We start from the raw sequence: 285522 nt of genomic DNA, 5'->3' as shown, positions 1-285522 counted from the left end.
TCGTGTTCTCCAGGGGATTCATTTGGGATCAGCAACATTACCAGGTGAAAGGCAAGCCACAAGCTGCTGCCCCAGCCAGAGTGCTGGCTCCTGGAAAGCTCAGAATTGCTTCACCTGCTGCCATAACGCTGGAGGATGCTAACCCTGAATTTTCTTCACAGTCCTCTCTTTTCATGTGGCCACATCTTTGATTTGGGAACTGCTGTTCTTCTGCCGTTCTGTATTGTTTCCTGTAAACACATCTTTAATTACTGAATCCCCAACATTCAGCAAATTTTTGACTGCAGGTAATCTTAGGGCAAATAATGCTTCAGTTAAACCCAGTCAACCCTAATGAAGTTATAGGAATTTTAGCAATGCAATTGAGGGCAGAACTTGATGCAAAACTAATTATGAAGCCATAGGTAACCTTCCAGCCAAGGCTGCAACCAGCTCCTTATTCTTTTTACCCTGGAGGAAAAGCTGAAACTCCTATGAGACCATAACACACCATTTGTGAGTTGTGTATGTCAAACAGCACTTGCTTTTAAAGCTGTTTTTTATCTGGACATTTTTTGCATTGCCTTATCAAAGCCAGTGCAGCATCAATCTCAGAGCAAAAGCTATCCTGGTTGAGTAACTCTCTAACAGATTTTGCTATGGGCGGTTTTGGGTTCACTTCTGTTCTCCTCACATCAGTGAGAGCAACTGAAGCAAATTGAGGCACAAGGAACCAACTCACCTCTGCTCTGAAGCTGACAAGAAAATCAGTATCTCAGTTGCAGAAGAAAGCATTTTTTGTGTATATTTTTCCAACTCTTGTCCTTGAAAATGACCTCTAGCATGAGCCAGTGCTAGTCTCGACTTACCTTTACAAAACTTTAAGAAGAATTCACTTCTGCTGAGAAGAGACATGGACAGAGTGACACACTGGGTATCACACAAATGTTCCCAAATAGAATAACTCCAGTATAGGAATGTGCTCAGTCACAATATTTTACAAAAAAATGTTACAACCATGAGTTCTTCACCTTTTTGCTTCTTTCTTTCCATTAGAAAAGAAAGTAAAATTTGCCATTTAGATGGACAGTAGCTATAAAACACATGCCACTCCAGATATTGCTTTTTTTTCCTACTGCTCTTTTTTATCCCAAAGCAAGGTAATCTCTCCAATGCGCATGTAACTTCCAACAGCACAGAAACTTTCTGATCCTCTTTGTTCATTTACCTGGCAAAAGATGTTTTTTTACAGGTCAGGTTCCATCTCATTTCACAGTTGAATATTCTTCTTTTTTGTTTTTTTTGCTTTGGTGGGGTTTTTTTGTTTGTTTGGGTTTTTTTGTTTGTCTTGTTTTGGGTTTTTTTGTTTGTTTGTTTTTTTACTAAGGACTTGGCAAATGAATCAAGTGTTTATACTGCTCCAGTGTTCTTCCAGCAGTTCCAGCCTGAAAACCAGGCAAGTTTTCCTGGTCTTTACCGGGAACCTGTAAGCACCAAATTCCTGCATGCATCTGGAAGTCCCCAGGAGCCCAGCTGTGCTGGGGAAGGCTGCAAAGCTCTGTTCAGCAGACCTAGGCTTGGTCACTAAGGAGTTCTTCTTGAAAATACATGTACTAGGGTTGCTTAGGTATTACACTGTCATTAAAAAACTTGTTCTAAGCATACTTTTCATACTTTTCTTTGATGCCTGTTATGTATTTCTCTGTAAGAAATCCACCTGAAATTTGCTGTAGACTCTCTGTCAGGCATCTCAAAGTATAAACACAAGACAAATACACAAAATTACTAATACAAAGCAATTTACAAAGTAAGATTCATACATAATTATAATATATATTACATACTATACTACAGCAAGACAGTATTCACAAACATTTCCTGTGTAAGTCTACTTACAGAATAAGTAGTTTCTTTCAAAACAGCATTCTAAGTACTTATGCTGACAAATCTGATACAATTTGATAATTATACTGAACATAATTTGGTGTGATCATACATGCTTTCAGCATCTAAGAACAGTATAAAAAATGAACAGTTACCAGTTCAGGCAGAGCAGGTTATATCTACCTCACAATCACTTTGCATTGACATTACAGATTAGAGACAGCAATATCCATTAAGCAACAGTATTTCCTGTTCAGAAATTATACAACTCGATTTTATCTATAAAGAAACACGTACCCACCACCACCTGAGCTCCAAACAATTCTGAGCTTTTGCCATAAATTGTAACAGAATCACGGCACTTGGGTAGAGGAGAAATATGCTCTATTAAGTTTCAATTGCTTGTGGCAACATTGATTCATGATTTGCTGTTCTGCAGGTAGGTACTGTCCAACTTGATCTGAGCATGTGAGGAGCTGCAGCTCACTTGCAGTGAGTACCCACACGTGTTTAAGGCAGCACTTCTGCAGCTCTTTCAGCCAGCATTGCCTGCCAAAGTGTACTGGAGCATCCATGACCCCTTCTCCAAGAGCACGGCTACAGGTGGAGATGCATCTATGTGCTTCCAGATGTGAAATGAGCTCTGCTGCAAGAATGCTTATTAGTTCCTCTTACTTTCTTTATTCCACAATTTAGAAAAGTTACTTTCAGGATTTATACATTTTCAATAATGAAAATGTTCTTGTAGGACAGATCTGCATATTCATGCCACAATAACAGCCTCACAAAATTAAAATCATTCTAAAATGAGAGGCGAGGTGCATATTTGTCAAGCAGTAAACACTGAAAATGTTTTGTGGTAAAAAAATCATTCATTTTAAGTGTTTTTAAAGCTGGCTTTCCCCCTCAAGACAGCTTGATTCCAGCCATGCACGTTGCATTTCCAAAGTTCACTGACAACTCTGGCTCCCGCTAATGCACAAAAAATCCTACGGAGCTGGAGTAGAAAGGAACATCTGCTGAGTACAGGCAGTGCTGAGCTCCCAGCTGTTCCTGCAGGCTGCCATCCCATCCCATCCCATCCCATCCCATCCCATCCCATCCCATCCCATCCCATCCCAAGGCCAGGAACAGCTTGGCACCAACCATCGGGAGGGGCTCTGTGGGCACAGCCTCCAGCAGAGAGAGAGGGAGCTGAGCAGCAATCCCCACCTTTGCTGAGGCTGGTGAAGTCCCATAAAAACTCTTCATTCAGAGTGGAGTGTACCTACATCTTGTTCTTGGTGTTTCCCCACGCTGTGAGCTGGACATTTCCCCCAGAAGGTAATCAAAATAAAAATCCCTGGAGGGCAGAGCAGTGCTCTACAACTTTGTCCAACTCTACCTCCACTTCCAACAGCACCCAGGAGACACCAGCCACTTTCCAGGAACATAAGCAAGGAAAGCCTCCCAATTTCTCAGATATTTCCTGTAAGAAAGACAGCCTGGCAGCCTCTCTCCCTATCCTGAGATGTAAACATGGGATACTTCTGGTGCCCAGCATAAAAAACAGAAATTCCACCTTCCAGCCTCATGCTTTAGGGCAGAGAAATGGGTATCAGCTTCCTCACCACCCAAGCACTGGTCAGATCAGAGCCAGCTGAGGTGCACAGAGACACAGCCATGCCTCCCCAGACAGCTGCAAGCAGCCCTCAAAAGTAAATAACATTAAAATATATATTAAAGCTTTATCAAAAAGATATTTGAAATGTCTCTCCTTGCACAGTCAGTGCTTTTACATTACAAAAGTACCAGATATTAGAGTAGTTCCCAGTGCTTGGAAGAGGAAATAGCTGCCTGGTATGTGCTGGCACACAAAAGCATTCTAAATTAAATTATAATACTGATAAATCCTGCACACTCAAGCCTTGATTTTCAAACTTTTTTTACCATCCATAGCAAATTAGGGCTAAACAACAACCTAAAAATTAATTTTTCTTGCTTCCACTTTGAATACCTCATCTCTCTTTGCCTTCTGAATGTTTTGTTGCTCTTTGCCCTCCACACAGTCACCCACCACTGAAATGGCAATTACTGGGGCAGCAGAGAATCACAGACAGCTTGGACAGCTTGCCTTCTCTGCCAGGCAAGCTCACCACAGAACAGAGAATAAATCAGCATAAACAGCTTTGCTACTCCCAGAGAAACATTTCCAATGTAAATGGAACATCTCACTGGAGAGACATAGTTAAAATATTAAAATATGTAGGAAGGGGGAGTTAGTTTGGCCACTAAGTATTAAAATTCATCATGCAGAAGAAAAAGAAGACAGAAAACATTTAGGTTAAAATTGATCCAAATCTTAGGAGTTCAGGAAGAAAATGAAATGTGAAGGGAGTGGAAGGAAGGATGGGGAGATGAGAGAAGATGACTGCAGGGAGTACAGTCTGTAACTAGCATTCAGGCAGAAAGGAGGCCATCCCGAGCAGGCGGAGATTTAAATGCCTCAAGGACTCGCAGTGGTTCTAAAATTTAACCCAACAATTACAAAGAGAGAATCTGACCTAAATACGCCACTGACATCCTTACATTGTCCAGTGCCGCAATAACCTCTGTAGTTTGAGGCCATGAAGGACTGATATAAAAGCAACACTGACATTTTAATGCCATTTTTATATTTTGCCAAGATTGCTGATCGACTTATTCTTTTCAAGACATACCAGCAGATTTTACATTCTGTATCACACCAGCTTTGCATAAAAGGGTGAAGTGGGCATCAGACAGTCAGAGATCCATTGCCCAGGGTATAGCTTCTTGTGGTAGACACACAAAATGTTTTACCCACTTTGTCGTGCAGAGTATGATTGCAACATTTCCATTTGTAGCGAGGACTGCCTCATCTTCAGTTGACTAAATTGTTGTGGAAGCCTTCCTTGGGAACATAAGCACTGACAAACAAACTTTACCAGCTGCAGTCTGCCCCAAGTCCTAGCCCCAAGTCTTCCCTTACCTCAAAGAATTTCACTTAAAAAATAAATAGCAGTGGAACTTGTAATTTCCAAAAGTAATTTTGGAGTTTATCATGTTTTTCCTCCAGCAAAAATCAGCAAAGCAGAATTTCAGATTTAGAGGAATAGCTATTTTTAACAAAGATTTCTTCATGTTATAATATGTTATAATAAAATATCACAATCAAAAGATCAGAGAGTGCTCTTCCTTGGCTGAGGTGGAGAGCCATTTGGGAGACAGGGCAGGCTGCACGTTGTGTTTGAACTTGGTGCAGGACTCAGTCAAGACATTTCTTTGGTAATTCAGGTATTCTTCCACAACAGCTTTCATTTTTAATACAAGAATTTTTCTGTAAAGTCTTTCCTTGCTTGCTCTCTTTGAGATTCAAATTTATAAAGAAGAGTGAATCAACTCAATAATTTATATGTATTATTTCTCTACATTGCATTTATCTTGATTTCCTATACACATTTTGAGGCAGCCCAGAGAAGGGTAGGAATCTGAAGTTTGAGTTATAGATTATCAGCAAGTCCAAAGTATCAATTGTCTGGGTTTTTGTAATGTCATATTTGTATCTTCATTGTGTCTTTTCTAAAGTTTGGCTTGTTTTATAGCTTTTACAGTCATGGGGGAAAAATAGCCAGATGTAATTCTTTCTCACTTTTAGGCAAAAAGTGAAGTAGTCCAAGTCAGGAAGTGTTTCCAACAAATGTCTGAGGAAAAAAGCAAAATACAATACTTTCTTTCAATCCTATACATTTCCAAAATGCACTACACTAAGGTGTTTGTTATCATTCCCATCAATCTCTCTCTCTTTTTTTTTTTTTTTTTTTTTAATGTCTGTACAGCAGCATTGAGCTTTGAAGTGCCAGCATGGGGATACTTTATGATTCATGAAATAATTATGTTTGCATTCAGCATATACAAGTTCCAACAACCAACAGAAGTGCCAGGTTAATCAATGTGTTCTGCACTGTTCTTCTAGCTTGAGCAGCAACTGGAACAACACTTTTTGCACAGAATTACTAATCACCACAGACAACTACTTCCACCACTGTAGACTGTGTATTCTCCAGGCTAAACAATTTGTCATTGCGCGCTTATTCTTTTGTTCCCTGCTGGCAAATGTTTCTAACTCCTTTCATATGACTGCAGGGCAGCTTTCAGAACATGACAGGAATTTTAAAACACTAATAATAATTCTCAATTTGAGTAAAATCAGCTTACTTTTTAACTCATAAAACTGGTGTTACAGGTCTTTCTTATCACCAAGAGGAAATGGGAGTTCAACACTGCCAGGAATGCAATAAATAACATCACTTTCATCTTCGTTTCCTTTCCCACAGGTGGGGACGAACAGGGAACAAGTGCCAGCAGAGGAAACTGCTTCAGCCAACACAGTTCAGCCAGGATGCAGGAGAAGTGGCCTGTGCCAGATGGAGGGATTATATATACAATTTCCCCTGGAGCAAGAGGGAGAGCAGTGGCTCTTGATGAAGCAGTGGAGCCTTGCAGTTCAGCACTGCACTCCTCGTTTGCTCACTGCACATGGCATAATCCATATGCTGGTTTGATACCTGGGAATTCCTTCCTGTAGTGAGGAAAGTAGTGCACCTTAATTTCTTTATAATTAGCAGTAAGGATAGAAAATGTGGAATTCTAGAAACCCTTGTATGTCTTAATAATTTATCACTACAATATCAAGACAAGATATGAACTTCTGTTGTGTATTATTTTTCCTATCACAAAAAGAAAGGTAATAAAGGCTGTATTTTGCCTGCCTCTTGCAAACACTAGTGCTGATGTCTGGAGCACTGCTCATTTGAAAGTTGTAGGATCTGATCAAAGCTGGGTGCGACACAACCTGGCCATGTCCTGGCAGAAGAGCTGCCTCTGACCACCCCTAAAATCACAAAAGCAGTGAAAGCAACTGTGTGCTCTCATTCTCCACAAAGTGAGCTGCTAAATGGGCTTTCTGCAGCAGTCGATAGCACTTATATCAAAGCAATCTGTCTTTAGGGTTCACTCCCAATTAGAGATCACAATGAATATAAAATAAATTATTGATCGCTGTCAGGAAATACATTAACAAATCCATCTCCAAGCAAGAGCAGCTCAATGGTTCCAAGTGGAGCAAATTAAGTGACTGGCAGTGGTGTGGAATGACTCCATTCATCAGCTGAGCTCATCCACCAGTAAAGCATCTTAGAAAACCTTCTGAGCCACGCCAAAATATGGACAGGAGAACAACACAAGACAATCCAGTGGCCATTTCCCAAAACAATGCTTCAAAAAAAGTTTCACATTGCCACAGAATAACATGTAGTGCCTCATCATGATATTCCCAAAGGCAAGGAAATCTGCCCTGAGGCATATTCAGGCACCTCTAGTAAGGCTAACCAGCACTGCAGCAACAACAGTGAAGGGTTTATTTCTACAGAGGTAAACAAATTGTTGTGAAATGTGCTTGAACCACTGAGATGCTGCAGTGCGCACAGCATCAGCAGAACCCAGTGACACCAGCTATCTCATTACAGGGTATTTTACTGCAGTAGCTGTATGGATATAAATCCTAAGTTTTGAGCCATGACTGCAGTGTAAGTCTGTGTCTTTATTTTTCTATGCAGTAGAAGGATAATGACTGCGGAGAGTAAACAAAGATGTTCAGTCTAATACTTTATCTACAGGGGAGCATTTCAGCTACTGAATCCTGAATAGGTAACACCAAGATCTGTTACAGCAGGGAGGGCAGAGGCAACTGATCCTGAATTCCTATGTCTAAATGGTATAAGGAAAGTAAAATTCAGAAACAAAAGTGCAACATAACACGTATTGGAAAAGAAACAGGCTGAGCTCCTTGAAAGGTTCACAGCCTAGCTCCTGAACAGGCTATGCAAGGTGTGCCCATAAATGTCCATGCTGACCACTGAGATTTACTCTCTTCAGGAGCTTTCTAAGGTGGGCTTCATTTAGAGAGGGATATTTGATCATAAACAACAACAATCAGAGTATAGTACGATGGTTTCAGTACTTCTAGTCTATATTCTTTACAGCATAATGCCAGGTAGAAGTTTCATGAATCTGCATATTCCTGTTCTGTATCACTCAATAGGTTACCCTAAATTTTGTGTATGAGAGAGGGCACAGCAAAGAGTATCAGTATTGACAGAAACCTGGATCACCATCAGCTCTCCTGGCTGTACCCCAGCACTGATAAAACCCTGCTGGTTGTTGCGGCGGTAGTGGGGACATACTATTTTAATATCAAAACTTGATTCTCTGTGTTATGGCAGAAGTTCTCAGCAGTGTGTCTCCCTTCAAGGAGACCAAATGAATTAGCATAAAGTGGGGGTTGTAAATAACAGGTCATCAGTATTGGCAGGGAAATTATACGTGTTTGGCAGCAGGATAAATAGTGGAGTTGAACCTGGCCAATTGCTTTTGAAACTCCTTATTTAGTGCTGGCCCCAGCTGCAGGCTCTGATGGCTGTAAACACTGCCCTTGAAGAATGGGAGGGAGATCCCACAGAGCATCTGTCCATAGGGTATAGTGGCAAGCCCTTACACTAAACAGGGAAACACAGTATAGAAAACAATATAATAAAATGGGGTGCCTGTGTCAGTGAAGCTGCGCTTCATTTGGCTCAACACATCATTGAAAATTATTTCCATGAAACTATATAGAAAGTGTTTTCAAAATATTCTTGAAAGGCTCCTGGAAACAGTTGTGAATGTCTGACAAGCAAGCACAGCGAGTACTCCTCTTTGTGCCAGTAAAACCAGAGGCACGGGAGCGAGTCCTGAGTGTCTTTTCTCCAGGGTTTTGTTGTCTGGGCTCTGTGACAGTGGTTTTTATGTGATGACTGGAGCCTGCACAGCTAGGAATTTGTGGAGCTTTACAAGGCTGATACTCCATTTTCTTTCAAGTGCCCCTTATATCTGCTCTCTAGCAATCCCTTCGGTGCCAGGGAGAGATATCCTTAGGGAAGCTCTAATCCAGGTGGTCAGGCAGAGAGGGGAAAAGAAAACTGGTTCTTCATTTCTCTTCAGGAGAAGAGGTTGCAATGCACACAGTCCATGGGCTGGCTATGCCTTGCAGGCTGTCCTCTCTAGCCCATGATTAAGGATGCAGTTAATGGTCTTTTGCCATTCCACAGCTGAGCAGGATCACTTGATCCCTCAGGAAGGTCCCGGGTGCCTTTCTGAGGACGCTGAACGCTCTGTTGTGTCTGGGTGTACTGTATCACACCCATGTGACACTGCCTCCCTTCCCTGCCTTGGCACACTTGTCACTGTCTGGCAGAGGGGCTCTTGCTGTTTCTTTCCACTCACATGTCCTGGACACCCCAGCCACAGTCAATTTCCCTTGTGTGGGCAGACGTGAAGCTGGGGGAAACAGCCATTGCAGCACACATCCTGCTGGGATGCTCAGAGCCATCCTGAGCATGCAGTGATGCCCAGTAAATTCGGGGGCTGGGTGTGGATTTGCTGGTTTGGTTTTTTTTTAATTCAGGGAGGAATTTAGTGCATATTTTAAAATTATTTTTAGTATACATGTAATATTTTTAATATTCAACTTCATTTCTTGGCCAGTCCATGAGTCCCAGTGGAGGGTTGTGCCTTCTCTGTGACTCCTGGCAGAGAGCCAGTTTATTAAAAAATGAAATGAGGATTCTCATTAAATGAGAAAAATAAAATCCACCCTCAGAGCTTCTCTGTCTCAAGGCAGAGCTTCTTAACCCTTTCTTTAGTCTCCTTGCATGAACTCTTTGTGTGTGGTACCCCAGAGGGAGTTCCCAAATATCATGGGCTTTTCAGGAGAAAAAAATACATTGAGGTACTTCCCATGACTATTTGTTTCATCAGCAGACTTAGCATTAAAAATGCACATTTCTGACAGCAGCAATTTTTACTGTTCCTACCACATTATCGCCCAGGATATCTGAAAAAAAATTACTGCTTCTCCCTCACCACATCTTTCCTAGTTGCCTGCGGTGCTGCTGATGCCTGGGAATGCAGCAGGTATGCTGGATGCTGCCTGCTTTTTACTATGCAGGTCTTAAGGGGCAGTGAGGAATTGCACTTCAATACAGTGCATCTGAATTTTAATTGAATTGTAGCCTGCAGCTAAGTGGAAAGACCTGAAAATGAGATTTCAGTGTTTCACTCAAGAGTTGATGTTCCACCATAGCTCTGAAATAACTGATCAACTCTCTCCCTTGTCTCTGTCTTCACCCATGGCTCTGGGAGACCCTGCCAGCAGCCAGGTACAACTTCCCAGGCAGGTCACAGAGAAGTGGACCTTGTCCCAGTGACATAGTTTCAAACCACTGCCTGATGCTGGCAGTGCTGGCCACGTGCATTTCCTATATTTTAATGAGGATAACGTAAGGACAAGGTTATCCAGGTGAGCCCTGAGTCTAACAAGGGATTGTGGCAGTGTAACCCAAATCTACAAGAAAGCCTGGGTTTTGCAATGCCACTCCATCCTGGTGCTGCCAAATACAACATAAATGTCAGAAACAAATAGGTAACTGATTCACCCATCCCTTTGCCTTTGGGGGTTTTGGGCCTGCAGCACCCCAGAGAAAAGAGCAGCGAGGATGCCTTGTGGTACCTCCCTGACACCTTGCTGAGAAGTGAGAGGTTCTGATGACTGGGAGTCAGTGGAGGACCTGGTCCCCCCAAACAGCAATTTAGTATAAACTTCTGCTACAGCAACTGCATCCGCTGGTCCAGGAGTGATTTAGCTCTCACCATGAATGCTGTCATTCTCAATTACTCTGTGTAACACAAACATGGAAAATGTGCAGAGGAGGGTTGTAAAAGTTGCTGTTTTAGCTGGAACAACATAAGAATGGAGAAAACACAATCAGAAATATGAAGCAGCTATAAATAAACGGGCACACCCTTGCAAGAGTGAAGATTCAATAAATATTTGAATATACTGACCCCTGAAATCAAAATGTTAAAAATAGTCTCTAGCTTTTGTTTTTCAGAAAGGAGAGTATCCCATGGCCAGAAGATTCCTGTAGTATTTGAGAGGAGAGGTCACTGACACACCTATCAGCTGATGTGAACCTGCTGCTTACCAGGGGCAACAGGGGATATTTGGGCTTTGCAGAAGCTGCTCCCCACAAGGTGTAATTGCAGTCTCCACATCTGTCCCTGCTCCATCTCATTCCCCTCAAGCTGCAGCAGGAGAGGGCCCTTCTGCACCCCCAGCTGTGTGCAACAGCAGGTGAGGAGGAGGAGGAGGAGGAGGAGGAGGAGGAAGGGCTCTGGCACTGTGCTAGGAGGACCAGTCACATTTCCCTATGGAAAAAGTAAAGGTTTTTCCCAAAGCTTTGAAACCATCTGCAGAGCAGAGATGTGGCCTTCTGACCGGGCTTTGTATTACTTATCCATGTGAAATTGTGAGTGTGAGTGCAACACAGCTGCCCTGTTACATCCCCTGCCACACAGGGCTGCTGCTCTGTGGGAACTGACCTCTCTTTTTCCAGACAGTTCCACTGCCCATCACCACCAGTTAGCCCAGCACACTTCTCCATTTGCATTTGAAGGCTGTATCTGCTATTTTAGGCTTGAAGTGTGGGTTATCTGTGCAAAGTGTGTTGGTTCTTCCAGCTCTATCAATGTCACAGAAGAAGCTGTGTCTTCATGAAACTTGTCCCACTTTCATTCTCAAAACACCACAGGTCCAGCAGTGCCACTGCTAAACATTTTCTAGCCATTTTTCTGGTTTTCCTGGTTTTTCATGTTTTCCAGGTTCCTGGTTTAAAGAAGATCATAACAGGATAAAAATAAACTTTATATTAAAGAGCAAAACTTGCCCAGTGTGTCTTGCTTCACTGTTGGAACAGGAACCATTTTTCCAGTTGCTGGCTAATCATCAAGAAACTTTATAGACTATGCTGAGGCCTTCACCAGGGACATTGCTAATTCTTGCTACTTCTTCTACAGCCTTGGCCTGTAATATGACATTTTAAAAAATATTTCTACAAAAACCATTCATTTCTATGCCACAGCTTCAGCTTTTGGGGCTATGCTCTCAAATAGAAATTCCTTGCAATTTTTAAAAGAGAATGGAGTTAAAAGTGCATAGTCCAACACGTAGGACAGACGTAGCAAATAGAAGCAGGGAGAAGGCTATGGAGGAAAATGCAGGATATCAGAAACAGGATGTAGTGTGTCAGCCTTGAAATTCTGACTTGGAATATGCTTTGATCTCTGCTCTCTCTGTCCTGTTCATCTCAGGCATGGCTAAACCAATGGCCACAGGCACCAACACGTTCCTGCCCTGCAGCCATCCACCAGCACTGAGCTCCATCCATACTGGGGGGTTGTAATAATTTGAAGTGTTTTGAGTTGCTCTCATACTTTCACATTTCTGTTCCAAGCATTTGATGCAGTTTGAGGAGAACGAAGCATCGCAGGGGTTGGGCTCTGCTGCTTTGGGCATCTGCACGGGGCTCACAGGGACTTCAGGGAAGAGCAGTCCCTTCTCATCCCCATCAGCTCTAACTGAGATTCATTTGAAAGTACAGGTACCATCACAGAATGTAATTGTGTTTACAAGCATGAATGAAACTCATCCGTTTTGCTTATATTTTAAGTGGTTTGGGTTTTGCTTGCTTAATGCTCCATAACTATGGTCTCTGCCGCTGAAGAGACAAAGGTGTTGCTCTGTTCTCAGCCACAGCTATTTATATCTTGTAATAATGCTCGTCAGGATACAAGGAAGGGTATGAAACCAATAGTGTAAAATTAGGACAAAGATACAACCTTCGGGGCCTTTCTGCTCAAAAGCTGTCACTAACATTATCACCTCACTTTTGTTTTCTCTGCTGGACTGCTCCCCCGCAATCCCTCAGCCAGATGGTCTTTAATTCTGTTTATTTGAGCTTAATTCAAAGCAAAAGGAGTCCATGTCTTTGAGTACATCCATCCCACTTTCAGCAGTAGATGTGCTGACACCTCTGAGAGCCCGGTGATAACAAACCCTTTAAGAGCCTCTAAATGCTGTGGGAAGCAGAGCCAGCACCGGTCAGGTCACACCCAGCTCTGCCTTTATTGCAGCTCTCCTTGCGTGTGGCCCCTATGGGTTGGACATATCCCAGCCTCCTGGTCGGTGTGAACCCCTTCGCTGCGGAGGGAACCTCAAGGGAGCAAAGGGAGAAGTGGCCGGTGGAAAATCAGACATATCTGAGCACTTGGCAGGTACTTGCTGTGCCTTTTGAAATGTTCCCTCTAACTTTGAAATCACAGCTTTTCAGGAGTTTGTTGAGATACTGTTTTGCTGCCCCTTGGATGTTTTTCCCTTAACGATTCCCTAAGGAGAATTGGCTGACAAAAATAAGTACTTAGTAGTTCTTTAGAAATCAGATATGGATGTGATTCCCTTTAATCTCCACTGCCAAAATACATGTATTTGTAGCATATATAGAGTTCCTTGTACCCACTTGTATTCAGATGATTTTTTAATTGTTTCCCTTGCTATTAGCCTGTCTGCAAAGGATTCACAAACAACATTAGAGGTCCCGCTCCTTCAAAACAAAGTCCGTCTTAAAAGTGACTTGTAACCAGATGTGCCACACACCACACACTGTGCTATTTTTATCCCTCCCTGTTTTCATCAGTGACTGAAGTTTTATGATGTAACCCAGCACTTTGAAAGGGCTTCTGCTGTTCCACACCGCAGCTCAGTGCTCCATCCCACGTTAATCTCTTCCTGATTGCAGAGAGATGCTGCCCCAGACCTCTGGGAGACAGAGCTGTGCTTTGAGCGCAGCCGCCACCGCCTTCAGTGGGTTTTGTTTTGAGAGGTGTCTCCTCTGGACAGGGATGAGCTGTCTGGGGTGTCTTCCCGGTACGTCTGGGCCCGAAGGAAGACAGCTCAGGCCAGGAGATATAGGGGGATGATCCCAGCCCACCCTTGCCAGTTGTGTCCCCAACATCACTTACTGGCCAAAGAGCTCTGCAGCTGCTGGGAGAGTGAACCTCAAATCTTCCCCTTCCTCTTTTTCCTATATTTCTCCCTTCAGAATATACACAAAGGTCGATTGAAATTGTACAGTTTTAAAAAGTTTTAAAAAAAGAAGTTTTAAAAAAATAATTATATTACCTCATAAATTTATCAGAAAAATGTGAATTAAAACTCCCACATCACTGTGTAGGATTTTTAGAAAAACACATTTTAAAAAACCCCAAACAGCTGTCCATATTTCAAAGCCCAGCGCCTGTGACCAGGATCAGGGAGCAGAGCTGTGCCTGTGCGTTTCCCGGTGCATTCCCTGTGGCCGCAAGCAGCACGCCTGGGGCTGGCGAGCCGCTCCTGGACACACCTGCACCTCCCCGGCTTCTCCCAGCGCTCGGAGCTGCTGCCTCAGCACCCGCAGCAGGAGGGAGCGCATTGGATCTAGATAACGAATACGCCTTGTTCAACAAACATTTGGCTAGAAATGCAGACAGAGTAATCAAGATACTCATCTGCTTCAGAAAATGCTTCTGAGAGTTAAGTTACGCCCTTGCTACGTCATATATCAAATTATAATTCAGCTGCCTCCCCCTGGGAATTAGCATAGAAGCTAATCACTATGTAAACTGCAGAATGTGTGGGAAATTGTCTTTTATCAGCGGCACTGTTACCCCTGGGAATGGGAGGGTTCAGGCTGCAGTGTGCTCCCTGCAGCAATTCCGTCTGCTGCTCCTGGATGCTGCTGGGTGTTTGGGGTTTTTCCGTGCCCAGAGCCGCATGGGGTGGACACCACAAGTTCCCTGACATGACCATGGTCTAAGGCCAGCTCGGCTTCTTGCTGTGGGTGAGGAAAAAAAGATGCCAGGGCTGGTGGTACCTTGCAGTGACACAGGGATGTACAAGGAGCCAAGCTGGGAGGAAAGCTCCAGCCAGCAGGGCTGACCTGCTCCTGGTGCACTTTGGGACACACAGACACCCCATACACCCTCCTCCCACCCAGAAGGGCAGATTAATTCACCCTGAGCATCACCAGAGCTTCTGTAATCCCCACGACCAGGGCCAGGGCAAGCTGTTGCTCTGCAGATAAAGACGAGTCTTTCCCCCCCCCACAGAGTAGCAGCTTCCAAGCTACCACACAGGCTTAGTTTGTTTTGTTTTGTTTTGTTTTTAACTCATGTTGAGTTTTTTACTTGCTTTTAAAAGATGCAACTGCAAGAGTACAAAACAAATCTACACATACGTGAGACAATGGTGCAACTTCGTTTTGAGCAAGCCCTGGGAAGTCACAATTTCTCTCCCAGAGCAGTGCTGAAAATCCTTGCTATTTCCCAGTTTACTCTTTCTTTAATTTGACATTTAACAAAGGCACAACACATGCCCAGTGACCTGCGCCCATCACTGCTGAGCTTTGCTGAGCAAAGAGCTGCCCAATCTTCATGCCCTGAGATAGGTCTCAGGTCCCATGAGGCTGTTTAGGCTGAACCTACAAATTGGAGCTTGAGCTTTACTGATGGACAGTGAGGCCCAGAGTATGGTGGCATTGGGGATGGGTTGGTATCAGCTCACCAGGATATTTGGAAGGACATTTGGAAGAGAGTATGAGTGCCTTTGTTACATTACAGAAAGTGTAATGTCATGTTCCATGATTCCTGAAGTCACCCTGCAGAGCTGCCTTTGTCTTTCTACAGCCATGTATTTGTGGTTTCTTGCTGCTAGTATTGGCCAAAGCAAATAAGCAGCAGAAGCCCCATTAGTATTTTCCCTCAAGAGCCTCCTTGGAGCCAGGACTGTGGTGTTATCTGCGTTGGAGCAGCAGCCAGTCCCTGAGCCAGAGCCCTTGATCGGGGCCATGGAGCTGTACCAGAGGTGCCTGTGCCCAGCACTGCTGCACCAGAGGGCCCTGGGCTGAGCAGCCAGGCACAGCTCATGCCAGAGCACTTCACATTAGTGAAGTGGGCTCAAAGCAAATATTGCCATCGTTTCACATTCCTCACTGACTTTGTGTCAGAGTACATCAGCATAAAGAATTGGATGAGCCCTCAGGTTGAAGCAAGATGGTTGTTATTTAGATCTAATGAACTGCAATAGGCAGAAATACATAAATCATACCTGGCCAAGGAGTAAATCAAATGCAAGTGGCTGAGATGACAGTGAAGCCTGAATTTCAATCTGCTGAGGGCCAGATGCATCCAACAAGAGTACGAAGTCTGTGTTTCCTGACAAGCTGCTATTCCCAGCACCCGAGTTAAATGCTTTAAAATGCTTTAAAACACTGACCTACACTTTCTGCTGAGACCACAGCTCTGGGACAGCCACCCCCTGTGAAAGTCTCTGACCTATATGGAGGTGAACAATCATTTCTACCTGTAATGTGGACAGTTCCCTATGCTGTGCAGTGTTTTGCATGGGCTTTCAGCCTCACTGAGCTTCCTTTATTCAGTTTTTAACTAATGGGAAGTAATTTGAACACTGGTGTAGCCCCTGGATTCAGCAGAACTGACACAGACAGGGCTGGATCTGGCCTGACCCTCATTAGCAGGGAAAAGGACAGATTGCCACAGTTGCCATCAGAAGTCCCCACCTGGCCTGGCCACTGCACCTCAAAGGTTTCCATCTTAGATAAATAATAAATGCAAAACCCAGCCTCATATCTTTCCCTTGAAGACTAGACAAAGCTGCGTTCAAACGAATTAAATCTGCTTGCTCTCTTTTGCTGATGAACTTGGGGCTGATGAAAGTGACCTATTTTTAGTGCTAGCTAGAGGCACAAGTGAATGGCTGGCAAACCATGGAGTGCACTTCCCTGCCCTGCCAGTGCATCCAGCCAGGACTGCAGCACCCAGGCACAAAGCGTGCCAAGAGCCTTGATGCCATGTTCCACCTTGCCCCCTTTGATTTAGAGTATGCTCTGCAATTCCTGTTTCACAAGGAGAGGCTCCTTCCAGCTCAGACCCCCCTTGGGTAGGTGAGTGCCAGCCTTTCTCAGCCACTGCCAGGGGATACATTGCTGTGTTCAGCACTAGGGCACTGCCATGTGAGTCCCATGGCTCTGCTCCTGACGAAACACTGCTTCTCTGCCTTGGAGCAGCTCAGTGGGAAATGCCCCAGGTGCAGCTGCCTGTGCTGTGAGGCAACTCTGTGACAGCACTGCCACGGACTGGAAAAGGAGGAAGAATCTTCTAACTTTGGTTCAGGGCTGCCAACAGTAGCACAAGCATCTATATTGGCTTCTGCTGCATGTCCTGAACCTTGCACCATGGGGAGGGGGAGATGTGGGTACTGGATGAGCTTCTATTTCCTCCAAGTGCTCTGAGGGCTGCTGCTGATTTCAGATTTACTTACTGTAAAGTGTCCTTTACTGTGGTCATTTGTCTTGTTCTTTTAAGGCTATGGTCTGACATTTGATCTTTACTGGATTCCATATTGCTTGTGAGCATAAAGGTCCTGTCTGCTTAAGTAAAGTTTTATCCAAGATGCTATTTACAAGTTTCTCCAAAATGCCAATATTTGCTCTCCTGCAAGCTAGCAGGGTGCATCACACTTCCTGCTGGATAGCACTGCAAACTGCAGGTGCTCAGTGTCCAGACAGTGTTTCTGAGCCCTCAGAGAGTCTTTCTGGGAGAAGATGTCCTGGGCAGCTGCCCCCTGCACATCCAGCTGTGGCTCCTCCTATAAGGATCTGGCTTCTTTATTCAAAGTTTATGCAAGCAGTTACTCATTGGGCTTTTTATACACAGATAGCTCTTAAACTGTTTTCTTCTGTTCCTTGTCATATTTATTTGTGCTGCATGCATGGAGTTTTTCAGTCTGGGACGTATACTTGAAGCAGAATGGGCAAGTCTTTATGGCCTTGGTAGAATCAGCTGCTCATTTGGCTGTTGTAAAAACAAATGAGACAAATGAGGAGTTTAAATCTGCAAGACAGGAAGATCCTGTCTTGTGTTTGCAAGCACTGAGTGAGCAGGACCCTACTGGAGGTGGTGGCCCCAATGGCCAGAGGGAGCTGTGAGTGTGAAACAGAGTCCCTGCCTACAGCAGCTGCAGATCCAGGCCAGCACAGGCAGGCTTATCTGCCTAATAGGACAGCTGGAACATTGCTCCATGGGCTGCAGCAGTGCCCAGTCTCCTGGTGCCAGCATCGCCCTGCAAGCGCTGTGCCAGGGAGGGACAGGTCTCCGTGGCTTCGCAAACTGCCTTCCAAACCAGGCATTCAGACAAAGCTCCAGCAGCCTGTGTGCCAAATGCCTGGGGGCCTCATGCTGCTTTGGCTGTGGAGGCAGCAGGGCCACAGGGCTCTAGCAGCAGAGATCCCCCTGCCTGCAGAGTGACCCTTGCATTCACACATGCTCAGTCCCCTGCAGCAGTGCCAGGTGCTGTGGAGACCCCCAGCCTCTGACAGCAGAGGGGGGAGATGAGCTGTGGGTGCCATCCTCAGCACAGCACCCAGTACCAGACACCCTCCTGCCCCTGCTACCCAGGGTCTGCTCTGCCCCAGCACCAAGGAAGGGGGGATCTGTTTCCATTGCACCAAACTGCACCTGTTCCCCCACAGCATTATGTTCATCCAAGTCATTCCCCCAGAAGAAACAGTGCTTTTCTGTTTTACCAGAATGCCCTTCCACTGCTGCCTGAGGAAGGGGGCAGTGGAATGTTGTTTGCTCTGCTTTAAGACTCAGTGAGGGAAGATAAGCACCAGACAGCAACCTAAGCAACACAGCAAGCTCTTTCCAATAGACACTGGCCTGCACTAGACCTCTGCTTTGTGTGATGAATAAGTGTCCTTCCAGAGATATAAAACAAGATTTCCTTAATTCCACAGTATTCAGGATACAGAGCTAAACTCGCAGGATATAATCTATTTAAATTGTCCTGTGATATATATTCAAGAAAACAGAGGTACACTCATAAGAGTTAATCCATTTAAAATTGATTTTGCCTCTCAGCCTTTGTGAAATATCTGTGCAGGAAAGCCTGGGGGCTTTCTGCATTTTTCAATTAGGAAAGAGACCAGCCAAGTCAACCAGGCACAGGGCAGATCTCAGCTTGCTTTATTGCAGACATGCTATATCCAGTCTTTCAACTAGTACCCAAGAACCAAACTGTCATAAAGGAGCTGGGGAAAGCCACCAGAGTCTTATTTCTTGCAGACAAGGTCAAAACAACCCCTGAGAACTGCTGCAAAGACAAGCAAGTGGAAAGGCCCAAGGAAGTGAGCATGCTTAAGCTCAGCTCCCATGCAGAGGCAAATACGGCTTTAAATTGATTCCTTTGCCATTCCCTGAGTGGAGACAGAATCACAGAATGCTTTGAGTTGGAAGGGACCTTAAGGACCATCAGGTTCCAATCTGCTTGGCATGGGCACTTCCCACAAGACCAGGTTGCTCAAAGGCCCGTCCAAACTGGCCTTGAACACTTCCAGGAATGGGGCATGGTTCATTTTCCCCTAAGGGTGGCTTTAGCTGTTGGATACAGCAGCAAGACACGGTGCCTTTCCCCTTGGAGTATCAAACCTGTGGCCACACAGTGGAAGTAGTGGCCCCAAAGCCTCCAGCAGGATTTGACACCGGGTTTCGGTGCAGCTCAGTCGAGGGGAGCCAGGCTCTGCGGAGTCCCCCGCAGCCGCTGCACGTCACTTAAGGGCTCTGCGGGCACCCCGGGGCAGCGCACACCCCGGCCCGGAGCCGGTCATTGCCCGGTGACACCGGCCCGGAGCTGATCACTGCCCGGTGACACCGGCCCGGAGCTGATCACTCCCCGGTGACACCGGCCCGTCGCCCATCGCTGCCCAGTGACACTGGCCCGGAGCTGATCACTGCCCGGTGACACCGGCCCGGAGCTGATCACTCCCCGGTGACACCGGCCCGTCGCCCATCGCTGCCCGGTGACACCGGCCCGTCGCCCATCGCTGCCGGCTGCGCACGGCGGGGCCCCAGCGCCACCCTCTGGGGACGCGGCCGCAGCCGCGCGGTCCCGGCCGCTCTCCCGGCCCCGCTTCCCCCCAGCAGGGCCTTTGCTTCCCCCTCCAGCGCTGTGTCGGGGTTCGGCCCGGGCGGAGCATCAGGGGCCGGGGATGGGGCTCGGTGTGGGACGGGGCTGCGGCTTCCCGGCAGCGCCGGAGATTGAGGCACTGCACCTTTGTGGTGCCTTTTCAGCTGTGGAAAGAGGATATTTGGATATTTATCGGTCATTTCAGAGCCAGCTGTTGACAAAATGTGTATTTAAAAGATTCTTAAATCTCCCTCTCTCGGTTAAGAATCTCAACCTTTGATTTGATCTTTTCACATAAAATGAGTTTGTTTGGAGATTTTTTTCTGTTCATTTCCTGATCAGCTCCTTCAGCTCAGGAGAATCACCTCCAGGAAGAAGAACAGGAAGACACTGCTGCAGAGGAAACCTTGAAGGAGAAGTGAGACATTATATAGCACAGGCCTGTCCAAGTGCTGCTCATAGCAATAGATATTCTGACAACAAATTACTGTGTAAGTTTAGTAACAGGTTGCGGATGTGAGTACTTCATATCTGCTTATAAAGGACTCTTATTGTTATTTATTGTCCCTTTCAGAATTAACTGAGGAAGGAAATGGGAAATTGCACTCACTGGCATGTCATGGAGCTGGCTGAGGGGCTGAGGAGGAAATGAGGCAGAAGGCAGCTGAGAACAGCAACTTGCCGTCAAATGCTGCAGGGTGGTTTTGGCCCATGTGAGAAGCAAGGCAGCTTTGACTCAGCATTCCTCAGGTGAAAGTTTAAAATCAAATCAGCACAGCAGTGAGCATTTTTGCTGCTTCCTCCCGTAACCACCAACTCCTGCCCAGTCACAAGCTTGGATGGAGGATCGATCCCACTGCAGAGCTGAAGATGGTGAAAGGTTCCTGGTTGCCCCAGACCAACAGTGACAAATGTGCCATGCTCTCCCCAAAATTCAGCAGTGATGTGTTTCTTCCCACTCTCATGAAGGTCACTGGTGTTCTGCATGCTGGGACACACAGAAAGGAAGGTCAAGCATGCTGCCTTCCTGCTGAAGAGGGCATTTCCCTCCTGTACTAAATATGGAAGCAGACATAAGTAGCCCTCTTGTTTTTCCTGGGGTCATCCGAGGCACAGAAAATTCTGTAGGAGGCTGTTCTTTAGCCTCCACTCCTGACTGCTTCCCTCCCACTATTGGCAGAGCCAGAGCTGGCAGAATGGGGAGGGCTGGCCTGGAGCACTCCACTGCTCCCACAGAACACCCACCTGAGCAGGTGTCCAGCCTCTGGGCAGCTTCTGTGAGGAGGACTTGATGCACAGTCACAAATAGGTATTTGTGTGGGGTTTCTTTCCCTGACCAAATGAACATTTGCCAGAACTCTGGCCCTTCAGTGCAGTATAATCATTGGCAGGGCAGTGATTGTTGTGGGTATGAGCTCCTAAATCACATAAGAAGGAGAGAGGTGATTGCACAGTTTTTGCTGCTTTGCTGCAAGCCTTGGCCAGTCCCACCAAATCAAGCACTGGATATCTGGGATGAAAATATCAGATCCACACAGGGTCCAGGCATCATCCCTGGGATGCACCCCCAGCCCTAAACCATCAGAGCCCAGGGCTTTAGCAGGAGCTGCTTCCTTCCAGGAGAACACTGGATCTAAAATAAGTTACATTTCCTTCATTGTTCCTTGGCTTGACCTTCTAAAATTCAAACTGTTTCTGTTTTCCTAGTGTTAGTCATGCACATGGATTGGGAGCTTAACCTGTAATTCTGGCTTTGCTGCTACTATAAAACACTCACTCTGGGTTCTTCTAAACCAGGAGCAGAAACCTTTAATTTCATTCCACTAGAGGAGTTTAATCTAGGACTATGACATTTCAATTAGTTAGTAACACATATTTAACACTCCCAAAATTAACCAAGAGAAGGAAAAATGTTGTATATAAGCAACTACAAGGATTTTATTTACACCAGTTAAAGCTCTAAATTTAGAACAAAGATCTAAACAAAGACCTCCTTCTGCCTGTTAGGCTGCATAATTTAGGGACTTCTGTTCAAAAGGTAATGTCTGAGATTTTCGTTTCTCCTTAGTTTGAATTTTTGGCTGATAAGGGGCTGAAAAGTCTAAAATATTGAAAATTTCCCCTAGATGGGAAAACCATTTCTGGAGGATGATGGTCCTACTCTGGAGCACACAGATGTTCCTCCTTCACGGGGCTTCAGTGCAGCTCCCTCTTTATCTTCTGGTAGCTACAGGTCTTCTCTTCATCTTCAGTGGGGCTGTGAATACCCTCAATCTGCCCCATGCTGGTGCAGATGCTGGTCCAGGAAGGTGCTGGTCTAGAGCTTGGCAGTGCTGTCCTGCAGCATCTGAAGTGCTCCATGAAGTACTCTTTTGAATAACTGTGTCACTAAGAAATACATTCAATTTTATATTCTTTAACATCACTGCTTTCTGTTCCTCCATAGATGGTTGTTTATAACCCACAGCCAGAGGAGGTTTTGCTCCTCAGCACAATAAATCAGGCTCTTTTTAGCTCAGCCTGAAGAATTCCCAGAGTGGTTTCAGCTCCCCCAGAACCACAGTGTGACTCAACATACTGAACAGAAAACCAGACTTTCCCAGTAAACTCCTGTTCCTCCACAGAAGTTATTGCTGGATATGGGTTGGTTTCTTTTTCATGGTGGTTGGTACTGGGGATCTTCAGCCTCTGGGTTAACCTTGGAGCAGGGCATTGCAGGGGGTTGCAGCAGGCAGTCCTGGCCTTACAGAATGGGTGCCAGGTGGGCTGAAGTGGTTGGCGAGCAGGAGAGAGGTGATGAACAGCCAAGGAAAAAAGGAAGAAATCCTGCCGGGCTGCAGGGATTTGGAAGCAGCCTTGTGGAGGCAGCTGTTCAGGGGGGTGAGGAGTTTCCTGGCTTGGGCTTGCACACACACACTGGCCCACCATGTGCAGGATGCAGCTGGGTTTCTGCACTTCCTAAACATTTCTGGGATTATTATTACTATTGCTTTTTAATCAATGCAGGAAATGAATGGAGGTGAGAATGGAAGTGCAGGGGTCAGCAAAGGAGCTGCTTTGTTAGTTCTGACACAGCACAGCAGGGACCTGGAGAAAAAACCTGCTAAGCCACATCAATATCAACAATACCCTCGGAGGTTCTTTTTTTATAAATGAAAATGATGTCTCGATGTCTCTATTAACTTCCACAGCAGATATCAACACCTGTAGTAGGAAATAGATTTATACCCACTAGTAATGAAATCTGTGTTAGCAATGGGGACTAACTTAAATATCATTAGCTGTGCCTAACAATAAAACATAGAGGTCACATAGTGCCCTTTGAAAGCTCTGATGTGACTGTTGTGCTAAACTCACCACACTGCTCTCCTGCCTGCCAGAGCACACAATGATATTAATGTGGTCTCTGGCAGTCTTCAGAGGAAAAGTAAATGCTGAACTTCATTAAATATAATAGCACATAATAAGCTGATTTGTTTACTTAATGCTCATGCTATGAATAGCAGATATTGACCCAAATGTGAGAATAGCCTTATCCAGTGTTCTATCACCTAACATTAATCTTTATCAGCTTTGTGGTCGTGTTCAGAGATCTCCCCTGGGTATGTTTCCTGGCCACTGTTAAACAAATAAATTGTTTCTGCAGCCTATAATTAAAGACATATATTCAGAAGCAAAGAGGTATAAATGGAAGTGTACAGCAGGAAATTGCTGCACCCTGAGTTATCCTTCACATACACCACAAAGGCAGAATAAGACACACTCCCTGCTGGCAAGGAAAAAGCAGAAAAGAGAATGAGATTAAACACTGACAAGATGCAGTGCAGCCTCTGGGGTGCCCTAGGGTTACCACATAAAGCACTTTGATATATCAGCAAATACTCCTGATATGGGAGGGATCATGCTCATTTGACCCCATTACCACTGTTATTGCAGCTTTTACTGCCACCCTGCATTGACACCTCCCTGCTGCCACCACCAGCACCACACCGCCACCTCTCTCCCCATCTCTGTACTCTGTTGACACCACTTCTTGCACCAGAGAGTAAAGCTCATCCTCAGAAATGGGGCAAGTGGTTCAATGAGTGGAGGTTTTTTGGTAGATTCTTTCCATAAAAACTCAGAAGGCCCATTTCAGACTTTTCTCCTGTATCTGTCCACCCAGGTCCACAGATTTTCACCATGTGTTCTTTCTGGGCACTGGAAAGAACAGCAATAAACAATTTAATTTCCTCTGGGATTCAGAGTCTATCAAGAGAAAAAGCAGCAGAAAGAGTCACTAAAAGTAAATAGCAATTATAATCAAAACCACAGATTATCTATCTATCTATCTATCTATCTATCTATCTATCTATCTATCTATCTCTATAGATAGATAGGTAGATAGGTAGATAGGTATAAACTTGGGCTAAACTAATCCTAAGGTTTAGGCAGAAAACCATGAAAACAGAAGAATTCAAAGCTGGGGCTGCCATGGCAACCCTGACTCATGCCATGGTGGTTGGGCATTGCAGCACCTCCCTGGGACTTCCCAGCAAGTGCTGATGTGTGCTTTGCATTCTGTGGGCATTCTGTGGACAGGTAATGGAGCTGGAGAAAGCAGATGGTGTATTTGTGGAAGAGGATGCAAGTTTGGAGGGAAGAACTAGAAACCCAGATCTGGAGAGTACGAATACAGGCACAGGTAAATCTGGGCTAACAAGTGAGGTTGCACATGAACTCCTGAGCCCACAGCCCCAGCAAGCCATGGGACCACGAGAAGCTGGTCAGGAAGAGAAAAGTTTTAGTAGTGAAGCTTGGAATACTGAAATCTCACCTGTGAACCCAAAATCAGTTCCAGCTCTAGCATGGGTCCTGCCCACAGGGCTACAACTTCCAGGTCCTGCTCTGCCCAGCAGGTACCTCTGTGCAACAAACAGCTTCATTTTTCTCCCAGTTAAAATTTCTTACAGTCATGGAAGTCTCTTCATGCAACTGTGTCCCATTTGCAGTTATTCTGTGGAGGAATTGAGTCTAAAACAGAGACCAAGGGCTGATAAAATCTCAGTTAAAAACAGTTTGACCCACTGGCTATAGGCCAGGAGAGTCTGGCTCCTCCCTGCACCATGTCAGACATGCAGTACCCAGGAGAGCAGCCACAGGTTATTAAATAGAGCTGTGATGGCCAGGAGCTGGAGAAGATGTTTCCTTAGCACCAACTGGCTTCATGATAATTGTATCTATAAAGTTATAACTTCCAGACTCCTCAGTGTCTTTAGAAATCAGACTGATTTTTGTTAGCATTTTTAAAATGCAGCCGTTTCAGAATGAATTTTGTCCAATACAGAAAATGTATGCAACATAAATTCCTCCACTGTAATGTTATTATCTTTTCTATTTCTCTTTCCCTTTCAATATAAGTGTTCTGTAAAATCATGTTAGTAAAAGATGCATTTGTTTCTTTTTCAACATTTACATTAATTCTGGATTTGTTTAATCTTCTCAAGTAACAAATTACTTTTTAAAATCTGACAAAATTCACTTCAAAGCAAGCTGCTCTCAATTGTTCCTTACAAAAACAGCCAATGCACTCCTTTTCATTGTGCATGCCAGCATTCATTGCTTTGATCATGATTTTTGGTGAGCTGAAATGAAGGACAAAAGTAGATGTTCAGAGAAGAGCACAACTCCCAGCTCTGCTATACATTGATACACTAAGTCTGATTCATAAAATAGCAGTGTGCTTTTAGGCATCTAGAGACAGAATGTAGAGAAATTTAAATGTAGAGAACAATTGTATATGTATCCACTGAGCATCTTCAGACAAAAATAAAACATGGAAATTTGGAGGACAGAGCATTTGCATTGGCAAAGCTGAGACACAGCTCATCTGCACATGCAGGAACTGTCAGCGTGCCAGGAGGAGCGATGAAACAGCACGTCTGTGCAGTCACATTGGTTTGTTTGTGAGAGCAGATGATATAGTGCAAGTCGGAGCAGCAGAAAACTCCTTTGAATAGAAAGCCACGCACAGTCTGAGTTTTGGGAGGCCACCCCAAAAGACAGATGGGGCTTTCTCAACCATTTCTTAACTCTTTCAGCAGGCACTGAGTCTCACCTTTGATTTAGCAGCTGCACTTTATCCTGCTTCACACTTTGGGTAACTGACCATAAAAGAACCATAAAAGAAGGTTATTTCTACTTCCAACAGAAAAGTTTGATGCTCTGCTTCTGGAAGCAGGGAAACCCCCGAGGCACTGCCAGTTTTGCTCAGCCTGTCCTGGCTCCTCCTTGCCAGGGACCAATCACTGCTGTTCAGTTCCACATACAGTGTCCCTACACCTGTGGGATGGAGGCAGGGATGAAGGCAGAATCCAGACTGGGCAGACCCTGTGCTTGGAGCAAAAGGGCACCAACCTCCCAGTGGACATTAAACATCTTCTTCCCACCTTCTGAGCCATGGGAAGGAGCCTCACTGCTGGATTTTCACCAGGTGGATCTGGCCTTTGTAGAGAAAAAACAATCCAGTCCCTTCAGTTACATAAAGCACACCCTGCTGGGCACTGCCAGGCATGGGTGTGCATCTCCATAAGGAAGGAGAGCAGGGGCACTTCTCACTAATTTGCTCAATGCCTCATCCAACCTGGCCTTGATATTGCCAGGGATGGGACATCCATAACTTCTCTGGGCAACCTGTTCTAGTGCCTCACCACCCTCACAGTAAAGAATTTCTTCTGTATATCTAAACTAAATCTCTCCTCTTTCAGTTTGAACCCATTACTCCTTGTCCTATCACTACAGCTCCTGATGAACCTTCAGAAAAAAAAAAGTCAGAGGACCTTCCCCTCTCAATCACAACAGGAAAAGACTGCCCAGTCCATTCAGGGCAAATATTTTCAAGATCTGCTTTTCAGTTACGTGATATTTTCTTTCCTACAGCATGTCTTGTGCTAGGCACTTCCCATGCTCCCAGAAAGGAAAGGCATGTGTTGTGGCACCATGTGCTCCCTATCAGTCTCATAACCTGCATGAAAACAAACCTGTTTCAGAGCTGCTGGTGCAAATAGCCCAGGCACAGGGCTTGCAGTGTGACTTAGTCATCAGCAGCTGGCAAATGACACTGTTTTCCACACCTGACACATACAGCCACAGACAACCTTGCCATATCTCTCTTCCCTGCCACACCTTCTTCAGGAAACATTTTGCTTGATACATTTTTGACAAGTGTGTTCTCTGTGATCTGATTTGCTCTTTATGGAGTTTTCGTCATTGTTACTACCAGGGTGCTCAGGGAAGACTGTGTGGGAGCTGGGTACAGAGCATTTCCCAGCATTTCCCAGTGCAGATTTCCCACTCCCCTGTGCCTGGGGGTGGGTGTTGGACCACATTCTACTGTTATCTCTGTGTTTGCATTTCTTAGTGCATTCTTCACCCCCTGCAGGATGATTTGAGTTCCCTCATATGATTTTGCTAGCTGAGATCCTCCCTCCCTCCTCTAGTTTCCCCTGGTTCCTCTCTTTGCCAATACTTGCCAAAGTTGCTTGCCCCTCCTCATCTTCCTGTGATCCTCTTGGCACTTCTGCACCATTTTGGGTGCACTCTGCATCCTGTGTGACCACCCTTCACACAAAGCTGCCTGAGCAAGACAATTGTCAACACACCAAACCTCCCAGCATGCTCCCCTTGGTACAGCACAGGGACCAAGGTGACACTGTGTGATGGCTGTGGTGGCAGGTGCCAAGGGAAGGTGCCCAAGTGGCAGCAGTGCATCAACAGTGGTTTGCAGCACTGGGCAGGAACAGTTCTCACAAAGAGAACCAGAAATCATGATTTGCATCAATGGCTTGTCAAACAAGTTGGCAAAGATAGATGCTCCTACATGGCACTCAAGGTATGCAGCTTTTCCTGTTTCCCTGCCTCTCTCAGACCAGCACAGGCTTGGTGCTCAGGATTTTGAACCAAAGAGACTTACCCTGTTTTATCTGGCCCCTGGTGTCATTCACAGTTCCACACAGGTCTCTCCTACTCTCACCAAACTCTGTATCCCCGGGCAGCAAGGTCATACAGAGAAGCATCTCCAAGCCCCAGGATGCCATGCAGGAAACCTCGGTGTAATTCTTGGTTCAGCCAGATGTTTTGGGTTTCACTTTGACTGTCTTCATCCTATGGTAGACCTGGGACCAGTAGTTCTTCCAGCACTTGTGCCCCTTGCTTCTCCCTGTGCCCAGAGGGAACACAGGAGATCACCCACTGTCTATGCTGCAGGATGGAATCAGCTCCAAGTTATCCCTAAAAATACTTTTTGCCCTTATTTTTTTAATTCAATGATAAAAAACCAGTTTTACTTTAAAACCTTATGTCCCTAGGTGACCAGATGAATCAGGAGATGGGTGATATTTTGCAGAGGGTGAAAATCTACCCTGTACCTGTCTGCAGTGAGTATACAAAGATTTAGTGGGGCCAAGACCTATCTGCCAAAATCAGCAGTGCTAGCAAATGAGCTAGGAAGAAACAGAGAGGGATCCCTGTGCTTTCTGAGACTCTGAACTATGAAAGCAGCAGCAAAGTCACTCAAAAAGACACATGCCTTTATGCTTGAAGTCAGCCTGGCCAAGGCAAAAGACCAGGAAACCCACACGTCAGCAGTGATTTTGGTAAGATCACTGTGGTGTCATTTTGCTGACACCACAGAGTGCTTGGGACAAGCCAATACATGAGCTTGATTCATGGGACACCCTGGGGGAAGTCTACATCCAAGAAGATAAAAATTCTCATTACCCGGTCAAGATCAGAGAGGGCATGAAGGACCTTCAGCTGCTGGGCACAGGGCTCAGCCATGGTGTACTGGGGAAACACTGGGACCAGTTTGTGCTCACATGGGTGGGAAATAGATGAATGATTGAGCAGGACGTGGAAGTCAGAAAACAATTCAAGTAATTTAATTGTGTATGATTTCATGATAGCAAATCTTAGCAAATGTACAATCTGCTACGTCAAGGAGTCTGCCATTCATAAGGATTTTAGCCTATGATCTTGTCTTCTTCCTCATGTGGGTTTGGTTTTGAGACAAGTGGGCCAGGGACAATATCAGATGTAAGTCAGGATTTAACAGCTTGCAGAGCTGGCCATTGCAGTCCCTCCAAGCCAACACATCCCACTTCTGGCAAGGTGAGATGAGCCCTCACTGCCATCCTGGTGCTCATCCCTGCCTGCAGCCTGGGAAGAGCTGTGCCAGCTCTGGGGGAGAAAGCAGCCAGGTCACTTGCAAACACTAATTATGACCTTTATCTTCCATCTCGGGAAACTTTGTCCCTGTTACACCCAAGTGTCCTCTTGCTGATCTTTACGAGCAGCAGAGATAACAGCAGCCAGCCAGATGAAAACACTGCACAGCCCCAGCAAGGCCCTGCAGAGGCAGCAGCCAGCATAACCCTACCAGAACCTTGTTCTGGTTCTGTCTTGGCCAGTGGGTTTCCTGGTGCTTAGGTAACACCTTAGTAGCCACTATTACGTTTGTCTCCATGGACAAATCAGGCAGAGCTGTTTCACTGTGGTCCTGTGGTTATAATCCTCCTGATCTAGGGGCTCTATCAACCTCTGAGAAGCCACTCTGATGCAAAAAATGGGTTTGGAGTGGAAAGGTCAAGACCACTGCAGTAAAGATGAATTTTAATCATCATGTAAGACCTGACTAAATACCAAAACTGGGTTTTTATTTGAATGTTCCTTAATTCTGCAATGATGTAATTTCCTCTGCCTAATAAAACATGAAGTCATGCAGCTGCCATGAGTGACAAACTGATAAACAATTCAAGATGCTTTTCAATAGCATTTTTCTCCAGTTTCCAGAGCCATCTGCCTTCCCCAGCTAAGGTTACATCATTACTGACTTCAATAATTTAGAGGCCATCCTACTTACTCTAATGCAATTGTTGTGTTTGGCTGTCAGTTAGAGCAGAAACAGTGTGCAATGAATAAAGTCAGCAATTTTCTGTACTAATTATTTATTCAAATTCTTCAACATTGAGAGCTTAAGGTGTATGCTAGGCTCATTCTTATTTTTAAAAAGAATCAGAAGAAGTGCTCATGCATTTCCAGTGTGTTTTCTTCCTGTCATCCCAGCACTTCTGCTGGTTTGGCTGAGAAGCATTGTGATTTTTTGAGGGATGTGGCCTCATGTCACACGTATGTGCAGGACAGGTGTGCATGTACCTGCCTGCATGTGCACAACCACCTCTGAGCTGACCACTTGACAACAGTATCTGTCTCAAATACGTTAAGCCTTTACCCATTTTACAAAAATAAGAGAATAGACAGAGAACTCCAGTTTGTGTCAGTGCTTTGGGAAACTCTGCGCTTGTTGGAAGTCAGAAAAAGAGCTGTAGCTGAGCTAAAGGAGCCAAAGAGCAAGGGAGACAGGAGGTCAGTGCAGAGAATGTGGAGGGAAGCCTAAATTTATGCTCAGCCTGCCACGGTCACATGTATTGATTCAGTGTTTTGGCTCAGGAACAGGCATATATTGCTGAGCAAATATTAAAAGCTGTGCAGGTTTCAAGGGGAAGTCTCTTTCCTCTGGGAGTTACTGTTGATCACTCATAATTAGATGAGCGGTCAAAGCTGACCAGAAGATCAGATGAAAATTTATGGAAGGAAAATATGAGGAAAAACAAATAAGGAACCATATTGTTTAATTCCTCCTGCCGGTTTCGAACATTAATCACAGAAATTAATGAGAAAAAATTATTTTAAAAGTTCTTGTCATTTTGTCTAGTAGACTGTCTTAATTCTCTGTCACCTGATTGTATCACAGAATCCTTTGCCTGGAAAAGACCCAGGTGGGGGTCAGGGAATCAGCAACAGGACAAGGGGATAAGATCTTAGCTGTGCCAGAGGAGGTTTAGGTTGGACATTAGAAAGGATTTCTTCACAGAAAGGGCGATCAGACATCGGAACGGGCTGCCCAGGGAGGTGGTGGAGTCACCGTTCCCGGAGGTGTTTAAGGAAAGACTGAACGTGGCACTCGGTGCCCTGGTCTGGTTGCCAAGGTGCTGCTGGGCCATCGGCTGCGCTCGCTGCCCTCAGGGCTCCGCCCCGCCCTGCTCGGTTCCGCGCTTCCGCGGTCCGGCGGCTCCGCAAGGGCCGAGCGGCGGCCGCTCCCCTCAGCCCCTCAGCGCGGCCGCCAGGGGGCGCTGCAGCGCGCGGGGGGAGCCCCTCCCTCCCGGCCCTCTGTCGTGCCGCGCGGGCGGGGGCGGGGCCGGGCCGCTCTCGCGATACCCGCGCGGCGCCGCCCGGCCCGCGGTGCCCGGAGGTGGCGGCCCGGCCCGGCCCGGCCATGGCGTCCGACAGCGACACCGAGGAGTTCTACGATGCGCCCGAGGACGTGCATCCCGCGGGCTCCCCCGCGCCGTGAGTTCGCGCGGCACTGCCCTGCCCTGCCCTCCCTCCCTCCTCTCAGCGCGGCCCCGCGGTCTCTGGGCAGCTCCCGGGGGTGTGTGGGGGAAGCGGGGTCAGAGCGGGGCCGCGGCCCCCCGTGAGAGCTCGGGCTCTGCTCGGAGTGCGGAGGGAGCGGGGACGCGAGCGGGGCTCGCCCGGCGCTCGGGGCTGCTGCGGACGGCAGCGGCCGTGAGAGGATGAGATCATACCTGCCTTCCTGAGGCGGGAGCGGCTGTAGTGCGGCGAGGAGACGGGCGGAGATGGCATCGGGATCGACAGAAGTAATCCCTGAAATGCGAGGAAAGTAGCAGGTTTTCTGAGGAAGGATAAGCGAGCGAGCTTCGTCAGCAACAGGCAGCTGTTGCTGCGTGAAGAACAACTTCTGGTGTGCCCTGGTTTTGGTGGTGTCTTTAATACTTATACTGTTTTTAATGGGGATTGGACTAGATTATCTCCAGAGGTCCCTTCCAACCCTAACAAATCTGTGATTCGGTGTCGCTTTGATGCTTCTTGCCTTTAGCCACTTGGTTCCAGTAGTGAAGATTCACCAGCGTTTTGTGAAGTAGATCCCAGTGCTGCTGTCTCAGAACTAACCCTGACACCGTGTTGGTGTCAGCCAAATGTGCTCCCTCTTGTTGTAAATCTCCCTTTCTGGTTGTGTGCTGCACAGGTTATGGCCTGTATCAGTTCTGTTTTTCATGTAGCCTGGACCAAACCTCTTCAATATTTTACTTGGTAGGATGAGGTTTCACATGGCCTGTTTATAGAGTAATAGATATGGATTGTGGGATCCATGCGTTTGAAGCTTTAGTAATGGACCAAGGAGCTTGTTTTAAGCTGCAACTCAGTGTTCACTGGATGCCTACAAGAAAGGAAAGACTAGATCTTTTCTCCTTACCTTCAGATCCTGTATTAAAGTTTTTCTGAACTCAGCTACTTAACTGTGGTCTGGTGAAAAGCACACCTTGGCATACAGTTCTGCAAGATGTGATAAGCCAGATTGACAGTGCTTGTACTGAAATGAGGTTTTTCTCCAACTGCTTCTAGGAATGGTGATGAAACTCTTCTCTGAGTTGCATTAACTCAAAGTAAACAGCTGAAAACTAGAAACAGCAAAAACTGTTCAGTAAGTTAAAGCAGCTGGACCTGTCAGGGTTGGGACAGGAGAGGGTGAAGGTGAGGGATTAGTGTGACTAGAGGCCACAGACAGGAAAGGGGAAGCAGACTGCTTGGTAGAAGTGAGCTGGTAAATTTGCACATCCACCTTTTGTCTGATACAGATAATGTCCTGGCTTTGCAGGTTTCCACCACCTGTATCTAAGCAGAACTGGATAACACAAAGTCACTCACTAGAAATTAAAGTGAAAGGTACTTTTAATTTCTCTAGTGCTCTTCCATAACCTGCATCAATGCACCATTGACTCGAGTCAATAGAATTCTGTGAGCCTGAGTCAAGTAAGGAGGTGATGTCTGTAAGCTTAGTTTGCAGTACAGCTACTGGTCTGTAATTCAGTCTGTTGTTGAATCTAACATATGGACAGTATTCTATCAAAATAAGCGTTGAGATTTCATAAGAGCTAATTTCACATGTGCATTGGACACTTCTAGGAAGCAGGCTGGTATATTATTTTGCATGTGTAATGATGTTGAGTTGGGACCACCAAAAAAAAAAACAAAAAACCAAAAAACCTTCTTTTTGCAGGCAAGGCAACTGAAAACAAGTACATGTTGCCCACTGCAGTTTCAGATATTTCCTCCTGCATTCAGTGTTCTGATGATCAGTAAAATCAGCTGGGAGTCCTTTTTGGCAGCACTAGTTTACAGCAAAGCAGTGTAGATACATTTGCCCTCATTAAAAGTGTGAGGTTTGTAGCTTCCTCCCTCCCTGGCCTTTGTTCTATGTGGGGAAGTTTAATAGCTGCTGATAGAGAAACTCTGAAAGTGGTGCCAAGTGTTCACGTCAGCTTGCTGACTTCTTTGCTGTTTACTTGTTTTATTAATTGTCTGGTCTATAGGAGTGGAGTTTCCAAGTTGGATGTAGGCTCCCAGTTCCCACTGTTAAGTCATTAAAGTACTGATGCTTGAGTCCCTCTCAAGGAAAGCACCGTATCCTCACCCTCGAGTACATCTGTAACTGGTGCTTTTTAAGAACTAATTTGCAGAAATTACAGAACCTGATGCAAAGTGTTTCTTTCAGATTAGAATGGTCTGAGGTAGTATTCCTGAGGTAGCACTTCTGGGATGATGACTTCTCTAAGATGAGGTGTGTTCGGAGATATTCTGAGATTTCTGTATCCCCTCTGGCAAGGCCTATGTGCTTCCCTTCTGCTCTAGATCTTGCCTTTTATTTATAATTCTACTTTTGACATGTGGAGAGTGTCCATCTGTTGGATAACTAAGACCAGAGTAAAAAGGGTGAGGTAGTGTGACAGAAGATGCCCCTATTTAACCTCTGTCACTCGCTTTAAAAGCACTATAACCATGGAAGAATTTAGGAAAAGATGCTGAAATGTAGAGGCCTGAACAGTGCCATGCAGGAGGATATCAGTTTTGGGAGAAGGAAAGTGTGAAGTAAGGCACACTTGGTTAGATGCAGGCACGTGACAGACTTTCTATATTTTATTTATAGGAAAAGTGATCCACCCACTCTGAAATCAAGACCTGTTAAACCTAATCATTTGGACTTCATATGCCTAACAGTGGAGGGGCAAGTTTGTTCCTAGTATGCTTGTATCCTAAAAATTGTTATGAGAAACCAAATAAAAGAGATGGTGTAGGTAATGAGAAGTGTCCTCTGGTACTTTTGTTTAAATTCTTGATTTGTAACTTCAGTAGTCCTGTCTTTTAGAAGTTGCCTTGATGCTTTTCCTGAAGAATTTAGTGTTCCTCTGTGTAGGAAGACAGGTAAGGCTAAGTTGTGCCCCATTGACATGTGGGAGATGCTTACTACAACATTTGTGTGTGTGTTTGTGTTTTAGTCAACATGCAAAGCTGATCATGACAGCACGCTCCAAATAGATGGAGTGTGAAGTGTTGGTTGTGTTCACTGCTGCAGATGCATTTCTGCACTCAGTTTGCTGAAGCTCCCGCACAGGAGCTTCCCCAGGGCAGCCCAGACATGCATTGCAGCAGTGAATCCCTGTAGGTTTGAAGGTGTGACTGCCATGGAGAGCAGCAGGAGTAATTACAGCTTCCAGGGCAGCCACAGGTTAGAGGGAACATCATGTGCAGGACAGCGGTGAGGGCAGTTCCTGGGCTGGCTGTTGAACCTGTGTGTTCTGTACAGGGCACAGCTGCTGTGTGCACTGCAAACACCTTCCCATCTGCTTGCTAGCACACCTGCTCTATAACAATGTACATCCTCCCAGGAAGGCAGGCACTGTCGCTTGGGGATTTGCCCAAGGCCAGTACTCACATTGTTTTTTGTTTGAAGGGCTGAATGTTTTGTTTTCTGTAACAAAACTTAACAACAACATGTTGAAAATGTGAAGCCCACTTCAAACAGGTGCTAGGCTGGAGCTACCTGTTTGTAAGAATGCTAGCTTCCTAGTGGTCTGATCACTATCAGGATGAATTTGATAGTGGGATAAACAATTTTAAAAAAAGTTTCTTTGTGAGTTTGTTTGACTTTCAGACTAATCTATTTGAGTGGATGAAATGGGATATTTCTTTGAATTGTGTTTAATCTTTGTAGATAACCTTGAAGCCTTCCTTTGTTAAACTGGTGTAAAAGTGGTGTCATGTAAGATAATTTAGAAGTTATGTGAAATGCAGTCTAGAAGATGTATTGCTATCATTTATAAATCCCATTTTTTAGTGAACGTCCATACCAGATTAGTTTTTGCCTTATGTTTTCTGTGGCATGTGTCAGTTTTCATGTGCTGCCTGACCTTTCAAAGCCAAATCAATATTTGATCTTTGGGTTGATCTTAGGTAAATATTTTCACTTGTGCCGCTGTATATACTTTTTTTTTTTAATGCAAGGATTTCATACACTGCATCCAGAAAACTAATGGGCTTAAAATAAAGGGACATGGAGAAGGATGTAAGTTTAGGTGGTTGGGAAGACAAGACCATTCCAGAGTCGTGTTGAACTACAAATGATTTCAGTTACCAAGCTGGCTGACTTTGTGTAAATGTAGTAGCACATAAACAGTAACTGCTCACGACTCAGGGAGCGATGCTGCTGACAGACACACAGCTCAAGTCCTCTCAGGCAAGCCACTGAACTTACCTGGCTCTATTACATACTGATCTGAAAGTGGGGGTTTTGCCAAACGGTTATGGAAGCTTTCCAGTATTTTAAAAGCATGTAAATTCCATGGTTAAGGTTCTCCTTAATAGTGTGTGTGGGTTATGTCAAGCTATCAGCACGATGTTATGTTCTACACCTGCTAGTTCTGTAACCTTTATCACTCAAGCACCTTTTCCCCAAGGTAGCTGAGTAGCCTGAGCGTGGAAAGTAACATCTGGTTTTGTTTGAGTGCAGATTTTCTGCAAAACGAATTAGCTAAAGAAGTCTGAAACAGTAGCAGTGTCTTTTGAACCTCCTATTTTGTGTAACCAGCGTAGGAATGAGTTGCCTGTGTCAGAAGTGGGGGCTAATTAGTGGGAAGTGTCACAGTAGAAAATGAAAATATCTATTTGGAGTTGAAGGATTTGTCTTATTTAGGTTGTTAAGCAGTGTCTTGTAAAATAGGACCCTGACTGAAGCCTAGGCATCAATAGTGTAATTATAAATATATTTCATTGTTAAAGTAATCTCATGGACTTAATGAACTGTGACACATTTCTGCCACTCCTAAGAAAATCCAAGAGTTGATAGTGGAACTGAAAATGTTTCAGTAACCAGAAATCCCACACAGGCTGTGGCCTTTCCCAGCAATGTATTTTGCAATACAAAAAGTATTCCTGTTTTTCTGGTTAAAATATTAATTTTTCTTTTTTTTTTTTTTTTTCACATTGGGGTTAAAGCTTTCTAGTAAAATTATACCTCAAAACAGTGTCACAGGTATTGTGCACCTGAGGTTCACATTTGGACAGAAGCATCTCAATGTAACAGGCTAAATTAGTTGCAATGATGAAGTGTTTATGTACCAATCCACTGTACTTTCTTGTTTACTTAGCTCTGCTGTATAAATGGGATCTTTGCTTTTTTTGTGATTAAATGCTTCCAGATGGTAAAGAGAAGAGCTGAAATTCTTAAAAACCAAATGGAAGCAGTTGTGGGTTTTTTCAGGAAGTATTGTTTATTACAACGATTTTGGAGGCAGGAGGGGCAAATGAGGCTGAGATCTCCATGTTTGTCTGTATTGCTTGGTGCCAGGTGATACTTGGGGTTCAGAGTGTCACTGATCTTGGTAGTCAGCTGGGATCTGTGTGCAATCCAGGCAGTTCATTTGGTAGTAAGCTTTTAGGGAATTAATCTGCAACTTTGTCTCTGCTTGTGACTGACAAACTGATAAAATCATAGAACAATTCAGGGTGGAAGCAGCCTGGAAAAATCATCTGGTTCAACCTTTATGTATCAGAAAGATTCTGTAGTCAGAGTAAGCAGTGTGACTCGATATTTAAATATCTTCCAGAATTCTAAAAGTCTTGTAGAAGATGTAAGTTCAGGATATAATAAGAGCTGACCATCCACTAATTGAATTGACTTGACAAGAAGTAATTATTTGATACCATTCCCCTAAGATAGCTTGTTCTTTCATGTAATTAGTGTAACGAGAGGTGGTGTGTGAGTGGTTGCTAATGCTAAGTCACTGTTTCACTGAGTGTATTTTGGAAAGTAGTGCACACCGGTTCCTTCCTGTTACAATGTATTTTGTCTCTATTTATACCAAATGTCCTGATTAGAACCAAGATCTTAGGTTTGCTACAGATTCTGGAGGGCAGAGTGGCTGTGATAGTGCCAACTCTATCGATCAGGATTCAGGCACTTGATTTGCAGACTACTGGAGTGTTTGTGTTTCTGCTTTCTGAGAGTTTTTGTTTCTTTAATGTCCACCCAATGCTTGGCATACACATGCTAATTTTAAATTCTCTGTAATGCAAAATGTTTTTTTGTTTTGTACTTGGAATAACATATTTTTATTAGCGAAGGGTGATAGAAAGGTTATTTCTAGAAGATTCTGCTGACAAACTCTCAGAATTTGTAGAAGCTGTGCATTTGTGTGTGGTATAAAGTAGGGAACTTGTACAGAAGTGATGTGAAAAACATTCACTTTGTTGCTCATCTAAATTATCAAGTATACAGTTCCTGCAAAGGAAGGCTTTGTTATAGATGGTTTAAAATAAAGCCTACTGTCTTTGAACTCTACCTATCTTCTCTTTCTAACAGGTCACCAACAAAAGTTGGAACCCATGTAGTAAAGGTGAGTTTCTTCTTAAAATCAGTCAAGTGCTTGTTGATGAACACAGGGTTGAGTATTTCTACGTACTGTGCTACAGTACCCCGACATGTGCACACAGAGGAAGTTACAGACTTTCCTTGTTGTGGGTAGCAATTGTACTTGTCTTGAAGTTCCAGCTTTCCTTTTCTTTAGGGTATCTTACAGTGTCCCGAAGCTCATTTTATTCTGAAATGTGTATGTGCAATTTAATTAAGCTGTATATGATTACTGAGCTGTGCTCTTTTAACTGATTTGTGAGTAGTAAGCAAGCCTCTGCAGCCACCTGGGTTTTGGTCCTGATTTATATGTAATAGTTGATTGTGCTTTCTTCTGTCTTCAAATTAAGAAAAATCTTAATGTTTGTACTTCAGAAGCCTCCCCTCTAGGTTATGTGAAGATAAACCACTATATTTAGCTTAATGAGACAGCGTTGCCACTTCCCACGCAGGTAATTGGTATTCTGTGCATAGTGACAGCGCGGCTGAATCCAGCACACAGTGAATAGGTGAGGAGCTGGAACCTTGTGCAAATAACACTCATTTCCTGGTCTCAGAAGGGCCAAAGGTGGTGCTGTACAACACTTCTGCCTAATGAAGGCTTGTAGATTTGTCTGCAAAGTGTTGGGAAATCCTAGTGAAGCCAGTGTTTCTGAGCTGTCAGCAGTACTCTGCTCTGAATCAATAGTATTTTAATGTGATACCATAACTTGCTATACCTCTTAGGGAACAGGGCCTTACCCTCAATTTTGTGTTCTGTTTAATGTCCCTTTAATAATTAAGTATTACATGTGTAAGCCCTTCAAGAAATGTTGTTTTATCATTCTCACTAAACTGTGTGCAGTCAATGAACTTCAAAACTAACTTTAATGTCTTCATGAATTGTTAACTATGAAGTTCTCTATGTTGCTATTTGATTTTTAAATTTTTCGAAATATCTTCCTAAATCAGTTGTTCAAAGCTAAATTTCTGAAGGTGGAAAAAGTAGTAGCTTCTCTTCTTGGTATCATATCAGTTGAGTGAATGTATGACTAATGGTATAGTTTGTCTTGGAATGGGTAAGAAATATTTCCTAAGTCCAAAGTTTAATAGGTGTGTGAGTTTAATGTCAACAGAATTGGAAATTAATATAATGGGCTTCTGTAGGCACTGATTACACTTAAGTATTTATGTCATCATACGTTTGAAGATAGATTTTAGTAATAAAGCAAAGTAGAGCTTGCATTTAGATTAGAAATGCTTTGTGGCAGGAGGGAGTGGAGAGGGAGGAAGAATTTTTCTGTAATTGCAGCTGTCCTTGCACAATATGCCATTTCTTTTGGTCAGAACTCTCCAAGATGGATGTCAGCAAGAGTTTGGGGCAGGGAGGAGTTTCAAACATAATATGTTAGGATGCCCTAAGGGTTCTGTTTGGTTGTCTGAGAGTCTAGACAAAGTTTAAGGAGAAATTTCTTAAATATCTTTACTAGACAGTCACTCTTAAGTAAAAAAACAAGGACAAATGATTGAAAATACCCTGTTCTAGTTGGCTCTGCTTTGAGGGCTACTGGATCTCTGCAGATCCCTTCCAAAGTCAAGGATTCTGTGAGGTTCCACTTTAGATATTGCTGATATATGTGCTTATGGACAATGTGATGTTGTGGCCTTTCATTGGACTAGATGGTCATTAAAGGTTTTGTTTTTTTTTTTTTTTTTCTAATGCAAACTTTTCAGAATTCTAATAATTCATGTAAAAGAGAAGGGGTATGATAAAGTTCTTACTGGTCTGTATCACCTGAGGGTAGAGCAGTATCCTATGGTATAAACTGCTTGTGGTTCTGAACCTAAAATTTTGCAGGAATTGATTAAAATGTTTACTCACAAATGAAATATTTTCAGTTCAACTTATTTGGATTTTGGAAGGATCTGCATGAAGATGACTGATGGCTAAAATATACAATGTGCACTAGGATTAATTGTAGAATGTAAGATTCCATGTTAGACCCTCAGAAGCATATTTGTGACCACTTGATAGAGCTGCCTGCCTTAACTGGAAATTTCTAAATAGTTTCTACTTTTATACAGTTCTTGCATCCTTTCCTAAAAGCTGATAAAGAAAAGATAAAATATTTTAATATGGAATTTCCTTGCTGCAGATTATTGCATGTGTTTGTTTCTCTGAATTTCATGCTGCCTTCAGTTTGATTTTAGTTGATGTTGCAGCCTCTGATTTATAACTGCCTATTTTGCTGCATAGTGTGCATGACTCTGAAAGGTTACTCATGTGTACTGAGCATTACTGTTTAAACATCTGACAGCAGTAATGTGTGAAAATGTGTCAGATTTCTTGTCCTTTATGCTATTTAATTTGTTGGACCTATATTTTTTGTTAGATCTTATGACTTTTTCTTTTGTAGGATATGGACAATAAACTACACAAAGCTGGAAATGAAACGTTTGTACGAGAAATGAAGCAAGATGATTCAAAAGAGGTTAGTTAAATATTGCTTTGTGTTTCCAGCATCACACTAAAAATATTAAATAATTTAATGATCAGTATTCGTCCTAAAACTACCATAGGTTAGAATTAGATGTTAATGTTAGTAAGAATGTTCATCTAAAGGATTAAAATCAAACTAAGTGTTCTAAAAATATATTTAGGATTCACCAGTTTTGAATTATATGTGTAATTTACAGGATCATATTTAGCAGTACATGAGAACTCTGGAGAGTGAACAGCTTTTGTTTTCTAACTTTCTCTCCAAGTATATTAAAGACTGAAAATTAGTTACTTTGTTTTATCTTTTGAATATGCCCATTTCTGCACCAAGATTCTGGTCTCCTTTTGAATCAAAATACATTTTGTATAGAAAACAATTCTTCAGTGGAAGAGTTCTTGTGGGTATTGTGCAGGCTGACTGGTTTGTGTACCCAGGAAGTGCCTGCTGGTGACTGGTAGAATGGTTTTGTTTTGTTTCTCTAGATTATTGACAGTATTATAGAAGAAAGCCAGAAGGCCCAACAGCTAGAGGATGATTCTTTAGCTCCTAGAGGAAATGAATTGACTGTTCCAACTTCAGATGCAAATGTTTGGATTTCTGGAGCAGGTATCATTAGTGATATCCCAGAAGTACTAGCTGCTAAAATACCATTACGAGAAGACACTAGAGAACCACAGGATCAGAGTGTGTGTAAGGACGCTGAATTGGAGTCTGGGAAGCTTTTGTTTAGTTCTGACCAACAGGAATCTCATAAACCAACAAATGTAACAAATGCAACTGACCACAAAATGGATGAAACTGAAGCACAAGGAGAAAAGTCAAAAAAAGAGGACATAACAGACAAGAAAGAGGCAAATACTTTAGAAAAAGTGGCTTCAGATTTACCTACCAAAGACCTTTCTACAGCAGAAGAAATGCCCCCAGCAAAGCCACCAAGGCAGCTGACTGTAGAGCCTGACATAGTTGCAAGCACAAAGAAACCTGTCCCAGCCCGGCCCCCGCCTCCCACAAATGTTCCTCCCCCGAGACCACCCCCCCCTGCACGGCCAGCTCCACCTCCCCGGAAGAAGAAGAGTGAACTGGATTTTGAAGTGCAAAAACCTGTTTTAGAAGGCAAGTATTCTATTTTAGATGTGTTTACTTATCTACAAGGTTATTATTTTTTGTGTTTTGAGTGAAGGGTCATTCAGTCCTGTGATTTTAGTTTAGTTGATAGATTAAAAAATCATTCAACAATCTTAGCTTATTACAATAAAGTAATAGCCTTCTGTTTTACAAGTGCTTCTCATTCACAGACTTTCTTGTAAGGTAAAACTTCTTGCTAAAATAGCTGTAGCTATAGCAAGGAGAAGTTGACTCATCAATACATAAGCTAAAAACCAGTTACTTCAAATAAAATGTGTGTGGTCTGTATTTGCATAGAAATGCAAGTCAGGGTGTGGACTGAGGTCTTAATAAAATGAGTAGTCCTGGCTTACTAGGGAAATGACTATTAAAAATAAGTTAATAAAACTTAAGAGACCTAGGTGTGAAATCATGCCTGAACCTCCAACTGTATATGGAAATACATAATTGTAAGTTAGATATGGTGGCAGTTGATCATTAAAAAATACCACACTGGTCAAAAGGGTGTTCAGGCCTGTAACTGCTGTTAGGATTTGATGCCTATGGCAAGTGTTATGCTCTTCTTTCTAATAAATCTCTTTTCAGTTTCTCGAGACAGCTTCACAGCTGGTGGTCTTTTAACTTCAAGTTCAGTGACAGAAGGTGTGCCCAAAGATTCTCAGCCTTCCTTGGATTTGGCCAGTGCAACTAGTGGAGATAAAATCGTCACTGCCCAGGTATTGGGAAGTGGCTGTAAGTTTGACAACTGGAACATTTTCTATTACTTCAGTGTTACATTAGAGATAATGTAATCTATGTCTGCACAATTTCAGGAAAATGGGAAAGCAGCTGATGGCCAAACAACAAATGAAGTACTTGGACCACAAAGACCCAGATCTAACTCTGGCAGAGAGCTCACAGATGAGGTATCTATGGTAATTTGTGGTCTGTACATGGTACGCCTTTGTGCTTGCTTTCCCTGTCTGGTAAAGGAGTTGTCATAGTCAGGTCACTCCTTGTTCTCTGAACCACTCCATGCTGTCACCAGGAATGCAAATAGGAGTGATGGCACAGCTGGTTTTGTCCACCTAAGAACTTCGTGTCCCCTGAGTCATGTGTGGCGTTAGCCTTTGGAAGTGTGAGCTGTAACAGACCTGAAATGCCATCAAGTTTGTGTTGGTAGCTATGCAAATATCTCAAAGGATTTTCATGGGAGGGAACACCAGCAAACCTGGCATTTTGTCATGTATCTAAAAGGGGAAGGAGACAGCAATAGGAAAATGATCTTCCTCATACTAAAAAATAGTTTCTTCAGTTAATAATTCCACTAATCCTGATGATAGTTGGCTTTTGTAAGTTTCCATTTATGTCTATCACTGTACAGTTTTTTTTAACTGTTGCTGAACCTTTGTAAGCATTCATACTCCACATAAATCTTTTCCTTTGTGGTGCTAGTTAGTTCTAAATTCCTTTTCCAGGGTCTCTGTATGTTAAGTATGCCTTAGGTTTAGCCAAAGATACAGCAGCAGGAAGTCTGCAATGTCTTTTAATTGCATGATATGCTTGATATTAGCATGAAAGGTGTCAGGCAGTGGTTGATGTCTCTATAGCTGCATTTTTGATTTATGAAATTGAAGCTTGTGATGTGTAACTGTTCATCTTTGTCTACTGGTTGATAATGTTTGCACTAACATGCTAATTTAAACTTAGTCTTTGTAAAATAAATATATAGTGAGCTACAGAACTTTGCATTAAGGTAAGTAATTTATAAGATTTGGTGATTACTGTTTTGCTCTATGTTTTCAAGTCTAATCAAGTTCTCTTCATTTCACATTTTATTTTTTTCCATAGGAAATCCTAGCAAGTGTAATGATAAAAAACCTTGACACAGGTGAAGAAATACCTCTGAGTTTGGCAGAAGAAAAGTTGCCAACAGGCATTAATCCCCTGACTTTGCATATCATGAGGAGAACTAAAGAATATGTCAGGTATGAATCATGAGAGCTTTCAGCTCATAAGATGCTGTTGCTCTCACAGATTTTGCATAAAGGGAAGCTGCTCTTACACAGGTAAAAAGAGCCCCAATCCATCTGTCTGACTAATCTGAGCTAATTCCCAGTTCTCAATGAACCAGGCTCATTATTGATTTCTCTCAAGTTAACTAAAAGTTGCTGATATTGCTGGAACTTGACAAGCAAGTACATCTGAAAATCCACTGATCTCCAGTTAGCCTTTGATGTACTAAATGTCATTTCTATGCTGAATTAAACACATTTTATGTTCAAGTGCTGGATGTTCATGCCACCACCTCCTGTAGCTTTTTCAGTGTTTCATAGGATACTGTTTCTCTGAAGATCTGCTGTCATTAGTACAGCTGACTGCTTTGAGGTTTGCCTGTTCCTAATAGAGCTTTAGATCCTTCTAATATGTAAAATGGAGTCTTTTTGCAGTCTTTGATAGAAAAAGACACGTGCTTAATGATCAGAAAATCATGTCAGTCTAGATGTTCTATTCAAAGGCCCATATGAGTTTATACATCAGACAACTTACAGGTTTTTTGCATTGTTGTATTGAGAAGCTCACTTTTCTGGAGCTTTTTTTGTGAAAAATCTTCTATTTCAGGATTAACCAACTATTAATTTATTTGATCTGTGGAAAGGAAGATATGAGAACAAAGTGGCATGTTACCAGTTCCTAGTAATTTAATGTAGTTTGTCTGCTCTTAGCTTTCAAGGTGTCACTATAAGCTTAAGTTGGAAATTTGTGGTGGGGAGTAATGTATCTTTGGCACCTGCAGAGTGTATGCAGCTTTAGTATCAAGATGCCTAAGAACTGAAAGATCTGTTTATTATGTGATTAAAATAATGTCCATGTTTTTCCAATGTATTACATAGAGGAATAAAGATGGATCCTGAAATGCAGAGCTGACTTTACTAGTGTTTCACTCAATTTAGATTCATTATGATATCCCATTAAACAGTCACTTCTCTATTTCCTAGTAATGATGCAGCACAGTCTGATGATGAAGACAAAATGCAGACACAGCAAACTGACACCGATGGAGGGAGGTTAAAACAGAAAACGTAAGATGCTGTTTTGTGTTTTTTCCTTTCCACAGAAAGAAAAAAAAGATTTTATTTTCCTAAGCTGAAGCTTCCCTTCTGATTACTGAGCAAGTTACCTTTCAAGTAATCACTTTACAAGTGATACCTGATTTTACATAAGTCTGTAGCTCTGTGGTTGAACTGAAGATTGCATGACTGCTGTCAAATTTACTGCTTATTTTAAGAAGCAGTAATGAAAAAAGATAAGGTTGCATTACAAATCAAAAGTACTGATTCATAGTGGCAAAAAAAAAGACAATTTTCCATTATTATGTGTTGAAAAAGTACCCTTGCTTTTAAGGACTCAACTGAAAAAGTTCCTTGGCAAATCTGTAAAGAAAGCAAAGCACCTTGCTGAAGAATATGGTGAACGTGCTGTAAATAAGGTTAAGAGTGTTCGAGATGAAGGTAAGTGACAATCTTTTTTTTTTTTTTTAATAGGATAATTGGCTTATCCTTGTGCTTTTAGGAGTCAAAGCTGGCAGAGGAACATACAGTGCTGCATTCTACCACTGTTCTCCAGTTGGTGATATGATATTTTTGGAGTTGAACCTTGTAGCTTAGTAGGCATTTTGAGACAACCAGGTTACAAGGATAAATTCTTGTAATAGTTGAGAGACCTTTTCAACTAAACCAGCTTGATGCTCTGATTTTTTGTTGTGTTGTTAGAAAGAGGTTTTGATATCAAAACATACACATTTTTGGAAAGTTATTCCAGCAAGGGTAGAAGTGGGGATTATCTTAATTACTTTAGTAAATCAGATTGTTTTCTGGCAACCAGTACCACATTAAGATTACTCATACAGGAGCTCGAGCTCCTGTTAGATTTCCCAGCTACAACTGAATTCTCCCCTTCTTGTTTCATCAGTGTATCTTCCAGACAGACTTCTAGTGCTGCAGCAAACTGGTGTAACCACAGCCTGAAATAAGTGCCATGGAACTCCTGCACTTCAGTGTCTTGTGTTGCCAGTGGCTGTTGGCCACAGCTCTTTTGCAGTGCTGTACTTCATGGGCAAATCACCAGGCCATTGCAGTGTACTCAGAGAGAAGAAACCAATAGACTTATTTTCAGTACACATCACACTGATGGCAATTGCTTAGTGCAGGATCTGCTGAATGCAAGACAGGTGCCAAGAAAGGGGCAGAACAAAAATTGATAGCAATTCTTATTTTTAGTGTTTGGATTCACTGTAGCCTAAAATTAATGCAGATGTATTTTTAGACCTTAATGCAATACTGTTATTATTTTGCTTTAAGATCTTTAAATTGCCTATAGAAATTGTCTAACTCAAGACTAATCCACTACCAAAAAGCTTAACTAATGTATTAAATGGGTGCTGCAATATGTACTGCTGAATTTGTGTTCCTCTAAGTCTTTCACACAGATCAAGATGATCCCTCTTCCAGTGATGATGAAGGGATGCCCTATACAAGACCAGTTAAGTTCAAAGCAGCACATGGCTTCAAGGGACCTTATGATTTTGAACAAATTAAAGTTGTTCAGGATCTCAGTGGAGAGCATATGGTAGGTCTCAAATTCCATCTGTGGTTTTGCTCAATCTGTTCAGGCTGAGATTCAACTTCTCATTTTCATCTACTTGCTGACCTCCAAAAATGACTGTCATGTTCATTCTCTGTGAAAAACTTAATTCTGGAAAATAATAGTCTGGCAAAAAAAAAAAAAAGAATATTTGGCTGGTTTGACCAGATCTTCAGGGAGTAAAAAGCATGTAGATTCCTCGGCATCAGGGATTTGCCAGAGCTCTCCTTTGAAGAGTTATGGTATCAAGTGGTATTTGGTTTTTTTAGTTCCTGCAGTTCCAACTTTAGGCTGAAATAGGCTTTTTTCCTCTATCAGAACTGAGCACAGAGCAGCAAGCTTGACCTGCTCAGCAATAAATAAATTAGTCTATTAGACAGATGAACACAGTATTGAACAGAAATACTTAATAGGTTTTGGAGGGAAAAGTTGGGAGTGGTAAATGGTGTATGTGAATCAGAATGATCAAGTGAGGAGAAACCAGGATAGGATATTGCAGAGATGCCTGTGGAGAATCAGGCAGAAAAGTGATTTATCATCACTGTTTGAAGTGTGCATGCTTCTCTATGGAGTCTGGAATACATTCTAGTATTCCTGATTTCCCAAACTTCTGCTGACAGCAGCTGTCTGACACTGGAAGCAATCCTTCATCTCTAAGTGTTGGCCTGAGGGTAATGACCTACAGCAGTTAGTGACCAGAGAGTCCAAGCTTGTCATCCACAGCTGAACTTTCCATTCCTGCTGGTAATCCATGTTGGTTTCCATCATGCCAATATTTGACTTCTTAAACCTAGGAAAGTCCTCCAGATTGGTGGAGCATGGTGTAGTCAAATGCCTAGTAGCTCTTTATTCAGTAGCAGGAGGAAGTGGGATACTGCTTGTGTGGTTATGTTTTATTGACTAATAACTCTTTGGACTTGACAATGGAGAAAGAATTGTTACCATCAGAGGCTTTGCAAAACCCTCATGCCAATGATGAATATAACAAATATATGTAGTACCCATTTTGGTTGCCAGCTGGTGTAACCAATCACAGTTTCTAGTTTAAAAAAAAAGCATGCAAACTTCAAGTGCAGCTACAAGTACTTGTCAGTTCTACAAAACAAACAGGAGATTCTGGATCCCTCAGACAGCTGTATGAGTCTTACGTGGGATTCTGTGGTAGTGCTGACCTCCTGTAACTCCTCTCTTGCAGTCATCTGCCCTGTGGGCTTTTTCCTTCAAACTGTTTTTGCACATATGTTGCACAATCCACCAGTCTTATTTACTTATCAGTGTTTTGATCTACAGTTTATTTTACTTGTGGTATCTTGTGTACATCTGAAATCTTATCAGTTGACATTGTAGAAAGTCTTTTTGGTATGCAGAAAATCACTTTTTGTGACTTAAACAATCATCTCTTTATTTTGACAGGGTGCTGTTTGGACAATGAAATTTTCTCACTGTGGTCGATTACTGGCATCTGCAGGGCAGGACAATGTCGTAAGGATATGGGTTTTAAAGAATGCCTTTGACTATTTCAATAACATGCGCATGAAGTACAACACAGAAGGTATCTCTCTCTGCAGGCTGGAGCTCTGAAACAGTAGAAATTCTGGGTATTTGGGAACTTGATATTGACCTTGGTGTTTCTGTTTGTGTTCCAGGCCGTGTCTCCCCTTCTCCATCTCAAGAGAGCCTGAATTCTTCCAAGTCTGATACCGATGCAGGGGTAGGTGCACAAGGTGTTGGGGAGGGGAAGAGATGGTCTGGTTTGTAATGCCAGCTCTTCACTGTTGATTTATCCAAACACACATTAAGGAGTTCTTGGCTTGTGTCTTTTTGTCAAACTGTGATATCAATAGATGTCTTCAATCAATTATATTAATTCCATGTAAAAGCGGTGCAAGCAAGGAAGCCCATCACTGAAATTAAAGCATTACAAAATCTGCATAGCTGTGCTGTGGCCTCCTGCCAGAGGAGATTGCTGAGTGAATTGCTATGGGGAAAAACCCTACATCATTGAATTTCCTGTCTTCGTGTTTTATCTCTGACCATTACTTGTGGTTAACATCTGACTTGATGTTTTTTCCGAGGAAGGCCAAAGTGTGCAAATCTCAGAAGCATAATGATACCTGACATGTTTAAATTTTTCCCAGCTGTGTAGAAAAAAATGGAACATGACTGAAGAAAAGTATTCAGACACTTGCTTGTAGAGTTTCCAGATACTGTAGTAAACCTTGCCATTAAAATTAATGTATTTAAGATGGTTTTTTTTCTATTTTTGGGTTTCAGTAGCGTAAGAAACAGATGACATAATCAAGGTTTAAGTGAAGATCTTGTCAATAGCATTATTTAGTGTGTGTTGTTTTGGCAGAGGGGAAAGCAGGGAGGCCAGCAATTGTTCTTTAACTCAAGTAAATGAGTGGGCTTGCTAAGCCACATACACCACAGATGTTGTTTTGAGTGGTTGGGTTTTGCTGGGTTTGGGTTAGTTTTTTTTTTTTCCGGAGAGATTTTGTATTGAAACTTCTAGGGCTTTTTTAAATTATTATTTTACACCTGTTTCTTCTGAGCTGGTCTCTTACTAGGAAGTTTGTCATTCATGATATGCACTAGAAACTTGGAAACCTGAACTCACAGTCTATATTCTGAAGTGGAACACAGTTTTTAAGGTTGATATACTTTGTTCCAAAAGCTTGTCTTCAAGGTGTTTGCTTAAATTGCTGTCAAACTGATCCCACTGAATAAGAGCTGAGAAATGAAAAATTTAGAACTTCTTCATTTTGCACTTTCACGATGACGTTTCACAGCCCGTTGTATTTGACATTTACTTTGGTTGTTTATTAGTGCAATATGGTTTGTTCAAATTGTTACTGTCCTTATACTTTTTTAAGCAGTAAGTGCCTCGTGGTAAATTTTTCCAGCTAATATTTGGTAATATTTCTATATATTTCTCTGATAGATTTGCAGTGGTGTTGATGAAGACCCAGATGATAAAAATGCCCCGTTTCGTCAACGACCATTTTGCAAATACAAAGGCCACACAGCTGATCTTCTTGATCTTTCCTGGTCTAAAGTAAGGCACCTTTAATACCTTAACACCTTTAATACCTAAAAACACTTCTTCTGTGTTTTCCTTGTTTTCTGTTGTCAGTCGCTACTGGAACCATACATTTAAACAATATGAAATGATCCTTGAAGTTAAGAGAAGTTTTGTGTAGGCAACATTTATTCTAGCTGAAATAGCTGGAATAAAGTGAGCAACCTTCTTGTGCTTGAGTAATTAAGAGTGGTCTTAAAAAAAAACCAAACAACCAGTAACAATTACAGTTGTGTATTCAATAATGGAAGTAAATTATTTAGAGTGGGAGGGGTTTCTATTGAGCTGTGTGGTTTCTGTTATATGGTGTTACTGCTTTTCCTGTCTTCAGTATGCTTCGCTTTTTGTGCAAAGTGTACACGTTCTGACGTTGCTGAACACATACATCTATTTTAAAATTAAAGAGTTACCTTGTTTCACATCAGACTTATTCAGATAATTCTCCACGTGGGAATGCAGTTGTACTTCTAGGAACACAGTCTAGTTGAAGCATCTCAGACATTTCTTCTCTGAATACTTTAACTACATTACAAGTATTCATTTTCACTGAGATTCTTCCAGAAAATTTTCTGCTACCAAGAGTCAATGCAGCTCTTAAGGAAAGCACTGATCAGTAATGGTAATTTGGATGAACCTTTTTGTCTGAAAATGTAAAATGTTGAATTTCACGGCAATATAGCCTTGGTAAGGCTCTACCAGTCAAATTGCTTCTGTATTTCCATTTACTTTTGTGTCTGTTAATAACTGTGGAATTCTCTTGTTTCACAGAATTACTTCTTGCTTTCTTCTTCTATGGATAAAACTGTCAGATTATGGCACATATCAAGAAGAGAATGTCTTTGCTGTTTCCAGCATATAGACTTTGTCACTGCTATAGCTTTCCATCCAAGGGTAAGTGTAACTGCCCTCTTACTTCTAAAGAGGTAAAATTTAAAATTACAACATTCCATTCCCCTTTTTTTAATTTAAAAAATAAAATTATTGAATAATAGAGTTTGTGCACTTTAAAAATATGCTTCCTGGATAATATTCCAGAACTTTGTGTTCATCTTCACTGAACTTCACTGGGACTGTCCATGGGGTTTAACCATGTGTACATGTGAAGTGGAAAGTGAATTGCCTGTTGGCTGTACCATCACAGCTGGTATAGTGTAGAGTAACTTTGTGAAAAGTTAGAATTTCCAGTGAGGGATATTGTGATTAAATATTTGTGGGGAAAAAAATTGTAGTGAGATTGAACAGATTATGCAGAGACCACAGAATCCTTGAGAATTTTTAAAACTTGCACAACAGCCTGATCAGACTTTTGGAATTGTCCTTACTACAAGCAGGGGAGGTGGATCAGAGGCCTCCAGAGATTAATTTCACCTTACTTTTTATAATTTTTTGAAAATGCTGTATTCAAACTTCCTAATATTAATAAAACTCAAGTGGAAGAACAGTGTTTGTCAGTATTCCCTAAACATACAGAACTGGTAGATGTATGGGAAACCATGAAAGGAGCTTTCAGCTCCTGGCAGGGTGAGTGTTGAGAGGGTAGAAACTACCTGTGCTAACAGAGAGCAATTTTCTAACCTGAGGTATAACTGCATGTGTGTAATCTTGTCAAAAACCTATAAGAATTGGAATTCCATTTGCCACAAATTTCTTGAACATTATAATCAGTTCATCTGAGGATTCTTATTGGGAAATTCTGTAGAGGATCTGTTTGGAAATGGGCTGTGAAGGTTTTAAGGAAGGCAGAAACTAACTCATAGCAGAGGTGGAAGTTAAACCTTGTGTGTGTCCTCAGGATGACAGGTACTTCCTAAGTGGTTCATTGGATGGAAAACTCCGACTCTGGAACATTCCTGACAAAAAAGTGGCATTATGGAATGAAGTAGATGGGCAGACAAAATTGATTACCGCTGCCAACTTCTGTCAGAATGGCAAATATGCAGTCATAGGCACCTATGATGGAAGATGCATCTTCTATGACACAGAGGTAAAAAAACTTTGAGACTGTGGATTTTTTCATGTTAAAAAACAATCAGATTTAGAAGTCGTAGTTATTTAAATACTAAGAAACAAACCTGTTAGAGCTTGAAGCAAACTACTATTTTTATACAGCTGTTTCAAATTGGGACACATTTTGATATCTTTTCAGCACTTGAAGTATCACACACAAATACATGTGCGTTCTACCAGAGGTCGAAACAGAGTTGGAAGAAAAATTACTGGCATTGAACCTTTGCCAGGAGAAAATAAGGTACTGTCTTTCAGTGCAGCTTTGGCCCAGTACTGAATTCTGATATTTATATCTAATGCTTAGTAAGTTTGTGCCAAATCTTTTGACACTACTGAAATGAGCCTTACCCTTTGCTGATTTAGGCTAATGCAATACTGAGTAATGGTAAAATAGAATATATATTCTTTTAATGATGTTATGCTCTGATTAATGTGCAGGTGAAAAAATGGTTGCAGATGGCTAATTGTTTCCACTCCTAAATTTTTCTTTCTTTTCTAGATACTAGTGACATCAAATGATTCCAGAATCAGGTTGTATGACCTAAGAGATCTGTCTTTGTCTATGAAGTACAAAGGTTATGTCAACAGCAGCAGCCAAATCAAAGCCAGCTTTAGGTAAGACAGTTTTGTAACAATGGAGTTGTTTGATTTGGGAAAAGCTGTGACTGAAGTATGGAGGGTTTTGTTTAAGTAATCTACATTGGCATGAAACTCAGCTTCTGAAATGTCACTTGGCTTGGAATGCAAAGGTAAAAAAAGACTCTTGTAAAGAATGATGGGCTGGGAGCTCCTGTGGGTGAGTGAATGCATTTGCATCCTGTGGACAGTGAGATGTGTGTCCCTTACTATTGCTGTGATGCAGGAACTGTGCTACAGCTGAGGTTGGAAAGGACCTTGGGAGATAATCTTGCTCAGCCCCCATGCTCCAGAAAAATTTCCCAGATTAAATACTCTCTACTTTCTGGGCTGTAGCCCAGAGTTTAGAGATGCAGAGCTACTGTAATACACACTTGAACAGCTAAGAAAAATAATGTTTTTCCTTCTTTGCATCTTTAGCCATGATTTTACCTACATTGTAAGTGGTTCAGAAGATAAATATGTCTACATTTGGAGTACATACCATGACCTGAGCAAGTTTACATCTGTAAGAAGAGATCGAAATGACTTCTGGGAAGGCATTAAAGGTAAAAAACAGCTTTTGATCTTTGTTTTATCAAAACTCATATGATTTGAAAATTGAAATATTTTATTTGCTATGCATTTAGTGTGCACAAATTCTTAGCAGGATGCATGGTAATTGGTGGCCTGTCAGGAATCCTTGTTCACAGGAGACTCTCTTTGAGATGGCAAGAGACAAAGTAGCTTAGAGTTTGTCCAGCTTCAGTGAGAGATTTTTAATTAATGTAATGTTTTGCTGGTTGATTGTAGAAATCAAAACCATTATCAACCCATAATCCTTTATGGAAAAGTCACTTAGAAAACAAATGCAAGCTTTCTCTTTCACAGCAGGCTAAAACAAAAAATGGGTACAGAAAAAAGCAGCTTTTATCTCCTCCACATACACACAGTTTTTGGGAAATGTGGGCCATATTTATATCAAATATGCTTTGGACCTCTTGGCAGTTAGTTTTGGGCACTTAGAGCATCTTCTGAAATCCCTAAGATGATAGAACAAGGACAGTTATTCCTTGAATTCTGAGTTTACCTGATTCCACTAGCACTGAGATTCTTGCATATTTACTAGAAGTTCTGCCTGCTATTCTTGTAAAATGAACAAATTCTTGAAACAAGGTAATCAAAATTGGATTGTCTTTCTGAAGCGCACAATGCAGTCGTCACCTCTGCAATCTTTGCTCCAAATCCTGGTTTGATGGTGTCACTGGAAACTTCTGAAAAGCAAGAAGCTGAAAATAAGGGAGAAGACTGTGAGATATCAGACACCATACCCTCTGGTAGGTGTTTAAGGTGAACTCTGCTTGGTAGCATGGTATGAGCAGGAAAATATTATGAATACTTTTGATCTGGGTGGGGGTTTCTTGAGAAGAAAACTCCTTGCAGTGTCACGGGTATATTCCAAATTAGCATTCCACCTTGAACATTTTGGCCGCTGTTGCATTCTTAAAAGCTGAGGGAGGATGTGAGATGAGGGTACAGTTGCCATCCTAAGTACTTCAGGATTGTTCCTTTTACATTGGAGCTGTTAGGAGGTAGAGCTGCACCAACCATTAATGAAAAGGTTTCTTTCCTAGAAATGCAGATGTTTCTTGAAGTATTGTCTAGAAATCAGAAATATGATAAAGAAAGAAGAGTATCACGGTGGTGTCACAAATTTTAATGAGAGTGTGATTTTTATATATATATTTCTAAATGAACTAACACTTTGTTCTCTTTCCTATTAAGGAGCTCTGAAGACGGATCACACAGAAGTGCTTTTATCAGCTGACTTTACTGGAGCAATTAAAGTCTTCATTAACAAAAAGAAATATGTATCTTAGTTGGTTTGCAACTGACAGCATAAAGCTATGGTACTGTGGGGTTAAAATCCCATAAATAATGCAGGCAAAAGCAAAGTATCTAATATAATAATGTTACAGGCTGATTTATTTTTAAATCTTTATTTTAAGGCTACTCAAATATTGGATCCTTGGAAAGCAGTGTGCCTATTAACACCTGGGCTTGTAGGATAGAAAGGAATTTGTAAGAATAATCCTGCCAAACATTGGACTCTAAACTTTCTACAAAGAGTTGTTTTGCCATGTCATTGTGAACCTGCACAGGTTTCTGCACAAAATCGTGTCCGCACATGTGTGTGCCTTTTGGATATATGCACGAATTGGAACCTGTATCAAAATCATTTCAGTGGTGCTTGTGGCCACTAGATGTCAGGAGCTGGGGTGGGAAAGGAAGGCTGGAAAAATGCTGAATAATGTAGTCTGATCTTTGCACAAAATTTCATTTGAGAAAAAGATCTTGAATTTGTAGTAGCTAATATTCAGAGTTTTAAGTTATGCAAGTTTTTGATGGGTCAGCAACCATGTGTAAATGTTTTTATAAATTTCTCAACTTCAGGACGTGAAATTTTTTTTGTTGTCTTTCAATTGTTGTGGACTTTAGATTCCTTTCTTATATATAATTTTTTGCACACTGGAGCACAATACTTGTGTAAAGAATTCTCTCATTCCGTGTTCACGGGCACCAGGATATATTCACCTTCCAGATAAAATTAAGCTGCATTAGAAAGTTCTTATATTTTACAACTATGTAAAATAAACTGTTTACATTTTTTAAGCATTGTAGCTTAAAGTTTTAAGTTCTTCTTGTTTGTTTAGTGCCACTGAATTTTGAAAGTCTTTGTAAATATTCATATAAAACACCTATGAAGTAACATTCTGGGCATCATAACCCATGAAATGTTATTGATGGTCAAATGTTTCAGAGAACAAATGTATCATTAAACTTGGTCACACACTTGGAAATTGTTGCTTCTTTTCCATTTTGATTTGTTAATTTGTCTTTTGTCTAAGGTAGTTTTGACCTGTTTCTGAGATCATTTATCCTGCAAGCACTTGTTACCTTCTGAGTTCTACTTTTCCTGATCTTGTCACACCTTTATTTCTGAAAGAATGTGGAATGGAGTACCTAGTGGATATTAAGTAGAATTAAGAGTAATTATATGGTAGTTTAGCATGAGGAAAATTTCAAAAGTGTGCACAGAATCCTCTCCTTCCCATTGGTGGAAAAATGAAGACATGGAAAGGCAAGAAGTGAGTCTCACTCACTATTTAATTCTTTTCTACTCAGGTGAATTTGGCTATGACTTTGTATAGAATTGTCTTGGACAAGAAAGGCAAGGGGCTTATTATCAGTCAAAATAGATACAAGACTGGTACATGCATTATATAAAATTATCTTCGGTTAATGCAGTTGGGTGAATTTGACTCAGAGTTGAAAATACCTGCATGGATGAAACAAGCTAAACTCTCTCAGGGTTCTTTTGTTACTTTGAGCTCCACTGAGTTGACAGAATTGAGGAGGTGGCACAAGAAGACATTTGATTTGTGACTCCAAAGATCAGTTTCTATAATATAGGCAATATCTGTGTAGAAGACTGTTACTGACTGAGATTTCTGTGAGCTGTTCCCAGACACTTCTAGGGTTTGTTGTAAATGTTCTACATATTTATTGACTCGTACAAGTTAAGAAGCTGCTTTATGAAATATAATGCCATCACTTTGCTTACAAGTACCTTAATTCCAGAGTCTTGGCACATTGTGACCTTCCTTTCCCTGGAGCTAAAAGTCCAGACTGAAGGAAGATGCATTTGGGCTTAGCACTGGGGGTTTTGGGTGTGCTTTTTTGTCTGTGTGTGCTGCTTTTCCATTCCTGCTTTTCCCATATTATAGTTAAAATAGTAAATACAAAAATTAGGAATGAGTAATAGGAGAAGGGAGCTCTTACTAGCTACTAAGAAATACACAGAAGAGGATGGGTCAGACCCAGCTTTGAGTGACTGAAGATCTGGCTGCTGTCAACATGCAGTGTTGGAGGTACATGTGGGACTTTAAGAGGGGTTCCTGCAACATGAATAGCCTGCATTTTGGCAGTTGTTTTACATGTTCTGTGCAAAGTCTCCTCTGTAACCTCTTAAAGATCTTGGGTTTTGGGGTTTCTTTTGGGGTTTTTTTGGGTTTTTTGTTTTTTTGTTTTTGTTTTTTGTTTTTGTTTTTTTTTTGGATTTTTTTTGTTTTTTTTTTTTTGTTTGTTTTTTTTTTTTTTTTTTTTTTTTTTTGAGGGTTTTCTTTTGGGTTTTTTGGGGTTTTTTTTGTTTTGTTTTTTTCAACATGACTATTTTGGAGCTATAAGTAGAACTTTTAGTTTTGCATATTAGCTGCCAGAAACTCCATTAAGATGTTTGTGCTTGGACCTGTTAAGTACTCAGGTGATCATTAAAAAAGGGTTATTCTTTTTGTTATCCAGGCAATAAGCAAAGCTGATCCTGAGGAAGATTGACTTCCATTTATCTTCATATTTAGCTTTTCAGCACTCACAGTTCTGGTGTTCCCTTGCATTGATCTAGTATTCTCAATGCTTTTTCCCCAGCTGAACTGTTCTGCTCAGTTTTGATGGTTCAGAAATCAGCGCCTTTTTCCCTTTCCTTCCAAAAGTTGTGCTGTTTGAGTGCTGTTCCAGTCTGAGTGCTGCTGTGTCCTGTCTGATCTCAGCCACTGCTGTGTCTGGAGGCTTCTCTGGTACCTTATGTGCTGCCTTCTGCTTTTGTCCACAGCCTCCAAGTTCTCCTTGCAGGTAAATGTCAGTTTCTCTGCTGAACCTGTTGGGTTCAGTTGAGCGCCTTCACTGTCAGGGAGTGCCCTTGCACTGCAGTGACTTTCCTGGCTGGAGCACAAGCACAGCATGCATGGAGATCTGTTGAAATAAAATATTTCCCTTTGTACAGGAGGGTTCCTCTCTCTGGAGTGTTTTTTTTTCCAGGGGGCTACTTAACAACTTCTGTTAAAGAACAAAAGGTTCACATTCATGTCATCAAAATTCTATTCACAGAAAGTGATTGAGAATTCCCAGGAGGCAAAGTGAGGAACTGCCATTGCAGAGGAACCTTGGTGCAGGAAATGTGAATTAACCCAGTCACTTCCCAAGAATCAATAAAATGAGCTGATTGGAGTGTCACAGATCTTCAGCACCTCATTTCTGCTGTAGCTGGGTCCTGGCAGCTGGTTCTGGCAGTGAGTGGCTGTGGGTGGAAACAAAGCTGTGTCTCTGCTACCTTTGTCTCTTTCAGAGCTGGGCACCAAGCCCAGTGCACGTAGAGAGGGACAAAAACAACAGATTGAGTAGCTGAATCATGCTAAAATTTGATTTCTAGATGCTGCACAAGTCATGTTTTCTGAAGTTAAAAAGGAGAGGGGTGTCTTTGTTTCTTTTGGTTAGTGAGATTCTTTTGAGTTTTGTTTTTTAACTGAAAGCAATGCTGAACTCTGTGACTGGCATGATAACTAACACTGTTAAATATATGAGCATTAGCCATAGGCATGGCAGAATCAATTCATCAGTCATGCAAGGCCACTATGCCTTCTTTGCCTGTCATTACCAATTTGCTGAACACGTATTGGAAAATGGCCTCTCTTCAAATGAGCCAAAGTGAACTTGTAAGTGTAAGGAATGCTCAGTTGTTAACCTTTTGAGGCAAACTTACCTGCTGCTTCTGGCTGGAATATCAGCAATGCAAATTTTTTTCTGTTTTATCTGTGTCTGTTTTCTAGGTGTTTTCTCTAGTTTCACATATGATACCTTGTTTGTTTTAGAGCTGCTTATAAGCACATTGCTTCATTTTGTGGAAGTGGGAACAAACTGGAAGGCTGTAGGGAACTGGTGGCTGGCTCTGAGGATGTGCTGCTGGAGTCATGAATCCATGTTCTTTATGCTGATGTGTGTAGCTGCTACTTTTGCTTTCCTAGTATTTTGCTAATAGTATTGGTTTCCTGCTAAGATGCAGTGGAGGCTTTTCAGTTCACATGGTTAGGAACTGGTATGTGCTTTAGTGATGGTGCTTCAGGCTTTGGTGTGGAATTCTGCTCAGACTATAATGCTCAGTAAATGGAGCACGAAAAATGAGTGAAGCCAAGTGCTATGTACAGAACAACACACAAAAGGCCATTCAGAAAGGAACACGACTAGTTGTTTAAGCCTGTGGGTAAATTTGTCTTTAACTGCAGTAAGTGATGAGCACATGTTTAGAGCTGTGCCAGAAAGTTTGTTTTTCCACTAACCGTAACTATTTTGATTTTTCTAGGGTTCATGCATAAATTTAAATCTATGCTTTAGTACCCTCCTGAATAAAGGCTGGTATTATATTATGGTGATTAACAGAACAGCTTGTTACAGAATCACATGTTACTCAAGATCCAGGGGGTCCTCTGGAGCTCTAGTCCAATCCCCTCTGCTCACCCAGGTCTGAGCAAGTTGCACAGGCCTTTTAGTATCTCTAGGGATGAGCACTACATTTTTCCTAGATAACCTGTCCCAGTATGTGACCAGCCTCACAGAAAATGTTTCCTTGTTATCTTCCATTCTGCTTCCACTTACTTCCTCTGTTTGCATATCTAAATATCCCAATGCCATTTTTGTCTTTTTAGACCTGCTGGACTTTGCTTAGTTCAATTTGTACCTAAGGTTTTCAACAGACTCTGTTTTTATGGAAGTAACTGCTCCTTCCTTTTGCTGTCTGAAAACAAATAATGAAAAGCAGTAAGAAAAACAAAGTAAGAAAATTTGAAAGGGTGAGAGATTAATTTATTGGCCTGTGCAGTACTTGACTCTGCAGAGCATATTGTGAAATAGATTTATTTGAGCAATGGTGACCCCCCCCCACCCCCAATACTGTTTTCCAGCTGGCCTCACATATCTGTACAGGGAAACAAACATCAGGGAGTTTTTTTCTTCTGCTTTTTCACAGACTTGTCATGAAAAATACTGGGCTGAGAGCAGGCAGCAATGGCATTTTGACCTAAGGAGGGATGTCCAGCAGCTGTGTGTATCCACCTCTTAATTGCTGTATTCTTTGTCCAAGCCAGAGAGCTGCTCATGGGAGTTGTGTGAGATAATAATAATCCTCCTGTGTGTGGCAGTTATTGTAAATGATCTTTAAAGCTTTCAAGCAGAGGAAGATAAATAGGGGAGTGCTCATAAGCTGGATGTTGCTGTGTTGCAGTAGAGCTCTATGGCTTAGGCTGAACCCTGTGCTTTCCTTCCATCACTCCCATCTGATCAGTTGTACTCCAGGATGCAGAAGAGGGGGGCAACAGCTCAGGGGCATCATCCCTGCAGTGCTGGGCTCCCCAGTACACAAAGAGACAGGGATTTGCTGGAGAGAGTCCAACAAAGGGCTAGTCAGGGTATGGAGAGCTTGAGAGAGCTGGGTCTGTTCACCCTGGGGAAGAGCCATCTCAGGGGGATCTTGCCCATGTCTAAAAATTCCTGACTGGGCAAATGTTGGAGATTTCCTGGTGGTATCCAATCAAAGGACAAGTGGTCATGGGCACAAATGAGACGGAGGAAATTCCTATGTTTAAATAAACATTTAAAAAGTGTTGGGTTGGGGTTTTTTCCCCTGTCAGAGTAGTAAAACACTAGAACAGATTCAAACATCTGCCTCTTGAGGTGTTCCAAATTTACCAGAAATTGTTCTTGCCCTTTCTCCCTGGGGTTAGGGGTGGAGCCTACAGGGCAGGAGGCAGCCACGGCAGTGCTGTCACTGTTGTGTGTGACCACACACAAATTTGTGATGTGCTGGTGCAGGCAGCAGCTCTGCAGTTGCTGTCAGGACTCTCCACCTCTACGGTGAGACCAGTGCTGGCCCTCCCCAACAACCACGTCCTGACCTCTCTCCTTTCCAGTGTTTGGGTGTGCAGCATACATGGAGTGATGAGGTTTTATTTCTGCTCAGTTCTCTGTGGCAGAAGAAAAAAAGCCACATATGAAAAATGAAGAAGAGGGGATTTAGAGACAGCTGGAATTGCTATTAATCTTATTTGTAGTTCTGTATCTGAAAATAGTTAATGCGGGATGTTTCAGAAGCAGCATCTTGGTCAAATTTTCTTAAATAAAATATGATGAAGTTACCTTATTTTTCAGGAGGTAAACTTTGGGAGAACTTTTAAATACAAAATACAAAAATCTGGGCCAAAATCTGACTGCTGGGCCAATATTGTCTCTTTAAGGATGTGTTAAGGGCAGCCTGGGACATCACATGGATTCACCATTATTGGTGGTGACTCTTAGTGCTACTTCACTGACCCTTTGTGCAAGGAGGAGTTTACCCACGGTCCCTGAAACCCTTTTATGCTCTTCCATGAAGGTGGATGCTGATGGGAACTGCCAGGATGCACCTGCAGCTTTGACTTCCATCCCAGGAGCTGGAGGAGGTGAACAAGGAGAGCAGCGTGTGCTCCTGCAGAGCTGAATGCTCACCCGGAGGGTGCCCTCCTGGGCAAGGCAGGGCTTGCATTTGGCACTCCTGCCACGCCCCGGGCCATCCAGGATCACAGGATCAGTCAGCAGAGGGCAGCCCTTGGACGCCAGGACTTGGCAGGATGAGGACAGGCTTCCTGCTGCACTGCTGGAGCAGCCTCCCTTCACGGGCCTGGAGAAGGCAACAAGTGGCTGCTTAACGGCAGTGCCATTGACACCTCAGCGATGGTGCAGGGCATGTGGCTCCCGGGGAGGAGCAGCCATAGCCGTGGTGCCTACCTGCCATGCCTAGCCTCGCACAGTGTTTGTATCTCCCGAGACTTCCAGATGTCCCCTGGGCACGCCAGCAGTGCTGGCTGGCTGCGCGTGCAGCTGATGGCTGATCAAGATTCCCAAGCACTTCATTTGTCCCTTGCTTTGGCAGAAGGCACAAGATGCGCAAAATTTGTTGCTTAAGGAGTTCTTCATGTGTGGAGGACCTGGGGCAGTCTGTGCCTTGGCTTTGCTATCAAAAGGGGTCAGTGTGCAGATATCATTCTAAGGCCACTTTCTGGTTGGTTTGTTTGTTTTTGGTTTTTTTTTTTTTTTGTGGGTTTGTTTTGGTTTTGTTTTTGGATTTTTTTTTTTTTTTTTTTTTTTAGTTTTGAAGTGCTTGAAATACAGTCAAACATCACAGCTGTATCTCACAGGAATTTTGAAGCTGGGAAATGGAAGATGTAATGGCACTCATAATCCTCCTCCTGCCTGGCAAAAAAAGCACACCTAGATCTGGGTAACTGAGTCTGGCAGGTTCCCTGCAGGAATGCAGGACCCTCCCCAGTGCAGTGAAACTCTTGGTTAATCACCTGCTTCAATTAACCACAGAGGTAAGTATTTTTCTGGGACAGGCTCATGTGCAGGTGCTAGAAAGGCCCACAGATAACCAGTGAAAACAGTGAAAATGGGATTATTGGCTGATAATAAGTGCTTTTATCTTGGATGGCTTGAGAAATTAAGTCCCAAGCCTGCCACTAACCCTTCAGTACCTTTGGGAGGCTTGTGGAGAAGGCTCAGGGTCCCCTATGTATGGTTCCAGACCTTATAGAGATTCTTCCTTAGTGCATCTTCTGTGCTACAGTGCTACTGCTAAGTGGGAAGGTTGCCACTATCAGTCTGTGATGCCCTCTGGAAATTTCCTCTCCCTGTAGTCTGTGCTGTGCAGCAGAGCTGGGGAGGAGATGTGGCAGGACAGCTGTTTTGCCTGGGTTGGCTGCACCTTCCAGCATGTGTCCTCACTGGCAACTACAAGCTGCTGCTGCTGCTCACCCTCTGATCACTCAGGCAGGTGTGGGATCAAAATGACATTGGGGACTTCAAGGCTGTAGTCTCAACAAAAAGACAAAGAGATGAAAATGTTAGCACATTTGAATCTGTAGGTTCCCCATGGCAAACTGAGTTGGAGAAAGTTTGGTTATCTGAGGCAGTGCCACTCCTCAGCACTTCTAAATGCTCCTACGTGTCCTTGGGTGCCTTTCTTATGCTGATAAACAATTACTGGCCTTTTTTCCCTGTGAAAAGGGAGATGAAAACGACAGTCCTTGCAGGCCTGAGTTTGTCTGCAACAGCAGTGCTGTGGCTGCTGTTGTCTAGCCTTAACACTTACCGTGCTTGAGACTCTTACTCTGATGTTTAGTCTGTCCAAGATGGAATCACAGCTTTCTGCAGGTTGTTTTCATGTGATGTGTCCTTCCCTTTGCTTTTAATTTCCTTTTCATGTTTTGCTTCAAAAAGCAGCCTCACTGTTCACTGGTCTTCCCTGGCTGCTGAGCTCAGGTCAGTGGGATGCTGATGGGCAGCTCTCTGGATGCTGGCACCCAACCAGGCTCATACTCTTAGTAGGAACCTTTTGCTTCTGTCTAGGTAAGAAATGGAGTGTGTGCTTTAGGGAGGGTTTTATTTCTTGTCAAGTGACCATCACAGCACTCTCCTCCCCGGACAAACACTCTGGTTCTCAGAGCTGTTCCTGATGTAGCAAATGGAAGGCAGAAATGGCTCTGCCACAGGTGTTGGCCCCAATCACTGGTGTGGGCTCTTCCTGCAGTGCCCAACCCCCTCTGAGGAACCACAGGGGCCAGGGGCTCTCCCCAGCAGCCAGGATGAACAGGGTTACCCTCACTCTGGGACCAGCATCATTGTGTTACCTGTCCTTTTGTGGCCAGGTGAAGGAGACCTAATAATTTTATTTGCCAGTTCACTGCAGGGGAGTCGCTGGAGCTGTGCTGTGAGGATTTGAAGTGGCTGATAAAAATCTCTACAAGAACATTCATGGGTGTGGGAATAAGGAAGTGAACCTCACTGTGCTGCTACTGGAATTGTGCATCATAATGCTTTTCATTTAACTTAGGTTTGGAAAAGCTTCATGTTTGTGAAAATGCAAATTCTTTAACTTGTCAACTTTTTCTTTTTCTATGCCACATCTAATAGATATTTGACAATTAACAATAAAATTTCAGATTTGTTTTTCCTCTGATGTAAAAACCCAGAGCAGTGTTTCATATGAAATGGTGACTGCTGTCCCTTTAGTGAACTCCTAAAAAGCAGAACAATAACTGGCTTGCATGCTTTAGGAGTCACAAATAAGGTTTTGAATGGTTTGGATCATAATGGCTGTATTCATTACCCCCTACAGATTGGCTCTCATAATCAAAACTACTTCTCTATATGTTGTGTGACTTGTGGCATGCCTATAATTCCAGTGAGATCTTTGTAGATGGTATTTAATCACTCATATGGCACAATGTGTGTAAATTCCTATGATTACATGGCAACTCTATTCAATTCAGTATCTTGCTGTGAAGACAACACAAAATAAGTAAAAAAAATTAAAAGTCTTTAATAAACAAAACAAAGGCTCTCTATTGTAATTTCAAAATCACCATCCTTCAAAGAAGTGCACAATGACAAAGTAATAAGGAGTAGGAATTGAGTCCTAAGGAATGTTTTCATATCCTTACTTCTTGGTTTTTCTTGGTTTTTCAGCTGGCCTCTGTAACCAAAGCACTTTCCTATAGCAAACTCCATAGGTTGGATATTTTCTCATTTAACCCCAGCTCGCAGCTCAGCTGCACACAGCTGTTCCATCCCTTCCCCCCAGTGGGGTGTGGGGGGAGAATCAGGAGGGTATAAGTGAGGAAACTAAATGCAGTTCAATAAGTAAAGCAAAAATCACTCACACAGGCAAAGCAACACAAGGAATTCATTCACAGCTTCCCAGGGCAGACAGGTGTTCAGCCATCCCCAGGACAGCAGAGCTCCCTCATGAGTGATGGTGACTTGGGGAGACACTCTGAATGTCCCTGCTCTCTTCTTCTGACCCTGCTTTATACCAGTCAGCTGATGCCATAGGGTGTGGGATGTCCCTTGGGCCACTTGGGGACTGGCTGTGCCCCCTCTCAACTCATTGTTGCAATTTTGGGGTGGGGCGAGGAGCAGAAAAGTTCTTGCCTTGACTGTGTGTCAACGCTGCTCAGCATAAGGTAAACATCCCTAATTATCAACACAGTTTCCAGCACAAATCCAAAACCCAGTCCGCTACCGTGGAGAAAAATAAATTTCACACAACCCCAACCAGCAGAGAGATGCTCAGTAGAAAGCTCTTGTCCTGGATCCAGCTTAGCCTTGCAGGAACACCTGGTAGAGCAGGGAGATCACCAGCGCAAGCGGACTCGTGCCCCATTCCGCCGAGCGATGTTGTTCTAAAGGTCCAGCCGCTTCTCCCTCGGCTGAGCCCCGGCTCAGTCTCGGCTGCATCCCCGGAGCCGCCCCGCGAGCATCCCTGCGGTGCCGGCGGGGCACGGTCCGGCCGTGGCAGCGGGGCTGTCCCCGTGCCGGGGCGGCTCCGGGCCACCTGCGGCGGGGACAAAGCGGGGCCGGGCGGGGCGGGGCGAGCAGGGACCGTCCCGGGCCCGCCCCGCGGCTCCGCCCGCCCCGGCCCGGCCGCGCCCGCCCGGCGGCAGCGAGGGAGCGCGAAGGGAGGCTGAGGCTCGGCTCGGCGCGGATCGGCGCGGATCATGTCGCCATGTCGGAAGTGAGGAAGTTCACGAAGCGGCTCAGCAAGCCGGGCACGGCGGCCGAGCTGCGGCAGAGCGTCTCGGAGGCGGTGCGCAGCTCCTTCGTCCTGGTGAGCGCGGGCAGCGCCCGGGAGGGGCCGCGCCCGGGTCCCGCTCGGCGATGGGCGGCAGCGGGAGGAGCCCGGCAGCGCCGGGAAGGGGCAGAGCTGGGCAGGGGATGCGCCGAGAGCGGGGGGAGGAAGAGGAAGAGGCTGGAGAGGGCCTGGAGAAAGGGCAGAGCTGGGTCGGGGCTTGGCAGAGCGGGGGATGCGCAGGGCGCGGTGGGGCACCATTTGGGAAGCGCTGGGCAAGGGATGAGGAGGGCGCGGCTGGGCAAGGCAGGGGATGGGGATCTCTTTTTGGGATCCCCTCCGTGTGTGCTGTGCCGTGCCATCCCGCCGGCCGCCGCACCTGCCGCCACCGCGCCCCTCTGGGCGCTCAGAGCCGGGAGGATCGCAGGGACGCGGCGCTGCGTCCTGCCGTGGGTGGTGGCAGCAGGAATTAACGGGAGCCCCTGAGCGCGGGGCACCGAGCAAACAGGTAGCGGAGTGCCAGGGTGCAGACAGTGCGAAACCAGCTCACGGATGGGGCAGGGCTGGAGGGCACGACCTGGCAAGGTGGGAGGCACAGGCGCTGGCGTCAGCCGGGAGCCCGGTAGATCCCGGGAATCGCGCTCAGGTGTCTGGGGTGAAAGTCGTGCGTGCTCGGATGCGTTTCATCCCGGCATGTGGGATGCTGCAGCAGGTTGTCTTTGTTGTGCTCACAGCTGTGCAAACCGTAGTGCTGTGCCTTGGGAGGATGCCGGGTCAGCTCACGGCTTCCCGGGGCTTTGTTGGATGTGTTTCACTGGTGCTCATTGAATTACTCTAGCGTGTAATCAACTTTGACCTTGACTTAGATGGAAGAAAGGTTAGGCAATGGGGTATGCAGAAAGTGCCGTACAAGTTCAGCAAATAATTCCTATTAGTTCTCTACTATTAGATTGAATGGCATGTGCTGTTAAATAAATCGAGAGGTTTGAACATTTCTTTTAAAAACAGAGTCTTCTTTTAAATTTACAGATTTCTAAGCCTGGAAAAAAAAAAAAAAGCCATGGTGATAATCTAGCTTGATTTCCTCCTGCTAGTTTTTGCTTACTGTGTGCAGTTGTTTGGGGATTCTTATGGGCTTCCATGTGATTTGCTTTCTCTCTTTCATCAACAATACACAAGGACAAAGGCTTTGTACAAGCTGATGGAACTTTTCATTAAAAATAAAATTGCATATATAGGACCAGAAGAGCTTTGGTATCCTACATGCAAATGGTTATGTGGCACCTGTGTCAGGCCCTTTCTCTCAGAAGGGGAAGGGATGGGTGGGACTGCAGATTAAGATAAATAAAACCTTGACAGGAACCCAGAGGAGCGTCAGAGTCTGTCAGGCAGCCACTCTTTTTCTGATCCTCTCTAGGGTTTCATTGTCCCTGCTGTCCCTGCCAACTTCTCTCTCTTTCTGGCAGGCCAATCCCCAGAGCTGCTGTGGCCTCGTGTGTTTGCAGCCAAGCACCAGAGGAGGGTGAGGGCAGGTGTTTCTGATCCCTAGGTCCTGGCAGAGTTCCCTGCTTTTGACAGTTCAGCAGCAACGGATGAATCCCAGCACTTCTGCATCAGTGGGAAGAGCCATAAGGCACTGCAGTGATCGAGGAGTGGGGAAGGAGGTGGCACGAGCTTATTGGGCTGTCTCAGATGGCATTTTGGCCTTCCTCAGTGATTAAGGATGAGGTTTGCTCCAGCAAAAAGCTGGCTCCCCTCTATCTTCTAATTCATCATCTTTGTGAGGAAGGGATGTCTGTGACTGGTGTGCTGGCTGTTGGGAGGGTACAGAGAGGATCCTGAGAAATGATGATGGGGAGTGGTGGAGCGAGGGCGAGACTGAGAAGTCGTAGTTTCTGATCCTGTTCCCAAGGCGAGTCTCAGTTCTGGTGCTGATGGTGCTGGGCAGCTGCAGAGCATTGTGTGAGCACCTCCCCAGCCCATCTGCCCTCTCCTTGCCACAGCCAGTGTGGGGCAGATGGATGGGCCCAGCATCAGGACTGATCCCAGCTGTGCCTCACCCTGGGGCAGTGCTGAGCTCAGGGGTGCCTCTGGGAAGCAGAGGGTGGCCAGTGGGTACACGGGGAGTAGGAGCTGGTGTTTGATAACTGGATGGAGCAGGCTGGCAGCAAGTGATGCCCTGTGTCCCAGGATGTCAGGGACTGGGACTTTCTGAAGCAGACTGGAGTTGCACTGGAGCCTTTGCCTGGCAGGATCCCATCCTCTTCCTGCATCCTGGATGAGAGCAGGTGATGTTGAGTCAATAAAAAGTATGTGAATAATTTAATATTCCCTCTGTCATCTTGTCAAGTGCCTTGGCTGTCTGCTTGCCTTGGGGCAATCGTAGCTGAAAGCACAGGTATCTCTGGTGGTGAGCATGAAGGGGATGAGCAGAGGTGGTGAGCAGAGCTCATGCTGCAGGTACCAGAGCACACCTTCATCCCCAGGAGAAGTGGGCACCATGGGGCTCTTTCAGTGTGTTGGTTGAGCTCAGCACTTCGGGCATTCAGGGCACGCCTCGAGACAAGGAACTGTCTGGAGTAAGAAGCTGTTTGTAGTCAGTGAATGAAATGCTCATAAATGAAAACATCTCAGTGAGGAAAGCTTTTAATGTCATGGAAGTGGTCAGCTTGTCCAGAGCCACAATTTGTGCGTTACAGGAGGTGTCTCTCTAGCCAGAAGCGCCGTGTCCAGCCGAGGGAGTGCGATGTCTGCTACAGTGCGGTTACAAAGCTGCTGTCTTGCAGGAGCAGTGAAGCCCATGCCATCTTATTTCTGTTCTTGGTTTTTGATTTATGCCTGTCTCGTGCAAGGAGAATATTTATGTTGTTGACTTTGGCAGGGCTTTGCTCCTTTGTGCTTGTGAAAGGGAAGCATTGGATATGGTGGCGGTTGGCAGTGAGGGGAGCTTGTCCCTTTCCAAGGTGTCCTGGAGTGCTTGTGTCCACACACTGCCCTTTGGACCAGCTGCTAGGATGCAGTCAGAGCTGCTCCTGCCAGGGTAAGCAGAGCTGGAACCTGGACTGCAGCAGTGGAAGCCAGCACAGGCTGTGGAGGGGAGCTCGGGGGCACTTTGGGCCCTGTGGGAAGCGCAGGGAAGGATGAAGTGCCTTCACTTGGGGCTCGTGTTCCCTCTTGCTCTGCTGCTGTTCCCAGCATCCCGGCCGTCATTCTGGCCTTGCATCTCGTTGGCTGTGTAGGGGAGGTCTTGGTGGGGAGGAACAGCTCAGCAGGAATCCCTTGAAAGCAGGCACAGCCCTGCAGAGCCGCCTTGGGAGTGCCGGGGTGCCGCGGACAGCCGCCTCTGTGGGAACCCTGCTTCTCTCTGTGCTCTTTTCTACAAGAGGCTGCAGGGCAGATTGTATCAATTTCAGCTTTGAATGGTCCCTGATGTGTGCTACTGATTACAACTGGGGATGAAGTTTTGGCAGGCTAATTGACAAATAACGTCACTGTTTAAATAAACAGACAAATTTAGTGGAAGTGTTTGTTGGCAGGTGGGATAAATGACACACTTGAATGATAAAAGGAAATTTTAAGATTAGGTTAAAGAAAGGAGCAGTCAAAACCCAAGTGTGATAACTTAAACCATTCTTAACTGAAAGATGACCTGCAGCTTAAACCTTGGGGTGCCAACAGTAAAATACTGTGTTAGAAGTGCAACTTCAGAGCCAAAGTGCTGATAATACCTGGGAGAGGCATCTGAGCTCGAGCTGAAAGAGAGCAGCCAGGGACCTTTGGCCGTGGATGGAGATGGGTGATTTTGGCTCTGATCTTCAGTGCAATCTCTCTCCTCCCCTCCTCTGATGTTGCTGAGTAATAGTGGGAAAGCTGAGCAGCAAGGCAGGAGAGCCCTGCTCGGAGACACTGGCTGGTGTGGGACCTGGGCAGCTGCAAAGGCCAGCAGGATGCTCAGGTGTGCTCAGGTGGGCAGTCCTTGTTCTGAGGGAAGTGCCTGTGCACCTCTCCTTCCCCCCATCTGCAGCCCATGGAGGGCAGTGGGGCATCGTGGAGTTGAGCAGTGTGAGCACACGTGCGTGAGCGAGATCCTGGGTCTTGTGACACTGCCAGGACAACAGCAAAGGCTCTTCCTTCTGCCTGAGGATCCAAATCAGCTGCACTTGTTTGGGTGGATGTGAGGCCAAAGCTGAGAGACCCCCTGTGCCTCCCCTGTCTCTTTGGGATGTGCTCAGCAGCACTGGGGCCCTGCAAGGAGAGGGGGCTGTGTCTCAACCCACGTGCAAGTTTTCCAGAAGTGTCGTTCTCTGTGTCGTGACAGGGAAATTAAAAGTGTGGGAGGCACGAGATCAGAGCAGCAAGCACTTGACAAAACACAGATGATGCATTTTCCCACAGTGCTGCCAAACCCAGTCATCTGGTGGCAATTTTAAGTCTCGCACAATTGCTCTGATTTTCTTTAGATCATTTCTATACCGTTTAACTGAAGATGCATTTATTTTGCCATGAAGATTTTAGAAAGGGTGCAGAGCCAGACTGTCTTATCTGAGAAGGAGCAGCTGCAAAAGATTAGCCCACACTGGGTCAGCCAGGCCAGGGGAGCATCTCTGGGTACCCCCGGGCACAGCTTGGTGGCACTCATAGATCTGGGCCACACATCTGCCAGCAATGTGGGAGAACCCCTGCTTACAAACAACTGCGTGGATCCTTGCCATCCCGAGGTATTCAGGGCAAGTGTCTGCTCTCAGTGTTACGTGGTGCTGGGGGATGTGCTCCCTGAAAGCTCCCTGTGAGAGTATGGGCAGCTTGCCAGGAGGAGATGGGTTTTGTTTGATCCTGGCTGGGCTGGGCTCCTATGGGTGGCTCCGTTTCAGTCAGACACAAAAAGGAAATATAAAGCTCCTTAATGCTGATACTAAGGACGTTTTGACTGGAGGCAAAAAGGCATTTTGTTCTTTCTGTCGGGTTTTTTTTTTCAGCTTAAACTATATTACTAGTGTCTTGATTTATGCTCGTGCAGAGGAAATCAGCTTTCTGCATAGAATCCCCTTTTAATAAGCTAAATTCACTTTGATCAATGTGAAGCCTGTTTATATGCAGCGTTTGTAGTGATCTTGGCACTCAAGAGAGACAGAATACATGCGTGTTCCCCCGGGGGTAGTCAACATGCTGTGTTTGCACAATTTACATAGAAAAACAGACATATATGAGGCATGGGAGGAAATTCTGCCCCTGCGTAAGTGGGCGGGAGTTTTGCTGTTGGTTTAACCAGGGCAGGACTTGCCTGCTGTGCCCGGGTGCCTCCAGGGCTGGCCACCTCAGCTGGCCCTGGAGACTCCCGTGGAAGTGTTTGTGGAGAGAATGTTGTTCTCAGCGGCTTATTCAAGATAACACTTAAAAGCATTTAAAAATGAATCACATGCTTTCCTGAATCAGGGCTCCTGTGCCGTGAGGGGCTGGATTTTGCCCAGGGCTGGTCAAGTGCTGTGGTCTGGGCAATGTGTGCCAGGGAAATGGCTGGGTTTGCCCCTGCCTGAGCACATGCCAGTTGTGGAGTGGATGAAAGGCATGGCTTGATGGAGAGGAGCAAGGCTCCAAGTACACTCTGCAGCTGTGTGGGGACAAATCTCTGGTATACCTCCTACTGATACCCAGTCCTTAAGAGATGGAGCAATCCCTGGCTCTTCTATGAGTGCCTGTATGCTGAGGCATGACTGTTACAGGATGAGCTGCAGTCAGTGTGTCCAGTTCTCAAGGTTTTTGGGGGCAATGACAAGCTTTTGATGGGTGCAAAATCTTATCCTTCCCAAGGCATCATTTAAATGTTTGCATCCTCCTGCCTGTTATAGGAAAGCTCTGGGAAGGGAACGAAGCACCCAGCCCTTACATGTGTTTATCTCTCACCACGTTTTGCTAGCTGGGTTTTAGCACTCGCTGGGCAAGGCTGAGTCATGAATGTCAATGTCATGAAAATGCAGGTGTCCCTGCACTGACAGCATCTGCCCCAGCCCACCACTGCCAGTGCAGCGAAACGCCTGGAACAGATGGTTGGTGGTGGTGGTGCCTGCAGCCACTGCCAGCACTGCGGCTGGGATTTGTGCTCTCAGAATCCAGTGAGGGGATGGCTCCTGGGCTTTGTTTCATCCTGTTCTGGTATCTGGAGATATTTGCAGGTATCTCCCCCAGCACCAGGAGCATTTGAACCAGGACTACTTTCTGTAGTGTGTAGTGTAGCATAATTTTCTATATGCTGCTGGGTGGCTCTTTCATCATTTCACTTAGCCTCCTGCATGCTGATTTCTTATATCTAATGGTGCAAAATTGCACAAAGCTTTTGACATTTCTGTGGCCGGAGAATGCAAGTCACGGTCACACACAGCAGCTGAGCAGCAGCCAGACATGGGGAACACGTGTGCTTCAGCATCCCTGGTTAATTGGCCTCCTCACTCCTGCTTTGTGCAAGGAAGAAAAGAGTAGTTTCTTATACCTTTGTGGCCATTGCTGTCACCTTAAAAATGCTGGAATATGTTTCCCTGTCACCAGCTCTTCCATCTCTTTCATTCCCTTAAAAGTATAAATCAAAGCTCTCCCTTGATGGCTCCTCTTTCCTTCAACACAGCCCTGACTTATCTTTACAGTTTTTCTCTGCCTCCTGCTGCTTCTCTAATGGGGTCAGGGCTGCTTGTTCCTGACCCCTTTCTCACCCCTCTCTCTCGCTGAAAAGCAGTTTCTTCTCTCCCCTATTAATATCTCCTGTCACAGGACTGTTCCTGGGGAGTGGTTGCATCTGGAAGAAGACTCTGTGCTGGTGCACAGCATTCCCCACTCCCTCATCCTGCCCCTGGCTCCATGCTGGGTGCCATCCCCACTGCAGCCTGGCCTCTGTCCCCTGAGCAAGGACACTGCAAGGGAGAAACCAGGAAAATGACATGTCCCCTGAGCAGTAGGAGGAGCTGGTGGTGTCAGAGTGCCGTGCATTGCTCTGGAGAGCCAGCACAGCCATAATGTAGCTGTGTTTTGGCAGTGCTCAGGAGCCTGGGATGTGGGCTGGGCTGCAGCGCCTGTGTGTGGAGCAGGGCACGTGTCCCGGAGGTCTGGAGGAAGCCAGGGCACAGAAGGGCAGCTGGCTCCTGGTCTGCCAGGGCTCTGCCAGCCTGCCAAGCTCAGGCTCTCCATGTGGCCCCTGGGGACATGGGGTGAGCTGGAGCAGGGACTCAAGGGAGCCTTTGTGCCAGCCAGAAAGGGATGGGGGGACACAGGGACACGAGAGGCTTGGCAGGAGCTGCATTTGTGACAGGGCCAGGTAGAAAGGTCGTGGTCAGGGGAGGGAAAGGGAGTCTTCATCTCTTGGAGGGAGATGATGGTGCTGGCCAGGGTGGGCTGAATGCCCACAAAGCTGGTGTTGAGGCAGACAAACCCAGCTTCCAGCAGAGAACTGCTTTCCATGGCACTTTCGAGTTTCAGGAGAGTTGCACTGGACTCAGAGAGGCTTTCCTTTCCCTCTGTGCCTGGGGAGCCCTAAACTCTCCCTTGTCCTGTTCCGTGATGTTGCAATTGTATGGATGTTTTTATTTGGGGAAGCTTTGAGGTGCTTCTGTTGACAGCAGCATTTTGTCTGTGGGTGGGTTGAAGCCTTGAAGAGTCCATCCCTTGCAGAGCCCATCCACAGCCTCCCCTGTGTCTGCTGGGGGGAACAGACTTAAACTTTACAGCCCCTTTGCACCTGTATCCAACGCCTGCAGCCTGAAAATGGAGCACAGATGAGGCTGAGACAACTTCCTGAGCTGCTGAAACCACCCCTGACACGGCTGGGGCTTGGCTGCACTGCCGGGGTGTTCGCTGTGCTGCTGAGGCAGCCCAAAACTTCCTGCCCTGTTCTTCCCCTGTGCTGCTCCCCTTTGGGCCTGGACAAGTCTCTTGCCCTGCTCGTGGCTCTGTCCCTGCCCCAGTGGGGTGGGAGTGTTCCCCTGTTCCTGGGCAGCAGCTGCGCTCCTGGCTCAGCCCTGCGTGCGAGCGGCTGCCCAAGTGAAAAACAAGAGTTTGAGACAGGAAAGGGAGGGGTTCTGCTTATGTGCCATTAATTGCTTTAAGATGTTCTGGAGCTGGCTATTCTGGATTTGGATGCTAAATATAAAACTGATACTACATAAATAAATGATGAAATACAAGTGACATCTGAAAAGCACTTTGGGATGTTCAGTTAAGAACCTAAATAAATAACATGTATTATTGTCGTTGTAATTACTATTTTCCTTTTTTAGCATGCCTGTGTTACAGAATGCTTTGAGAAGTCATGTCTGGCAGAAATTCAGCTGTCCCACAGAAACCTGTACCCTTTTGCCAATTTCTATTAGCTCTGTTATTTTTGAAGGAGAAAATCAAAGCTGTGACGTGTGTGCACGTCCCTCGTGCTCTGCAGCAGATGCTCAGCTGGATGCAGGTGCCCTTTGGCTGACGTAGAGCTACCCTGCTCCCTCCCTCTGCTCCTCGAGGAGAAGGGCTGGATTTGAGCCACGATGTGCCTGTGCAGGCAGGGACTCGGGGGACTTCAGGGGCTGGGGACTGGAGACTCCATGGCAGAGTGTCCTGAGCCGTCACTGTCACACAGCAGCACTTGGTGATCCTGAGGAAGGTCAGGCACAGGGACAAGGGCACTGAAATCAATCTCACATGCTTGTCCCAATGGATGGATCACCTCAAGTGTGTGCTCATGCCAGACATGGGTCACACCCCCAGCTACCACTTGCCAGTGCTCTTCCTGCTACTCTGCACTTGTTCAAGGCATCGTTTTCAGAGGTGACGTGTGGAGGTGAAGTGCAGGTGGGCTGGAGTGGCAGCACTGCCTTCTAGGCTGGGCCACTCAACACTTGGGCTGTGAACTCTCACTGCTTCATTGCAACGCAGCTGTTTTCTGAGGCCTGTTTGCTTAAGTGATTATGCAAGAATCTCAAGCTTTCAGGAAAAAAACAGTGTTCCTGCCCCTCGTGGCCGCAGAACTCTGCTTCAGAATAGGATCTGCTAAAGGCTGTGAACTGTGGAGTCCACTTCTGAGTAAGTGGAAGGAAAAATGAAGAGTCGTATGCTGATTATTCTGGCTTCCTGTATTTCTAACCCAACTTGAAGACACTTCAAGCCCTGAATTAATTTTATTTGACAGGCCTAATAATGACAAGTAAATGTTTGCATGTCTGCGGTGACATCAGTTTTTTGACTGTTTCTTCAAGCCTTTTCCAAGCTGGTGTCTCACACCAATACTGTGTCGCTCTCAGGGACAGCAGTGTGACTGTAGGCACTTGCTTTTTCACTGGGAAGTGGGCATTACATTGCAAAAGGAGACTTCCACCTTACAAAATACCCAGAACCCAGGTCCTGGTGCCACCCAGGGCCACTGGTGCAGGAGGGGAGGGGTGTGGGTCGGTGAAATGCTTTTGCACAGAACTTGGGTGGGGTGGAGGGAAGCACAGGAGAGGGGGCTGGCTTTTGATTCGAGCTTTGGGATGGAAAGAGTGAGTCATTTCCACTGCTGATGTTTTCTTGCAGGGTGCCAGGACTGTGCACTCATCCTCCCCTTCCCCACGACATGGCTTTTCATTTCTCTGAGAGCTGCTGGGAGGTGCAGCCATGTCCGTGCAGGGCAGGGGAGGAGTGGGGCACGGCAGCCTGGTGCTGCTGGCTCTGCGTGTAGAGCTGGAGCACGGCACGCTCTGGCACAGAGTGGAGATGGGAGTGTGTGGACTGTGAGCCAGGCCCCTGTCTAGTGGGAGCCTTAGCAATGGTGTGTTGCTCTCCAGGAGGTTGCTGTCCTGCTGCCCGTGCAGGGCTGTGCAGAGCCTTGCTCTGAGCTGTGCTAGCACCTGATCACTCCCTGCCAGGCCCCTTCTCCTCAGCAATTCCTTCTTCCCTTCCTGACTGCCCATGGGGCTCCTCTCCTGTCTGCAGCGCACACCTCCTCTGCCAGCCCCTCTTGGCCTCCCTGACCCCATCTCCTGCCTCTCACAGCTACACAGCCCAACCTTTGCACAATTCTTGCTCCCCATGATGTGGCCCCTGCACAGATCCATCCCCCATTCTACCCTCCCTGCACCACCTTGGGCCAGCTCCTGAGGCCCTTCCCTCTCCATGCTTCCCCTACTCCTCCTCCTGGTGAGGTTTTCCTCCCTGGCCTTTTCACAAGATGCTCTATGTGTTTGCATGCCCACCTTACAGCCTATCCCTCTCACCTGTCCCAGGTGTAGCCGTGGTGTCTCAGTATTTTAGTGTCTTCAGCAGAGCCAGGATTCCTGTCTGGACATTTTTCTTGTGTTTTTAAACTTTCTTCTTTCTGGCCAGTATAAAAATAGTTTTGGCCTGCTCATACCCAGCCTTATGGACTGTTTTTCACCCTTGAGGTTTTACCATTGTGCATCTGCCACATCCAGCTGAGTGCTGGGTTTGGAGCAGGCTTGGGGACACAGGCTGCCCATCACCTCCTGAGAGCTGCCTCATTGCCTCCCTGCTGATTTCTTCCCAAAATGTGGCTTTGCTGAGAAGCCCACAAACCTCTTGGCATCAGCAGGGCTGCACTGTGTTGTGGCTGCTGCCATATGTGCTGACTCACACTGTCTCCCTGCTTGCCCTTCCTCCCTTGATCTCTGTTCCCACCTCTTCCCTTCTCCTGGAGTTTTGAATGCAAAGTCGCTGGGGCACAGGCTTTATTCTGGCTTTGCAGAGGTTTATGGCAGTTCTATAAACACTGGATGGCCAAGCCCAGAGTTTATGGGTTTTCATTATTCTTTCTTATGCCCAGCAGTCTGCAATGATGACTTCTCTGTGAATCTGAGCTTTTGTAAATTGAGCTCTGTAGCCTCTCTGCAAGCTTGACTGAGAGTGTAAATGGGATCAGATGGCAGTGGGGGTGGAAATGTGAGGAGTTACAAATGTGATACTAAAAGAAAAAAGCTCTTAAAGGCCACACAATTTGAGTTTTCCCTGACCTGATCTTAGAATCCCTAGCTGTAGAAAACCTTTTCTGTGAATAGAAATTGCTCATTTCCATATGCCCATATGGTTTACCAAGTGAGTTTGCTCAGTTCCCAGGCATCATTTGAATTCTCTCATGTACAGTCAGGTTTCTTCAGCAAAATAAAAAAATGGGGGCTTCTCTCTGCTGTTTTTGAGGTATCCTCACATTTCCAGATTGTGCATTGTAGTGGGGAGTGGTCTCTCTGCCCTGGAGTGTTGCCAGTCTCAGAAGTGATGTGATTTTAGCTCTAACGAGCGTGTCCCAGGGGTAGTTGTACCACCTCCATTTTGCCATCTTTTAGCTTTTAATTCTCCAAATTGACTTTTCCTCTCATTTTCTATGTATTTCACCTACTTGGCCCTTTGGTATTTAGTTTAAAATTTGGGCTTTTGCCTGGCTTTCCACATAAGTGCACTACAGGGTTGCAAAAGATGAGGCAGCAAATAGATAGGCTGTAAAATGGTCGCTGAATTTTGGGGAGCAGTTGTACAATCTGAGGTAATACAGTTATATACATACATGTGATCTGTCCTCTTCCTCCTCCTCTCTTCAGCTTCTCTAAACAACCAGCACTTTATAAACTCATCTCATCTGTGTCTCTGAAATGTGGATGCACACACTGGGTAGAGCTGCATTTCTGAGGATGTGGGGAAAAGCCCCTTGCTGGGGGCTGCTGGACATGCAGGTTTTTCAGTGGAAGGCCCAGAGGAAGTGTTGCAGGGCAGGGTGTGTGTGTTTGTGTGTGTTTGTGTGTGTTTGTGTGTGTTTGTGTGTGTTTGTGTGTGTTTGTGTGTGCTTGTGTGTGCTTGGTGGCCGTTGGGACCAGAGAAGTGAAAGTCAAGTGTGGTGCAGCTCCAGTGCTGGGCTTGGCTTCCGCCTTGCGCTGGCAGCTGCTGAGAACTTGTGTCACTGCAGAGGGACCAGAAAATTGATTACACTGGGGCCAAACCAGCCTGGTTTGCCACTTTCTTATCTGGATATTGTTTTAAATGAGGGCTGAACTGATAGGACTGAAAATACAAAAGCTTTCTCATAATTTTCCTTTGGCTTCTGCTTTAAAAAAATCCCCAAAGGAAACATTTTTCATTCTGTACGTTCACATCACTTGTGTTTTATCTGTTGTAATTCTGGGAGAAATGGATCTCAGAAGAACATTAATCATATATAACAAAAAGGTGGTGTGTTTTTATGGTATTCAAATGCAGAACACTGGAAGACAGGTGGCTGCTGGTTTTCAGGCACTAAAAGTTTAAAATAGAAATGTTCTGTCCTGTACTTCTCATGAGCAAGCTGTCATTGTGAGCCTTTGTTTATAAAGCAAATAAACAGAATTTATACGCTTTGCAAAGTGGATGCAGAAAGGTGACAATGTAATCTGACTTAAGTATCCCCCTCTTTGTTAATGGACAATTCCCTTGCTAAACCTTTCCTTTTTTCTCTCTCTGGTGGTTTCTGTCTTGGGGAAGGTTTGGGCTCAGGCTGGCAGAGGGCAGTGGGACAAGCAGGACACTGAGGATAAGGACCTTACTTGGGTTTTCCCTCGTTCTGGGCTCTTTGTGCTTGTGCCTGGCCAAAGGCAGAGCCTTGTGTTGGTGTTTGTGGGCATGTTTCTGTTGAAGTAATTTCTCTGAATTTCCTGTTAAAATGCCAGCCAACTCGCTTGTGGTGGGGAGTCAATACTCCAATAGACAGGCTGTTGTTCTGCCTGTGCTGCTGTCCAAGTGCAGCCTCGTGACCCAGCGTGGCTGGGGGCTCCAGCACAGCAGACAGCCCTGTCACAGCCCCGTGCTGGGGGAGCAGCAGTCTGGGCAGAAGCAGAGGACAGAAAGAGCAATGTGTGTTTTTGGGAACAGGTTGGTGTGGGGGGCTTGAACCTGAGGTTTTTTAAAGAGGGATGAGTGGGCTTATCTGGGAGGGTGCACTGCTCTCATGTTATCTGTGTTTAAAGTCATGCTTGTTTTTCTCTGAGGTATTTCACTTGTTTTTTATTCCAGCACAGTGAGCTGCAGTGCTTTGGGCTGGATGCTGCTGCTGGGTGTGCTGGGTGCTGCATCCACAGGAACCACAGGAGAGAGCAGCTCAGCCCAGCCTGTCCCTGCTGTGTTCTCAGGAGCTCAGAGGAGCCCAGGAGCATCATAGGGCAGTGTCTGCCCGCCCTGGATGAAGAGCTGCTGTGTGTGCTACAGAGCAGGATGCCTTTGGCAGCACTGCATGTTTTTTCCTGCAGAAATGGATTGATTTTGTTGCTGGACTGGCAGCATTTCTTGGGTATTGGCTTCCCCTGTGGAGGAATTTGTGGTTTCTAAGACTCTAATTACTTTAGTGTAATAGTTTTTCCTCTGCTTTTGTAATGACTTTGGTGGGTGCCATCTGCTGTTGTGACAGTGCTGGGCAGTGTCATCTCAGCCTGGGGTGGTGTGGGCTGTACACTTCAACCTTCAGGGAAGCTAAGACTTTGAAATCCCATTTTCAGCATTTAAAGCTTTATCTGGACTGATGGGAGTGTGTGGACTCAAAGGGTCAAAAGGGCAACACATATTTGGGATGGCTCCCTCCTTACTCCATGGGTCTGTTTGCAGGACACGAGCATGCCCGGCCCGCTGGGCTGCCTGCACGGTTTAGGGTGGAGGGAGGAGTCTGTTTCCTCGATGGCAGGCAGGAGCCAGGCCACATCCTTCCTTCAGCAGCTGCTTTGCTAACAAACAGCTTGACCTACATCTTTTGGCTTTGCTTTAGAGACATGACAGACACGGGGTGATGTGCTGGGTGTGAGCACGGTCAGGGCAGCACTGAGCTGCAGGGGATGGAGGGCTCTGTGTGCTGAGATGGGGAATTTGCACACCTTGGGGAAGGAGAGCCCTAGGAACTGTATTTCTAACAGCTCCAGAGGAGAAATGCCTGTCTGGGTGCTGCAGGACCCTTCTAGGTGCCAGTGCACATCCCTCCATCCCTCGGGCATCTGATGGGTGTCACAGGGCCTGGCACTGGTTTGTCAGATATAGATCACAGCCTGCACCACACGTTTTTTCCAATACCATTACATCCACCAGACTAGAAGGGCTGCAGCAAATTTTATGGATTTTTTTTCGTATTTGTTGTAGGCAGCGCTCTATGAATTTTCAAACATCTCATGTGAGGATCTGGGATCCTTTTCAGCTCTTACCCTTCAGCTGACATTGAATCCCATGAGGATGACTGCCAGGACTTTGTCTTGCTGGTCATCAGAGGTATCAGATCTAGAAAAGGAATGTCATCAAAGCCCCAGCTTTTTAAAAGGACAGCTTTAGAAACACAGCCCTAGTTTCAGGACCATGTTGCAAAACAAAAAAGGACTAAAAATACTGTGTGATTGGAAGGTGTGCATTCCCAAAGAGAAATGGAAGGCTCACAGAGGGACTCTTAATTTACTGTTACAGCTGCTGCAGGGTGAGGTGAGAGGGGGCCTGGTGCGAGTTCTCGGGGTCATGGCACTGCTTTAACCCACCAAGGCTGCTGAGTTTGGCCAGGACTGCTGCAGTGAATCAGAGAGGCTGGCAGAGCTGTGTGCCTGCTCTGTGGGACCCTGCCTGCTGTTGTGGGGAGGACAAGCTTTGGGGCCCCAGACCTGCAAATGGATGTCCTGTTAATTCACGTTAATTTGCAAAGCTCGGCAGGCCTTCAGAAGTGCACAGTGCTATCCTGAAATAAGATCTGTGTTTCAGATGATTAACCAAATTCAATTAAGCATTTAATGAGCATGAGACTGAGAGTAAATGAGTTCCTTTTCTCTGCCTACCTGTTGGGTTTTTCAGATTCCTGTTTTTTGTATGGACTCTTTATTTTCTTATTAAATCCCTGTACAGCTCAGGTCTTGGATGTAGAAGCAAGAGGTTCTGTGTGTGCAGTGGGACTGGCAGCATTTGTCACCCCATTCCCAAATCCTTCGTGGCTGAGGGAGCAGGCAGCAGCCCCCTGGTGCTCTGGCACCCTGCCTGGGCTCTCTGCTGACTGACCTTTGTCTTTCTCACTGGTAATCTGAGGAGTGTGAGGTTCCTTTCAGGACTGTGCAAGCAGTAAAGCAAAGTTTTCAGAGAGTGATTAAGGAGGGAACTTTTTCAGATAACTGAGCTAATTCCTGCTGGATTTCTGCAGCATGGAAATGAGACATTTTAAGTGCAAAACTATCTGAGGCAGGAGGTGTTTCATTAATGTATCCCAGGAGCCAAAGCAGCCGAAGGCACAGAAGAGGCACAGGACCTTTGGCTAGGCTATGGAAGAGCAATGTTGACTTCCTTGCTTATCTCACATGTCACAGAAAATACTAAGTTGTTTGGACTCTCAAACAAGGTGGCTGTTTATCCAGTGGTGTTATAGAATGCTGAGCTTTCAGTCCTCATTTGGCACTCATTTTTTTAAGCTGCAGGTTGTGCTGTGTTCAGCAAGAGACCTTGCACTGGTCTCATCTTTAACTCCAGTCATGGTGAGCATTTTCCTCCCTCCATTTTCCTGGAGGGTAATGCTTGCTGCCCATGGAGAAGCATCTGATGTTCCTCTTCTGAGAGTGGAGAGCCCAAGCATGTTGTCCTGCAAGGATGTCATGTCCAGAGGCACATGGCATCACATGCTGCTGCAGGGGTTTCATAAACACTGTCTGTGGCAGGGCCAAGCATCAGGATTTTGGTCGAGGTTCAAAACAAGACAAATTTTGATGGGTCAAAATTTGGTTCCTGTTTTATTACGACCACTCCTATACAGTCATTGGTTGGCTTTTGGTGTGAAGTTTGATTTTCACAATGCAGTGCTGGGAGCCTGACTCTTGCTCATGAAACCTGAAGTCAGGCTGGGTAGCTGAGATGGCATTTGCCTGCCTCAGAAGTTGTTTCTCTCATTTTATTAAGTTCTGTTTTCTGGACTTGTTACACAGACAAAATTGGTACAATAAAGAATGTAATGAAGCTCTCCTAATAGTTTTTGTTCATGACTTCAGGGATTTTTGGAGAAGTTCCTCTTGCTTCCCTGAAATGTGAGTGAGAATAAAGCTGGGCTCCAGCCTTTGGCGTGTCTGGGGTGCGATTTATGGAGAGGGCTTTCCTGTCTTTCCAGAGGGATGCTGTTCTTCCTTCCACGGGCTGAGATTCCTGCTTTGGCAGTCGTAGCTGCAGCCTTGCTCTCATCATTCCTAGGGGAGCACAGCTCTCATCCACTCCTCAAGCAAAACCAGCCCCGGGCTGAGCGGAGCCAGTGCAGGAGCCTTCCTGTGTTGCTTCCAAGCGGTACAGATGAGCTGCTCAAACACAGAGATGCTGGATCTTGCAGCTGTTAAAGCCTGTCCAGGAGGCTTTCTTGCTCCATTAGGAAATCAGAGACTGCACTGAGACAGAGCAGCACACTGCTTCCTTTCTTCCCGTAGCTTATTGCTTCAAACTTAACCCCTCATTTCCCTGTCTGCCAAACATGCTCATCAGTGGTGACCTGCAGCACAGGAGCATCAGAGTGCTGAGTGATGGGCAGTCCAGTGGTCACACAGTTTGAAATTAAGCACAAGATGTTAGTTACTGGTTATTTTAGATGTTACCCATACGTAGTATTTTTCATCATCTGTTTTTCCTGCAGGAAAAAACGAAAGTGGTGGAACCCTTGGACTATGAGAACGTGATCCTTCAGCGCAGAGTTCAGATCTACAGCGATCCCCTCCGGGACCTCCTGATATTTCCAATTGAAGATGTGTCTGTGAGTTTGCTCTGGCTGTTTTCCGTGTTTGAGGCTCACTCGTCTCCATCCTGCTTACCTTGGAAAATTTCCACCATTAACCACATGTTAATTTTGGCTGCGTTATTGACACATAAAACCAAAATGACCCACTGGTGGCTTAGGCCCACCACATTTATTTAAAGTGAATGTCAAGCCCTGAAGATGCAGTTTGTGCTGAAAAAGTGTTCTCCTTTTTCCTGCAGATCTCGGTCATTGGCCGACAGAGAAGAACTGTCCAGTCAACAGTGCCAGAAGATGCTTTAAAGAAAGCTCAGAGTCTCTTTGTCAAAGAGGTAGGGGCAGAGCCCGTGTGACACCTGCCTTCAGCACTTGATAGCCCTTGTCAGGATGCTCAGCTGTAGCTCCTGATCTTCAGCATTTTGGATCTCTTGGCTTTTCCTTGGTGGCAGCACTGCCCGACCTGCTGCACAGGAGAGTTCTCATGGGTATCTCATGTGCAGAGTGTCTTTGCAGTGGGTTTTGGACACAGCCAAGGTGCGTGGCTTTGCACCTGACAAGGAGGGGATCCACAACCTCCCTGGAGCCTCTGGAGTGCTGTGGGTTTGTTGTGAAGTGCTGCTCTCCAGGACCATTCCCTTCAAGTGCAGTGGAACAAAAAGCGATGGTCGTGTCGAGTTAGACGCGCTGTTTTTCTGAGGACAGAAAACTTTTGGAAAACAGTCTCCTCTCAAATCACTGCTCCTTTTTTAGAGCCTTGGAGTGATGTAAATCCAAAATCTGTAGCTGTGTGGCAGGCCAGATGCTGTGTGATTTTTGTCTCTGTGCTGAAAAGGTTCCGTATGAAATTCTGCATTGCTACATGAAACAAGTGAAGCAGCCTTGCCCATGCTCTTCCCGCTTATGCTTACCTCACCCTGCAGTGTGTAACCTCTCAGACTGGTGCTGGGCTTTGTTTGGCTTGCTGTAGCTTTCTAAGAGCTGTATTGTTTTCCTTTCAGTGCATTAAAACCTACAGCTCTGACTGGTTTGTGGTAAACTACAAGTATGAGGAATACTCAGGAGACTTTCGGATGTTGCCATGGTAAGTGTCGTGCTCCCTTGGAACGCAGATGTGTGATCCCAGGCCTTAGCAGGAGCAGTCTGCCCTTTCCCTGATGCCTGTCCCACAGGCAGCCTCTCCTGCAGAGGCATGTCACCCTGCAGGTTAGAGCCAGAGGTTTGTGTTGTCAGGCCATTGCCCCTCAGCTCTGTCAGGGGGATGCCCACAATGCTGTGTGGGTCAGTGCTTCACATCCCAGCTGCCAGTGTGTGCATCCCCCTCCATGTGGGATGAGGACAGACTGCAGCCCAGGCCCAAGGCAGGATAAACAGTGCTGGCAGTGCCTGCACATCCTAGCCCAGGGGCCTCATTGTCCCCACTGGGCTGATGTTCCCTGTGTGCCTCACACAGGCCAAGCAGATTCTCCTTGTGCCCCAGCACAGAGAGGGTGATGTGATATTGCTGCTGGTGCTGGCAGTGCTGGGGAGTTATGTGCTTGGAAACATTGGGCTGTGCCAGTGCTGTGCCAGTGCTTCCAGCTCCAGAGCTAATTGGGGTTTTCAGACAGGCACATCCATCTCGGATTTCTGCTGGATTGTTATTTTCTGTGTCGTGGTGCCTGCTCTGCTCACTGCCCACACTCTGGGCATGTCCAGGCTGCTCGTGTGCTGGAAGCTTGTGAAACGCTTTTTCTTCTTAATTGGATGTAATGGATGTGTTCTGAGGGTCTTGAGGGGATGTGAGGCAGCAATGGAGTCATATTGTTGATGAAATGATGTTAAAATTTTTAAATAATCTTGTAGTCTGATCTTCCTTCTTTTTTGGTAAAGATGGAAGATAAACCAGTGTGCTCTCTCTTTGTTCCATAAATGCAAGTCAGCAAAGACTCTGCAGAATCCAAGAGCTAACAAGGGAAAGCTAATTACATACTGCTTGTGCCTAATTTCCATGAAATACACTCAGAATTTAGCTTTCCCCAGCTGTAAGGAGCTGTAGGTCTCTTGAAATCTATCTTCTGTGCTCTGTAGCCTGCACTTTGGCTGTTGCTTCTGCATCCAGCACCAGCTGCTGGCTCATACGACCCTCATGTTCCACTCATTAAACATGGAAATGTGTTGTGATTTCAGCAAATCCTTTAGGCCAGACAAGATTCCAAGCCATGTGTTTGAAATTGATGAAGACTTTGAAAAGGATGAGGTAAGGAGAAGGTTGGTTTTTTGGGTTTTTTTTTTTTTTAAATGTATTCCTGTTAAAAAAGCAGGAATACATTAAGAAGTTAATTTCACAAGGCAAAGCCAGAATTCAGTTCCTAGGAACAGTTTTCTGGTGAGTTGCTTTCTGCTGAGAAAATGGGATCAAAAGTGAGACAGTGATTTATTTCAAAGTATGACAAGATATTCTCTTGGAGCCAAGGGTCTCTAAGTTATCTGGAAGATTATCATAGTTTTTTCCCTTGAAACAGAGTGTCATAGGAAGAGGAAAAAAAGGAAGCCAAGTAGTTACTAAGGAAAACTCTTCATGTCCAGAACTAAAACTGGGCAGTCTGTTTTCCCACTACAATGTGATTCTGGGGTTCTCCTCTTAGAAAGTCTCGTGGTTTACCACATAACCTGCAATTTTTCATCGGTCACTTCAACCCACCCTGCTGACAAGGTGTCAGTCCTGCTCTGCACATCCTTGTGCCAGTGCTGGGAGGCGTTTGCTTCCTCTGGAAGTGGCATCTTTGTGCTCAGCTGGGAATATTTGCAGCCCTGGAGCTCCTCTGTGGGGGTGAGCTGGGGTTCTGCCAGTAGGGACATCTCAGACCTGGTGGTTATTTTGGATGGTGCAGATGCCATGTTTCCTGCCCATGCATATCACTTTTGCTACAGAAGGGATAGGCAGTGTTTTTCTGTTTCAAGTACCACTAGAGATTAATCCATGCATGTAATATTAGGAAGTTTTTGTTTACAGAGGGAAGAGTTTAAGACAGCTATTTAAAATTCCCATGGCACCAGTATGTTGCTCTTTTCGTCTTACAGAGGAAAAGAGAAATTAGTTGCAGAGCTAAAGATTTGGAGGGGCTGTTTCATGCACATTTCCCGAATTATCAGGATATGTCCCAGCACACCTCAGGTCTGGACTGCACTGGCTTCTTTATAAATGGAAATGTTTTGTCAAGTTTGGCCTTAATTTTTTTTTTTTTTTTTTTTGCTATGTTGTTAGTTTGCATTACATCAGTAACTTGAGGTGCTGCCTCTTAAAAAATATCTGCTCTGGGCTGGAGACATTACTGTGCACTGTTATCAGCATGCTTCCAAAAAAGCGAAAGGACAAAAATACGCTATCAAAATTTGGAGACCTTTCTTCTTCTGGCCAGTGTCCCAAATACTCAAACAAGAGAAGTTACTGAGGTTTGTTGTGGAAGAATATTCCAAGTGCTTTCACAGATGTTTTGAGGTTTATATCTTTTGGCATGGCCGTATCTAAAGGATTCTGTTACAGTTTCCCGACAGAGCATTTGCATTAGAATTGAGTAATGGAAATTCAAGTAAAAGAAATCTCTTGATGAAAAAAGGTGAACCATTATAAAGGAGAAGTCATGAGTTGTTTTGTCCAGGGAAATAAAGTATCAGAAAATTTACTCTGGAAGTTTGACATGGGAAGAGTGAAGCCCTGCCCCTTTGGATGCAGCAGGCTCTGTAAACCAGCTCTTTCATGGCTCAGCAGGGCAGGCTGGGGCTGCCTCTGCTGCTGAGTCACTGGAAGCCTCAGGGTGAAATTTTTTCATCACTTTGGGCTCTCATTTCCCTCCCCAGTGGAGGTCATGGTTAGGTATGAATGGAGAGCCCTTCTTTCTTTCTGGGACCATGGAACAGGAGCAGATGGAAACCCCATCTGGTGTGTCAAGAGCAGCCTGGATGGGTCCCTTGAAACTTTGTGGTTTGGTAAATGTGAAATCAGCCAGTTACATTTCAGTTATTTTGCTGGGGTTTGGTGGTTTCTGCTGAAATTTAAAATGTGAGAATGACAAAAGGAAATGACAGGAAAAGTTCAGAGTTCTGCATTTTGCAACTTCCTAAACAGACCATCTTGAAAATTTCCATCTTCCCCAAGTTTTAAAATACTGCATAAGAACCAGCAGGCCTCATTGCCTCATTGCAAAATCACTGTGAGCTCTATCAGAACAGATATAGTCTTTCTTTTTTTTAAAGGTGACCCAATCTTGCCTGTTTTACCTCTTTATTGGAAAGGAATGTCCCTGATTTTTTTGGGGTTTTTTTTTGTGGTTTTTTTTTTTTTTTTTTTTTTTGGGTTTTTTTTTTTGTTTTTTTCTTTTGTGATAGCACTGTATGCATAGCTGTACCTGTTGTGCATACATTCTACATGTCACTGTATTGCTGTAGTTAAAATGGTATTGCTTTCCAGGGTGGACAAATCCCTTTGTCCAAGGGGAGATTCCTGTGGGAAACAGTTTACCTCACCTCCTCTTTTTATGATTGTTTGCTGTCTTTCAGGATTCCTCTTCCCTGTGCTCCCAGAAGGGTGGTGTGATAAAGCAGGGCTGGCTGCACAAAGCAAATGTCAACAGCACCATCACTGTTACCATGAAGGTGAGTCTGGTGCAGTTACTCCTGAACGAGGCATGAGGTGAAGTTCAGGCCACATCTCCAAAGCTCCCAGGAGCACAGTGCCTGGGGTTGGGTTTGGATGGGATCTGCCCCCTTGTATCCCATGGTGGACTGGAAAACCCAGTCTGGCAACGGTTTCTGACCCTCCCCTCCCCAGCAGGTAAGAATGATCACGTTGGACCATGACAGGCAAGCTAACCAAAAAGGTGAAGCATGTTCTAGGAAAGCAAGATTGTTTTCTGGATGAGCAGCTGAGGCCCAGGAGAGGAAACAGCTGCCCTGCAAGGACAGCTTTCTGAAATGATAGATTCCTTGCTGGTTGGGAACATGTAGACAGGCCAGCTTTAAAATAAAATGATAAATCTTTGCTTTTAAAGCAGGGGTGATATTACTGCAGAGATGTAGCATTACTGACCTAAAAGCAGCAGCTGCCTTGTCTCCTGTTCTCTGCTCTTCATAATCCAGCGTGACATTGCTTAGATTGTGCAGAGATTTTTAGGAGTTCCACTGCAGGTTTTTGCTATGGCAGTGAGCCTGTCTGCAGTCCCACCATGCAGCTGCCTTGTTACAGCACAGAGGGATTGTTAGGGAGTTTTGCTCAATGGTACAGCTGAGGGATGTCTGCAGCAAGGCTGCTTTGTAAGGATATATTTAAAAAATCTCAAAAAGCCTAACTGCTCCAAGGCTTGATTCAATGAATTATGCTTCCAGGGGAAGTGGAACAAGGCTGTTCATAGGGCTAATTTTAATTTGAGTTTTAAAATGGGCTTGAAGGTGATAGACAGAAAAGGATTTTCTGATCCTCTGCTTTTCCAAGCAAGCTTAAAGCAACATTTTTCCCTGAAACTTCTGGAGGTGGTATCACCCGTGCTCAAAGTAGTCAGTTGGGTCTGTTCTAGGCTGAGCCTCTGGTGGTATTGGTCTCAGTGCCCTGCACCTCAGACCTGCCTTTCAGAGAATTTACCTGACCTACACTGGCTTCAGTTCAATTAATAAGATCCAGAGTCTCCAGTGAAACTCTGATATCAAAGTACTGAGAATCAGTAGCTGTTCTCTGAGCTGTGTCTTACACAACACCTCTGAGGCACATGTGGGAAAGGTGAGGACTTTCACCACTTGGAGAGGCTGCTGTGATGTGTCCCTCTTGTCAGTGCTGGTTCTTTGCTGGGCTGTTGGTGTCTCACACTGTTGCTAAGCGTGTGCAGAGTGTGCTCTGTGGAGAGCTGAACCACAGGCAAGCTCTCATTAGGCTACAGCTGCCACCCTTTATTTCAGAGCACCCTTTCCTCTGCAGAGAGCTGCCCTGGTTTGGTTCTGCTCTCCCTCTCTGGTTTGCAGTGTGTTGGTGGCCTGCACTACAGCCACAGCATCAGGATTGTCCTTCTGTCCTTCTCTGCCCAGTTCTCTAGCCCTCCCTCTGGAATCTCAGTGCTCACCAGCAGCACCTGTAGCCTGATCAGAGGGGATGTTCCCTCTGCTCACAGGTTTATAGTATGAATTTCAAATGATCATCATCTTCTGACAGTGATTTCTGACAGCAGTGCTTGTGCTGGGAGAAGATCACAGGAACAGTGTTTGCCGTTTGATTCTGCATTTGCTTTTGAACAGAGTTCAGCAAATGCAAACTGTTTAGCATGAAATCTCATAACCACAAGGTATATCAAGCCTGTAATATCTAGACAGAGATCTCTCATGGGTTTCTGTAGCATCCACTACCAAAATTCCTGAGATTGCTTCAGTGAAGTGCTAAATCAGTGTTTAGCCTGGATTAATGCTTCACATCCTTGGCTTTCCATTTATCTTTATGCTCTGTTGAACTAAAGGTTTAGTTAAATCTTATAAAACTTAAAGCTCAGCAGCCCGTGGAGCATCTCCACAGCTAATTAGTCATCCAAATGAGGCCAGAGGTTACCTCTCAGAAGGGAAGGGTTATGGTTCAGGGCACGATGCTCCCTCCCAGTTCTCTGCAAGTGAGTGGGTTTGCTGAACATGTGCTAGTGTCAGTCATGATAGAAACAGGAAATTACTTGTAATCTCCCATGTGGGATGAAAAATGCTGTGTTTATCCATAGATCTTCCAGGTAGACAGAACAGCAGAAATACTTGCAGTGCTGCTTGGGCTGGCTTCCTTCATGATTCTCCTAACACAGATACCCAGCACATGTGAAATGCACCCTGTTCCTTACAGCATATGGTGCTACCACAATTGCTGCCAAAATGTTCTCCTGAATTGTAGTCCAGTAGCTTTTGGCTGACAGGCATGAAGAAAGGTGTTCAGAGATACTGGAGAGCTTTTTTTTTTTTCTCCATGAAAATCAGCAGTACAAACACAGGAACACTTCTCCTGAAATTACTGGTTTTTGATGTAAGAATTGGACACTAAGCCAAAGCCAGTTCATGAAAATAAGTTTGTATAAAAACCCTCAAACCCTAAGCCACAAAAAACCCAAGCAGTTGAATGGATTGCATTGTCCCTTGGCTTGCATTTGAGTGCTAGGAATTTCCACATGTCTGTTTCTAACTCTTCCAGACAATTGCTTTATAAGTCTAACTGTATGAAAAAGGCTCTGGAAATACCTGCTTTAGGGTGGGATGGATCTTCAAGTAGTGTCCTGATCTGAATTTACTGTGCAGCATTGCACAGATTGTTAAGATAAATGAGGCTGGAGCCAGCTGAGAGATGAGCTGGAAGCCCTGGGGCATTGCTTTAGATGGGCAAACTTACAATAACAACAAGGGCATTAAAATTAAAGAAGATGATGGAAATCTCTCTTTATAAAAGCAAACCATATTCAAATGGGTGAATCTGCAGCACTCTAGGGTCAGCAGTGTTTTGTGTTACAGTATTTTCTCAATAGCGGGGAGGGCAGATGTGGAAACCATGGCCATGGTTTGTGATGTACAGCAGAGTGAATACTTGCCTGAGCAAGAATTTTTATTTTTACAGGTATTCAAGAGGAGGTATTTTTACTTGTCACAGCTCACAGATGGCTCCTATATTCTGAATTCCTACAAAGATGAGAAAATATCAAAAGAATCCAAAGGCTGCATTTTCTTGGATGCTTGCAATGATGTGGTTCAGGTAGGTGTCCTTTCTGTGTGGCTCTGCATGGACTTCTGGATTGCTGGCTCTGAGACAGGCCTGCTCTCTCGAGGTCTGAAGACATGGAATTGCAAACTAACCCAAAGCTGGTCAGCTAAAGTGATCAATAGGCCAGTAAGTAAATGATATTACTTTATCTGGGGCACCTTCCTCCTCTAATTGCTGCTTGCTCCAGCTTCTTGTTTCTTAAGCTGTGTCTTGATAAGTCCATGCAAGCATGTAGTCCTCTGGAATTCAGCACCTACTCAGGGATCGTGAGGTTTTAGGAGCAGGTAATTTGTACAGGTCTCCATCCTGGGTTTGCTTAGCTGTGCTAGAGTGAGATGCAGCAGTGGATTGCTGCTCTGCCTTCTTCCCTTGCTGTCTCTGCAGAAGCTGCAAGCACTGAGCATGGTGCAGGGCAGCTTAAATTACCCCAGTGGTTTCCTTCAGCATGGATGAGTCAGAGCTGTGAGTTGCCATTTATCTTTCTGAACACAGTAAAAGCAATAATGCACACACCTCAGTGATATATGGGATGTACTTCCCAAGTTGCATCAGATTTGCCTTGGCTTCTGGTTGGAAAATGCTGTTTAAAGGCCAGCACAGCTTCAAAAAGCTGCATTGTACACTTGCTTTTTAAAGATAGATGCCTCTAAGTGTCCTGGAGTGCAGCATTACTTACCATGTCAGACAAATCCAGTTCCTGGTTTCTCTGGGTAAATATTAAAGGTCTAGTGACATCAGAAGGAGCTTGTTCCTGCTCCTTGGTGCAATGTCTGTGCTCCAGTCTGGCTTTCCTTCACTCAGAGTAGCTGGCCATGGACCTGTGCACTGCTCAAGCCACAAAGCCCACTGTGATTGCAGCCAGATTGCTGTGTCAGGGAGGGTGCCTGCCTTGTATTTTGTGGTATTTCAGCTCAGGATGCTTTCCCAGAGAGGAGCTGTGTGGCAGGTACTGTGCTGGGTTGTTGAGGAAAATGTAATATAAATCTCTTTTTGTTGTTCAGTGTCCCAAGATGCGCCGCTATGCATTTGAGCTGAAGACAATAGACAAGTACAGCCACTATCTTGCAGCTGAAACTGAGCAGGAGATGGAGGAATGGCTGGTAACTTTGAGGAAGATCATTCAGAGCAATACTGAGAGTTTGGTGCAAGAGAAGAAAGATGCTGTGGAATCTGTGCAAGGTCAGTTTGTAAACAAACACCGCCCTTCTCCCGCAGTGTGCCTGGAGAAGTGCATGCTGTACTGCATTTAAAGCAAGAATTGTGGCTGACACACAGTGTCATGCAAAGGGGCTTAGTATAACACAGATGATAGTCTGAGGAATAAAAGTGGAGGGAAATGTGACCCTTCTTCTGGAAGGGAAATCCATGGCAAGGTTTCAAGGCTCCTGGAAAATTGGCTCTGTGAAGTTCTGCTTTGGACGGACCTAGCAGACTGTAATAGTACACTTTGATACTGGTAATGCATGGAAAAATCTTACTCCCAAGGAGTGGAAAAGTCTCTGTAAACTGTTTCTGTGCTATTGTTAGCAAATACTGCAGGATGCTTTCTGGCAGAGTGCTGCTCCTGCAGTTGTTTTGAACATCTGTTTCTTGTGTCCTTGCAGATGATGAATCAAGCACGCAGGGAAAGTCAGAGAACATCCTGGAGAGCCTGGAGAGAAGCATGCATCCAGAGCTGATGAAGGTATTGTGTTTGTAGGATCACTCTCCCAACCCACAGCTACTTCTATCCAGCTTATCAGGGAGAGGGATTTTATGCTTTCTGTGTCTCCAGCTCTGGGGGAGCTGGGCAGGCACCAAGTCCTGGTGGGGTCTCTGTTGTCCCACCTGTCTGTCTCACCCATGGTTTGAGGCTGCATGTTCCTCACCTCCAAGTGTGCTTGCCTGCTTCTGCCTGCTTTTTCCTTCAGCACAGCCACATCTCTGCACTGTCCTTGCACCATGTCGCTGCTTTACATCAGCTCATGTACCACAAAGGCAACCTGAAAAACAGTTATTTTGTTTTGACTCAGTTCTTTCCCAGTGAAGAGTGTTTGCCTCTGTGTGACCAGGCACTAATATCAATGCCTTCCTTTGTCCTAGTATGGAAGAGAAACAGATCAACTAAACAAACTGAGCAGAAATGACGGAAGACAAAACATCTTTTCTTTTGACCCAGAAGTCCAGGTAAACATTCCCACGTTTTCCAGTGTGAGGTTTTGTTCACTGTGTCGCCTCCCTTGTCCCCTTGCATGGCCACAGGGTTTGCCTGCAGAAGCAGCATGTTTTCCAGTGCAGAACAGAAGTGCAGCCCATATTCCTGTGCAGAACAGAAGTGCAGCCCATATTCCTGAGAGCAGAATGAGATGTCAGTGCTCAGGAGACAGCTCAAATACAGGGAAGAGTTGCAGCAGCCCCACACACAGCGTCCCTCCAGCTTTGCTGGCATTTGTGTGATGCATCTTGATGTTGTTGGATTTCAAACCAGATTTTCTCTGGGGCTCTTAGAGGTTCTCATGCTTGCAAGAAGAAGCAGTAAAAGAGGTTTTGCATGGGTAGCTGCAATGCTGCTTGGGCTCAGCACATCTGGTGCAGGGAGCAGTGGTGGCAAAGGCCAGCAGGGGTTGACAGGGAGAGCCTCAGTCTTCAGGGAGTTTTCAAATGTAGGGACAGACAAACTGAAAAAAACACCCTGGCTTGTCTGGTGCTCTGGAGTAGGGGGTCATTGTCTATTGGCCTGTTTTCTTCTTGGCTTTGGACTTGAATTCTCTGCCAGGGTCCAGGTGTGGGATTTCAGTGGAATGAGCTGCAATTGCTAACAGGGTTTTAGAGAACTGTTCCAGGGTACGTCATGGTTTCTGGTTCTCCTTCTGGTTTGGCATGTTCACACCCGTAAAATAGAACATTCTGGTTTAACAAGGAAATGTAATTAGTCTTTAAAAGGTTTAGTTGTACCAAATGAGCTTTTCTCTTGGCAATTCTTTAGAGTCTTTAACAGAAGGAAGATAAGCATCCAGGAGGCTTTTTGGTTTCTTTTTTTTTTTTTTTTAAGAGAAGCTCTGAGAAGCTTCCTATGTTCTAGTCGGATAATGAAAATGGAAACATTACTCAGTGTGGAGCATCTAAGATAACTTCTTTTACCTAACCAAATGGTTAGGCTGAATTCAGTGCCCTCTTTCTATACCCAGAGCACTTCATTCTGGTGTGGGTCAGCTGGATCTGCTGTAACACCAGGCATTCAGGGGCTTTGCTCCAGTTAGTGCTGGTACATGCACACTCGTATGCCTGGTGCTAAGGAAACTGGGAGCTGGAGCATATACCTGCAATGTACTTTCCTTAGGAAAGGCAATAAGGGAAGCAAAAATACCTGCTGGTGTTTAGGGGTGTTTGGTAGCTCTGTCCCCAGTGCCCAGCACAATGGGTGTGTCAGAGGCTGAGGGCCTTTGGTTGCAAGTGTGCCTGCTCTTTGAGGAGGGTGGATGTGGAGGCACAGACCAGGCGTGGGTGTTCTGGGTTGGGGAGGAGGTGATGATAATCCTCTTTGGATTTCCCAGCCAGACACTCTCTGCTGTTTCTAGCCATACCAGCTACTGCTGTGCAGCTGGACGTGCCTTCCACTTTTAAATGTTGTTTACAATCCCACGAGTGCCTTCTCTCTATTTCAGGGGCCATCTCTAACCTAGCCATACCCATGGTAGAAGACATTTTTCTGACTGTAACGTTGTCTTATGTTCCGCTTTCTTGCCCAAGCTCTAAGTGGTGCTTGGGAAGATCCCCTGGGTTACAACAAAGCAGGAAGGAACTGAAATCATTCTGAGGTTTAGTTGGCTGTGCTCTACAAAACAGGTTGCTAAAAATTGATACATACCCATGAATTCATGTCTTGAATGAATTCATGTCTTGTGTAACATCATCAAATTGTACTCATTTGTGAATGTGTTATACCTTTTGGACCACTTAAAAAAATTGATAAAAATAGTATTGGCAGTAATGTGATCCCTTAACATTATTCAGGGGGTTGTTTTCTTTTTTAATGAGACCAGATTTGTTTGTTTGCTGTCTAGAGACTCGATTTCTCAGGGATGGAGCCAGATGTGAAGCCTTTTGAGGAGAAGTGCAGCAGGCGATTCGTGGTTTGCTGCCAGGACTTCTCCCTCAACCTCCTTGCTCAGCTGAGTGACAGGGCAGAAGAAGGACCCACCAACGTAAGGGGAGCTCCATCCTGTTCTGCTTTGTCTTTTTTCCTCTCACCAGCAAGAAAATACCTTGGCAACTTGATCTGTGGGGTTAAACGATCCCATTTTGCCAGTGGGACCTGGACAGGAGGTGACTGCTGGCCCAGACTCCAAAAACGTGTTTGGGGACAGGGTCTGTGCTGACGTGCCTCAGCCTGCCAGAAACCGACCCTGCTGGGAAACCTGTGGTTCAGGGGCACAGGGAATGGGTTCTGTGTCTGCCAAATTCTGCATCCCTGTGAAAGTCCTGTTGGTAAATGATCAGGCTCCATCTCCAAACCACTCACGGCTGTTTTGTTTCCCCTCATGGCAAGGGATTTCCCTGTTCTGGAACCTTCCTCTGACTCCCAGCCTACCTTTATTCACAGTCACTTTATTATATGCATTTGTTATTGTGCCAAAGTTGTGCCTTAGCCTAAAAACCCTTGTATTTCCTGAGCCTCTGATGTCTGTAGGCAGCTATCACATCTCACCTCAGCCTTTGTTCTGCTGGGCTGAACAGACCAGTCTCCTCCAGTCTTTCCTCCCAAAACAAATCCCTGCTCTCACATCCTGAGCTTGCTCTGGCTGGAGTCAGCCCTTTCTGCAGGGGGGCAGAGGCACCAGCACTGCCCCATCTCTGCTGATGCTGCCCTGTCTGAGGCCTGGTAGAATCACAAAGGCTTTTTTGTGATGGTTTCATATTGGCAGCTCACAGCTCTGAGACACCAGGCTCAGTAACTCCCAGCAGATGGATGCATTGCTAATAGCAAAGGTTCTTGTTATCCATCCTTAATCAGGTCCAGAGTGAGACCTAATCAGCACATTTTCAGCATTGATGTAATGCCTCCAAGTCATGCTGGAATGTCTGGGGCATGCTACAGTTTTATCTTCAGGCCTGCATTTTTATCTTTCCATGGATGCACGCCTACTAGAATGTTTGAATTAGAAATACATGAATTATTGCCACTTGCCTGGTGCTGTCAAGGTCAGTAGCTGCAAAGCAGTTGGCAGATTTTGCACATGCATTTCCTCAGCAGTGTCAGCCTTGTATTTGAGCTCTCCTGACTGGGAGAGCTAACTTTCCTCCTGGGATAGCATCTGAGGAACATTTTGAGTGTCACAGTTGATCCATCCAGAGCTGCTGGACTTTGGAAAATAAATATAGTGATCTTTAGTAGGTGATCACAAACACTCTTAAGCTGATTTCTTACTGCAAAATGATAAACAGCTCTGATAAATTGAGCTCATCTTTTCTTCCTGACTTCATAGTTTACTCTTATGTAGAAAACATGTGGATTTCATTCTTTATATTCCATATAGCTTTGTTCAAACTGACTAGATCAAAATGCAAGAAGATGCAGGAAAAAATGGACCTGTATATTCATAAAGCAAATAAACATGGATTGTGTGTCACAGTTCTGTAAAATGCTGGTGTACCAAACAAACAGGAGCAGAAGGCTCCCAGTTCCCTTGTCAGGAAAGCAATGCATGCTGATACTCTTGAGCCTGTGCCGTGCCTTTTTTATGACACACGTATTCAATGCAATTTCCAGGTTGAGCCCTTTTTCCTAAGCTTGGCGTTATTTGACCTGAAAAGTAATTGCAAGATTTCAGCTGACTTCCACGTGGACTTGAACCCTCCCTCTGTCCGGGACATGCTGCAGGACAACTCGGAGCCCAGGGCAGAGGGGCCCCAGGGACACGGTCCTGGCCAGAGCCTGGTGCACGGGGTCCCTGAGTCCTGCCTGCGCTACATAAAACGGGTCAGTGTCTCACTTTCTGCTCGTCCTGTGTCACTGCTGAGGCTTTTCAGTGGCTTTGAAGTGTGTTGTTGTGCACTGTGTGGTAACCAGAAGCCAGCTTTTCTCTTGAGTTTTGGTCAGTGTCGAAGTTGCTGTGCAAGGCTCGCTGGCAGTGACAGGCAAAGCGCCAGGGAGAGTTTGCCAAGCCTTGGCTGTGCTCAAGCCTGGTGAGCCCCTGAGGCCCATGCCCAGGGCAGGGTGTGTGTGGGGTGTGGGAAGGGGCAGTGGGATGGTCAGGCCAGTCCCTGTGGTGCACACTGGGGTCCTGCTGTGTGACAGCTGCTGCCTCTCCGTTGCAGGGGGTGTTCTCCGTGACCAACCCGCACACAGAGATCTTCCTGGTGGCCCGGGTGGAGAAGGTGCTGCAGGGCAGCATTGCCCACTGTGCAGAGCCCTACATGAAGAACTCAGACCCTGGGAAGGTACTGGCTGGGGCCATGGGTGTGTCAGCTGAGTGATGCTGTCTGCTGCTGCAGGGAGCAGAGTGGGCTGAAACATGAGTTGTTCTGCAGCTCCTTAGTTTCTTGCTGGCAAATACAAGCTTTGTCCATTCTGTTTGCACTGTTCCCAGGCTGACTTCAGTTGGGGTGTCCTGGGAGACTTGATTCCTTCCCCTGGAAAGAGGCAGAGGATTAAAAAGAGCCAAGCATTTGGGGCCAGACCTTTCCCCATTACACTTCAGCAAGCCAAAGCCTGGGCTGGGCTGATGGGAAAAAGTGGGACACTTCATCCCCAGAATGAAGTGTCTGCATAGAATCATGGAGTCCTTTATCTTGGAAAAACCCTATAAGATCATTGAGTCCAACCATTAACCCAGCACTGTCAACTCCACCACTAAACTGTGTCCCTAAGCACCACATCCACATGAGTTTTAAACACCTCTACTTCTCTGGGCAGCCTGTTCCAATGCTTGACAACCCTTTGAGTGAAAATTTTTTCCTGACATCCAAGGCAGAGGCCCTGCTGTTTGCCACCAGCTTCAGTCTCTGCATCCATGTGGAGTTGATGCTGCCTTGTTGCAGCCAGTCAAGAGTAGTTCCTGAAAAGTCAGTTATAAAATACCTGGTAATGATGGCATTCCCTGGGCACACTGTGTAAGTCTGTATAGGACGAGCCAATTGCAGTCAGTTTTGGAAAATGCACTAATACCTTTTGGCAAATAGAGCACTAATACCCTGTCAGTTCAGTCCCGAGGAGGTTTAACATGACTGCCCCCAACGGGTGCTGCTGCTTTGCAGAGTAACAGCTGTGGGTGGTGTGAAGTGACAGGCAGGGATGTCTGAGCTGCGCTGGTGCCTGGAGCAGACAGAGAGGTGCTCCTCCCTGGAGACTGCAGCGCCCTTCCCTGCTCTTCTGGGGCAGCATCAAAGCCCTGGCACACGCTGACCTGCCTCTCTCGTGTTTTGCAGACTGCCCAGAAGGTCCATAAGGTGGCCAAGCAGGTGTGCAGCCGTCTGGGGCAGTACCGGATGCCCTTCGGCTGGGCTGCCAGGTCAGTGCCTCGGGCTGGGCTCTGCCCACACTGGGAGCTGCTGCTGCTGCTGAGAGTGACCTGGGACACAGCTGGGCCAAGGGCCAAGTGACTGAAGTCAGTGAGGTTGCAGCTGAGGGCAGAGTTTGGCTCCGACTCCCAAGAAAGAATTGGGATTGGCCTGAAATGCTCTATCTAGAATTAGAAACAAAATATTAAAAAGTAAACAGTGCTAGGGCTGGGAAGGCAGTAACCTTCCTACTGACCTGCAGCTACTGCTGTTAGGGCAGAACATTCCTGGGGACAAAATACACCCTCCCATGCTACCAAGGAAATCACTGCAGAAATTCCCTCCTGGCATCAGCCATTGCCAGGGACAGGATGAGAGCAGGGGACTTCCCAGCCTGGCAGTGACAATCAGATGGGGTTTGTTTTCTATCTTAAACTCTGCTTTAATTGATGTTCTTGGGAATGGCTGGAGGTAGTGATCCCATTCCCTTGCTGTTCTTTTACTGGGAGTGATTAAGTATGTCTGTGCTAACTCTCTTAAATCTCAGTCAGAGGAAGGCAAGCTCATCTACTGCCTCCTAGTGCTAAATTGCATTTTGGTGCTGGGAATATCATGGTAGCACAGAAAGCTGTCACAGTGGGCTGGAGTTTGGGGGTATACTGCTTGCAGTATGTATTCTTGAGCTGGGTGTTCCTGTGGTGCTGGCTGCTTATCTTTGAGGTGGTGGTTTTGGGATGCAGCTGGATCCTGGGAGCCAGCACTCAGCCCTCTTCCAGGTGGACCCTCCCCCTAATGGTGGGCTCTGGGTGGGCATTGACTTAGACTGGCTTCAGGCTTGTTCCTGCTGGGTAAGAGCTGCCTTTGGATGCCAAGGAGCTGAGAGGGCTGGTGCAGGGATCTTTGTTGCTCTGCATCCCTGGAACATTTCCTCTGTGGGTCTCAGAGGAAAGTGCTTGCACAGAAGCAGAGTGCAGATGCTTTAATGTTCTTATTATACACAGACACCCATTATTTTCAAGGGCAGAGATGCTGGTATTCATCCAGGGCAGAGTCCAGTCTCCTGCTCTGACTCCAGGAGGAAGCTGATGCATGTCCCCAAGCTGGTTTTTATCATGCACTCCTTTCCTAGGAGGATTTCTGTGCTCTGACCCCGTGTGCGAGTGGGAAGGTTCTTTACCACTTGGTGCTAGTGAGTGGGAGGGGATGGAAGGGTGTGATTGTGGACCAGGCTTGGAAATGGGCTGAGTGTGTCCTGACCTGGAGAGAGGGAATGGGTAATGATGTCCCATGTGATTTCATGTGACAGCTGCAGCCTGGGTGGGGTCTAAGCACCACGTGAGGGTGGGAGAACAGTCAGGTCAGTGGTACTGGGAGCAGTCACAGGCCAGTGAACCTCTTGCCTGATGAACTGCCTTTCAGATGTGTCAAAGACCTCAGTGTCTGTATATTTACCAACATTTAGAAAATATACCTCTTTGTTTCTGCAGGCCAGTTTTCAAAGACTCCCAGGGCACTCTTGATGCTGATGGAAAATTCTCACCCCTGTACAAGCAAGACAGTGGCAAACTCTCAAATGAAGATATGCTGAAGCTTTTAGCTGAGTATAAGAAGTAAGTGTGAGACAGGGACTGGGAAGGTATTTTAACACACATTTTTAAGCAGTTAAGTGTAACCATGAGATGACAGTTTCTAAAATAGTTGGAGGGTAGCAAAAAATGTTGTTGATGTGCTCAGCACCTGAGCTTTCAAGGTTCACGCTCTTGTTCCTTTCTCCCTAACACAGACCAGAGAAGACAAAACTGCAGGTCATTCCAGCCCAGTTAAATATCATCATCAAAGACATCCCACTGGACTTCACAAGTAAGGATCTTGGATCTTAACAGAAGTGCTGATGGCTTGAGCCTCAGGAGTTAACGCTTCTAGGGGGGATTTTGCTGTTCCATTAACAAGAGTATCTCAGGGCTGCCATCAGAAATGAGTAATTCAGCACAGCCACTGACTTTTAAGTCCTTCTGATGCATTCTGTGGAGGAGATGTGATCCAAGTGCAGAGATTCACCAGAGGGCTTGATCCTCTTTACATTTTGGCCATCACATCCTAAATCTGAAGGAAGCCAGCTGCCTGCTTTTGCACCAATCTCATATCACATTTTTGACCCATAACATTGTAGGGCTTTACAAACATGGTCAGTGTGATTCTTTACCTTGCATTTAAAGAAACTGAAGCAAAGAAAAGACTTTTGCTGTGTTCAGTGTCATTCCATGGGCTTTTGGCAACTCCTGTCACAGGTTATGTAGGCCAATCTCCTGTCCAAAAAGCTTTTCTAGTGGATCTAATTTTTTCTGTTCTTACTCTCTTACAGATTGTTTCACAGCTTCTTACATTCCTATAAAACCTTTTGAGAAGGGCTGTGAGGACGTTGCAGTTGAGGTGGAGGAGCTTGTCCCAGAAGTTGCAAAATACTGTTACCCCTTCACTGTCTACAAAAACCACCTCTATGTCTACCCCTTGCACTTGAAGTATGAGAACCAGAAGGTGTTTGCAAAGGTGAGTGACCCGGGGAGTGACCCGGGGAGTGACCTGCAGCCAGGCTTGGTGTGGGCTGGGGTGGTGCTGCTGCTCATGCTCCTGTTCTCCCCCATTTCAGGCAAGGAACATTGCTGTCTGTGTTGAGTTCAGGGATTCAGATGAAGCTGATGCCAGGCCATTAAAGGTGAGTTAATGTTCCCTTTTAATGGGGCTGCCGTTTGGCCACTGCTGGGTGTTCTGTACCAGCCAGGCTGAGCAGGGCAGGAGGAAAGCACTGAGTTTCCATGGTCACTGGTTTAATTTGGCCAGCTGATTTAGAGTGGCAGGAGCCTGAATTCAGCTCTTCATTTGTGCTTGCAGTGCATCTATGGCAAACCCGGGGGCCCTCTGCTGACCACAAGCGCGTTCGCTGCCGTGCTGCATCACAACCAGAGCCCGGAGTTCTATGACGAGGTAAAAGCAACCCGTGGGAAACAGCAGATTTTCCTGGATGCTACAATGCCAAGGGGCTTCTCAGGATACCTCTTTTTCCAGGGCTGGGTGAAATATGGGTAAAGATAATCACCAGCCCTTTGCCTCAGCAGAAGGGCTCAGCAAAGCCAGAGCCTTTGTCAATTTTTAATGTCAGTTTGTTTTCTGCTGTCTTTACTGTCACGCTTTATGCACTCCAATCACCCACTCCCATTAATAAGTAATGTTGCAAATGTGATGAAAATGTTAGGAGTTATTTAAAATGGGTAAGAATGTGTCTTGTGTAACTGCATACAACATAACATTTGTGAAATGAAGTAGAACTAAAATATTACTCCACAACTAAAAATACAGTCTGATCTATCATGATATCATTTTAGATTAAAATTGAGCTTCCAATTCACCTCCATCAAAAGCATCATTTGCTTTTCACCTTCTATCATGTCAGCTGTGAAATTAATACAAAGGCAACATCGAAAAAACAAGACACCGTTGAAACTCAAGGTATGTTCAATGCTTAAATTACTTCTGTTGGAGTGTAAAAGGCCAAGATAAAACAAATGTAGGGACATGAAAACAAAAGTGATTAACATGCCAGCCTATATTAATTTTATTTTCTAAAAGTAACCTAATATGAAATTGTAGGCCAAAAATGGAATAAACTCCATATTTTTAGTTAATATTAAAGCTAATTTTTTTGTTGCAGTCTGACAGCTCTTTCTGTATGTTCCTGACTTGACTTGCACAAGTGTGCTGTTGTCAGGCAAGTCACCAATAAAAACTTGCTGTGAGATCAGGGTCTCAGGGGCAGATCCTACCAACACTAGGCGTGTGAACAACTGGCTCCCACTGGTTGGGAAGCCTCTCCCTTCATCCAGTCCTCAAAGGACCCTCACCATGGTCACAGCCGTGGCTCATGCACTATTCCTGCCCCTCACACCCACTCCTGGTTGTGCTGTGTCCAAATTTTGTTCACCAGGCAAAAGGTGCTTTAATGACACTGATGTGGTTGATCCCTTGCTGAAGCCACTTGCACAGCTGCAGGTTTGGACTTCCTGGGGTGAGGCAGAGCTCTTTTCTGAGCTGAACCCGTCCCAGTGTGTGTCTGCTGACCCTGCTGCCGCGGTTGCCTCCGCAGTGGGGTTCGCCTGGGTGCCGCTGCTGAAGGACGGGCGCGTCGTCCCCCTGGAGCGGCAGCTGCCCGTGTCCTCCACCCTCCCCCCTGGCTACCTGGGGCTTGCAGACACCGACTCACGGAAGGTAGGATGCCATCTAAAACGGGCTTGAATGGAAAAGGAAGAGGAAAGCTGAGCTTTTGTTACCACTGTAAATTCTGGGTTTCTGTCGGTGCTTTGCTCAGCTGAAAAGATCTCTACTGCAGGGCACCCCCAAAGCTTAAAGTTCTTGGAGGTGGGGGACAGGACCCCTTTAATTCCACTTTCTCTGGGTATGCTGGTTGCAGAGGGTATTTCAGTGGCAGGCTGGGCTGTTGTAGATGACACAGAGCAGGAGAAGAACCTGTGCTCTGTGTGCATGTTTTCATGGGGAAGGTGGTGTTTGTGCTGGGGGTGGACCCCTTCTTCCACCCCAGCCAGTACCTTTTGAGCAGGTGTCTGCACAGAGCCACCTTCTCACCACAGTCTGAAACCAAGTACTTGGATGTTGTCTGTTCACAGCAGCCCAGCATGGATGCAAAGTGGGTGGATGGAGCAAAGCCACTGTTTAAAATCAGAATCCATTTGGACTCTACCATTTACACCCAGGTAAGTCAAACTTTAAAACCTTCCAGCACAAATGCAAAGGAAGAGACTGTTGTGTCTCTACTACAGCTAAGCCATAGGTGGTGTGGGAAAGAGGGCCCTGGTACCTGGTGTGCAAAGCAGCACTGAGATACTCCTGAAGCAGCGTGGCTGGGATCTGCTCCTTGGCTGGATGGGATGAGATAATCGTGCCACTGAATGAGCTTAGGGAGGGGCTGATGTTTCCTTGGCCAGTTGCACTATAACTGGCAGGACCAAGGAAACATTTGAGCAAATGACCTGCTTCAGTGATGCAAAAGAGAGAATTGGTGGATGTGAGAGGTTTCTCCAAAGAATCATTAATGTTGAAAAGACCTCTAAGATTGTTGAGTCTAAACTAGTATTAGATTTTTTATTAAGTTTTTTTTAAAGAAAAAGTTCTCTGACAAGAGCAGACACAAGAAAAAAGTCTTGGTTTCCCTTGGAAAGCAGTTCAGGCTGTTCTACCAAGTCCCAGTGTGTTCTGCTGTCTTATGGCAGTGTTGGACTTCCCGAAGTTTCACGTGATGTGCAGCAAAGATCCCCAGCACATTCTCTAGGGCTGTCCTGTCTCCAGCGGTCCTGTCAGCACTGCTCCTGGGGAAATACCCTTGGCTGGATGCCATCAGCTACATTTACATTCAGAGCAAATGGCTTTCAGCATCTAATTCTGTTTTTGGAGATTTACTGATTCTCTATAGCACTGAGAGCAGCACAGTAGTTGTGCTTCCCCCCACATTACATCTCCAGATGCTTTTCAGAGTTAAATAACCCAGTAATTAGATCTAACCTTGGAGGAGGAGGGAGAGTTATGGGAAGGAGAGTCTGCCCCAGATGGACAGTAGGAGGCTGGTGATGCAGGTGGTGAGGCAGCTTCTGTGAGTTGCAGCTCTTGGGAGGGCTTCTGTTTCTCCAGGCGAGTGTTGGCTGGGGATTGGGGCTCAGGGAAGTACAACCACAGGAGAATTTTAACACTGCTGGAAGTTTTGTGCTTAATATTGAGGTTAGTTGGGAGCCAGGGGCTGAGCAGTGGATGGGTATGTTGGAAAAGACAGTGAGCAGTCCTGGGAGATGGCAGCTGGGGGTCAAAAGTGGCACTGGCAGGGACATGGGGTTTGCTGGGGACATGTCCCACTGCTGCAGGTAAGTCACCAGATTTCCAAGTGCAAGTGACAAAGTAGGGGCTGACAGATGTTGAGGCTGCTGAACTGAATTTGTTTGTCTTTTCCAGGACATGCACTTGCACAAATTCTTCAACTACTGCCAGCTGGTTCAGGCGGGAGCTAAGGAAGTGCCAGGAGAGCTTGTTAAATACCTAAAGGTGAACAGTGCCTGTCACTGGGCTTCATTTGTGTTTTTACAGACTGTCAGCAAATACCCAGAACCCTGCCCTGTGGGAACACACCCTTGCTGGGACCAGTGCATTGTGCAGTACCCTTACTTTTGCTTTATCCTATTGGATGGGCTAGTATTTAAATGAAATGTTTTTTTCATGTCCCTGCATTCATTTTATCTTGTCAGACGATTTTCTGTGTGCTGCTTCCCTCTGCCTTCCACAAGGGATAAAACAAGCAGTCAGCATTGCTCTGCCATGCTCATGGCAAAGCTCTCTCCTGGTGGACTCACACACTCCTCCCTTGCTGCTCTAGGTTTGATTCAGCCCTTTAAACTGTAGCACAATTCCTTGTTTTCTGGAAGCCCATTTGAAACGGGAGGGTTTTTTTCAGGCTGAAAAAGATACGTGAGATTATCAGCCAGTTAAATTTGAGCAGAGGTGACCTACGACCTAGACCCAGCTTTTTGGTAATCACTGCAGCATGAGTAAGGGCTTTGGAGCAAGTCCAGCAAGGGCTTCTGCAGGAATATTATTCTTGGCTATTTACTGTCCTTGTTTCCTTCCATGACTGCCTGTTTGTGAGAGTGGTGCTGTAGCAACAGCTCCACTTCCAGTGGTGGGGATGTATCACCACAGGGTTACTTAATGTGTGTCAGATAAAGTATAAATATTAAAAAAAATAGAAATAATAGCAGGTTTTGAAGGCAGGGACTAAAATCACAGAAGGTTTATTGTGAGCGTTTTGCCAGGTCCCAGTCCTGCCAAGCCTCAGCACCCTCATTGCAGCCTTCAGACAGGGAGATAGGTGTGTGCTAACCACAAGTGAGGGATTCTTAACCACCACCACCTCAATAATTTCAGTAATTTAAATAGCTGGATAGAGATTTAAAAACCTTTTGTTAGATTTGCAGGTTTGAAAACTGAAAATGAAACATGCTGTCTTTCCTAGATTCATAACACGAGTTCAGGCCCAAGAGCTCTGTGAGTCTGGTGGAGAGCGTATGCACGAGACCATCCTGACTTCACCAAGTGCCTTAAACTCCATTTTCAATAGCAATCTCTGCTCTTTGAAAAGAAAAGTCTCTCTGAAAGTCATTGGGCAGCAGTTTTTCATGCTCCAAAGGCATTTGTGGAAATGGGACTTCAAAAAACTGTTGCAAGTGATGAGAAGACTTGAGAGCAAACCTTCAGCCTTAAATTCTGGGCTTTCCAAATCAAATACTAGCTTGTGACCTCTAATGAAGTCTGGGCACAGACTCTAATAGCTGCCTGGGCACATCTGAGAGGAGGATTAATACCTGCCATAGTGATTTATGCTGCTCCCTGGAGGTTTGCAGCTGGGATCTGTCAGCTGGAAGGAGGCAGCAGGTCCTGCTATGGGTCCAAGTTGCCCTGTCCTGCAGTGGGCTGAAGCGTTTCCCCACCCTGAAGCCTTTGCTAACGCCTGTCCCATTGCCACAGAAATGCCTGCGGACTGTAAATGTTTAACATCTGCAACATGTTGAACTAAAAGTGTCTGTGTTCTGAACATTTGTTTTAGTGTTTGCACGCGATGGAGATCCAAGTAATGATTCAGTTTCTACCTGTAATTCTTATGCAACTATTTAGAGTCCTCACAAACGTGACGCAGGAGGATGAAGTAGCTGTCAACTGCACCATGTGAGTGTTGGGTGAACCATCCCGTGACAAATGCAAGGCCACGAATGGCAGTGCAAAGCAGGGTCTGGTTTCCCACTACAGGGTGCTAAGTGACAGCACTGGCTGTCCCCTGCTGCTCTCTGCCCCTGGATCATGTGGGTGGCATGGGGGCACTATGGGGCTCTTCTCCTGGGGGTGATGTGAGGAAAAACGTGGTACTTCAAAGATACTCCTGGTTTGTTTCTCAAAAGAGAAAGGGTTTGGTGGCTCTGGGAGTTGTCTTATCAAATGGCTGCAGAGTGCCCAGGTGTGTCCCAGCTGCAGGCAGCAGATGTGGGGAGCAGTGTCCTGGTCTCATCCCAGCGCTCCAGTCCCTGGTGCCAGGACTGCTCCCGGTGCCCTGGGGCAGGTGTGGCAGCTCCAGCTGTGCTGCAGCTCCAGCTGTGCGGGCTCCTGGCTCTGGCAGCCCCGAGAGGGCAGCACCGGCCTGGGCAGCACTGCAGGGAGCTCCAGCCAGAGCACCTTCCCTGCCTGGCACCGGCAGCGACCCCTGGCACCCGGAGATGTGCTGAAACGTGCACAACATGCACCCTCCTCCCGTGGTGCTGCCTCGGCGAGGTGCTGCTGTGCACAGGGGGGTGCTGGGTGTCACCCTCCTCTGGTCCCATACAGAGCATGGCTCCACGTACCAGGAGCAACCTGCTGCCATGGAACTGGAGGCTGGAGGCTGAGCCCCAGTCCCCAGAGATGTGGTGCCTGTTGCAGTCACAGCCCTGCACTGTATGATGCCCAGATGTTGGGTCATGAGAACTTCTCCTTTGTGGAGCACTGTAATCCCACTCTGTTTGAAGCACCAGAAGGCAAGGACAGGACAACAGGTGACCCCAGGTATCTGTTGGGTGACCAGCTCCCACATTAATTTCCAGAGATTTTTACCAAAGCTTGACCTGATGCTTTCCAATTTGCCAATTTCCAACATCTCTTTTCTCATCAGATTTTCATAGTGGAATTTAAAACCCACTTTATCTGATAAATGGCTTGTAAACTCCTTGTGGTTTGGCCTGTGGGGTCTGTGACAACATGCAATAGTTTGTTGTTCCCTCTGGCTGGGAGTGGAATGTAAATCCCCAGGAGTGGCTGGGGAAACCAGGCTCTTGCTGCCTTGATCAGCCGCCTGGGAGTGAGTCCAGAGGGCTGGCATGTTCTCCAGCGTCTGCTTGACCTTCCCACACTGCAAGGCAACAGCCCAAAATAATCCAGTGCATGTAACAAGGAGCATATGATGTAAATAGAGTAAAATTAAAAAAAAGGAGGCTTCCAGAATTAATAAATCCCGGGGATGCAGGGAGGTATCAGATTATAACAACGATGGACAATGTTCCGTCTCACCTCCTTGTTCAAGGAGTCCTGAGTGCTAAAAGTCAGCTTGCCTGGGCAGTTCCTGGGCCAGCACAAAAGTGGAGAAGAGGCTTTGGGCACCTCATCTGAGTGCTTTGTGCAAGGGTGGTGCAGGAGCTGTGTGCGGGGGTGCTGGCCTGTAAGAACTGTCACTCTGCAAATCAGGCCGTGCCAGTCATGAGGCTTTTGGGGTTGGGCAGGATGGGATACGTGTGTGTCTGCTGCTGTGAGGTAGAGGAACTTGCCCTTGTGTGGCGCGCTGAACACAAACCACGTTTCCCCCAGGGTTCTTCTGCACATCGTGTCCAAGTGCCATGAGGAAGGTCTGGACCACTACCTGCGCTCCTTCATAAAGGTCAGTGGGGAGAGGCCGCCCCTGAGGCTCCCCGCCGGGGGCAGGCTCGCACTGACTCTGCTGCTCTCGCCCCAGTACGTCTTCCGAGCTGAGAAACCCAGTGCCAAGCAGGCGAAGATGACCCATGAAATCCTGGTGCTTTCCATGGCCACCATCTTGAAGCAGTCAGCAGATTTTCTAGCCATCAATAAGCTCCTCAAGGTGAAGTATTGGCAGTGCTTGGCTGCCAAGGGTCGAGGGGAAGAAAAGGGGGTCTGGTGTGAAGCCCAACACTTAGCCCCATGTAAACCCACTGCAGGGGCAAAGCTGCCAGGCCAACCCCTTGCATCCACATCCTGGAGGTTCTTCCTGTAAAACAGAGATGAATTCTTGCAGGGAACCTCTGTTTAGGCCCATGGCAGGAGACGGCAAAAGACTGTTCATTTTGCCAGTTTTACCTATTTTCCTCAAGCCACACCTGAAGGGTGACTCGTGGGAGGCCAACTGAGTTTCTGCCTCTCTGGGCCCTTGCAGGGCTTGCACCCCAAACTCTGCTGGTTTTTGACAGGGTGCATTGGGGTGCAGAGGGGCTAAATCTATTCCCACCCTAAGACTGGCAGGACGTCTCTGGGTAGCAAAGGCATCTATTCCAAGCCAACTGTGCAAGAACAGCTGTGCTTACAAAAAGCCATTTGGATGTGAGCTTTCCCTCCCACATAGGTGCTTCCCAACATAGTCAGGGAATATCAGTCATGTTCAGTCCTGCTGGGAAAAGTAATAGTATTCTTTGTTCATTCTAGTACTCGTGGTTCTTCTTTGAAGCACTGGCAAAGTCCATGGCAATGTACTTACTGGAAGAAAACAAAATCAAGGTAAAAATGAATTTAGTCAATGCTGCATTACAGAGCTGTCACAAACTCCTCCAAAAGCTTTTCTGAAAAGCTACGTGACTCTCTATTGAAAAAAAAACCCTGCCAAGTTGAACAGCTTAACTTTCTTTTTCACTTTACTTTTCCCTTTTCTGCCCTTTCACTCTCAGTTGTAATTTAAAAATTCCAGAAGTCCTTATGGCTTGTGCAGCCTCCTTTTCTGTTACTACCTACTGCAGTTGCTGCCAATACTTTCTTTGGTCACTGCTTTATTAGGAAGCAACAAAAACAAATGCTAAAGAACTCGTGCCTGTGCTCAGTTGTCCCCAGCTGCTGGCTTGCAGCACTGAGCTGGGATGTGCTCTTGGTTTCAGCTGCCCAGAGGCCAGAGGTTCCCTGAGTCCTACCAGCACGCCCTGCACTCGCTGCTGCTTGCCATCATTCCTCACGTGACCATCCGCTATAATGAGATCCCTGAAGAGTCCAGGAATGTCAACTTCAGCTTGGCTAACTTCCTGAAGGTCAGCAGTTTCTTTCCTTCTCCCAGGATTTGATTGGGAAAAAAAAAAAAAGAGAGATTGACAATGAGAAATATGAAGCAAGCAAACAAATGTGGTTTTAATTTATCTTGTCTTTAGTTTTTTCAGTTGTAAAAACTCTCGTGGGGAGAAGCTGTCCTAGGAAAGAAACCTTCTGTTTCCAAAGAGACAGTAACTCTCTATGGTATGAGAGTTTTCAGGCATTCCTAGCAACTGTTTGGAACCTGAAATATATATACTCTCATTTCAAGTGTTTTTGTTGTCCACTGGAGACTTAAGTAAAGTCATCCAGTTTTTCAGAGGAAAAGGATTATGTATGTTTTGGAAAGTCAGCAGCAACCCAGAGGATGAAATCTGGCTGCTGGCAGGACAGTAGTATGGAGGGGATTTAGGATGATTGCTTTAATTTTTAATGGTTGGTCACATGTTGCTACTTTTTCTCCAGCGTTGTTTGACCTTTATGGACAGAGGATTTGTTTTTAACTTGATAAATGATTACATCTCTGGATTCAGCCCAAAAGACCCTAAGGTAAGCAGTCAGTTTCTTGCAAAGTGGTTTGGAGCTGTCCATATCTACATCAGTCAAAGCTTTGTAGTGATTATTTTATACAACTCTTGGATGCCTTTTAGACTCTGTTCCTGCAGAGTCTTTTAGAGGCAGAGACCTTTTTGTCTGGGCTAAGAGCCTGTAGCCAGATGTTCTTTAAAGTAATGTAAAGAGTCAGAATGACAGGAAAGAGTGGTTAATAGCCTGGGTGAAAAAGACAAAGAAGTCCCAAGTGACACCTGTATGCATTGACATTTAGGCAGAACAACACAAGAATTTGCCAATTATTAGTGAGTTTCACCAGATGCTATTTATTAGATTCTTCAATCCTTGTACAGCAAGTACATTGAACTGGAAGAAAATGGGCCAAACTAAAAACATAGTTTGTGTTTGTCTTTTTTTATCTCAGCTGCTGGTTGAATACAAGTTTGAATTTCTTCAAACTATTTGCAATCATGAGCACTACATTCCTCTGAATTTACCAATGACATTTTCCAAACCCAAGCTGCAAAGAGTTCAAGGTATGTTCTTTCTTAAGAGATTGGCTAAAGAGCTATAATTTATTAGTCCTGATGGCTTCTGACTAGATGAACTTTGGTTTGGTGTCAAGGAAATGTATGCCCTGGTTAGGACATTAACCTCAGGTCAAGATGTTTTTCTGTCAGGTTTATATTATTTTGTTCCAGAATGGTGTGCAGTCAGTCTTTTTGGTATTCCCTGTATTTAAGTTTACATGGGACTAGCAATATCTGGAAGACAGCTGCCTGTGTTTCAGTAAATAGGCAAATTGTGCAAGGCAATCCTTTGTTCTCAGGAGTGTCAGAAGTGGGTGTCTCATTGGGGGGTCCTGTGGGGTTGAACTCACTGCCCTGCTGCCAGCTCTGCCTGTGGCCACCAGAAGGGGATCCAGGTCACCTTCTGCTTTCACACTGAACAAGAGCACAGCAGTGCACAGTGTGTTCGAGCTTGTTCTCAAACCTGAGGGCAGCCAGCAGAGCTGGAGCCCGTGCCAGTCCTCGGTGCACACCAAGGGTGTTTGTACTGTGGCACCCCCACACATCCACACTGTCACACCGTGTTCTCTCTGGTCCTGCAGCTGCTCAGCACGGCGTGGAAGGGGCTTGCAAAGGGCTGAGCTGAGGCTGGGTGCAGGTGTGGGTGGCTGGAGCTCTGGCACTGCAGTGCAGCCTCCACCAGCCCCCAGGAGTGCTCATTCCCTGAGGGTCCTAATGGCTCATCTGTGCCACATAACTGCAGTAAAGATTGCCAGGTTTGGGTGCCAATAGCCTGGCCAGGATAAGTACTGGAGAGGAGTGTGAGGTTTGGGATTCCCCATGTAAAAGCCCTGTGGATTTATAATTGTATGATTTGTTCTGATGGAGTAAAGGGGATGTTTGGTTGTGCCTCACAGTGAAGTCAAACAAGTCCCAAAGTGGTTCCACACACATACAGGTGGCAGAAGTAAATGAAATATCCCTTATTTTAGTAAATATCTGACCCCTCAGAGCTTTCTGGACCAGCTGCTAATCTCTTACTTCAGTTTGGCTACTTGGCTGGCATTGTTTAACAAAGAGCATTGCTGGAAACAGCCAAGAAAAACACATCCACAGTGCCTCCCTGATGCTTGTTGGTGGCATGGTAACATAAGGATGCTCTTCTTAACATTCACCTTTGCCTTTGTGATGGTTAAATTGAAAAGCTGTAAGGGCAGCTCATCTTTTCTGCTGTGTTCTATTGTGACTGGACCTACCAGCTGAGGTTCACATACAGCTCATGGCAGTAGAGCAGCCAGTGCTCAGGTAGCAGAGGTGCCTCTGCAGTGGTGCCTGAGCCCTGCCTGCCATGGCAGAGCCATGTGGGGATCACCTCCACTGCAAACTTGTCTGGCTTTATGGACAGAGCTGTGGTTGCAGGGCTCAGGGGAGACCCTGCTGGTGTCTGACCTCGTCAGCCTGTGTGGATGCAGGGAGGGGATGCCCAAACCCTAATGCTCTGTTTCTAGGAGAAGAAGGAATAGCCCTCAGGGAGGTGGACAGAGGGAGCTTCTGCAGCTTCAGCCAGTGCAGATGGGCAGGCTGGCAGAGCAAGCACATCCTGTTGAGCTGGAGTGTTGCATCTTGGAACAGCGACTCTGAAACCTCCCAGCTAATGCAGGGCTGGTTGTTGGTCTGTCCCTGCTGCCTCACATGGGGACATCAGCCAGAGCTTGGCCTCATGGCCAGCAGCACACAATTAGTTTTGCAATGTTGTGATGGGAAAGAACCCAAGGGATTGACAGAAGCTGGGAGTTAAGCAAAGGCCTCACAAATAATACTAAAACATGACATTCTGTCCTGTTTCTCCAAGATTTAGAGCATTACTTGTTCCTGTTTATTTTTGCTGTCTTTTTATTTGTCCCTTTTCTTTTTACACATAATTAGATTTTTTTTCATTTGCTGTGGAACGGTTCACTTCAGTAGGTAGGTCCAGCTGGAATGGTCAGCTCTTCTAATGCTGAATTAAATATGCACTTTCCAATCAATTAGCTTGCATCCAACTAATGTAATAACCATGATGTGTGACAATTAGGCATTTGCTAACATGACTAACAGTGAAAGCTAGGTAATGTTCCAGATTGCTTTTTCTTTCCTCTGAATCAGAGTTTCACAATCCAGCAAATGCTACTTTTGAATCAATGAATTTAAAAATATCTTTCACAGCCACAGAGCTGATGGAACCCTTTGGCTGGGATTTTCAAAGCTGAATGCACTCTGCCTTACCACAGAAGAATTTCATACCTGTGGGGTTTTGGGAAAAAAAAGTCTGAGCTGAGCATATGGCATTTGTACTTTTGTGGGGAGAACAGAGCTTTGGGGTTATCCCGTGGTGGTTCTAATTTGGTAAATGGCCTGGCAGAGATAATGGTGTCAGGACAAGGCTGTTCACAGCAGCTCCAGTGCACTGCACCCTGCACCACAGTCAGTGTGTCTGTCACTTCCCTGCTGCTCTCTCCAGGCTCCTCAGCAGAAGTGATGCCTTATCCTGGTAGCAGCCTCTGCTTTGATCACAGAATCTGCCTGAATCTGTGTGAGGTGCAGGGTACAGGTTAAGTTAAGCAAGGGGATGAGGTGCTGAGCTGGCTTTCTCTTGGCAGTCAGTGCAGCTTCTGAGGAGCTGTGTTCAGCATCTGCTTCTGGCAAGCAGCAGCCTGGAGCCCTAGCCTGGCTCTCTGGCCCACAGAGCTGCCCAGCTGTGCAGACTGGGATGCAGACTGGTCACTTGGCACCACGTCTTCATTTGCATCCCTCATCCCAGCAGCACTACATGCTTTTGCTCTGCTCTCTGACCTCGAGAGAAGGAGCACAGGTTGGTGGAGGGTGTGGAACGAGCGGCAGAGCAGCACTGCTAGGGCTGGGTGCCCAGGTAAACCCACCATTTCCACTGCCCATTCCACCCTCACAGCTGCCTGGTGGAGGTTGGTATCCCTGCTGCCTGGGGGGTTGGGGATTCACAGGACAAGCCCCAGTCAGGAGCAAAGCATCCCCAGGCAGTAAGTTGTGCTGTCTTTCCCCATTTCAGCCATCTCTGACTTACAAATTGCTTTGTAATTACTTTGTAATTTATAAGCTTTGCAGAGCATCACGTGGCAGAAATCCTTCCTCGAGGTGCTGCTGAAACAGTGAGGGCTGAAATTAATGAACAGGCTGAACTGGAAGACACCAAGTTCTTTGATATGACCTAGGTCACTGGTGGAGAACTCTGTATGGTCAGTGCAGCTTTATTCAAACATCAGTGCACTGTAGGAGGACAGTGAACACTGTTAGAGGACTTTGTGGCTTACATGACTGTTATATCTAGCTCTGAACAGACTCCTGGAACATTTCCCTTAACCATTGCCTTGTTATTTCTTTCAGATACAAATCTTGAGTACAGTTTAACTGATGAGTATTGCAGGCATCACTTCCTCGTGGGGATGCTTCTTAGAGAAGCCTCTGTTGCCTTGCAGGACAATTATGATATCAGATATACGGCCATCTCAGTCTTAAAAAATCTCCTGATCAAGCATGCCTTTGACAACAGATACCAGCACAAGGTCAGGCCTGTTTTGTTGGCTTTTTAACTTAATGTCGTTGGATTTTATGAAAAAAATCACATACCAGAGTTTTAGATATTGCAGGGTGCACCAAAGGTACTCAAATTGCTTTTTAGGGAACTATTGTAAATAACTGACAGTTATGGAATAGCAGTAATAGCTCAGAAACCATCTAGGAAATAACTGCAGCCCTCTTGACCATGCTGAGTATTTAGGTAATTGCCCCTAAACCATTAAGGAACTTGAGAGAGTCATTAGCCAAGAGTTATTCAGCAAAATTAGGACATCAGTGATGTTCTGGTCTTGGGCCTAAATTCACGTGTATTAATATGCTCTAATCAGGAAACAGAACTGATCTCTGTTACGAGTCAGCTGCATGTTTTACTGATTAGTGACTCAGAGGAGAGGATCTCGATTCTCATGAGGTGCTGGATTTCCCCTGGGTGGATCTCAGTTTTCTTTGGTCAGTGATGATGCTGAAAGAGGCTGGAAATGGGTTTGTTTTATCTTGGTGCTGCTCCCTGCTGACCCATGTGTCCTCCAAAGTGCCCAACTATCTGTGCAGACACTGCCTGTCCTTGCTCTAGCCTGAAAACATCCCTCTCTTCAGAGTTTTGGTCCTCACATTGCTCCTAGTGTGCTGCATTCCTGAGTGTTATCCAGGAACATGGATGGCTGCCTGGCACAAAGGGTGGGAGAGTGCCCCAAATGTGCCAGGGGCTCTCATGGGCCCAGAGCCAGCTCCTCTTCCCTCCCTTCTCTGCCTGCTTGAAGGCCCAAGCTGGAGATGGGCTTGCTTTTCTCTGCACTGGGGATCCATGGCTAACTCAGGAGCTGTTTGCTCCCTCAGTGTGCAGAGCTCCCCTGACTCCTCAGAAACTCCCCCTCTCTTACTGCTGTCCCACAGGACATTGGGATATGTGTTGTGCTCAGGGCAGTGTGACCAGAAAACTGCCTGGAGCCAGGGCAGGACGCTCAGCTGGTGTCCAGAGACTCCAAAGCAAAAAAAAATCACACCATGGGCGGGACAGGCTGAGCATGTGCTGGCACACCCTTGCTCCAGCCAGGGAGACCCCAGCTCCATCAACAGCTGGGAGAAGGTTTTGTCAACCCATGAGGGTTTTCAAGATTTCTTTTATCTTTTGTCATACTGAATCAGAAGAAAAAAATTTACTTCTTTCTTATTTAAATGGTTCTACTCAATTTGCAAGCCTTAACTTTTTTTTAACCTTTCAGCCAGATCCAGAATAATATATGTTTAACAAAAAAGAATTGGACGTAAGAGTCCTCCATTTAGACAATGTCAACCAAATCATTTTTGATCTTTACCAGTTAATCAAAATTAATCTGTTCCTATCAACTGTTTTCATTAGAAGCATTTGCTATAGAGAATTTCTGACTGGAAGCAGTCACCAGCACCAGGCATGGAACAAATGTTTCTGGTACATTACTCCTGGGTGTTGCACTTAAAAATCAAACAATGCAAGTCAAGTGCCAGTTAAAGAGTTAGGAAATCCAGGACTTAGTTTTTCATACATCCTGTGTGACTGGGAGTGTTATTTAGCCTCCAAAACCCCTGAGTGCCCCAAGCTTGTTGCTGGAAGGGTAATACCTCTCTGGCAGCTCTAGAAGTGGAGATGAGAAGCCAAACCAGCTTGCGTTCTTGAACACCACATAAGGTCTGTAAATACAGATATATATATATATATATATGTGTGTGTGTATGTGTTTTGGCTCAAGAGTTCCCCTTTTTTCACTACATTGGCAACCTGGGCTCTTACTGAGATTTTTCTCTGTGCCTGCTTTCAGAACCAGCAGGCAAAAATTGCCCAGCTGTACCTGCCGCTGTTCGGGGTGCTCCTGGAGAACCTGCAGCGCGTGGCCGGCCACGAGGCACTGACCTCCTGCCCTGCCTCCAGCCCTGTGAGTAAAGCTGGGATGCCTCCATGTCTGACATGTTTCTGGACAAGTTGTGCAGTGCTTGAGGGGAGTTGAGTCCCTCCAAGAGCAATGAGCTTGAGCAGGACTTGGCCTGGGACTCCAGCAGCTGTTCTTGGGAGTTGCCTGTCTTCCCAAGAGTTGTGTTTGTGGCTCTCAAGTGGCCTTAGCCTTGCAGGCTAGGCTTTCCTCCTTGCTGGGGCAAAAGAATAACAAATAGGACATCTGAGAAAATTCAAAATTTCAACTCAAATTATGAAAAACAAAAAGGAAAACACACTACTGTGACTTATTTTATATGTTCTGCTATTCTTTGTAGTCCTCCCCAAGTCCTTTGTCTCCTTGTTATAGAAGTAAGGAAATTTTTGTTTTCATTTGTGTTGTTTTTAAAACCTGCTCTAATCTGCCATTTTGTATTGCATTGTTCCCTTCTGTAAGAGAATAGGTGTTATCTTTGGCCACAAAACCTTATATTGCTTTACAGGCATCCAGGGATGAATTCATATGCAGTTTTCCATCCCCCTCAAGCAGATCCAGCCTGATTGCAGACAAAGATCCAGGTAAACTAATTTTTCTAAAATCTAAATTTCCCATTTATTTTTAATATAGCTTTTACCAGCCTGAAGCACCCAAAACCCATTACCCAAAACCTGAAACAGTCATCTCCTAAAAGACCTCACAGACTCTGCATGGTTTTCCCCACATGTGGTGTCACCCTAACTGTCCTTTCCAGATTTTTCCTTTTCCAGCTTTTGACATGGGGCTTTGGCAAGCCCCATCTGTGCTGTGCTGGCAAGTGCAAAGGGCTTAATTGTGGGGTCTGGGGTTTTTTTCAGCCTGTGGAGCAGCCCTTCCAAATGGCCATACAATAAAGCGAGAGGACTCAAAAGGATCCCTGAACTCAGAGGGAGCAACCAGTTCCCCGGATCAGAGTGAAAATGTAATGTACCAGGGGTTGGGAAGAGCAGCACTCAGCCTGCAGGCTGTGTTAAATAAGGGGGAGGGAAAAGGAGTTCCCTGTGGTAACACTCTCCAAAAGCCAGCTTCTAGATATCTCTGGAAACAAACAGATTGATGTTTAACAAAGGTCAGAGGCACAAGTCTGGTATGCTTCCCCTCTTCAAACATTGCTGAGCCAAAAATAGAATGGCTGACAAATTGCATGTGGAAGATGAAAGGCAAAATCTGTGTGGAAAATCTCTGCTCCTGTGGTGCATCTCTCCATACTCAGATGGAGTATTCCCTGTGTGTGGGTGGCTCTGAGCCTGGCTGGACCCCAGTGCCTGGTGCTGGGAATTGGTTTCCAAATGTCTGAGAAGCAAAGCACCGTGGTGTGAGATTGCCAGTGACCACTGACTTAAGATAAAGTGTTTGCAGGAAAACCAACCCAGGCGAGTAACCACAGGCCCAAACTTGCAGAAGGTGACTGTGGTCATGCCACAAAGACCTCTGACCCCACTATTTAGACTGAGGGAGTTCAGTACTCCTCTTCTTGGCAGATTGCACACAGGTATTTGTGCAAACCAACCCCTGGTTTTCCTCAAGGCACTTTACAGATATCTTGGTTGATGTGAGTCATTGATGCATCTTCAAAAATTTTGGCCCTTGTAACAAGCAAGGCAAAGATTATCTGGGCTCATGGCTGTGTGCTGACGTGCCTAGAAGAGATGAGGCCTTGCAAGCTCTCCTCCATAAATCACAGAGCTCCAGGACCAAGTACAGCCGAGCACTTGACTGTCCAGCAAAGCCCTGAGCATGTGCTCCAGCACTGCTGATGGGGTTTGCAGGAGGTGGTGTGGCTTCCAGATCAGCTCTTCTCTCATGGCCAGACATCCTCCCCTTAAATGCACTTGAACATTATTTCAGAGTTGTTGAAAGTAATCTTTCTGTTAGGGAATGCAATATCCACAAACCCATGTAAAAGCAATGCCACACAGAGGAGCACAGCTTCAGCAGAGCTCTGCAGAGGCAGACTCTTTGCTCATTGCCCCGTTCTCCTGGAGTGAATTGTGTGCTGACTTGATAGTTTGGCATGGTCAATAGCAAATCTCTAGCCATAGCACCATGTCTCCAATTCTAACATGATTGTTTATTTCTGTTTTATTATGACTCACATCCACAGCTTATCCTAGAATAAACAGCAGATTAGATCTGTGGATCCCTCTCCAAACATGTGAGGCAAAGCTTTAGGAGAAGCCTAGGGCTTCACTGTATCCATTTATCAAAGGATACAGCTCAGGCAAGCACAGAGAGTGGAAAATAAAATTGGTATAACTTTAGAAGTCATACTTCCCCCCGCACAATGCTCAAGCCTTTCCCACATAAATTGACTCATCAGTGGGATTTCACATACTTTGCCTGAGTCACTAAGTAGGAGGAAAATTGAAACACTTCCAAAAATCAAAGGGAGGAGAAAGTTCTTAAGATGAAATGTCCTCCTTTTTAATAACTGACATTTTGTTTTGAAGTGTATGACTTTAACAGAAAGTCAGATTTTTGTGACAGGCAGTGAATTTTTTAGGAACTGGCTTTAAAAATGTCCAGGAGCTTAGCTGCTGCAGAGAGTAGGGGAAATGAAAGCAGGCTGCTGGATAACCTGTCATTCACTGCCCAGACATTTTTTCTCTGAGCAGAGAAGTGTTTGGATGTTTGGTGATGTGCCCAGGATTTCCAGGCTGCTCATCACTGGATGAGCCGTTTCCAAGGCGTGGTGCTGTGGGGTGCACATGTGGGGGGCAGGAGGGATGCCAGCACACCTGGTGTGTGCCAGGTTTGCAGTGCCCATGCTGCACAGCCTCTGTGCACAGCCCAGGAGCCCCCTGTGTCACAGCTGTGTCCCCACAGATCCGCAGGAGCTCCATGAGGAGCAGCATGTCCCACTGCAGCCGGCTGGACCAGTTCGAGATCCGGACACTTCTGATGTGCTACCTGTACATTGTGAAGATGATCTCTGAAGGTTGGTGCCTCCTGCTCACTGGGGGCAGCCAGAAAAATAAGAGACCATCAGTTTTGGTCTCTTGAGATCCCCCCACTGAGTTTTTTAAAATCTCAGTGCACTGTTCTTCATTTTCTTTCAGATACTCTTTTAGCTTACTGGAACAAATTCTCCCCCCAGGAGCTGATCAATGTCCTCGTGCTTCTGGAGTGAGTATCGTGAGGCTGCTATTCAAGCACTGCACCTTTGTGTGGTCAGAATGGCTAAGGAGGAGACCACAGTGCACACACACACTGTCCTGTGCAGCACTAGGGGTGTCTGGCCAGGTTGGAATGACATGCTCTTCCTCCCTCTGAGGAGAAGCAAGCGTGTATTGAGGAAGCATGGTTTAGTGGCAGTGCCCAGTGCTCTGTCTGGGGTGTGTCCCACCCACCTGTGGGCTCAGCTTCCCCTGTCACTGTCACAGCCTCCACTTTGCAGCAAATTTGGGGGAACAGGTGGGTGAGAAGACAGGGATGTGCCATAGAATTTTGAAACCAAGAGTGTGAGGTCAAGTGACTTGTAAATACAGACCCAAACCCTTGTGCACAGAGAAGTGTGGCTGCAGGCAAGAACAGGGTAGGTTTTAAATGCTCTGGGTCGTTCCTGATCTGCAGGATCTGTAACACATACATATTTCATTTTCTTCCTAGGGTGTGTTTATTTCACTTCAGATACGTGGGGAAGAGAAATATTGCCAGGTACTGCATCCTTCCATCTGGTGCTGGGGTGTGGGGATCATGCCCGTGCTCCCTGCCCCAGCGGAGGTGGGAAGGGCTGGTGCCCACCCACGCTGGGCAAACCCCAGCGGCTCCAGGGCTCTGCTCAGCGCCGTGCCCTGAGCAGGGGCCCCCCATCTCAGCACCCTGCCCCTTCCCTCCCCTCCAGCTCCTGCATGAGACCCCCAGGCTCAGGCGAGCGCAGGTTGGCAGTGTCCCCCCCAGCCAGCTGCAGGTGAGACAAGAGCCCCGGCTGCATCCCTGCTTCCTGAGCAGCATCCCTGCTCTCGCGCTAGCCCTAGGGCCCTCTGGAGCAGCAGGATCGGCGCGGCGTGGTCAGTCCCACTGGGACTGTCCCACATTAAAGTGTTAGAGAAGGAGGGCTCCATCCTGGTGCCTTGTGTAATCCTGTAGTGGTGTGGCTGCTGCTGCTGCTGCTGCCCAAGCCCTGTCTTTGCTCCCCCTTGCAGGGTGCAGGATGCCTGGCTGTCCAAGCACACGGCAGCCGAGAGGAAATCCCAGACCATGCCGGCGCTCCGCAGCAGAGCCGGGGCGCGGCTCCAGCACCTGGGCAGCTTGGAGAGCTCCTTCACCCTCAACCACAGTACGTGGGGCAGCAGAGCCAGCAGGGCCCAGGGCACGTGCCAGCCTGAGGAAAACTGCATGTAGCCATTTTCCACTTGCTGCTGGTTGCTTTGGGTTACTCAAATTCTACAGAATTGCGGTGGTCACCAGGCCTCCCTGCAACATTCCTAGATGGGTGAGGGTGGCATTCAAGCCAACCCCTTAAAAATTACCCCTGGGACTTGTGTGGCTTTCTGATCTTGCCTGTCTCAGCTCAGCTCCTTGGCTGAGTGTGTGGGCAGGTGATGCCTTGGTTTGGGTAGAGAACAGGGCAAGCAGGAGAGCTGCACTGCACAGAGACCTGTGCTGGGATCTGCTCTAAGCCTCTCCATGTGGGTGCATTTTGTCCCATTGAAGCACTTTGCCATCTTCCCTCTCTGGAGACAACTTGGACACCTCATGCTCTGTCTGGCTTTAAAGACAGTGGTATTAAGGGGCAATACAGGTGCTGTTTTTCTGGTGTGGCATCAGGCTGAGGCAGCTTCTCTGAATGGAGTTGGCAAATTCAGCATCTTGCTATTCTTGCATCGTCTCCCAAACGCAGTGAAAGTGCAAGGGGAAACCTTATCTATATCATCACTTGGGTTTTTTGGGAGCTGGAGTGTTGAACACTGTTTCCTCCAAATTTTCTCTCTGTCCACAGATGCAGGCACCTCAGAAGCAGATATTGTGCACCAGGCATTACTGGAGGGCAATATTGCCACAGAAGTGTGCCTGACAGTCCTGGACACCATCTCTTTTTTCACTCAGAGTTTCAAGGTCAGCACTAAAATGAAAAATGTTGTACAAAAGTGTGCTCTGTTTTCATATGTGTGTGGATTTTGGTGATCTGTTCTCCTACAGTGGAAGAATATGAAAAGCTTTACAAAAGCAAATCATTTGCAGCTTGTTAATTTTCCAAAACACTGAGTGCTTCAGAATAATTATACCCATACACAATCTTGCCATTTCTTCAAAACTGCAAGGCCAGAGAAAATCCCATAGATGTTATGCCTTGACTGTAGATGTTACAAAAATAGAGTAAGAGGAAATGTATATCGTGTAGAAAAGAGGGACTAGAGAAAAGGGAAATGAATGTCCAACATTTTTTGAACAGTCTCTCTTTTGTACCCTAAATTACCTAGAAGCAAGGCCCAGATTTCTTTGAATCACTGTACATTAATATCTCTGGGGCTGAGCCACTCCAGCTGTGGTTACCAGTGCAGATAGGACCAGAGCCATGGGTAGAAGTCTTCTCTTCCATACTGGGATTTGTGCTTTTGGCAGCCATTGCCATCTACAAAAACCAAGACCTCTGTGGTGAAGAGAGCCCTAGGATGGCAGCAAAATACTGTTCCAGAAATGCTCCTCCTGAAGTGTAGTCAGAGGAATCCTGCATGTAGCAGCGTGTCTTGTGTAGTGTCACAAGAACAGCTCTGGATTTCAGAGCAAGCACGATGAAGATTTCCCTTTTAGATGGAGATGAGGAGAAAGGTATTCATAGCTTCTGTTTCCACTGCAGAGCAAAAAAGCCATCCTGGGGCGGATGTTAAATTACTCCTTAGAAGTTTGGTAACAGCAAAAGGATTTCAATGCAACACTTAAAACCTGCTTGACTTTCTCAGCTGCCTCTTTTGGAATATTGCTGAACCACAAAACAGTGTGATTTTCAAACCACGGGATAGACTGGATTCCCTTCCCCTTTAGTGGGCTTTGGCTTCTCTTTTATGGCCATGCCAGACACGAGTGGGTTCTGTGCTGCTGCAACTGGGCTGGTGCTGTTCCACTGCCACAGGAAATGAGCTCAGCGTAAAACTCTGGATCTTGAACTTACCACAAGGTCTTGCAAGGTGTCGAAATCTGAGCCAGCCCAAGGACTGTGAGGACTGGCAGTGGGATGGGGGCTGTTGATTTCCTGTCAGTGCAGGATATCCACATCCTTGTGTCATGCCCAGACTTCCTGCGCAGCCCTGTGGGGATGACAGCGGGCACAGCCCACCTGGTCTGACACCAAACTGTATCAATAATTCCATGTTAATTCCAGGTAATTCCATGTTACCATATCTCCACAAGGTGCAAACTGGCAAAACTCTGCAGGAAAAAAGAGAAGTGAAATTACTAACTACAGCTACTAATCTGTCCAGTGAGAAAATGGGTCTTATTTTTTTTTTTTTCTTCCCCCCTCTCTCTTTTGGGCTGCAAACAAAACAATTTTCAAGAAAAATAAAAAGAAATGGAAAAAACCCCAGTGTGATAGCTACATTTGTTATAGCATGTTTTATTTAAAATAACTAGGCAACCAGTGACAGTTGTACAGAATATTGACTTAGGTTTTGGAATTATTGATTCAAAAATGATAAAATATATTAGGTTTTTTCTCTGCTACAAAAATAGCCTCCGCTAACTACTGTATGTTTTTAGTGATTGTCACATTTTATTGATGATATTTTTACTGAAGGCCCTGTTGCTTATCTGGCTTAAGAATTAATGTGATTAATTATGTAAAATTATCTCTGTCATTTCCAGCTTCAGGCACAACATTTCTGCTAAGTAAATTCTCCCGTTGCTTTTCAGACCCAGCTTTTAAGCAACGATGGCCACAATCCACTTATGAAGAAGGTGTTTGATATTCATCTGGCTTTTCTCAAAAATGGGCAGTCAGAAGCAGCCCTTAAGCATGTGTTTGCCTCTCTGAGAGCTTTCATTAGCAAGGTAGGTAATACATGACAAGGGTGTGGGAGAACTTACAAGTATGGCAGAGAGGCCAGCATGGTTAAACACCTGTTAAACTGATATTTTGGAGATGTGTTTTAGAAAACAGCTTCACTGATTTAAAAACACAGTTCTCTAGTTATTTATTATTTGTTGGGTATCAGGAAGCAAAAGGAGAAATCATGATGAATTCCCACACATGCCTTGGTCACAAGGATCAGTGGCTGTTCCAACCAACAGCTGGTGCTTGAACCTTTGCCCCAAACTGCCAGTGCTGCTGCCAGTGCTATTGCTTGAGTAATGCATGCACTGACAGGCAGCTCCTCACCCACTGCTGGGAGAGATGATAGCTCTTGCTGAACCTTGTTCTGTGCTCTCTGAGCCCTGACAGGTAGTGAGGCTGTTCAGTGCTCTGAGCTCAAGCAGTGACAAAGCCACAGCTGACCACAAAAGAGCAGTGACTGATGCTGACATTGCCCTTTGTGCTTATCAAAACCTGCCACTGCTCAAAAGGACATTTTTCCAGACCTGATGTACATGAGAACACCATTCCTCCCAAGCTGTGCAGTTATCATAAATACAAAATTAATTAAAACACCTCAAATCCCTTGAGCACAACACTTCATTAACGAGGAAAATCGGTGTGGCAGATTGCAGCCAGGCAGGGCACAGGGTCTGAGTGGTAAGCAGCAGAGAGTAACTTCCAAAGGAGCTTTTGCACTAGCTGCTGAGCAAAGTCTGATTAAAAGAAGAGATTGCTAAACTGCTTTTCAAAGGTGGAAAAAGTCTTTGTTTTGTGCATTTTGCTGTACCCCACAGCCAAGCTAAGAGTTAAGTCTAAGTCTAGGGCTGGATTTTGGCTTGTGCTAAGCAAACACATGAGAAGCAGAAATGCAGAGGTCTTGCTGGCTCCCTGTCTGCTCCAGTCAGCGTGGTCTCCTACAAGGTGTTTTTCCACAGGGCTTCTTAAAGCCTGCTGGATTGGCAACTGGCAGGGGCAGGAATCACTCAGGTTTTTTGCAGGGTTCAGTGCATGTTTATTGCTCTGCCTTTCTTTTGGCTTTTCTGCTTGCCTGTGATCTGCCTAGCCTTGAGATACATCCTGCTGCAGATCTGCACACACCCTGCTCTCCCCCTTGCTAGCCAAAAGTTTGCTTAGCCAGAAATATTTGTTTTGTGCCTATAGCAAATAATAGACATTCCTTGCCTTCCTGGCATATTTTCTGTAGGTTTTTTTAAAAGTGAAGCCAAATATGCACACCTGCTCAATTTGATCTCACTGTCAGCCTTCAAAGCCTGGAGCCCTTCAGGGGTTCTACACTTGCTTTCCAGAACATCAGTGGCAGCAAGGAGGCTGCATGCTTGGCTGCTGCAAGGATGGGGCAGTGGGATTGTTTTCTTGGATTTATGCCGGTCTAAATCCATGCTGAATTTCACATCATGGGTCTTTAAAGATACAAATTATTGATTTCAGCTTTCTCACATTTCCCCTATGACAGGACATATATGGCTTCTGTAAAAGCAAGATATGAACCCAGCAGATGGTATCTAGAAGGAGGAAGTGTTTTCTTTGCCAACTCCATAACCACACGAGTCCCAAACTTCCTTTTAAGTCCTCTCAAAGGTTCTTCTGAGGCCTGAAGTGGCTATGGTGGCCAAGGCAGGTGGTCACTGCATTGCATGACGAGTCAAGGATGAAATGTTTTCCTGCAAGTTTGTTTTCAAATACCAGCTCTGCTCTACTTTGTAACTTCAAGAAAAGCAAAAGGGAGTTACACCTTTGTCAGTGCTAGAATGGAAAATTTCTCATTTCTATGGCTTTCTGTAGCTATAATTACAATGAAAAGAATCCCCCTCTTATTTGTGGTCACAGCAAATGGTTGCTGGAGGGAAAAAACTCCTGAGATGTATTCTGCATCCCAAAATTTGTCTTCTGCATTAAATCCAGTTATTTGATAGGCAAAAGACTTTAAAAACGTTGCATGAGAGCAAAGAACAAAAATCTTCTGTAAGTGTTTGCATCTTTGGTTTTGGTTGCATGCATGTGTTCTGGGAATTTGGCAAGAAAGCTTCCTCTGTTTTACTGGCTGGTAAGAAGCAACAAAAGCTAGATTGTTCTTGTTTCACACCCTAGGTTTTCTTAAGAACTGAATCTGTCTTTTCAGGGCAATAACTGATAAATACATATATAAATACCTAGATGCATGCTTAGGAATGGTCTTTAAATTAAAGGTTATAAAGGAAAACATGCATAGAGGAGGGGTGTGCATTAAAAACTAGCTCAGACATCTCTTCTGCCTGTCCCCATGGCTGTCCTGCCCTCATGTCCCTTTGAGGCCTCTCTGGGAGCTGGCTGCTGGGTTGAGCCCTGCTCTGGTCCATTGGGGCTGGATCAGAAATGGGCTCCTGCATGTGCACAGTCACCACCACAGGGGCTGTTTCGTGCTCTCCCCAATGTTCTGGGCCAGCTGGGGAGCCACAGGCAGCGCCTGGCCGGACCTCCAGCAGCCATTCACCCCTGGATCTGCTTCCCTGAACCTGGCACCAGGAGCCCTTGCATCTGCCTGGGCTTGGTCTCCAGAAAGGGACATGGGTTCCTGTGAAAAGGGCACAGGTTTTCCTCCAGAGCTGGTGGGTGTGGAGGGGAGTGCACAGAGCTCCTCCTGCAGCAGATCCCCAGGCAAGGGCTTTGTCCCTGTCAGTGTCTGGAAAGCCTCTGCTGGCAGGCAGTGTCCCTGCTGAGGGAGGTGCCAGCCATCACTGTGCTGTCTGTGTCACACAGCTGGGCCAGCTCTGGGCTAAGGCCAGTGCTGACCATGATCCTGTCTGGCTCTGGGGGAAGGACAGCACTGCAGTGGGCAGCAGTTCCTTGGAGCTCCTTTCCCAGGTGCACACACACGAGCTGTGTGGCCCTGTGTTATTATGATATTTGTTTGTCTCTTTCCTTCTTTCTCCCATTTTTATTTTTTGAAGATAATTTTTGGCCAGAGGCAGTGAACAAAATGTGTTTTGTGTCCTAATTCTGGTTTCTTGGTGCAATCCCAGCATGTTGCTAGCCACAGGTCCTAGATCCCTGTTTTAAGACCCTGTCACCAGCACGCCATGGTGGTAGCCATGGCAGTACCTGCAAGTTTTCCTGGAACATACATACTTAATGCAAGGAGTAGAGGGCCACAGTAACAGCTTCAGCCTCTGATTCTGTTTACTGTCATCTCCCATGGGCAGAAGGCAGTGGGGCAGATAAAAGTGGCTAATGGACCATGCCCCATGAGGACCATGGGGTCTCGAACAAACTGAACACATCTTTCCTCTGAATAGGTAAAACCCTGGTTGCCTGTGTTGCCTCTTTTTGCAGGAAATTCTTTGGGTCTGGTTGCCAGCTGCAGCAGAAGGAGCAGAGTGCTGCTGTGCAATGTCCCAAAAGCCTCCACCCCCTCGGGAGGTGTTGGCATCTCCCCTCCCCAGCAGGTCCCTGCATGCCAGCACAAAGCCCTTCCTTGTTCTGCTTCCCTGTGCTCAGCCTGCTGTGGCCGAGGTGGAAGGAAGCCAAGTGTGGTGTCCCCTCCCCGCCAGCCACCTCTTGTGACCACAGCCAGAGGGACACACCCTGGCATCCCCAGGAGGCTGCTGCCCACTGGGGCAGGGCTCTGCTGCAGGTGTCCCTTTCCAGGCAGGGCTGAGCTTGGCCTGACAGCTGTGCTCAAGGGTTTGGTGAGGGGACAGACAGACCACCAGGGTGCTGGTGTTCCTCTTCTCCCCGCTGCAGGTCCCTGAGCCCCGCTGTGACCGAGGGAGCTTGCACTGTGGCTTGGCTTGGTCCTGCTGCTCCCTGGGTGGCCCTGGCTGGGGAGGCAGGGCAGGTCACTGAATTTTAGGCTCTGAGGGACAAGCCAGTTCCTTGTTTGCATTCCTGAGGGCATGCAGGCATGATTTTAGATGTTTTTGGAGGATCATGTAGAAGTAGATGTGTGAACATTGCAGGTCACATTTCACAGTGAGGTTGGATTCCTGGTTGGGCTCAGATGGATTTTCTGATGTTCCAGATAGCACCTTGTGGTGGGAATGTCTGTGGGACCTTTTCTCTCTGCCCCATTGCTTATGATTATGGCTTTTGTAAAAATGTAATTCTATCAGTCCAATTTGGTGAGAATTTGCCAATAAACCCAGATGTTGTCAGGGAAAGAGTTAGCTGGACATAAGCAATCACATCCCCAGAAGCATGACAGCAAAGTTCACATTACTTTAGGAAATGTGGTTAAAAATAGGCCCCAAATTCATTCCCACAAATGCTTTCAGGCTCAGAATTCTGGCAGAAGTTTTGCTGAGGCTGTCCAGGCTGGAGCTTAGTTTGGTGCCCTGTCCCCCTGCCCATCTGAACCCTGTGCCATTTAGTGGTGTATTTTCTAATATTTGCATGTCTCTTGTGAAGTTTCCCTCAGCATTTTTCAAAGGAAGGGTGAACATGTGTGCTGCCCTCTGCTATGAGATCCTGAAGTGTTGCACTTCCAAGGTGTCCTCCACAAGGAACGAAGCCTCTGCTCTTCTGTACCTCCTGATGAGAAATAATTTTGAGTTCACCAAAAGGAGAACGTTTCTGAGGACACATCTTCAGGTCGGTGGCTGGAGAAAAGCTAGAGACAGGACACCTCAGATTTCATGAACAGTTACAGCAATAGAGCTCTGTGACCTCATACCTGCAGAGGATCCTGCCATTGCCATATGGACAAAAATCCTCCTGCTTTCCAGGCTTTGCCTAATTCCTACTTCCAGTGACTGGTCCAGGCACCTTTAGGTGAAATAATTGCCATCAAGTACTCCAAGCTGTTGAGTTTTAGTGTATCAGACACCAGACACATCACTGTGCTAGGGGCTGGCTGGGATGGGGTGGAAAGGACAGCTGCCCTTGAGGCAGGAGAAGGGATTTCCTTGGAGCTGCTTTTTTGGCATTGGTAGTTTTTGAAGTAAATGTAGATACCTAGGGGGACAGATGAATACCCTCTGGGTTGTAAAGAATCACAGAAGAAGCTAGCTAATGTCCAAACGGGGATTCATATTTTAATAGTTGGATTGTTAGTTCTGCAAAGCAGTTTGGTCCCCTGGGGAGTGTCTGTCCTGGGGAGACGTGAGAGCTGAGCCACAACACCAGCCACTGCTTACATGGTGGAAAAGATGTGATGCTTTCCTGTGAGCATTTTATTAACTATGACCTTAATAAAACCCTTTTATTAGGGCTTGTTTAAATAAAGCCTCTACCTTGTCCCACAGATAATAATTGCAGTGAGCCAGTTAATTGCAGATGTGGCCCTCAGTGGTGGGACCAGATTTCAGGACTCCTTGCTCATCATTAACAACTTTGCAAACAGCGACAGGCCTATGAAGGTGAGTTGGAGATGTCACATCCCATCATGTGCTATCAGCCATTGATGCGAGCCTGGGAACAGACTCCAGGAAACTCTTTTAAAGGGTTGGGCTAATGACTGGAACTGTGATTTATAGGCTTGTAGTAGGCTGCATTTGCTCAGTAAACAAGTGTCGTGCCAGCTGCAATAGGACCAGCTGCTCAGGCAGGTCGTGCTCCAAATGTGAGGCCTCACACCAAGGGGAGGGAGCCCAGCAGCTCAGGTTGTGCTTTGCCATGTTCTTCTTGCAAGATTGTCCAAAGAGTTTTCCAGGAACACCCAGCTTTGAGAGAAATGACAAGGGAGGGTCTGGTATTTCTGTTGCCTGAAGGTAATAATCAGCAGGATTTGGTTTTATTCAACTGAGTGTTAGTAATGTTAAGAAACAGCTCTTATGTGGAGATTAATGGTTGTATTTCTTTGGAAAATAATTGCCTATCTTTGTGCTAGAATTAGTGGTTTGTACCCAATCCATTGAGCAATTGTAACATGCTCCATTTCACACAGAGTAGCTGCCAAGGCAGGAGAGGGGAAATGGGAAGTGTTTTTACAGTTCCACGGTTATCCTATGGCCTAAAGGCTTAATGAGGACTTCCATGGGTGTTTAATTGTGATCTAACAAATTTATAGGTTAGGGTTAGGTTATACCTGGCAAAAACCTCAGTTCTTTTCTGCACTCACATATTGGTAAGGGTTTTACTGAGCCATACTTTACTTGTAATTTGCATCATGAGATGATCGTTATATTGAGTTTTTGTGTTTGTGTAAGTGCAAGAGTACAAGAGACATTTCAACACACTGGAGAGAATGCCATGCACAGCCACAGCAGCAGCTGGGGTACAGGAGTCTGAGGAGAGGGAGCATAAACCAGGCTCATCATGGAGGGGAGAGAGCTGAGGGGGAACCTACCTGCTTCTTTCCACAGCAGGCAGTTTATAGAGACATAGTGAGACTCTTTTCAGAGGTGTGGAGTGCAGGACAAGAGGCAGTGTATGCAAGTTGCAGCAAGGGCAATTCCAGTTTTGCTTAAGACAAAATTATTTCCCAAGAGCACTGTGCAGCCCTGGGGCAGGGCCTAGAAAGGAGGTGGATTTTCTATTTTAGGAGATTATAAAACTTGGCTGGACAAGCCTTGGTCTAACTCAACGTTGGCCTAGTTCTGAGCAGGGGATCAGATCAGAGCACAAGCTTCTCTACTACATTCCTGTGGTGGGAAGCTCTACAAATGCCTTCATTGCTTTGGGAATTGAAGAGAGACCACATCAGAGCCTAACAAGCCAGATGTTGAATGACATGAAAAAATACTGGAACCATGGTTTGTGGTTTCATCCAGAGATATTTGCATGCATGGAGCTCTTCTGTGTTGCTCTCACAGCAGCTCCTCAGGATGCCAAAGTGGCAGCCTCACTGTAGCACAGGAACAGCCAGCCTGGCATCCTGGGCACAACCTGGAGAGATTGGCCCTGTGCATGTCATGACTGAAATGCCTCTGAATGCAGCTGAAACACTGTACACTGTGTGAGTGTGAGTTCAGTAAGGAAGAGTTAATTAGCCTTACCTACTGTGTTCTCAGTGTTTTCAGATACGTGAAGTGTTGGCTGAAAGGGTCATTCCTTGGCAAAGCCTGTGTTTTCTGTGTTAGCTTCTAATTCAATTTGTTTTGTGTCAGGCGACAGCTTTTCCTTCCGAAGTCAAAGATTTGACAAAGAGAATCCGCACAGTGCTCATGGCTACTGCTCAAATGAAAGAACACGAGAAGGACCCAGAAATGTTGGTTGATCTCCAGTACAGCTTGGCCAAGTCTTACGCAAGTACCCCCGAGCTCCGGAAGACGTGGCTGGACAGCATGGCCAAGATACACGTGAAGAACGGAGACTTCTCAGAGGTAATTCGTGCAATTGAAAGCACAGATTGATGGTGCACATCAGGACAGGTTTACAGGTGACATTTTGATAATTTCCCTTTGTGCTTTGCAGGCAGCCATGTGTTATGTTCACGTAGCAGCCCTCGTTGCAGAGTTCCTGCACAGGAAGAGTAAGTGTCTGCTGTTCGGGAGACGCGAGAAAGGTGATGGTGGGGTTTGGGGGTGTCAGAGTCTAAGGCTCTCTTAATTCGGTAAATAGTTATTTTATAAACAAGCTAAAAAGGAAAAAAAAAATTATTGCAGTGTATAAAGCTAGAAGATGATGAGTAGTTTTTAAGAAATGAATGTTGTTCATACCTGTTTACTTAGACAGCTGTGCTAGCATGGTGCTGAGTGAAATAAGAACCAACACATTATGTCTTGGTTTAAATGTTCACTTGTATTTTACATTAGGAAATGTGCTCACTGGGGAAGGCCATGTTAAAAACCAACTCAATATGATAATCAGAATTATTACTGTAGGCAGTACAAAAAACTGTAGAATAAAGCAGTCAAAATTCAGTCAAGAAATGAGACTGTAGCCTAAGCATACACATATGTAGAGAACAGTCAGAAAAAAAGGAGAGTTTGTGGCTTAGTGCAAAACAGGAAGGAAGGACAGAGCTGTGTGTTCTCAAGTTACACCACGTTGAAGGTTTTCTTTTAAATACCTGCTCCACAGTTAATATATTGACCCCATTTCTCATTTCCATGTAAGGGAGTAATTGTTGAAGTGGACCCTTAACATTTCAGAAAGTTAAGGCTGCATGAAAGCTGATTACATACACTGCCTTGGCTGGAAAGTTCTTCAGTGCCCTGCTCTGGGGACTTGGAGTTGCTCCAAATTCTGTACTTTGTCTTGGCAAAGTGGGAAAAATCAGGAGTTGTTCTTGTGATATATATGCACATTTCACATGGCTGCAGAGAGGGGGGTATTGAAAGTTCACAATGTTTTATTTGTACACAAAGGCTGCTTACCACAAGTAGTAGTAAAGGAGAACTCCTAAAAGGGAAGAGGAACAAGTCCAAAGGAATATTAAATGAAGTTTGAACACTGAGTTATTTCTGTCACTGGCACTCTTTGCATATACAGAGGCTGGAATGATTCAGTAAAGGCTGAACTACCCAAAGTTTTGGGGTACCTAACTGTGCTTCCTTGCTAGGAGTGTACAGTTCTGTGTGCTTACCACCCAGCTCTCCAGCAACAGCTGGATAGGGATAGAGTTACTTTTCTTCCTTGGTAGCTGGTGCTCTGTTTTGGATTCAGTGTGAGAGTAATGTTGACAAGACGTGGCTGCTATGGTTGTTTCTCAGCAGCACTTACTCTAAGCCAAGGACTTCTTCAGTGTCTCATGCTCTGCCAGTGAGGAGCTGCACAAAAACCTGGGAAGGAGAATAGCTGGGGCAGCTGACCTGAACTGGCCAAAGGGATATTTCAGAATGTCATGCTCAATGTATTAGCTGGGGGATTTACCTGGAAAAGGGGCCAGTCTGGGAATGGTTTTGGCATTGGTCAGTAGGTGATGAGCAACTGTGTTGTGCATCACTTGATTTTCTTGAGGTTTTTATCTCTCTCTCTGTTATTATTACCTTAATTTACTTTGTTTCAATTATTAAATTCTTATCTCAGCCCATGGGTTTTACTTCTTTTCCCTGATTTTCCTCCCCATCCCACCAGGGTTGAGTGGGGCAGTGAGAGAGTTGTTGGGTGGTATTGATTTGCCAGCTCAGGTTAAAGTACAGCAGCATGACACATTTGAGATAATTTCACTAATCCATTTGCTTTTGTCTGCTGCAGAACTGTTTCCCAGTGGATGCACTGCCTTCAGGAAAATCACTCCCAACATTGATGAAGAAGGTGCAATGAAAGAAGATGGTGGCATGATGGATGTGCATTACAGTGAGGTGAGGTCCTGTACTGTGGATACAGGATATTTGATATCTGACTAGGATTTAGTTTTAGACTTCATTCATATGAGCTCTAACAAATTGCAGTTGTGCCCTGGTATCTGTAAACAAGACTGTTCCACTCCAATTTCCTAAGAGAAATCTGCTCTGGAGAATTTTCTGTGTATGATTCAGACAAGTAAAACTGATGTAAGTTCTTGGTTCCTACGAAGAGCTTTTCACTGGGGCTGAAGAAGCTGCACCACCACCTCTGCCTGCTGTGTTATGCAAACGCTAATGTTGCCAGCACAGCTGGGCGTGGTGTTTCCAAGAAGGGACATGAGGGCAAGCTCTGCAAGGGAGAGGTCATCTTAGGCTCTCCCTGGAGTTAGGGCTGTTCTGCAGGTAGCAGAACAATCCAGAAACCCTAGCAAGGCATTGGGGAAGTGGGTAGATCCACCCATGAGTCATGAAGTCTCACAAGTACTTCAGCACCATCCCTGTGCAGCTGCCTTGGTTCAGCCACGTGGCTGAGCAAGGTGGCCCTGCAGCCCAGCTGCCTGTTCATCAAGGCTTGAGGATCCTTGGCATCACAGCCAATACTTGTTCCTTGGATGTGTTTCATGTCCATACTCTCCCAGAGTTTTTGCATTTTCCTGGGGGAGTAACTAAATAACCAGGACATACTTGTTGGCTATTATGCTAATGGTTTATGAAGAATTAATGAACTTTTGAAAAATAACTTGTCCTTTTCCTTCTTCTTCCTCTTCCCCCTCCCCAAAATTTAGAATGCCTTTAGAAAGGCCAGGAATACACAGTGTTTAAACTTATGTAACTGCAATTACTTATTCTGGGATCTGATAGAAGTATCTGAAGTTAAAATGGTTTTATCTTCTAAGCTGGAGTGTTAGTAACACCACCCATTTGGTTGCTGTCATAGGAGGTCCTGGTGGAGCTGCTGGAGCAGTGTATAGATGGCCTGTGGAAGGCAGAGCGTTATGAAACAATTTCTGAAGTTTCCAAACTGATCATTCCTATTTATGAAAAGCGGCGAGAATTTGAGGTGGGTATTTTGAACGAGTTTGCATAGAGCAGGTAATTTTCGAGACTGCTAAGAATTAAAAAACAGGGGACTTTTTTATTTTTGAAGATATGAGTTACTGAATTGGTGTCAGTAAAGTACACACTGTGCCTCATTGTTGGTTATTAAAGAAATTAGTGAAAGCAATGATCTGAAAGGTCATTATCAAAGCTAATGACATGGATGACTCATGTTTAGTGAATAATTAGCACCTTCCTTCCTGTAAAAAACCCCTATTTTCATTCCATATGCTCATCGAAGCTAGATTCTTTTTGAGACCTGAGGTGTTTAAGGGTTAAAAACAGAATGACAGTTCAAGGAAAGGACTGGATCTGTGGGTACCTCAGTGGCAAGTGGAGAGGAAGGAAGGAAGCTGTTCCCAGCCGTGCTCCTTCCCATCACGTGCTGTGACCTGTGCTTCACCTTAATACTGGTCCCCTTTCCCTCCCTCTGCTGTGACAGAACATCCAGCCATATAACTGAACCTGGGGGGAGGGGGGAAGCCTTACTGCGACCTATTTTTTTAATTGTAAAGCTGTTTTTAATCAAAGACTGTCTTTATGGGTAAAATATTGCCAGCTGCTCTGTGTGTGAAGGCTCAGTCAGGAAACACACTGAGACAGTGCAGTCTGCCTTCTCTCCAGGGGCAGTGGTGTTACTGCAGTCTGTGCTACCCTGCAGACCTGACACTGAGCATCTACTTAAAACCAGCTTTTTCAAACAACACTGCATGAGTTCAACCTCTTTAGAAATTAAGGTTTCAGTTCTCCAGAGGATTGTGTTCAGGTATCTCAGAAGCTGGTGGTGTTAGCTAGAATGTGCTGCTTGGAAAATCCTGCTTTCCTCATAATGTTAAAATCTGATTTCCAGAAACTCACCCAGCTGTACAGAACACTCCACGGAGCATATGCTAAGATATTGGAAGTAATGCACACAAGGAAGAGGCTTCTTGGAACCTTTTTCAGAGTGGCCTTTTATGGACAAGTGAGTATATACACTGGCTTGCCAGCTACCCCTCACCAGGCATCGTGGCCCCAAAAGCTGCTGCTCTGTCAGACCTGGAGTTGAAAAGCTCCTCTGGTGCAGCCACCAGTGTGCCTACATGAGTGTTTTGGTGTTGCACTCTGGGGATGAGGGATTGTATCTCTTTGGAGAAGCACTTGATTTATTATAAAGTTTATGATTCTGCTGGTAGGCTTTTCTTAAAACAACTCAGCAGTTAGGAAATGTCTTATAGGGTTCAGAAAATACTGAGGGGTTTTTTGTAATTATAGTTACTGTAGGTTCCACAGACATAATTTAGGGTGTATAGTATCTAACTAGTAACAGCATATAACTATAACCATAGTATCTAAACAGTAGCAGTAACAGACATTTTTTTCTACAGGAAAATGCTGCTTGCTTCTGGGTATTAGCAAAGTAAAAGGTTATGAGAGAGGTTATGACACTCTGGAGGCAGAGTATGAGTGTTTATTACACACATGTAGAGATAGGTAGTACTTGTGTTGGCTGAGGTCGCTGGAAACTGAATAAGATCTGGGCTCAGAGTCCCAGGAAGCAACATGATCTTATCATATCTCATTGAAGTCTTCTGAGTTTAAAAGCAGTTGTGGTTTTATTTTTTTTCTCCACCTGTAGCAGCTAATAAAGTGTGATACCCTCATGTCCTTTCTGTCTCTGAACAACCTGCTTCTGCTTGTGGACTCATAACCAAGGGGAGGTGCATGAGCCCTCTTTAGAAAACACAATGTAAATTATGTAAGCCTTGCCTTTCTTTATTCCTTCTTTTAGAGGAGATGATGAATTCTCCTGAAACCATCATGGGTTTGTAGCTTTGAATGTCACTGTCACAACATATCAGAGCAGTGACTTTTGCTGCAGCAGACATGCATTTTATATTTACCCTCATCTTCTCTGTAACTTTGGATATGTAAAAAGTAAATAAGGTTAGCAACAGATACAAGGAAACAACTGCTAGCTTCGTTTTCCAGGAGTTGGAAATAACTGGATCAGCCCTTAAAATTGAGCTGTGTAGCATCCTGACAAACAGTACTTGATCCAGTTTTGCACTTTGAAGCTTTTCTGGCTTTTAATTCCAGCTACACACAGATAGCTTAACGCTGTGTCACAAGTTCTAACTGGAACAGCTCACCAAAGGATGAAGTTCCCATGTTGTTTCCATTATGGGTAAGACTGGTGATGCAAGCACAGCTTTTGATGTGTTTTGGTCTCCATTTACAGTAAATACACCAAATCCCACTTCCCTGAACACAAGAGGAATTAAAGCACAGGAAACCCATTTCTTTTTTTATTGCTTAAAGTTTCTTGCAGCTTACACAAATTTCTTAATTTCAGGCTGTTCCTGTGGCTCTGCTGTCAGGGCTTCCTCAACTCACATATCTTTCTGCTCCTCTGTACCTTGTTTTTGTGGGTTTTTTCTCCTCCCTATCTCTTTCCAACTTCCAAAAGGTCAAATGCTGGCCAAACCATCTTCCACATAGTTTAGATTTCTCACTGATTGTACTCAAGTAATGATGTGTTGTGTTTGTGTTGGTTGAAGAATTTTTTTTATTTAGACCATTTTTAAAAGGAAGCTTTAAACAGGAAAAGTTCAGTGAGCCATAGCCTTCCAAAACTTTTTAGCTTTCTGAAATGTTAGTGGAAGCTTGCTTTACAAGCAGGAAATCTAAGATAAAAGTTTTCCAAATGAAGAAATACAGCTATTTCTCACTGTTTTTTGTTTTTCGGTTGTGGTTTTTTTTTTGTTTTGTTTTGTTTTGAGTTTTTTTTTTGTTTTGTTTTGGTTTTTTGGGTATTTTTTGGGTTTTTTTGGTTTTTGGTTGTTTTTTTTTTTTTTTTTTTTTTTTGTTTGTTTATGCCAGACATTCTTTGAGGAAGAAGATGGGAAGGAATACGTCTATAAGGAACCCAAACTGACCGGCCTCTCGGAGATCTCCTTCAGACTTCTTAAACTTTATGGAGAAAAATTTGGGTCAGAGACTGTAAAGATTATCCAGGATTCTAATAAGGTACAGTTAAACTGCATGCTCTGTGGAGCTGAAGGAAGATGACAGAGCATCCCTTCCTTCTGCCAGTGGGAGGGGGAGAATGAGCCCTCTCCTCCACCCTCTTACAAACACTTGCTCCCAATTGCCCCATGCTCCTGTGTATGGACATGTTGCACAGCTTGACAAGTGCTGGTGCTGCTGTGGCTCCCAGGTGTGAATTATGAATGGAAATTGCAATCCCCATTGCACTGAGCCTTGTTGAAGGCATTAGAAACCAGCACAGAGCATCAGGTGACTGGAAGCAGAGTTACTTCTTGTTGCTTTGATGCTGCAAGTCTGATAGAAAATCTCTTGGGGCCTTGCAGCCTTAGCTCTTTTCTTTTCATATGGAGTACTTATTTATGCTCCCTGCAAGAGCTGTGCACACCCTTAGGCTGCAGTGGGATTTATCTGGGTTACCAAAGACAGTGCTGGTGATCCCAAAGCTGGTTCAGTGCAAGCCTGCAGGTTGGGCTTGCCCAGCACTGCATGAGCACTGCATCCCGGTGTGGAAACTTTGTGCTCATTAAAAGGACTGAGTAGCTCAGGCCTGTGCTGCATTGGGGGATCAGGGGACGTGGCTGCCTGCTGCAGAAGCAGCTTGTTTGGCACCTAGTGATGTATTTCTTGTGCCACACCTCCTTGTCTTACGTGCTGGTGGATGGTCTAGACATACCAGCTGATGGCAAAACGAGTGTTTGGTGTGTCATTGGCCTTCATGCAGAGAGGCCAGATCAGCAGGGAATTATTTAAAATCGGATCCCAGTGAATAGATTAGCCAATTATCACTTACTGACCTTTGCTTCTCCTGTGAGTAACCCTCTTATTTCATAGGTCAACATTAAAGACCTTGATCCCAAATATGCCCATATTCAAGTGACTTATGTGAAGCCCTACTTTGAAGACAAAGAAATGTCTGAAAGAAAAACTGAATTTGAAAGAAATCATAATATCAATAGATTTGTATTTGAAACTCCTTACACTTTATCTGGAAAAAAGCATGGCAGTGTGGAAGAACAATGTAAAAAAAGGACTATTCTAACTAGTAAGTACAAATATCTGAACATGAGACAGTATCATTAACTATTAGGAGACTCTTCTCACTCATGAAAATATTCCAGAAATGTGAAAAATTCTCTCAGCTTAATCAGAATTGTGACACAATATTCTGGTTGGGTGGGGGAATTTACCTTGTGTTTTTATGTGCACATTTTTACAGATTAAAAAGTCTTCCTGGTAAATTACAGCCTTGTTTGGGATTTCACATCCCCAGGGGCAAGAATCTGCCTGTATATGTTTTATGAAGAGTACTCCTATGTGCTGCATGACTTTTCAATCTGTACATTTCTTTTGCTGTTTCTCCTAGCTTTGAACTCCTTTCCATATGTTAAGAAGAGAATTCCGGTCAATTATGAACATCAGGTTAATTTAAAGCCAATTGATGTCGCTACTGATGAAATAAGGGACAAGACAGCAGAGCTGCAGAAACTCTGCAGCTCTGCTGGTGATGTTGACATGATCCAGCTGCAGCTCAAACTGCAGGGCTGTGTCTCTGTGCAGGTCAGTGTTTGATGTCTGTTCAGAATTGCATTTCCATGCACAGCTCGGGGTGAGCCATGGTCACAACACATTTACTTTCCAGAAATCATTAACTACCCGGGCTTCAGGGCTGCAGCCTCCAGCACAGCCTCCCTGTCATGTTCAGTGCTGCACATGCAGCTGGCTCATGAGAATAAACATTTCCTCCAGTGGTGTTTACAGTGTCAAGTCCAAGTGTAATTGCACATTAATTAACCATAAGTAACTGCTGAAATATACTTAAGTCTTGAAGATTGTACTGTAAGGATCAGGCACAGAGCTGTTTTGTGAGCCTGGCCCCTCAAGCTGGATGAGTGACCTTAGGACTCAGACTGTGCTGCTTTTCCACACAGAAATAAGAGGAAAATATGAGGAAACAAGCTTGATACCTCTTTTTATCTCAGCAGGAGTTCTAGCATAAATTATTTCTTCTTTCATTCTAGGTTAATGCTGGTCCTTTGGCCTATGCCAGAGCTTTCCTAAGTGACAGCCAGTCCAGCAAATATCCTGCTAAGAAGGTGAATGAGTTAAAAGAAATGTTCAGGTAGGTTTTCTAATGTAATGAAAACTAGCAGCTGGCTGGAAGATGGTACCTGCTCTGATTATATTTTTGTCTGTCTCCAAACTCAGCAGATGCTGGATACTCAGATATGTCTCATAAAGATCCAAGTCTCATGGGGTTGTGGGTGCTCACACATAGGAAAAAAAGCCAATGAAATTATATATATATCAAGATTATATATATCAAGATACATATTCCCAAGTCTAGGGCTGTGCTCCCTATGGAAAGATTTTCTTGAGCACTTGCTTCAACAGTTTGTGTGGGTTTTTCAGATTATCACATTAAGTATGTTTGAAAACCAGAGATCTGACAGTCCAGGGGCTCAAGGGTCTTGATACTGTGCATTGTTTGCCAGTTTTTCCAAGGGGATTTTTTGCTAGCTAAGGATGAACTTGACATATTTTAAAGCAAATCCTTCCCCAGTTTATGGTGGAAGAGCACTGTTCTTGTTTCTGTTGCTAATTCTTGAAACTGTGTGACTTGCACAGGTGTTTTTCCAATTTCTGTCCCTTAAGGGTAGGTTTTACCTCCCGCTTGAAAGTGTCCCCCAGGATAAGATTTGGCAACTCTTGTTTCACCTCAGTATGATGAGTCTTTACCACACTCTTTCTGGACCTCTCAGGTGCAACCAGCTGTCCACCAGCCCCTGCATTTTTTATTCTGTGCTGGTGACTCCCATTTCACCATTTCTCCATTCTCGTTGTATGAAGAAAGCAGCATTTGGGCCAATCCCATTCTCCTTCCATGTACCAAGTAACCTGGCAATCAGGCAGCAATCCCTGAAAACATGCCATGCATGGTTTTACTTTCCAGCCTGGCAGGACAAACACAGTCTCCATTTCAGTTGTGAGTGTATTTTTATTGAGTTTTATAAAAAAGGAAAATATGTGTGTTAAGTGAAGCAAAGAATGAATAACAGGCCTCAGAAAGAGCATGACAGCTCCCCATGGTGTGAATTTCCTTCTGGAGGGTGTCTCTGCTGTCAGGAGCCTGACCTCTGACAGCCCTGCTGTGTCACACGCAGCCAGCTCTGGCCAGCCCTGCAGGACTGGCTGTCCCTCCTACTGAGGATCCAGGCTCAAAGGAGCTCCAGCAGAAAGCCCAATACCTGTGTTGCAGTCCCTCTTCATTCCCTGAGTCACTGTGCCAGGGATACCCCTGGAATATGTCTTGCCCCAAACACTGGAGAAAGGGGGTGGGAAATAATGAGGTTTGCCTGTCTGTTCAGTTGCTTGTGTTGATGGAAGACTGGACTATTGTAATGCCCCAAGTTCATTCCTTTCCTCTCCAGGAAGTTTATCCAAGCCTGTGGAATTGCTCTGGAGCTCAACGAGCGTCTCATTAAGGAGGATCAAGTGGAGTACCATGAGGGGTTAAAATCAAACTTTCAGGATATGGTGAAAGAGCTTTCTGACATCATCCATGAGCAGGCATGTACTGCACATCGGGAGCCCACGGAGGTGGCTCTCTGTGCTTGAAAAGTGACTAAGCTGAAATCTGGCTGGGAACTGAAAATGGGACCACTCCTCGTGTTCTGTAGCTAAAGATAAACGGGCGAGTAAGCGAGCGTGAAAATTAAGCAGTAGAGTTGGTGGATTCCTAAAACTGCTTTCTGTTGACTGAAAGTCTCAGCCTGATGCTGGTATTGAGTGCTGCAAGGTGGAGTCTTCAGTGACACACCACTGCCTGCTGTGGTCATCAGAAATCCTATGCCACGTTCTGCATCATATTTGAAAATTACCACAGGTCAAAATTCTCTGGCAGAATTTCCATTTCCTCAGTTATATCCAGCTTATGGGGTTTTATTAAATGTTACTTTTCTTACAATTTTTGCCTAATGCCAACATGCCATTTATATGCACTGTTAAAATTCATGCTAGATTATCTGATCTCTGATTTTATGTTTTCTTGGATCTTTCTAGGAATATATATTTGAATAGTAGCATCAGAGAGGTGAGAGATTCAAAGAGCAGTTGTAATTCTATCTAGTATTAAGCTGTGAAGTTAGATGAGAACTGTCATTCTGAAGTAATTCCCATGCCTGTGCTCTTTAATTTTTCCTTCATTATGACAAAAGAAAGCTTGTAGATTTATAGCATCAAGGATATAAAATCAACAGTACAGACTGCATTGTGGTCCATACAACCTGAAATTTAGAAGAATGCTTTCAGGATCTCCGAGTTAGTCAATATTCAGTCCTTGTGTGACTTTGAATTAAATATGCAACATATTAACTCACTAAAAACGGATAGGCAAATTCCACAGTCAGTTGAGTAGTTGTTCACACTAAGTGAAAAACCTGCAAGTGGCAAAATAATACAACTGCACCAGGCTGCTGTTTGTAATAAGGTTAATTTGCAATAAAATAATGCTTATGGAGTCTTGTTATAGAATAGTACAATATCATTTCAGGGAAACAGTCTCATGATGGGGATGAATTTTGTTGTAGGAATGGAAGGGTGGATCCATCTGAGAGGGACTGCTGCATTCCTGTTGCTGTTGTTAGATTCCCCTTCTATTCTGCTTGTGGCCACTATTGATTTTGCACATTTGCCACACTGTTTTTTTCATTGCCACTGCCTGCATACTCCAGTACTGAACTTTGCTCAGAGAGGCTTGTTCATAAGAGCTGCCACCTGCTTACTCTAAGCTTGGCCAGTGCCAAGACATCTAATTTGCATGCAGCTGCTGAAACTTTTGTGGCTTTTGAATTTTGCAATAGTCAAATCAAAAACAAATCACTCAGTCCTGCACAGTAAAAGTACACTAGCTAAGATTATTTTAGCACAAAGAAGCATTGTTAAAACACACCCCCTGCTACCTCAGTTGATTTATCTGCTGTTGTGTTGTCTTTGCTTAACGGGCAAAGTATGACTGAAATGTCCAAGTGAAGGGCTCCCTGGGAAGGATATACTCTTCACTTTCTTCTAATAGCTCAAAAGGCAGCTTAAAATAACCATGTTTATGAACACTGTTATTCATAGTTGCACAACATGATGTACAAGAGCTGACTCGAACTTTTCATTGCCATCAAAATGACCTAATATCTAACAAATTCAACCTAATGGAATAAGTTTTCTTATTTTGCAACATTACTCAGTTAAATGTAAAAAGTATAGTGCATTAACTTAGGGTTCTCACTGCAAACAACATATGCTTTTCTATATTTCTATATTGTCAGTGTCATAAAGCAGCACAGGCAGTACCCTTCATTTGAGATGCAAGAGCAGATGGGTAGTCACTGGGTCAGCCTTTGACCAATTTACAAATCTTTTAAGCTACAATGTAAACACAAAAATTTTATAAACTGCAGCTGAACAGGCCCAGGAAATTCCAGAGACTGGCAGAAAGCTGGATGTCCAGAGGCTGTTTAAGATGGCAAGTGATCTCAGTTTCACTATTGCAATTTCAACTAACTAGACTGGTGAACCACGTGGTGAAAATAAATACACAGTCAGCTCTGCCAGCTGGATCCAGCTGGATCCTGTGCTGTCAGGGTGTCCTTCAGGCTGCAAAATACAAAACCTGGACACAGAGGTAGTCAGTGTCTTTGGGATTTAACTGCATATACTCCTATTGCTCACAAAAAATCTATTAGAATTCTGTTTCTGTTGAGACATAATAAAAAATTGTTATACAGAGAACTGTTTCTTTCCTACAGTGCATAGTTGTAACTAAAAATGATCCAGTCATGCACAGAATGGTGTATGTATTAATGCTACAGAAATCACTAAACTACTCTTCTTTCTCATTTCTTTGTTACGCTGCCTTTGTGAAACAGCTTTGAAGACAAGGTTGGATATCTCTTTTGCATACCTTTTTAAAGAGCTTCATTATCATAATGAAGTGAAACCTGTACTGAATTTATGATTGTTTTGCTTTGTTTAGATCTATCATGAAGACACAATGCATTCACCGTGGATGCAGGACTCCCTCCATGTCTTCTGTGCGATCAGTGGAACCTCTGGTGATGGAAGTTACTGCTCACTCAGACCCACTGCTGACATATGAACATATCAGTCATATTTTACAGGGCCTCCTCAGGAATTCTTTGAACTGTGCAAAGGATGTTTAAAACCATCCATGATGAGCAAAGATTGAATTGCAGGGTGGTTTGGTTTGTTTTGCTTTGGGTTTTTTTTCCCCCACAAAAAAAGTTGCCATGCTTTCAAACAGGGTGCTTGCTTATTTTGCTGAGCAACATTGAAAGTGCCTGGACATTGCACCACTGTGCTTGTTTTCTACTATTTTTTTTAAGCTAAATGAATAGCAGGACATGGAAAGGCAATTATCTAAATACATGTTGAATTACTGAACTATGAATCGAAACGATGACATACTGTGTAAAGTTGTACAATGGAATATAATAAAATGTAAAACTACTTTGTAAATAGATGGACTATAAAGTATATAGAAATTAGCATTATATCATATTTGCTGCTAAAAGCTTTGTTGGACAGGGGACATGAAGGAGAAATCGTATTTACTGGTAAGAGACCTTTCTCTTCTAAAAAGTGACTTGGGCTACATACCCCTATTGCACTCAATGTCAGTAAACTTGCCCTAGTCTGGAATAATAAAACCTAAATCAGAAATTCATACATCCTCAGAGCAGATATTTCTAAAGTAATCTCCATGAAAGTTGAGCTTACTGTAGCTGCAAGAGAGGATGGATTGTACTCATTGAGAGCAAACCTGAGAGATGTGTCATTTATAAGAGTTTTCTCCTGCTTGCCACTCATGGCCTCACACAGATATAAACTCTGAGAACAGCTTAAATTGAGTTGGAAATTATAAGGTGCTTTAATAACTTTTGGAAAAAATTCTAATAATCGGAGAGATGTGGTTTAAAAACTTGCAGCACATCAAATTAACTTATACAAAATTGAGGGATTTGTTAGCACCACAAGTCAGGCATGTTCCCTCCTGTTAAGCAGATTTGTTCTCTGACAGCTCATTGTTTTTCATGTCTGATAGGTGGTTAGAGAATATATATTTTCCAGAATTCTTTTATTCCTTCTTCCCCTTCCCAAAGCTTTCATACATTTTCTGCCTCTTTTTTAATAACACGCTTCAGATTCGGGAAGAAGAACACAGTTCAGTAATTCTTTTATCCAGCGACATTTTTAACATCCGTGTTTTTCAAAATCCTATCAATTGTAAATATGGTGCCAGTAGTTCTTATGGGAAGGGTGGGAGTTTTAAGGATATGTAACAAAATGCCATAATAAAAGGACTCCAGCTGGGTATTTAGCTTGGCTGTAGTGTCTATGAAATGTTAAGCTTCTAAATCTTTGTGACAAAAATTAATCTTCAAATAGTAACTGGACCACATTTCAAAATGTTTATTATGCATGATTCTAAAGACCTGCAATTATTTGTATCCTGAGAAAATAATGTTGTGATCCATAAATTCACCCATTAGCTGTTTCAAGCAAAATACAGATGTGCCTATAACAAACCAGCTACATTTCTGCTTCTATGTGCTTCTCTGCCAGACAGGCTCTAAATTTAGCACAAACTTTCAGTAAGAGGAAGAGAGATTCGTGTGTGTAAATATGGTTAGCACCTTCCTCATTGTTATCTTTCAACAAACAGTATTTAAAAGCATACAGTGAGAGTTTTCCAAATTACTTTACTAAGAGGTGTGAAGCTCATTAATAGTTAATCCAATACAAGATACTTTTGAAACTAATTGACCTCTAAATATCAGTAGTAAAGGTATATCTTGACTACAGTCACCAGATCTTTGAGATACAGACATTCAAAAGCTCTTGCACTGTAGCTCTTTCAAATACTACAGGTAACCTAATAGTTTTCCTGGATTTCCAGGGAGATCCTTATGCATGTTTTTTGATGTCTTTAATGTTCTGAGATAATACTGTTGGCTGAATTTTCAATTTCTGTTTCTTATTTTTACTGGAATTCCAGTGGAATTCTTACTTGTATCTTCAGATGTCTTTAATGGTCCAAGATGAATTTTTGTCTGAACTTCTGAAGGTGTTGATATTGAAGTCGTTCTGTCATTTGACTGTCATATACTGGAAAGCTGTAACAGTAATTTGGCCAAAAAAGAAGTACTTAATATCAGTCCAGTTAGAATATATGCAGTCACTGCATTTCAGAAGATACACTTATTTGCAGTTTTAATGAATTACAAAAATGATATGTCCTAAGGATTAGCCTTCTGTCCTGCTAAATAATTTTTCTGGATTTTCTACAGAAAAATCTCCTTTTTACATAGGTTATAAAAAGAGTTGTAACAAACCAACTTGTTTTTCATTTATGTATTTAGACATCTAGAAAGAATGAGGAGTAGCCACTATTTTACAGCTGTTTTTAGACAATGGTGCCAAGAAGATGATCACATTTTCTCTATCTATTCTTTTCTTACTTAATTGTCCAGTTTAGAGAAATCCTCCAGATCTTTTCTTATTTATGGCTGAAAGAGCTTAACTCACAGATATATCTGGAGATTGTACTGTATATGTGCCTGTTTTATGTAGCTGATACACTGGGTACATCATATTTGCAACCTGTTTGAGAAGAATAGAAATGTCTATTGTTTATTAACATTTTTTATTTTCTTATATTGCCTAAGGAATGGTAGGATTTTTTTTAGTCTTGGAAAAATTAGTGGAACATATTTCAAAGGACATCCTGGCACATACTCAGTAGCCTCACTGTAGCCTCAGTTTGGCTACATTATGCATTTTATTTGCGTGCCTCTAATTATTCTTTCTGTAAAACTGCTGTGTAACACATCAAGTGGATGCCTTGGTAATTTTGCATGAAAGGAAAAGAAATAGGATGAAGTATCTGTGAGGATTAAGAGGAGTTGGATGTTCAAAGTATCAGGATTGGTTGGATAATGGGATGTGTCAAAGCCAGATGGTTTACAAATAGGACATACAAGTCAGCAAAGAGTCTGCCAGAATTTTATGTACAAGAACTTGCTTTTAGAGATTTACCAAGTAAGCAAAGTATAAACATTTTCTCTCTTGGACCTACTGCTTTTTTCTCTGCAGAGGGATTAGAAAGTATCACTTTAAGAAAAAATAACCTCAGAGCTCCATTTCCTCTCCCCCAAAAAGTCTGGAATGAAGAACTTACTGCAGAGAATGATGCATTTTTACATATTATTTGATGTTCTAATCTTCGTCTGATATCAGGACTTTTCATGAGACAGGCCAGCAAATGAAAAGTCATGGATGAGAGAATACCTGTAGCGTGTAACATTTGGTTTTGTTCCAGAAGACCTTTGAATGGTATTTTGACATCAGATAAGAATTTACATAAACATAATACCTTTGTCTTAAAGTAGGAAAATATGTTTGTTTTCCCTTTCTAAAGATACCAAATCCCAGGGATTCCATGTTATGATTTGAGTAAGTTGGCCCAAAAGAACTGGAGAGGAACATAGGTGGAAATTATGGGCTCAGAAATTTAATAGAAATGAAATTACATCTTACCCAATTTACCCACTTGAGGAGAGCAGCGTGTGTTGATCTGATGTTCACAGAGATGAGTTCTCTAACTGAAAAGGGGGTTCTTACTGTGTTGAGGAGCACTGTGTACAGCTAATTCTTATGCAACAAGACTGTAGTACTGAAGCACAGACAAAACGACTCTCCAACTAAGAAAAGTTGAAGGTTATTTATTACAGCGCCAGACACATGTGGAATATTTTCCAAAGACATGCCCAAAGAGTTGCAGACTTCTGCTCTCTATTTATACAGAAAAGGTTTTACATATTCACACAGTTTCTAAGGACACATAATACATAATCATTACCTGCCTGCTCTGTATTATAATCAGCTGAATATCCATTACAGCTGCGCAGTTGTGTTCTCTTAATTGGGTCGGTGGGATTTGAAATAAGGGAGTGGGTGTGTGGGAGGAAGAAAGCTGCCTTGGCAGGATTTTTGATCTGCTGGTCGCAGTCCAAACCTCTTCTCATTTTTAGAAGTCAGCGGTATTTATGACTCCTGCACTCTTACAATACTTCATATATCACCTGTCATTCCCAACTTTGTTTCAGTTATCCCACCTGGTATCAGTTAGTTTCCTTGTTAAGCTCTAATCACAGTATATGATCTTTGCTAACTACATTTCTAACTTAACCCCTTGACTCAGTGCTTCAAATAATATGTTTGTGCCAAGCAGTGGCGAACCAATTGTGATATACATATAATATTTCAGCTGGATGTAATTTACTCTCTTCTCATGTAAGTCTAACACCTGCTGCTCCATAATCATAACAGGAGTGCATTTATCCTGCATGTTGTACCTATGAGTGTTGCACTAGCCCTCTAGTACTAGTTTAACCTTCTATGTGTGAAAGAACAGCACCTCCCATTTACCTCAGTTCTTAACTGCTGTACTGAACACAGAGGATGGACAGAGCTGCTCAAGATCTTCCTGAGACCAGCCATCCTATACTGCTCTTTTTACTCCCTTCTTCTTGAATAATGAATAATTTTGACAAGAACCCAGGGAAAAAAAGTCACATTGCAGTCAAGTTCAGAGTTTATTCCAGGTCAAAATAAAAGACTAGAAAAACAGGAAAAATAAGTGTTTCAATAAACATGTTTTGCCTAGTTTGTTTTTTTTTTTAATAGTCTTTTTCTTCATTTCACACATTTTCTTCTTCTTGACACTCACAGGGTGAGTGATCAGAAGCTAATACCAGTGTAAGATTCGTGAGACTAAACCCTACTGCACTGAGCTATCACATATGCACCCTCTAAGGAAGATTACCAAAATAAATCTTCAAACACAAAAGTACACCTAATGAAATGGTGAACACTTAATTATTCAGCAATAAATAGAAGATGTTGACTTAAAAATCCTGAAGGAGCATGAGCACCGCAACATCCAGATCAGAGAAATCCCAAAAATATGATTCATGAGGAAAACAGACAGTCATACACACAAATTCATCAATAGAAACAAGAGGTGAATCACAAGTAAGGAAACGTCCCAGCAGATCACCCTACTTTCCTAAAAAATACCCAGTAAGTTTGTGGCTGGGTTTTTGCTCTGTTCTGAAGTTACAATTTTCAAGCCCAGACTTTTGCTCTTTGGGAATGTATTTATTGTTGCTCTTCTTCAACTAGCTCAACCTACAAGGTCGTTCGAATAATGTACATGCCCAGGCAGCTGAAGTAGCTCTTATGTGATGTAATGTAAGTCAGGTATAATTGTTATTTACCTCATCAGAGGATAAAGAACAAACTGCTTTTTCTACTTTGTCTTCTGAGGCTTCTGTATAGAGCTCTTGCAAGCCTTGGCCAAAAAGGTGTAAAACCAGGTTTATGCCCTGCCTTCCTTGGTAAAGGAGTTACTCCCTTGCCAAATAAGTAGGTAAATCAAATAGATCTGGATGCTTAGGGAATAGTGAGCAGGAAAGTTGATGCATGGGCTTGTAATAGAATTTATTAGAGGGGAGATACAACATTTGTACAAACATGCTTAGTTCCATGTCCACCCAAAAGTGCTCTTCAAAAGAGGTGGGTTTTATTCCACAGAATTTCTCATTTCCAGCAGGGCTTGGGCAGCAGTTCAGAGTTTGCAGAGTTCATGTCTGTTGTGAACATGTATGACAAAATTCTAGATATCCCCAAAGAACACAGAACAAAGAACACAACAAAGGTCAAGACATGAGGAGCCATGTGAGTCAGATTGGGTTTTTTTCAACACATTTTTGGATTTTTGTACCTCAGATCCAGCTGTATTCTATTTGAGTCCTTTTTTGAACTGACTCCAGCCATCTTCTGAAAAGCCTGTAATTATTTTGGCTGAGACCTAAAGTATTGACAGAAGCTGCTGCAAAATCAGAAAGGAGAAATCTTAACATTGGTATGGAACAACTTCTGGTCCCAAAAGGGACCATTCCCCGTGGCCCTGTGCTGCTAATAATCATTGCCTCTTGCTGGACTTAGTAATTATGCAGGCATACCAGGCATTGGTACAATTTCTTAATCTGATTTAGGGAACATGCACAGGAAAAATTGTTGGATTTTTGTTTTCTTGCATCTGCAAACTCACTGCATGCCCCAGCAATCACTGGCTTTGTTTGTATGTGTGGAAAAGGCAGGAGCACGCAGCCAAGGGCAGGTCAGTAAGATGATTGTAAATCAGCTTATACCAAACCTGAAGCCATACCCCAAGTACTTGTTCAACAGATCATTTGAAATGTTCCTCAGGTGTGCCTATACAAGTTCCAGTCACCACAGTGCAGGTGCATTGGCTCACAAGAACATAAATGAGCATGAGATTTGCAACACAAAGCTGCAGGACAGGACTCAATGAGATTGAGAAATGGGAAGTCTCTGGTAGGTGGCAGGGATCAAAGGCTCTGGCAGCAGTTCTGGTTGCTGTGAATTGGGATGGGAATATGACAACGAGTTGAGCATTCAGGGAGAAGGGAGAGAGTGGGGGAAAAATGTTTCAGCTGTGGACAACATTGATGGGCAGGCAGCCAAAAGCAGTGAACAATTGCATGTGTGCTTGGCATTGGCTCTCCTGGGAGAAGGAGTGGACAAAACAGAAAGAAGGAAGGAAAGAAAACATCAGCAAGGAAACTGAAACCGAGAGAGGGGTTGCTTGGATCAGCTCTACTCTACAAATGTCCTCACTAGCAGGCATAGTCCATGCTTGTTCTAATTGCACAATCTGATCTCCGTCACACAGCTTAAATGTTCCACATCCTGGAACTTTAAACTACATGTTTATTTGATTATAATTGCAGGTCCTTGGCACTTTTAAAGGGCAACTAGAAGTCCTCTTATTTCACAGGGAAACAAAAAGGCTGAAAAGCAAAAAAAGCCCAACATTAACACAGGATATTCCCCACCCTGTCATAAAAAGGTCCACTTCCTTTTTTCTAGAATGAGTGTCTAAAAAGCAGATGAACTCCTGTAAAACTCCTTGAGAAGCTGAGTAAATAATGAAACATTCTGTTGGGTTAGGAATAAGTTAGTTTTACTAACAAATTTTGTTTTGCCTTGAAACTCAGCTAAGTTTCCTCCCTGCTGGATCTGTACTATTTTTAGAATACCTGTATTTGGGTGGTAACTCGGACCAAGATTGCTAGCTGCCACAAAATTCTGGTTCAGAAGGAAAAGTTTTGTCCCAAATATTTTATTCTCCTGAAATTCATCAAAATAGCACTTATATCCTATTCCCAGTTCTCGAAAAATTTTGGAAAACTTGCTGCATCACACCCATAAAAAATGTGAGAGCAAAACTGCAACTGACCATATAATATTTGGAAAGGGCTGAAGCAGAGGGAATTTGGGGAAGTTTGTGGAAGGCAGATCTGAAAAAAAGAGAACAATATGCATTTTTAGCACAGATGAGAGCTGTAGAAATTAGCTGAATTTTCAGGAGGCATTTTGAAAAGCAGCATTCTACCAGGGGCTGAATAACTGCTCCGACATCAAGAGAACTGCTCGGGGATGTGCTAACGTAGCTGCTTTCCTGGGAGAGGATATGAACTCTACCTCGTCTGGGGCACGGTTCAATAGCTGTAGCAGACAATTATGAACGCAGTTGTAAAAGGAAAACGACTTTGACTCACAGAATGAACTCTTCGTGAGTCTGTGGCCGCGCTGCAGCGCCATGTGAGCAGACACGGAGGGCACGGGGCTGGCGGCGGGGCAGCGGCGCGGAGCGGGTGCGGTTCCCGCAGGGGCTGTGCGGGCGTCCCGCGGTTCCGCGACTGCAGCACGGCCAAGTCCGGGCTCGGGGAGGCACCGACGGCTCCAGAGGAAGGGAACTCAATGATCTCAGCGTCTTTTCCAATCGAATTGATTCCGTGTAGTGTCTCTGTGCAGAGCATGCGGGAGGCAGCGACGGGCGGCGCGGAGCGGAGGGCAGTGCAGGGGCAGCACATGGGGCGACAGAGGGGTGACAACAGAGGGAGGGCAGAGCAGCAGCGCGGGGCCGCGGGATGCTCCCATCGCTGCACAGCCCTGCGGCCCGGGGCGGTGCTGCCCAGGTGGCGGGGCCGGGTCGCCCCTCCCGCCCGGCTCGGATTACCTGGGCGGGCCGGCCCGTCCCGTCCCGTCGCGCCCGCCCTTCCCGGCTGGTCCGGCCCCTTGACGGGAAGTGGGAGCGAGGGGCCGCGCTGGGGCGGCCGAGCCATGGCTGTGTCCGCAACAGCTCCGCTGCCCTGCCCGCTCCTCCTCGCCGTCTGCTGGGTGGTGGCCGCGGGGATGGCGGCAGGTAGGAGCGGGAAGGGGCGGCGGGGACGGGGCGGCGGAGCTCGGGACCGGCTGCCGGCCGCGCTCCGTGTCCGCAGGCGCGGTGCCGGCGCCGGAGCGGCCGCTCCGGGCTCTCCTCGTGCGCGGGTCGGGCGGCTCGGCCGTGGCTCCGCGCACACGCGGGCACGGATGCAAGGGAAATGCGGGCACGGATGCAAGGGAAATGCGGGCATGGATGTAAGGGAAATGCGGGCATGGATGTAAGGGAAATGCGGGCATGGATGTAAGGGAAATGCGGGCACGGATGCAAGGGAAATGCGGGCACGGATGCAAGGGAAATGTTTTCATTTTGTAGTAGAAATCGCCCGAAGCTCGTCAGCCGTGTGCGAGGCAGTGCCGGCTGCGCGCCCTGCCCTGCCGCTTACCGGGAGCGGGGATGCTGAAAATCTGCTTTCTTCTTTCAGTATGGCAGCTCTTGGCAGGGCCGGCAGAAGTGTTTTAAGCTCCATCTTCGTTTCCTGGGACAGTTTCTGCCTTAAAACCCCAAGCAGAACCCCTCGCCCTCCTCCCGGTGCCCGTGTCTTGCGGCGGTGCGGGAGCGGCTCCGCCGGGCGCGGGCGTGCAGAGCCTCCCTCGCCCTGTGCCTTCGCTCTTCCTTTAGTATTCCCCATTTTGGGAGCACGAATGTTTAGTTTTAGGAAAGATGCCTGCGCGTCTGTGAGGGCTTCATAAGGACCTGGGTTTGAAGCTTTTTTTCTCTGCTTATGTTATCCAAAAACTCAGCTGCAGACATTAACGAATTGTTATTTTGCAACTGTCTGCAATTCGGTTTATCATTATGAAATCAACTTTCAGAAAATTCGGGAGGACAAAATAAAAATATGATGAGTTTTTTGCTACTTTACAACACTCAAGTGGTACTTGATGCAAAGGATTTGCTGATGTTTCCTCGTTAGGGCTTTTAGAAATAATGTTTTCTATGCCTCACGTAATCTCTGCTCGCTACTGCTGTTCTTCTTTTCTTAGAAGCACCACCGTGGTTTTGCATTTTAAGAGTGAAATAACAGCTTGCCTACATTTTGTAGTTGGTCATTGAGTTGTTCTGCAAAATTGCTATAGAAATTTTAATAACGAGAGCATAAGACTATATTTTACACAGACAAAAGTATGAGATTGGCTTAATCTATGAATAAAAGCTGAATAAAAAACATTAAAACACAAGCTTCAGAATTCTGTAGATTATTCGAAAACCTACTAGATTTAAACTTTTTATGCTAATGCAATTTACTGATTAGTTTATAAACTGTAAGTATTAGCACTTCTTGGTGTGGCTCGTAATCCACAAGCTTAAGTGCAATGGCTTCTAATCAAACATTTTAGAAGAAAATGTTTAAAACTTCAGAGTAGAAATCAGGGATGACATTTTTTAATGGTTTGTGGCTATTGCAGGTAAAATCATGACAAGATGGAATGCTTGGAGCAGTGTATTCTTGTTAAAAAACTTTTTTTTTTCCTAATATGATCAAAAGGACTCAGTATTTGCAAACTTAATGTCCCAAGGCTGTTCCTAAAGCCTGTCCTATGTTTTTGTTAATGGAAGAGGTAATAGGCAAAGATGTTCTTGCTATGTTCAGTTTTCTCACTGGAGACTGTATTTTTGCAAGAATAAAAATGTCTTTTCTCTGCTCAAACAAAAATCCCAAAAATGTTAAGTATTCAAACTAAATCAATGAATCTTTGTAATTATTCTCATTATCTGTGCAAGCATCCATTGTCTGTTGAAACACATGGATTATAATGGTGCCTGATCTCTACCATTGCCTGTCCTTGAACTATGCAAAGGTCTGAGAGAGCTCCAGAAGTTTGATGAATTCCCTTTAAGATTTAACTACTCTGGCTTTCAGGAAATGTAAGATAATGGTGTCATGGATGCTTTGAGCAGAATTGTTGCTCAAGGAAGCTCTTTTGCTTCTCTGTCTTCCCTCTTCCTTGTGCTAGCAGAAGGAAACAGGGCTGCACTATGACCTGGATGGGAAAACTGATATTGATGGAATTATTCTGCCCTTTTCCTGTGAGCTCTCTTGAATGTTGGGACAGATTGAGCTTGGTTCTCTGGGACAGCAAGACCTGCAGCACGAGCTGATGTCTGTTTGAGCTGTTTGTGAAACTATTGAGTAACAAGGGAATATTCTGTCCACAGACTAACAAGTGGTGGTGGCTCAGTGATGATACCTGGAGTTACCCTGAGAAAGTCTCATTGGGCTTCTGGTTCAACATCTCCTCATAGTACATATTAGAGTAGCTCTTTAGAAAAACAAAATTCACTTCTATGTTCTTACGGAATTCCCAATTGGTGATGTTTTCTAGAATTGATGTCTGACACATACTTTACTTTTTCCTGGAAGTTTGTAATTTCCTGTTATATTTCCCTTCTTTGTTTTCTAATATGATCCTCAAGCTTTGTGATGGGTCTTGAGTAGGCACTGACTCAGTGCACAAGATAAGGAAGGGTCAATGCACGAATGGATTTATTACTGGAACCATCTCTGAGTCATGGCCCTGCTCTGCTTCTCACTGGCTTTTGCGGGGGTAAAAAATGTACCACTGAAGTGTGGCAGCAGTAAATTACTACTTGTCCCACACTAGTTTTGCTCACTGTGTCAGGACATAGCATTACATTTTTAATAGGTAATTGAGAAAGCTCTGTGGTTTCTTTGTTGTTTTTTAACATTCTTGCATTTGCAATCTTTGCTTTGCTTGCAATCTTTGCTTAAATTGTGCTTCTAACATACAGATGTTGCTTGCAAGATGTCATCACTTGTCTTTTTAAGGATTTCTCTTTAAAACTGTGCTGATGGATAACTTCTGGGGAGAACACGGTATTAATTGCTCCACAAAATGTGTATACTGTTTTTACTAAAGTTTCAGCATGTGATTCATTTTCCCGCAACATGCAAAAGCTCAATTACCACAACCACTACGTTGTTGCAGGCTACAATTTCTTAAAAATTACTTTTCAGTTAATTTGTGCATATTTAAATTATTTATGTTGAGGTAACAAGAATAATAGAAACACTTTAGTGGGCAGTACCTTATCTGATAGAAAACATGAGCTGACAAAGCTGAGAAGTTATTTGTGTTCTTTTCTGTCAGGGTTAAAGATCTGCCAGTATTACTAATGGTAAAGTGTGGGCCAACAGGATTGTTACACTGGTAACTCCTTTCTTCCAGGAGCAAAAATTCTTCCGTCTCCATCCAACTTGAACTATTCATTTATCCATATCTGTACTCTGAACTGGACATGGAACCCCCCAGAGGACATCAGCAGTAGCTGCAACCTGGAGTATTCCAGTGACATCGTCATTAATGGGATTCCCGAGGACAGAAGAGTAAGTACATCACCTCTTTGAATTCTGTGTTCCAGTAAATGTCTTAGTGTTATAAAACTCCGTGTGGGAGAGTACATACACATATATAAATACAATTTTAATATAGCATTTCATTCTTATCACGGGATCAAAACCTCAAAAATGAATCATAACAGCATATCTGTTGCTGTCTGATAACTGAGTGCTGATGGTAACACAGAAGTACTGTAATAATAATGGGAAAAGTCTCATTTCAGTCTTTGCTTATGCAGCTTTCTAGAAAAAATAGATACAGGTCAGTATACATCCTTAAGAGTTGAATGGGAATTTGCAAAGGCATTTTCCCATTTTCTCCTTTACTTTGAATTCAGTTTAAAGAGACATGCAGATTTAGCTGTGATTTGACAGTATTGCATCTTTTGGAGGTAATGCCAAGAATTAAAATTGCCCCATTTACCCTCTCTGCAATTACAATTATTCATGGTAGGGTTGTGTTTTGAAGACAATATGGTGCATGTTTGTTGCCTGGGTATAACTTATTTGTTTTGGGCTTTCATTTTCTGTGTTAGATGGTTTGCAGCTCAGATGTGCTCCTTGCTGTGGATTAGCTGCTGTTTGGTCAGGGCATTGCCATGGTGCCCATTGCTACGGGCTGCAGGACAAGTATTTTTACAATTTATTGCCAGTAAGAAAATAAATCCGTTATTCCAAACTCTGGGAATTTGAAGCCTTTGGTAGACGCCAGCCGTGGGAGAGGCAGTGCTGCTATTTCAGATATGGTTACAATTGATATGATGCCTCTTGAAGCAGTCCTTTGTTGTTGAGCCCTGTTACACTCTTCCAGCCTGATGCTTACATTGGCCTCTTCATGCTAACCAATGCATTTTTTTCTCACAGCTCCAGGACATCCTGGACATGAGTAGGGATGTGGTTTGCCCAGTTTGGATGGAGCCTTGAGCAACCTGTTCAGGAGCCCATGGCAAGGGGGTTGGACCCAGATGATCTTTAAGCTCCTTTCCAGCCCAAAGTGTTTTATGACTCTGTGACTCTGGTTTTGCAAACAGCTGAGCTGATTTAATGTCACTACTAAAAGGGTGATGTTTCATTTTGACACTAATGATCTCTAATAATCTTCATTGGACCTGTTTATCTATTTTGATTGATTCATTAACAAAACAACAAGCATAAAGTTCCCTTGGATAAAGAGCTGAATAAGTTTGTGGAAGGGTCTAATAGCTATTAAGGTCATCAGAAATGAAAGAACTGAGGGTCAGTTCTGAGCAGTCTCACAGAACAGGATGAAACAGTCTGTACATCTTGCTGCATCTTTTTGCTCACAGAATCTTTTGGAGGTTGGGATTTTTTCTTTTTTTTTTTTTTAAGGAAATTTTCTCCCATTTGTTACTAGAGATGATAATGACCAGTACTTAAAAGAGACAAAAGAAGTGGCCAAGGTGGGATGAAGGGGTACAGCTGGCTGCAGCCCCTTAGCGGGGAGGTTTTCTTTTGGGAAGGGCAGAGATGCTTTGGCATTTTGTTTCAGGGATGAGGGGCTGGGCTCGGTTCTGAGCTCTCTCTCGCTCCTGGGGTCACAGGGTGCAGTCGCTGTGGGAGGAATTTGCCACCACTGGGGAGTTCCATCTCCCTCTGTTTTCTCCTACCATGAGTGAAGCTCTGCTCGTGGGAGCAGCCATTGAACTGGGACCTTATTAACACCCGATCTCACTGGAAGGGACCCTCACCATCCACTCAGGTGCCTCAGGGAACGCCTGGGACCCCTTCCCCCCCTTCCCCCTCTGAGGGAGCCTCTCCCGGCCGTGTTCAGGAGCCGGGCTGCGCTGCCCAGCCCCTGTTCCTGTGCCACTGCTCCGGGTGTTTCACTGCACTGTAACCGCACACCCTGCCCGACAGGACACCCCGCGGCTCCTGCTACGGCTGCGGAACATTTTGTTTATTACTGCGTCATTTTGCTCGCCTCTGCCATTCCAGCTTGCTTCTTCCGAGGTTCCTGCTGCAGCTCCTTTCGCTATCCAGAGGGGCCCCGACACCGGCTGTCCCTGGCCTTTGCAGAGGAAGCCGCTTCTCTCTCTCCCGCCGGCCCGGCCGCCATCACCGCGTGAGGGAGACGCGGCCGAGCTCGCGCCACAGCGCCCCCTGCAGGCGCGGGGGAACCATCGCAGCCCGCCCGGCCGGGAGCCAGCAGCGCCCCTGCTGGCCGTGCCCGGAACTGCAGCCAAGGGGAGCTGGGGCTGGGTTTGTGCTCTGCTCGCTGGGGCTGCCGGCGCTGCTGCTCGCCTTGATTTACACGGACATGTAATGTACAGACACAGCCTGGAGTGTGCACACAGTGTACAGACACACCCTGGAGTGTGCATACAGTGTACAGACACATCCTAGAGCGTACATAGAGTGTACAGACACAGCCTGGAGTGTGCACACAGTGTACAGACACATCCTAGAGTGTACATGTAATGTACAGACACACCTTGGAGTGTGCACACAGTGTACAGACACAGCCTAGAGCGTACATGTAATGTACAGACACAGCCTGGAGTGTGCACACAGTGTACAGACACATCCTAGAGTGTGCATACAGTGTACAGACACAGCCTGGAGTGTGCACACAGTGTACAGACACATCCTAGAGCATACATGTAATGTACAGACACAGCCTGGAGTGTGCACACAGTGTACAGACACACCCTGGAGTGTGCACACAGTGTACAGACACATCCTGGAATGTGCATGTAATGTACAGACACAGCCTGGAGTGTACATATAATGTACAGACACACCCTAGAGCGTACATATATATTCTAGTAAAGAACTGTTGTTCTTCTTCTCATGTCTTTGCCTGAAAGTCGCGTTACTTTGGAGTTACAATAATTTGGTGGGAAGGGGGCCCACATTTTCTATTCCAATGAAGGTTCCCACCTTCCTTGCCAGACACCTATCTTTGAAACCCAGACAAACCTAATCTGTACGTTTGTTTGATTTCTTTACCCTCTCATTCGTGCCAATACTTACTATTTTTATATATGAGTGGTTACAGCATTCTTTGGCCATAACAAAGATATTTGTTTTGTACCCAGTTTCCAGTTAACTAAAAGGCATTCTTGTAGGCTAACAAAAGATGCTCAAGAAAGTGTGTGATAAAAGGGTGAGCCTTTTTCTCATACAAACATACTCAGAATGGAAGATCATGAGATACTTGGGCTTGATGTGGTGTCACTGCTTTTAATAGCCATTCATGGGTTTGTTTTGGTAGGTTTTTCTTTTGCTCCTTAAATCATCCAAGGGTGCTCCTTAAATCATCCAAACTCATCTCGCTGATTTTTGGTTGTGTCTTCAAATGTTCTTCATTCTGTTGGTCTTACCCTCATGTGCACACACACAGAAAGGAGAAGGTGAGATCTGTAAGTGCCTGTTTATACTGCTGTAGTATAAACATGCTTATTTTGCATTATTCATGAAGACTTTTTCTATTATCATTTTCCCCCTTGTTATACTTATTTCTTGATCTCCATGTAGCCTTTGCTTATGTCTGTAGGTCACAGGGGTAGGAGTAGTTCTCTTTGTGAGTTCTGACTGCACCTGAGAAAGAAAAAGCAAAGCCAGGTGATGCTGAGGCTTCCCACACAGTCAGACACTGGTTTTCTTTGGCTTTGAGCTGTAGTCTTTCTGAAGGGCTGTAATATACCCTTACACTGACAGGAATTCCCATGTGTCTGAGATGGTATGACAAATGTTTTGGTTTTCTTCTCCCCATCTAAACCCAGGAATGGAGTAAGAGCCGCTTCCGTGTGACGGATGCACACTTGAATGAGGAAATGCGCCTCAGAGTGAGAAGTGAATGCAAGAATGACAACACCAGTGAGCCCAGCCCCTGGGTGGAGACCTCCCTTCTGCCAAAAGGTAATGCCAGCAGTGGCCAGACCCCTCTTGGCCTGAGGAGACATGGCTCTTTCTCTGCTCTGTTAACAAGAAATCATAAAATACATAATAGAGAAATACCAGACACAAGGGCTGGTTTTATTGATAGAGCTTAAACAGAGTGATTATACCACCTTTAAACACAACTGGGGTCTTCTGATGCTCAAAGTCTTCTGGACAGGCTTGTAAAATTGAAGTGCTCTTCCAGAACATCAGTGTGGTTCCTGTTATTTATCTTCTGCCTGCTTTGAGCTGCAGTCTTTCTGAAGGGCTGTAATATATCCTTACACTGGCAGGAATTCCCATGTGTCTGAGATGGTATGACAAATGTTTTGGTTTTCTTCTCCCCATCTAAACCCAGGAGTGGAGTACAAGCTGCTTTGGTTTTGGTGGTTGTGGCATAAGAGATATGCCTGCTGCCCTCCATTAAGGGCATTAAGCCTGCTGCCCTCATGACTAACATCTAAGACAGTTTGTTTTGTATGATTTTTCTGTATAAACAGAAGCCCATAAAATAACCCTACAATTGTCCACGTAGGAGGGAGGAATGTAGTAAATTTAATAACTTGTTGAATCAATTACTTAAATAATTGTAATAGGGTTCTGTCTTTTTCAAGAGATGAGTGGGGTCTACAAATCATAGCAAAATGAATAGAGAAAAAGTATTTTTTGTTTCTTGGCATGCAGAAGTAAGGGGTCCACAGCAAAATTGTTAGGAAGCAAACTTTGAGGAGTAATGTATTTTGCTGAGTGCTTGAATTTAGGATGTACAGCAAGAAAATGAGCCTCTTGCCGAAAAGTCTGTCTTAACCCAGGAGCATGACTTGATGTGGATGAAAACCACATGTGGTTGGGAGAATCGGAGACCTTATCAAGCCTGTGTGTGTGTCTGCCAGAAGGGTTCTGGAAAATCAGGGAGGGAGATCATTAGGACAGTATGTACTAAACAGGCTGGGGCTTTTAAAAGTGTGATTGCAGATGAAATATTTTTATATATTTATTGGAATAGGAAAACCTGTTTCACTTCCCTATACTCCTAGTTGCTGCTTCAGGGAGAATGCAAGCTCGGACTTTCAAAGTAGATCTGCATTTAATACGGATTTAGTTGTTAGTTCATGGAGATGTTGCTACTTGTTACAAGGAAAAGGTTTCCAATACAATGTAATATGGTAATACAGTGTAAAGAACTCACACAGAAATGCAAAATTGAATATGAAAGACTTTATTCCATAATTCCTCTGCCTAGACAATCCATTGACCTATTCACAATTGCTAAGTACTCATTTGTATTGATGTGACTTGAGTTTCTAAATGTTAAATTTTAATGTCTAAAAGTATATGGGTCTCCATTAAAAAGTCAACTTACCTAGTGTTGCTTTTGTCAGTATTTAATACTCAGAGGTATTTCTGTATTATAAATACAAATCAACTAATATTGTATCTGGAGAAGCTAAAAATAGTCAGTCTTTAATTATGGTTGACATTATGGCTGTAAAAGCATTTAGCTTTGTTATAGTTTTCTCTGTAATTACCAGCTATTTTGACCTATTTTTAAAGTACCTGTAGATTAATAGAAATAAATATTTTCCTGACTCAATACCTTGTCTTTAGCATCTGGTAATTCTAAGTAGCAATTCAGCCATGGTGAACTCTGGGATTTGCTTTTATGATTGGTTTGCCTCTAGAAGTTACTCTGCTGAGATTTCAGCCATTGCAAGCTCTAAACAGCTGGAATTTGTTTGTTGTGCTGAACAGGCAGTGTAGTCTGAGTGGTAACCAACCCATTTCTGCCTTCCAGTTTCAGTTATGTAAAATGAAATATTTTACCTCTGGAAACAGCAGAGAAAACTTGGACAAAATAAATCTTAGAGAACATTTCCAACTTGCCTTGCAGGTATTCCGGGTACTGCTGCTGTTGACTTGGGCTGTGTTTGGCACAATTTGGAGTACATGGCTTGTACCTGGCGTCGTGGGGAGAACGCAAGCAGTGACACCAACTACACTTTGTTCTACTGGTTCGTGGGAGATTTGTATTCCCAGCTCTAAAGTGCTCCAGGACTGATCTTTAGTTTTACATGACACATTCCACTTGTCTGCTTCCTGTTGCTTTTAAAGTTCCCAGGGCATTGTGTCCAAGTTACTCCTCAGTCCTGTCCAACAGAAAACTTCACCACTGAATGGGTCAGAAGCTGCTATGGCCAAGACTTTTTGGGAAGCTGATATAACTGTTTTGTGTCTGCTTCTGTAGCCCATATTAACACAGCTACTGTTGCTTTCTATATTTTTCTATTTGGGCACTTGATTCAAAGAGGAAATAATTAAGAACTAAGCTAGACTAATGTATTAGTTGCTTTCTTTGCAGTCCAACAAACTGGGATGTTTTAAGTTAGGATTACTCATAATGTATGTGTCAGTTCATAAGCCATTGGGAAATGGTATGAAAGCACTAATAACTCTTAGCAGTACTTCTGTGTGCATCTTTGATGTTGTAAATAACTGATTCACCTTTAAAGCTATGAAGAACATCTTTTTATCATCATCATCCCTGCTGGCCAGTAGACAGCCATAAATGGTGTCTTGTTCCAAAGGAACAGACTGGTGTGAGCCAGCTCTTGGCATTGATGGCTGTACATGCTGATCTATGCATACTTCTGCACCTTGATGGGGCTTGTGAAATGCCAGATTGCATTAGCTTCTGTAGAAATAGTGGAGTTTTCTTTTTGAAAGCTCCATGTCGTAGTTTTAAATCAGTTGTCTGTCTTATTTGAGTTAACTGCATAAAGTTTTTGCTCTTCTTCTCCAGTGGCAGTCTCGTAGGCCAGCTGTTCAGTTCAGGGCATTTGGGCAGCAAACAGCACAAAACTTGCTGCTTTCATTAAATGTGGGGGGACTGTTTGTTCCCTGTCTAGACTGCTGCTCAAACTTTTTCTTTGTTATAAGAACAGGACCAATGCAGAGTTGATGATCTGAATTTCTGGGTATAGGGATACTTACTGGAATAATGCTTTAGATTTGAGCTATATATTTTCAACCTGCCCTTAATTTTAATGGAAAATGTAGCTGCAGTGACTTCCAAGTGTTTTAATTCATGCTGCTTTGAAAGAATAATAATTTTTAGATTTAAAAGCCAGAAAACACTTCAATTTTAGACTGAAAGATACATTTTCCACAATGCCAGTAAGGTGGGGTTTTTGCTTTTGTTTTTCCTGGGAGGAAAGGCTACTGATGTATTTTCATTGAGACTTGGGCCACATAGAGAAGCAAGGAAGATGTTTGTCTTCCTAACTTCTCTATTATTGTAAGGGAATACTGACATTTTGAAAAGCAAATCAGGTAACTAGGTAGAACTCAACTGTCTCAAGAGCTACGATACTTGAGGCAGAGATAAAGAAGATTGATCAGCTCATTCTATCACAGAGGTGAAATTCTGCTGACAAGAAGTGGTCCAAATTAGTATATTTTCCAAATATTCTTTGCTCCGTGGAATTGTTCTCCCATGTGGAAAATATGAACCCAAGTTGACAGCAGTTGATGTCTTTGATAAAAAGCAAGCCTGCCTCTTTTTCTGCTCCTTGCGCTCTTCACAAAAACAATACTCTTTCTAAAGCTTGAGATAAATTAGAGGCTGCTTGCTTTGCTTAGCTTTACTTTTTTATATGCTATAGCATAGCCTTAATGCAATATCAGTCTTTAGAATTTGTAACACACATTTATAAACAAGCCTTCCTCTTGCTGTCCTTTTCTTCTGAAATTTACAAGAATAATTTATTCCTCTACTATTCAGGTTTGATGGCTTGGAAAACCCTAAGAAGTGTAGCAACTCCTCTGTAGACCAAGGAATCTTTGAATGCATTTTCAATCTTACCTTCCCAAAAGTCACCAGTACTTATCCTACAATAAGTATTTTGATTAGAGATGATTCTGAAGAAGTTAGGCCTGTGTGTGCAAGTAAAAATCCTACTACCCTTGGTAAGTTTAACACCACATCATAAAAATATAATTAAAATAAGAAATTTGGTAGTACATTGTTGTGTTTGAGAAACTTCACCTCATAAAGTATGGATGAGGCAGTAAGATTAGATACTCCTTTCTTCTACTGACCTTTGATTTGAAATTATATAGAAAAGAGTTTGTCTTCTGTGGGGTGGGTATCTGGGGGGAAGGGGAGGGGTGATTTTCTCTTAACTTCTATTCTTATTCTTTAGCTGGATTTACTCTTTTTTTGACTTACTGGTGCTATCTTCTTCCTCTTTCTCTTCTTAATCTGGTGTAAGTATAATAATCTGCAATACAGAACTGAACAATTTTTCTAAGTGGTGAAATAGACTTTTGAACTAATTATTCCGTTTTGCATTTCAGTAAAACCTGCCACACCAAGACAATTGACATTGACAAAGACTAATGATAGAATTGATGTAAAATGGAGTGAATCAGAAACTTTTCCAAAAAGTTGTTTACACTATGAAGTTAAATGTTGCAATGGTGATTGCAACATGGACATTGGTCAGATCATTGCAGTAAGTTTTCATTGCTAATTTTTTTTCTTTTTCTGTGAATCTTTTGTAATATTTGCTGTTGAAAATGAGCAGTTGCATGTGACTGGGTCGGGTGCCAGAGCTGGAAGTGTAGGATTTTTCTCTCATACTGTAGGTTTATGTTAGTAAAAGCTGTGCATCAAAATTCATGCAAGTCTTGTGAATCCTTCCCATCATTTGTTAAGGCAAAATTATTAGTGTCTGAGAACAGTCTGATAAAGAGGGATTTACTAAACTGTCAGGAAATGGTGCCCGTCTGCTTCTCAGGCATATGAGCTTTGGTGTTCTGGTGTTGGGTTTTCTTGCTGTTGGTCTCTGTGGTCATGTGGCAGCTTTGGATTTGAATGCTGTGACCTGATTGCCCTAAAGAAAAATCCACTGCTGGTGCACACAAGAACAGAGAATCTCACAGAGAAAAGCAAGGGGATAAAGACTGAGGATGGAGGAGAAGAGGTGTGCACCCTCAGATACACTGATGTTAGTGTGCACATCAAAAGCATTGAGTTCAGTGTCTGGATGGACTTGTGCTCTATGTCCATAACCAAACAATGTACGGTTTGGTCAGAATGGTAAAAACAACGTGATAAATTTCAAAGTGAGTAGCAGTCTTCTCCTGTGGAGCATGTTTAGTTGTTTATTCTACCCCAAACTCGAATGCTAGCAACATTCCCCAGGAAACTGGTATTTTGGATAAAAAATAAGTGCAGTTAGATTCTATCTAGTGTGTGCTCTTCTTTGTAGAGGCTACACAGAACACTTTGGTATGCTTGGTTATGCTGCCCTGACAAGAAGGGAAGGCAGGGTAAATCATAGATGTTTCTCAGAAGGAAAAAAAAAATTAAAAGGCATTGTTCCAAATGCCGTCTTAGTTTAATAATTGATGCCAAATGCTGCATGATTGATGTAGCAGTGAATGAGATTAAATTTTAGCTTTGGGATGTGCATTTAGGTCCTCTGTGCTTGTTAAATGCCACTATGTTCTATTTTTAATGAGGTTTCATAGTCATAAAAAGGTCTTCCATCAAAACATTCAGAATACATTAGCTGCACAGTGTAAATAGTCTTGGAAGTGACTGAGAATATGTTGGTAATTGAACAAAGCAAATTACCTCTTCTTTTTTGCCTTAGTCTGAAATGAATTCTGTGTCAATTGCTGGCATTGATGCTAACAGCAAGTACACCTTCAAAGTGAGAGCAAAACCAAAGCGGGAGTGTTACAACAGCGATCTCCAAAGTGACTGGAGTGAGGAAAAGAGCATCGGTGAGAGACTTGTCCCTGCACTGTGTTGCACTTTACTCTTAATCTGTGAGGCATTTAATACCTTTCTGTCGGCTAAATAAAAGGGAGTCAAAGATCATCTCCTTATGTACCTATTTAATTTTGAGTGAAATGAGGGCAGAAGGGCTCCAGTCCTTCAGCAGCACCACCAGTCCCAGCCTGTGCTGCTGTTGATAGTGGTGCCATTTGTGTAGATATGCAATGTCCAGTGTAGCCAATTTTTCTGCCCTGACTCTTGCTTGTTTCCATTTCCTTGCCAAACACATCTACACTATAATCCCATCTTTGGAAAACGAGCCTGTCCTTGCCTACAAAAGTGCTAGTGTACTTGAAAAAGCACTGAGTCTATGAACAAATTGGAGAATTTACTATTTTGTTGTCATTCTTAAAAAGCCTCTCAAAATATCCCTAAGTTTCTACAATTTCTGTTTTCCAGGTGAGAAGAAGGACTCTACAATCTATTTTGTTCTAATAATTATCATTCCATTAACAGTAGCAGTATCTACAGTAATTCTACTAGTTTATCTAAAAAGGTAAGTATTGATCTTCCTACATTTGCTGCTGTCTTTGTCAAGATGAAAGTTATTTAGAATCTGTCTGTGTCAATGTTCCCCTTCTGTTTTGGGGAGTAAAAATAAGAAATGGGTAGAGTTGTACAGAGAATGATGGCTGGCCAGTGATGGCAAAGTTGACTCCACAAATTTTCTCAACTGCACCCAAACATGATTTTGACATTTTTAAATGACTTTGTGGTTTTTAAATGATTTTTAAATTTATATATCTTTCATCTAAATATTTTCTTTTTAACTTCATGAAGGCTGAAGATATTAATTCTTCCACCAATTCCGGACCCTAGAGAAATTCTTAAGCGAATGTTTGGAGAGCAGAATGAGGATTCCCAGGTTAGTAAGAAGCTGTTGGGTCAACAAATCTATTGAACTGGGATCTTTAGGCTTGCAGTTTTGTTATTCCTATGTCTGTCTTATAAATAACTGTGTATAAGTAAGTATATCATATGAAGATTAAGTATTTTACAATACTAGGAATTATTCAGAAAAAATTTCCCAAACCTTAGACTTCCTCTCCCACCACCCCCCCCCCCCCCCCACCAACTGTATCTCCTTTTCCAGTTAGATTAATAGAATTGCATTATTCTGTTAGTCCAGACTGCTAGTCCCTTAAATTTGTTTCAAGTTGGGGTTTTTTGGGTGACAGTTTTCTGATTGTCAGGCTTCTTTTGCTGTGTGGGTTTTGATTTGAGGATTTTTGTTTTTGTTTTTGCAACTCCATTAAGTGACTTCTACTGAATGTGCATGTCTTTTTCTGCTACTTAATCATATTTATTATGTTGAATTAAGCTATTTGTGTTTGACTTCCAGAAACTAACATTTTTAGCACTCTCACATTTATCATAGTTTTTTTAGCTAGGAAGTAAGTAAATCAGACATATAACTTCTTGTTGGCAAAAGAACGAAACCAGGTATAGCTGTTTCAGGCATTGGTTGATGAAAGACTTGCAGTGTGCCTTATTTCAGGGAAAATAAACATAATACCATTAAAGAAACTTATTTCTAAATAAATCTCTCTCAGTAACCCTTTATAAAAAGAGAAGTACACTGACAGGTCTTAATTCAAACCTTGACAGGAATATTGTTCTCCCAGGTGGGACTCTTGGCCCACAAGGGCTGTAACTGTGGTAGTTGTTACACTTTGTTGTGCTTTCACAAGTGTTTTGTTACTGCCCCAATTAATTTTCTCTGTGTGCTCAGTGAAAACTCTACAAAGTGTGTACATGCCCAGTTCTCCATCCTCCTGCCTGAGCTTCACCTGTTGGCTGTAGTTGGAAGCACCCTTAAGGTGGGGACCAACCTTCAGTTCCTTATCTCCAGAGGACATCTCTTCTGTCAGCCGGGCCTAAGGCATGGCTCTGAAAAGCACAGTTTGTTGCCCAGCTACCTTGGCTTTCCACCATGATACAGGGTATATGTTGTGGAACAGGGGTCTGTCTTACTGGGTTGAAAAAGCAGCACTCGCCATGAGGAAATACTGTTAAAAATGTTGTTTCTCTCTTTCAGAGCTCTGCAAAGGATGATCCCATGAATGCTTTTGACAGGTTAATTATAGAAGAAGAAATTCATTCTTTAATTTTAACAGAAACTTCAGAGAGCGCTAATCCTGAAAAAGAAAGCAGGTAGACTCTGCTTTATCAGTGAAAGAGGAGGAAGCTGATTCCTGCTCCTGTACCTCAGGTGACTGTAGATGTGAAGAGGCCTGTGAGGCACTGGCCAGCTCTGACCTCACTGGCTCCTTCTCTGGTGCACAGAAGATGCATCACTAACAGTGGCTGTCCTTCCATCTCTGCCAGAAATGCTCATCTGAGCTCAGTCAAGATGAGCACATATGTAATTCCATGTGACTGCATTGTGGGTTCCCTGTCCTGGCTTCAGCCAGCTCTGCCCGTTACTTGCCACTTGCACTTGTGTTTGTGCCTCACACCAGACTGTCAGGGTTTGTTTTTTTTTGGAGCAAGCACTGTGGCTTCTCTGAAGTATTTGGCTCTGTTTGCAGTAGGTAGGATGGGTCACGAGTGCTACCACGTGGAGCTGCTGCCAGGTGGGATGGCAGGGCATGGACTGCTTGTGGATAACCCTTTGTGTGCCTGGCCTGGGCACTCTCTGGAGGGCACTTACGGACTGAGCTTCTTGTGCTTCTGCCCATCAGCTGGGGCTTGGTCAAAGCCCACCAAAGAGGGTATTTTTTTTATTTGAAAATGTGTATGAAAAGCCTCTCCTTTCCAGCTGGTGTTCAGAATATTCATAAAAAAGGCTTAGTTTTGTTATCCTGTCAATTGCTTGTCATCAGATGCCTTGCCTTCATGGACTTCTTGGGTTAATTATACTTTGTTTAAAATGAGAAATAGATTTTTTTTTTACTTGTTCAGTGCAGTAGCAGATAACTGTATTGAGTCTCACCAGACTGTGATTCTACTTTGGCCATATTGGCCTGAAGACACCTGATTTTTAGCAGCTAAGTTGTCCTGAGCCTGTCCAGCAAAAATATCAGGATGGATGCATGAGTCTAAGGAGCTGTGGTCAAACTGATTAGCAAATACTAAACCACTGAAGCCCAACTAATTCAAAGGCTTCAAGACTCATCCTTTCTGCCAAACTGATGTATCTGGGGAAGAGGGGATAGAAAGTTTTATTCTTTCTATGGTGATGAGACTCTGATTTGAGCTTCCCGTCTAGGACTTAGCAATGTAAAACAAGGTGCTGATTTGACTTTTTAAAAAAGCTTTCTTCTATATTTTACTGTAACAGTTTGACAGGTGTTTTTGTTGTTGTTTTGTTCATTCTTTGATGGTTTTGTTTTGAGAGTTCTTTACCCAGCAAAGCTCAGCAGGTGTTTTCTGGACAACTGTGACATTTTTCTGCTCTGCATTCTCAGCATTAGTTTCTGCCCTGTGCTGCAAGGGTGGTTACAGAGGTACTTTGATTGTGCTGGAGGAAGAAGATAATGGAATGGAGAGAATGGATCCATGGAAGCCCTTTATGATTAGTGCTCAGGGATGTCTTGCTCCTTCCAGAGAAGTGTAGACATGTGAGTCATGGACATAGGCACTTGAAGAGATCTCCTGATAGGCTTTCTAGGAGCAGACTTTATAGCTACTAACCTTTAAAAGTTCATCCCTGTCTTCAAACTCCATTCAGTCAAAAAAGTGAAAATAAATGCTGTATCTTTAGAACATCTTTTTCTGCAAGAAGTAGAATGAGTGCCACATGCTTTTTAGCTAAAAATGTGCATCTTTTATGCACTTATGTATTCCCCCTTTATCAATACATCCAATTCTTTCCCCATTTTCCACTGAGCCTCTCAAAACCAGCTTTTTCCACATCTCTTATCCTCCTTTTGATAGTGGTAGAAAGGGGAGGAGAAATGTAGCAGAACTAGCAGACCCCCTGTTAGCCTATGCCTTTTACCTCCAATCAGGCTAAAAAAACCCCAACATTATAAAAATTAATAAGTGAGACAAAATAAAAATAAAGCCTCAGGGATTTCAGTGAGAAACTCAGGTTATACAAAGTCAGCCAGTAGCACTCTCTGAAATTCCAGAGATAAAGGAATAGCATGAGGAAAAGAGTAATTACATTCTTTGCTGAATTCATTCCCTTTGTAACATTGATGTCATTATAATGATAAATATTCCTTCAATCTACCTCATCTGGAATGTTGCTCAACATAGACCATTAGACAGAAATGTATAGTTTCAAAATAAGTAAGCATAACAGTGTAATAAAAAGTTTTGTAGCTTTCAGCATAGCAATCTAGGAAAATCAGTACTTACCCCTAAATTCTTTTGACTTTTATGCTGGTGTCTATGACAAATCCAAAATTTATTTGCTTTAAAAAAAAAAAACAACCAAACCAACAAAAAAACCCAAATTCATAAAGCCATAGGAGTGAAAAAAAATGGATGGAAGGTGTTAGGCCAAAAGGAATATTTAAATGCTAAGGATGGTTTAAGTTACTATACAGAAAGGTTTTGAATAACACTAGTTGACACTTCCTCATGGATTGATTTATTGAGCCTGTGTTTCAGCATGTAAAGCAAGTATCTGAATATACTTTCACCTTTAACATGGTTTTTTTGAGGGAAGAGGTTTTTTAGCTTGAGATTATCCAAATTTTGCTATAATTTATTTTTTTTTCTTCATTGCAGTTACTTGATCTGTAAATTTGTTCAAAGACTGAATAAATATGATTGAATGCTTTTCAGTGTAACGGCATGACATTTTGTTCTTGGGTTGAGGAGATTAAACTGAGGCCAAAGAGATGGATTTTTAATGAGAAACCATGTTTGAAGCATGCAGAACCCAGAGAAGAAAAGCTGAGCTGCTTTGCCCTCTTCCCTTTTAAGAGTGAGCTCAGCCCACACACCCATTGTGGAGGGACTGCAGTGGCCATGCTTTTGGCTGGGATAGTGGAACAGAGATGGAGCTGAGCACGAGGTTTGGGCTCTCACCCTCTGTACTCAAGGCCATTCTACTTTCTGACATTGGCAAGTTATTTTAATGCCATAGAGACTTAATAAACCATCAAACTGGAGTTTGACTGAAATTGCTGCAGCTTTCTCCAATGTATCTTCAATATTTTACATCTTTGTTAGCTGCTGAGGTTATTGAAAATGCCAGGCTGCTAAACTGCTGAAAGCCATCAACTTGTCACTTAGACCCAAATTTATTCAAGTGCCAAATAAACACATTAGTAATGGCTTCTTGGAAAGATTCAGAGAGAATTCTTAGTTCCCTTCAGTGAGCAGATCATTCAAAATTAAGATATAAACCATGACATCAAAAATAAGACTTGCACGTCTCTCTTTCACAATTCTACAGTTTTGGTGGTAATAATGACTAACAATGATTTAATCACTCCCCGTAAGTGACCTTTTCCCATTTTAATACATTCTGTTAAATAATCTAAGCTATCTGCATTTGGCATCATTAAGAAATTGAACAATTCATTTCTATTTTTTTTTTTGATTAAGGAATGATATGACACAATTGAAAGAAGTTCTAGAGGAATACACTGAAGTTGAAGTGTAAGTCATAGTGTTTCAGTGCTTGCTGGGTAGAACTATGCACAGGTTGGGTATTTCCATTCACTGGGAAGTATTCAATAAACTTATTTCTGATCTGGAACTTAAAATACTCAGAATTTCCTTTGATTTTTTTAATTAAAAACAAATAACTGAATTGTTTTGGAGGGTTTTCCACTCACTCAAGCAAGAACAGGATGTAGGTGAGTAGGGGGTGGAAGTCCAGATATGGTCAGGATGTTGCAGAAACCTCCCTCCCTCCTTCTCACCCTAGTGCCGTGGTCGGGCAGCAGCTGCGATCTACAGGCCCAGGAACAGGCAAGGTGGGACTGGGAGGAGCAGTTCTGCTGGGTTACTGAAGGTTCATCACGATAATCCCCAAATACTTCTGCTTTAAACAATATTTGCAAAATATGTTTTAGGGGAGCACACCCCATGGGTTGCATTGCCAGCTGTAGAAATATAGCTTCTAGATAATACTGATAATCCAAATGCAAAACCAAATTAAAATCTCTATTTGGATGAACTTCCTACAAGCTGTTGAATCAAGGTGCTAGCAGGAGGCTCAGATCACATGATGTTATTAAATCCACACTGTTACCACAGAAAAGCCATGTGGGTTTGGGTGGGTGGCACGGGGAAGAGAAACTTTCTTTCGGGTCCGGAAACTCTGTCTCAGGTTTCAAACATGTAAGAGCCTGCAAGCTTGTTGATGACTTATGGGGGTTTTTTGGGGTTGGTTTTTTCAATCTGTTTTTCTAATATGCTGGTTAGGTTAATGTAATCCTGTCTCTTTGTTTATAAACCTTGTGATGTTTATCACGGAAGGACGTCTTCTATGGCCATTCTCTGATTATTGCTTAGTTTTCTGAAGATAATAATTCAGTGGGGAAAGACAATTGCTGTTGTCACCACAGAGCTGAAAAACAGCCAGTGTATTCTAGTAATAGTCTCTGCTTCTTCTTTGGCTTTTACTAAAATCATGCAATTATTTTGATGACTCTTGCACAAAGCAATTACAAAAAGAAAACTTTCTGGTTAACCAGGACTTTCAGTAATCAGATTCTTAGCTTGTTATATCAGTTTCCCTCTATTTAATTTGGCTCAAACAGCTAAATAAAATAGCAGTTTATTCTGGCTAACTGCATGAGATTAAAAGCTTCAGTGAGAAAGATGTTTTGTTAAGCTCAGGCACTGTCACTTTTTGGAATCTCGGGCAAAATTTACAAAACTAGATCAAACATTAGGGGCAACTTGAACCAGGAGTTAAGCTAATGCTTTAAAAGTAGAGCTGCCCCTACATCTTCTGTGCTGAAAGAAAAAACCCAAACCAAACCCAATTAAATATGTGCTCCATGGAGGGAAAAAATAAGTTGTGCAATGGGCATGCTGTCCTAGTGATCTACTGAAATTGATATCAGCAATTTGTCTCAAAGTTCTCTGCTCCAAAACACCACAACTGAGCTCTATTTAAGACACTTAGCTATGCCATTGCCACTTCTTCACCTGCTTAGTTGTAGCAATAAAACTGATTTTTTTTTTAATGGCAGAGAGCACCAAAATTAGCTTGTTTTGCCTGTTGGAACCTTTTCCCCTCGTGTACTTCAAAGCCTTTTAGCCTCACTAGTTTCCTTTCTTCACACAAAATGTCAGTATGGAAACTTCTAAAATGCCAGCAAGGTACTCCTAAAAGGTGTGAAACTGCCTGGTCCTCCAAATGTCAAAATCAGCTACAGGGAAAGCTACTCAGGGTATGGCAAGTTTGTTCCTGATCTTTTCTGCTTTGAGAAAAAAGCCAAAAATCCTGAATCTTTAACTCTTGTGTTTTCTAAATAATTTATTGCCCCATTGGTCTCTTCTAGAGTGTTGCCCTTGAAGCCAGACTGCACCACCCCCAAGCCACCAGAACAATTACATTTTTTGGCTGTCAGTCCTCTCTTCCCCATCTTCATCCAGAAATCATAGCTGCTACTTTCTGTGGCAATAGCTTACTCTGGAGCTGCACCTCAGTTCGTGGTTTTCTATGACTTCTGATCATTTCAGTAATACTGCTGCCCTGTCAGCCCCCTCCTCACTGCAAAATCCCTTTCTCCTGCCTAAGGGGACTGCATTGATGATTTTATTGGACCACATTTTTGTCACTTCTTTTGCTTTGGAAAACTGCTGCAATTTTTTATCCTCATAATTGTGTCCCTGAATATCCTTCTAACCATTCCTCCTTGGGTATACTCCACAGAGAGTCATCTTCTAGTTGATCAGATGGTTTCAAATGCTGAATAAAGCTGCTACCCTGACAGATTCCTGCAAAACAGCAGGGCAGACAAGTGCATTTGCACTTGCTGGGTGGTCAGGTGCTCTTAAGGAGTTGGGTGGGGGGTTTTTTTTGTTGTTTTTGGGTTTGTTTTTTTTTGTTTGTTTGTTTTTTTTTTGATAGCTGCATATCTATCTCTGTGCTTAACTTTTATTTCCTCAAGCTGATTAGGAGGATGTTGCCTCATATGTTAAGCTTATCAAAGGGGAAACTAGACTAGTTTGGCACAAGCTGTCCTTGACGGTGGTAAAAATGCAAAGAAGGGATTAAAAAAAAAATTGTTGCAGAATCACTTTAGGAATAAAAGTTGGACAATGAACCAGTAATTTCTTGGATGCTTCCTTTCTGAAGACAGTATAATATTTGTCCTTCAGATTTTAGACTTCTGTTTTCCACAGACCTCAAAGAAAACTGCCCACATTCCAGGTCATATCAGTGGTCAGATTATTACGTGCTGCAGTATTAATAAAGCCCTGCCCACCTGAAGATATCCACTTCATCTGATTGTTCTCCAGCCTGTTTGTCTAAATGTATTTGCTCTAGTTAGAAATCGTTTTTGAAAAGACTAAAACAAAACAAAAACTGACTACACCAAACTTCACAGCAGCACATTCTGACCTTTTCCATCTGCTACTGAGCCTGCAGTTCATCTTCTTTAGCCTGTAGTGTTGTCAGACGCCCTTTCAGTGTGTTTTGGCCCTGGTCAATCAGGGCTTGGTTGAGCCTGTTGTTTTCTGGCCCTCAGGCCTGTCGGAAGCTGCGGTTCAGGGCCCCATTCCCAGTGGGGTGAGGGCTGGAGGGCAGAGAAAGGGCATACTCAGGGCAAATGAAAGTCATCAGTACTCACCCAGACAGTGGTCACAGATTACAGCACAGACAAAAAAGCCTTTCTTGTTAACTGCCTGCCAAGCCAGACTCTTCCTTTGGCCTCATTTCTCTACCTAATAAGGTTCAAGTGTGTGGTAGGACTGCAGGGAGGCAGAGCCCTGCTGGCTGCTCCTCAACTCCTTTCCAACATGCAGCTTTCCCCTGCCCAGAGTGCTCTCAAGGTGGCTCAGTCACTCCTAAAGAGTTCACCGCCAGAGAGTTCAGGATGCTGTTGTGCTCATACAAGTGCCAAAGCTGCATAGTAACTCCTCTTGATGTGCCCGAGCTTTGCAGTGTTCATTTAATTCACACAACTTCCAGAGCTGGGAACAGACACAGCAGCTGAGCAGTCCATGAGGATTTGTGGACGTCAGTAACACTGGCTTTAGCAGATGTCTCTCCTTGGGTGACAGAAGTGTAGTTTGCAGAGCCCGGAGCTGATTCAGCTGCTGTACAGAGTTCCTTCCTCTTGAGGAAATGTAACATCCAGCCTGGAGTGGGGAAGCAGCTGAGAGCTTTCCCAAGTGCAGAGCAGATCTTCTCCCAGCTCTTTCTTTTCCTGCAGGTTTACAGAGACAGCCCAGGAAGGGCTGTGATGCCAGGGTGTGCAGAGCACACACAGCTGTGGCATTCCCAGCCCACTCAGCTGACAAGCAGCCAAGGAATTGGCTCCTATCCCACTCTGCCCAACCTGGGGCTCAGCCCCAGTCCTGGAGCACAGCAGGGAGAGAAGGGACAAAGAGACCCCCTTTTTCCTCTTTTTCTACAAACCCATGCTTCACACCATGTTGAAAGCCAAGAGAAGCTGCAATTGGTGGCACAGATGCTGATGGAAGTTCATCTATTTCGCCTTTAAAGTTCCTTGAAAAGAGTAAACATGGCTGTGGAGAAGATTCTCAGAAAATCAAAACAACTTACAAGAAGTAAAAAGGAAAGAAATGGAAAGAAACAATCCAAGAGGATTACATATATTAATTTATTTGTATTCTTTGTTTTTCAGTGTTGCACAACTTCTACATCACATTAATTAAAAATTAGTATTACCTTTATGATCTAAAACTTAGGAACTTTTATACACTCAAAAGTACCACTAACTACATATGCCTACCTTCCTCCATTCTTTGAAATTAATGCTGAAAACACAAGAAACATGTACTTTTAAGGTTTCAGAGCACAGTTCTTCGTTCAGGTACACCTTCCACAGTAAAGAAATGTGCTCTGATATAATTTTGCCCTCAGCAGTAGCAATACACAGCAGCAATAAAGGTGATATGCCTTTGACATATTGCAGGAATAATGACTCTATATCTTAGCTTAATATGGCAAAACTATAATTTTGACAGACTCAAGCTCAAAAAATCAATTGTTTTTACACTTGTGTTAATAAACACTGAATGAAGTAAAACACCAAGTGGTTTCTTTGCAGAGGACCTTTGCTCCAGTCTGACAGTGCTGGATTGCAGGGAGGAGGGAGACGGGCAGTGGTAGAATCACAGTAACACTGCAGCACTTCAGCCACTGAACTCCACATATTAAGTTCAGTGTAATTTAGCAGGATGGTGACTCTACAGCATGATCCAAAGCAGTAAAATTCCAAGTCTACTACAGGCATTGGATATTCACCAGCTGCACACAGAAAGCCTGTGCTGCCAACACTGGCACCCCATTCTGCAAGAGTAAGTATCTCTCCTTCCCAGCTTTTGCCACGAAAAATTTCAAACACTTGAGTAAAATAAAACTATATCCTTTAATGTTTTAAAACATTATCTATATTCCACATTATTCTGGTATTTCCTTTAGAGTTAGGAAGTCCTAACATACAAGAAGAAATAATTAATGCTTTATGTTTAAAGTGTACTAAGCAGTGCAATCCCACAAACAGCCTTTGGCTCCATTTCTATGGCATGGGGTGAAGGAAGGTGGCAGGACCATCTCATCAATGTGGCTCTGTGACAATCAGCCACATCAGTCCTTTTGTACAAAGACAATTCCTTTAATAATTGCCTTAAGAAAGAACAGTTTCATTAAAATTAGACTTCATCTGAAGTATATGTAAATAAAAAATATTGGCTGACACAGTCAGCATGGCTCAGTTTGGAACATGAAGTACTGTGTGATTCTCACTCTAGAGCAATGGCCTCTCACCTTCACATACCCATAAGCACCACAATGACACAAATAACACTGCAACCCTACTCTTCTTGGGTTGGTATTTTTTCATTTTGCCTTCTGTGGGTACTCTGAAAGGCATGAGTTGACAAACATTGCTCCAGAACTAATACTTCTGATTCATATTAAATAGATACAATACAGTCACATTTAATTGACTTTTAGTTCCAGTGCAATTTAAGTTAAACTATTCTTCTTAATATATTTTTAAACTGTAAACTACACTAGAAAGACACAATAATTTTATTAATTTAATGACTTTTTATCTGTAGTTGCCTGTGAACTTGTATGTAACAAAATCAATTACATTTATCTGTCAAATTACCATTAACTGAAGATAGGGCAGGGACTTGAGGACAAAGTCCACTGTCCCCAGGGCAGACAAGTGAGCTACTACTTGAAAGGTAATCTCCAATTACCAACAGGCTGCTAAAATGTGCCTAAGAATATATCTGTTCCTATAAATTAACTCTGTGGGCTTTGGTCAATAATGGTACAATTTACCTGGCAAGTCTCCGTAATTCTTTCTTCTCAAAGAATTGAGTTGAGAGCAGCATTTCAAATGGACACATAGTCAAATAGAAAAGAGCTTCCTGCTTGAAAATAATTTTGTAACAATCAGTTCTTTAAGTGATTTGAGGCTGTTTAACATGGAAGAAAAATGTGCTACTTGATTCTGGATCAGCAGGAGCCAGTTGCTCCTTGGTACAGGTAAAAAGTTGGCAGAATTTTCTAGTCTTTTGCTTTTGTGGAAGTAGCAGCTTCTCACAGTTGCTGAACTCCTTCATGTTCTCAGAAAACACCTAGAAATGATGTGGCAAACTGTATATCCTGCCATAATTAGCACTTCTTAAAGGCAGTTTTCTCTTGCAAAGCTAGAAGCAAGTTCCAACAAAAAAATCTTTTAAAAATATTTCATTACTTGTATTAATGAATAAAATATGTTAAAAATGTTTGGATGCTATACTGACTACCTAACACTCTGTGTACAAAAGCAGACATATAAAAACATAGCACCTGACCTTGCTCAGGTGAAAAGAACTGAAAGTGGTTTCCTGGATCATGGTACTAAAGGCACCACGGTATTTAATCCCTTTCACAGTAAGCTTCAAGCCTAAAGAGCAGTTAGGCTGCCTCTGGTAGTTTTCACTAAAATAGATCACTACAGAACATCAAAATTCTAATTTTCAGCCTAAATTTTTATCACAGCCCATTAATTCTTTTGCAAATACTGCCCTAAATATTAGGAAAGCTTACCTCTCCTCAGTTCTCACCCAGATATATACATTTTCTGTGCACGTTACTGCACAGGCAAAGAAAGACAGCTGACAATCACTTTGACTCCTTGGTATCCTGCCAAATTATCAGCTCACTGTACTGCCTATTCATCCTTCTTGAACATCAGCGACCAAGATACTGTCTCATCTGTTTCAAGACTGAAAAATAAAGGCAACAATTGTCCTTTCCAGTTACATGGATGTCCATTACAATTGCCCTAAGATTTTATATTTGTGTCTGCTAGTTCTAGAAAAGTGCAATGTGTAGAGGGTGTATTCAAATTACAGCAATTTTATTTCCCTCCTTTTGAACAATATACATTTGAAAATTAAGTTATTAAATTACACTGGATCCAGCACACCTGGTTCCACTGTCTTGTAGATTTTGCTCAGAAAGACTTCCACCTTATCATCACCCAAGTGACACATGTCCAAGATGCAGATAACATGTTTGCCATCGAGCTCCTTCGCTGCTTTTACAATTTCATCTAGAAGTTAAGGAAAGGTGGTTTTAAAAGGTATTTGTATACTCTGTACACAATAAAGAGGTGTACAGAATTGATAATGTTTTCCATACAGTAATGCTCAACCTTCTTTCAGTGAAAAATTTTATTCATAAATTCCATCACTAGAAATGATAGAATCAGAATTAGATATGAGTTTGTAGTTTGGATATTAAAATAATGTCTTCAGAAGAGGATAACAGCTCCAGCAAAAACTGCCTTGAAAGTTAACTATTACAGCCATTTACTAAAAGTAGTGAAATAGAATTCACATCTCTTTCACTGAAGAGGTGAACAATGTCTGATCTACACCAGAGATTTCTACAGAGGATTAACTCTTGCACTGATAGATAAACCAAGAAATGATAAATGAGTAACATTAGTGAAAGGCAATCTCACCTGAAAGAGGAAATGTGTCATGAAGCCTCCCACTGCTGGCATTATTCTGCTGGCATGTAGAGATACAACTCATACAAGACAATAATGTATCATTCTGAATGTCTTCCAGTTGAAATAAGTGGGGATTGTCAGGGCAAAACAGTGGAAGAAAAGCAACATCTATGGCTATGTCATGGTTTATACCTGTTGAAGAAAAATATTTTATGTTAGCAGAAAACTTTGTATTCAGTCCATCAGCAACTTTGTTCACCACTTCTCTTTTTTTAAACAAACCATTGCTCTGATTTTTATTTACATGTTTGTTGTCCATTAGTTAATAATTAATGTCTAAAAATATGTTTCTCTATAGGATTATACACAAGCACATTCAAATTGATATGATGTTATGAAATACTATGGTTTAAGGTTAACAATGCTAGTAGTTCAGAAAATATTAAACCTTGGAAGCCATTTCATCCTCCTCTTAACTTCATCTGCAAAGGCAGAGAAATTAATTTTACAACCAGTAAAGTGTGCAATGCAGTGCTACTTTCATCTTCAATATTGTATTCTCAGTCCCAGGATTCTAACGACTTCAAATATTCAAACACCTTCTCTGCAAATGCCCCTCAGCAAATAATGAAAACTTTTACATTATGGGGACTTAACATGAGCATTGTTAAGCAAGGCAATTTCTGTCCCCTTTTAATGGGAAAACAAAATCAAACTTAATAACCCTCAATAAAGCTAGCAAACAGATATACATCAACTTGCATATTTATATTTTAATAAATAAAAATCAATTAACTGACACTTCATGTGAACCAGAAGCAGCATGGAGCAGTTCATGAGTATGGCTAAAATACAGCCTTTCATTTTCTGCCAAGGAAAGAAGGCACTTTAGGAGCAACAGTATGAAAAAAAACAACTCAATGAGAATAATGCTGAAAAGAAGCATTTATAGTTGTTCTTTTTCCTTTTAAGAACACTAACTTGCTTCTGATAAACATCTCTCCATCAGAGAGTCAGCTGGCAAGTGCAATTGAATAATTTGCCTGATTATGTCAGGACCTGCTTCTAACTGAAATAATCAATAGTTTAAGGACTACGCACATTCTTCAAATAACACTCGTAAGACTATACCAAAAACTGAAATTATACGAAAAGTGATACTACAAACAAGATATTCAGGCATTTCATTGAAAGGTATGTTTAATGAGAATAAAAATTACCCTAAATGGGGACTGTAACAAAAATCTAAAATGTCAGTAATTTTTCAAACCTCAGGAAATACTCAGAATCAACTGATTCCTTTAGATAAATCCATTCAGTTTCTGATGAATTTACACTGCTTTTGCTTAACCTTTTTTACAAGGCAAGCTACTTACCCAGAACTGTCACTTCATAATACCCAAGGCCATTAGTACTTTTAAATTCATTGATATTTTTATCTGTTCTGGCTTCTATTGGCTGGTGCACTGCTGCATGAAGGTTGTACTGTTGCATAAGTAAGTCTTTGTGCGCATAATCAAATTTACATGGAATACTTTCTGGGAAAATTTTGCTGTGATGAAAATAATTCATTAACTTGTCTTTCACTTGTGCCCACAGGTCACTCTGCCAGGAATCACAAGTTCTTCCAGTCTCTTCAGTTTCAGCTATATTACTCATTTCTTCTTGATCTATTATAAGCACAGAAAACATTTCGTTGCTTACATAATTGTATCACTCCTCTGTTAAATAACACATGATTTTCATTAGAAAATTTCAATTATGAACACATGGCAGAAATTAAAAGAGCCACAAGAAAATGTGAGGTCTCATACTATAAAGTGCTTCTGAGATACTAAACTAACTTAAAACTTGTACAAATTTATTGCCCATAGTGGGAAACCATCCAGTGCTGTCCTTTCAGCCATGCCTTAGAACCCAGCAGGGAACACTGAGTAGAATGACATTGATGATACATTGGTACAGTGGTTCCCCAGAGGCTGATGCAAGCAGATGTACAGAGGAACTGTCTTAACAAAGGTTATAAGGATATCTTTGTTGTCTGGTTCGGACCTGAAGAAAAGAAGTAGTCTTAAGCCTCCTATGGTTAATATGACAACTATTTGCAACGTACCTGTGCAAAACTGCAAACTGTCTGACACAGCCTGTCCATTTTTATCTTGCACAGAAGGTCCATGCTGATATTCATCTAAGCTATAAAAAGAAATTGATAGTGTGTATACATATATTTATTTATTTACCTTAAACCTAATTAACCTCAAACTCTATGCAGCAAAAGACAGACTTCTAATGATAAATGATACAAGCTCGAATGAATGAGCTGATTCCTTATTGTGAGAGTTGTATACAGCAGCTTGACACAACGAGACGCCTTGTGCTCAGGAAATCAGCTCAGCAGAGCTCAGGAGCAGCCCTGCCCGATTCCTGGCTTTGGGAAACAGACGGGGAAGGGTTTTACACTGGCAGCCCGGTGTCTGCTGCCCTCTACCGGCACCTGGCCGAAACACCACGTGTGACACGGCCAAACATCACAGGTGACCAGATCGCAAAAACCTGCTGCCCAGCACGCGGCTGCGCTGGCCTGCCGTTCCCTTCAGCACCCAGAAACACAGCATGAACGGCGCCACGCCACCACTCCGGAATCCAAAATGACAGAAATGCCAAATCTCTACTTTCCTGTGGACATACTGCCCTGTTGTAATGATCAGTTCAATGAAGCAAACTAGGTATTTGTTAGACTTTCTTTTTTTAATCATGAAGTTTTGAATTAATGGTAAGAAGCTATTCTTTATCAATCTCTAATAAATTACCTAGGATATTATGCAGAAGAAAAACATAAGAGGTACTCTGCAAGCAAACATGGTAAAATAAGCTCTTAGGCCCATGTATTCTTTTCTTCTTTGATCAGAATATTCCTCTTATTAGAATAGAACTTACTGTGATGTCTGAAAAAACTTAGGGAAAGGACTATCTTGATTATCTTGCATCACAAACAACTGCAACAGGAAGACTTTGTTAAGGAACCATTAAAATTCCACACCATCAAAGCAGTTAACAATAACGACAAGGTACAAACAGCAAAAAAGGAATCAAAGATGAACATGCTGTTTACTGGACAGCATATTGTATTGGTATTGTATTTCATAAGGATTTGCAGGTTTTTTTTTTTCTATTTCATACTAAGGTGTATCTTGAAAATTTCATGTCAACATTTCCTAACAAATGGAAAATGTCTAAAATAGTATCTAGTGAAAAGATAAAAGGGAATGCACTATGGGTTTTGAGTATGAAAGTATATTTTAAGAAATGCACTCCCATCATGGATGTATCATCACTGAAATAACCTCCTTGTGATGTCCAAATCTAGGCACAAAAGAATCCTCACTTAAGCAGTAAGACCTGCGCAATTACTGCTCACAAAATTAATTTTTACTTTTGAGATTTGGACCTGTCAAACGTAAGATGAAACCCCAGCACAGTATTAAGAAAGGCTTGCTCAGAAAGCAGCGTGTCAAGTTAGATACACACCAACTTCTCTCCTCATTAAAGCAGAGGGTTAAACCAAGTCATACTTGGGGATACAAGGGGATATTGTGGAAAGTGGATATCATGGGTTTTTTCTTTTAAAATTGTCTAGATTTGGAAGTGAATAGGCTCTGATTTAAAGGAAGCAGAGCCTCAGGAAAATATGAAAAAAACTTGTCATGGTTTTTCCCCACTTCTTTCACGATCTGTAGCTGGGATAATTTCTACCTGCCCAACACATTATTCCTCCAGGCCTGCTTTGTGCTGGATGTCTGAAGAGCCTGGCTTGAGCTAGTCTTGCAAGGGAAACTACATGTCTCTAACACAGTCCAGGTGCTTCTTTGTGAATGAACCATCTATGTCTGCAATGCACCTGAGGCCACCCAAATCCTTCCACTTACTGCAATGTTCTCCTGCTGTTGTACACCAAAACACCCACAGCCTATTTTACCTATGCCAGCTTTAGGAGAACTTGTGCCCTGCCAGATTTGCTGTTTCTAGCCTGCACTCTGCAGCATTCCCCTTTGCACAGATGTCCACTTGAAAAAATCGTTTCTTCACTGTTTTCAGATACATTGATATTCAATTTGTCAGTCATTTTATTTTAAAGTATTGTCATCAAAAATAACATCAATCAAATCTATGGCAGATAGGTATTTTCAGAAACTACTGGGAAAATAAGCATGGCCCAATGCTTCACACCTATTTCCTAAGCACTGGGAATAAATGTGATAAATGAAATTAAGAAAAAAAATAGTTACGACTCACAGCTATGCCCAAATAGTGCAAGGAAGTAAAGTGCCTCAAAACAGCACAAGAAAACATCCCACTCACTGATAAAACTTTTTTTATAGACTGGTTTGAAATGAACAAACTGTTCTGACACCATTGTGATAAACACATCTACCACAGCATGTAACAGAGAGACCAAAAAGCTTTTTATGATAACTTGACAAGTCTACAAGAATTAATTTTTAGTATCTACCAATTTCTCCCTGACAAGTTCTGATCTATGTGAAAAGGGGTTGTGAAGGAAACATCACATGCAGTGAAACTTTCAGTCATACAAACCTCAAGATGAATTTCCCTATATTATAGAGTCCCCATTCCCTAGCTGTCACATCCACAGGAAGGAAAAAGGACAAAAGTGTCTATGTGACAAAAAATACAGAAGTGGAACTACAAGGACAGAAGCAGGCAAACAAGTTCATTTCATGCATGGAGTGGGAGCATGTAGTGCAGCATTTCCATAGTAACACACTAAATTTACACACTACATTTACAAAGATTAAAATTCTAAGAAAACTACTGTGCTTCTTTCACTTCCACATAAAAATAATCCTGTCTGAAATTCCTGATCTTTCCTCATACACCATCGCTTCATTCTCTATAAATTAAATTACCTTGGAGTACATTAAATGCTTAGAAGTACCATTATGTAGAAGATCTTTACTAGCAAGGATATAAATATCAACAATAGTACTAAATTACCCAGTTTCTTTGTTCTTTCTGAAACCCTTAAAAATCAGGTAAGTTACCTCAGAAATGCAGGAACTGTAGCTGTCAATATAAAGCCTCAAAATAAACTCTTACTGCTTATAATAACATACAAAAGTCTTGATGCAGAACAGTTTAAGTTAGAATATGTACTTGAAAACATATCTCTACTATTGGATTCAATGATCCTTGTGGGCCCCTTCCAACTCAGAATATTCTCTGAAATATGTGAAGATTGTTAAAACTACTATTGTTATTTCATCAACATATTAAAGTATTTCAGTGAGAGCTGACATTCTGCTACATCTAAAGAACAGAAAACAATGCAAATTTAAAGTATGTCAGCCAACTTTCTATTTTTCTTTGGCAATTTGGAGAATTCAGCACAATTCTATAGTTAGTTACAGAAATACACAAGTTACCTTTTAATTATATAGAGTGAAACTGCTTTCCATAATCCAACACAGACTTTCTCCTCCTTTAGCTGGGGTTCTAGCACTAATGGCATAGAGTGGACACACAGGTAGCGAGGAGAGTAGCAGATTGAGAAAAGCAGAGAACAAAGTAAACATGCCTTAACTTCTGGCTTCACTTATAAGAAATGGGGAGAAGACATTCTTCCCATCCTCCCCCCACCCTGGGAAAAGTGGAACATTTCTCAGCAAGCAAAAGAAAACAAGATTCCTTACAGTCAAGGAAAATGTCCTGATCTTGCTATGGATTTGTACCAGAAGCCCCTGCAAACTTCTGCACCACCTGCAGAACTGTGACCTTAAGCAAGGTGATGCTTTCAATGAACCAGCTGCAAAGTCAAGTAATCATTTCTCCTAGAAAATGCAGTTTCTACCAAAAAGACCAGGAAACAACAGACACATGGGTTCAAAAGAGCCTCATTTATCCCACAGAAAAAGCTGCTGCAAATTAGCTTCCAATGAATGTGTTTCAAGAAAATAGGCATGCTTGTAGGGGAGCAGTACTGGCAGAATGGTCAAAAACTCTGATCAGCTCCCTCATTACTGCTGTTGCCCTCTTCCTAGCACTGTGATTCTTGGGTTTAGGGGGGAAAAGGAAGAGATGCTAAAAGTAAACAAAAAGGCAACTGAGCCATATATGTAGTCATGACACAAATCCAGATCACTCCCAAAATACACAAACATCCTAAATTACTAACACCAAGGAGTTCAAACATTCAAGTTGCTCATGTTCTGTCTGGAACAAGTGACAAGAATTTATGGCCCTTAAAAATGCTCAAAGGAAAGAAGCTTGTAGCCCCTGGTTAACAAATAACAATGCTCACTCAGTTTTCTTAATAATTTCACTTTTGTATTTATTTCAGTAGGTTCCAGACTTGACAGGGCTCTGGATTTGAAATTCCTCTGTGGACTTCAAAAAAACCCCACCTTCTCTGGATCCAAACTAACTTATGTAACAACTTAGTGTTGGGGAGTGGCTTCCCAGGGACAACTATTCTTACACCTCTGTAGCATGAAGAAAAATGTACAGCTCAGCCACCACCAGAAAATCCATTCATTACCATGATGAACCTCTGTTTTTATATATTCCTTAGTAGAAGTAGTAGCAATATAAGATGTTTAATAACATGCTCAAAATTATGTTTCAGATATATTTAGAGTCAGTGCAGACAAGTGAATAGAAAACATGAAACTCTACTCTGGTCTGTTCTTTCATTTTACTTCCTTAGAAGAGATTCCTGATCTGTAAAATTTTTATTCAGAGTATTTTTGTTTGATTATTGCAATTATTCAAACCAATTAATTTCACATGACTTACCCTAGTTTTCTTCTTACAGTCCGCGTAAAATAGGGGTAAGACGATACAGGACTAACAGATGTACCTCCCCTTAAAGCAGGAAATTCACCATTACTTTTCAGTATCTATTTAAATGGAAGTTCACAAAGCAAGGGACTTTGATGTTTTTCTTTTAGGCAGAACTAAACTAAGACACTCAAATGCTGGAAGCTTTCATATGGAATAGAATCCACTAAATTTGCTATAACACTGCCAAGACAAAACTTCTATTTACCAAGGTAAATACTAAATCTTCATTCAATGCTAATTATATTTTATTTCATTTCCCCTCAAAACATTCTAAATATCCACTCTCTTCACACATTATGACTTCTGAATGTGAAAAGTGAAGAAGAAAATATACCCTTTATAGTATGAGAAATCCACTGCAAAAACCCAGATGTGACTGGCCTAACTTTTAAAACTTTCCACCAGGCTCTCAATAGTGAGTATGGCTGTATTAGATTTTACACAAGTGTTGCAACAAAGAGCAGTCTTATACAAGCAGTTACTTTACTCCTGAATTTAACACAGTTGTATCAGATAAATTACAAGTTATTTTGAGCCCTTAGGTTAGCACATGACCACCATTTACTTTCCTTTCTGACAGCAAGTTACAGCTACATGCAGTACACCCCATTGCCCTGAAATCAAAAGTAAGATGTGTTTGAAATTAAGGAATATGTATACCTGATTCTGCATTTTCAGCCAAGCTATCTGATTTCTTCACATCACTGTAACTGTTGTTTGTTCCACAGCTATGTCACTAAACTACATTTGGTTCAAGTATTAACTACTTTTATTTCAAATCTGTGAGCTTAGTAAGAAAGTAGTATAAATATTAATCAGAAGAGAGCACTGCAAACCTACTTTAATTAATCCTTCATTAGCATGAACAGTGTAATTGTCATCACCTATGCTAGGAAAAGTACATAATTACATTTCAAAGATTAAACTATATAAGCTTTTAAATCTTTCTTATTACTTTCTACAGCCTGGGCTCTGGCCTAATTTCTGAAACACTTTTTAGAAGATCCACCACTTATTTATGAAGATAGCTTACTGTTCTGCATCTCTTCTGACTCTACGTGTTGTCTTTCTCTTAGCTGAACTCCCCTTTGACAGCAGAGCTTGGTGCTGATGCTCCCCAGGAGTGCAGGGTGGCCCCAGAAAAGACTTAACTTCTTCATTTTTTCCCTTGTCAACACAGTCTTCTTTGGACACAGAAGGACTTCCAAGAGACTGAGAGGTATCTTTCTGCAACAACAGTTAATTGATTAAGATTTTCAATGCACTTAAAGCTATTTGTTCCAACTCAAAAACCTGAAAATTTCTGACAGTCAACTTACATCTAGCAAAAGTTATACTCTAATCATATTAATAAGGTAAATTCTGTCTATAAAGTGACAAGTGAGCATGTTGCAGCAGTTGCCTCTCCCACACTCCAATTTACATCAGGTTATCAGTCAAACTAGTAACTTTTAAACAGTTACAAGTTTTACAGAGGACTGCCAGAACACTTTCAGAGAAGCACTGAATCATTGCTTTTTAAAATTTTGCTCTCAAAAATCAGATTAAAAGACAATGTAATTATGTTCTGAACTCAAATGTAAAATTCTCCATTCTAATGACAATCACAGCTGCTTTGGCATTAACTCACACACCATACCTGGACGAGTTCCCCTCCTGGGGCTTCTTCAGCTGCATTGCTACAGCTGATGTATCTTATGGCACTAATTATTCCCTGAACAGCAATTCGCTTGTGTTCTCTGTAGTGCAGCTCTTCAATCTGTTTCCCTATTTCACCTATGGGTTTCAAAACTGATTCAACTGCAAAAAAGAAATTTCCAGAATCAAGTTTTAGAGAACAAAAATCTCTGAACACAAGACTAAAAAGAAGATTTTTTTATTTTTACTAAATATAAATTGATTTAAACTTATGCTTTTAAAGAATTCTAAACCTTTTTGTTATCCACATCACATGTAAAAAAATTAAAACAATAAACCTTTTTAGCTCATAAGCATCCCTTGGTATGCATTATCAGACACCACAATTTCTGTTTCAGGTGAAATTTCCAGTTCAATGTAGCCTTCAGAATAAGTATTTTTAATTTCGATGTGGCAGAATATTCAGAGTAAAACTTCTGGGTATATGTGTAGCTCATGTCAGCTTCTACAATTCTCCTGCAGCTAGCAATGCAGTATTTTCTGTGAGGTGAGGATTTAGCCTATAAAACATTTACTCACAAAAGGGAGCTTTTCTTGGAGTAAGACTGACTGGAAAAGGCCACAAATCTTAAAGATATTTCATACATGATACCTTCATTGTTTTTACAATATTTCAAAAAGCTATCAGGAGGTCGTGGAAAAGGGTAATAGCCACCGATGACAGTTTTCTTTATTTGATCAGCTTCACTTTGTGATTTCGTCCACTGAATAAAGTTTTTTACTTTGGCATCCTTGGTGTATGGCTGGCCCTTGTGCCACCCTTTGAAGACAAAAGTAATCAGGTATCAAAACCAAAGCAGGCAACTGACATTTGTTCTCATTTTGAAAGTCCCCTGAACACTACTTAGAAAAAACAAGAAAATCCTGACAAGAGAGTGCAAAAGATGTCTTTTGTCAAAAGTGTTTTACAAAACTAGTATCTTGAATTCCTTGACTACATTTGCATTTGACAATGAATGTCAAACGTTAAATAACAGAAAAACACAAAACAACTAGCAAAAAAGCTCCTAGAATAGGAAAGCTGCAAGTGTTTTTTAATGTTTTAAGTGGTAACTGCCTATCAAAAGATTAACAGCCTGAAAGAATTAGGAAACATATGTCTTAACCTAGAAATACTTTTCGTAAGATAAACCCATTTTAATGCCTCACAAGAATGCCATTTGCCTTCTTGTCTTCTGCAGTGATGTTTCCTTGTTACCTCATAGTCTCTACTGATTATTTGTGCTGTGAAATGAAAACACCCTTTCCAAAGAAATAACATGAGAACTACATAAAACTAGAACTAGTTTAAGTTACCTGTAATGAATATTTGACTTTCATTTGAAGTCGTAAGGTAAACTGTCCTGGAAGGATTCTCAGTCATCACTCTCATCTGTGTACACACCAAGTATGTCACTGGAGAAAAAAAAACTTCATTTTTTTCCCTGACAGTTCATTGATTTTAGAATAGCAAGACTGACACACACTGGATTAATTTTATTAAGTCCTCTAAACAAGGCAATTTAGTTCTTGACCCTACAAATGTTTCATGCATGTTTTGAGTCTCCATTATAAATTACCATATGGACATGCAATTAAATCTTCAATTTAATTTCAGCATAGATATTACAACTAAAACATGAGATACTTCATCGGATAGGTTATCTCTGAAACAAACAGTACAAACACTGGTACTAGATAGCTGTGTTTCTTAAGGATAAAAAGTATAAAATGATGAGAAATTATGGCATGCCACTGCACAACTTCTATACACAGCTCAAACTTACTCTTTTGGTAGTATCTCAGTTAAACACTGGAATGTCATTCTTCCCCACTTCCCCAGAACACTCAAGATGAATGCAGCCATAATGTAAGCAGGACTGTGCAGCTGGTGCTGCATCAAATGTTATAAAAAATGCATATCAACACCAACCATCCTTAAAAAAAGGATGAGTGCTTGGAGGAGAAGAGAAAGAAGGCAAGAAGAAATATTTAAAGCTCTTTTAAAATCCTTAATTAAGAATTCCCTAGTTTAAAATTTATTGCTCTTAGCTCATGTGTGATAACTAACACAGCTGGGTCATGATTGCTGTTTGGGCAAAAAACACTGTTTCAAAGAAATGAAACTTTTCCACTTTCACCTCTCTCTTTGTTCAGTCCTCTTAAATTATTCCTGTCTATAAAAAAGCAGGTATTTACAAGTCAAGAGGAGCAAGAGATTTGACCAGCTGCTGCCTTTAATTGCCTCTGATGCTAGAGACATTGCCCAGGTTCTTCTTAACAGAAACATCTGAAATGAAGGAGATCAGAGGAGCCCCTGGCCCAGCTATCCATCTAATTGTTTACGCTGACAGACTGCAATTTGTAAGGGTTTCAAATATTTAAACTATTTTTTATTCTTAAATTTTAATTTCTGATCCACTATCTTCTGCTTGAGAAGATAAATCGTGGCATTTTTTTACTCAGTGGAAACTAATCTCAGAAATTCACAATGAACTAGAAAAACATTAAAAATAATTATTAGTAAGTATTATAGATTGATGAATACTTGGATGAATATGCTCAAACACATCTGGCTGAGAAGTTGCAAACAATTCCAGTATGAATGGTTGGTCTGAGGTCCCATCAATGGCATGTGCCCAACGATACAGCCAGAAGTCTTCACTGTGTTCTAGATAAACAATATTAAGAAAAATGTATGAGCATTTACTTAGAAATTTAGAAACTATGTGATAAGTTCTTAAAGTCATATTTATAGAAAAACCTCTTTTTCTGGCTCGCTCAGCCCTTCCTACAAATGTCACAAGACCAATAACATCACAGGAATGATTGTGCGGTAAGTCATCCAGCTCTGACCTAAAAGCAAAATAGAAGAAAGCTGGGTAAGCTTTCTCAGAAACTCTGCAAAAAGCATTTCAATTAACATTCACTGTAAGGTAGTGTAATTTAAATTCCAGCTTGATAACCAACAAAATTCTATTTTACCTTGTGATAAACCTATATTTAACTTCAGGTAATCCCCACTCCGGCTTAACCATTTCTTCCGGAATAATACTTATTTCAGTAGGAGGATCTCGAACATTAAGGCAAATTTCTGACAAAGAAAAAAAGTCAGTAACATTTACAGCATGAATACAAATGATCAACATCATCATTGTTATAATAATAATATAATAAAAGTAACAACACCCATAAAGAAACCAGGGTAAAGTTTCTTAAATATTCCAACTTTGTGAAATTATTCATCAATTTCTCTGAGTTCAGGTTTTTATCAAAATAAAGTAAGGAATTCAGGTAAAACAAAGCAATTTTATCATCTGAGTAATGTTAAACTTTCCAACTGCCTACATAAGCCAACTAGTCCAATCCAGGCAGTATTTTAACAGGAACAAATCCAATCATACTAATTAGACACAAAGTACTTTTTACACTAGCTTTGTTGTCAAATGTCAGTAAGGTCTGAAACTGATGTTCAGACAATGAAGTAAAACAGAACTGGTGCATGAGAATTTCCATATCTAATGCTAGTTCGGGTAATTATTAACAGAATAGAAATACACCATGGCCATGGAGGAAAACAAAAGGCATTCCCATGCCTATTCTATAGCACCTGAACATTTTAATTTATTTCTCAGACTGTTTAGATGCTAAATTACAAACATGGTGGAGCACTGGGGCACCCAAGGTGTTCTTTAACCAGAGTAAAAAAATAGAGGAAGAGTGGCTTCAGCTTCTAGAATACACAAGGCAGTACTCTGTGGTCTCATTACAGGACAAATCTTGCTGGTATATAAAAGACAGAGTCTGATGAAATTTCTTGGGTTTGAGTAAGGGATTATTCAAAAAATGCACCCAGGAAAGTAAGTAAGTATATATAAATAATGCATACAATTGTTTAGGTAATTATATTGGGTGCCTCACCCTGGCAGCACAACATTAGGAAGGTGTTTACTTCAAGTCAGACCCTCTACTTAGGAATATTCTCTAGGCTTCTGCTTCCTAGAAATGTATTTGGAGAACAATTGTGGTTTTGCATATGGTCATTTAGGTCATATCACCAAGAAAATTCCTGAAACAAAACTTTCCCATGCATCAAAACTATGTCTCAATTGTTTCATTATTTTGAGATTAAATGAATGATGATTTTGAGATTAAATGAGTGTCATACACTCAGGTCAGGATAATACCCTGGCTAAGGTCAGTCCACACAAAGGCTGTCATCAGTGCCACACAAATTCACTGATGTGTGAAACTGAAATATGACACTGCCTGGCAGTGGAATTCAAGGCATTGGTACTAAGTTCCAAAGGTTTTGGGTTGTGAAACAGCACCTCTCAGCAAGTCCCTCAATGCTGCAGCTGCAAACAGGGGCCAGCAATGCAGAGCTCACTCCACAGAAGTCTAGGGATGTGCCTGAAGCATAGTGCCCTGCAGGAATCTCCATCTGGAAACCCTTTAATACTGGGGAATTGATAACTCTCCAGATACACTGTACAATATTTGCAGGTGAATGGTTCTAAGGACACACTGGAAAGTTGGGATTTGATGGAATTACAAATTTAAAATAAATGAAAAAAAAAGTAATTGTTACTTTTGTGATTTAGTGTAATTGAAACCTGAAATATTGTCCCACATTGAGAATATAGAGATACTTAGTGAAGTAATAATTTCACTTCATCTGAACAAAAAAAAAACCAAAACCCTCATGCAATGGAAGTTGCAAAAAATAATGCTCTAGATTTTTTCTGGATATTCTGTTCTTTTGTGACTCTGCTCTTATAGAACATATGGTCATACCATCCATCCATGCATCATGTGAATTCATATTAAGACAAAATTCTCAGCTTTGTGCAAGGAACTGAGATTCTGTACATACTTTTGTGTGAAGCAAAGATTGACAGTTTCTGCAGTTTATCTGTGCACCATGGTGCTTTCCAACGGAGTGACTTCTAGTTCTTCCATTACACAGCTATTACCCTTTACAGCCCAGTGGCTGACTTGGCTGGCCATTTTGATCTCTTTGTTACCACTTCTACCCCAATAATGCTTGTAAGAAATCAGAAGTGCAGAGTAAATAGGGCCATGAAAATGCAAAGATATTTGCCCATAGAAAAAGTCACCTCAGATAGCATATTTTATTCTGTCTTCTTTGCATAAAAAAGTTTTGTGGCAATTATAATTGTTTTCAGGGTTGGCTTGTAATTGTCATCACCTTCCCTCACAAACTCCCATTCCTGGCTAAACATTTCTATCTATCTTCCTGTCAAGCCATCACAAATACTTCACACATTGAGATCTGGTTTTAATGCAAATATTTATCACTCAGGGAAGATATTGCTTCTGGCAGTGAAAACATTGCTTATTTTTGTGCACTGTAGCTAACTTTTTGTGCACTGTTTCCTAACTCCATTAGGAAACTGTCATTGTCAGCAAGTTATACATAGATCACCCTTCACCAACATGCATATTGTTTCAAGAACTTATTTGAATTTTCTGAATGTTGGCTGTCATTTTGTTCTGAGTACAAAAGCACAAAATGGGAAAGAGCTCATATAGAGTGAAGGAAGAGAGAAAACAACCCCAAAGTCGATCAAATCCAGTTTGAAAAGGCCATTACTGCTATATTGCAGGACTTGTATTTTTGTAGTATAGCTCCTTTGAGTATCTGCCACACTAAACAACTGGCAAGTAAGAAAATGCTTTCTCACAGCCAAGGAATATTCTTCATACACATCCGCCCACAGTGATGCTCTTTCAGCACACAAAAGTCATCAATGCAACTTTTCATTTTGTGGAGCTGTGCAGATACTCTGGGCCTTGACAGTATACACTAAAAATCTAAAGCCAGATGAGGTGATAATGTCCTTCAGTGACCTGAAAAAAGGTGTGAGCAGTGTACAAGTGATATGTGTGTGATTAAGCAGGAAGTAGAATCGAGTTAAAAATCATTACCAGAGGCCTATCTTTATAATCTCTGTTCCTGATATCAGGGATTTTTTTTTTATTTCTTTATTTTTTAAATAAAGGTTTTAACTAATTGTGGCAGTAAACTTGGTAGACATGATTCAATATAAACAGGAAACAGCATGAACCTGGACACTTGGACACCTTTCAGAAGTACAAATTAAGGATTTATACCTTATCGATTAACATCAGCAACAGATCACTTTCTATTTTACATTTACTACTTTGCACAGCTGTATTTCATAGACTCAAAATAGGTTTCTGCAATACTTAACCAATTGTAGCAAATCTCTTCATCTGTGAATCCCCTGGGGTGGGGTGTGTTTTAAACGGGTAACTGGATTTGATGGCATACTTGGCAAGGAGCAGCACTGTGCCAACCTTCATACTGTGATACCATTCAGGACACAGCGAATTCCACAAAACCATTGACATCATGCCTGAGCCATCAGCAACTTCAAAGTAAGCCTGAGGGGAAAAAAGAGACAATATACAGTCATCTTATTTATTATCATTCTGCTAGGTATTTATTTTGGATAATGCACAAGTATTTGACTCATAAATTATTTCTCTGTTACAAATGGATATAGAAGATGTTCCAGAACTTGTACTGAATACTAGAGTGGAAAAAATCCCTGATTTTTAAACTGGGCAAATGCTGAATCTGAAACTGAGCAGTAAAAAAAGATTTTTAAACTAACCCACTACACCTCCAGTCTCCTTTTCCAAGAAGTTCAACACAAAAATACAAGTTAAATCTATTAGATTTAAGTTAAATCTATTAAATATATACAAGTTAAATACACTAGAAAAATCATTAAGAATTTTACAGTAAAATAATCTATCTGAAAGTCAACAGATGAGAGAATCAGGGCCTAGAAATATTTTAAATAGCTTGCCTTTTTTTTTTTTTTGACAGGACATACTAACTCCAACTTTCAAAGCATAGAGGCCAGAAATGTTTAGGCTGTTAAACTATTAACACCTGGAAGTACCCATTTTTTCACAAAAAACTCAAATGAACTACAGTAACTGAAATGCAGCCACTAAAGTTTGTACACATATGATCACAAAATTCAGCATTTCCTGCTCTAAAGAGCTCAGCATTTTTGTAAAGGCCGCATTTTCCATATAAAATAGCTATAAAGTTACTTTATGTGCTTACTATATGGGAAAAAATATTTTCAAATATCCTACAGCAATTTGAGTGTTAACCTATGCATTTATCCCTCTTTACCTGATAAGGCATATCCATTTTTTTCTCTGGTTTTCCATAGTACCTTAGTCTAGATTTGTGCAGGATTCTCACAAGAAGTGGATGGAAATGCACTCTGCTTCTCCATGTCATTTCCAGATGACCAAGATTAGTCAGTTTGGAGACTAAGGTTAAGGGGGAGGGGAAAAGAAAGACCGAAAAAGAGCATTCATGATTGAACATCTAAGTTTTCAGGATTAAAGTGGCAGGATGTTACATGTATTTTATTAATGTTTCTAACATTTAAAAAGGCTCATCTGCTGATATCATTCACCAATAAAATTCTGTTATGAATTATCTGCGCACAGCATAGTTTTTTTTTTTGTTTTTTTTTTTTTTTTAACTGAGAGTGATGACACATTTTAAATGACACCAAAGTGTTGTCAGATGAGCAGAAGGGCTATTACAAAACCCACAGGTGTCAGCCTACAAGGGCATCACACTCGTGCAGAAGTGCTGTTATACCTCTCTCCTCGCCAGGCTTCATGGAATGGCCTGAGCCCCCCAGAACTGACCACATTTTGGGTGGCAGCTTCTGAGTGTGAGCATCCAGCCCCACAGACCAGGCACGAGACCGCTACTGCACCCAGTGTTTTTGACACCTCAGAAGACTGGGCACAAGAACCACAGCTACATATTTTCAGTCGATGTTCCTAGAGTTTAAAAAACTCTCTCAAAGCAACAGAGAATCACAGAAGGGGTTGGGTTCAAAGGGGTCATCTCGTTCCAATACTCTGCCATAGGAGGGACATGCAGCATCAGACTAGGCCATCCAAGCTGGTCTTAAACACTTCCAGGGGCGAAGTATCCACAAGTTGACAACTCTGGGATACCTGTGCTAGTGCCTCACCATCTTCCCAGGGAAGAGGTTTTTCCCACAGGAGCACTGTGACACAGATGGCACATTCCCAGTGGGGCCAAACACAGCTGGAGGATACCAGGAAGCTCAGCCCAGCTGCACAAGCAATCACAGAATCAATCAGGTTGGAAAACACCCCTAAAATCATCGAATCCAACCTATGACCAAACACCACCCTGTCAGCCAGGCCATGGCAACAAGTGCCACATCCAGTCTTGCCTTCAACTCCTCCAGGGACGGTAACTCCATCACCTCCCTGGGCAGCCCGTTCAAATGTTTAACCACCCTTTCTGTGAAGGAATTCTTCCTAATGCGCAAGCAAAACCTTCGCTTAAGACTATGTGCCCTTTCACTGCAGCTCGTTGCCTGGGGAAAGAGCCCGAGCCCCAGCTGGCTACACGCTGCTGTCAGGTCATTGTAGAGAGCGAAAAGGCCCCATTGAACCTCCTCTTCTCCAGGCAGAGCCCCCTCAGCCGTCCCTCACAGGATTTGTGCCCCCGACCCTTCCCCAACTCTGTCGCCCAACAAACGGCAACAAACGCCCAACAAAACCGGCACCGCTTCCACCCTCGGGGTGCCCCGGGCGCCTCAGGGCGTCCCTCCCGCACCCCTACAGCCGCCTCCTCCGGGCTTACCATCCACATCCACCTGCACCGGGGGCCTGTCCGGTACCCACACGTCTCCATAGGGATCCTCGTTGTTCCAGAGCGGCAGGTAGTGCCTATTGTCCCCGCGGAGGGGCTGGAGCGGGCGGTGCCCGCCGGGCGGGGTGCCCGCGGTGGCGGCGGCGGTGCCCCCCGCCCGCTCCAGCCCCTCCAGGCAGAGGAAGCCGCGGTTCAGGCGCCTCTCGTCGTAGCGGTACGAGCAGCGGGTGAGGCGGAGGCGCGTGCCCGCCCGCAGGCGCGCGCGCTGCACGAGCCCGTTGAGGCGCGGCGCGAGGTGGCAGCGGTGCCAGCGCGCGCCGTCCGCGAGCGTCACGTCGTACCAGTACTGGGGGGGCGCGGCGGGCGGCGTCTGCGCCAGGTACCGCTCCACCGCCACCACCGTCACGGCCGGCGGCTCCGCGGGCGCCGCGCTCAGCTGCGAGGAGCCCTGCACCTCCTCAAACACCCTCTGCAAAGAGAAGGCCTCGCCGCCCTCCGCCGAGGCCGCCGCCCGGCTCTCCTCGGCCCGTTCCGGGGTAGGGTCCTGCATGACAGCGCTCAGGCCGCCGCTCCCGGGCGAGAGCCGCGGCCGGCCCCGGCAGCTCCCCGGGCCGCGGCTTCCCGCTGTCATGGCTGAGCAGAGGGCGCCGCCCCCATGGCGCGCGCGCGGGGCGGGGCGGGCGGGCGCGCGCTGTTCAAACCTCCAACGGCCGGGGCGGGGGCGGGGACGCGGGGACAGGGGGACACAGACACAGACACACGGACAGGGACGCCGCGGCCGGGGAGCAGCTGCGGTCCGGAGCGGGGACGAAGCTGAGGCCTGGGGAAGCGGTGGGAGAGGCGGCCGCGGGGGCGCCGGCGATAAGCGGCCGGGCAGCGGCGGCGGGCGGCCCCGGGCGTTCCTCCGCCAGGCCGGGGGCCGCGGCTGCTCCGGTGCTGGCTCGCGGCCCGCCCTCGCCGCTGCACTGTGGCGGTGCCCGGCAGCTCGGTGGGACAGAGGCTCTGATCAGCGAGCAGCGCCTTGGTCCCTGCCTCCCTGAGAGAGTTCTGCCGCCCCTGTTCCTGGTTCCACAACGCTCGTCATTGCTTCTTCCTTACCATCGACGTGTTCCCAGTTGGGAGAGGCTTGTGCCTGCTTCTAATATTGTATTTGTCTTTTACATAGTTGCAGTCTCTGGGTAATCGTAATCGTTTTGCCATTGAAACAGTCTGCTGAGTCTTGTTTCTTGCTCCCATCCTCAGAAGAAATTCTTACTAGTGGCTCCTAAGTGTGTGACATTGAAATCATTATTGATTCTTGTCCCACCGCAACTATCAACTTCTTTATCACACCACAGAATCAAAGAATGGTTTGGGTTGGAAGAGACCTTAAAGGCCATCTGGTTCCAAATGCTCTGCCATTGGGACATTTCCATTGATCTCATAAGTAGTCCTGTGAAAACTTATGGAGATCAAGAACTATGTATTTGATATTTTATTAGTGCCTGTATTTTTTTCTAGTGGAGGAAACACATGAGGAAAGGTGGAGGTAGCTGAGCCTGTTGAAACCACAGAATTACAAGACTGAGAGGGGGTTTTATCAATGCCCACAAATATCTGAAAAAGAGGTATCAAGAGAATGGGAACAAGTGGTGTTCAGTGACAGGACAAGGGGCAACAGGGACACACTAATACACAAGGAGTTCCATCTGAATAGGAGGAAAATTTACTTTGAGGGCAGAAGAGAACTGGAACAGGCTGCTCAGAGAGGTTGTGGAGTCTCCTTCTCTGGAGATACTCAAAAGCTGTCTGGATGAGATCCTGTGCAAGCTGCTCTGGGTGACCCTGCTTTAGCAGGGGTTGGACTTGATGTTCTCCAGAGATCCCTGCCCACCCCAGCCATTCCAGCAGGACAGAGTGAGGAGAGAGGGGTAAAAAAAAAAAAAAAAGTCTAAGAAGAGCAGCAACTTCCAGTCTTTATAGTGTCACTGGTGCAGACGGTCTTTGGAAATCCAGAAGTGCGGCTGCAGCTTAGGCAGAGCTGGCTCAGGTGCTGGGCCAGAGCAGTTCTTCCAGCTTGAGCACAGCTGTATCCTCAGTCTCCTGCCTTTGTTACTGTGGAGCATTTGCCATGGCGAAATTGGAAGATCTGTTGTCTGAACCATTTAAGAGTCTGAAAAAACTAGACGAAGGGGTATGAAGCACAAGCTTTTGCTGGCCTTTAGAATTCTCTAGGAATGATAGGACATTATGGATTTTATGGCACAGTGCATTCCTTAAGTGAGATTATATTGAAGCCAAGTATTGGGTAAAATTTCCACATGGTGTCTTTCTTCCCCAGAAAACACAACTTGTTGTGTGAACTGATAAAATGGCATTTACAGTTTAAAAAAATGAACATGACCCAAAATGATCTTACACAGGATGTGATTTCACATCGCATACAACGGATAACTAAGGTGTACACTTTTTTTAAAATAACTTGTGGGTATAATGAGGAAATCTGTGGACCGCTCCCAGCTTATCTCCACTTTTGTCTGTGTTCTTGATGTGATTTGCAGAAGAAAGTTATTCATGCACAGGCTATTGTTGCATGTGCATTTGTTGCCATTTTTATTGTGGGTCACTGGGGTTTCATTCATTGAAGCTGATGCTTTTGTGGAGTGGTAATGGACTGATGTGGACTGACAGCAGAGTTAATACTTTGTACTGGATAAATCTGTATGCGTTGCAGGTTCAGATACAAGATAGCTCCTTCTCTTAGGAACTTGCTCCTGCTGCCTTCTTTCTCACCAGCAGAGGTCCAGCTAACATATCAATTTCAAAACTGGTACAAGGGTAAATCTCTTGCTGTCACCGTGTGAACAACAAGTTTTAAAGACTGGCTATGACTGAGTTCATCTAGATGTGATTTCCGTACCATACCTGAACAGTGGGACTGATATTACTGTATTAGAAACTGGAAGTTGAGAAACACTCAGTCAGTAATGACTGGAGAGGAGCCATCAGCAGATGGCTGTACCACATCACAAGAACTAAGGGCTTTGTGTTATGCTGAGCCTGCTACATCAGGGCGTGTAAGCAGCTCATTGAAGACAATATGATTTTTATATGCCTTCAACCAAGTGTGCTAAACAATACTTGTGTTCACCCCATGTTGATCAACAGTCTCAAATTCTCAGAGACAATTAGCAGTCAAATATCTTGGGTTTTAGATACAACACATTTTAAGAAAACAGTTGTTAGCTTTACAGCAGTGACAGTGAGGAATGAGCTATGCTGAACAGGAGGATATTACATTCTGTTAAATATTACATTTAAAGTACATTGGAGAAATGAAAGGCACAAAAGAATAAAAGGTAATGCTCTAGATTTTAAAAACTTAGCTGGTGTGCAAGATCATAAAGCTTACTGTAAAAGTTGTTCACCACAGTGTTTTGAGGACAAAAATAGAAAAGTTTTTCTGATGCATTTCACCATTATTTCCTAGGTGCTTTTGTTAAATCTTCTTAGAAAATAACGGAAGTGGTTAAGTAATGCTAAAATAACACTTTGGGTGATTGCCCAGCTGACATACCCTTGCTCTTTAATCAGCTCTCTGCACTTTGAAAGGCAGTTTAAGAAAGTGGCGGGTTATCAACGGGAAGTTTTCTTACACTTTTGGTGTGTGAAAATTTGACTTACTGCACAGATTTTAAAATCTATAGAAGTCTTTCCTATAGACTGCAGTTTTGCTTATGCTTCATTTAACATAAATGCAGCTGTTTAACCATGGAACTGAACTTGTAACCCAGCTTTTATGATGGTCTTTTGAGAAACAATGCCAGTGGCAATGAAGACTGTGTGAGCTTACCTGAGAAAAAGTGACTAGGGCTAACCTGGCACTAAGACTAATGTGCACAAAAGCCAGTTCTTGTAGCATCAATGATGCAAGCTGTCACTTTGCTGTAGTTCCACTGCCCTCATCCTACCGGGTGTTTGTGTAAAGAGAAGGGCAGACACACAGAAATCCAGTGAGGCTCATTAGCAGCACACACAGCACAGCACTGGCTGTCACCCTCAGGAGCACTCTGTCCAGTCTGAACTCTCACACTGTCACTTGGACATCTTTATCCACACAAGGATATATATTTGTTTTGTCCCTACAGGCAGATATGCATGTTTCCCTAAGGATGGTGACTGGATTTGGAAAACAATAACAAAGGTTTCTACAATTTTTAGAACAGCCAGATGTCAATATAACAGAATGTCAATATAAAAGAATCATTGCAAGCATGATATTAGTTTTGATTTTTCAGAGTATTTTTATTGCTGTTTCAATTGTACAATTCAAACATTAGAGAACAATACATAGTGTACAGTACATAACTTGTATGGTTCCCAGGTTTTGAAGTCATGTGCCAAGCTTCAGGCTGCAAAAGAGAGTTCACGATGCCAAAAATGAAAGCAGGCACATAGACACAGTTCCACATTGCTGCAGCATTAGCACAATCTTGTGTGGCAAATGCAACATTATGAGCACCACCTGTCATTAGGAGACTGCATGTACCAAAGGGTGAATGACATGGATCCTTAACATTCTGCCCCTGTAGCATTTTTTCATGTCAAAGTGACATCACTAGGAAAACACATTAAGCAGTTTAGTCCTTGGTTTTAAAAGTTAGTGAAAGGGTACAGCTCGTGAAACACCTCAGAAAATGAAATTACAAATTTGATATACATTTTGCATAGTTAAAGTTATGTCTGGATAACCTTGGTTACTGGATTTTTTTCTCCTGGCCTTTGTACTTTTGCTTTGAGCTGAACAGTTTCTCAAAAGACTCCCTCATTCAGTGCCCCCCAGTCACTTCAGATACCTTTCCATTTCTTTGGCTGCTTTCTTTTCCTTAACATCTTTGTATTCCTCCTATAGCAATATGCTGTGACAGACATCCACTCCCTTACCTCTGGCTACTCATGTTTCTTTTCTTAAGCTTTTCCCTCCTCTTCAGTCACTTCCCCTTTCTTCTGTTACTCTTCTCAACATCTCTGGGCTCTTTCTCATCTTCAACCATTCTATCTCTTGATAGAGAGACGATGCCACAGGTTTTCCTTGTTGCATCCAGTTGCTGTTTTTATTTGCAATACCACTTCTAAATCCTTCAAAAGCATTCCCCACTAAGTGCCTCATGCTTCCCATAATATCACATGGAAAGTTTTTAATGTTTTTTTTATAGTGAATAGAAGATGAAAATCCAACTCACTGCCTCGAATTAAACTTAAGCTTGAACACATTTGCTTCTTTAATCTGTTCATATGAGTTGTTATAAATTCCCACAGTTCTTTGCTAAATTCTTTTCAACTAGTCCCTAGCATCAGGCAAATATCAGCCTCCTACCTGTTGACACCAGAACAGGGGAGGGGAAAATCCCATGCATCCTCTGTAATGCAGAGGCTGCTGAAAGCACACTTTCAAAATATTACAGGGCAGCCTGGATCACTGATTACTTACAGCATGAGCAGCTTTGCAAGTTTTGCACACCTACTGTGTGCAAAACGAAAGCTCTTCTTCCTTCACAGTCTCTTAGACTTTCAAGTCAAAAGCAACTAAGTTGCTTATAAATTGATTGTCTGTAACTTGTAACTTTGATCTCTGGTGCTGTTATAGATTTGGACTTGTTTGGTTTTGTTGGTGGCTTTTTTTTTTTTTTTTTCTGTTGTTTGTTTGTTCTATGAGTCCAGTGCAACGAGCCCAAGTGTTCAGCAGCACAGGGAGCCAAGCCAGGCTTTGCTCATTTGCCCCAGCCCTGGCCCTGGCAACAGGCAGGAACATTACTACAACCAGACAGAGCTCCTGTTGTCACACAGCTCTGCGCAAGCAGTTTCCATTCAGTTTCAAGTCTGCACACAAGCTAATCACTCACATACATTAAGAACCACTTTGAGTATTTAACTGTGTTTTTTTAGTATGGCTTTAGGCTTATTTTTCTGTTAGTTAAACATTTAAAATGAAAATTCTTCATTAAAAAACACTATACATTTTGAGATAAGCTAGTGCCTGTGAAAAGTGCTAGGTTAATAACTTTGGAAAGTGCAGTCCTCCATATAGCCAAAAACATAACAGCAACAGTGCAGGCACCTCTGGCCTGCCTGCAGCAGTGAGGAGCCAGCACAGGGAACAAGGGGAAGAGTGATGAGTCCCTAGTTTGAGTCCCTGCTGACATCCCCAGGGACAGCAGTTCTGAGCACCTGTCAGTCACAGCATCACTGCCAGCACACGGACTGACACCCAGTACTGGACAGCACAGCTGCCACTTCCAACAACTCTGCTTCTGCCTCCTAGTCAACACAGAATCATCATCCTTGAGGTAGACGAACAGATATTCCAACACACTTTTCCTGCACCTTTCAGTATCAAATATTTCAAGTAAAAACACCTATTTTCAAGCACTGGAACTAGTGATTTCACTTTTGCCCACAGCATTATCCCTACTGTATCACATCTGGAATGAGCTCTTTTGTATTACATTTGATGCTCTACATTTTCAAAGCACATCCAAAAATCAGCTACATGAGCATTACATTAAACCCTACAATTGAATCATAGTATATGATTATATATTGTATATGTATATATATTTATATATATATGTATATATTATATCTCTATAGTTTTATGGCCAACTTATAAGCCCCTGAGAACAGTTTATGCAGAAACACTGGCACCAATAACACTAGAAGATGCAGCTTTATTTAGATGTAATTAGCATAGAAAGCACTTGGAATTATTCATATTTTCTATTTATAATAATTAACTCTTTGGATATTTTCATAACTATATTAAGAATACATTTGTTAATCTTAATATCCATTGTGGAAAGATTATATTTACATACAAATACATAAAGACTTGATGTGAAAGAGCAAGAAGGAAAAATAGAAAGTGCCTGCTCTTGTGCCTTTCTTTATATACATGGGTAGTGCCTTTAAATCAATTCATATGAGTGTGGGTCCCAGCTGTGAATTAAAGTTACAGGTTCTGTTTCATAATGCTTTATGCATCTATGATTTTGACTGACTATTTAAACCGTTTTTACAAATACATCCTACAGTAACTGTGTCTATGGGCTCAGGCATCCAGCCCTGAGAGAAACTCAGTCTGCCCCCCACTCCATTTGTAAAAATCTCCCAGCTGGGGCACACGTTCAGAATTAACCATTTTTACAACTCTGAAACACACCTGTCCACCCAGCACAGGGGATGATCCCTCAAGGTCCAAGGAGGGAGGATCCCTCAAGCCTTCTGGTCTGTGCTGGGACCCACCACAAACCCTTGCTCCTTCCCTGCTGTAAGGCTTGGACAAGTCATTCAAGTTCATCTTGGTGACAGTAACAGCTTGCTTAAACGGCAAAAGGATCCCAATCTCAATTCAAAATAGATTCCAACTGTGGTTTTGTATCTACCTACAGCTGTCACTGTCCATAAGAAGTGAGTTCAGTTCAAGATACCAACATTACATCACCTGTGAAAGTGAAACTGTCTATTTTTCAGAGTACAGGAGCTTCTTCTATTGGCTACATTCTTCACTAAAGTCTCCTTAAACAATCTTTGTTTGCAACATACTTTGGAAGACAAACTAAACATGTTTGCAATACTTCAACAGGAAAATGGAATTCTTTCCAGACTGAAAGAATATGAATTTTAATAAGTCAATAATGACAACATTTTTGTAGGTAAGAAGTGCAAATCTGTGTGTATTACCTCTGAGAATTTTACACTGCTACCTACAGGGAATTTTTAATTTTCTTCATTTTGATGTGCTTTACCAGTTGAATAGTACATTTTGACCAAGAGTCATAAAATATATTTGACTGCTGCCTCCTGACTGTACAGATGCAAAGAACACCTTGAAAGGGAAAAAAAAAAAAGAAAAAAAAAAGATGCTACTGTCAGTTTATATTTATGAAAATATTTTTACTCATATAAGAAAGGTGATAGAATGCCACAGTCCCAAATACAAGGATATACATATATCACAATTGAATTTTAATCCCATGATAAACTTTTTAAAGTGAAACTGTACTTGTGGTACAACTACATTTTTTAATGTATTTCTTTCCCTATTTGAAAAGACATAGGTGAACATTTAAAAATAATTAATCTAAGGTTTTAGGGCTTCAGTTTTCTAAATATGACAGTGTGACTAATTTCAGAGAACATCCACCAAAATTGCAATATGCAAGAAATCATACCTGATTATCCATACCCTGATATCTGCAGTTAAGAATGTTGGGGAATTTTCCCCCCATGATGACTGCTCTGAACTGCCTGTCATTTCAGTAACCCAGGACAGGCAGTCCTGTAGCTGGGAATTGTTGGGGCTGACTCACTAACCCTCCCCACTCCACCTGTGGTGCTGTGCAGTTCACAATGCCTCTATTTGTTATCACTGATAGCAGTGAAGGCTGGGTGGAATAGAGAGTTCTAACAGCTGCTGGTGGGAATGTGTGCAACATCCCTAATGAATATCCATAATGGGTGCTTTGTGGGACCAGTGACTACACTGGCTTTGAACAGGGAAGTTATACCAAGGCAGGAAATAACCAATAATAAAGTTACCAAAATTAACTGGTGTGTCATAGTCAGCTATTACTCATTCTTGCTACGTCACCACACTGTAGTCATCTCTGTACCTTGTCATTTCTTTCACATAGAAATTTTAGCTTCTGTGCTTTCTTGTGCATAAATACTCCTTCCAGATTTCCTGTTTCCACAGAGCGTAGTTCAATCGCTTTTTCTCCCCAGCCCATGACCTGATTGGACTGAAGGTAAGCTAGAAGGAAAAAAAAAAAAAAAAAAAGGTACTATTTAACAGCTGAAAGACTGATTCTTGGATTCTTGCCTCATTTATGTTATGCATTTCTCTTTGATAACAATATATTCTGAATTATTTGTATTTTAAGTTTACACAAAAAAGCCTTAGGAATAGTAACTAAATTTCAGTTTGTCCTCTCAGATTTATTTTGAACTCTAGACATAAATCTTAACTACTACTGTATATCTTAGACTCACAAAAGCTTGGAGGAAAACTCTGAAGGGCATTTTGTTTAACTGCTGGCCCCAAAGTGGGGCCAAAATAGACAAGTTACTCAGGACCTTGTACAGATATGGTTTGATGGATATTTCACAACCTTTCCAAGACCCTGCTGCAATGCATCACTGCTTTCAAGGCTGAACATTTCTTCCTAATATCTTGGTGCAACTTGTGCCCATCTTTGCCTCTCATCCTTTAACTGTTCATTTTCAAGAGAAGTCTTGACTGTACCCACTGTACTCTGTTCCTTTTAGGAAGCTGGGTTTGTATTTACTATGGAGTTCAGCTTAGTCGGAAACCTAAATACTTCAGAACCTGAGACCATGGCATGATTTATTTGTTGTCTTCCCATCACTGGTTATGTGCAATATTTCCAAAACCAAAAGAAGATATTCTAGCACTGTGGAAGCTTACTACAATAGTCCCTTTAAATCTGGCAATAAGTACTTGGAATAGTGATGAAGGAGTTAAGACCACAGATTTCAAATTAGGCACAGTTTCAGTGAAAGCCCTCTGACTGGTACTTGTATGGGCTTCCAAGGTAAAATCCCGTTAGCTATGCTCTATTGATAGTCAGTGCTCACCAATTGTTCTTCTTGCTCAACTATCAACTGTTATTTCATTAGTCTGAGAATTCTGATGCTCTAAAATGATGTAGAGGGAATGTGTGCACTAGACTGGGTTTTAGCTTCATTGGACAGTGTATATCTAGCCTACATAATTAGTGTGAGCAAGGTCTGCTTCTTAAAACCTTCCGTGTTGATCTGGGGTATTGTCTAAAAACTGAACTTTCAGTACAGACTGATACCAGAAACAAAACCCTACAATCCTGCTTGAGAAGGACAGCAGAAAATAAAGGCAATATGCTCACATGACTGTATACACTTCTAGCAGGGTTGATTTAATACTAACTTGGAATCCTTGCTTTATAATTGTTGTTAGAACAAATGTATGAAAATCATACCTCCTTGGAAACACATATGGTTTGGTTACAGTGTTGTGATTTTAGTTTCCTCAGAGTCTATAAATTTCCCCTAAATCTGTACAGAAGACTTTCAGTTATTCTTTGTGCACACTGAAGGCTTCCCTGCCACTAGTGCTGAGAGCAAGATAATTTCCCAGTATTCCAGTCATGAGAAAAGAGGAAGAAATCAACCTGTTTTAAAAGCAAAGCAGCAGTGAGCAACCAAGAGTAAGTGCTAAAAGAGGAGAAGTATTTTCTAAAACTCAAACACATGAAATGAATATATTTTCAAATCTTTTCTTTATGCTTCAGGTTGTACAACAGGGCACCATTGCTGTAGGCTGTGAAGAAAGTGTCATTAACATTTCTGAACAGTGCAGCAGCAGCAGGATGAGCCCAGGGCAGCACCCATGCAGTCTACAGTATCTGAAAAGTAGGCCCAGACCACACATGAAGTGAAGAACATCAAAACTATACAAGACTCAAACTTTTGTTATTTTTTGTGCCAACTGACATCACATTGACCTTTTCAAACTTCACTTTTGAACACAACAGAGACAGAGGCACCCTGTGGTTCTGGGGGTGGGAAGGCAAGGCAGGTGTATATATACAAATGGCATGAAACTATTCTGTGGCTGCACTGTTTAGTACAGGTCATATAGGTCTAGCAACAAAGAACTAATAAGTCTCCTGGTCTTTTCCACCACATGAAATTCACACTCCAGCTGCCACTATGCTGTGTCTGTATCTGTGCCTTTGGCAGATTTCAATTTGATAGCTTCCTTGCAGCTCCCAGTAACCACTTCATTAGTCTCTGATGCAACCTCTAGGTCATCTGCTGAGCCACTTCTGCTGTGTTCTGAAGAGATCTGACCTCCAGGCAGTATTCAAAACAGGAACAGAATAAACCAGATACACCAAGTTCAGCCCTGATGCTCTGCTGTCTGGCCAATACACCCAGAACTTGTCAACTGACAATGGCAGGTTTAAGTACAATAGCATAAAATCTCAGTTTTGTAGCAGAATCAAAAAATTCTTTCTCAAATTTCTTCTGTGAAACAGCATGCAAAGAAAATGGCCTCATTACACCATTTGCACAGTTGTCCAGTAATAAGGACTTATCCATACATGGAGATTAATTTGAAGGATAGCAGGCTAAGAATTCAAAGGTCAGTACTGAGTCATGATAATCCTCCCATGTGGGAGCTCTTAGAGGTGTTTCATGTGAGATGAACTGAGAGCAGATACTCAAAGTTGTCTTATTTTGAAACAATAGCTCCTACACCACGAGCACCTTGGGAATAGTTACTTTGAGTCCACTTTCCACTGCAGCTTTAGATAAAAATATCCTATGCTTCCAGATGATAGGTTGTAGAGCATTGAGGCAGTAATTTAACCACCTTTTGGTAACACTGTCTATTTCTCTACAGAATAGTCTTCTTGCTTCTAAAATGTGAGGGAAAAGGAAACAAAGACTTTTACTAGTTCCTCTAGGAATATCCAGATGTGTGTCAACCCTTTATGGCTACATACTGTAAATAATTCATTACTCGCACAAAAGGGCAAGAGTACTCCCAAATCTTATTAACCTGATGTTTCTTAATGCCTTTTTAAACCTGTTTTACAGAAAATATTACAGCTATATTTATATTTAGCCCTACATATGTGTACATCTTTCAGATTAAACATAGAATACTTCTACAGTTTTTTAATTTCCCATGGGATTTGAGCTTCCTCTCTCTGATTTCTTATTAACAGATTGGTCACAGAGGTCCCAATTTAAGACTATGAGTAAGATATATTTAGATTTTCTGCCCTAAATCCATCAATTGTAATACAAACTTTTAATTTTTTTGTATCAAAATACTCTCACCAACTACAAACTCATCTTTCAAAATACTTGTTTAAAGAAATGAAGAAATGAGCAAAGGATGACTAGAGAGCACCCTGAGGGTAACACAAGACCCTTCTATCTCTGCAACAGAGAGTGAAAATTGAGATATGCTCATACAGACTTCAGGAGGTTTGAAATGGGTAGAGAAATCCCGGGAAAACAGGATCTTTTAAGAAACTGTCAAGTTGCCCCTAAGCTGGGCCATTCAAATAACAGTTATTCACACTTCTCTCATAATGTTTTTGTCTGCAGCCAAGGATATAAAAGGATTAAGAAAATTATTAGGAGTTAGTGGTAAAATTATTAAAATAACAGTCAACAGAGGCCCTTATCTGAAGTTTGAGTTGTGTGTTTATAGATTAGGTTAATTTTTAGTGGAAATATCATTTCAATCAGAAGTCAGATTTGGTTTGTACCACATCCCCAAGATGGGCTTTCCCTAAAACTACTCAGACAGAAGTGAAAGGAAAAAGGTGAACATCCTTGGTTTTTCACTGTGGTATCCAGTTTCCTCCAAGCTAATAACAGGCTTCTGTGCAGTCTAATTGTCTTGGGCTTGTTTTGTTGGTATGTTTGTTTTAAAATAAAGAACAGGAGTGAGACAGAAATTAACAAACCCAAAAATCTGCCTACGTTGTTCTTCATATTCCCCATACTGTTAGCCTGAAGCCCGATGGGAAAGGTGAACCAAACAGCTGTCCTGGCTCCAGTACAGCCAGAATCTCCTCCTACACAGCCAACTGCAGGCATGGGGAGATTAAGAATCTATCACAAATACCCTGGGCTGGCAGCCCTGTGAATTTCAAGTGCTAAAATGAAGGGGCCATTTGACAGCAGTTACAGATCTCTTCAGTAACTGACCCCTCAGTAGCTGTGAATTTCTACATAAAATGCTGTCAGCTATGGAAAACCAAAACACTTTTCCCCCCTGTAATTCACGTAATTCTCCCTGTGGAAACTGGTGGTAAACTGCATTCTCAGTGAAGTCTGTCTGTATAGTCAATGTGTGATGCAATAAACAGTGTGACAAGAATACAGACTGTGTCCAAATGGGAAGCCCCTATTGCAATCATTGGCTGTGTTAACACAAACACCCATAAATCTGTTTACTCTTTTACACATCTGGTTTGCTCAGAAGCTGCTTTATGTGCCATACAACCATTTTCACCTAGATACAAACCTCATAAAGAAGTCAGGCTTCATGCAGCGGAATCTTATATTTAATGAAGAGCTGTTTTTCATACATACCTACAGATGCTGGCATTTCTCCCCACTGTAGAACTGTCTCCTTTGTGAAATGCCCATATATATCAATGTAGATGCCTTCATCTTCATAGGTGAGCAGGAGCTCCATGCCACTGGTGTTTGGGAGGATGATAATGGCATGGGGGCGAATCGTCCCCTGGATCTAGAATCGTATTTTACTGAGATTTATATCAAAATACAGACTGTAATTTCAGTGATGATATCGATCTAACTAGCTTGGCAGAGCAATAAAAAGAACTAACTCATGGCTCATGGAAAGTGAAAGAAATGCCTGTTCTCAGAGGCTGTATAGTTTGCTAGTAAGCCTCTGAAACAGACTTTCTCCCCTTCTCCCCCCTTTGAATATGACAGCAGGTTTGCAAATAAATCAATGTTCAATAGTTCACTTCAAATTTACCAATGTTAATAGGTTTCAAGAAGCCATGGAGCCATTGAGACACAATAATATTTACTTAGTCACTCACAAAATACTTGCATTATATAAATAGGAGAAAGGTGAAATAAATTTGAATTCACAACTTTTCAGAAGATGGAAGAAGGACAGAAACTTCCACATTCCAGGAGATTGGTGCTTTCACTTTCCATGATATTTCCCTATCCCCACTCACAAGTTAAAAACCTGCAAATTTAATAATATTTATCTTGCTGTAAAAAGTTCCCTGGACCTTTTCACTCTTGTCTTTCCCTTCCCAGATCCTTCACTACAAATAGCTGCCCATTTGACTGCTGTTGGGCACACCTCTGCCACAGTGCATTTCACTCACACGAATCTCTCCCAGAAGCCAACATATCCCAAGCAAAAAAAACCAAAACCAAAGGTGAAGTATACAACCATGAAGGTGGGGTTTTACGAAAGCAGTTTTGAAAGAAAAAGAGGACAGCCTTGAAAAAACAGTAACAAAGCACTTCCTTGTTTAAAGCGCTACTCAAACCAGGATGTTAAATAGTAAATTAAACCACCACAATTAATATTTTTATAGGAAGCATATGACTGGAGCTTTACATCATTCTCACAATGATAATTCTCACAAGCCAGCCACACACAGGTCTTTTTTTTTTTCCCCTCAAGCACAGACATTTATGCACACTGTAAGGGCACAATGAACAGTAAAAGAAGCACTGAAGCTGTACTTGCCAAACCGAATACACTCAGGCCACCCACTTGACTCCGTGCCTCGGCAACAACTATCCGTAACACTAGAACGGGGATCCAGAGCCGCAGAGCAATTTTAATGCGTTGCCTTGGGACTCGCATGAGCGACCGCAGCAGGTAAGAGATGAAGAAAGAGGTGGGGAACCAGGAAAAGAGGCTACCAGAAAGCAAGAGTATCTCAAGTCAGCCTGTTACAGTCTGGGCTATTGCCACCACAAAGCTCCTTGAGGTAAGTATCCAGTTCTAGCTCTTTTAAAAGAATAGAATATCTAAGAAGATAGAGCTGCTGTAGCAGCTGATTTATTTCAGGTCTAAGACTCTGAAAGGAAAATATATTTTTAGTCCGTGCTAACTTGTGGCTGAAGAGCTCACACAAACGCAGTCCGTCTCAGGTGCCCCACATATTCAGGGCAGTCACCTGGGAAATCTCTCTCATCAGGTACCTAATTGTATTTGCAGCCTGTTGAAAAAGTAAAGCCTCTAAGAAAGTTCACTTTTTTCCTTTGCCTTTCTTCTCTTGGGCAATTATGTTAATAATCCTTTTGACAAGTCACTGTTCACCTTGCTCAGCAACCCACTTCCAGAAAGGCACGTGGGTACCACACTTCAATTTACAAACTGATGGGAATTCATCATAGCTGCATAGTTAACAAAGGTACTGTCAGATTAAATAAACCCTCTAACAAGACAAATACTAAGTACCTTAAAAAACCAACACAGAAATAAACAAGCCTTTAGCACAAGCCTGTAGCAGGTGATTCAACAGAACAGCTAGAAGTCATTTTTCAGTTAAGAGCAGTCTATAAATCTAACAGCCAATCTCACACACTGTGTCCATCAGGAACACAGGTCTGACAGAACGTGGAGGCTGTGGCTTGCAGGGGCAGCAGAGTGATCAAGTGGCTTGCACAGGAGGAGTGGGTTTTCATTTGGGTTGAAAACGAGGGGCTGAGAGTGGAGAAAAGTTAAAAATAGATGGATTCACAGCACAGGCTGCAACATGCAGATCTAGGATGAGATTTCTTCAGACCTCCCAGGCATAACTTTGGGACACATGGTCTGGGGATGCAAGGAGGCCATGGCACCCCCAGCCCCTGTGGAGCATTGTTGACTTCAGGGAGGGTTCAAGTGTGCACAGAAGTTTCTCTGCCAGGAGCCTCCCATCAGACTGGAACCAGTCTGGAACCTGCCAGTTTGCTGAACCTAAGCCCCCAAGATTCTCTGGCTTTTGGGACTCACAGCTTTGAAAAGAATAGCTAAAAATAAACAAAGAAACAAAAATCCAAAAATATTAACACCATAGCATAGACTTCATATTGGACAGCCCCATGCCAGCCATTCACTTCTTTCACAGGGCAATTTGCTGTTATCTGAGCTGAAGCAGGAATTTAGTGATCACCATCACCTCAAACAGCACCTTCATGCTAACTTACTGACAATCTAATGAGAAAGTCCCAAGGAAAATGTAAAACTTCTTCTGAATTTACAGAGTGGTTTCATGGGCAACTGAATGGCAAGAAGATCAACAAATTTATTTAGTCTGAAGTTGGTTTCTGCTGTCTGCACAGTGGCAGATTGTAAAAGTCACTTAAATTCATGTAGATATTATTGTGTCTTTGACTGTTTAAGTCCCAAATTTCCAGGATAAATCAATTAAAAATAGTACTGTCCATACAATAGGCTTTCTGACATTAAACCACTAAAATTCATATTCTAAATGCAATAAAAGCATTTAAACAGGACTTCAGTGTTCTAAAACTACGTGAAAAGTGGATTTGTATTAGCTGCCACTAATAATTCTATTGAAAAATAGCACAACTCTTAACCTGATCATCATCAATACACAGCCCAAAGAACAAAGGCATTAATGTAGTTTTTTGGATTCTCTTACGTGTGTTGGAAGGTACAAGTCATACACAGATCCAGAGTCCACATCAATGGCATGAAATCCCACTACTGAGCCATATATGACCTTTAGTCTTTGCCCATTTTCAACAGTCAGGTCAACTGACAGTGGTTTGTGATGAAGTGAGGTAAAGGACTGGAAAAAAGAAAAATGCAGTTTTTAGCACAATAAAACTGTTGGTTTGCAGAACTACATTTAAGATCCTAAGAATTCTCAAAACTCAAAAGTTAGATAGCTATTTTGGTAAAATAGTAGGTTACATTTAAGGAGCTAAGTATCCATCATCCACTGAGTTGCAAGGATAGTTGGATAATTCATTTGTGGTTTGAAAAAGAAATCAAGATTCTAGAAATGGACTAGGCAGAAAGTAGCCTGACTACCACCGTGTTTAATTTCATCTCCCTTTGAGGGAAATCAACATCAACTTTGTCAATTCAAATGCACATTTTGGCACAGCACCTGCTGAGCTTGGCTGGGGTAAAGAGAAACAAGTTATTCACATCTAACACTCATGACGTGACAGTTTCATGCTTGCCATCTCCAAAGTACATCAAATGCTCTACATTTTCTTTAAAAGAATACTCAGTTTATCTTTAGCTAGAATAAATGTTATACAAAACAACAAAAACAAAAGCAGAGAGTAGATGAGAGACAGTGACAGACAGTGACACATCTGAACCAAAGATGTTCCACTTACCTTAAAAGCCATGAATTTGTGATAAGGCTTTGGAGCCCAAGCATAAACCTCCACTGAGTTTTTCAAAGCGATTACAAGGAATTTGATTCTCTCATATTTTACTGTAATACAAGAAGAACAATTCCTTAGGTACCAGACAGACACTTAAATCAAAGACCATCTCATCACATAAAATAATTTCAATGGATTACTTGTAGAGGTAGACATTATCCAGCATGGGAGACTAATGCATTCTGGACATCAATGTTTAATATCATCAGTGACAATACCTTGACTGGAAACCTACAATTCATTTATTTTCAGTAAAGCAAAATGACTGTTACCAATATTTATATATTGCTTTTCATATAGTGATGAAAACAAAAATTTCACTATTCAGAGAAAAAGGTCTTGACCGTGCAGCTAAACAAACCTACTTGATTTTTTAAGAACACACCCCACCACTACTGGTTATGAATAAGCTACTGTTGGAGGACTGGTGGTTGTTGGCTGAACAATTCTGTCAGACTTGGCAGGATGAATTTTCATTTCACTGCTTATCTGTGGGTTAAATCCCCTGGTGCTGTGTGGGTGAAGGACTCCCATCTTTCTGAGAAGAGTAAGAATTTAAGAGATGAGCAATTTCTCCAAGACAATTAAGGTCATGCTGGGCCCATTGAGAAAAAAAAATGAAGAATCATGCATTGAAAATTAGGATTTCTTTGTGCATTGTGTTTTCACTCTGCCAGAGACAAGCATTTGGAAACAGGATGCTATCTCACATAGGCAGAGAACAAGAAAACTCAGCAAACTCCACCAAAATGCAGAACAGTACATCCTTTTCTTTTTCTACCTGGAAAAATAGCTGTACAACTAAAGGTCAAGATACAAGAAGATTCACCAAGAGAAAAACAGCAGCAGCTGTGCTGTCAAAAACGCAGGAGTGGCTTGTCATATGTAAACACAGAAGGTCCTACCAAATGTTTGCCTAATTTTAGGATAAGTATTTTGTCGTTGTGTTTTTTAAAAATGCACCGAGCCCAAGGATGAGCAACTGAAGTGGAATATGTGGGTGCTTAGCTGTAATCACAGTTAAAGTAACAACACACATCTGTTTCATAGTCTTTCTTGAGCTTAACCTCTGCCATTTCTAAAGCCAAAAAGCAAAACCCTCAAGCAAGGTATTGAGGAGCAGCCACCTCACATTTCCTGCACTCCTCTGTATCATGGCTTTATTTGACTTCGAAGAAAGTGCCACTTTCACACACCATCCTTCACCAAAGCAAAACTTGTGCCATATATCCACCCCCACAGTTAAATGACAGAAATTATCACAATCCTCACATTCACCTTGAAGAATGAGCTGCCTGAGAGCTCAAGAAAAGTGAGATGGTACCATTTCCAGGGTGTTTAAACAAGGGTATATTTGGGTCTTTCATGAGAGAGAAAGGGATTAGCTGATCTACCTAAGGACATCCTACAAATATGATTCACTAGGACTTGAACTATGTCCAATTTCCTAGCAGTTACTTAGGGCCAAGAGGGAAGACGAGGAGGTGGAAAACATCAGTTCAATTAAAACCTTAAGTAACTACAGAAAAATTGAACCACTGACTGAGCACAGACCATGGCTGGCACTCTCTCCTTCCAGCCATTACAGGAAACAGCCATAACATCATCTGGTAACTGCTGCAAGAAGAGATGCTGCCTGAAATGACAGGGAGCAAGGCATCTGCCATGTACAACAGGGAGTCTTGAAAGAACTCATGAGATAGTCACCCAATACAATCCTGAAACAAAGCTGAAAAACGCTGCTGTCACAAGGTGCAAAAAGAGGATGATTAAGCATCTCTAAAGAAAAACCAGGAAATCCTTACCGACTTTGTAGTGCACACAGCCCTCCAGGTCACCCACGGACACCCAGCCTTGCCGCTTCTCCACCTCTGGATCGTTGCGCAAAATTTTATTTCTCAACCATGACAAGTAATACACCCTCAACTTATTCTTCTTCCCTGGGATTTGCAAGAAGAGACAGAACACTTTAGCTCCCTGAGGTACAAACTCTCCCCCACTTACAAAAAGCTAAAGTTTCGTGACCTTGAGTACAGCAGGTCCCTGTGCCTTACCAGGGTGAGAGAACACAGCAAGGGCATGAAAGGAGTGATGGGGACACACAGGGGGAACTGGCACAGGAGCAATCCTATGGCACTGGGCACACATGCACTTCCCTTGTGACTCAAACTTCATTCGAGATTTTCACACCTGACTAAAATTCCTCCCTTGGGCCAAAACCAGGTTTTTACATACACAGGTATGATCAGAAATCATCACACTAACTGTTTTTCCTGGCACACAGACATGTCCTGCAATGGCCATTTTGAATAAGCTATTGATGTAGTTCCAGTTAACTGTCAATCTTCATTCAAAGCAGCTATTTTTCTTCTGGATGCCTTTACATTTGAGAATTATTTTGTCATCCTTCATCTCAATCACTCTTTTTGTTGTATTAGTTCATAAGCAGCCTATGATCAACAGCACTCTGGGACCACAGATTACTCGGGAGAGAAGGACTCTGTCATGTCCCAGCAACAACTGGACCTGGCAGTATGGGACAAACAGCTGCTGGCACTGCCCACATGATGACTCTGGATTGGAGACGAGCTGCTATTCCTTGTTGGACACACACCTCTGACCTTGGTATGTACTGTGCATCTTTTGAGGCCACTCTGCCAAAATCCAAGATGTTTCCCAGCAGAGGTTGAAAACCTCCACTTAATGTTATTGATGTTTTCACAATACAGATCCCTCTCATGTTACTGCTCATACCTCTCGTTGAACACAGGACGAGGTTATAGCATGATACATTAATAGAACTGGACTTAGATGCTCACCCATCATAGAAACCAGAAAAGTGACAAACTACAGCTTGCAGATAATCAGCCCATTTTAGGAATATGAAACACACTGTACTTCCCACAAACCATTTTACACATTAACCAGGCAATGAATTGTCCCAAAGCCACTCTGGAATGGGAGTGTAAATGTTAAAAATTCAGGAGAGTTTTCCTATTAACAAGAATAACTGTCCTGTGATTTTCTGAAAGAGGAAATTCCTCAACCTAGTTTATAACCTAATTCTTCTTTTTAATTGCCTCCAACCCCAACGTGGGTCAGATACTTTTAGCCACTGAACCAACCTGATATAGTAATTAGCACATTGAGTCCTTCCAGAACATCCATTTGCTGGAACCGTCTCCTCGTAATCAGCGTATAAACTCTTCCTTGCCCGCTTCTGTCCAGCAGCCACAATCCATTCTCTGTTCCCACCAATAAATTTACCCCTGTCGATACATGAAAAAAATACTGCATAAGTCACCTAATGATTCAGAGGTCACTGAGGGTTCACTGTTTTGAGAACCAATTTTTATTTAATCTCACTTAATGGAGCCTGATAATTTCTCTGCTGCTCTGTGGATGACTTCCCAGAAGAAAAAAGATCTCACCATTAGAATTTTTACTCAGCAGAACACCTGTATACCTATGGAACTTGAAGGATGAGTAGTTGTGCTGAAGTCCATGTTGTTTTCACAGAAAGGAAAATATTCTGTGAACCTGAACTTCTCAGGTGACCTTGGAAAATACCTGTGACCAGCACAAAAGTCCAAGTCCAGCACCATTACAGTAGTGACACAGGAGACCCAACTAAGTATTTCAAGTATCCCTATCAACTAAAAAAAAAAAAAAAAACACCAACCAAAAATTCCCCCCCAAACTCTCTTTTTCCAAATACAACATTCAAATAATTGGGGCACCAAACTTGTTGGAAGAAGCACTGTGTTTTAAGGAGGTGTAGAGTTTGTTTGAAAACAGTCTCTGGTTTGGAAAATGTCTTCAAATGCCAAATTAAGGAGTGAATCCATCTGAAATCCAACTGCTGCTAAGGAAGAGAAGGCTCCATTGGGTTGCTGACATCAGAGAATGTCAGAAATTGTGTTTGGCTGAAATGACATCTGTGTTTCTAATCAGCAGATTCTAAAGACACAACATAAGGTATCCTGCTGTAACAAGCACCCTCCTCCACTGGCAGTGCTCTGACAAGTACCTGGTGCTCTTCAGCCTCAATGCACATTCAATTACACACCTTACCACACAGCTCTGTTCTTAATTTAAAATTCTGAATTCCTACAAACCCACATTACACAAAATTTGTGAAGCTATAAACTGGAAATCTACATTTGCTTTGGATAAGATTCCATATACTTCATTCACTTGCCATTGCAGGCTCAGAAAGTGAGGAGTAAATGGCTGGGCGAATCCCATAGAATACATCTGCTCTTCTGAAGCAGAAAGATGGTTAAAACAACTCAAGAATTTGGGTAATGTATGACTGGGACAAGGTCTACAGCTGTTGAGGGTGACCTGACTGCTGTATCTTGGTTCTACACCACGTGAAACTGACCCTGTAAAAAGCATGTAAGTTCAAACAATGGGTCAGTGGTGTTCAGAATAAGCACTGACAGCAGGAACTAAGTAAGACAAGCCTTTGGAAAGACCTGACCTGCTTTGGATCCTTGGAGTACCTTAACACGCATGACAGCAAAGGCTTAGTGCTTGGATTATTTCCCCTGGATCGGGGCTCTGTGATCAGCTGTACCCATGTGCAGTTCAGATGAGTCTCATGAGCCACAAAAGCTGCTGAAACATTTGCAACTTTTGGCTCTCCCAATGAGCCTGGTTTCAGCTTGGTGCTTGATCAAAACATTTTCTCATTCTGATGCACAAAGTCCTTGCCATCTTGTCCCTGGGAAGGCAGGGCCATGTAAGTGACATTTAAGGTATCAGCTCAGGGATCCACTCCAGCACTCTCTGCCAGGAGAGCAGCAATACAACTGTGAAATCTGCCTAGCAGACACTGCCAGGCACTCCTGCTGTGCCTTTCTTCCACACACCTGCCCAAGGACTCCCATCTTACCCCACAGAGCAGCACACAGGACCTCGGAGTTGAATTTCTTCTTGTATTTACGGATTTCTGGGCTGTCACTTTGTGGGCGGATATTGGTTGGGTTGACATTGACAACTGAGCCCTTCCTTGCATTTTCCCTCCTGACAGGCTCAGGTTTGGCACTAGATGCTGGAATGAAAGACACACACAATTGTGGAAAATGTGAGTGCTTGGTTACAGCTCATATCTGAATCACCTTGTTCATGGTAGAACAAAAGAAACCCCAGAGGGGTGAGAAAACACCCTGAGAGCTTTGTATAGCAAAAAAAAAAAAAGTCTGGAAAATTCCTCAGGCACTCCTGAGAAAGCATGGTGGTAACACAGCAGCAGAGCAAACCACATCTGAAAGAAGGGCACGAAAATTCACAGTGAGATTACTATGTGAATTTCAGGAGATTTAACTCAATTTCATTTCCAAGCAGTAAGTCCTCTATACACCTAAAAAAAAAAAAAAAAAAAGAGAGAGGGAAAAAAAAGAAATAAAAGAAAAAAAAGAGAAAAACCCAGGAGGAACATTTTACTGCAAAAGCAAAGCATACTCACGAGAACTACAGGAAGGTCCTACTGGACTGGTGGGAGGGGTGATTGGCAGAAGTCTTGGATCTATGAATGATGTGAAGGATGTTGTGGAGGATGTGCTGCTCTTGGCAGGTGGGCTTTCAGCACATGGGCTCTGCAATGAGAAACAAGAGCTGCCTCAGGCTAGCAGAGCTTGGGGCACACACCCTGTGGTGCTCTGACAGAGCTGTTACCTTCCTCAAGTGACACTTCTCCCCAGAGGCCCATGCTCACAGCAGTGTCAGAGCCCTCAGCTCCCTCACATGATGCTTGGGTGGGAGAAAGCCAGGGACAATGAGCAGAGGCACACCAGAACGCTGCCAGGGCAAGGTGCAGAGGGTGTGAGTCCTCTGGCTTGTGCAAAAGGGAAGAAAAAACAAAGCAAGGAAAGAAAGAGAGCAGAGAAGGAGATAGAGAAAAATAAGTGTAACAATGAAATCTGTTAGGCAGCTCGAGATTTCTTATCTTCCTCCCAGATAAAACTTTTAAAGGAAAGAAGGGATGTAGTCAAAAAAACTCATTGTAAAAAGACAGGATAGAGGAACTTAAAAAGACTGGAGTTCAATCCAGGCAATCTGTAATTTATCTCTTACCTTAGTCAGAGGTTTGTTCTGAGGTTCCTGGCAAGTCAGTGGCACTTGTGGCGGGTTCACAGAGGAGTCTGTAATTTGGCTTTGCTGGAGGAGATCTGGCAGGAGATAGTTCTGGTTGTTTACACTCCAAAGGCCTTCTTGAGCGTTTGGAATTTGTTTCCCTAAAATCTGATCCTGCATGAAAACATACAGATAAACACCACATTTAGTTTATTTCCAATGCACTCTGCAACTCCAGTTGATTAGGATGACAAATAACGAGCACATGGAGAAGAGTGCTCTCCCTGATTCAGAGTTTAAAGACAAACCCTATGGCAAGATTAAAACCAAAAATTAAATACCAAAGTGTATGGCAAACATCCAAGATGACAAATCTGGGTTTACTCCTGAAGACCTCCACAAATATTCTTCATCTACATTACACCAACCACAGAAAAAGAAGGAACTTCAGCCTCAGAGATACCAAGTCAAATGATTTGCTAATGGGTTTCAGACCTGACCTTGGCACACTGCAGACAGAAGAAGGCACTTCTTGGTTCTGGACTTGCATTTAGTTCGAAGCCCTTCACCATTAATTTCATGGCTACTTTCCATTTACTGAATTAGGAAACCTTACTTCAGAAAGAGGACACTTAGTAGGACCCAGCATCAGCATTTCCATTATAGTGACATTCTGCAGACCTCCTTACAGCATCCAATGGAAATACTTGTGAACTTCATGAGGTACCACACAAACTCTTTCCCTGACAGCATTATCTGTGGAGTCAGAGGTGGGCTTCTGGGAATACATTTTATGTTTTAATTTAGATGTAAAAACTGAGCCCGAAATATGCAAGTCAGTATTTGAGACTGGGGAACCAAGCCAGTATGGGGCTTTTCAGTTCAGTTTTCAGTCACATTCAACTGAATGAAACCAAACCAAATCCCCATTTGAACCACTTGGGCAGTTTGGCACACCCTAACCACTTCAAAGCTGTTCATGCTGATGGGACAAGGAAAGCAATGCTGGAGATGATGTGGAGACTCATGGTGATTGTAGCTGGTGGGTGAAAAAGGGTTCAGAGGAAGGGATGGGAGGCTTCATGAGAAGGAGGGAGAAGACTAGAAAGCAGCAGAGAAAATTATGAGGTGTCAGCCATCTGCCTGCTCTCCCTCCCACACTCTTTCCTCCAAACCCACCAAAACACATAACCTCAACTCTTTTATCATCCTCCTTCATCCTCAGGGTGGGCCTCAAAGACCCCAACATTCTCCCTTCCCTCAAGCAGCCTGGACATCAGGGGAAAGGGGAAACACTGGGCTGGTTTCACAACAAGAGAAATACTGGTTTATGCCCCGTTTATAGTTATTTCTCCAAAGCAGAGTCTTTTCTCCTCAAGGATGGTGGGACAAAGGCCAAATGGAATTCCCTTCCCAGGCAGGAGGGTCACCACTCTGGTCTGAAGTTTAGAGACACCAGAGGTAAAGAAAACTCCTTTTTCTTTCTACCCTGCCACAGCTCTGGAGAAATCAGCAGTTTCACAGTGATTTATTTTCCCTATCTGTGAAGCAAGAATACGCTCAGTAATATCTAAAGAGGGCTCTGACACCAAGTACAAGTCTTATTACTGTAATTTTTTTATTGTTTTCAACCACAGAGAACATTGTTCTGCTTTGTCTCTCTTCATCTTTTCTGCACTGATATTTATCACAGGGGAAAATCCACATGACTGGAAGCCTCTACTAGAAACTACAGCTGGAAGGAACCACAACATGACATATGAGAAGACAGGAATTTTCCCTAAGCCAGTAGGGAGAGATAAAGTGGTTTTCCCCTGTTCTGGTAATATTTTAAGCAGTAGGAGGTAGTTCACTTTAAACTGGAATAAAAAGAAGTCAAGACTTTTTAAAAGTAGCAACAATGCACACCAACAATAATAAGAGTGCTTTTTGTCCAGTGCCTTCACAAAATACCTTGACATCAGAAACTACTACAGGTCAATAAGAAGGACAAATAAAGAACTGCAATTTTGTACCTAAATGTAAGCTTTTCTACAGGAAGCACAAAACCTGAAACTACACTTTTTTTTTCCAAGGCTTACAGCTATAATTTGCAATGACTGAGCAGGACTTCAGAGTGAGAATTCTCCCAAGAAGTAATGGATATGGTGTTTATCATGCACATTAATGACCTGACTCCCCCTCACTGTACCCACCCCCTTACAAATGGCCAAATTACCTTCTGTTCTGCCACGGTGCTTTGGGGTTTCAGTTCAATTCCATCTGGTACCCTTGTCCTTGAGAAATCTGCAATTCTGCCGCTTAGCAGTTGCCTGGTAACAAACTCCAATTAATGAACAGAACTACTTCAGGGAAAAAAAAAAGGAAAAAAAAGGAAAAAAAAACTACACATAGCCATGTTCAAATGTGAACATAATTAACATTCAATAGTTACACTCAAAGGTTCTTGTACAAAAGCAAGCTGATTAGTCTGTGGATCTGCCTGAATGGGCTTGTGCCTGAGGACCACTCACACACAGCAGGAAGCTCTCCCCACCTTGACAGAGAACATCCCTTCATCTCCCTGAACTCCATCAATCATCTTTCAGACACTGCATGACTCAGGCAAGTCCCTCAAGCTGTCATTTGGGAAGTGCCTACTTCAAAACTTCTGGCTCCTGTCATATATTCCCCTGTGGGGTGTAATTATGAGCCACCCTGCTCTCCAGAGAGAGCAGCAGCTGCTCTGCCATGTGCTGCTGTCAGGGACCTCTCTGCCAGTGCCTACTGGGACAGGCTACACTGGAATTTCATCCTCTGAATCAGTCCCTGAAACATAGATTTCCTCACCTTAAAAGGAAACCCAGAAAATGTTGCCCAGTACACAGAGAGACAAAAGAAAGCAAGAGCTGCTGGATTGGCTGGGGCCAAGAGCCCCCCAAGCCCAGCCTCCCATCCTCAACAGTGATCAAAAGCTGATAGCAAAAGCAAGAGTGAGAACAAGGCAAGTGTGTGTTGTGAATTCCCAGTACATCACTGCTTCCTGCACTGCCTGAGGTATCTTTGCATTTTAAACTTTTTCACCCAAGTGGAACTGCTTCAAACATGTCTTGGCCCCATTTCTGCACACTTCCACCTCATATGATTTATTTATCCCATTTATTTATTTATACTCATATCTTTTTTACTTCAATCCATTTAAGCCTATTACGTTTTTGCCTCCTTTCCAGTAACTATAAAATTGACTGGATTCAGCCAGTGTGAAGGGCTCTACAGTGCTATGTGCCAACTGGTAGCAGACTGTAATGTATTTTTTTAAGTGATGCCCCATGTGATAACAAAGAAGGTTTGGTGAGAGACCTACTGATTTAAGATGGGTGTGTAGGAGTAGAAGCTTTTATGGCACTTTTTGTTGTTTATTTTTTGGTTTTGGATTGTATCCCCATTCTATGTGAGTGGGTAAATATTTGCACACTAAACTAAGAAGGAATGACAAGATGTGGATTAGAATCAATGGTGAATGCCAGGACCTGTTCTTCCCAGGGAAGAAAACAGCAGCTGTTCTTAAATAATGTCAACATCCAACTTAGGAGAGGTAGAAAGTAATTCCTAGCCAAGCACACACCTGTATCCACCTTGTCCAAATGCTGGTAGGAAACAGCAATCAAAGAGCAAAGAGAGGAAACTGAACTATATAAATGAGTCCCAGGACACTCAGTGTTTTAGGGGCATACTGCAGGCACTGGAGGAGGAAGCACTTTCCATAAAATAGGAGAAATTAACAGCAATGGAATATATGTTCTAAACAAGGAGGTAAGACACTGAATCATATAGACTGGCAAAAGCTAGTGTTTTTTGTTTCTTTAAAACAAAAAATTTGAGTGCGTGAGGAAGAATTCTGGCTCATCTCACTGCAAAGAAAAACAAGACCAGAAGTTGCTTTACTGGTGAAACACAGCAGCCCTTAGTCCAGCATCCTCAGAAAGGAGCCTTCTCAGGGTGGTTACCAGGATTCATCCAAGAACATAGGAAGTTCCTTCTCTTGCAGATGTCCCAAGTGTAGTCCTACTGGGCACCTCCAGAAAGCTGGAGTGTGGACATCAGGTGCTGTACCACAGCCCAGGCAAGAACAGGAAAGTTTGGTTTCAGTAGCCAAGTAAAACTTGGCCCAAGGTGCTTCAGCCAGAGCCCCACAGAAACACTCCAGAGTGCAAGGGGCTTCAGATCCTACATGCTCTAGAGAGCAAAATACCCCCAAACCCTTCACTTCAGCCAGGATATGCACTTTGAACACTGGCTGCTCCTTTCAGTCAGATCACTGTCCTTTTTGCTATTTACTTGGCAGCAATCAGGATACACTTCCTGAAGTATCTTTTAATATAAATGATGTTCAGCCAAGGTGAAGGGACTCTGTTAATAGCAAGATTATACCTATGATTTTACAGGGGCTCTTGCAGTGGCTGTGTGCACAGGAAGGTAAACGTGACAAGGAGCACCCTAATTGCACCTCTCCAGAGGATGGGTGGATCTCAGACACAGAGGAGATGCAAACAACAAATGCAGAGTTCCAAAGGCAGTGATACCACTCCTTCAAATCATACAGCATGCAAGGATCACAGCAATCTAACACTTACACAGCAAAGTCATTGCTACAGGGCAAATCCATATTTTTATGTAGAGTCTTTCTGAGGTCTAGGATGAATTCTACGACCTAGAGTGAATAAAACTTTTTACAGATCGGAATAAGGTGGTTTGGAAGAGGATCAGTAGGAAAACAAAGACATTACAGTAAAAGTCAGCTCTTTCAGGTGCACTGAATAAGCTACAAGATTTTTAACTTCTTTCTCCTCATTTCAGCTTTGAAAATGAACTTCAGAAATGCAAATGAGGAGCATATGCAGGCACAAAAATTCTACCTCTTCAGAGCAGCACAGGGGAAAGGACTGGTACCAGCCCAACACAATAACCTGCCAACAATGCTCCAAATCTGGGCATCTCTGCCTGACACCTGACAAAACTGCATGTGTAATTCTGTCAGAAGAGCAAGAGCCCCATCCCAGAGAGCTCTGTGGCCTTGGGATGTACTTCAAAGTAAATCCTAGAACCTGAATCAAACTGAAGTCCCTTTGCAAGAAAATCATAAGTTTTATTCACCAAGACAAAAAATGTTTCTGTTTGCTGTTCCTAACAGCAGAGGTGGCCAAGTGACCCCCTGACTCCCTTCTCTTGGAGTAACAAGCTATTCTTGCTCCACTATTTCTCAGCAGAATTCACATTTTACATGACAGGTAGAATACCACAAGATGTCAGTCACAAAACCAGCAAGACAAACTGCAAAGCTAGAGAGACACAGTTCAGGTGGGATCAGCTGACATGCCACAGCAGATGCAGAATGTCAGTATAAAACATACAGCACATTTTACAAAACCATCTCTCCTTTTTATAAACAGCCCTGATGAAGAAATCAACTTTTCAGTGGCAATTATTTCTCCCAGAGTGAACAGACTATGTGAAATCAAGGGTCATGTTTGCCTTGTTTTCTCCACTGTAACCTGTATTTGTCATGAAGGCATACAGTTTTTACAGTTTTGTTTCCCTCTTCTTTTTTATTTCAAAAATTCCACATAAATGTAAATCATTGTGAAGTAATCCCTATAAGAGCACTACCCAGTATATCCAGTTAAAACAAGACATTTCCTCATTGTCCCAGGGCAGCAAGTCATCAAAGTGCATTATTACCCTGTGCACATCTGATGGAGCAAACATTTACCCCTAGGAGTTCATTAAAATGCAATTAAATTGCTTAATTACAACTGACACAAATGAGTGATAGTAACTTCAAAGGAAGGGGAGTATTTAGGCATGCCAAATTTTCTAGATATTTAGCAGTGTGCAACAAGAACAATATTCTTAATAATAATAATAAAAATAATAATAATAAAGAAGCCAACCTTGTGTGGTTTGTGTCATCTTCATCGCTGCTGCTGCTGCTGACTTCATCACTTGAGGAGGAATAGTCTGCTGCTTTTAACAAGGAGTTGGCACTGTCCTTCACCTTGGCAAAGGAGCCTGGACTCTGAGCAAAGAAAACTCAGCTGAAGAACCCATTGTTAAACAGCACCTGCTGTATTTTACTGTCCCAGCATATACAGTTATGGTCACTTTCAGAGCAAAAAAAGCTTTACTAGGAAGCTGATCTGGTTCTGTTGGTCTATCACAGGTGGGTATCTCACACATCAAAGTGACTTGAGCCAAAACTGGACACTCTGCTGAGGACCTGAGCTGGACACAAGTCAGACCTGGACTGAGAGCAGTGAGCTTGAGCCAGCCTCACATACCCCTCAGGCTGACTCATGAGTGACAGCAAACTCACACACCAAAACAGAGCTGTCTGCACAGACAGACCCCCTCGGTGAAAATTATGGACAAATCAAAAATATCAGAGGATTTAAAAGAACCTACTGCAATCTGGCCTGGATGAGAAACTTTTTCAGGCTTCTGATGCAAGTGCACATGGTTCTGGGACAAAACATTCTCTGCCTTGGCCAGTCCTGGATTCCCTGGGGGTAAAAAAATCCAAAATTGTCTTTTTATAAGTGTACATGCAGCAGGTGAGAGAGCAAGACAAGCACACTTAGCTATGACCCAAAAGCAGATACCAGTCTCTGCTGACAAACTTCTCTTTTCTCTTTGTTGCAAAGGAAAATCTCATTGCTTGTTTCCCAGTGGCTCTAGAAGCTGCAATATTACATACATGAATTGATACTGGTGCACTTTAATGCTGCAAGAGTAAGACAAACCAAACCCTTGGCAACACACACCCACTGCACATCAGCCACAGTTCAACGGAAAGGGAGCAAGGGAAAAGGTGAGGGCATCCTAATCTCTTCCTCTGACCCTCTTCCTGAGGAGAGACAGCTCATCACATCATCAGCTGCTGGTCATACTCCAGCACCAAAGGGCAGGCAGCTATTTCCTGTGACTGCAGACAGGGATCAGCAAGAAAGCTCAGGAGCCTAAGCCCCCCTACACACCTCTGGGAGAGAGGTGCTGCCAAGATTTGGCCTTCATAAAACTGTTACACAAAACCAGTTTTGTTTAACAGTCCAAAGTGATTATCTAAACCTAACTGGGTGAGGGCAACAGCTGCACTAAACTGCAAATCTACCTGTGAAATGTGGGCCTCCACTGCCTGCAAGCACTGGAAAAAGCAAAAGAAGCCTTGAAGGGATGCTCTGCACACAACCCCTGACACAAGGGAAAGGAGGGAAAGCCATGTCCCCTCATCCTGCCCTGGGACACACTGGCCAGCTCAACACTTGCCTTTTCCAGCAGTTTCTCCCATGACTGCCCCACTGTTACCAACAGGACTCCTTGTGAGTTAAGGGGGAGAATTCAACCTCACACAAATTAGATTTGTATTTGGTAATTTAGTTTTGTCACAATGGTTTCATGTCTTCATCCATTTTGCAAAGCTTTCAAAACTCACAACTCCTTACTGGTCAATAAGCAACTAAGCAACTCAGCAGAACTATTAGCCTTAAAGTATTTATAGCCCTTTCCTCCAGTTCATTATCCCTGTGGGTTTGGGAAAGCAACAAACTCCATCTGAAATTCCGTATGCCAGAACTAGCTGTAATTTAATGACACTTAAGAACTCAAGGAGACAGTTTAAACCACAAGGGAGGTTTTCTATTCTTTCCATTTCTGGTGAGATTTTTGTTTCCCCATGCCAAAATAGCACAGGAGTTACACATCACATGGACATTGCAAAGTTGAGCTGGGCTGTTGCATGTTGTTCAGCTCTGTTATTCAAACACAAAATGACATAAGAGCAAAAAGAAACAAAACCCAAGCAATTTAAAGTGTGCTTTGGATTTCTCTTGAAGAAAAGCTTCCTATTCTGTGTAGCTAGTAAGAGCAAAACTGGCTTGATTGTGTAAGTGTAATAAATATGCAATTTGTTCTCATTTATCAAGGGCTTTTAAATTAACAATGTAAACCTCAATATAAAAATAAATGACCTCATAAGATCACTGGGGTGGTTTCAGAACATTTTTTGCATCCACCCTGCTTTGACTTGGGCATGTGTGATTCCCCATGTTCCCAATCTTTAGTGGCCAACCTGGATGCAAGGCCTTGTGGCACACCAGAGCTTTGTGAGGGGCTACACAAGAACTGCCCTGCAGCTGACCCACAGGAAACACCCACAAGAGTAGCAAGAGAGGCAAAAAGCTCTCCACTTCTCCACATCCCCATCTGCCAGAACCTCAGGAACCAGAATCTGTACTGCAAAACACTTCACAACCACAAGCAAGCTGCTGCATTCCTACACCACTACCAGTGACAGCAAAGGAAGTTACTAAGCTGTACTTCGCCTAAATCAGATGGTTTTATCTTCCTTTTAACTTCTTTTGCCTTTTTTTTTTAATTCCACTATCTTTCTGCACATAAAAGAATACTGGAGAAATATTTTATAATGTGCTCTAGACAGAGATTTATGCTTCCTTTTGCCAGTACATTATTAGAGTGCAGAAATATTAGTGTACATCAACTGCTCAACTGTATCATCTTATCAGTGGGCAGTGCAAAGAGCAGAATTTGCCAGTGAGCGAATATCAGTATTGAATTACATCTGTATTTCTGGAATGTTGGCCCTGCTGAATTTCAATTGTGTCACTAACTGCAACAGAAATGGTATTTTTCCAATTCTTAATTGAAGCAATTCAAATTTCCATATGAAAATATATTCACAGTCACTTTTCTAACTCAAAGGAGGAAGCACTTATATTTTAGGAACACAGACCATATAATCCAGAGGGCTTTCAAAAGCCTCTCAGCAGAGGATGCCATTAAAAGGATATATCCCATTTGCAATGCAGAACTTGACACCCTGCAGAAGACCATTTCATGTGACACGAGTTTAGTACATTCTGACTGATGGATCTTTGACTTAGGAATCACCTGAGGTTGACCAGCTGCTCTGATGAGATCCCATCTCCCACTCCTTGGTGCCAGGAGTGCTGCTGCTACTGTTCAGCTTCAGAGCATGTCCCCCGGGGGATGACTGATGAGTGTTACTGAATAGAAAGACAAAAAGCAGATGAGACTCTCGTGTGCAGGAACAGAGACTGGAACAGAGCTCCTGGGCCACAGGATTGAGCTCCTGCTGTTACAGTACGAGACCACACTCTGGATAACAAGAAGTTTATCTTCACTGCTGCTCCAAGCAGGGCCACCCAGAAGTGAGAGGAGATGATGGAGGGGACAGTTTCCTCTGGGCAGTCATCCTGGGAGACTACAGAGATTCCCAAGTCATTAGAAAATATCTTTCTGTATTACATCTCCCTTGGACTCTTCAGAGTCAAAAATCTCATGGCTTTACAACTCAGTCTCATTCCAAAATCTCATGGCTTTACAACTCAAGAGAACTGCTCCACTACCTTCCTAGAAGATACATCAGCAGTCACCTATCAATGGAGCAAGAAATGCATTGAACAGTAAAATAAGTTGCCAAGCCAGTGGCTCAACCAGAAACCCAGTCCCAGAAGTCACTCATTTGTAACACTGACAATTACTTATACATTTCTTTTCTGCTTTGCCTCCTGTAATTCCCAAGTGGGGAGCATGTAGGGCTTGATTTCACTTGAAAGTTATTTCAGATGATGTTTCTGACTCTGACTCATCAGAAATGCTGCACATCACTTTGTAATTTCAGCTAAATCTACTTCACTTTCCAGTCTCTCCAACCCATTCTGTTCCCTGATTAGATATCCAGTGGGGGCTGCCCTTTACTGCTGAGCTCTAGATATCCTTGGTCTTTTCTCCTGGGATATGAAAAAAGTACACCAGCCTTAAGGGCAGACTGCCAAAATTGTCACAATACATCTACAAGCTGCCTGTTCAAGCTACTCAAGGCAAAACAAGCAGCACAAGCTGTAATTAAAAGTGCCTGTACAAGAAGTTGAGGCTAGACTTCCCTCACCAAAGCATCCAGACACCTGACTCTCCTCTGAAACCAGTGCCACTGGCACTGAGGTAGAGCATCTGTCAGATATTTCAGTTTTCCTATTGACAATAAAGCAGCATTAAAAAATTACCTTAAGCATAAAACACAGTATAAGCACAGTGTATGTGTATAGAGTGTAAGCTTAGTTTTAGAATAAGCATAAAACACTTTAGAGCTTACCTTGAAAGGCATCTCTGATGGCCAGGCTGATCCCTGCTGTAAAATTTTGAGGTTGTCCTTTCTGGAACCTTAAGGATTTAATCAAACATTTCAAGGTTGCTATTGATATTGTAGATTCAGTCAATAAACCTAATGATTATCCTGTATCAATGAAAAAATAAGACTAACCAACAGAAATGAACAATAGTTCAGTGCAACCTGTGGGGAGGTAGTCCATGATATCAGCACTGGAAGCTGCAAGTCAGCAGCAGGTGTTTCCAGCTTGCTCTCAGCCTGTGCAGTCTATCAGGGTGCAGACAGAAAGAGGTTTGCACCTTTCCTCAGAGTCAGTATCATTCTTGATCAATATTTAAAGCAGTGAAAGGCACCTGCAGTCACTGAATGCAGCTTTCCCCAGCTGGTGGATTACCTTTTGTTGTTACCACAGGCTGAGGAATGAGACACACACACCCCAGCTGCAAAGTAATAAACTAAGTACACACATGGGCATATGAATTCCTCAAACAGTCTTGGACTTGTTCTTAGAAATTCTGTTTGAAAGAGAAATACACCACCACCTCAATTACACAAACTAACAACCTTTCCAAAACAATCCAGACCTTTTTACCAAACAGGCTGCTATAAATACCTGGTCTAACAAAAGAGGTGTGTCTGCAATCACAGATCCTGCAGATATTGTATGTGTGCAGATATTATACACTGTGTTGATTTGGCTCAGGCTGGTTTTTGTAGTGGGAGGTGCCATGGAAGTGGCTTCTGTGAGGAGCTGCTGGAAGCTTCCACCACGTCTGACAGAGCCGATCTCTGCTGGCTCTGAAGATGGACATGCTGCTGGCCCAGTTAGAGAGGTTGGTAACACCTCTGTGATGACACATTTAAGAGGAAAATCAAAAGAGCACACGGCAGTTTTTGTCCGGGCTGGCGAGGTGCCCCCGCCGGGGCCATCCCGGCCCAGCCCCGGCGATGTGCCGCCGCAGCCGCCGCCATCTCGGTGCGGCCTGCAGCGAGCCCTGCCTGCACGGCCGCCCCAGGCAGCCCCGCTGCGGGCACAAGGGCCGGGGCGGCAGCGGCTTCTCCTTCCCGGTGCCCTGCCCCGAGAGAGGCCTTAAACAGCGCCAGCGCCGCGGCCGCCACCGCCCACACCACGGCAGCGGGGCCACCTGGGCAGCAGGGAAAACATGGCCGGTGACTCCCCCACACCCAACCTAAACGAGATCAACCTCTCGGTGCTGCGGGGTCCTGTAGGAATCTTGGAATTGGTGGAACTTGTTGGCAATGGTACCCACGGGCAGCAGTTTTACTTCTAGTCAGAGAAGGGGAGGAAGTGCGGACATGTGAGGAAAACAACATGGTGGCACCAAGGTGAGTGAAGAAGGAGGGGGAGGAGGTGCTCCAAGTGCCGGAGCTGAGATTCCTCTGCAGGCCATGGTGAGGAGCATGGTGAAACAAACTGTAACTGGGAATGCAGAGATCCACTCACAGCCCGTGGGAAAAGTGCTCACACCAGAGTGGGAGGATGCCAGAGAAAGCTGTGATCCAGTGAGAGACCCGAATGGAGAGAGAGGGCCCCTGCTGCCAGAGACAGAGAGAGAGCCCTTGCTTCCAAACGAGAGCAGCCTGTCCTTAGAGGACAGCACTCTGTGGATGAGTGACCCATGTTGCAGCAGTTTTGGGACGACTGTATGCCCATGGGAGGGACCCCATGGCACAGCAGAGGAAAAACTCCTCTCCCTGAGCAAACAGAAGGTCTAAGGTGATGAACTGACCCAAACCCCCATGCCCTGTGTCCCTGCACTGTTGGTGGGAAGGAGGGATGGGCTGAAAGGAAAAAAGGTGTTTTAAAGGCTTATTTTACTTCTCATTATCCCCCTCTGACTCTGTTAATAATAAATTTACTTTATACCTTTAAATTTGAACCTGTTTTGCCCTTAGAATGTCTTCTCCCAGACCTCATCTCAACTCATAAGCTCTTTGTTAATTTTTTTCCCCTCTCCTCTGCCCAGCTGAGAGGAGAAGAAGGTGAGTGAACGGCTTTTGTGGGTGCCTGGCATTTGGCCAGTGTCAAACCACGACATACACATACACATAAACCCACACCACCAAGCTCCCTGCAAATTTGCATGTCTCTTTCTAGATTAGCGTGACCCAGTTCATGTACAAGCAACGTGATTTTCAGAGTTTCATGAAGTGCAGAGGATGGATATGACAGTGCAGTGCAATCAACCCCCAAGAGAGCCGAACACCCCGAGTTTTACCCACCTTTGGGGGCTGCTCTTTGCTGTGGCTCGTGCTCCAGAACACGTCGTCCTGCCCGGGGCTGAGCGGTGCTGTCACCATGTCTGACAGGGAGCTGCTGTGGTACACGTCCTTACTAGCCCGGAAATTCTCACACTTGAAGCAAACAAAACACATGGTGAATTGCACTTCCCTGCCTACCTAACAGGTTGCAGGTTGCAGATCAATGGTTCTGCTTGGGAGATTAAATATTTACTAAGCACAGCAGGAATATTGTGCCTGGATAGAGCCCTACTCACCTTGTTCACTGTGCAGTGAGCTACTCATTTCCAGCAGGTTAGCATGTTAGGCACACATATCCCAAGGTGAAGGGTACAACAAAAAGAAATAGTAAAAAAATCTATTCTCTGTGTATGCATATATATATATATACATACTCACACACCCCTTTCTTAAATCTATGGAGAAGCAAACAGGTCACTGGCAATGCACAGGGAACTAACTACCTGGATGATGCAAAAAAATACTGTGGAGTCTCTACATTTCATTCAAACCTGGACAATGCTCCCACTGCAGAATTTCCCTAGTCTAATCACTGTGGGAACCCACCTCCCCTAACTTAGATGTTGACATCCAAGTATTTGCATGACCACCACCAACCCACAGTCACTGGAGGCAAATTGCGAGCTGCAAGCACCTTTAAGTGCTCCAGTTATAATGAGGGGACCCTGGTCCTCCGTTGAGACAAAGTTTTCAATTACTTGAAAAAAAGAAAGAAAGATCAAACTTGAGAATGCAGTAAAGAAAGAATGAAATTATGCTCAGAATACATCCTCATGGGTGGTCAAGGCCAGGTGATTCCAATGCAGCCACCTGTGTTTAAAACACCCCTAAAGGTGTCCAGTTAGAGCACTAGGCTGGCAAAACCCCAGTCACAGCACAGGAAGGAGAAGGAATCAAGTCAGTTCCTTACAAAGTCTTCACTCTAAGGGAACAAGAAGTAAGCAGTGCGAAACTCAAGCTAAAATATCTGATTCTTTCTGTATGTAAAAGAAGAAATCTACACTCTGATGATCTGCTACCCCAGTGTCTGCCAAAGAGGAAGAAACTCAGAGTTAAGTGTGTCAGCTGAGAGTACTGCCTCCCTGAAATGAGAAATCCTCTTGGACACAAGACCAAGAACACACAGGAACCCTGTCTGAGCTGGGCCTGTCTGCAGGGCAGATTCTGCTATCCTGGAATCAGATATTACAGAAATTGAAGAAGTATTAGAGAAATGCCTGAAGCTGTACCACTCTGTGCTTCACCTTGTCTGATCTCCCATGCAGTGCTAGGCCAGGGCTCTCTGGGAGGTGCCTCTTCCTCAAACACATGGCAAGATCAGCACCTCCAACCCTCCAAGGCCTAAGAATGAAGTTTGCAATTTTTTTCTCCATCAGAGTTCAAATTCCTGTGTCCCAACTGAGTTACTGCAACTTAAACCAAAGGCACTTACAGTACACTTTCCCCAAAAAATGACTCAGATGAGTATTTTATTGATTTATCAGGTAAGTCTAAAAAATTATCCAGTTTCTCCATCCTAGAAAGTAAACCACAGTAACTAGAACTTCACACAGCTTTCAAGAAGATAATAGGATTATGAACTTTCTATGACTGTACAAGACTAAGTTTCATGGGAACAATGTTCAATGTCAATTAAATATTGACAAGCAGTAATTCTAAAACTAGAAAAAAGATGTCAAAGATGTCTCATTGCAACCTCCCAGACCTGTATGACAAAGTCAACAGCCAAAACCAGTCCTGAGAAGTTCACTTAGTTATTCAGGTGCTTTTCCTGCCTTTTTGGGACAATATGTTCTGTTGACTCTCTTTACAGAAAATAGCTTTTTCAGCAGTTGTAACATAATCTATGTCCTTTCAAAATACCTTTTTGTCCAACAAGATTGTCTCTAATAATAGTTTTTATTTAACCAGAATTATTTGAGCAGCAAAGTGCTCACCTGAAGAGATCCATTGTGGGTACAGAAACAGGTTTTGTAGCAGGTGTATTATTATCAGAATATAGGAGGATTTTCTTTTCCTTGCCACTTTTTCAACAAGATACATGTATTTCTTTTTAAATTCCAGTCGTTGAGTCCTGCTGATTCCCAGAGAAGTGTTTAAAAGCATGGATAAGCTTTGCTGAGTCATGATACAAGTGACTGAGTGAATCCAAACTCTGCCCAGTACACCAGTTCTGTGTAAAGCCAGGAACAGACACCTGCTTCCACAAGCAAGCCAAAACCATCGCAGATAACCCCCAAAATCAGTGTTTGCTATTCTCCTTAGGTTTGCATAAGGAAAATAATTTAATCCTCTCCACCTAACAATGATTCTAAACTATTGAGATTTGAACCTTAAATTGTTTTTCTTGTAAGTATGCTGCTATGTACTGCAGCAAACACAAACCTGTACAAAGCAGGTGGAATTGGTATACTCTGAATCTCACATTTCCCTCAGCAGACAGATAGGATGGAAGGCACTGAAAAATCATGCTCCTTTTACCTCAGGAGCTGTGTGAAGTTTTTCAGTGAAATAATTCTGAGAGAGATCTGGGCATCCATGATGCGCCACAAGATCTCACAGAATATGACTGTTGAAAATAAAAAGTAATTTTTGTCTGAGCAGAGCAGTGCTGGCAGATGATCCCTCTCTGACAAACCTGGCTAGAAGTTCTTCAGTGCAGCATCTGTGATGAATTCAGCTTGCATTTTAACTCCACAGTTCACTTTTATTTTAAATCAACTAGGCACCCACATACTGGATTTCACAAGTATATTTCTGTGTCTTTTAATCTCCAGGTGACTACCTGACCCATCACTTGTATTGCCTAAACACATCATCCAGTTAATGCAGGCAGCATGTCCAAACATGCTGCCATTAGCAGCAACAGCTGCTCCCAACCAGCAAAGGGAAAAATAACTCTTCAGGGGATTTATAAATTACCCATTGAAGTTCATGTGGAGTCCATGTGAACACAGCAGGCAGCAGCACAGATGGGCTTCTCCCTGTCCACATGCACTGTCAGCTGGAGCTCTGCCTTGTGAGGGGTACCAGGGCACCTCCCAGCAGAGACTGAAATCACATGGCAACCACTGTGCATCACTTGCTGCTATTATCCTTAAGTAACACCATCACCCTAAACAGCATATATTTTTTGTAGTGTAGTCTCCATGAAGAAACATGAAAGAAGTTGGAAAATACTGCTTCATTCCTCACCACTCCCCTCAGCAGCTCGGACAAGTGCTACAAAAAAGGAAAGCACTGAGAGGGTGCAGAAGAATGATCACTTGTCCCAGGTGAAGCAGCCTCTCATCCCAGGAGAGACTCCCAAGCAGGGCAAGACTACCCTCTGTAAAGCAAACTGTACTCCTGCAGAATCCCAAATGCCCTGCAATAAACTATGGATGCTCCCACTGCTATTACAGGGCTGAAATATTTGCCTCAGGGAAGCTGCCGGCCTCTGCCCAAGGCTAAGATACAAATGTCCTTCTTGTAGACCTTGCAATAGCTCTCCAGTGATTTGATGCTGCAAGCCAGGCCATCAACTCAGCCCACTTACAGTACTCGTGACTTGAAACAACAAACAGGAGCTGGAAAAAAAAGGATGTGAGAAGACAAACATAAATATTTTTCCAGGTAAAAGCTATCAAGTGAAATGAGGCCTTTCTCCTCACAACATCTGTTTCTGGTGATTTTTCCATCATCACCAAACAGCAAAACAACCTGAAGAGGAAAGGCACAGGAAGGCTTTGACTCAGAGACACTAAGAGCCAGCTATTATCCACCTCCCAGACTCTCAGACTCTGAGACTCGCTGCAGGGCACAAACCAAAGCAAGATAGGGGAGAGCTGCTTCCCCAGATCCTCCTGCTGGGGAATTTCAGCTGCTCTGGTATCTTCTGGGAAAGCAGCACGGTGAGCTGAAGGCAATCCAGCAGAGTCCTGGAATGCACAGAGGGTAACTTTTCCAGCCAGGTGATAGGCAGCCCTGCCAGGGGGGATGCAACACAGGGGAGCTAATCAGTGAATTCAAGGCTGGAGGCAGCTGGGGCTGCAGTGATCACACACTGGTGGAGTTCATAGTCCTGAGGGATATGGCTCAGGACTTAGGAAAGTAAGGAAAGAAATTCTTATGATGAGGGTGGTACAACACCAAAGAAGGTTGCCCAGAGAGGCTGTACATGCCCCATTTCTGGAAACACTCAAAACCAGGCTGGACGGGGCTCTGAGCACCCTGATCTAGTTGAAAATGCTCATGGTAGGGAGGTTGGGCTAAGTGACTCTTAGAGGTCCCTTCTGACCCAAACCATCCTATAACTCTGTGACCTTTCATGCAGGATGTTCACCTGAAGCTCATGCCAAGCCAAATCAACAACGAGTTTAAGAAACATTTAGGATAATACAACCTGATCTCACAGCAGTAACCCATAATTGCAGGTATGCTCAGAGAAGCATACAGGCGCACGCTGCTGCTTTGGTGAGGCAGTGTGACATGCTCTGAAAGCAGCTGAACTGCCACCAATAACCCATCCTCCTCTGCAGCCTGACCTTCCCCCTTTGACTCCTTGACCCGGCGCAGAAGGAGGTCACAACATGCCACAGAAGCACACAAACAATGCCTAAGGCTGATTTGAAAGTCACTCTCCTGTGGGTAGCACTAGCTAAATTCCAAAGAATCAGCTGGAGAGATGCATACAAAAACTGTCCATCCATCCATCCATCCATCCATCCATCCATCCATCCATCCATCCATCCAGGAGTCCAGCAGAAACTGAAAGCTGCCAAGAATAAAACTAGTGCTGTGACTGAGAAGCTGAATGAATGCAAAAATTAAATACTATGAAATACTATGAAATTTACTTATGAAATACTATGTAAAATGTACCAGCAATAAGATTATTCTGGCCACTGCACACCTTTAGAACAAGTGGAGATATCCAGGCTAAATCAGTTGTGCTCACACTTATAGCAGTTTGCTCCATTTTTACTTGCTGTTTTGTTTCTCATTTGCTCACATACACTTACAGTCATTTCACAAGAGACTGGAGAAAAAAACCCTGCAGTCCAAGCTACTTCCTTCATACACTGTGAGTAGGATGTTGAAAGGAAGCCAAATTTTTGGGCACTTTGTGAGAACCATGAATCACCTCTTCCAGAACTGGTAAAAATATCAGGAGTTAAAATGTTTTGAGAGAAGGATTCCAATGCAGAACTTCATCAGACTGTTTTCACTACATAGGTACTGTTTAGATCCCACTTCTACCTCTAATACTGAAATTTTTAAAGACTCAAGACTTTCTGGGCTATATGCATAGGTAAAATCTGATTCTGCATTGCTCCTTATTGTATCTCCACATACTTACAGATTATTTCATAAGATCAATAAAAATATTGATTGCTTACATGGTTTCACTCATAAAAATTCTGGGTTTAGACTTTTTTTGTAAAGTACCATATACATTTATGGCATCATATAAATAATACATCATCCAGGGACTGCAACAGCACTGTCACTCACATTTCCTGTGAAACATCTGAGAGGAGCTTCATGGAATCAACAACCAAGCATAAAAAATAACTCTTATCTAACCCTGATCTGCAGTGTTTAAGTATAATTCTACACAGAACTCAGCAGCAGAGGTGGCACCATAAAACCTCAGAGCCAGCTTGCACATGCCTCAGTCCTCTGTGCCAGAAGGGAATGGTGTTTCTGATGGGCTGTCCTGCCTGGAACCAGCCCTGGCCCTCCTCCCCAGGCGGGTGCAGTACCTGCACTAGCAGGGCTCTCTGTGGTGCGGGGGTGCAGGGGCTGGAGCTGCTCCCGGATCCCATCCTGGCCTGTGGGGTGGCCTCGTGTCCCAGCGCCGCCGGCCACAGGCAGGGCTGGATGCTGTCACTCTTCTTTGCTCGGTCCTCGGCCTGGGAAGGACAAAAGCAGCAGCACATTGCACAGAGAGCCCCAGGTTTGTGGGCTGGATGCTGTCCCAGGGCAGCACGGAGCACACCACCTCCGATGGACCTTCCCACCAAGGAGGACAGCCCTGGCACAGCACAAACCACTATTTCCTCTCCATTTGCAACCCTTCCTTCTCCATCAAGTTTCCAAGCTGCAGCAAGGAGAAGTGCCTGGGTTTCCATCTGCTGTATTCTAGGCCAGTCCTTTGGCTGCAGGCTGGGATTTTAGCTGGGAGGAATCATCTGTTTATACTTACTTATCTTTGACAACATGCAGCCTGTTTTGCTGTGCATTAATTACCCCCTTCCACAGCATCGACATTACTGCATGCTGCTTTCTACCTTAAAACACTTTCAACACTCTGTCTTTTGGTATGTTATTTGTACTGTGAGAAAGACTGAGGAACATGATATAGAAGGAATAAATTTCCTGAGGGCATTGCTCATCACAAAAGTCTTTATCCTGTAGTTTTGACCCCACTACGCTTTTCAGTTCTGTTCAACATGACTAATTCCCATTCTCTAACGTAAATCTTTAGCATATCCTCTGATTCAGCAGCCTGGAAACAGCTCTACACAGTAAACTAGAGATTAATGCCATAAAAATCCCTGTTATCTGTGTCAGGGTGGGCATTCTTAACAGTATCACCCACTATATCTGGATGTTTGTGCCTGTATCAGAAAGGTAAGCATATTCTTAGCACAGCCTAGAAACTGCTGAGGACATGGAAAATGATTCCACTTTGTCTCACTGTGGAAAAAAAAGAAGACCAAAACCTAAAAAAAAAACCACCCTTACTAAAACAAGAAACCACAGCCAAACACCATGAAATTCTAGCTCCAGTGAACACGCTCTTGAGGCCACATTTTCATTACCTGCAACTCGTAATAATGAAAGGCAAATTTGACCATAATCAAGGAAGAAAATATAAAAGCCAGAGATGATAATTCACCCCCCAGCTCTGTGCCCAAGGGGAGCTGGCATGAAAGGCATTATGGTCCAGATGCAAACTCATGCAGGTGACACTTTGGGCTTCCAGAACTGATGCCAACCCCATCCAGGCACTGAGCCAGCCTGGAGTCTGCCTCCCAGCTCCTTCACTCTGGTGCTGGTGGGATCAGATACAGCACAGAGTGAGCTCACATCTGGGCACAGGTCTGCAGGGGAAAATTGTCCTGACCTGCTGGGGACAGGATAAGCACAATGGCAAAGACAAGGAACTCCCAAGAGAGGGTTCTGCACCCCCAAATGTTAAACATGAGGCTTTGGAGGTGTTTAGGATTTTTTGTGTGTTTTTAATGTCTCAATGAAACAATAATTCTCGAGAGCTTCTGTGTATTGATGATTGGTCCTAGAAATGGGAGCCCTAAAAAGTACAAACAAACTCACTCTTGAGTAGGCTACCACTGTCTCCATGCAGGTCTCTCTCAACAGAGGAACTAACATCCCTCTGGCTAATGAACTGGAAAAGATCAGTAACAACAGGAATCTGACTTATCCCTGTTAAAAACAGTTACAACTTCAAAGCATTTTGCAAATAGTTACAACTGCTGACAAAGAAGTCTCAACCAAAAAAGGCAACCCTGTACCACCAATTGTCAATTTAGTGGAAGGATCTGTGAGTTCCAAGAAGTTCTGAGATTAAGTAAATAATATAGTACAATATCCTTAAAACAAGAATATATTTTTGTAGCCATAATGACAAAAAGCCTCATGCTGTGAACCTAAAAAGCAACTAATCTGCAACTAATTATACTGTATTTCACCACTAAATTAGAAGTTAACAGTGATTGCACACTAAATTCTGTAACATACTTCATTTTGCTATCAAGGAGTCATTTACAAAACACATACCAAAACCAGAGATGAGTATCTAAGACAGTATTTTATTTGTTTTTTGTCTTCTAACTACAGTAAAGTAGAAAATAAATTAATCATCAGAGTTGCATTTTCACCCATTAAAGGCCTAGAAAAGGCAAAGCTTTTCTATTGACTTTGATGTTGTGTATTTAGAAAAAGTAGCTTACTTCTCTGTCCACATTCAATTTGCTCCTCAGCTGGAATAAGACCCAGCCCTCCATCATCAAACAAATACTGATTTCAAGAGCAGTTCATTCAAATTTCAGTAACTATTTGCTTAATCAGTCAGTACAATAAAGCCTTTAGAACCAGGGCATTTGCAGTTTTGACAGTTAGGCTGTACTTCAAACAGAACCACTCTCGTTTTCACAAACTGCTCCTCTAACAAGAAGCTTAATATCTTTTGTTTTCCTAACTTCATGTTGCTGCTTGGCTGTTTGCAGACTCTATTCAGTTACTGAAATTCATCATTTCACCAATCCTAGCAGTTACATTTAACTATTTATCAATACAGGACATTTCAGCTCAGGTAATAGTTGCAGCACACACACACAAGAAGATGACAAAGATGACAGCAGCAAGGTGTTAAGAAGCTGCACTGCATTTCTCCTAGTTACATGTGCATGAGCTCTCCTCATGCCTCTGTTTGAGCATTTTGGGAAGATACTTTGCCATGACTGCAGAGAACATCACATCCACTCTTCTACTGAGGAGGCACCTGTGAGCTGCTCAGATTTTTGACCCAGACTTTAGTGACACCACAAATCACACAACAGCTGCAGAACTGGGTTAACCAGTTGGAATTATATAAAAAAACATTCTAGGAATGAGGAGATGACATGGATATGGATCCAGAGCTTTTCATGACATGGTGACAGTGACCAGAATGAGTTGGTGGGTAGAAATACTGACAGTTAGCAAAGGAGGAAAATGGATTGCAGTACAGGCTCACTATATGTGGCTATCCCTGATCCATCAAACCTTACCCTGGGACATAAAATCAAGAAAAGGCATCACAGCCTGCTTGCTGGGGCACAGAGATCTGTGCTCAGGAGGCAGGATGCTGTTCTGTGCCTGGGTCAATTCTGTGAATCCTAACATCAGGCAAAGACCTCTATTAAAGGTGGTATTACCTTATTTCATGCCTCTTTGAAAGACAAGGGAATGACACCTACGGACCAGAAGAACCTCATTTCTCCACTCACCAATCAAACCCTTCTCTCAACTCGAACAGAAGTGACAGAACAATTCTTCCTTTCCCTTATCCTCTGAATATTAATGGAAACTGAAGGCTGTAGCATAAGTGTGTAGAAAGACAGGTCAAGCTCCAGATGTAGGTTTAAAGATCTCTGCTTCAGCATTCCTACAGCATCATCAACTACAAAGCACCAAAACGCTGCCCTGGCCAAGACAGTACCTCTTTGCTTGTGCTGCTTGATGGAGGATGAACTCCTGCATTTGAACTCTTGGAAAGCTCCTTCTTCTTCTGCTTGTGGTCATGCTGGAGAGACAGCAGCTGTGTCTGATCTTTGGGGAGAGTTCTGTGCATCTTCCTGTTGTGCGGCTCATCTTCCATCTTCTGAAAGCAGAGAGTGATGAACCTCAGAGACAATGATGCCTTGGAGGACAACCAAGTTGTCTGCTGGAAATAGTGGCTTTTCAAAGAACAAAGTGACCACAATTCCAGCAGGGCTGACAGAAGAGTCAGAACCCCAATCAACAGGAAGAATAGAGTTGCACCAAATACTGTTTGGCTTTTTAGACAGCAGGTCAGAAAATCATATTTGTTCTTTTTACTTCTACTAAAACCAGAGGTCTTTAATCAAACACTGCATGCTTCTGTTTGATTACAAATCAATTTGCAGCTGAAACATTAGGAAACCATTGTGGTCAAGGTGACAGACTTGATAATGACAGTTCATTAAAATTAACCTCTGCTCCACTGTTTTTGTGAAAAAGAAATGGTCTTGGTTACAACATGAATGCAAAATGGGGACTGGAAATTTAAGCTTAGGTTTAGCTGCATCTGGAAGCTTTCAGGGTAAAGGAATTTCAAACAGAGCAATTCAGCACAGAGGAACAGCAGGGACAAAAGCAGGAGAGACAGTGTCCCTGCTATAGATAAGGAAGGTGACTCAGTAACATCTAAGTTAACTCAAAGGCAGGATAAATCTGAGAACAAGAGGCATTAAATGAAGTCCCTCCGTGGTCCATGACGCAGAGGATGGGAACACCCTCAGGGAACTGAGAAAGACATCAGATACAGAACAGGGAGCTGCAAACTGCTGTCAGCAAACACCCTCTTCATACCTGCTTCTTTTCTAATTTCCTCTGTCCATCTACTATGAAGTATTCATCTTCCACAGCCCTTTTGTCTTCTTTAGCCCTTTCCTCTTTCCTCTGACTGACTTTCACCTCTGGCCACCTCTGCTCACACTCCTGCTGCCTTCGTAGTTCCTGCTCTCGCCTCTGGTGCTGGAAGAAAGCCAGGGAATAACACTGCTTATTTTGCTTTACTTTAGTACCCACCAATTACTGATGCTAGTGCTCATAAATCACAAGGTCCATTTCCTGCTCTGCAGTCACTAAAGCAGGGACACCTGACACACCACAGAGCAAAAGTGGGCAGGGACAAGCTGCCACCACAGTGACTGCCAAACCTGAAGTGAAACCTCTTCCCTTTTGGCAGCCCAGGGCAGATCTGTTATTTATGAGGCATGTGAGATCTCCCTGACAGCTGGCAACTAATCTAGTGACAAATGTCTTCCCAACATTTCAAGAAGGAAGGGGCTTTTTCTTTTTCCAGAGCATTCCCATTTTGCTGGAGCAGCACTGTGCTTCACAGATGTCAGCTCTGAAATGTTCACACAATGCTCGAGTTTTGTCAGATACTCAAGAGAAGAGACACATTGGTGATTTTTGTGTTGTGCCACTGCGAAAGAGACATTGAGGGGCTGGAGTGTGTCCAGAGAGGGGCAACAGAGCTATGGAGGAGTCTGGAGCACAGGTTTGATGAGGAGCAGCTGAGAGAGCTGAGGGTGTTCAGCCTGGAGAAAAGGAGGCTCAGGGGGGACCTTACTGCACAACTCCTGACAGGAGGCTGTAGCCAGGTGGGGGTCAGGCTCTTCTCCGAGGTAACAAACAAGTGGTGCCATGGGAGGTATAGATTGGATGTTAGGAAAAATTTGTTTACTGGAAGGCTGGTCAAGCATTGGAACAGACTGCCCAAGGAAGAGATGGAACCACTTCTCCTGCAAGTGTTAAAGAAAGTATGTGGATGTGGCACTTAGAACTAAGATATAGTCCTTATATATATAGGTGGACATGTCAGGGTTGGGTTAGTGGTTGGACTGGATCCTAGAGGTCTTTTCCAACCTTAATGGTTCTGTGATTTTATGATTTAGCTCTGCCTCTAAGACAGTGTCAGGCAGCTGAAAAGGCAACCAGTTGTCTTTTAATATCTTAAAAGCAGGACCAAGACTCTGGACCAGACCAACAGATTTCAAACTGGGAAACACATATGAGGAAGAAATGGGGATCTCTCACCCCATCTGCCAGGGCCACCATCACCAAACCTACTTAAGCAAAATGCCCTTCCTCTTCTGCTCACAGAGTTCAGGGCAGGTTATCAGCAGGGAAAGGACAGGGCCCATCTAAAACCACTGTCTTCAAAAGTGACCCAGGTCTCCCAAGGTGCAAGACTACGATCCAGGTTGAGCTGACAATTTAACACAGCCCTCTTGCCTTGCAAAGCCTACTCCCTACAGGAACATTTTTCATTTGTGATGAGACATGGAATAACAACACAAGCCAGCCCCCTACATCCTCCAGCCTCCTCCTCTGCTCCTTCTGCTGCTCGATGCGCTTCTGCCGCTCTGCCAGCAGCTGCTTCTTGTACTTCTCCTGGTCCTTCAGCTGCTGCTGCTGCCGATGAGGGTCTGAACGGTTTTTGTTCTCCTGCTGCAGCCTCAGAAATTCACGGCGGAGAGTTGACTCGCCCGGGAGATTAACTATGGAGCTGAAACAAAGAGGTGGTTTCTACATGGCAAAACATAGCATTGAAGAGGGAAAACAAAGTGCTTTGGGAATGTTTGTTGCCCTGTGTTAGCAAATCATGATCTGTCTCCAGCAGTTGACTCTACGGCCACACTTGGTGTGCTACAAACCAGCCTGAAGCTGATTATTGGGTCCTTCATTTGACAGCTTCCCCCCTACTGCAAGGAAACTAAAGCAGCAGCTTATTACAGGTATTTTATACTCTGCAGTTATGTTTGACAGCTATGAAACAGTTAAAGCTACCAAAGGGGACCCAGGAGATTAGGGATTCAGAGCAAGTTAAGAAAGCTGTTCTGGCTGAGGAGAGCTGCCTTCAGTGAGAACAGCTTGGGCAGTCAAATTTTCTATTTCAGTAATAAAATTAACCTTGGTTCTCCTTCATCTTCATTCAGCTCATCATCTTCCTCCTCACTTCCACTGTAATCATAGTCCGTTTCTTCTAAAAAAGAGAATGAACAAACACCAGAGGAGGATGCTGTTATTTAAGAAATGATCTTGAACTTTATTTCTGAGCATTCATCCTGAACTACAGGTAAGGAGGAATTGGAATTTAAAAGCCACATGTTGTAGTGGGAGGCTGAGAGGAGGCAAAATATCCATGTACATAATTCAAAATCTAGTTCAGATAATGATTCAGGGCAGCCCCTTTACACACACACACCTTTTCCCGTGACTGACTGAATTGGTTTTGCAAAAGTAACCTACTTCCATAATCTGAAACAAATTAGGCTAAACCCACAGAGAAACCCAACCCCCACAGCACCACCAGCAGAGGGGTTCTTCAAAAAGACATTTAGATAGGACATAAAAGCTTGCACTGCCCTGCTCTGCTGCTCTGTACCTGTCATGGCTATGCTGAAGCCACCAGTAAATCCAGGTTTCCTTTTGTATCAAAGGGAATAATAAAGTAAGCAAAAAAAAAGAAAACAAAAACTAACACTAGTTTTAGCACAATGTTTTACAAGCTGACCCATAGTTTTAAAGTCCTCTTCAAGACTGACATGAAGGCAGTTTTTACAGGATAATTTCAAACTGGTCCTACCCCATTGTTGGCTCTATTACATGCTAAATTGGGACTTCATTTTTTTTGAAGTTACTATTTTGAAGTGTGTAGTCTGGCAATTCCACACTATTCTCCTTTTCAGAGGAGTTTTGATTAAAAATAGCATTTTCAGAACAAAATATAACTATGAAGAAGTGACATCTTTGCACTCCTCCACCCCTCTCAAGGGCATTTGTGAGAAATTCCAACTCACTATCTTTCCATTTCAGTGTGCTTTGAGATTCATAGCAGTTGCAGAATTTGCAACTCCTACTGGAGCCAGTAATTCTACTTTGCAACAGCAATTTCATTTTAGGTGCAAATATTCCTGTTGGCAAATCAGAGGATTTATAAGACACCTTCCAACACCATAGTGCTTTCCAAGTTTGCTCTCACAGTCCCTGATCCTCACAGTGCTTCTGGCAGTATAAAACATGCAGAAGGGGAAAAGGGAAGAGAGGGCAGGGTTGTTGATCAATAGGCCACGTGTCTCTGTCCCCTTTGCACAGCCCTTAGTTTGTCATGCACAGGCATTTTCACAGGTATCACCCCAATTCCTGCACTGCTTTTCCAGCTTTTGCTCTGAAAGGTAAGGCTGGTATTTGGAACAAATTTTCTTCATACACACTATGAAGGAAGTGATTCATTATAACATCTGTATTTTACTGGAGCTTGGAGGTCTTCTCCAGGTCTCTTTTGTGCACTCCATTGCAAAATACTTAAAGAGTCCTGCTGCCCCTAAAGAACTCACAGGACAAAATTATACAGAGATCCAACAGGTAAATCAATTGGATCTGGGACAGAAATATGAACTGAGAGACCAGAAAGCACTTGTGGAGCACTGCTCAAGAAAGCAGAGACCCAGACTTAACTTGGAGTCCTTGCTCCCTGCTAGCATCAGGGCTGCTCCCAATAACTCAAGGTTCCAAGGACTTTAGCACTAAAACACCATTAAGGACCCAGGCTTCAACAAAGAAATCTTCAAAATGGCCCCACTATCGAGGACAACAATTTCTCAGTTTTCCTGGTTCTAGTATTTCAGTGCATCTGCCTTGTGCTCTGCTGCCAGTATCTGAAGAGGACATGCTCTCTGAAGTGTCCTTTATTTTGGTTTTGCCATGTTACCCTTTTCTCCTTTCTTCTTCCTTGTCCTGTCCAGGTGGTCCTTCAGCATGATACGCACTTGCCGCTCGTTCTGCATGTCGCGGATGAAGGAATGCTTCAGCAGGGTCTCCGTGGATGGACGATGCAAATAATGCTTCACAAGGCAGCTCTCAACAAAGTTTAGGAACTTCTTTGACCTAAAAATGACACAACAGTGGAGAAAGACCAATAATCCTCTTCAATTCGTGGACCAAGCACTACCCCTGAGTGGTGGAAAGCGCTAACTTTGCAAGGTTTCCTTCTACATAGGAGCTGAGAGAGACAACTGGAGTTCTGCCACCAGTGAGACTCCTGTGACCACCACAGTGCTGAAGGTGAACGCCACCTCACCACCCTCTCAGAGGAGTTGTTACCTTGAATTTACATCCTCATCAACAAAACCACGATCTGGCCAACACAAGCCTTTCAAAAATGCCCTTGACCTTTTGATAAGATGAAGATTTTCTTTATACATTTCATTTAAAACAAAAAGTAATTCCCTGTAGGGCAGGTGACTGCCATTAGCCTCACAATGTCCAAGCAATCTTCTGATAAAACCCTGACCCCAAGCAGCACATCTAAGCCTTCCTTGCTTACCCTGCAATTTCGGCCAGAGACACCAAAACAAAACAACTGCAATAGTTTAGGCAGAGTTCAAAAAGAAAGGTGTTGCTTCCCAGAGGTCAACTATATCTGACCTCTGGCTCAATCCAGCTCTTAGAAACAGCTTAGGAATCACCTCCTAGATAACTACATGATTTAACAAAATCATTGTTTCTGGACAAGAGAGCTAAAAGCCCTCCTAAGCCCACTGCAGCAAAAATACAGGTTTTTTACACATCTCTTTACCATTTTCTGGATTTCAACTTTGGGGGTGGGTTCCTTGGGATGAGGAAGAGTGCTCTCATGGGATGCATGTCACACAGGGCTGCAAAGGAAACCACAAATTATGGAAGGATCCATGTACCTCCTGCAACCTCACTTCCCACCTCCAAACACCTCCACTTCCAACATCACAGCATCCGCCCCAGAGCCCCACCAGGAGCCGACCAAATTCACACTACAACCAAGAAATCAAGTGTCTGAGTACACAGAGCTTTCCAGCTAAAAGAGAGTCAAAAGAAAGGCTGCAAGGCAAGAACAAGTACAACTTTCTTCATATTTTCTATATACATAGCTTTGGAAGGACATAAAAAAGCTCATGTTTCCCACACACAAAAGCATGTTTGCACATAAACAGAAGTTAAAGCTCAGATTGAAATATTTATCTAGATATTGTGTCTGGCTTCTGGTTTCAGATAAATGATAAGCTCCATTTTAACCAAACTCTTTGCCACATTTTTCATGGCATATGAGAAAACCCAGGATGAAGAAAAGCTGATACAAAGCACAGAGCTCACAACCTGCACCATGGCACAGAGCAGAATGACAGAGCACACATCTCATCCACCCTGTGCTCTGGGAATGGGAGCACCATTATCAGGCAATCTGCCACAGATTCCACCCCTGCATTCAGAAGCTACCTTCTCTCCAGCCCACTGTACTTCTCTTCAGGGCTACTGCTGTGGAAAGTTGAAGCTGTGAGGAGCTCAAGAGAAAACAAATAGCATCCCCAGGCACTTTGTATGGAATTTTGATTGTGCTCTATCTGACAGGGAGAAATGTTGAGGGTAAAAGGTCTTCCTTCACCAGAGCTACTGAATGACAACAGATAGGAACTACATGGAGGCTGATTTCTTATAATATTTAGGTGTTCAGCAGTGATGCTCTTAACAGAAATGGACTTAAAGCATCACAGAACCAGTAGAAGTGAGAAGCTCTGGTAAAGCTTTCCCTACCTTCTATTAAATTCTCTGTCTCCGCCTGCCATTCTCACATTTGGTTCTGGCTTTGACTTTTTCCTTGGTATGTTCAATAGTACATGATACAGTGGAAATGAGGGACAGAAGTCTGGTTTCTAGCTCTGGGTCCCAGACACTGTTGTACTACAGTAAATAAACCACAAGGCAACAGAATATAGTCCACAGCATTTCCCTGTCAAAACTAGGGAAAACATCAAATATATGAGGAACTGGCATGCAGAATTACAAAGTCTCTCCCCAAGAAAACTCCCTGTGGACTCATGTCTCGGGACTAAGTTTCAGTCAGGCTAAAGCACAGGCTCTGAAAGTGCTCCTGAACTCCAGCTGGCTCCTGCTAAAAACCAAGTCTGATGGGAGAACAGCCAAGTGGGTTGTTTAAAAACAGCCTACGTGCTCTCAGGCTCAGGCCAGAGTTTGATGGATTTCATCTCCTGTTCTCTCAGCAGTGACTGGATACCCCACACATCCCATCTGCTCTGCAGGAGCTGGGCAAAGCCACCAGCCCTCCATGCCTACAAAAATGCACGAGGACTTTGCACCCACAGATCTCTGCCTGACCTGCAAGAGGCTGTCTGGGGGAGCGAGGGAGCAGCAGGCTGTGAGCCTGTGGCAATCTGCTGTCAGGCTGAGAGTGTGGTCATGGATCAAAGCCATTACATGTGAGTAAATGCTGTATTAGTCCCAAAATCTGTGAGAAACAAGTCAGTTTCAGAGTAAAAATATAACCTTTAAGTCTACCTTCTTCCACTGCCATCATTTTTTTTAGTGACCTAAACCCAAAGGCACTCCTGCCAGTATTTTCTGCTAACATATCAATCACTTCTGCTTAGTTGTATCCACAGGCAGCAATCAACAAACTAATGCTAACAAGAGCTTTAAGAAAAGAAGTTTTATTTTCCCAGGAAATAAAGGCAAGGAACCAAAATACAGACTGAAAGAGCCTAAAAGGAAGAAGAAAGCAAGAGTCCAAATGAGGAAAAAGTCAGAGTGTTTAAAGATACAGATAGAACCAGAATTCTGTGCATCAGTGCATTAGCCAAGCATGAGTTATTTTAACACAGAACACCCCCACCTTTATACCAAATCACTTACGAGGAGCTCCTTCAGCCATTTCAATAGCAGTGATTCCCAGAGACCACAGGTCACTCTGCAGGAAAAGGAAAAGAAACAATGCACACTGCAGCTTGCAGCATCCAACTTTGGTTGTTTTGCTTGTTTGTTTTCTTCTTGGGTTTGGTTTTTTTTTTTTTTTTTTTACAGTCTCCCTAGATCTCTCCTGGATCATGCTGTTTTACTTGGAGTGACAAATATTCTGCTCCCTTCCCACTCCCTACTGAGCTTTTAGAAAAAGTGCTAATAGCCAGAAGCTTTCCATTCCCCATGCAATTCTGAACAGCTGATCCATCATTTAAGCAGCCAGCCCCAAAATGTAGACCTTCTGCATTCAAAAAACAAGAGCCAGACAGAATATAGCAGGCACTGTTTAAATATATGTCCTAAATCTGTTTTCATGAGGCAGCAAGACACAGAAATGCCTCACCCTTCTCCTTCTGGCCAAAAATAATTCTTGGTTTTAATGCTTATTTCAGAGCAGTCATTGCTGAGTTTCTACACTGTTGGAACAAGAATTATAGTCAGGCCTTGGGGTCTGATTCTTTCTGTACAAAGTCTCTAGTCACACGTTTTTGGGCACATGAGAAAAGAGTACATCATGCAGTCAGGTTTATGCCACAATGAATGTCCAGCTCAGTTAACAGTGGAGTTCTCTTTATCAGCTGATCTGGATGCCAAGGGCCAGGTTTTGATCGTGGAAGGTAAATTGCAGGCACCATCAGTGGCTGTAAAAACTTCACGTGTTTCCACTTGATTAATCATGTGCATTATTTCACTATTCTTTGTATCTAAATGTAGCCAAATGAGAGGCACATGGCCAAACCACCTTGCAAAGCTTCTCTAAAACTCACCTTTTAAAAAAACAGAGTGACAGAAAACCTTCAAAGATTAGAGGAAATAAGCCTTTACATGAATAGCAGCTCATGCTCAGCCCAGCACTCTAAACCTCACTTTATCAACAGAGCCCTCTCAGACCAGCTGCTCTGAACTCTTCACACAAGCTGAAAGCCAGTTCACATCAAAGTTCATGGAGAGATTCACCAACAAAACTGGTGGGGATTTCACAGATCCAGTCCTGACTTGTAATTAAGTAAATGACTGAAAATTAAGAGTCTTCAAGGGGTAGTACTGCAGGTTTTGAGGACAGTGAGAGAAACATCCAGGCTACACGGAATTTTGGTTTGAAGTTCCAAAGCACAAGAGGCAGACAGGTGTAAGGGAGGATGACAGCCGTGTTTGTAAAGCTCACTGTGTATACAAACACATTTATGTGGATATATTTGTACTAGTTTTGTCATGTTTGTTCTGGTTTTTTTGAAGAGCAAGAAGTTCCAGAGCAGCTTCCTGCTACTTAGCCCATCCTATCAGGTGTAAGTCTTGGTGGGAAAGACCAGCTCTGTGCCACCTTTCTGAGCCACAGCACTGTTTGCAAAAGTGCTTCCAAAACCCTCTGCTGATCAGTTTTAAACTACCACCTGCAGTATCTATTTGGAAACAGACAAACTAGGATTATTACTGAAGGCAAAGAAAGCTCAAGAATTAGGGGTGCACATTCTTTATGATTATATCTTCTGGTAAGTACACATTCAGAGAAGGAAATAACTGGGGACAGAGAATGAAGACAAGACATTAACTTCTTGAGGTTTCAGTAGAAGATTGGTACGATATGGAAAAAAAAATAAATTGTGTAGTCATGACTGACACACACAACACGACCTCACTGGGCCAGTGCAGCACAGGTCTCAGCAAGGGAGAACCACAGCCTCTGAATCACCAGGAAATGGAAGCAGTAACACGTTCTTCTCATAAATATTTCAGAAGCCACAGTTGGAAGGAGAGGTGCAAAGTGGCAATGGAGAGAGCACCTGAACTAAAAGAGTGGCTGCAGTGTCACCCAGAAGATTCCTGCCAGGAACCATTCCTGGAAATCATGCTGCATGGTTAACGCCCACAAACTGAAATACTGAAAATTCCGTGCCTCAGCCACCCTGCCACTGACCAGAAATCATTCCAGGATGAGAAACCACTGCAGTCACATGCTCATGAATGAGCAAAGGGATACTAATTACTGCCAATTAACTCAGGATTCACAGCTGAGTACAGAGCAAAACAGCTCTACCACAGTGTGCAATAATTTGCCATATAACTATTACACTACTTCAAGTATTCCTTTGAAACTCCTCTCTTCCTTTCTTTTCTATCCAGACCTGCAAACTTCTTAGTACTTTTTTTTTATTGCAGAGAAGTTCATGAAAGTGTATTTCATGTACTAAAAATTAATAAAAAACACTCACAGTGAAACTTCACTCTTAAAAAGAGCCTCCACCCACATATTACAAATACTTCTGTTTGTACAGTTCTAGTATTATTGTGGTTTAAAAGGCAGGAAGCTTGAACTTTTCAAATGAGCAGGATTTCAGCAATAAGCCACATGTTTTCTTACCTTATGGAGTGTTTACTTACTCTGTAGTCATATGTAGAGTCTGGGTTCTCCTCACAAGCAATGACCTCAGGCGCCATCCAATACGGGGTACCAATAAATGTGTTTCTTCTCCCAATTGTCCTGTCCAGCTGAGCACTTACACCAAAATCCACTGAAAAGCCAAGAAGAGGTAAAGAAATTAGCAAAAAGTTGTACCCACATGGCACAGCATGTGCTTGGTCACTTTTATACTGTTTAGAACATCAAACTACATCAAACAACAACATATATGAAATCTGAGCTCCTCCTGCATGCCTTGTCCAATAGCTGAGATTTAACTGCCTCTTTTTTCCCCCTCTTTCTGACAGAAGAATTAAATAAATCTGCCTGGTGGGTTACAGCAAGAGGAACTGCTCTGCAAGACATGGAAAACTTTGGACTTAATTGAAATGCTACATTGAGTAGGACTCAAGGTCTTCAACTAGACTGAAAGAAAAATAGTATCTACACACAAGACAAATTTGGATGTGTCTGATCTAGCTGCTTGTGAAAGCTGGAAAGAACCACCATATCACTTCATGCTGAGGTGTCTGGAATAAATCCTTCCCTATGGTCACACATTATCTCAGAACAAACTGGAGAATCTACTACTCCACTCTCATCTTAGATCATTACAATGAGTGAGTCATGTGGCTCTCTTTGTGCTGGAAAGGGTGGCACTTTCATAAGGACTGTACAGCAAAATGGTTTTGTTCACATATGAAAAGGGTCCATACAACCAATAATTATGTGATTGCATTTCTCTTTGAACAAAACCCCAAAATACAGTAATTGTATCCACTGGGATAGCACTGGATTGGTATTCACAGAGGAGACAAAGGAGGGGGAGAGAGAAGGACTGAAAGGAGACAGCCCTGTGGTTACCATCAAGGAGTAAATTTTCTTATTGATGTTGTCTCATTGCAGATTATCTGCAAGCCAAAATTATTTGTAGGGCTATAATTCATGTGCCTGCCTAGAAAACTTCTCCAAGAAGAAGGTGGAGCTGACCTTTGGGATTATTCTGTGCTCTGTGCTTCTGATGGGAAGTGCACACTCTCACACTGTGAGAGGTGGAACAGAATTGAACTGAGAACCTCTTGGCTTTCTAGCTTCTTTGCCTTAAGACACACGAGCTAAATCTCTCTGGAAACAACTTTTTTTCTTCTTTTTAAAAATCATTATACTCAGTAAATCTGTTTCATTTTTACCCAGAGTTAGAAAGGTTTAACTGTTTTGTCAACCATTTGAAGAATGGTGTAAGTAGTAACTATACAAGACCATAAAAACACACAACACCCCCATCTTACCTGTTTTAAGAGGGAACAGTTGACAATTAGTACATATGATTTAGAGACTACAAGAAAAATCCTGCCTTCAGTTAACTTGACAGCAAAACTCCCCTTGACTTCAGTGAAGCCAGGTTTTTGCCACAAGATTAAACCATAATGAAATTTAAAGAACCTATTTTTACTTGCTCCAACCAAAAATACTACCCCACATCCACAAGCCATGTCTATTATTTGTTGTTTTCCAACTCTACAGGGAATTGTTTTAGTTAAAGAGGGAGGGATTGTAAAGATCATCACAAATAAGTAGTGCTCCCCTTGAGATTTCGCCTTTAAAACACTTCCCTGTGATGTCTTTCCAAAACACGAAAATCTCAAGAGAGATACGTACTTGAGTTTAGTTTCAGGAAGTCAGAAGTTGTCAACACTGACATGTCACAGTAACAAAAGGAAATGAGTAAAACTTTTTTGAGAGATGCCTGTTACTCAGTGGTAGCCCTTTCACACGAGTAATTCCACCTATTGTCAGATTTATGCAAATCTCTAAGACAACTTCCTTTAGAAAAATGGATTAGCAAAATTTGCTCCCCCAACTTTTTTTACTTTGGAAGTCTTTTGCATGCCAGGATTCTCTCTGAAGGCCTGATGGTGCTGTGACTTCCTGGGCTGGTTCTGTGTGTGACTGCCTGTACTGCCCTCAGGCTGGGGGACACCCTTGCAGAACACTTGACATTTTCAACTCTTTCTACTTTACACACACCTTGAAAGCACAAGCATTAACCACACTTGCCACACATGCTGCACTTAGGTTACTGAAAGTTCCTTCTGAGTCAAAATGGAAATCTTAAATTTTAACAGGTTTCTAGCACTCATTTAAGGAAACTTACCCAATTTTACCTCTGCATTTTCTGTGAGAAGAACATTCTGTCCTTTAATATCTCGATGGATGACATGGTGAGCATGAAGATGTGCCAAGCCCTAAAAGAAAACCAGATTTGCCTTACTCTTTCTTCCTAACATTACCCTGAATACAGCACTGTTGCTTTTTTACAGTTTTGCCCTTTTCAGTCTTTATTCATAAGTAAAGTCCTTTAGGTGTTACTAGCAACATTTTCAGGGAGGAGAGAGGACAGCAACCATAAGTTTGATTCTCTTCTTCACCAGAGGCCTGACAGTGGTGGAGCATCTTGACTCAAGTGTGAAGAGAGCGAGGTAGGAATATTTTAAACTTCTGTCTCAGAATCAAGGGATGCTCCTTACACTCTATGCTAAAAGCAAACAAAAGGGAAAAAGAGTAAAGCAGAATGCTCTGTATGAGGACCAGAGACAGCAGCTGGCTGGTAGCAGTGGCTTAAATTTTGCATTCAACAAAATAAGAAATTCAGTGGTAAATGGAGGAGAGAAAGTTAAAAATACCATGTCAGACCTCTTTTGGGATGCAGCAAATATTGTTTTCAGTCAGCTAATATTTCCTGTCTCCTCCTGCATTTCAAAATTGCCCATGGTTGAACTATCATAGACAAAAAGGAACACACTGAAATAATCCATTATAGTAGTCCAGGGATGCTTCACTCACAGCATTTAGCCTCTCTAATATCAATGGCTTCAAAGAGAGCTTCCACCCAGCTTGTAAATTTTCCAGAAGGAAGCACTGTCAATCCATGTGCAACTGGGCCATTTTATCTTGAAACAAGCATGATTAAATCCAATCCCTTGTTTTACCAATATGCTGTTTTCAGTTGCATGATCATAAACCAAATGTTTTAACATCAATTGCTTTAACAGAGACATTACAGCCACACCAATGAGGAACAACCTGACCACACCATTAAGGTTTTATTCTTTTGCAGAACTCCCCACACTTCCCAGATATAATGATTATAATCCTCAGGCTAGTGCCAAATCCCTGTAAGAGGGCAAATATTCTCTGCTGAGCACATTTCTCAACTCCTATGCCCCAGAAACTAAGTTTTATCCCTATTCAAGCATTACTTCAGCATGCCATCTAAATTCCCAGAATATGCATTTACCTTACCATTATTTAGAAAAGATGTAAAAATCTATTATAGGGAAGACAGATCAGTAACTCTGTAATGGGTTTTGAATTCAGAATGACTGGCTCCAACATCATATTTTTTTTCCAGGCTAGTTCACTAGATTACACTTGGGAATTGTTTTATCCTCTGTACTTTCCAGGAAAAAAAAAAAAAAAAAAAAAAAAAAAAAAAAGAAAAAAAAGAAAAAAAAGAAAAGCAGCCTTCAGCCTGCATAGAATGAAATATAGCCCCAAGATCTGTCTTGCAGATCCCAGCAGGGCCACCTCTAAGATTTTGGAATGCTGCTTAGTCAACATTGACTCTAATAGTGTGGGAAAGAGACCCCTGAGTGTGTGCAGGTGAAGGAATTATGGACAGAAAGATCTTACAAGCATGAACAGCTGAAGCATCGAGCTGAAGATCTTCTGATGTGGAGGGCAGACATACTGAAAACAGAACATTTATTTCCTTTTCTAGATGCCCAGTGTCTGGAATTTCAGAAGATGGCTATTTGCCATAGGAAAGAGGAATTTTCTGTTCTTCATACAGAAAATGGGATTAGCTACAACAATACAGGATGCCAAGCAGCCATCATGCCAGCTCTCAGGGCTCCTCTGAACTCAAGGACCACAGCCCACAAGCCCCATGGATCACAACCTTTAAACAATAATGCTCATTAGTGACCTATTTTAGCAACCAAAGGCTTGGAAAGGCCTTTTTGTTGCAAATGAGCAGCGAAGCTCTGCTGGCAGGACTCACCCTGAGAACCTCTCTGCAGATGTAAGCAATCCAGTCTTCCTTGAAACAGTTCCCTTTTGTCTTCTTTACCAAGTCGGTGACAGAGCCTGCACCGCAGTACTCCATCACCAGCTGCAGGAGACAAACACACACAGGGCACCTTTACACAGCTCTGCCAGGCCCAGCAGAGAGAACACCTGCAGACACCCACTTCCAGCACAGCCCAGGCATGGCAAACTACATGCTGCCTTCTCGGATGCCAAGTGACTTAAAATCTCATTTCCTGAATCACACACACTGCTAAATAAATAAAAAACCTCACTAGTGCTCCTCTCCTGTTTCAGGTTTTAGGTAGTTGTTTTTGTTTTTTTTTTTAGCATATACAAAATTGGAAAAGCAAGAGTTAGCAGCACTGAAAAACATGGGAATTTTTTAAAATTTTGAAATTTCTCATTTTGCTGCAGAGCTTCAAAAATCTTGCAGCCAAAACACTGGAGGATTCATTATTCTTCTTTTCTTTATTGCCAATTCCTCTGCTTCCTTTTTTTTTCATTTTCCATCTGAAAAAAGGAGAGGAAAGCAACAAGAACGAGAGAAGGCAAAAAGGACAAGCTCTTTCACTTCAGTAAAAAAAATTAGAGAATAATTTAATTTGGAAAAAAAATGGGCTCAAGCAACAAATCAGAATGACAGCACCAGTTACAAGAATCTTAACATCCTTTATGCCCATCCTCAAAGGAAATCATAGGGATGGAAGATGTCTAGGGAGGAGTAATTTCTCCCTTTTATATGTTATTCTTCAGAACAATGACTTCAGAGCTTCACTGAGACAGAGTCCAAGCCAAGCATGCTGGAACTCTAAAGGAGGAGCTGTAAATCTGATGAGCAGAAATGACACTAAACACTTACCCAGAGCTGATCATCTTGGCCTGCAGGACTTTTCTTTACAAAAGCCCCATAATATGTAGCAATATTCCGGTGATGGGAGTACTTCTTTAGCATGTTTATCTCCAGCTTGATTTCCTCCTCTTCATTCTGTAACAAAAAAAAAAAAGCAGGAGGCTCCTTAGGGCTGCAAAGCAAACTCTGTCTTTGGACACCATGAGCAACCTGGTCTGATGCCATGGCTGACCCTGCTTTGAGCAGGAGGTTGGGACCAGAGTTACCCTGGGATTATGAGACTACAGCTGATAGATGGCTCTTAAATTGACAGCTGAATCACCCTGATCTATGGGTCTAAACCAATGAATTGCTAGGGATTGACCTAAAGAAGCAAAAATGTCTCCACTCAGGCATAAAAATTGCACATTGTCTCTTCAGGGAGCTTAGACAGGACCTATTACTCCCCCATTTATGGCTTCCGCATGCAGTAATTTAGTCTCAGAGAAACTAACCAGACTCAAACAAAAATAAAATTGTTCCTAACACTCCATTACTTAAATACTTGGAAAAGCACTGAGTGCACCCATCAGACAATTTGTCTTCCCAGTCCTGTGGAGGGTCCTGCTGGGAGGAAACCAAAGCCAAGAAGGAGGTGCCTTGCCACAAATGAAACTCCAGCGTAAGCCAGGGTTATGATCTGCTCCTTCCTTACAGCTGTGAGGCTGCCCTATCTGGACCATGGGCTTTCTCCCCCTGCTAACACCAAGCCATCTATAAAGCCCCTGGCATGCTGGGGGCTAGCACACCCCAAACATCATCTTCCAGGCACCAGCTGCCTGTTTTCCCTTGTCTTTGTTTCAGTCTTGCCAGGGCAGACTTTCTCTTCTGCCCATACAGCATTGTGCACAATAAGACAACTACTGGAAGCACAAGTTTTAATAATTTTGTTAGAAGGAAATGCCCTTTTTCAGGGAGAACTGCCTGATTTGGAAAGGCCCCCTCAGAGCTGGCTGGCTATGGTGCACAACCCCCAGTGAAACACACCTAGGTTTTGCCACTTCACTCTAACAGGAAGCGAGTAGTGCTGCAAGGTATCCTCCTATCAGTTAAAAGGAGTAGGACAAACTTAAAAACTAATTTACCTTGTTGTAAAACATCCCAGTCAGCAGTTACTAGCTGAAGGGAAAAAAAAAGAAAAAAAGAAGAAGATGCAGCAAGAACAACTCAGCCCCAAAGGACATTTTTCTGTGTTTTTCCTCTATTTTCCAGTAGTTTTGCCATTGAAGCATTCCTTTAACCACCATAATGGACTGCTTACAAAGCCACAGGCTTTTTTTGTAGATACCCCACAGGCTCTTACACATCCACTGGCAAGAGCAGGAGGAGTTCCACATGGGTAATGCTCCTTTCCCAGAACCAGCAAGATGCAATTCCCGCTTTCTCTTGTGTCATTATTTACCCTGAAGGCCAGAACCTGATCTCTCCCTGCACCTGTTTCTCCTCCCCTTGCCCATCCTAGCCTGCAGGGCCCAAGTAACACTGCCCAGCACAGCTGAATGCCTTGGGGAGACACTGCTTGGAGCAGACAGCAGGCTGAGCTTCAGGTGCTGCTCAGGCTGTTAAGGCAAAGGGCTACACAGGACAGCAGCTGGGCATTTCACAGACAAATGCACTCTGGCTCCCCAGTGCCTCGGTGGGTTTGCTATACCAAATACTTATGTATTGGTATTACCAATGTCGAGAATGGGACGTGCCCAGGCTTGTCTGGCCCCTGCAGCTGAACCAAATAGCAACAACTGTGGTGTTTCACCCAGAGACACTTTGGGCTAGCTGGATGCTGCAGCTGGGCAGTGGAGACAAGTCCAGACATGCCAGAGCTCAGGTGGCCCAATGTCCCCCAGGGGTGGAGGGCATCCTTTGAATCTGCCCAATCACTCGATGCCCTTCTGGAATTCCAGGAGTGACAGACAGTGCTGGCAGGGGTCAGGGTGGGGAAAGGTGGAGTGATTGACACACCTGGGAGGAAATCTTCAGGGGAGAAACCCAGGGTTCGGGGGTAAACCATGAAATCACACTGCAACACTATGCCATGGCAAAGCCAAGGCAGAAGGGTAAATGTGAATGATTGTGCCCCATGGGCCACGTCATGAGGCGCGCCCAGGAGCTGAACCCAGGCCTGCTAGGCCTCAGTGCCATGTACATCCTTCAAGCACAGTGACTATGGACAAAAGCACCCTCAGCTTCTCACTGCACGCCCACACGCAGAATTTCCACTTTCCACCACCCCTCTTGCCAGCGTTACCAGCAGCCCCGTGTCTCAGGGGCGTGCTCATAAATAATGCTGCTCAAGGAAAGGAAGCAGGCTCGCAGATGTGCAGGTGCAAAAAGCTGTTTGCTTTCACAAACCAGCGCTCCTGGGCACAGATGGCTGCGTGCACAGAGATGACAGGCTCACGATCAAAGGCTGTTTTTGAAGATGTGGGCCTATCTGCAATGGCATTAGAACTAGAAAACACACTCCTCTGACCACAGCTGGAAACGAGATCATCGGCTGACAAATACTGCACCAAGGGACTGCCCTTGGTACTGGGGCAGGTCTAACAACAAGTTTCACATTTAAATGTTATTTTGCTCTCTAGAAAGAATGAAAGCAAAGACGGAGAATGATGTGCTGGAGAAGAGCTCTTTGATCACCTGCACCGACAGCTGAAGAGACAAGCAGCAAGAATCCAGTCTGTCTGCAAGCACTCTGCTTGTCTGGCTCTGTCAAAAAACAGGAAGCAGAGCCTGTGTGGAGAGGCACACAAGCACACACGTTGCCATCAGCTCCCCTTTAACCATTTCAAAGGGCTCCCCCCACCCCCATGCAACTCAATACAGCAGCACTTCCTGACAGATGGCCAGAGGATCCCACAATGACCACAGCATCCTGCTGCTGCTCTTAAGAAACCAGCCTGGGGCTGCAGCTCATGATAGCAAAGGGCAGATTTGCTGAGCTCTTGGAGTGCCCCAGATCTGAACAATCACAGCTGGAGCTCGGCAGGCAATTTCTGATGAAATGACTTCTTACTGGAAAAAGAAACCCTGTAGATTTGGTGAAAGAATAAGAATCTTTTGGTGAACAAAAGTGCCAGAAGTAGCAGAAGTGACCGGATCCAGACATGCCAGTGCCATCCTGTGCCCTAGCAGCAGGAATACAGCCAACTCTGCATTAGGAAAGTGGAAATAAGAGCAGAAAGCCCTGCACTCACCCTGTGCCAAGGCCAGAAAGCACGAACACTTGAGCACAGTTGAGCTGGAATTGTTCAGAGTTCAGTGGGGGAAGAGCATCAGGCCCTTTGGGCGGTTTCACAAACATGCTCCTCACCTTCCCATGAAGGGTCTCAATGTGAAAACAGCATGCCCAGCTACCACTGCCCCTCAAACAACAGGACAGGTTCCCCAGCATGATGTTGGCTCTGTCACCTGAATCAAATCAGACCTAAACAGCGTTGTTTTGTTCTCAGAATCCTGCAAGTCTATAAGGTGATTCCTAAAGCAGGACCATTTTATTTCCAAGTAAGTAGGCTATTGGTATTACCAATGTCGAGAATGGGACGTGCCCAGGCTTGTCTGGCCCCTGCGGCTGAACCAAATAGCAACAACTGTGGTGTTTCACCCAGAGACACTTTGGGCTAGCTGGATGCTGCAGCTGGGCACGTGGAGACAAGTCCAGACATGCCAGAGCTCAGGTGGTGGCAGGGTGGAGCTTCCTCTCGTAGAGGGTCTGCTCCCTCAGGTTTCCCTCTGCCGGTGAAACTTTTAAGGTGATAGTGAAGGAAAGGAGTTGGTTCTGATGGAGGGTTTTAATCCAGAGCTTTTATTCTGGCCCACAGGCTCTGAATCCAGCAACAGCTCCAAGAGAACTCCCAGACCACGTGGTTGCTCTCCCTTTTACCTGGGGCAGGGGAGGAGGGGAGGGATAGGGAGCTCACCAACCAGGTATGGGAGAGGAGGTCTCAGGGGACAAAGGACACCTGGATGGCCCAATGTCCCCCAGGGGTGGAGGGCATCCTTTGAATCTGCCCAATCACTCGATGCCCTTCTGGAATTCCAGGAGTGACAGACAGTGCTGGCAGGGGTCAGGGTGGGGAAAGGTGGAGTGATTGACACACCTGGGAGGAAATCTTCAGGGGAGAAACCCGGGGTTCGGGGGTAAACCATGAAATCACACTGCAACAGGAGGCATTACTGGATGCTGCCAAACCAGACTTCTAGGAGAGAGGAGAGGAGTCTCCCCAGCCTTCCTGGGGCTCAAGGCTAATGTGGTCTCAAGGAGGCAAGCTGCTCCACTACTGGCTGTGCTCTTAAAAGAAGAGACAAAGCCCAGTATTTAGCAACTTTCTCAACACCCTGTCTCAGCACTGACACCCATTTATAAATGTGAGTAGGGACAGTGCCAATTAAACTGTCTCCTTCCCTCATCTGTCAAATCACAATAAAAAAGCACAGCATTTGCCTTTCTAACATGATCCTGCTTGCTGGCTGTCAGGGCACTACTCAGAGGAACAGCTGGCATATGAGGGGATAGGATGTGATGAAACACAGCAGAGGCAGTGCAGAGATACCGGAAATCTTTTAATTGCTATCTCTGAAAGCAGATAATCAACTAAAAATAAGCAGGAAGGGACTTCTTGTCTTTGGTATTACTGAAGACCAAAATATATGGCAATGTGCTCCCTTTTTGCTTTGTCACCATTGGTCAGCCACACTTAAAAAATATGGTTGTGTTAACACCACTCAGTACTTTATAAAACACAAATTGGTGCTCAGGAACCATGACTTACACCAGTGCATCTTCCTCCATGAGCTGTCCACCTTCTCATGATCTGATTATTTATTTTTCCTTGCTGCTCAACAATGATCTTATTATTTTTGGTTTTGCACTCACCTCAGTAACATTCATCACTTTGATTGCTGCCAGCTGCCCAGTCTTAACGTGGCGACCCTGTTAAAATAACAGAAGACACTATGTAAAACATGTAGGCAAACTATTAATACATCAACAAATTAGACCTATAACAACCAGGTTTGACTAATTGCTTTCAGTCTTGTTCAAGGCAATATTCTAATTGGAGGTGTCCCTGCTCCTTGCAAGGGGCTTGGACTAAGGTGACCTTTACAAGATCCCTTCCAACACAGACTATTCTGTGATTCTATGTACCAAACAACCCCCCAGCGACACAAAACCACCAAGGTGAAGCTTGGTGATGTGTTACCAGAGCCACACCCTTACTGTGCTCTGAATTTAACAGAGTTACCTCTACAGGGTTCAATTTCCTTTTAGCACAAAGGAAGCAGCAGAGGGAGACCTCTGTTCTCACAGCACAACACGGCACAAACTCAGAGGTCTCCACCTAACTTCTGTTCAACAGGTGATGCCAGCCCTCAAGCCTCCTCTTCTAGGACACCTCAGCACACTCTCTGAATGCCTGAACAAGAGCCATCGTTCCTGTCCTGCCTGAGGTGTGCTGGGAAATCTGGAAGGCATTGGGCAGTTGGCTCAGTCCCCACCTTGACCTCTGACACGTCCTGGCACACCTCAGGGTAAAGCCAAATTCTGGGTTCCAGTACATCAATCTAGCAACCTCTAGTGGCTAAAGAAACTAAAGGTTGATGCACGTTTTTGTCTTTTTTTTTTTTTTTTTAAATTTTCTAATGCTTTTTACTTCAAAATGCTTAGTTTTTATAATTCTTACTTCAGCTGAGTTAACTACATCTCACCTACTACTGAGCTAGTATCTGAGCTACTTCCTCAAAATCATGCAAGAGCTTTGAATTTAAAAATGTCATCTTCTGTGGTGGTGGGGAAGAACTAACCCAGGATTTTGACTGTGTGGGTGCCTACACATGTACACAGTTCATTATGGAATGCCCACACCCCACAGTCACTTTAACAACAGACAACTTGTAATTTCAGACTAGGTAATAGGTTTGGTTTTGAAAACACAGCTAGGTAAGGGAGGCAATAGGAAATAAAGCTATTAAAAGAGCAAACTTGCTATTGAGACTGATAAAATGTAATTCACAAGAACACCCATCACGAACACAACCATGAATCTTGCTGTCAGCTCCAGTTTCTTGCTTTGGTTAGGTCAAGCTGCTCAACAGATACCACAGATGAAGCCTTTCACCACGATAACCAGCACTGACCTCACACTGGAAGATAGTATCAAAAGATTTGAATATACAGTGGGTTTGCTGTACATCCTAGCTGCTCACTTCCATCAGATGTTCAGAAATGGGTTTGAAGCTTTGAGACTGCAATTTTATTCCCGAAATAGTAGTGCCTGCAAAGCTGTATATCAAAATAACTAACTGACACCAGTTAAGGACGCCACTGGAAATCAGGAAATCAAATATGAAATGCTGCAGTTTGCAGACAAAATGATTTGCAGGTGCAATTTACACTCACAAAATTAAAAGCTGTGTTGAGGTAATTTTAAAACCCAGGTTCTATCTGCACAAAAGTGCATACAAATGTTATTTCTAAGATTAAGCAATTTTGCATCAAAGAAAAATGATTCCTCATTCTCAGGCAATATGTCACAGTCATGTTTCCTTTTAGAAAAAACTAAATCCTGCTGAGTCTTTTGTATATTTAAAGGTGTCCTCTTTCCATGGAAGCACTCCTGGGATTGCAAAGCATTTTCTCATGAAGTAGAATGATAGGATTTACCTATCAGCACAGACCTCAGGAGGAAGACAAATAGGGCACATTCTCCCCAGGCCACCCAGGCCTTGGTGGGTGAGTGTGGCTGGGCTGTGACCAGTGCCAGCCCAAAGGATGCTGGTGTTGGCTCAGTGTTCATCCCAACGCTGGTCAGCAAGTTCCCTCTGCACAGCCACAGCTCCTCTCTTGGAGCCATTGTCTGCAAATGTTCCCATTTGCACTGAATGTCTTGGCAATGCAGGGAGAGGGCTTTCCCCAAATAACAGCCACCCTGCCTGCACCCCAGAGTTAGTCTGAGACAAGCACACTGGTAGCTCCACGTCTCTGGACACCACGCACCAGGTGACCAGCCCATGGAAAACAGGAGTCTGCCCTGGACTGCTGTAGATTCTGCAAAGGACCAAAGACTAACACTGATTTTCACAACTGTAGTGAAGCATGGAAACCTGCTGGTTCAGTGAAAAAATAATCAATCAGTCCTAGGCTAACACTGCACTTGAATATTCATCAGAATAAGGAAGAGGGAAAGGCTTGGCATTCAGTCCTGGTGTCAAAGCATAACTCCTGGTCAAATTGTCCCTCTGTGTAACAGATACTGGTCGTTTTGCTGCCACAGGTATTTCCACTGTATGCAAAAGCTGCTGCTCTCACTTATCACTATAAATGTGAATACTAAAGTCCTCCCAAAAAAAGGTTTGGAAAATCAGTATTTATGGGAAAGAAAACAGTAAGTCCTTTTGTTTTGTGGGCTGTGATTCACCTTTGCTCAAAAAGTATGTCCCTGTTAACTAAGATGCACAACTCAATACTGCTCCTGTATTAAGGCACAGACTATGACTGTGCTGGCAGTTCAGAACAAAAAGTACAGATTTCTCAATATTGGTCTTCTAAACTGTTCAATTTTCCTTAACATCTTTAGAAGCAGTAAACATCCTGAACCCAACCCTGATAGAGAGTAATGCCTTAGCAAGGAAAGATTTCAGTGCTGGTCCCTTATTTTTTTTCACTTATCAATAAATCTCAGAGGTTAGCCAGAGTTCATGGGAACTCTCACACTGCTGCTTCTGCTGAAGCCACAAAATTGAGCATGTGTGAATTGTCTGGAGAAAAGTGGTGTTTTGATTTTTGTTTAAAGCTTCTAGGAGCAAACTGGCTGTTTCAACTTTTTCCCAACCAAATGAGATCAGCTGATTCACTTACTTCCAGTGACAAGACATGCTGAAGTTCATCCTTACCGATTTAATCTGAGAAGAACAAGGGGCATTGCCCTCCCAGCCCTCTGTTCACTGTCACTGCCCATCCTCTCCAGATCATTGGAGTTCAGCCTGCTGTGATTCAAGATCCTCCACTGCACACTTCCCCAGAAACTGGGCAGAGGGCTGGAATGGTCTGTGGGCCGGTTTCCCTAATAAATGGTTTAATCTTTCACCCAAATGCTCTGGAGAACATAGTCAAAGCATCCAAGAGCCATTTGCAACACCCATATTCCTACCCAGGAGTACTTCATCAAATTCTATCAAGCTCACACAGAGCTTAGACACGAACAATTCTGAGGCTCCACGACTTTCTAAAAGTGAAGTTCCACCCTTCATTTTGATGAGGTATCCAAGCTGGAAAAAGATTCTCCCATTAGCTTTGAGTCCAGCTAAATTCCTCGTCTCCTCCAGAAAATATTTCCGCATAGTCTGCTGTAGTTGCCAGTTAGTCACGACAGTAACATTCAGCAAACCTGAAGCCAGCACACACATTTTTCAAATCTACACACTGCTCATTGCAGCCAGACTTGTGGGAGATGCTTTATGCCAAAGATCTGGTTCTGATGAGCTCCAACCCTGCATTATCTCTGCAGGGAGAGATACACGGAATAGGGCAGACTGCTCAGTGTTATTTCTGTTGTATGCATATTTATCTTTTCACCTCAGATAAAGGAACCGCTTATCCACGCCTTTTACTAAGGGTCAGGACACATACTTTTCTATTTACATCAAACAAGAGAGTCAACATTAGCAGCCAGCTATTAGCTGATAAAGGGCCTTTACATGAATTAAGTATATTTACAAAATGATGCACTCAGTCACGTACAACACCTTTTCCTCTAATGTTCCAAAAAAAATTTTGCACACTCCCTGGCTTGGGCCATGATTACAAGAAGAGACCCAAGGTCCCAATGAGATTATAAGGTTGCAAGTCATATGCAGAGAGTTTGGTTTGACAGCTTCCCTCCCAGATCCTGCACGTATCTCTCTTCCTGGGGGTGGGAAACAGCTCCCATCAGCTTCTCTCCCCACTTGGGATCTGACAGATTTGGAGTGGACAATTGCAAGTCCAGACAGCAGAAGCCAGCTGTCCACTTAAGTGCTGCACACCGTGCCAAGGCAGCCCACGGCAGTCCCACCACAGGCTTCCTTTTTGGCAACAGGCACTCATTAATGTCCATGTGTTTCTGGGCCTGTCTGGTGGAGCTGTCCCCATGTAACCGCTGCAGGAAAAAGTGCACGAGAAAGGCAGGGACTGCCTGCTGCAGGACGCCAAGGCAGCACAGAGCTGGTGCATTTCACCACACCAGAAGTCCTTGTTCTTGTCCATGTCCTTGTCTTCTCCTCTGCAACCAGAAGCACCACAGAGAGGTGGTCAGGTGCCTGTGTGCAGGGACACCTCCCAAGAACCAGAAGACTTGGACACTTCAAGTTTGCACCTTTGTGCCTGCATGAAGGGCCATTTCATACCAAACACTGCTATCAGGCACAGACACAACCAGCTCACAGCATGAGCACAAGGGTCAGGGACTCCTGGCTGACCCACCACAGCACTGCCTGCCTGTGTAATCCTGACAGCTGGTAGATACCACAGCTTTAACTCCTGGGACCTTCTCTGGATGTTCAAGATTTGCATTGTAAAGCAAGATGTGGCTGTTGGAGGTGTGGGACTTTGGCAGTCAAGGTCTTTCTCAACCAGACATTCCTTATGGGATAACAGATGCAGCTTGTGGCCACCCGCCCTTTGGGAGCGAGGTGAAAGCACAGCTGTGTCGCTGCAAGCTCTCACCGAAAGTGAACTCGAGCAATCAGATTTCCTGTTCAAAATGCACTGATGAACTTTGAAGTTTGAGCCCATCTGTGTGGCCCTGCAGCTGCTGGCAGCTTGCCAGCTCAGCCTGCTGTGCCCTGTGGGACTGGTCCCCACCCTTTCAGCCCTCTCCTCTCCACCCTTATCATCCTGCAAACACAAGAAAAGCCTTTAAGAGATTATGCATAGAGTGAACAATGCCCTGTGTAGGGATCCAGGAAACACTATGTCCTATTCCACATGACCTTAACGAAGTCACGATCCTTCTGTTTCCCTTTCCACCCGCATAGGACTTTTCTGCTCAGACCCAGTTCTTTAGAAGGGATGAGTGATGCTTGCTAACCCCAGCCCCAGAGCCAGTGGAACCCGAGCTCTGCCTGTTCACACTGCAGGCAGGCAGGAGCAGCCTCCCATGCAGCTGCAGCGTGCTCCCCAGTGGGTCAGCACAGCAGGGAGGAGAACCCCAAAAATATAAAACCTGCAGATATGCTGCTCCTGTGCAGCAGTTTAAGCACAGCCACTGTTCTACAGTAAAAGGCTCCCCATACAAGCATCCTGCTGTCCCTTAGGGTCTTCACAATGGAAACAAGTGGTCAGGGCTTGCACACCTGGGGCTGTGTCACCTGAGAAGACAGTTTTTAGGTGAGCTCTATCAGCAAGAGCAGTCCATACAACTCAATTCAGCAACTGCAACCATGTGAGACAATGCACAGTAGTCATGGTTGGAGCTCTTCAGCTAAAAATACAGCACTAATGCAAAACCTGAAAGGACCTTCCAGGAATATATTCCAAGGAAGAAGTAATTAAGAGCTTATAGCTTGTTTTTGTTAGTTAATGGCCCAAGGCAAAGTTCAGAGTAAGTCATGCACTGAATACTAGCACTGGATTTCAGGAACAATCCATTTCATCATAGGCTATGACATGTAATCCACATCAACTCTGAGAGTTAAAAACCCCCAAAAACAGAAACATAAACTGCACAAAACCCTTCAAACCACAAATGCCTTGGACAGATGGGCACCAGTTTCACAAAGTCTTTTTTTTTTTTTTCTTTTTTTAACCCCCTACAAAGAACGTGGGACACCAGCCAGGTGGGAACACAGCTATCATTTTGATTACAGCTTCATCCTTTTAATCACAAACTCAGGCTGCAGAAAACCTTCTCTGATTGACAGTATAAAGTTTTGGTGATCCATCCACATCAGCTCTGAATGTCTGTTGTATTTCAGGGCTGTAAATCAAAGAAGTGTATTCCACTAGAGCATCTCTTTTCTTCTTTGTCATACTGGGAGATGCTGAGATTTTGGAAGCTGTCCCAGGTCACCTCTGGAGTAGCCCTCAGCTCCATCTCCCAGCTGGAGCACACCTCTCTTTCCTTGTGACAGCTTTCATGGCAGCAGTGCAGGATGCAGGGTCTGCCACAGAGCCACAGCCCGGCTGTGCTGGCCGTGTGGTTGCCACACGTTTGCCCTTTCAGCCCCACATCTGCCACGCAATTCCCAGACAGTCCCAGGTCTCAGCCAACACCACTTGGGCAGCATAGCCAAATATTGCATTTCCTCTTCCTTATGCTCCTGGATAGCTTTGCTGCCATTAACTGTGCCAAAGAGAGGAAGAGCACACAGCAGACTCAGCATCAGCTCCTGAGACCAACACGAGGCAACACGAAGGTCCTTTGTTCTCTCAGACAATACAACACTGGACACCACCAGGCACAGTCCCTCACCTTGGAACAGGACTGCCTGGCAGACTCCAACCTAATGCTGCCTTCAGAGCCAGCCCTAAATGTTTCCTGCCAGGGAAAACAAAGCACATCACCTACAAAATGCCACCCTGGTCCACTGCTGGTCAGTGTGAACAACAGAAATAGTAACACACTGTAGGTAACCACGACATGCTCTCCAAGGTTTATGTTATACTGGTCTTTTTTTCTCCTCTATGCTAAACCCCACTCTGTGATTAGTTGTGTTCTAAAAAGTCAGCTAAAATGTATCACTTTAGGTATAGACCATATCAGTAAGTCAAATGTTATTTCACATATCCCAGAGCTTGGGCTGCAAAATATCAGCACTAAACCCTAAAATGTCTGCATGTAGATATATAAAGAATGAAAGTTAATTAATAACATTCTGTGCTCTGTAAGACAAAGGTTGCTACATTAATGAAGAAATATTAGGGATATATATTATTTATAAAGGGATTTAAAATTATTTTCAAAACCCTAAAATGTTACACTGCATTCCAAATTAAAAAATATAATTTTGTAAAGTTTATCACATTTACAAAGTAAAAAGGTATTGAATATTCAGTGAAAAACAAATTCTTTTCCTCACAAACACCACCACCCTATTTATGTGCAGAACATGTCATTTTATCCCTCCCGTTGCTTTTCTCTCCCCCCTCATATCAGGAATGGAAATGTATTTGCACTCACTCAAAGTGAAAATATTCGTTTTATGAATTTTTCCAAATGAAGCTTTGGATGTTTCAGGAGTAAGATGTAAAAAAAGAAAATCAGGAATTTTTCTCAGGGCCCCTGCTTGTGTCACATGTTTAAAGAAACAAACAAAATTATCACTGTAAATCACAATACCACTGAAGATAACTAAGTTGGCAGTGGTATATCAGAACTTCCTATATACTAAAATAGCAACACATTAGCCCAGAGAAGAGATTACAAAATATAACCTCCACTAGTCACTTAAAATTCTACCCACATCCACATTGTCTAGAAGGGAGCGATGGATAAAGGTCATTTCAAAAGGACCAGATCAAATCACCTTGATCTCTGGAGGAAAATGACAGTTTTTCATCCCCACTGTAAATGTCTGTACCACAACCCTCCTGAACTGTAAAACCCAAGAGGCACCAGAAGCAGTTTTTCTGTCCAGGTTTCTTTTTTTTTTTTTTTTTAATCCTTTCAGTTCCTATTTCCTCCCATTGTATGAGTGGAAACACAGATTGTTTGCTTTGCCTAATGTTTGTCTGTGTCTGACTGCAGACCAGTGGGAAAAGAAAATGAAACAAAGGAACAAATTCAAGCTCTTCCATGAACACATATTTGAATATCGACATTTTTTGCAGTATCAATATGTTCACTTGATCAGATTACCATCCTCATCCAAAACATCAACCACTCAAGGCTACTGCATACTTGTATGAGAATGGACTAGGGACTGATCTTTGGGGATACTAAAACCTGCTCCCAAATGGGTCACTCGCACTGGGATCAGCAAGATCAAGCAAAGCACTAAGCTCTTTTGAAAATACCTTTCTAGCCATAATACAAAGAGGTTTGTCCTCTATTTATTTGAAGTGGGTGGTGTCTGCAGAAGAACATCCCATGTAATCTTCTGCAGCTCCATGCTCGTTTGGAGGGAAGTACCCATTCCTGTGGCTTCTTGCTCAGCTAACATGTAGGCATGATGCTTTAGCTCTCCAACTGCTACTTGAAGTTTCTGAACCATGTGAGCAATGTGCAAGACAGAGCAGGAAAGAGCAGGAACACTTTTCCTGGGGCAGGTAAAACCAGGGTGGCCTGTCCTGGGTGTCAGTGGGAGATGAGAGCTGCAGCACATAGACCACCTTGGAGGAACAACCTTCACCTGCCACATTTGGGGTCAGCCTGGCTGGGGGTCACTGGGTTACTGGAGGCAGAGCTGCTCCTGGTGAAGGACCAGACTCCCACTGACTTTGATCTGGTCCAGTTTCCATCTGGTGATACTTCATTAGCACCTGAGGGGATGGCAAACACTGAAGCTCCATCTCCCCTCTGTTCAAAAGTCATTCAGGTGCTTGAGTTTAGAGGGAACTGCAAGGCCCCTGACTGGGAATTGCTGCCAACACAGAAAGAAAAGCAACATTTTGGGGCCATATGTGGGTTGAGCAACTCAGACAGCAGCACAGTGAATAGGAGGAGAGGTCTGAGAAGCAGAAGTGCAGTTATCCCATTTTCCTCCCACTACATTTATCGGGACAAAAAAACCTGATTTCGTTGAGCCTAAGTATCACTATTTGCACAAGTAACAGCTTCAACAGCCTTGCTATTCATCCTGAGCTTTGGCATTTGTCACATCCCTTCACATCTGTTGAAACACTCTCAGATTTCCAGCCTCAGACCCCAACAGGGCTTGCTACCCCTGTCAGGGGCACGGAGGCTCTGCAGACATGGGTGGCTTTCCTCTTCCCATGGGAGCTCTGGCTTGGGGACACTGGGCTGGTGAGGTGTTCAGGACAGCACAGGACAGCGGGGATGCAGGGCTATGGGGGATACAGGGGATTTTGAAGTGAGGATATGGGGTATTGGAAGTCTCAGGGCTCCTCTTGTTGTGAATGGGAGGGTGGGAACAGCCTTGGCACAGAGCCAGTCCCACAGAGCACTTGGGAGCCCAGTGGTGATTTACAACAGCAAAGGTCTGCTGCACCAGAAGTCGATTCATCCAGAAAAATAAAGAATTTTGGAAAAGCCTCAGGCTTTGGAAGGCTCTCACTCTGCAGAACAGGGGTTGCTGAGAAGCTAAGTCTGGGGTGAGGTACAAATCCCCCCAGCCCAGTGAATTTTTGCTGCCTGACTCATACACATCCGTTTACAGAAATGCACAGCGCTAGAGAAAACCTGTTCATAGCACTTCTCTGCTGGATAAGGTCACAGGCAGTTAAGGGTGTCCTGCCAGCCCCATCCTGCTGAAAGGAAGTCAGGGCTGGACTGCAGGAGTTCAGTTGATGGGTGGCCAGAATTTTGGAGCAAGAATCCCTCAAAGGAAGGGTTTTTGGCTCACCATTGCTACAAAGCTACAAAGGTTAAGTGGCACACGGCAATTACCAACCTCATGTTAGGAGAGTCATCTTTTAGCTTTTTAAGTAATGTAGCTTTATTAGCCTTCTATTCCACATAAACAGAACCTTGTGTGCAAGTTAATCTCTTAACATTTATATCACTGAATTTTTAAAGATTCTTCAGCATTCTTGTAAACAGCAACTGTAATGTAGTTGAATTTTCTCTTGCATATAACACAGAATATGGACACAGCTCCACACAGGTTAAAACTGTGTTGTTGGGTTGTTTTTTTTTTTTTTTAAAGGCTTTGAGGCAAGCAGGGTACACAGCTGCAAGTTCCAGCCTAAATAATGACAGAGCTACAACAACCTTAAGGGTGATTTATTTTTCCATTCCAGTTCTGGGGGTGTTTTTCTCACACAGATCGCAGTACCATGTGGGTATGCACCTCTGCAGGTGGCTGTGTACAGCTCACACAGTATGGACAGCCCAGGACTAACAACTGGCATTAAAAGCATTTCTCTTACAGTCTCAGACTCTTGCCTTCAGCATTTCTTGGCCAATAACCTCCCTATGACTCTGTTCACCTGAGGTGAATCCTGAAATCAAAAACTCTGCTGACTAATACTGTCAAGTTCAGAAGATCTGAGGTTTGCCTAGGGAAAGGTCATATTCTTTACACACATACCAAAGTCTTCACAGAGAATTTAACTGAGGAAAAAAAAAAAGAGCATATAATCATGCCTTTTCATTTGGCTCTACCCGGTGAATCCTCTCCAAAAATTAAAAGGGAGTTAATGAACACAATTAGTCTGTGAAAAAACACAAAAGCCTCCAGATTTCTGAATTATTTCTGTAAGAGATGAGCTACATGGCACTGATCTCACAGCAGCAGTCAAATCCCATTTCCTTCCAAAATCCTATTGGCCAGATGGTCCAGAAAACTCAAGGGAAAATTACTTAAATGTTTGGAAAGGCTTTCAGTGTTAAGTTAGTCTCCAAAATGAAACCAGACTACCCTTTTAATTAGTCCTACAAGTGAAGTATAGCTCGCTTTTCTAATGAATTTAAAAGAGAGAGGAGTTCCAAGTTCAAAAACAAACAAAAAAAAAAAGTCTGAATTCATAAGGAGCATTGGTGTTATTTTTTTTTTCTAAACTGATCTAATCAGCTTTGTACAGCAGAAGCCTGGCTGGCAAAGGTTCCCCTCTAAAGCAAACTACAGGTCAGATGCACAGCAATAGTTCCTGAACAGCTACGAGCAGTTACTGTTCTCAATTTCTGTATTACTTGTAGGGATTGAAGTCAATCACAGCAGGATAGAAATGAACAGTGAGCTCTTGAGAGGAAGAAAGAAATAAATACCCCTGCAGAATAATTTCAAGAAAATGGCTAAACACATTACAGCTGAAGAACCGCAGAGCCTTAAGCAATGCAGCTCAGCATAATTATGAGCACACATGAAGCAAAAGCAGCAGTGAATCATTGGAAGAACTGGTCACAAGAGGTACCAATAATTTCCTGAAATTAACTACTTAACAGCCCTAACTGGATTTTTGAAACTCTCATCTCTTTGTCTCGCCCTGTTTAAACAAATTAATTTTGTACAGGGCAAGATGAAGCAGTGAACTGCACAGTGAGCTGTGTGTGGGTGAAACAACACCAGAGCCCCAGCACAGGCTGGGGACCCCTGCCCTCCTCCTATGCACTGCTGGCTACACCTCCCCAAGGTTCCCTGCAGCACTTCCCACCAACAGCTGACCATGGCTTGTCCCAACACCGAGCTTCTGGCACCCACGTCTGGCCCCACTGAAGTCAACCAGACAATCTTAATGATTCTATGTCCTAAGGAATTTCTGCTGTTGAGTTTATTAGACCTGAATTCATCTCATAAAGGGTCACATTTCTCAAAACAAACCTCACTTTACAATGAAAAAAAAAGTGTATTTTCAATGGTTTCTCTGTTGGAAAAGGTGTGGTTGCACAGATCCTCTCACAGGTTTGAGCCAGAGCTTGTGACACAAGAAATAAACCTAAGCCACTGCTGCAGTGTGTCCACTCATGTAAAAGTATCTCTGACAAGGCACTGCAGGGCTGCCACCCAAAGTTCACAGCCCATGGGAAATGAGGCTCTCCATAAACCCAGAGATGGAAAGAGAGAGCTCTCCCTGCCCTGACTCACGACGTCGCTCACGTTCACGGCGCAGGATCGAGGGCACGGCCCTCACTCGGGGTTTGCTGTGCCACACGAAGCTCTCACAGGCAGCAGAACCTCCACAAACTTCTTCCACACCAAATACAACAGGGCCCAGGTACTACAGACACAGAAACACATAGAAATATTCAAAACTGAAACACTGAAATCCCCTGGCCTAGCCTAAGGTACCTCAAATGCCAGTGAAGATGCACCAGAACCTTTCTCATGATTGGCTCCTAAAGCCACTTCTCATTTTCCAAGCCCTGAACCCTATGTGCTTCCTTTACCTTGTAGCAGCAATAGCCTGTCCAACCAGCTGCATCACATCCAAAGCAGCTGTCAAGAAAGACAAAAACAAAACAGCAAAACAACCTCAACATTCCACAAGGCATCCAGCTAATGCCAGCAACTTGCTGGCTTACATGAATAATATAAATTTAAAAAGCTAGCATTTCTGCTTTAACATCTAGTTGTGCTCACTTAAAAAAAAAATCACTTAAAAAGTTTAATCATCCACAAGTTTCCAAAAAATCTTCCTTTTGCAGCTCCTTTGCATATTCCATCATCTGTATCCAGATGCCAAAATACACCACCAAGAGCTCACTGCTGCTTTGGGGAAACATGATATTTTGTGCCAGAGGAAAATTTTGCAGGATAAACTAAAACTCTACAGCATTGCCAGTGCACATATTTAAACAACAGAAATTTAAATTACTAGGTCTCTATTTGCAACAAAAGCGTCATTAAAAAAAAAAATCTATCAAAGTGCATGTGGAAACCCCACACCAGAAAAGCCATCTCCCAATTGTTTTGCATTGCCTTCTACCTTCTGAACCTTCAGGTTCAGGGGAGCACATGAACTTGCACTCCCACAGACAGAAGCTCAGCCAGTTGTTTTTTTTTTTTTAAGAAAACAGAATGTATGGGATTGCACTGCTCCTGCATCCAATCATGTTTTAACCAGTCAGCCCATTCCAACCAAATCTGAAGTCTCCAAGATGACTCAATTCCTGCATACTTTGTGCAAATCAAACTCCTTTCCTCCCTGCGCCACTGAGGCTTACAGAAAATACTTTTTTTTGACATGTTTGCACAAGAAAATAACCTAACACATTCAGTAACTGAAGAGTTACAGAAAAACAAATACCTAACAAGAAGGGGTTCTGAAATTAGTCACTGAGTCATCTTTAGGGACTGGCTCCCTGCACTGATTCTGATTTGCCATTTGCTCTGCAACCAAATGAGTGCAAGGTGAGCACAAAGCACCATCATGCCACTGTTAGCACTAAACTTCCTCTCTGAATAGGTCAAACAAATGACATCATGTGCAAAGGACTGGAAAAAAACAAGGTTTCATATAATTATTTTTAAAGACCTGGTTTGCATACATGGTTTGACCCAGTTTAATTAGAAATGTTATTTCCAGCTCAATATTGTTAAACGTGGACATGCTCAGTGGCCTGAATCAGGCTGGTTTGTCATTTCCCTTTCACTGATCCAGCCACACCAGTTATCAAAATGCTCATTTTTTGCATAATTCCATTTCTGTCCACTTTCACAGCAGCTTTAATAGAAGGAGATTACTGATCAGTTCTATGAAAATTTCTGTTTACTTCTGTTACTAGCTCTTTCTTCTTTTTAAAAGAGAACTTGTTTTAGAAAGTCAGCAATTAACTGGAGTAATTTAATATTCATATGTCTCATGATCCAATGAGAGAGAACATGGGTTTCATCACTAACTGGTACAGTAAATGCTGCCCACAGCCAGGGGTGGGTCCAGCTAGTGGTTTTGCCCTCACTGCACTGATATGTGAGAACACGATTTTGTGGCAAAGCATCAACCTCCTACCTGCTGAAGCTTCCTCTTGTTTTCACCAAGGAAAAAAAAAAAAAGAAACTATTTTCTGCCAAACCTCAAGAGAGCTGTTGTTCTGCTTCACCACCAGGTCCAGGCCCACGCCCTGTTAAGAGACTGAGCCCAGCACCCACGGACCCACCTGAGGGACCACAAAACCTCAGCAGCACATCTGCAGAAAGGCACTGCTGCACCAAGTAGCACAGTATGGGTGGGAAAAACAAAAAAAAAATTAAAGTGCAAAGCCCTCTGTGTCACCTCCTGTATTGCAAACACTGCTGGCTAATAAAGGGTCCTTCACAAACATGGATTGTCCTCCTTGGCAGACAGGACAGATGTGGGCTCTCATACCACAGCCAGCTCCTGGAATACACCTAGAGAACTGCACAGTCATCAGCCTGCCCCAGCGTGGGGGAAAATGCACAGGCAGCAGCTTCCCCATTTCTCTTTCTGATCATACTCCCAATTCTATGAGGAGAAATCAAAATGCATCATGCAATCTCTGGGGACTTTTCTCATCACACAGTGGCTTCTGACAGCTCAGACAACAGGGCACTGTACAATGACATTCATGCTACTTGCCTGGCAAAAAAGGAAGCCAGAAAGGAAAGAAAACCCACTGCTGGCATATGCTCACCTAATCTGAAGGTACAACCCTCCAGAAGAACAGGCACCATTTACACACAGAGGATTCAACCAGACAGGCTCCTCATTAAGAACTACAATCTATAGACCACAGTGTCATCTCCAGCCCAAACTCCACTGGCACCTCCAATCCCTGTCCAGCCCTGGCGTGGCTCAGCATTGCCTCCATCCCAGGTGCCTGAAGCCTCCCAGCCACCCCTGACAGAGTTGGGCCAGAAGGATATCTCCACATGATAAAGAACTGCTCTATTTTAATATTAATAACTTTCAAAGAGAGAGGTCTGCCAGAACAATGTAAACAACGCAGGATACAGCAACCACAAAAGCTTAGCCAGCCAGATATTTCATATACTCACCATGACATTCAAAACCCATCTGTGTGACAGACAGGGCAAGTGCCACGCAGGCTCCAACCATCACCCAGCCCTGATAAGGCCATTTCCTTTCATTCCTGGTCAGAGAACTGTGACTTGGGCAGATGGAGGAAGGCAAATGACATTATAAGGTCTGACCAGGAGCTTGCTGGGACTCTCTGAACAGCCTCACGAATGCAGGAGGCGCTTTGCAAACATGGGCAGGAACCTGGGAATTCACACAGTGTCTGCACAGGCTGATTCTCTCACAAGCATGAAAATACTGAAAACTCCATCAAGCAAGCCAGGGATACAGGCCATGCAAAGTCTGCCAACAGGTGGGTACCTAGAAACTAACATAATGTAAAGAAAGGAAGAGGGGAACATAGGAAAAGAGGAGTCCAAAATCCTCTCTGTTCTTTATTCTCCAACTTGTGCTATCGGAGACCTGAGTTTTCAGTCTTTGTTTTGTATCTTCCTCTACTCAAAAGAGTTCTGGCTGATTTTTTCCAAGTGTCCAAAAGAAAGTTAGTGCATCTCTCTATTCCTTCGTCCTTTTTCAGGCACATTTTTGGAGGGCAGGCTACCATACATGGATCCTCTCCCCACACAAGCCCTTTCCCTGCCAGGGAAGCTGCCCCAGTTGGGCACCCAGCAAGCTGCACGTGCACCCCCACCCACCAGCATGTGAGCCAGGAGCTCCAGAGCCTTTGGGAAACGTCAGACCTGCTTAGGCTGATCTGCACATGCACAAAAAGCCCAGTGTGCCCTCAGGGCACCACATCCACTGGCTCAAACCCCTTCCTGAGCCATGCCAGGCTTCGCTGGGTCCATGGGGCACCGCTGCTCCTCGGGTCCCTGTGTGCCTGCCTCCAGAACTTGGCTACCTTCCACTGGGAGGGACAGCAGAGCACAGCCCAGTGCCTCTGGAAACAAACCACCCTTCATCTCAAAGGCATCCCAAAGCAGGAATGGTCTGCTGGCCCCCCGTCATGCACTGCTGCTGCCTGTCCTCTTCTGCAGGGCAAAACACAGGGAAACTGGAAGACCCCACCACAGTAATTTGATTTTCAAAGCACGAGAGATAACACTGGCCCCCAACTCCTAACTTTACCCTCTGATCATAATAAAAGGCAATCAGAAAACTACTAATATGATTTGGCTTCTGGGGGCAGAATGTTTGCAAGAAGCCTGTTATGATAAATATTTCATGTTAGACTGCAAAAAAAAAAAATTTTTCCAGCTCTTTCCTTTTTCCGTATAACAAGACAACATAATGAACAATCTGTGTAAATAATACATTTGAGAACCCATTATCTAAGTCATATACATATTTATTTCATGATGGTTTTGTTGCATATTTTAGTATAATTGTTCACAGGTTTAAAGCCAAGAGTAAAACAGAAGTAGACAAATCTACTGAAACAGAAATAATTAGTAAACTGGTTAGTCTTTTGTTATTTTTAAATACTGGGGAAACACCTTGCCAAATTCAGCATACTAAATAAGAATGATATCTACATTTTACTGAACTTGAGGAAATTTATTTTCAGAAGGCCATCACACATTTCTCTTATGCCCTTTTCCTCTAAATGTTTCAATTTTTAACAATAGAGATACAAGAAAAAAATTGCATTAAAAAGCTCATATCAGATGTAGCAGCCACATAGCCAGAAAACAGAATTTAGTAAATTCCAGTATTCAGTAAACACCAACAAAATGTCAATATTTTGCCAACTAGTCTCGCTTTTGGTTGCAAGCACTCCTCTCAGAATGTAAAATCAGAATAATTCACATTAATATTCACATTTATTTTTGTCATGCGAGATTATTTCAGTATGACTGTACCTTTTTTCCTCGATCTATTTAACATCCTGCTGAATTTAAATGTATGTTCAAATGAAGGCAATTAAATGTAATGTTTTGACATTCATGATGCAAAGTTTGAAAACGAAAGCCAACTCATTTATTGAAATTTTCCCATTCGGGTTTCTCTTGAACCCATTTTGGATTCAAGTGAAACTGTTTTCAAACAGCACGTTGTTCAGGAAGTGGCTGCTAACCAATTTTCACAAATCACCTCCACAAGCACACTGATTCCTCCTAACCACAATCCCAAAACGCGGCACAAAAACAAGGGCTGCCTGCATTTTAACAGCTACACTCGCACAAAGAGCTCCATTTCCAGCAAATTCATGGTTTTTAGCCATGGTGGGAAGCAGAGGCAAGAAGAGAAGCAAGATCTCCTGAGCCACAGCTGCCCACGTCAGCCTCTCTCTTACCTTTATGAAAAAGTGCATTTTTCACACACCGGGAGCTCCTAAAGGCACTGCCCCAGACCACAGCCCAGCTATTACACAGGAGCTAAAAACATTATTTATGCAGGACACTGAAAAGGTCACAGTTTGCTACAAAGTGTATCTTCGGGACTGCTCAGTTGTAAGATCTCAGAAGTTACTAAAATTTAGTATTTTCAAAGGCAGGAAGTAGGGCATGGGGAATAAATGGCCTTTGAGAAGGTGCTTCTAAAGCAAATCTTGAAAACCTTTCAGGAATTCCACAAGGTCAGTAGGTGACAAGGGCAGACTTAAAATACACAAGGACTTTGAAAAATAAAAAGTATACTACAAACAGCTGAAAAATAATTTATTCTTCAATCTTAGGAAACCAACCAATTTGTTGTTCCTTTTATTATGCTTTATTAGGTATTGCCCAGAGGTACCAGAGAAGGACTTTCAAAAAAACATACACGCACTCTTCAGGATATTAAAGCAGACTTGGAAAGTCCAATTCATAAGGAGCTCTAAGAAAGAGTCAGAGACAGAGATAAGGTGACATGTCCTCACCAGGCTCTAAAATCCTGCAGTTCACTGTGAAAAAAAATTAGTTACTAAAGCTAACCTGCCATGGGACTCAGCTCAAACATCTATAAACAACACACCAGATTTTCTGCTGTTTAAAATTAAATAATATTGTGTCATTCATTCATTAACTGTCATAGCTATGTTTTTCTGGGCTGCAAATAGACAATTACGAATTTTCCCCAAGTTCCACAAATTTATCTGTTGTATCCACTGAGAATACTTCTGAGTAGGTCAGGTACTGCAGAACTCAGACCCACGGAGCACTGGTCATGCTGATGTGAATCTGCACCTTGGTGTGAATCGGGATGCTCCTGAGCAGTCAGGATTACTGAAATCAATGTCACTGGTGAGGTGCTTAAAGCACAGCAAAGTGCTTGAGCAGGGAATTAAGAGCCTGAACTACTTCCTACGATGCTCATATTACCGCCAGTGCATTTTTAGCAAGTTCTCTTACCTTCAAAATAGCATGACCCAGTGACAAAATCTGAAGTGTTATGCAACATGAGCTCAAAATGCCAACAGTTTAGGATGAAAATGCACTGTACTCTCCCACATGGACTTTTAGGTCCAAACATGGAGCACCTGAAAACAGGAGGCCTGTCAATACATTTTTTGCAAGGATTTTACTACTCTCTAATGGCACATCTAATTATTGTACATTGCTCTGTTCAGCCAGAGCCTTTATTGTATAGGGCTGAGAGGTTTTTTCACATCCTTACTCTTCTATTTTTGATAAACTAGTTTGGTTCCTAAGAATCTTAATTGAGCTCCTCTGAAATATTCACTAACTAGAACCAGGACTTCACAAATTGCTAATTAATTTCACATGTTTGATCCATTATTTTAAAATCCAGTGCTGAGTATAGTTTGGCAATCCCATGCAAATAGGCAGGGAAGACAAGATTAAAAAGAAACCAAACACAGCACCGAACCCCTAAAAAACCCCAGCACAAAAATGCTCCTGACTCTGACAACTGAATATACACCATAAACTACCAGGTTTATATATATATATACATATATATACATAAATATAGAAGTGGGGGGGGGGGGGTTATATCATCCAAGTTAGTAATTCACACTCTAACAGGCTGGGTTGATAGTAGGTATGTCTTGAACTCAAAACTGAGATTGGAAGAACACATGGTCCCATCTTCTGTTAAAAGCAGGGACTTAGGTTACATTAACCAGGACAGTGACAAACAGCCTTGGATATTTCCAGCAAGGGTGACTCCACAACCACCATGAGAAACCTATTCCAGTGATGACTCATTCTCAAGGCACTGAATTTTTTTCTCACAACCAAATGGAACTTTTCCTGAACAACCCACTTGCCCTGTGCATCCCTGTACTAACCATCACTGAAGCACTTGAAAACTGTGACTAGATTGCCCTCAGTCTTCTCTTCCCAGGGTTGAAAAAATCCAATTCCTTCAGCCTTTCTTTTTTCAACCCACTAAATGTTTTGGTTGCCACTTGTTGAATCCTCTCTGGTTTCTCAACATCTCTCTGGAACTGAGGGAGCAAAGATGGGACACAGCATTCCAGGTGTGGCCTAACAAGACCATGGAAAAGAATCACATCTTGTGATTTGCTTGCTAGGCTCTTGCTGACACAGTCCAAGGCACAGTTTGCCCTCCTTGTATCAAGGGTGCCAACTCCACACCCGTTCTGATGGGGGAGGAAAAGGACAATTGTGGTGTGGAAGCAATAAGAAAGGCGTGGAGACATTTATGGGAGTGTATTTAGGATTTGCAGACAACTGAGAGAAGATGAAGAAACACACACTGGTAGTATGCAGACTTCACGGGTCTCATTAAAAATTGAAGAAGTTAAATACCAAAACCCCAACCCACACCAGTGTGTTACTGGTATTGCAGCCCTACATGCTGCAGTTTTCAAGGCAACCCATTCATAAGCACAACAGCATTTCACATCTCATGACAATGGCAGCAGCACATATTAAGTTCAGACGTACTCCTGGGAGAGATCCCTATGGCCAGGAGCAGCAGACAAGCTCCATTATCTGTTTGCACAAGGATCTGTGCAATGAGCTGCTGACTCCATCCCATGCACTGTTGGCAGTGACTTTATACACTGCTGCCTGCTGTAATTAACGAGTTTTTCATGTGGACGAGATAATCAGCTCTCCTACTGCTGCCATGATGGGTTTTGCCTTTTCTTTTTCCATACCCTTTATGCATTCTCATACTCTTAGCATGCACACTCTTAACTCTTTAAGCCTGGAATCTCAGCACAGTGCTGGTATTCTGCTAGGCCAGGAGACCAAGCATCCCAAAGGCCTCACAGCTGGAGGCTGGAAAGCCCTGTGCTATCCTGAGAAACCAAGGAACACATCCTGCAAACTAGGGTTAGGCTCGTCTAGGGGGGAATACTTTAGAATAGGGACCTGTCACACTATTCATTCAAGCCTCTCATTGGGACATCTTTATTAGATATGCTAATTTGCAAGGTCTATAAAATTGTAAATGTGATCTGCTGTGTGTGTGCATTTCAATGTATTCCACCTTGATGAATTGTTGCATCATACAGATCCTTATTAAACACCAAAGTAAAAACCCTTCATCCCTTAACTGTGTCTGGCTCTTAATGTTAGGACCAAGAAAAAGGCATCACTTCCAAAAACCAAAATAAAGCAAACAGACAAATAAGCACTTTTACCAACTGCTAGTGAAACAGAGGGTAGCACTTTGTCATTTCTATAGAGTACAACTGATTTCCCTCTTTGACTTGTCAAAATCTCAGTGCCTTGAAGACTAAGATTAGCATGAAAACTGTAACTCACCACAAATGACAACAAAACAACCTGAGATTATGTGTCATTTTTAACATCTCTGCAGCACTTTGGAGACTCTGAAATTGCATTTCAGCCCCAAGACACAATCTTTGGAAAGTGGCTTCTTCTGACTCACCCACAGAAAGGATGGTTTCAAAGTTTTCAGCTCATACGCATCTGCCATCTGGATTATACTGAAAATAATAGTAATGTTTCTTACATTTAACCTTCAGGTGCTACCATTACTTAAGGTTTTCAATACAGTCCACAGATTATAACTTAGCATGGTCAGGTGATTCTTTCCACACACTACCCAGTCTCAAAAAACTCCATGTTTCTTCCCTCCACCACTCCCAACTCAATTACATCAGCCAGTTATTCAGTGAAATGGAATATGAAGAACTTAACAGACTTTCAAATTAAGGTAAACTGAAACATTGTATTTATGTTTTGCTGCACTCCTGCCACTCTACGTCAGCAGCAAAGTAACTCACAACTCATGTCAGCAACTGAAGCACGATTCAATGCCAAGAAGCAACTATGTTAAAAAAATCCCAAAAGAAACCAACCAGACCCCCATACACTTCCTTACTCAGACCTGCTTCCTTTTTGCATCCTGAGTCTTACGTGCCTGCAGAGAAATAAAAATATTATCTATGCCGAGTCACTACAGGAAGGCAGGGCTGCTTCCACCCCTGCTAAGCCTCAGCCACAGCACTGCTGCCTCTTCATCAGCTGCATTACTGGGAATCCTCGTCTTCCCTCTTGACTCCCATAGCTCCAAACCAGAAGAAAGTCCTGCATTGCTACACCAGGACTCTTGTGCACTTTTCCACAGAGGGATCAATGCATAAAGAGCCTGCACACACACACACACACACAGGGACTTGCCAAGCAGGGCCTTGTCAGCAGTGGGACCTGGGGGAGAAGCAGCACCAGGCAGATTTATTCCAGTGCCACTACTCTTCTGATGCACCTCCAAGGGTTCAGCAGCACGGCCTTTTCCTTCCTCTGCCTTCCTTCTTGAAATGGGAACCTGGTTCTCTATTTAATCACAACTATTTCCTCTTCTTAAATCACTTTTAGGGAAGGCTTCACAGTGAAAGAGCACTTTTCTAGGCTTGTTGTTATAACTAAAGTAAGCTGTGCATGGTGCACAGAGCACTATGCTGTGGCAATGTCAATTGCTGCATTTTCTCGTTTGGTGGTTCTGCTTTGATACCACGGTGACAAAGCAATGTGACAGGTAATGACAGAAATCAAAGACTTCATTGCCTCCTGCAGAGCAGGGCTAATTGACACCTCTGTCTTGAAGAGCACTGCTGTCTGAGTTTTGAACTTCACCCAATCCAGGCCAAATTTAGCCATAACTGATGCAAATTTCTACCAGACACCTTTTAAATAATTTTTAAAAAGAGAAAATAAGAACAGAGCAGAGGGAAGTTAGTACAAAAGCTGTTTATGTGACCTTTGTGGCAGCAAAGAGACATGAAAACAGGGCAGAAGGAAGGGCCATGGAATTTCACAGGTAGTACATTTTGCATTATACAGAAAAGAGAGAAAGACAACAACAATGGTGGAACAATTGTCCACCTTCTTAAATGGTGCTCACTTCTGCTTTAGGTAGTACAGCTTTATCAAGAACAGCATCCTAAATTAAAGAGGGACCCAAACCTTGTAGACTTGTCCATATGTCCCATTTCCAACAACTTGCACCAGTTCAAATATTCCCGCAGGGTCCTGCAAAAAGCAGAAGAAATAATGTTATTTGGATTAGAGCAACCACTTCATAAAAGAAACTAATTGTACACCATCAAAATGAAATATCCCAGGCAGATCTCCTAATGATCTGTGTTACACACGAAAGGGAAATTGCCAAATCACAGGGTAAGAAATGCATTAGTATTTATGTTTGCAGTCAAGTTTCACAAAACTCTATATACAAAACAACTGGGTGAAGATTGGCAGGATGGTACTGCAGCAGATACAACAAATAAATGAAAGCGTGTGAAAAATACTAGAATTCAACTGCAGCCTCAGCTTACAGCAGAATAAGGAAAAACTCCAGGTTCCTAAGCCTTACCACACTGAGCTAGCCTGGAGGCTGAGCTGCTGTCCTCTGCTGTGAAACACTTGCTATGAGCAATGCAACAAAGAAAAAAACCTAAAGAGCAGAATTGAAAAAATGACAATATAAAGCACCTGAGCCCAGTTACCTTAGTGAAGGGAAATGTACCAAACCAGGCAACCTTAACTTACAGGCAGGCTGAGAACACTCAACTCTCCTGCTCTGCAAACATAACAAAGTGAATTTGTCTGAGGTATTGAACTCTTGGCTTTGAACCCAAACTAGATTGCTGTTAATTTACATAAGAGTTTAATGAGTCAGGTGATCAGTCTACCATTCCACATGAACCAACTTCTATCTTGTGCTGTAGCACCAGTTGCTCCAACACCAACCCCTGCACAGAGGTTCTCCTGCAGCATGCTGCAGCCCCTCGGGTACAGGCAGCCCATCTTGTTGCAAGGCATGGGCAATGCTCTCTCCTGAACAAATGAGTGCATTAAAAAATCTGGTGCTTCAGTTAAAACTCCCTTGAGCGATTTATTTAAAACCATTAAGAGCTCAAGAGATCAGTTTCTTGGTTTCTGGCTAAGCCATTTATCATTCAGCTGATTTCTTGCCATGGTATCACCGAGAGTGATATATTTTATATAAATTATTATTAACTCCATGTGTCAGTTTTACCACATCTGTTTCAGCAATCTATCATGTCAGTTAAGGCCTATTGGTACTGCTGAGGGATCTGATACAGAAAAACATTATCTCAGAAGTTCAATTTCTATGCCCCTGGTTGCAAAACATCCTTTTTTTTTTAGAGGTATCAAGCTACTCTCCACTCCACTTATATGTTAGTCTTTTAATATAAGTAATTCTTCCTTCATATCTGATATGGAAATGTTTACCTTGGCAAAATCCCAGTGGAAACACACAGGCTTTTTTTTCTGAGCAGATTCTACCTTTATTGGCACAACTGTCATGATAAATGCCAAGAGCTTTCAGAGCAACACAGCCCAGACTTCCATAACTGAAAGTACTAATGAGTTAATTTGATTTTAAGTTAAATGAATTTTAATCATAAACTTCCTAGACTGTCAATCTTACAGGACTTTTTCTCTTTTTTAAAAAAAAGCAATGCATGAATCAGATCAAGATTACTTATTTCTGACACATGCAGGTCAGTCTGTGTCATTCTTTCTCTGTCTCTTATTTCAATACAAGCCAGTAAGCCTTCTAGACTTAAACCCCAATTCCAAAAGCCCTCACTAAAAAGGAAATCAATGGGAACACTCACATATGGATTTAAGCACAGGAATAAGAATGCCTACAAGACTGGATCTCACTAAAGTTTTCTTTGCTTTCTTCTCATTTCCTCATTTTATGTTTTGACTAGTCTGGGTATAAACAAATGCTTTACTTCAGTGGGGCTGAAGTCAGCAAATAAACCATTGCTACTGCTAAAGCAGCTGGTGGGTGGTACAAAACCTCTGCTTCACGTGCAACCTCTGCACAGAACTGTGCTGTGGGCAGCTCATGGTCCAGGCAGGGAACTCTTGAAGGAACTCTCCCAGTAAAGGGCTTCCATGCATAAAATCTACTGCACTCCATGGGAAGCACGAGCAGCACCCTAAGTCACCACCTCTCCTGCAGAAAGCAGCATTGCTGAATCAAGAAGTGCCCACAGTGCACAGAAACCCAGGGGAACCTAAACTGCATTTTCAACTTGGACTTTCCAACTGCTTCTCTCACTTAAATGTGTGCTGTCTTCACTCTTCTTCTCTAAGCTTATTTATTATGCAAATATAGTAATTTAAGTGCCTCAAAATTAGCTTCTCTTTCCTTTTCGATAAATAATAAACTTAATTCTGATTCAGCATCCTAATAGTTTGCTTCTGAAGGCTTCTGAAGCTCCAGGAAAGACCCTAACAATTATCTACATAAACATTAGCATTAAAGTTAATACAGTGCAAATCCTATCCTGCCCTTGCTAGCAAATTGAGCATTAGCACCTCAAGCCTCCACAGGCCTGAGTGCAGCCAAATACTTGGCCATCTCTCTTCTTTTAATCAGGACACCACAGTGAACCAAGCCTTGTTAAGAGTCATAAAGGATATTAATCTGGGCTCTGGTCCTTGGATTGCCTTTGTTTGCTTGGATATCAGCACTGCCTTGTTTGCTGGCATTGTTCACAATGGGCCACCTTCCTCATTGTCCTGGAGTCACACATCATCCCTGATGTAGTGCTTCCTCCCAGCTACCACTTAAGCCCACGGTCCAGCTAACCCTTCACCAGCCAGCACCTGCCCAGTTGCTAGATTCCCTCTGAAAGATGCCAAAATACTGGCCTGAACATTCATCACTCTAAGGCTAATTACCATCATACATTGTACCATATGGTGACCACCTTGATTTCCCTCCAGTCACCTGCGGCGCACTCAGAAAGCAAGAGCAAGACTGCTGGCCCAGAGGCACCCAGGCCACATCCATCTCCTCTGCAAGGCAAAATGAAAAGCAGCACACACAGCACGAGTGTGACCAAAATGCACTTTTCACATCCCTGCAGCTAAAGAAGATCCAGGTGTCTGAAGCACAAGGGCCCCTGGACCTCGGCACCTAATGCAGACTTCAAGGGCTTTTTAGCCTCTGACTGCCCTGGTGATCCCAGCAGTGTTAGGAAACCACAGGCCCCTTTCTTTCCAGGGAAAGGGGAGAGCCCTGGTGAACACCCATTTGGAGGGGAGCAGGGCAATCTCAGTTTGAAAATGACCCCACTCACAACTGTGGGAGGCTGGAGCACAGCACCAGGCAGCTCCCACCGGCCCCAGGAACACCTCAGACAGAGCAAAGGTAAGGCACCTGTCTTTAAACAATTTCCACAGCTCAGCCTCACCTGCCTCCCATTTCCTACTTAGCACAAACCCCAAACTAATGCTGCTGATGTGCTCCAAGGGGTTCCTCCCAAAACGAGACATTTATCCCTCCCCCTGTCAAGACTGACACTCACAGTGCTCTCAGTGTTTGGAGGCTGTGAATCAGATGGTTCTGTCACAAAGCCTGCTGTCTGTTTTGCAAAATGACTCCTTTTCAGACTCACGCTATTTCCTTATTTATTTAAGGAGATGAGATTCATCTGCTAAAGCTCTAAAGAACTTCCATTATTTTGCCTTACACCTCATAGCAGAGACAGATTAAACTTCTGCTTGCTTAGCCTTTTGCCACCCTTCCTAACTTTACTGTCCCTGCTGCTTTTCCTCTTTCTGCCTCCAGTCTGAACACCCTCCTCTCCATGTGAATATCGCAAAGGCTTCTCCCAGCCCTCTTTCTTTTTTCCCTGATATTTTTAGAAAGTGGCTTGCTTTGGTTTCACTGTCTGGGGATGGCTGCTTTTTGCCACAATTGAACTCTTCCCTCCTCTTCTGTCGAGAGCGCTCCACAAAAGACCTGCCTGGGTTGGACGGGCTGCTCAGTGGTCAACTCCTATGTAAAAAGGGCAAGTGGAACTCGGGGGCATCACACACAGCCCTGTCACCGCTTTGTGGATGTGAAACACTGACAGCACAGCGTTTAATGAGGCCAAAGTTCGGCTTACATTAAAAACATAAGAGGAGAATAATAAAAACTCACAGTAAATTAGGTAAATGCTGACTTTTTTAGCTTGGGGGAAGGAGGGGGGCATAAAAGATCCCAAACTTCAATAACAACAAAAAGGCCACAAAACCCAAACCGCCACGCATACATATTCTTCCAGAAGATCCTAGTTTCCCATTTGTTTTCTCTTCAGAGCATTCACAACGTCTTCAGGGATGTCGGTAGGAATTATTTGTTATCCTGGCAGGCGATGGAGCCTCCGCGGTGCAGCGCTCCCAGCCGGGCAGCGCAGCGCTCCGCGGGACCCCCGCTCCAGCCAAGGGAGCGCGACCTCTGGAGCCCGCGGGCTGCGGCACCGGGAGAGCCCCGAGGCTGCACCCCGAGCAGCCCGAGCCCCCTCGGGCATCTGCGCTGCCTGTGCGGGCACCGGGCAGCATCGCCCCGCCGTCCCCGCCACCGCCTCGGACGTGCCACGGTCCCCGCACGGCCGCCCCGCAGCGCCCGCGCTTCTCGCCGAGCGCGGCGGAGCGGAACCCGCTCCGGGGAGCGGATCGCGCGGGGTGAAGCCTCGCACCCGCCGCGGAGGCGACGAGCCCGGGGTAGGGGTTCCCCCCGCCGCAGCCCCCGGCCGTCCTTACCCGCAGCGCCGCCAGGTCGATGCCGTCCAGGCTGCGGGCCATGGCTCCGCCGCCCCGAGCTAACGGTGCCGCGGGCGGCCCGCGCCGGCCCGGCCGTGCCCCGGCGGGCGCAGCGAGCCGGGCATGCCCGGCCGGCCCCAACGCCCTCCCCGGCCCGGGCGGCCGCCGCCGGCAACTTTAGCGGAGGGAGCAGCTCGGGAAAAAGTTTGCGAGGAAGTGACGTGCGGAGCCGGCGGGGGTCGGGGCCACCTGCCGCCCGCGGGGCGGGGGCGGCCGCGCTCTGCCCCCCACGCGCGCTCCCCGTGGGGCGGGGATGGGGGATCGCCTCTGCGATGTGGGATATGGGAGTTTCCCTGCACGCACCGCCCCACGCGGGGCCGGGAAGGGCCGGGCCGAGAGCGGGGTCCCCTCCGGCGCCGCAACCCCGCGCTCCCGGCGCTGCGCTCCCGCACGGCGCACGGGGCGATGCAGCAGCCGCTAACCAAACCCCTGAAACCCCCCAAAACTGCAGTGACAGCGTGCAAAGAAGAGGATTTTATACACGCACAGCTGAGACGCTGCCAGCCCCTTCCCCTCGGGTGACGGGCGCTGCGAACACGAGCCCAGGGGGTGACGGCAGCGGTGCTGCCAGCGATGGTCCCAGGGATGCTCCCGGGGACGCGCCCCGGCTGGGCTCAGCCCCGCGGCCCCACGCGAACGGGGGCACGGAGCTGGCAGCAGCCGCTCCGCCAGCCCGGCCCGCAGGCACATCCACCGCGGCTCCGCAGCCTCGCTGCCCCTCAGAGCCGCCTTGCCCCGGTAATTGGGACCGCAGGAGGAACACGCAGTTGTGTGGCAGGCTGGAAGGACTTGTGCGTATTCTTGGGCTTCGTATTTAGAGGCAGATATCGGTGGAAATGCCACATTTCTGAGACAAAGTCCTTAAACGTTCTCAAGGGATGTTCAGGGCGCTGTCCCCTTGCAGAGAGCAAGCAAAGGGGCTGAAATTCCCAATCAGTACTTCCACAGTTGCAGACATAAAATCAAGACAAAGTGGTTGAAGTGTCTTTGGTGCCTATTAGCGCACCAGGAGGGCTGCAATGCCAGCAGCGAGGGGCAGTGTTGTAATAGAGGCGTTTGGCAATTTCCTTGAAAGAAGTGCTGATGTATCACTCAGCTTCAAAGTATTCTTGTACAACAGCCCGCGTTGGGTACATTATCGCTAATGTGACCCTGAATTTGTGCTCTCTGCCTGCCTTCGGGCCAGCATGTGGAGGCACTGCTAAAGAGTTGAGGCCAATCACTGCATTAAAGTGTAAATTTGTTGAAGAACTGAGCATGCAATGCAGCAGAAATCCACACACAGCAACAGCCCAGCCCCCTGCTGTCCCCTGGGCAGCATTTAGAAAATTCTGGCCCTCATGTCACCTTTGTCAAAGCTAAGCCAGAGCTTTGCTCCCCATTTGAGCCTTCCTGCCTTACATAAATACATCATTAGCCTTTTTGCTTGTGTTATTTCTCACAATCCCTATTTATCTCTTCTCTCTAACCTTCAGGCTGTCCTTTGTCTCCTGCCACTTTCCACTTCCTTCCTGCGTCCCAGTGAGAACGGGTGTGAAACTCCGGACTGCTGTCTACCCAACGCCCTCTCTCCCTCTCCATCTCTTAGATCATTTGCTGAAATTAATCCTGCCTGCCTTGTTCAGCTCTCCAACTTGAGAATTAATTTCCACTTGACAGAAATCTCTACCCAAAAATGAGAAGTATTAAAGTGTTTAGAAGTATAACATGGCTTATAGTATTTTTGCAGGCAGGTCTCACTATCCCTGCTTTGTGCTTTCACCACCACATTTCATTGCCTCCCCCTGCACCCTGCTGGGAGTTTCTGTGGGTCCAGTCCCACTCACACCCCTGCAGGCAGGGCTCTGAGCAATTCTTCCCTTGCTGCTGAGGAAGGCAGAGCATCATTTCCCCATCAAGGCCTTGCAGATCTAACAGAAGCCACAGCTGCTTTTGTCACCGATATTCACAGCAGATCTGTTGAGGCTACAAATGCCACCAGGACAAGGGTACTTTACAGTAGAACCAGATTTACAAGGCTTGATTTCTTCACCAGCTTGCTGACTGGTTCTACAGACACAGAAATGTGCTCCAGGTGTCCCCCACGGCCTCGTGCCCTTACCAAACAGGGTGCTTGTGCTGCTGCTGACCTGTGAGCAGCCTCTCCCACCTTGCTCTTCTGCATGAGGCTGTGTGGCAGAGTAACTCCCAGGAATCAGAAATTCCATGCATTAGTGTAATTGTTAATAAACCCACATTCACCTTACCAATCATAAAAAAATGAACAGGTTCCCTTAATAATAAATTCAATTTTAAAAATACCAAACAACCAAAGCAAACCATAACAAACACAAGAGACAATTAAATGCTATCTGTGCAGCTTTCCTCTCCAAGAGCCATATTCAAAACCCTGAAGCCAAATTC

At 43.7% G+C, this 285522-nt stretch overlaps 5 protein-coding genes across 9 annotated transcripts; 3 read left to right on the top strand and 2 right to left on the bottom strand.

The window, feature by feature from the left end:
• Positions 1 to 31079: 31079 nt before the first annotated feature.
• Positions 31080 to 54409, top strand: WDR44 (WD repeat domain 44). Of its 2 annotated transcripts, none has more exons than XM_053990282.1 (20): positions 31080 to 31201; positions 37569 to 37602; positions 40013 to 40087; positions 40579 to 41209; positions 41807 to 41937; positions 42034 to 42126; positions 43052 to 43188; positions 44200 to 44283; positions 44606 to 44712; positions 45678 to 45829; positions 47258 to 47396; positions 47491 to 47555; positions 48789 to 48902; positions 49695 to 49817; positions 50719 to 50910; positions 51073 to 51174; positions 51433 to 51548; positions 51990 to 52117; positions 52754 to 52885; positions 53334 to 54409. In XM_053990282.1, exons 1-20 carry the CDS (start codon positions 31128 to 31130, stop codon positions 53426 to 53428), a joined length of 2724 nt encoding a protein of 907 aa, XP_053846257.1. In that variant the 5' UTR covers positions 31080 to 31127; the 3' UTR covers positions 53429 to 54409. The 2 variants fall into 2 exon arrangements, with proteins under 2 accessions (XP_053846257.1, XP_053846258.1); XM_053990283.1 differs by lacking the exon at positions 31080 to 31201 and adding an exon at positions 31407 to 31613.
• Positions 54410 to 63975: 9566 nt separating this feature from the next.
• Positions 63976 to 142039, top strand: DOCK11 (dedicator of cytokinesis 11). Of its 2 annotated transcripts, XM_053989958.1 has the most exons (54): positions 63976 to 64077; positions 80630 to 80746; positions 80971 to 81060; positions 81727 to 81809; positions 82895 to 82964; positions 85265 to 85360; positions 88326 to 88460; positions 89471 to 89648; positions 90074 to 90153; positions 90552 to 90635; positions 92513 to 92653; positions 94219 to 94428; positions 94767 to 94889; positions 95877 to 95959; positions 97436 to 97558; positions 97732 to 97808; positions 98311 to 98495; positions 98596 to 98661; positions 98838 to 98930; positions 99329 to 99452; positions 100087 to 100208; positions 100625 to 100711; positions 101958 to 102047; positions 103603 to 103721; positions 105384 to 105453; positions 105529 to 105654; positions 106233 to 106304; positions 106676 to 106822; positions 107286 to 107369; positions 107797 to 107908; positions 111281 to 111459; positions 113269 to 113382; positions 113882 to 113957; positions 114234 to 114337; positions 116242 to 116353; positions 116475 to 116541; positions 117025 to 117072; positions 117260 to 117325; positions 117561 to 117694; positions 118358 to 118473; positions 120268 to 120405; positions 124835 to 125017; positions 125671 to 125784; positions 127474 to 127689; positions 127781 to 127838; positions 129506 to 129612; positions 130535 to 130657; positions 131546 to 131659; positions 133558 to 133704; positions 134557 to 134767; positions 135089 to 135282; positions 135744 to 135844; positions 137154 to 137292; positions 139751 to 142039. In XM_053989958.1, exons 1-54 carry the CDS (start codon positions 63976 to 63978, stop codon positions 139871 to 139873), a joined length of 6273 nt encoding a protein of 2090 aa, XP_053845933.1. In that variant the 3' UTR covers positions 139874 to 142039. The 2 variants fall into 2 exon arrangements, with proteins under 2 accessions (XP_053845933.1, XP_053845934.1); XM_053989959.1 differs by lacking the exon at positions 117260 to 117325.
• A 5962-nt stretch (positions 142040 to 148001) lies between these two features.
• Positions 148002 to 165957, top strand: IL13RA1 (interleukin 13 receptor subunit alpha 1). The gene is made up of 10 exons (XM_053990311.1): positions 148002 to 148093; positions 151303 to 151460; positions 155219 to 155354; positions 157267 to 157387; positions 159157 to 159341; positions 159732 to 159889; positions 161036 to 161168; positions 161623 to 161719; positions 162004 to 162088; positions 163262 to 165957. Exons 1-10 carry the CDS (start codon positions 148012 to 148014, stop codon positions 163379 to 163381), a joined length of 1275 nt encoding a protein of 424 aa, XP_053846286.1. The 5' UTR covers positions 148002 to 148011; the 3' UTR covers positions 163382 to 165957.
• Positions 165958 to 170917: 4960 nt separating this feature from the next.
• Positions 170918 to 192224, bottom strand: RADX (RPA1 related single stranded DNA binding protein, X-linked). 2 transcript variants are annotated; one of them, XM_053990380.1, is made up of 15 exons: positions 191551 to 192224; positions 190039 to 190181; positions 189077 to 189269; positions 185823 to 185931; positions 185602 to 185693; positions 185386 to 185508; positions 184155 to 184253; positions 183451 to 183618; positions 182800 to 182960; positions 182194 to 182387; positions 181113 to 181181; positions 176413 to 176492; positions 175676 to 175969; positions 174309 to 174491; positions 170918 to 173894 (listed from the first exon to the last, which is right to left on the bottom strand). In XM_053990380.1, the coding sequence occupies exons 1-15, from the start codon at positions 192188 to 192190 to the stop codon at positions 173749 to 173751; spliced, it is 2694 nt and encodes an 897-aa protein (XP_053846355.1). In that variant the 5' UTR covers positions 192191 to 192224; the 3' UTR covers positions 170918 to 173748. The 2 variants fall into 2 exon arrangements, with proteins under 2 accessions (XP_053846355.1, XP_053846356.1); XM_053990381.1 differs by lacking the exon at positions 181113 to 181181.
• A 3594-nt stretch (positions 192225 to 195818) lies between these two features.
• NRK (Nik related kinase) lies at positions 195819 to 283127 on the bottom strand. Of its 2 annotated transcripts, none has more exons than XM_053989975.1 (31): positions 283060 to 283127; positions 278446 to 278511; positions 256436 to 256492; positions 251533 to 251658; positions 250645 to 250755; positions 248737 to 248827; positions 246563 to 246693; positions 244079 to 244133; positions 241974 to 242052; positions 241107 to 241282; positions 239306 to 239378; positions 238706 to 238901; positions 237194 to 237358; positions 236301 to 236462; positions 232837 to 232986; positions 227051 to 227182; positions 224792 to 224859; positions 223567 to 223682; positions 221065 to 221162; positions 220554 to 220678; positions 216842 to 216935; positions 214624 to 214797; positions 214016 to 214145; positions 213443 to 213601; positions 211668 to 211811; positions 210348 to 210482; positions 208492 to 208592; positions 207780 to 207929; positions 204718 to 204877; positions 200211 to 200350; positions 195819 to 199423 (listed from the first exon to the last, which is right to left on the bottom strand). In XM_053989975.1, the coding sequence occupies exons 1-31, from the start codon at positions 283099 to 283101 to the stop codon at positions 199340 to 199342; spliced, it is 3690 nt and encodes a 1229-aa protein (XP_053845950.1). In that variant the 5' UTR covers positions 283102 to 283127; the 3' UTR covers positions 195819 to 199339. The 2 variants fall into 2 exon arrangements, with proteins under 2 accessions (XP_053845950.1, XP_053845952.1); XM_053989977.1 differs by having other exon boundaries at positions 236301 to 236459.
• Between the last annotated feature and the right edge of the window lie 2395 nt (positions 283128 to 285522).

The sequence above is a fragment of the Vidua macroura genome, chromosome 14 (assembly GCF_024509145.1).
Source record: "Vidua macroura isolate BioBank_ID:100142 chromosome 14, ASM2450914v1, whole genome shotgun sequence".
Classification (NCBI taxonomy): Eukaryota; Metazoa; Chordata; class Aves; order Passeriformes; family Viduidae; genus Vidua; species Vidua macroura.
This window is presented reverse-complemented; position numbering and strand designations above follow the sequence as displayed.

Bases quoted from the DNA above. Each gene is read 5' to 3' on its own strand.
- WDR44 (XM_053990282.1), top strand. From the start codon at position 31,128: ATGGCGTCCGACAGCGACACCGAGGAGTTCTACGATGCGCCCGAGGAC. The intron at 42,127-43,051 runs GTATCTATGGTA...TTTTTTCCATAG, and splicing joins GCAGAGAGCTCACAGATGAG to GAAATCCTAGCAAGTGTAAT. The intron at 45,830-47,257 runs GTAGGTCTCAAA...TTATTTTGACAG, and splicing joins ATCTCAGTGGAGAGCATATG to GGTGCTGTTTGGACAATGAA.
- DOCK11 (XM_053989958.1), top strand. From the start codon at position 63,976: ATGTCGGAAGTGAGGAAGTTCACGAAGCGGCTCAGCAAGCCGGGCACG. The intron at 98,496-98,595 runs GTGAGTGACCCG...CCCCCATTTCAG, and splicing joins ACCAGAAGGTGTTTGCAAAG to GCAAGGAACATTGCTGTCTG. The intron at 125,785-127,473 runs GTGAGTTGGAGA...GTTTTGTGTCAG, and splicing joins ACAGCGACAGGCCTATGAAG to GCGACAGCTTTTCCTTCCGA.
- IL13RA1 (XM_053990311.1), top strand. From the start codon at position 148,012: ATGGCTGTGTCCGCAACAGCTCCGCTGCCCTGCCCGCTCCTCCTCGCC. The intron at 161,169-161,622 runs GTGAGAGACTTG...TCTGTTTTCCAG, and splicing joins GAGTGAGGAAAAGAGCATCG to GTGAGAAGAAGGACTCTACA. The intron at 162,089-163,261 runs GTTAGTAAGAAG...TCTCTCTTTCAG, and splicing joins AGCAGAATGAGGATTCCCAG to AGCTCTGCAAAGGATGATCC.
- RADX (XM_053990380.1), bottom strand. From the start codon at position 192,190: ATGACAGCGGGAAGCCGCGGCCCGGGGAGCTGCCGGGGCCGGCCGCGG. The intron at 185,509-185,601 runs GTTTTTCTATAA...TTGTTTATCTAG, and splicing joins TGAGCGAGCCAGAAAAAGAG to AACACAGTGAAGACTTCTGG. The intron at 182,961-183,450 runs GTATCATGTATG...TCTTTTTTGCAG, and splicing joins ATATTGTAAAAACAATGAAG to TTGAATCAGTTTTGAAACCC.
- NRK (XM_053989975.1), bottom strand. From the start codon at position 283,101: ATGGCCCGCAGCCTGGACGGCATCGACCTGGCGGCGCTGCGG. The intron at 278,512-283,059 runs GTAAGGACGGCC...TGCTTTTTGCAG, and splicing joins TCGACCTGGCGGCGCTGCGG to GACCCTGCGGGAATATTTGA. The intron at 208,593-210,347 runs GTAAGGATTTCC...CTTGTATTACAG, and splicing joins CTGTGTGCACTACAAAGTCG to TAAAATATGAGAGAATCAAA.